Consider the following 288358-nt stretch of genomic DNA (forward strand, 5'->3'; position numbering starts at 1 on the left):
AACCCCCCGGAGACTTAGGTGGGGTTAGGGTTAGGCACTAGAGGGGAAGTGCCTCCCCTAACCCACCCTAAGGGAGGGTTAGGGGGGGCAGGGTTAGTAGTACTTACCAAAAACCCCTCTTGGGCTCTTCACCCCTGCCGGGCTTCTCGCGTTGGGATTTGAATCATGCGGCCGGCGGTAATACATACCGATTCCATTTTAAGGAAGGCTTGTGATTATTGTTGAAATTGGGGTTGTGTTTGTGTGATGTGATTTGTGAGGGGTGGTTAGTGTGAGGATTGTTTGATGTGTGTGATGGGTGTGGATCTAGAGAATAAAATACAGAAAAATAAAAAAAATAGGTGGGTTTAGAAAAAAATGTAGAGCTGTGGTATATGTGAGTTAAAAGAGGGGGAGAGGAGGTGGGGTTGGGGATTTTGATTGGAGGGGGAGGCAAAAGAGAAAGGGGATAACAGTGGACTGGGTGGGTAATGAGGAATGTGTGTGAGTAAGGTTAGTTTGGTGCTGTGTAAAAGTGAATAAAACATGTGCAGTGTGGTGTAAGGGGGTGCAAATATATCAAAGTGATCAGCTTTCCAAGAGAAGCCAGCACGTCCTCTCTCCCTCGCGTCTTCCAAAATGGATGCCAAAATCCCACTAGGCAAGGTTTCTATATGCCGCACGATAACTTTGGATCCAGCCCCTCTCACGTCCCTATGCTAATTCCCTACGAGGTTTCGTTTCAATTGAATAGCACTCAAATCGGGAGCGTGCATAGAAAAAAATCAGGCACAAGTGACACAAGAATTTTAAACAGACGAGACTTTTAAAATACATGTGTCCAATTGAATATGCCCCTATATTGAGAAAATTGCTGGAGGTGAATCTGCTACAATAGTATGTAATGTGTAATGTATCCAGCCCTCATATGAATAACAATCTTTATTGGGTGTAATATATTAACATATTATTATTGAACTGGATTACCAGCACTATATTAATAAACACCCAATATAAAACAGATGCTGCTAATGTACAACAAATAAACACACAGTGGGTCAATTGTTTTTTAATTACTTTATTCACTTTTTATACACTTACCGTTGTTTTTAAATACCTCACCTATTTAGCCAACATATTTTTGATCGTATTTAATAAATGTTACATTTTATTAATTAGTGCTCCAAACAAGACAACAGTTTTTTTCTTCTTTGGCATTTTAGGTCTTACAGTTGTCAAAAGGCTGCACCCCCTTTAGATATACACAAGAATTTGTGGTGAACACTAAAGGGCCAAATCCAATTGGTATAATACTAATAGTGTTGGACTTGTGCAAGGATCCATTATTCCAGTTTTCCCTTTTCCCTACATTTTTAACATATTTAAAAAACAAAACTCTAAAAACGTAAAAATGAACTCAGTCCTTGGTATTATGTTAATACAGCAGAAGGCGTCATGCCTCCTGTATGCATTAATGATTTGAGCTGCATGCACAGACGCAGCATCAGATCATATGCGAGATCCTCGGCTGGCTGAGTGACCATGGAGTCACACAGGCTGGCCATCGCAGATGTCCAAAAGAGGCCAGGAAATCTCCGCCTGCCGACAGAGATCCTGGCCTCTCCCTCCCCCACAACAGTGGCGATACGCCTCGGTTTTGGAAAATGGAGGCAGTCACCATCCCCTCCCCGTCCCCTCATGGTGTCCAGTGCTGCTCTGTGTCCGATCATGCAGGACCCATTTTGCACATGCCCAGAACAGGTCCTGTGCATGTGCAGATACCTGATTATCTGGAATCTGCGTTCAGAAGGCATAGCTCAATGAGGATCGCTGTTTGGAAGTGATTTTTGTCCATTCTTCGGTGCATGTTTGTTTAAGGTTGCCTAGGTTGGCTGGATAATGCTTTTGACATCTATTTGTCCTTCTAATCAAAAATTGTGAGGATCCACATTGGATGAATCCCTCCCATCAAAAGGGAAAGGGAGTTCAAATCTCCAATGACAGTAGACAAAAGCTCACCAGATGTGCCTGTTTTACTACTAAGGGCCGTAATCAATTGCCGGTGAAAAGCCGAGATCAACGAAAAGTTCTCGCCGGTGACATCATTTTGCCAGTCGAGAACTTTTCCCCATATTCAACTGCAAAGACTTTTCGCCGGTGCAAAAAGTCTGCGCCTTGTAACCAGCGGAAAAGATTCGCCTGTGATTGGAGACGGAAAAAAGTGCAGAATTGGGGGTTTGTGGAGTGAAAAAAAACAAAGATGGGGGACAATCTTAAAAACTAGCTAAATCGACTCATGGGTGTCCCCCAAGTATGCCCAAGGTGTATTTTTTATTGCAGGTGCAAGCTCAAGGTGCGTTTTTTAAACACACACTTTAGCGATTTTTAACCATGCTTTCACCCATTTTCATATACCCCAAATTTGCTGGGACTACTTATTTTGGCAAAGTAAACCTGTAAAATGCTATTCTTCACCACTAAATTGTACCAGTTGAGAGCATTTAAACACCCCAAATACCTCCAGCAGGGCTATTCGGGGGTATCCTTAGTGATCCCCCATGTCAGTGCATCTTTTGGGGGGTGTCAGGGTGGTTTCCCCAAATCTGACAGGTCTTTCCACCGATTTCAGTTTCGCTGGGACACATTCTCGCATCCTTTGCAATTGAATAGGGCAAATCGCGGTGACGAGCGCAATACTTTTCCGGAGCCAAAACTAGCGATGACGGTGAAAACTCTGGCATGCGAGAAGTCCGGGACTTTTCACCGGCAATTATATACGTCCCTAAGTTTGTGAGTAAATCAGGAAGGGGGCATCCCCTGTTAACATCATATCTATGGTGAAGGTGTTTTTGTCAGGAAAAAGGTATTTCTGATATGTTTATGTATCTACCCACAAAGTGTGAGTGAGATGTTGAGGGGGCATCCCCATTATACATTCAGTTATATACATCCAAACCTCACCTGGTGTTATTAAATTGCTGATCCATGGTTAAAGCTGTATTACACAAGGATTTGTTGTTTCTTTTTTTCTTATTTTATGTGAACTCATATAACTGAAACTGAAGAGGAGGATACTCTAGGGAAGTGTGGGTAATGTTTTTAGCCCCATTTTGTGTACTATTGAATATTTTATTTTCTATGTATTTATGAAAATCAATTAATTAATTATTGCATCAACTTGGAACAAACAGACAGACACAACATAATATAATAGATACATGCGAAGTCATCAGTACATATCTCTTAACTTCCATAAAGGGGAGCAATGATCAGTAACCCTTGATGTCCACAAGAAAGCCCATGGAGGAAGGAGCATGTCCTGACATCTGTTTCGATATCACCTTCCTCAAGGGACTGCTTGTCTGTTAAGCATATCAAATACTGTAGGTCTTTTACATCAATCAGGGAGCTCCATGCCATAAAACACCATTTATAACCCCAATTCTCAGACAGCCATGGGTAAATTTGCCAGCAACCCGTAATTGCCATAGGTAAACTGTTAAAATACTGATTGGATTGATTTTTTAATCCAATCCAAGCAGTAGCTGTCACCCGTGGCTGTCTTTTATTTCTAGAAACTAACTGCTCTGCCAGGCGGTAAGCCAAGAGGACTGAGCAGCCACCTACATAAGAAAAGGAACACAGTGTGATTGAAGAGACTAAATTGGTTCTGAATAGACATCTAAAAAAGACTTTACCGGTTATATACACCATTGGATACACACATAAACAGGAAGCAATGCCAGAATTCCATTACTTTTTTCAAATATATATATATATATATATATACTGTATATATAAATATATTCCATTGACGAAAAACCTTTCACATGTCCCATTAAGGCTTCCTACACATGATTGGAGATTTTAGAAACCTTTTGTAACTCTTCCACTCACACTCCTAAAAGCAATAAAATTCAGATCATTAAGGGTTATGCCTTAATGGATGTGTTCCTTGTACAATACAGATATGGTATGCCATCACACACTGTGGTTAACTGCAGATCATGTGTAAGAACTAAGAAGCCTTAATGGAACATGGGAAACCATAAGGTTTTTTGTCTATGAAATTTCATAGTTTTTTTTAAAATGTAATATATTTATGCTGTCAAATTATGAAACAAAGAATTTGACAAGCCATCCCGGGCCCACCAGCTTTGACCTCACTCATCACCCTTTGCCCACCTGCATTTACCTCACATTTTACCCACTGGACATCTGGTTTTTCTTGTGGTGGGTGTGGGGTTATTGAGTGTTAAAAGTAAAAATAATATTGTCCTTTACAGGGGGACTACATGTTCCAGCAAGCCAACCCTGGCATGATAGTACTTGGGTAACCACAATTGCCAGCATGCTCGGGCAGTATGGGCCTGCTGGTACCTGTAATATTCCTGCAAAGGAAAAGTAAAGAGTTAAAACTTCGCGCACCTCGCGCCCAATTCCGGAATACCACGGGTATGCGCGCTCCCGCTACCCACGGTACTTAATTAAAAAAATAGTAGTCGCGGGTTTTCAGCTCTGAAAACTCCGTGCCGCATAAAATGAATAAAAAAAATAAAAAAAACACCTACCTGGCAGGGGGTCTCCGGGGCTCCCTGTGGCTTCCCCTCTCTCTTTTTACTGGAGAGGGGGCTGCTGGGAGACCCAGGGGCTGATGGGAGGAGCAAAGGCTGCTGGGAGATGTAGTTCTCCCAGCGCCCATTCCGGGGGGCCACACACAATGCACCGGGGGTCACACACACACAGTGCACATACTCTCACTCACTCATACACACTTACATACAGCTCCCACACTGACATACTCACCCTGCTGTTGTTATCGCTCCATGGCTTGGTAATCGCCCGCAAATCGGGCAGTAAAAGGTTACAAAATGACCAGCGATGCACGCGCCCGCTGGTCGTTTTTAACATCAATCATCACCCGAACATGACGGTCAACCTGATGAGCGCCGTGTTCGGGGATGATTGATCTGCATACACTGAACGTCGTAATCGTGCCGTCGTCTCCCCCATCGCCTAGTGGATGGGCAGCTTTACAAATAGCACTACAAATATCAACACTGTCACTAGTGTGCAATGGAAATATTCAGTCTAAGTTGAAAGCTCTAGCTATTAGTGTGGTTGCAGATAACAGGTCTACAGTAGGTCATCTGGAGTTTAAGGTCTGATGGGAAAAAGATGACATAAGGGGCCAAATGTAATAGGGTAAGAGTTTCAAAAATGTGAGAGTTTAGCAATAAACTCTCACATTAATACATTGGCAAAAATAGTAAAAATAATCACTGCACTTAGGATAGAGCAGCTCCGTAACAATATAACAATTCTTTAAGATAAAAAACAGAGCACTATTTGTTTGAATAAATATAAGCAATATGTAAAAGATATATATATATTTCAATGACGAATGCAATGCCACAAATATTAAAAACAATTAAGACTCAATGTTTATAGCCTTTTGGTGCGGTTCCGGTGTGCTTGTTTAAAGGATTCCAAAGGTATTCCTGATGGAGATGGACATCAATTGGACACTAACTAGCTGTCCCTAATTCCTACTTTCAGATGCTCCGACTTCTTCTCCTGGCTGGTTTCCTCTACACTCATGCGTACACTTCCGGTACGGTGTTTCCAAACTTTCGTTTCCCGCTTGACACTGACCAACACTTTTTGTGCTGTCGCACTTTTTCAAGGTAGCTGGTGTTGATAGCAGGTCCCCTCTTTATACTTTAAGACTTCAAAAAACTTTATTGATTTTCATGTTAAAAACAGAAGTCTTATCCCGGAAGGCAACCTCATGGTTTGCTGGTAAGGCATTCATAATGTAAAGAGTATTTATACTATTGAATAAATTAGGTTTAAAATATGACATGATACAGTATAATAAAAATATATAGGTTATGTGTGTTTCTGTTTAGAAGTATTTATGACAAGTTATTAAAAAAAAAACATTTTAATTTGATGGACATTTTTATAAAAAAAATGTTAATTCCAGATCTATATTTGAGCCATAGGGCTTCAATGTTTTTAGGTAAAATATCCATTTTGTTTTGTTTTTTATTAATTCCATTTCTGGATTCCCTCCTCTCCAAAGTATGTACCTTTTGTATTCCCAAACAATTTATGGAGGATGGGTCTTTGTTGTGGCACTCTAAGTAGTATTGCAAAACGCTTTGGGTTGTGAAACCTCTCCTTATATTATATAGATGTTCAGCTATTCTGATTTTAAGTCTTCTTTTTGTCTGTCCCACGTATTGGTGGCCACAAGGACATTCAAGGAGATAAATTACGTTCTCTGTATTGCAAGATATTTGGTCCTTCAATTCATATTCTTTTTTTGTTTGGCTAGAACAAAACCTCTTTGTGAAAATTGTGTTGGTCTGTTTAGTTGTTCGGAAGTATATACAATCTAGACAGTAGGAAAAACCCTTACCTTTTCTTGCCCCTGTTTCAGGTTGATTTTTTATTGGTATAAAACATCTTGTTAGTTGGTCCTTTAAATTCTTGGCCTTCTTGTAAATCATTTTTGGATTTTTTGACAATAGTTGTAAGAGTTGTTCATCTAAACCCAATGCTTTTTCAGAGCTTCTTCCAATAGATGATGGTCACTGCTGTATTGTGTTATAAATGCAAACTCAAAATTGTCTGCAGGATTTTTTTGCTTATATTTGATAATGGTTTTTCTATCTGAATATATTTTTTCAAAGATCCGGAAATAAGAGATGAATTAAACATGAATAGAATTTATAAACACACTTCTTTCAAGCCACAATCAACATTATATCCAACACACATCAAAAGAACCCCTATAGAAACCTTTCAGAGACTCATGGAGGAAGAAATTAGAAAATTACCAGAAAAAGGAAGAATAAAATATAATCTAAAGGAGAAAAAGAAGCAATGAAACAACTAAGAGATGACAAAACAAGGGTCATAAAACAGGCTGATAAAGGCGGAGGTCTAGTCATATTAAGTTAAGAAGGCTAGGAGAAAGAATTAGAAAGACTACTAACAAATGCTGATTTCTATAAAGAACTAAAAGGAGATCCGACATGAAAATATCAAATAGAACTACTACAAATTTTAGAAGGACAAAGTTTGGTAATCATCACCAAAAAGAGTTGGACTTTTTATATATTCAATACCCAAAAATACCCAATTTTTATCAGCTCCTGAAGCTTCACAAGAACCTTACAAACCCACCCGGAAGACCTATCATCTCTGGAATAGAATCATTAACATCCAATTTGTCTAAATACATCGATTTCTTCCTGCAAAACCTAGATTCTCAACAAAAGAGTTATCTGAAGGATACAATGCACATCCTAAAAATAATTGACAAAATTATATGGGAAGAAAACTACATTCATTGCACAAGCGATGTCAAATCATTGTCCACATGCATTCACCATACAAAAGGATGTGAAGCAACATGCTTCTTTCTTTCAACAAGAATGGAGCTCCTGAATTATCAAATTCCTTTTTTAATTGTTGTATTGATTTTATATTACATCATAACTTTTTTTGTATAATAGTAGAATATTAATTCAAACGAAGGGAACAGGGAATTATTTTGCACCATCATATGCTAATTTATTTGTCTCCAAATGGGAGGAGGAATGGTTCTGGAACCACAACTCCTACAAGAAACATATAAAACACTAGTACAGGTATATAGATGACCTGTTCTACAAATGGGATGGTCCAGAGGAGAAATTAAAAGGTTTCCTAACATATATGAACAATAATGAATATAGGCCCTGATTCAGACCCACTCGCGAGCGGCTGTCCGCTCGCAAGTGGGTCGATGGTCTGCACTGCGCATGCGCACGACGGAGGGAGCTCCGTCGTGCGCATGCGTGAGACGCGATGAGCGAAGGACTTTCCTTCGCTCGTAATGTCTGATCAAAGGGGGCGTGCTGTCGATGTTGATTGACAGTACACCCCCTTTGGTGGGCGTGTCGGGGGCGTGCCTGCCAGACGGAGGCGTTCCCAAGGGAATGCCTACCGTCAGAAGCCGGCCCCACTGACATCACTAGTGATGTCAGTGGGAGTGATTTTGGCTCTGATAGAGCCAAAATCACTCCTGGCCTTGTGGTTGAGAAACTCAACCGCAGGCTTCTGCTCGCAGTGGCGATGGTCGCGATGGTCAAGACCATCACGACCATCATCCTGCACGCTCGTATATGCTGTGGGTGGTGACCCACAGCTATACGAGCGTCCAGGAGGACGCTCCATATTTATGGAGGTGGGCCCTGATTCAGAGCGAGCGCTCTGGTCAGAGCGTCCGGCTCTGAATCAGGTCCCTGGTTTGGAATTTACATCAGTAAACAGCAAAGAATCCATATGCTTCCTGGATTTGGAAATCTTCATACACAATAAGAAAATAGAAACTAGAACTCATATAACGGAAGTAAGTGGCAACAATGCTTTATCAACCAAAGTAACCACTATAATAAGTGGCTAGTCAATATTCCTGGAGGACAGCTGAGAAGAGTAAGACACAATTGCTCAAATATGGATAGCTTCGAATCCCAAAGCCAGGACATGAAGATTAAGTTTATGGAAAAAGGCTACAAAGAAGAAAAATTGCAAAAACAAATCGAAGAAATTGCTGAAATGGATAGAAAAACCATGATCAAATATAAGCAAAAAAATACTGGAGATAATTTTAAGTTTGCACTTATAATACAATAAAGCAGTGACCATCATCTATTGGAAGAAGCTCTGAAAAAGCATTGGCATGTTCTGGGTTTAGATGAACAACTCTTACAACTATTGCCAAAAAATCCAAAAATTATTTATAAGAAGGCCAATAATTTAAAGGACCATCTAACAAGAAGTTTTATACCAATAGAAAATCAACCTGAAGCAGGGGCAAGAAAAGGTAAGGGTTTTTCCTACTTTCTACTTTGTGCATGTGCACAGTGTTAGATTCCAGAGCGGCCGATGGCTGCGAGAGAGATCGAAAGGTCTCTCTCCTGCTCCTGGAGCCTTCATAGGGTTAACCACTTAATTGGCTAATATTCTTTCCAAAAACTGCTCAGAAATTGTCATTTTTTGTGATGATTTACTGTAGTGATGGCTATTGACAGCTGTGCCATCAATGACTGATGGATTCAACCATCGATAGAAAACATTGATTGTTTGAGACCACAGTCACAGATGTTTTTTACTTAACATTGGTTGGGGGCTGCCATCATGTGCCTATTAGCGTTGGCAAAACCACTTGTCATAGACCATCTATGGTTTGTAAACTATCAATGGTCGGTAGCCATCCCTAGTATGCTACATAATATACAAAGTTAGTGTACCTAATCGGAGGGCTCGTATCGATTCTTCATTGATACAGGACTGCCATAATAAAATAAAATGACCTATAATATCAATGTTAAAAATAAATAACAAAATGAATACAAAATTGTAAAAAATAAAAATATATATATACACGCACACATATATTATATATATTATATTAAAATTTCCAATAAGCAGCATTCGGCGGTCTTGCTCAATAATGACAATCAAATAGCTTAGTTTAGCAACGTTTTGGGCTTTAATGCCCTTCTTCAGGCTGCATACACATCAAAGAAACATGCTATAAATGCTCACCTTAAATACCTGTGATAGTCCCCGACCTGCATCCATTCCCCGCTGGCTGTCCTCCACCTCGTGGGCTCAACTTCTGGAAACACCGGACATGTGTCACTGCACCACCTGACCGGGATTTTGCCATGGCAACACGATGATTGCTGGAGAGCATCCAGTGTAAACATACACATCCCCAAATATAATTCTAAATGCCTAGAAAGAAATAAAGAAATATACAATACAGAAAAAAACAAGCACCCAAAAACAAATAGAACAACCCTATATACCAAAAATAATTTTTTAAACCAATATAAAGAATCTATAAGAATGTTAAAAAAGTGAGTCCAATCATGACAGAAGCTAGTAGACCTAAACAAGGAGACAACATTCATATCATACTAGAAAGTTAGATATATAAACGTCTCCTAAACATAACATAAGACACAATACTAGAAGAAAATATTGTAATTAAGCTGATCATTGAGGCCCCTGGGTCTAACAGTGTCCAGTAAGTGGATCCATTTTGCTTCCAGTCTCATAAGTTTCTTATTCCTGTCTCCTCTTCTTCCATCATCAGGAACATGGTCATTCACAATGTGTTTAAGGCTGGACAAATTATGCCTCAATTCAGCAAAATGCCGGGCAACAGATTGTTCAGATTTCTTGCCATTAATGGCTGATCTGATAGCAGATCTATGTAGGGTCTTAAAGGAACGCATGGTTTTCCCTACATAGCAGAGTCCACAGGGACCCTTTATTAAATATATTGCAAAAGAACTCGTGCAGGTAAGCCAATGTCTTATCTCAAACTTGCATCCCGAATGTGGATGAAGGAAATGTTTTCCTACTATCATATGTCCACACGTTGTGCAACCCACACATTTGTGACATCCATTTTTTGGTCTACATATACAGTTGGATATTTTTTTATGTTCTGTAATATCTGACCGAACTACCCTATCCTTAACATTCTTGCCCCTTTTGCAGCATGATCTAATTCTTGTATTTTTCAAGGAGGGTAGATCTCGATCACTCTGTATCATAGACCACATGTCCCCCGCATGTCACACAGTACAAAATATCACCATTTCCACTCTGGCATTGCCCAGCCCACTGTGACACTTACCCGTACTTGCCTACTTTTTTTCTCATCTCCAGGAGAAGCCTGGAGAGGAGAAAAAGGCAGGCAAGTATGGGTAAGTGCCACAGTGGGGTGGGTAATTCCACAGTGGAGAAGGCTGGAGAGGAGATGCGGTTGACCTCTTTAAGGGGTGTGGCTAAGCTCTTTATGTCATTAGCAATTTGCATAATTTTATCCCCACCCCCTCCCTACAGCCCTGCAATTCATGGTATTATCTCCCCATAATGCTCACTTCACTAGTGGTCAGAAATAGAGTGATCCATCCAACCACTCTTCCAAAGGTGCCAGGGGACTATCCAAAAAATTGTGAGTCTCCAGCACCTTCTGGGAGAGCAGGTAAGTATGCACTTACCCTTCTCCCATGATGCAGAGCGCAGCCAAAGCTCATCTCTGCACATGCAGAGATCAACAAAATATGTCTCAGGGATAAAACTAAGTTCCCCTCCTCACACTTTTGTTCCCGGTGCATGAGCCCCAGAGATAGTGGTCATAGACTGCTACATCTCTGTCAGCGGGCCGGGCTGGGAGAGGAAAATCCAATCTGCAGCCAAAAGACAGATGTAAACAGCATCCAGTGCGACCATGCCAATTAAGTGGCAGTTAAGAAGGACTTGTTCAGCAGAGTTTTAATGAGAGGAGACTTATGTACTGTATGTACTGCTCCTTTCAATTATATCATTCATTCACATTTTTTATTACGCTGCCAACACTGAATTTAAAAATAATCTTGTGCAATTAGATAACATGAATACTGTAGAAAATGTAAACAATATCAAAGAGAGTATATTGTTCTTTCTGGAAAATGAAAGGAGGAACTAGTTATTTAGATGAAGCTGTGCGCAAACATAAAACAAAAGTCATGAGTAGGATAGATATAGTTACTAAATATTTATGCAATAATGGAAAAAGTTTGCAGCCAGTAATGGAAAAAAATAATCAGTTATATCAACACATGCAGTAATGTGTGTTTCGCTTACTGAACTCTTTACAACATGTTTTTCAAGGACACAGGAAGTCTCTGTGATTAAACACATAGGCTATAGAGAAGTGTGGAAACCTAGGGCCTGTTTCAGCAAGAATCACAACTGCGATTATGTGCGCAATTGGTCGATTGTTGTGTTCTGTGCATGCGTATGCATCGCAGTGTGCCTGCTCAAACACTTCACTGCAATCGGGACTTTGATAGCAGTGACTCAGCAGACCCATTGCAAAGTGATTGACAGGAAGTACCGTTTGGGGGTGGTGACATGGGGGGTCAGCAAAACGCAGGCATGCCAGTACGTTTGAACACCGTTACAAGGGCGTGCATAAATTAGCCATTGCGAAGGCATATGCAGCCTCAGGTCACACTGTGTACCGGAAGGTTAGCAATTTCTGAGTATGGTCAGACCTTGTGCAAGTGTGCATGAGGCTCTGATTGTACTCGCTGTTACCAATGTCTTTGCAGTATTATTGAGTTATGTATTATAGATGTGTGTAAGATAAGATCCTTATGTTGGGTTGCGTTGGCATAGCGATCACAGAGGATTAGCATCTCTTCGCCATGAGATTGCATGCGTAATCGCTATTACAATTGCAGTTGGGATCAGTACTGAATCAGGCCCCTGGTTCCTTGACAAATCTTTGCATTTACATTGGTAATGTCTGGACATCATTTAAAATTTGCATGTTAAATACACAAAAGAAGAACAGTAAGTTTTGCAAAAATATGTGTAATGATCCACCATTATTTAGATGGCTTCTGGAAATAGGATGTCTTAACTCATGAATTACAGTACTAACATTTTATTACATTGACAATTATTTATTAAAAATTTGAGGACATTTTGAAGGTTACAATGTATATATAACTGGCAAAGCAGCTTTCATTTTCCTTGTTGGTCACTCCATGCCAGTATCAACCAATCAGAGAGCACAGCCACGCAGGGCTTCCCTGGTCTCTATAGGGGAAGGAAGTGTGAGTTTCTCCAGGTCCTAGAAGAAACATGTACTGTACTTTGTGCAACTCACCCAGAAGGTTTCAAGTCTACAGTTGACCATTCATTTGGTAGCTAGGTCTACAGTTGACCAATTGTTTGGTTACTAGGGTGAACACAGAGCATTGCTTCCCTTCTATTTCAGCCTATGGCATATAAAAATCATGAGGCTTTCACATTAATTGATACAATTGGGATAATCTAAATTGGAAAATTATTAAAGAATTCTAGCCGACAGTAGAGTGAATAATTGCACTCAGTATCAGGGCATTACTAAAGCTGGCTACACACTGACAGATATATTGGCCAATCAACATCAGCCAGTGTGTACCCGTGATATGTCTGAGAACAGCATCGTTCACAGACATATTGCATTGGCTGTGCTGCACAGCCGATGGACAGATATGTCTGCATACATACAGTCAGGTGCATAAATATTGGGACATTGACAGAATTTTCATATTCTGTCCTCTATTCACCACCACAATGGCTTTGAAATGAAACAAACAAGATGTGCTTTAACTGTAGACTTTCAGATTTCATTTGAGGGTAATTACATCCAAATCAGGTGAACGGTGTAGGAATTACAACGGTTTCTATATGTGCCTCCCACTTTTTAAGGGGCCAAAAGTAATGGGACAAACTAAACAATCCTAAATCTAACTTTCACTTTTTAATACATTGTTGCAAATCCTTTGCAGGCAATTGCAGCCTGAAGTCTGGAATGCATAGACATCACCAGACGCTGGGTTTCATCCCTGGTGATGCTCTTTCAGGCCTCTACTGCAAATGTCTTCAGTTCCTGCTTGTTCTTGGGGCATTTTCCCTTCAGTTTTGTCTTCATCAAGTGAATTGCTTGCTCAATCGGATTCAGGTCAGGGGATTGACTTGGCCATTGCATAACATTCCACTTTTTAGCCTTAAAAAACTCTTTGGTTGCTTTTGCAGTATGCTTCAGGTCATTATCCATCTGCACTGTGAAGCACCGTCCAATGAGTTCTGAAGCATTTGACTGAATATGAGCATATAAACACTGCCTGAAACACTTCAGAATTCATTCTGCTGCTTTTGTCAGCAGTCACATCATCAATAAATACAAGGGAACCAGTTCCATTGGCAGCCATACATGCCCACACCATGACACTACCACCACCATGCTTCACTGATGAGGTGGCATGTTTTGGATCATGAGCAGTTCCTTTCCTTCTCCATACTCTTCTCTTCCCATCACTCTGGTACAAGTTGATCTTTGTCTCATCTGTCCATAGGATGTTGTTCCAGAACTGTAATGGCTTTTTTAGATGTTGTTTGGCAAACTCTAATCTGGTCTTTATGTGTTTGTGGCTCACCAATGGTTAACATCTTGTGGTGAACCCTCTACTCTTGTGAAGTCTTCTCTTGATTGTTGACTTTGACACATATACACCTACCTCCTGGAGAGTGTTCTTGATATGGCCAACTGTTGTGAAGGGGCTTTTCTTCACCAGGGAAATAATTCTTCTGGCATCCACCACAGTTGTTTTCCATGGTCTTCCGGGTCTTTTGGTGTTGCTGAGCTCTTCAGTGCGTTCTTTCTTTTTAAGAATGTTCCAAACAGTTGATTTGGCTACACCTAATGTTTTTGCTATCTCTCTGATGGGTTTGTTTTGATTTTTCAGCCTAATGATGGCTTGCTTCACTTGTAGTGACAGCTCTTTGGATCTCATATTGAGAGTCGACAGCAACTGATTCCAAATGCAAATGTCACACCTAGAATCAACTCCAGACCTTTTACCTGCTTATTTGATAATGAAATAACGAGGGAATAGCCCATACCTGTCCATGAAATAGCTTTTGATTTGATAGTCCCATTACTTTTGGCCCCTTAAAAATTGGGAGGCACATATAGAAACCGTTGTAATTCCTACACCGTTCACCTGATTTGGATGTAATTTCCCTCAAATTATATCTGAAAGTCTGCAGTTAAAGCACATCTTGTTTGTTTCATTTCAAAGCCATTGTGGTGATGAATAGAGGCCAAAATATGAAAATTCTGTCAATGTCCCAATATTTATGCACCTGACTGTATCTGTCCATCGGCAAGTGTGTATGGGCGATGTGCAGACTGCCCGTACACACACAGAGGCAGCCGCAGGAGGGGGCTGGGACACGCCCCCACCCGCCCCTCCCGGATGCTGGGATCCATGGCCAGAAGTAGATGATGGCTGTTCAGAGTGTATGAACGACCATCACCTGCAGATATATCTGTATAGTGTGTACCCACCTTAAGTATCAATAATGACTAACATAATCCAACAATGCATAAAAAGCTTTCAGCTGATGTACACCAGTTGAAAGAAAGGGGTGCCCAAATGCAAAATCACAACAATGTAGCATTGTATGTGTTTGAGGAGAAACAACATTCAACTAATACCGCTTTTCCACCAATAACCCAGGTAAGACCCGGTATTTGACCATGGATCTCAGCCGGGTCAAATCATGCTCAGACCATTTCCACTGCACCTTCCACATGGGTTTTTCCCGGGTTGCCCCTATTTCCATGGAACCCAGATAAGTCCTGCATAACCTGTCTGTCATAAAAAATAAACATTTTTTAGGCTAACAAAGATGAAGTCACAAAAGGAAACAAAAGGGAGGGGCGGGGTCTGCTCACCGCATAGCAGCAATGATGGCCAATGAGTTACCAGTGTGTAGCCAGGAGTTCCTGATTGCTTGTAGCTTTCTGGTGTTTGGTACAGCCAGTAAGAGCATGATGCAGCTTGCAACACTGTGCTATCTAGTGCAGTGTTATTTGAGGAGGAGGAGGACACAATTTCTGACTGAGAAGGCCAATTCTTGACGTCAGTTTTTGTGCAGGAGGAGAGCCCTGATTTCATCTGCCATGGCAAACATACTGAGAATCAGCACTGTGAAACATCCGAGAATGTGGGTCAGAGACCACAGGCTTGGAGAGGCTTTCATGACATCTGTGGAAGCCTTTCAGGATGAACAGTGGATGGCACACTTCAGGATGTCTCGTGATACGTTTTAGTATATACTACACCTGCTGATCCCAGTACTGACCATGCAGATGACCAACTACTTAAAGCCCATCAGCCCCAGAAGAAGGCTAGTACTGCACACTCTCCTGTTGGTTCAGAGTTGGCATTGGCAATGTCTGCAGTGTGGGTTGAATACAGAGCGGGATACATAGTAGGTTGGATGCAGTGCAGGTTGGAAACAGAGTGGGTTGGATACACCAAAAGTACACTTACAGTGACAGCGGTTTTGGCAGTGTGGGGTTGCTGATGGTGCTGGCAGTGTCCTCAGTGAAGGGTACCGGTGGTGTTGGCAGTGCGAGGGTGCCAGCGGTATCTTCAGTGCAGGTTTGCTGGCTGTGTCGGCAGTGCAAGGGTTGCTGATGGTGTCCTCAGTACATGGAATGGCAGTGTGGGAGTGCTGGCAGTGTCCTCAGTGCAGGGTACCGGTGGTGTCGGCAGAGTGGGGGTGCCAGCAGTGTCCTCAGTGCAGGTTTGCTGACTGTGTCCGCAGTGCGAGGGTTGCTGACGGTGTCCTCAGTACATGGAATGGCAGTATGGGAGTGCTGGCAGTGTCCTCAGTGCGGGGTACCGGTGGTGTCGGCAGAGTGGGGGTGCCAGCGGTGTCCTCAGTGCAGGTTTGCTGACTGTGTCCGCAGTGTGAGGGTTGCTGACGGTGTCCTTAGTACATGGAATGGCAGTATGGGAGTGCTGGCAGTGTCCTCAGTGCGGGGTACTGGTGGTGTCGGCAGAGTGGGGGTGCCAGTGGTGTCATCAGTGCCAGCGGTGTCCTCAGTGCAGGTTTGCTGTGTCTGCAGTGCAGGGGTGTTCTCAATGCAGGGTGCCGGCAGTGTCAGCAGTGGGGGTGCTGACAGCTGGTGTGTCAGCAGAGGGGGGTGCTGGCAGCAGGTGTGTCAGCAGCAGGGGGTGCCGGCTGTGGGAACCAGTGCCATCTTCTTTTAGTTGTTTTTTCCCTGCATTCAATGGGCTTAACGCTAATTGGCAGAGAGCCATGACAGACGGCTGTCAGCCAATCAGCGCTTTGCCCATTGAAGGCAAAGGGATTTTCAAAAAGGCCGCTCGAGGCAAAACCTCGGAATCAAACAGCAGATCACAAGGTTTTGCCCCGGGAGAGGGTTCCAAGGCAGGCAGGGAGATCCGAGCTTTGCTCGGATCGCCACAGATCCCCGAAATTTGGGTGGGTTCGGTTCTCTGAGAAACTAACCCGCTCATCCCTAATATAAACTTTAGCGTGGTGCCAAACACACACACAAGAATGTTTTTGGAAGGTTTAAGACAGTTGCCTATAGTTTGAGTATTCACCACTTTGCGAATTTGATGGTGTTACAGGAGGATCGTAATAAGCATATCCTTGATTGTAATGGGGATATGTGTGCTCCTGTTAGAGTGGGGCCTGGTGCACTGGCTGTGGGGGGTTCCTTTGAGTGTTGGTAAATGAATGCTCCAGGAACACCATTTTGTATGTTCTGGGACACTCATGTAATGTGTTGTTGCATACTCATGATCTGTGTGATAAAGGACTGCTGCAATTCCTCTTCTGCATCGAGGAATCTTTGCTGCCGTGCGTCCTGAGCCTGCATGGCGCTGTTTATGTCACACAGTTGCTACACGAGGATGGTGGACATCACTTTCACCATTTCTTCCTCCTTTTTGGAATGGTGTGGACTGCAGAGGGGAAAACAATAAAATCAATTAGAAGTTGCACTGATAGAATATATGTGTTTGTGGCATTCTACCTCTTGCACAATACCTACCCACTGCGACAGATACTTTTTTTTACAAAACATATTTGCTATCATAAAAAAATATTGTGGAGCATACAGCTGGGATGCATAAATACACTGTGCCATAGGTGCCACATCTTGCGCAGAATTTAGGATTGTTGACTACCTGCTGCTTAGAGCTTTTTATTCCCTTAGGTGCAACTAATAGTTTACGTTCAAGCAATATTACAAGTTGCATTTTAAGATATTTTAAGTTGTAATGAAAGAAACACCTGAATGTATATAAAATCATCAATGCTGTGGTATTGTTCATAATGTTTGTTGCTTTTCTTTCCAATGTTTAGTGCGTTATGTTTGAAGGGTTGTGTGTTTAATGGATACTTACTGTGACCTCTCTGGATCATCATGGGGGATCGGTGACAGCGTAGTCTGTGTCTGGGTGGTCTGTGACACTGCTATGTCAATGGGGAGTGGGTATGAAGTCTCGGCAGCCAGCCGCCGGTTCATATCCCGATGCCGGCAGCCCGAAATGCAGGTAAGTACTATGGCCCTCATTCAGAGGAGGTCGCAAGAAGCGAGCGTTCGCTCTGAATGAGGGCGGCCGCTTGACTTTTCAAGTGCGGCCTCCTGGTCACTAGCTAAGCTGTGGGTTACCACCCACAACTTTAGAGACTGACCAGGTTGATGGTCGCGATGGTCAAGACCATCATGACCATTGGGGCTTGTGATGAGACCCTAAGGGTCTTGGCTACCGCAAGCCCCAGGGAGCTTCCTACTCTGATCAAGCAGGAAGCTCCCCACTGATGTCAGTGCGGCCGCCCACAAAATGGCTGGCGTTCCTCCGTTTGTGAAACCACCACCCCGCCACGCCTACAAAATGGGTCGAGCTGTTGATCAACATCGACAGCCGCCCCTTTTGTAGTGAGCTCCGAAGCAAGAGATTTTCTCTCTCGCTCCGGGGCTTGCGCATGCGCAGTGCGGCCGCTGCGTGTGTGCAGGGCCTAAACATCGACCTGGTAGTGAGCGCTCAGCGCTTGCGACCGGGTCTGAATGAGGTCCTATATCTCTACTGCTCTCCCCCATAAACCCCCCTTTAGTGGTGCTTAACCTCCGCTCTAGTGCCTAACCGTAACCTCCCCCTGGGGGTGCCTAAACCTATCCCCCATTACCACACCCTAAACCTAACCCTCCCGGGGGGGTGCCTAACTCTAACCTCCCCCCAGGGGTGCCTAACCCTAACCCTAGGGGTGCCTAATGCTAACCTCCCCACCCCAAAACCCAACCCTAACCCCGCTATGGTCCCTAAACCTAACACCTCCGGCATCCTTCGACGTTCCGGCGTTGGGATTAAGATAGGCAACAGTTTTTCAATGCCTATCTTAGCTCTCTTGTCGGGATTCAGATGTCGGTATTGAGACCAACGGCCTTGCGACTGCTGGTGGCAGACTTTGGACTGCTGGTGGCAGAAATGGATGACGATAAACTGACAGGATGCGTAAGCACACAGTTGCCAAATACACTGTAAAAAAAGCTCATAATACTGCTATTCCATGTTGTGGACCTTCATAAACATCTTGCGCAGAGACTTTTACTTGTTTACAACTTGCTGCTGGGACCTTTTTATTCCCCTTGTTCCCAAGTCTTTGTAATGTTGTGATACACATGAGCATCCTTTACTGTGCCTATAATTTACTTGGTAAAGAAGTGGCTTTTAATGAAGGTAAACACTGCACCTTAGCATACATGAGCATAAGTCTGGATACACACAGGCACATAACAGAAAATAAGCAAATAAACATAAAAGTAAATGCCCCAGCACTTCTAGTTCTTAACAGTCAACAGTTACAATATCTGTGGACCTTCCAGGTCCCTGCACCCTAATGCTAACCCTCACCTCTGGACTATCGCCTGGCCAGCTTATCCGGCATCAGGAGCAAGGAGCATCAGGTGTGAGAGTTTTAAACCCTTCCTGTGCTCCTGACTTTGTGCTGGCTCTGGGTGACCTGGAAAACAAGGAGTTCCATATCTTCACTTTGAGCTGTTCAGCCCCAAAATCCCGGAATTCCAAACTTCCTTTGCAGTTGCAGAATGTGCCAGTCTTGTTTTCCTCTCCCACGGAGGGAGCTGCTCCCACCAGAACGTAGGCAATTCAGGTTAGAGACAACTTCTCTCACCACACATCCCCCCCTTTCACTTTCCAAGCTTGGGGAAGCGCACATATTCATTGGTGATGGCCGACACCCTTCAGCCTTCTGAACCACCTTTCCAGGCATGTCTACTTCATACCCCTGAACATGGTGCATTCTGGCAGAAGAGCAATCGTCCTTCTTTTCTTGCAGACACTGGGTTCTAAACTTTTCCATTACCCTGCAGACAAAGTATCCCTCAAAGAGCTTGTGCAACATCCGATCAGTCTAGCGAGAAGTACAGGGACCAGACTTTCTTCTTGTTGGATAGCTTGCCACTGTGCCTCAGGAATGCGATATGGTCACTTCTTTACACCCACTTCATCAGGTGTATTTATCTCGTGCTCCACCAAGGTATTGACTCCCGGCAGGGAAGAAAACACATGCTAATTATTGCGAACTAAGGCTTCTGCTCGTATTCGCTGTTTTGCTGACAAGGTGTCTGCCAGCGGAACTTATGTAGGGCAAAGCGAACTAGAGCATCCCCCAGGAACCTAAGGGGTGGCAGTTTCCAGCACATCCATGGCAACATCTGTATTAGGTATGACATCTCAGCCAATATTTTTATCTGGCCGTAACCAGGCAAAGTGTTGTGGACTTCTTTCCTCAGACATTAATTGCGCAGAGGTTCTCTCTCCAAGAGGACTGGCCATGCTTTTTCACTCTTCTCCCTTTTCTGAGATAGGGCCTTGGAGACTATTATTGGTGTTGTCTCTGTGGTTCCTTTAAGAGCTCAACAAATCCTGTGAAATTGCATCCCAATATGATAGGATAGGGGAGCTTAGAACCAACATGGCGACCACTTCATAAGCACGCCCCTTTATGGTGATGCCCACGTGGGAGAAGTTTTCTGTGGACCCATGAATGCAGAGTATTTACACTAACCCTGGCACTTTTTCTACTGGTCAGCCTCTGAGATCAGGGTTAGCTCACTCCCTGAGTCTATAATAGCTGGGAGTTCTTGGCCATTCAGTAACACAGTTTCCCACATTAATGGGGGTTTGGAATCCAGGGGTACCATCATGCAAAAAGCAAGGTACATAGTGTCCATACTAGCAACCCCCACACTCCATAGGCTCTGTTTTTCTGGGACAGTCCCACCTTATATGACCTGGCTCTCTGCACTCATAGCAAATGATCCTGGCATCTCCATCAGTGTTTCCTTGAGGAGGGGTGACAGTTGGGATCACAGGCCAATGGGATGCCATCTTAATGGTCGCCCATTCCTTGGTCCTATCTGGCATTTTTTTCATATTTCCTGCGGTCTCATACCACTCCAATACTGTAATTAATTCCTCTAAATTCTGGGGATCAGCGTGTATGACCCAGCGCTGCATATTCCACCCTAGGGTTCTTATACACTGGTCAACAACCACCATCTCTACAATCTGAGCAGCAGTGCGGTCTTCTGGCTGGAGCCAAGTCCACCCTGTCTGGGGAGTTCTGTAATCTGCTTCCAAATAGGAACACCTCATACTAGGGCCCATTCGTGGAAGCGCTGCACCTTCCCAGAAGGAGTGAGACCTGAAGTAGCTAGAATGGCACTTTTGACTAGGTGATATTTCTCTGCATCAGCAGAGGACAAATCAACATGAAATCAACATGAGCCTCACCAGTGAGATAGGGGCAAAGTCTATCAGCCCATATATCTGTTGGCCACTTTAAACGCTGTGCGACTCTCTCAAATATTAACAAATACGCCTCTGGGTCATCTGAGGCAGACATTTTCTTCAGATGCCCTGCAGCATTTGCTGTGCTCATTGATTGTGTCACTGATTGTAACATTTGCTCCTCTGGGAGGAGGCTAGCAAATTTACTATAGTTTGAAAAATTTCCTCCATTTTTATAGTGAGAGGTGTATGTACAAGTGTAGGTGCTTTTAGATAACAAGCCAGTTTACACAAATAAATATATATCTCTTTCTTTCAGAAAAGAAATTGTTATGCATGTTTAACACAGAAATATAAAACACTCCTTTTTAAACAAAACACAGGCTATCTGAGATGAAATACGCTAGGTACTGTAGCAAGAACTGATTAAGGAGGATTAATTGCAGTGCTTAAAACCTAAGTAGTAAACGACTGGAACAAGATACAACATGAATCTATTAATATTGTCACAGTTTTAGAAATGATAGCGTGTATCAGGTATATCTGCAGGTGTAATCTGCTAAATATACAGTATAGCCAGAAAATAGCATCCACTGAGTGATATAACCAACCTGCAGTAGATAGACATTTGCTTGAAAGTAATGAGTTCGGTGAGTCTGGCATTTGCCACAGCGATGGGAGAGGACAGAAGTGGATCTACCAGTGATGGTGGCAGGCATAATCCCAGTTTTGGGATTGTCACCTTTAAATGGCACAATGTCCAGGAACCTTACATAATCGCACTTTGGATTCTCGTGGCAAGTTTAGCCAAAATTTGTAAGTCTCAGTCATCTTTCTTTTTTCTTAGTTTACAAACTACCTGCAGTTTAAAATAGTAATTTTAAAAGACTATTCTATTTTCATTTACATACAGTATGCCTAATAAATGAACCCAGGTGCCTTTGATTTTGAATGCCTATTAGTTTTGTCAAAATATCTCTATTTTACAATATAATGTACTGCAGCTCTTGTTTTGCTGTATGTTGTTAAAAATCAGCCTTTTACTCTTGCTGTACAGGTCCTGTTCTCTCTCCTGCTCCCTGGTAGCTGAGCACTTGTCTTATGTTGATATTTAAAAATGTGTGGATAATTATTCAAGATCCTTCTAGATCTTATGTTTAACCTGCATTATATGTACTGTATTCAATTTATACTGCCATTATAAACTGTTTTACCTTCTCTCAGGTCTCTGAAATCATTAGTCTTTAGTTCTGATTTACATACTGTTTTATGCCTCACCTCACATGTACTGCTCATTCAGATAGTACTGCTAGTACTAAGTAATAACTGTATGCGGCTGGATGTAATCAAGTGGCTTTAATGTATTAAACATAGGTTACTGAAAAATCCTGGATTCATATAGTCTAGAGTAGTACTAGCTTTGCTAAAGGGAAACTAACCTCAGTTTAGATTTTCTTGTGGTGTAAGCAGGAAATTAATTCTGAAATATTATCTAATATTATGTTTTTTTTAGTTTAGTTAAAAACAGTTTCTGTGAGAAATTATTATTCATTTTCAAATGTGCAATCCCTAGACCCCCCCCCCCCAACTCCCTGCTGTAGAAGGTCCGAATGTGATACTCAGGTAAATATTTGTGTAGGTTTTCGGATAATGGTAAGTATCAGAAGTTCAGGTGTTTCAGGTAAGTAGGGATATGCCCTGTGCTATGTCTCTTACCGGATTCAGGTGAATGAATGGTCTGACTGATACAGGTCAAACTATTGTTCCAGAGAGGTAAAGAGGCATACTCTCATACAGAAACTAATTCCACGGTTTCTCTGAAGTAAAGTATTTGTTTATTGGCTGAAGTTTACGCTTAGGTGAACCTGAGAAAAGTTCCTGTTACAGCAAACTTTCATATCTAATCACAACTGTTGCTATGCACAATAAAAATGATATAGTTTTTTAACAATAACTTTCACTAGATACAACCAGAATTATATTTATTCAACTGGACTTAGTAAACTTCCCTGGCTGGAAGAACTTCTGGTTAATCAGCATAGATAATTGCACATTACAATGAATTCTTGGTACTAATACACATATGCACTTGCACTTTCCTTTTGATAAAATAAAACTAGAGCACAACCATATATACGTTATGAACAATTAAAAGCAAAATTTAATAACAGATTACAGTATTCGACAAGATCAATACAGTAACTTATAAATAGCTTTAACTTTGGGGCCCCATAAAGTGTAGTGTACAGTTCAGCTGAATATTTCTCATTGGTGCACTCTCTAAAGTTGTAGAAACTCATGGGTAGGCTCGGACTGGCCGGTGGGCCCCAGTGACTCGAAGCCCCTTCCTCATACCATGAGAGGACAGGGCCTATAATGCTGCCACGGTCTGCAAGAATAGTCCTTTTACACAGCAAGGATGCAAGACGGGGGCCCCTAACAATGGGTAATTAATATGTGCGTTCTTTTTCTAAAGCCTTCAACTCACTCACTTTGTCTAAATACAAGTGGCACTCGAAGGGAGGGGGTGGAACCTTCTGTGTCGGGGGTGGGGCCTTTCATGTCAGAGGCGGAGCTTTCTGTGTCGGGGATGGATGGATTGCTGGGCATTTCTGCCTCTGACTTTGACAATCCCTGTTGGCTTCAGTGCTTGCAAAGACGCAATGTCACAGTGAGGTGGGGGCGGGCTCTCACTGTCAGTGACAAGCGCAGGACATTTCTAAATTGAGAGCAGCAGCTGCAGCATCATTCAGCACCGCAGGGAGTCAGAGGCATACTGGAAGAGCCAGCTATCATCTGGGGGAGAGGAGAACTGTGTGCTGACCCCTGTCAGGTGAGAGTTGAAGTGCATACTTTACCTGGGCTGTTCCCATCCCCCTACCTCCTTCTACGGAGTAGGACGCTACGGCGTCCGTGGGTGCATCTTTTGCTGGTCGCATGTCTGTGACTTTATGCAAATGTCGCTTCTATGGAGTACATCGCTGCATCTGAATGTGCAAGGGCTGAGATGCCCACTACCAGCTGTCATAAATTTTGAAATACTAATTGGTGCCTCTTCTTCTGAAGTGCCTGTCTTCAGTTCTTCCAGTTGATGTCATCAGACACTGGCTGCGGCGAATCACAGTCGCTCTTTGTATCTGCTCTAATTTATTTCCACAAATGTTTTAAGGCTAGACAAAAGGGAGATTTCTCATGCATATGTGCATCTTAAATCATATTAGTATTCTGCAGCGTAACTGACAGTTAGGTAACAGTGATAGAGTGGTCAGTGCGATGTTCCAGGTATCTTAATCACTATCCCATGTATGGGTGTAGTGAGTTATTGTCCCGCATCTGATGTGCAGTGTCCGGCAGCGTGCAGGGAACGCCGACACGCGTTTTGCCTGGGGCTGCTTTGTCAAGGCAGGGCAACCAGAGTGCCTGTCGTATCCAGTATTTATCCCGGTAAGTCTAAGCTCATTCGTCAGTCTGGGAGTCCCCATTCTCCGTCCTCTCTGATAGGCTCTTAGCATCTATCGAGGGGAATTCAAAATTCCTAAGTCCTAAGCATGTAGTTGTGACTCAGATACTTGGTGTCTATTGATATAAAACATTGTATCTACTAAATACAAACAGGACCATGTGTCTTTTGATCACTGATTGTTATAGATACTGAGTATCCACTGACAATATAAACAACTCTTGTCATCTAAACAATGGTATTTGTGTGCTTTGGCTGAGCCGACACAATAGCGCAATATATATATATTTATTAAATCTATATGTGTAAGGCTACTATTTATGAGAAACGATCCATATTATTAATATCAACATAAATATTCTGCCTTTAATAGAACGAGATTCAGTTTACAGGATATTAAGTGGGGTATGTGCATATATACAGATATCATACTACACTACAGACCAGTGTATCTCTATCACTATTATGATATATATGTAGTGAAGGATAGGATACAGAGGTTATGGCAGTAATCCTTTATTATAGAACTTGAACAATCCGGCAGCTGCAGGAGGTGTTTTAAATCACTAATTTTCAATATATCCCTACTTTTCTTTACTCTACTTATTTTATATTTCACCCTATATCTGATCACACTATTATATTCATTTTTTTAATAATTGTTTAATAAAAGTTATATTTTATTTATTTTTCTGAGGTGACTAGATCAGTCTATATTTAAACCTATTAGTGGACCAGACCAGGAAATGTTGTCTTTCCCTTTCTCTCTCTCCCCTCCCTTTTGTTGATATACATATAGTTTAAACAATTAGGTCTGGGGGCACCTCCAGAAACTTGAATTATCTTTCTATTACTGGAGTTGTATAGGTCCAGTCATATCAATGTGCATATATTAAACGTGTACATTTTCATCAGGATAAAGACTACTATAATTTAATCAGTGCGGGACCACCTTAGATCCCAAACATTACTGTGTAGCGTTCACTATCACTTTTCTTCCATGTTCTTACCTGCACATGTGCAGTACACAGTCTAGGCTGTCGGGAAGGGGTCGGAAGCATTGAAGATTGCACTAGCTATTGGAGCCAAGATCCAAAATCTTTTCGATTTTGAATTTTATTAAATTTACTCAGACTTAGAATAATAGGGACCATGGTCTTTAGCATTAGTTTGCATCCCAAAATAGCTGTTTTCTTGCATGGTTTAGGTAAATCTAGGTATTGGGGACATTTAGGAAATGCCTAATCCCTTAGGCATTTCTTAAATTAACCCTATAGCTACAGAATGTGTGCCAAAAACATGAGGAAACAGCTGTTTCCCCTTAGTTTTAGGCTTCATGAATCTGGTCTTCCTTTGGTCTGTTACAGTAAGTATTCAGTTCCTCCTTTGAGTACTAATTTTGATTCTGGTGTAGTACTGTGAAATGTCTATAGGCTTAAAAAAAGTATATTTGAAATTAATGTAATACTTTTAAATAAATATTTATTTTCCTATCATCTCTATTTCTCTTTTTTGAGAATTAGGGGTATATTTACTAAAGTGAGAGTTATTAGAAGTGGTGATATTGCCCATAGCAACCAATCAGATTCTAATTAACATTTAACTAGCACCTTCTAGAAGATAATAGCTAGAATCTGAGTGATTGCTATGGGCAACATCTCCACTTCTAAAAACTCTCACTTTAGTAACTATACCCCGTAGTATTTGAGCTTTATTTACTAAATATAACAAATGTGTTCAAATAAATTGCAACTACATTTAAAATATTTCTGATGTTTCTCTTGTTTTTTTTTTTATATATAGTTTTTCACATATCCCACAAAGTGACATCTGTTGTGCCAGAAAGTTGTCTCCTGATTGTACTTGGCCTGCTTCTGGGTGGTATAGTATGGGCTGCAGACCGCACTGCTTCCTTTACCTTAACACCAACAGTATTCTTCTTTTACTTATTGCCACCTATTGTGCTGGACGCTGGATACTTTATGCCAAACAGACTATTTTTTGGAAATCTTGGCACCATTCTTCTGTATGCAGTAATTGGAACAGTGTGGAATGCTGCTACAACTGGCCTTTCACTGTATGGTGTTTACTTAACTGGAATAATGGGTAAGGATTCATTTCTTATTTTCCATTCTTAGAGACATTAATAGATTTATTATTCCAGTTGGGGAAAATATTGAAATCGTTGCTTTAAATGTATAATTAAATTAAATATACATTTACCAATTAAGGTATTTTTTCTAAAAATGTCCTGAAAAATGTAACAATTTTTATAGTTTTTTTCTCTCTATAAAGCATAGCCCAACCCATTTAAGGAAAACAGGTGAACTGTACAGCAAAACCCAATAACTGCATCCCAAACAGTGTCCAGTACAAAATATAGTACTGTATATACAGAAGTCCACATACCCACCAGGAAAAAAATGGCCAAAAGAAGTGATATAATGTCCATTAATAGGTACAGCACTATCCAAATACCTAGCAGTATGTAAAGCACTAATAATAATCCCAGTCAACAGTAGTTATATGCCCAGATATACATTCAGCAATACTAATTGAGTCACTTCTTCACCCATTAATAAGCACAGACAGCAATAAATATATGGTTAGATAGCAGTCTAGGCTTGTACCATGAACAGCTGTATTGTACTTAAATGGATGGCACCATCTCCTCCTCTTATGTTCTAGTCGGTGATGTTGCCTTCTCCCTTGTCCCTGTTTATTCCTAAAATTGCAAGTTGTCTTCTGCTGTCATTTAAAAGAGAGATATAGAATTCTATGAAAATGCTGAACCTGTGCTGTTTTGTTTCACTTCAGGAAATTTAGAAATTGGTGTGCTGGACTTTCTGCTTTTTGGAAGCCTTATTGCTGCGGTGGACCCAGTCGCTGTCCTTGCTGTATTTGAAGAAGTTCATGTCAATGATGTCTTATTTATCATTGTTTTTGGAGAATCTCTATTGAATGATGCTGTTACAGTGGTAAGACAGATGAATATTACCTATTACAGTAGATGTAGAATGCACACACTTGTCTTATCTATATATTAATTCTATAAGGTTTTTTACTGTGAGATGTATTTTGAGAGAATGGCTGAATGTAAAAATATGGTTGCCGTATCAAAATAAATCAAAAAGGTCTTACCATGAAGATGTGCTAGTCGAAGAGAAAATTGAGATTGGGCAACGTTTTGGGCATGGTAGAGCAGTAAAGTTCCCATGTAAAGTAATGTATTATAATGACAGCATTCCCACTAACATGATTAGACACACTAGATCACATGATTGTGCATTATTTCCCAATAGCTGCACAGTTCTCAGTGTAACCACTCACCTGAGCTACTTCCAACTGTCACATGACCATCTGTAAACAATTTCTTTGTGTATATATCAATGGTCTCCACAGGTAGCACCTCCAATTATATATATATGTCCAGAATGTGCAGTCTGAGATCTATTTTCTTTGTAAACTAATTAGTGCATTGATTTGCACACCTGGGAAGCCTGAGCCACTTCCCACTCAGACTAGCAACTCTACTACATTGGTTACAGCATGGAGTCTGGCAATGTAATATGCACACCAGTCAGAGGCACAATAATAGGTAAGTCCTGCTAATATTTAGACTGTGTAGTGCAGCTTTGGTTCATTTTTGGGGTGTGGGTCCCCCTAGATTGCTTTGCTGATCTGCTTCAGGGCACCGCAGTATAACACATTTTCCTTTAACACATTTTAATACTTCACTGTCTGTTTCCTTTATATATATGTATTTCACTTTTTTGTTTTTATCCTTTATATGCGGCGAGCGGCTGCTCTTAACACTTCACTTTTCTTATTAGAGCGGTGCTTTGGGGTGGATTGGCTGGGCTAGTTTGGGGGTGTCCTGCGCTCTGGATTTGAGCCTTAGTATGTTAGGGACCTGCCCGACAAGAGGTTACCCAGATATGGTGGGCAGGCCCATAAGCTTGGCCAAGATTATGCCAAAAACCTCTATTGTATTTACTGCAAAATGTATTTATTTATATATAATCAGTTAATTTGGAGTTGTGCACCTGTATTTTTTCTCTGTGTATATATCAATGGTCTCCACGGGTAGCACCTCCAATTATATATATATGTCCAGAATGTGCAGTCTGAGATCTATTTTCTCAGTTCTCAGTGTAACCACTCACCTGAGCTACTTCCAACTGTCACATGACCATTTGTAAACAAATCCAACTGCTAATAACAGCATCATTCATACAGACACTACTCACAGGAAAGCAGCACATCTGTTCCACTGACAAACATACACATTTCTGTTGCATACTTACCCTTAAACATACTTGAAACATAAAAATACAACCTCACTTGCGCTTGTGAAATATGTTCCAAATGTTCATATATTTTTCATATATTTCAATACGAAAATCCATGGTACATGGAAAAATAAAAGATAAAAGAAGACACAAATGTGTCATAAAGTCATTTCTTAAATGCACACCACCGCATAGATGTGTAGGTAGTATCAATAAAGTGGGTATAGAGAACCTCTCCAAGCTTAGATTCCTTTGCCCTTTGAAGAGATGTCACCCAATACGTGAAAGAGAAGGCATATAGTGAAGTTCTCACATGTATGCTTATGTTCAATGACGTGGTACTGGCATATAAAGGTATCTTTAGGTTGATCACCAACACAATATCTTCACACCAGATGGCATCACGTCCATCAATGAGATACTTATAAAACCGGCCGATAAGGGAGGGAGCATCATGATTCAGGATCGGGAAATGTACATAAAAGAAGGTTTAAGACAATTAGAGGATGGTATCACTTATTTAAAACTGAGATGTGATCCTTCCATAACTATTTTTAAGAATTATAAATTGTTGATTGATAAACATACTAATCTTGGCACTATTAGCACTGAGGTGTCGGAATTTCTTATAAATGAGAATTATACAGTCCCTGTCCTTTATCTGTTACCTAAAGTGCATAAGAACATTACGAATCCCCCCAGTAGACCTATAGTGGCCGGGACCAATTCCATCAGTACCAATCTTTCCGCCTATATAGACTATCAATTGCAACCCCTAGTAATTAGAGAAAAATCATATTTAAAAGACACTAGAGATGTTCTCAATCATTTGTCAGAGCTCATATGGGAGGAGGATTTTTTTATTATTACAGCAGATGTATCATCATTATACACTATCATTTTCCACACAGATGGGATAAATACCATCAGAGATACCCTCAAGAAGGAAAAAGTGGACCCAAATTTTGGTCAGTTTTTGATTGAAGGAATTTTTTTTATTTTACAAAATAATTATTTTAATTTTAATGGGTCATTTTATAGACAACTTATTGGTACAGCTATGGGCACCAGGTTCGCGCCCAGCTATGTGAATTTATTTATGTCCAGGTGGGAGGAGTCCCATGTATGGGGTGGACATGGCTGGGTGGCGAACCTGGTTCACTGGTGGCGATATATAGATGATATCTTATTTGTGTGGAAGGGAAGTGAGTATGATTTGAAACTCTTCTGTAATCATTTAAACAATAATGATCTGAATATTTCCTTAATATTTTCCATTAGTAAGAGAGAAGTTAATTTTTTGGATCTTAAAATTAAAATAATGGATGGTAACATAGTTACCAGCAATTATGAAAAACCGACAGACTGTAATACGTATATTGACATAAAGAGCAACCACTTGCTGCAATGGCTGAATAACATTCCAAAAGGTCAACTGTTGAGATTACGACGGAATTGTTCTAATAACGATATATATAAAAAACAAGCAAGCAAGATGGTTAATAAATTTAGACAGAGAGGTTATAAACCAAGCATTTTGGCATCTACCTTAGAAGAACTCGATGTGATAGATAGAGGTATTTTACTAAATCCTAACAAAATTAAAGGAGAATTGGATAATTCCACCTTTCAATTGGCCTTTAATACACAATTCAATAGACAGTATAGAAAAATTGAAGGGATTTTTAAGAAAAATTGGAATATTCTGTTGAAAGACGAGATCCTAAAAAATATATTGCCAACTAATCCAAAAATTATTTATAGGAAAGCTCCCACGATTAAAAATGCTATAGTTTCAAGCGCTTTACAAGTGGAAAATATCCGTCCCCTACCTAGGAATAAGGGTTTTTATAGATGCGGGGATTGTAAAATATGTAAATCCTGCAAAAGTTTACAATCTAACATTACAGAATTCACCACTAAGGGAATAAATTTTACAGTAAAAGATTTTATTACATGCCACACAAGCTACGTTGTATATGCCATTGAATGCACGTGCAACCTTGTATATATTGGCAAGACTAAGACCCCTCAAAACCAGATTAGCTGAGCATGTCCGCAATATTATTAATGGATATGAAAACCATCCTTTTTCACTACATTTTAAAGAGAAACATCAGAGTTCTATTAAAGGTATGAATAAATTTTGTGATATTTCACATATCAAAGATAATTGGCGGACTAGAGATAGTGATATCAGGTTAGACAAAACAGAAATGCGTTTTATCCATGATTTTAAAACATTTAAGCCCAACGGTTTAAACCATGCCTTTGAAATAAGATGGTTTTTATAAATTCATGTATGTGTATATAACATGTAATATGTGGGTATTTACTCACGATGGGGTACATGTATAGGTGTAGAAGGATTACCATTTAGAATATATACAGCGAGCATGGGAGGGTAATGTACACGCCAGGATGGCTTATGGGAGGTGTAGTCCTCTATATGTAGTTATTCTGTGTGTTTGTACAGGTCATCGATGTATGTTTAAGTTTGGCACCCACGGGATTTGTTGCCGATGCAGTCTCCCCGGTGATTAATGAGGATGATGTGCGGAGGTGTAGGGAGATGTTCTGCAGGCAAACGGATAGGATTGTTTTTTAGAACAAATTTTATTTGGATTGATTGTTCGGACACAGCATCCTCCGACTGCCGATTAGCAATGGGGGTCACGTGCGGGTGACTGTGGATTGTGGACATGACACGTGATGGTCATGATGCTAGGGCACTATAAAACTTTACACACTGTGAACAATATGTCAGCCACGATCTGGCATGCGGGATTACATAGCGGTAAGTGCAATATGCAGCATTCTTTTTATTTAATTTTCTCATGAAAATGAGTTCTAGTGAATAAGATCATGCAACATATAGGTTGGCTGTATTTACCACAGGTAAACACTTGCAATGAATTAATTAAAAAAGGGCTTACACATTATATGGTTCTTTTATGTTTACTTAATCTTATTCTGTTCTGTGAATTTTGGAATGGTTAAATCTCCATTTGTGTTAGAATTGCATAGTTGTTTACAATATCGGTATAAGTTCACATTATGTGCTAGTTTTTTATCCAACATATCAGATATATAATTAATATTACATATGAATGGTATTATACATTTTTATGATGTATGGAATAATGGAATTATGATTAATGGGTTATGATTGATGTATATATCCATGCATTATCATTTTTTAACCAATGAAAACAAGTGTATATGTATTTTATAGTTTTTAATGTATTTATCTGGATTTATTTGTATGGATTTATAGATAAGACACATATCTTGAAAAAGGCGCCGCAGTGCGCCAAAACGCATTGAACAGTGTCTTCTTATTGATGTGAAGTTTCCCTGCCATCGTTTTATGCTACTTCTGTATTCTTATAAGGCCCGGGACTTTCTTGTTAGACATGCGGAAATAAGCATTAGACCATCATCGATGGTAGGGTTCCTTTTCTTTTTATTAATAAACATATCCTAATTTGGATTTTAGTACCAATTGGGTGATTGCATTGTTTTTTTTGTTTCTTCACCGCTCATTGATGGACGTGATGCAATCTGGTGTGAAGATATTGTGTTGGTGATCAACCTAAAGATACCTTTATATGCCAGTACCACGTCATTGAACGTAAGCATACATGTGAGAACTTCACTATATGCCTTCTCTTTCACGTATTGGGTGACATCTCTTCAAAGGGAGAAGGAATCTAAGCTTGGAGAGGATCTCTATACCCACTTTATTGATACTACCTACACATCTATGCGGTGGTGTGCATTTAAGAAATGACTTTATGACACATTTGTGTCTTCTTTTATCTTTTATTTTTCCATGTACCGTTGATTTTCGTATTGAAATATATGAAAAATATATGAACATTTGGAACATATTTCACAAGCGCAAGTGAGGTTGTATTTTTATGTTTCATGATTGTTAGGAGTTGGTGACCTATTACATACCTTTTGCAGCTGTGAGGTGCAGCGCCGTTAAGTGGTATTTTTTGTATTCAAGTATTCCTTAAACATACTTACCTACTTTTGAAAATGACTTTGCAGATTGCAGATGGCTGTAGAATGCGCCGTTGTGGGGGAAGGGTCTGCTCCACCCAAAGGGCATGTCTAGCTCCACCTATGGGTGTATATATTCCTATAAGCTGACACCATAGCTCCCCCACTGACATTAATAGATCTGTGCCCTGCCACATTGACAATAATAGATCCCCACACACACATTTACATGAATAGATTCCCCCCACACACACACACATTCACATTAATAGATTCCCACACACATTCACATTAATAGAGTCCCTCCACACACACACATTTATCTGAATAGATCCCTCTCCACACACACACACACACACACACACACACACACACACACACACACACACACACACACACACACACACACATCACATGAATAGATTCACACACACACACACACACACACACACACACACACACACACACACACACACACACACACACATTACATTAATAGATTCCCACACACAGTCTCACACACAAACATCACATGAATAGATTTGCACACATACACACGAATAGATTTGCACACATACACACATCACATGAATAGATTCACACACACATCACATGAATAGATACACACACACACACACATTACATGATTAGATTTCCACACACACACAGTCTCACACACTCATTACATGACTAGATTCCCACACACAAACACACACACACACACACATCACATGAATAGATCCCCCCCCCACACACAAACAGTAATAGATCTCCCTCCCCCCCTCTCTCTCTCCTCCACTACGGCACTCACATGAATACATTTGGCAGGAGCTTGAGTGAGCTCTAACACTCACCATCTCATGCAGATCCTCTGTCTCTGTCTTCAGTCCTCCGGCATCGGCTCCTCCCCCCTCCCCCCTCTGTAATCACTGGCTGGCCAGGGAATTCTGGTAGCATCAGTCTCTCCCAGCAGTCTGTGTGCAGGTGAAGGCATGCCCAGGAGACCTCCGGACCAGTAGCAGCCACACTTCTGACTCCCTGCACCCTGTGAGTACCCCCTGCATCTAAAGCTCAGGCCCCACCCCCTTTACATCTGGACTCACGCATGCGCAGTCCGGATTTTTAGACGGCTGTGTAAATGTGGGGGATTCAGCCTACTTTGCGGGGTGGCGGGAGCTCCCACCTTAATTCGGGAGACTCCTGGGAAATTCGGGAGGGTAAGCAACTCTGCCCTTACAGAATGTCTTCCCTGCAGCAAAAAATTTTTTTTTACAAAATATAGGTCTTACCATGTAGATGTGCCAGTTGAAGAGAAAAATTAGATTGGGGCAATGGTTCGGACGAGGCGGAGCAGCAAAGTTCCCATGTAAAGGCAACTTCATTAGTCTGTTTGTTTGTCCGGTTATGCATTTAGACACCCCTGCACCGAATGGGATGAAACCAACGTGAGGTTGTCCAGTTGGATCCTGGCCAGGTTTTACGGGGGTAGGGTTTCCAGTCGGGCCTCCCTTTGGTGTACACTGGGCAGAACTTTGATGCATGGAACCTGTTCTGAGCCTTCCACTGGATGGATTTGGAAGAAAACTTTGCAGAGTGGTAGCATTGGTAACATTGGATCACAGAAGACACACTAGGTGGTTGAGGTCTCATTAGAGTACACTGGGCAGAACTTTGGTCCGGGGACGCTGAGCAGGTAAAAACTTCACAGAGGGATGGCAATTGGTCTGAAATGCCTAATGGGTTGGACCTCAGAGTGGAGTGTTCTGGGTAGAACTTTGATCCATGGAGCATGTTCTGGGCCTTCCACTGGATAGATTTGGACGACATCACATAATTTGGATGAAAACATCACAGATTAGTAATATTTTATCCCAGAAGACATACTAGGGGGGTTGAGGTCCTGGTTAGACTCTGGTGTATGCTGGACAGAACTTTGACCTGGGGAGCCTGTTCTGGGCCTTCCACTGGATGGATCTAGATGAAAACTTCAGAGGGGTGGCAATTGATCTGGCATGCCTAATGGAGAGGTTGGGTCCCTGGTCGGACCTCACGGCGGAGTGTGCAGGGCAGAACTTTGACCCAGGGAGCCTGTTCTGTGTCTTCCACTGGATGGATTTGGATGATATCACATAATACATTTTAATAACTTGAAGATTTAAACCTGGGCAACGCCGGGTACTTAATCTAGTTTTAATTATTTTTTAATATTAGGTAACTGTATTTATATTGTTTTCCATTCTGGATTAATTGACGTCTCTGTAGGTTTTACCAATCCCTTTATGGCCCAGATTTGCAATGTGGGCACTGGTGGTTGAGTGCCTAGTGTGGTAACTTAGTCGATTTGCTCAAAATTGTTTTTAAACAGTTGACATTGCTTTATTACATTTTATCTGAATTTGCAGGGGTAAATGGGGCATGGATGATTTACTGATGTCTGTAGCCCCAGCTTATTGTTCCATGTCAGTACATTCTACCATAACTACAGTATGTCTGTTTTTGGGAGTATATCTCCAATTTTGAACTTTGAATGTACAGGGACCATCAACTAGCAGAACTCCATACAATGGAATTTTGCATAATATATCCAATAAATAAGCTGTCACTCATTATCCCTACTATTGCATGAAAACTCATTTGGTACTATTGCTAAAACACAATGCCAACATGATAAGCACTGGCATTGCATTTGCTCTGCACCTAAGCTGTGATGACCATCTCTGTATTCCTGAATTATATACAGTACCTTAGTGGCACTCAGTGAGCGGAATTCAATTGTATTCGCGGCCCGCATCTCCCGTCTAAAGTGACAGGAGATCGCGGGCCGCTATACAATTGTCCAAGATGTTCGCGCTGATCGCGCCCATAGAGGTCAGGTTTAGCCGCGTAAAGCAGCTAAACCCGACCAAAGTGCTGGGCACGATCGCGAAAAGTGATGTTTGGGCGCCCAAACATGTCACTTTTTGCACATTTCAGCTCTCATCCCCCAGGGGCTGCGAGCTGAAATGTAGCGCTGGCAGCTCATCGTGCCCGACAGGAGCAAGAATTGAATAGCTTCATCGGGCGCGATAGCGGCTAGAAAGAATTGAATTCCGCCCAGTGTGTTAATTTAATTACTAGGTCAGTATCAGAGATATCTATAGTATATAGTGACGCCCCTTCTAAGACTCATTACCATTGTCCATGCACTGACTGATTACAGCAGATATTGGGGAGATGTAAGAAGCTCAGAAGCCGTATCAGCGCATGTTATGTGCGCTGATACCGCTTCTACCCGATGTACAGTATGATCGGGGGTTTGGTGGTAAATGACAGGGGCGCTATGAGCCCCTGTCATTATCGGCGCGGCTATCTACAAGAGATCAGTGTCGATAGCCTGGGCCATGTATGATTGCCTGACCGTTTGGCCCACTGTAGCTGTCGCTATCGACAGCTACAGCCTGGCACTGCCCTATCCCCACAGCAGGGACAGCGCTGTCCCTGCTGCAGCGGCTACCGGCTCCAGGCTGCATGCGAGGATCTCTCGATACTTGCAAGATCCCGCACATGCTCAGTGGAGTCGGCCGGGAGTGAGACACAGAGCATCAGCACTAGTCTAATGTACTGCGGTCTCTAGCGGGCAGCGCCGGAGGGGGGAGTTAACGCTCTCCCTTTCCGGCTGATGAGATGATCATACATCTCATCGGTAGTGCTTCCTGGTTTGCCTCAGTAAAGAGGCGAAGCAGGAACCATTATAGCGGCACGTTAAGTGCCGCTATAATACATCTACCCCATTATGGCCACAATTCATGTTACCTCTGCTGTTACTGTTTATCTGTAGTATTAATATTAATTGTAATATACTGTATAAGAATATCTGTGGAATGTCCACATCCTTAAGGGTCCATAGACACTCCATAACATGGAGATTGAGGAAGTTATTTATGTAAGCAGTTGTGGAAGGGGAAGCAGATTGATGTTAAAATCTTCTACCAATACACGCAAAAAAGCCCGGCCAGTAAGCCAGTGCAGCTGACTCCAGTAGGGTAAAATCAGCCGTGCATTGAAGAAGATTGCACCCATAATTAATTGCAGTAAAATGACCACTTTCCTGCCGTTCTTTCCCACCGCCCACAAAGGTGAGCTATGAAACCCAAACCCCAATAACCATGTCATCCTTACATTCTATAGGCCGACAGAAGTAAACTTTATTAACCCTATCAAAACCTACACTGAGCTACCAACAATACCTCCAACTACCTAGGGGTTTAAGCACGTTTCTGAACATAAAGTGCACTCTCTTCTCATAAACGCCCTATCGGCAGATGTCGGATTGCAGAATACCCAAGTGTAAAACCAACATTGTAATTTAACAATAACTTATCTAACAATAAAGACAGACAATGATAAGCCAATTAAAAAGACCTGATCAGCCTTTATTTAAATACATAAAAAATCTTCAAACTACTGGTAACAGTAAGAAAGAATGGACAGTTGACAGATGGCTAAATCGTCTTACGCCGATACATTATCCTCCACCATACTTGCATGGCCAATTGCCCTTCATCACAGCAAGTAAATTAAGGTCTCCAACAATTCTCTGGATCTCTTCTTGACCAATCCCCCACCCATAACTAAGGCCATCTCTATCCATTATAACGTCTTACGAGTAAAGCTTGATGAGGGTTTTCAAACGGGGTTGTCTCGCTGATTGTATCATTTCCCGGAGTTGACTGTAGAAAATTTACTTACTGCATTATAAAATCCTGTTATCTCATACCAGCTAGCCCCTACAAAGAATTATTTAATGGGAGCTTCTTATTCACATACATGTTATAGATGCCATGAACAAAATGCCGACATATTTCATTGTCTCTGGGCCTGTCCCCTAGTGAGAGTTTTCTGGTTGGGTGTTAAATTTGTAACTGATCATTTAGTGAATTTCCTACCCTTCACTGCGGAATGGGCCATTTTGGGCATATTGCCAACAGACCAAAGGGTATCTAAGGGAGGGCGTAAATTGTTTTTAGCTATAAGCACAGCAGCAAGGAAGACTATTCTTCAACTGTGGATCCAACCGGAAATCCCTTCTTTTCTCTATTTCGGGAAACATTTTTCTATCTTTTCAGGATGGACTGGTTAGAGGTATTCTTGGAGAGGGAGACCAGGGTTGGTAAATTTCTTTAAATATGGGAGAGCTATATGACCACTCTGCCACTGAGGACAAGGCAGTTGCTTCACAAGTTTTTCTCTCGTACATCATTGTTCAAACTACGAATGGTAGATAATGACCCGCCGATATTGATGTAGAGGGGGGGCTTCTATCTGCATGGTGGTAAGCTACACTTATTGAAATTTTATATGCAATTTGATTTTCTTTATTGAAAGTGATATATGTTATATTACTAGTTACCTGCATGGCATCAATATTATATTATGTATTGTATGCTGATATTTTATATATATTGTGCAAAAGTACATGTTACTCTTGTTCTAAAGAGTCCTAATAAAAATATATTTAAAAAAAAAATAAGGTCTCTAAATCTTCTACCAATACACGCAAAAAAAACCTGTCCAGTAAACCAGTGCAGCTGACGCCAGTAGGGTGAAGTCAGCCATGTATTGAAGAAGATTGCACCTATAATTAATTGCAGCAAAATGACCATTGTCCTGCAGTTGTTTTTCACGCTGTGCCCGGCGCTCCATCCCAAAAAAGACAGGCCTGCCACCAGCCCTAAACCAAACTATCTAAAACCTTAAAAAAGCTACTCAAAAACAAGACTGCTTCTTAATCTGTAAGATGTACCCTGTCTGAGCGGAAAAGGTGTGAATTCCAGAACCGTATCAAAGGGGGATGTAGTTATGAGACCAGCAGCTGCAATGCCGCTGGTCTAAATCCCGACGGGGAAGCCCGACAAGGGACTTAAGATAGGCGTTGAAGTACCGACACCTATCTTAATCCCGATGCCGGAATTCAGAAGGATGCTAGCCCAAACCAGGTAAGTCCAGGGCGCCCTTAGTGTTAGCCGTAACTAAGGGTTAGGTTTAGGTAGCATAGCGGGGTTAGATTTTATGGGGGGGTGGTTAGGGTTAGGCACCCCTAGGGGGGAGGGTTAGGGACCACTGGGAGGGGTTAGGGTTAGGCACTAAGGGGGGGAGGTTAGGTTTAGGCATGAAGGGTGGAAACTTAGGTTTAGGCACGAACAGGGAGAGATAGGGTTAGGGTGTGGGTTGGGGAGGGTTAGGGCTAGGCTACAAAAAGGGAAGGTTAGGGGGAGAATGGGAGAGGGTAAGTGTACTTACCCAACTCCTGTCGAGATACCAACCATCGGGATGCCGCTGTCTGTCTTTTGACAGGAGGCATCCCAACAGCCGGCATTATGTACTGATTCCATCAACGGATGCTCCACAACTAAAACCCCTAACTCCAAAACACACCTAGCTACAAGAGAATTCACCTTACGCCTTCCTTGTCCACCACTACCCACGGGATAGTCCCATGCCAGAAAAGTCAGGGGATGATAGCTGACCACACAAAGGTGCACATGAGTCACCAACCACAGATCACCTGAATGTCATAAACTTTCTTGTAACAAAGCTTTAAAAACAGAACTTGGGCCTGAATCAGCAGTGCACGCAAATGCACAATTGCACAGGGCACATTCTGCGCATGTACAGAACAGGTCATGCAAAATCACAGGCAGGCCCCGCTATGCCTCTGCCTGATTGACAGGCAAAGGCGTTTGCAGGGAGGTGTGGGGGTGAGGACGGCCTGCGTTCCTGAACATGGGGTGCATCACCCCTGATTTCCGGGAGTGGCAAGGCCAGGATCTGCTTCCATGGACACAGACTTCCTGGCCTCGCAGGCTGACAGGATCCATCCAGGCTGTGGTAAGCTTCAGCTACCGCAACCTGACTAAAGGGTCAGTCATCATGACCACGGATCACAGATGCAGCAAGGCAGTGTCAGACACCTTCTGCCACATTTGCCTTTTGGCAAGGATGGAATGGTGTGCGGCTTTGCAATTCCATCCTATGACGAATCAGGCCCTTATACCCTATATCAGTGGTTCTCAAACTTGGTCCTCAGGACCCCACACAGTTTACGTTTTGCAGGTCACCCAAAATATTTTAAAAGATCCACAGGTGAAGATAATTATCTAACTTGTGATTTTGTGAGGAGACCCGGAAACCATGCACTGTTTGGGGTCCTGAGGACCGAGTTTGAGAACCTGTGCTCTATATCATTCCCACCCAAGTGCACTATCAAAACCCTAGAAGCCCCAAAGCGCAATGCTGTGCAACGTACAATTTTGCATGCAGCTATAACAGCAGTCGCACACAGAATATGCTGCATATCATTTTAATCAGTAGAAGCTGCGTGTGTGTCCTATTTGCATCACTGTGCAGATAAGATGCATTTAAAGGTAAAAAGTTGCATGAAAATATGCTTGGTGCTACTGTGTTACACAGCTCTCACGGGTTATGTGTAACACATGGAGGATAGATGTATGTGGGCACATCTGTATGAGTCACATGCAGAGGGTGACTTAGCTGCCCATCACACATAGGAGTGACCCACAAACAATATTGGATGAACATCCAACTGGGTTCCTAAAAAAACACCAAAGAGCAAAAACTCCATAGAAAGAGAGAAAGACAAAAAAAAGAGGGCATAATTCAATCAGTCTACGTGTTTAATGGAAAAAACAGGGCATCCATCAGGACACACAACACTAACGGTGATGAGCGGCAACAACTCCCAAGTTAAATTTAACAAAAATTATACCCAATGAAAATATGCTGCAACAGAAGAAATAAGAAAATAGGTAATTAATCACAAATATACAGCTTATACAGGTTGGATTTCCAGCGCTCCAGAGCTTTGATCTCAGGCACTGAAAATCCAGTGCGCACATTCACAGTAGCATCCCCAATCTGAAGGAGTAAGAGCCATACTCACCATGGGGTAAACCAAGTGACACAATGCAGTCACAAAGCCACTGGGCAGATACGTACATCCATAAAAGGTACAAGTGACACCTACCGACCCACTTTATGCATTTTTGAGCACCATATCTTACACAAAACTGACTGGGAAATGAGAACATGGGCCAAAAGCAATTAGGGAACTGCGCAACGCGAGGCAGCTACCAACTCACTGATGTGAAAAGTCCTGTGAAAGACCATCACAAAAGCAATCCAGAACAACAATATCTCATATGGAGAGTCACACACACTGGACAAAACAGAAACTAACTGCGCTAACAATAAAACAGTAACTGGCTGTCTGCGATCATCAGGTGCAGGGGCCACATGGGCCCAGCCTTTAATGACTTTCTGCACTAGAAAACAATTTGTAAAATACTGACGACCATGCAGATGCAAGAAAAAAGAAACGCTGGAAATAATACGTGAAGCAACCGCCCTGGACTTACCAGATGTATAAAGTCCCCAGAAGAACCACAAAAATACCTGGTAAATGTGCTTACCTCTGTCACATTTTCACGACAGAAAAGACTCCTATTGCTTCCATGCAGACTGGTATGACCGTAACGTTCCAGGTGCTAAGGATTGCCGTGCTAACCCCTCCAATCTGGACAGATAACCTGCCAACAATGAGCGGGGCAAACATCACCAATCAAAGCAACAGATGGCGCCAACTCTATTGAATATGATAGAGTGCATCTGCAATGGAATTATCAACCCCCGGGACATGGTTCACTTCAAAGCAGATGTTGCAAGATAGAAAACCAGCAATGTAAGAAGTCCTAGAAACATCAAAGAAGATGGCTGTTGGTTAATGGAGTGAACCAACCCCAAACTGTCACACCAGAAAATGATATGATGGTCTTCAATCCTATCACCCCACAACTCCAGAGCGACAACAATAGGTTCTTGGTCAGACCTCCCATGACCCAAGCAGCAGGCCAGGGGGAAGCAGACCGAGAACCCTCAAGATAAGCTCCAAAACCAGTAGACCCAACCAAAAGCTAACACCATTATACTCTTCCAGAAAGACATCCCAGACCTGGAGATCCCTCCTGAGCTCTGAGGACTGTCACACTCTGGACCCTAAAAACCACCTTCTTATCTCTCCGGTGTCTGTTTAGGCTAGTGCTGAGGTCTGCTCACATGGTGCATCACTCCCAGATAGCACAGAGGTCTTCTCATGCTGCACATCACTCCCAGCTCAGTCTGCTCAGTGTCCTTTAACTGAGCATAGAGATGGCCCTCAGCAGCCTCTTGCTCACAGTGTGTCTCCCCAGCATGATGGTACACAAGCTGCATGCCAGATTTCCCTCCAAAACCACAGTATGGGCGCAGCCACGTTGGACTCACCTGACGCTCTTCCTCCACTCAGAGCACTGCTTTCAGACCATCAGACCAGCTGATTGCAGCATCCAATCCCTGGGGAACCACCTCTATAAATTCCATTCCTGACCGGCTCCTGTTGCCAGTACAATGTCGCTTTTGCTGAAGTTACAGCACTGTGCTGTGCTCCCTGGTACTCTGTATCTAAACGATTCTAGTTCATTACATACCAGTTCCAAGTCTGGTAATCATTGGGCAAATTTACTAAAGGTCGATTTGATGGTCGATTTGAAGTGTGATTTAGCTCACCTCAAACCAACTCAAATCGCATTTTGACAACCTTGTTTTTTTACCACATTTACATTTTCAATGGAGGGAGCCATTCTTTGGCTGAGAGAGGCGGGGCTGACCTCTTTCAGCCAATGAATGCTCAGACATGGACCTTCAAAGGAGGAAGCCGTGTCTGAGCGCTTCATTCGGGAAGCAATAATCATCCTGGTTAGGATGGTTATTGCTTAGTGCGAGGGTCGGGTTTTTAGTTTATTTATTTTACCCACGCCCATGGATGCCTACTGGACAAGGGAACCACTCCAGGTAATGTAGGTGAGTATGTGTGAATGTGTATGTATGGATTAAAACTTTACTGTGTACGGGGTTTGTGTGTGTTTATTTCAACATTTCTTTACAGGTGAACTACAGGTCCCAGTCTTTAATGCCCCACCTGCTGGTACTTGTGGTTCTCCAAGTACCAGCATGTGGGGGAGGCTTGCTGGGACCTGCAGTTCTACTGTAAAGACAATGTTAAACATATTATTTTTTTACACTACATTAACACAATCAAACTGCCACCCACCACCCATGGGTGGCGGGGATAGCCCTGGCTATCAGCCTAGGCTAGGGGTACCCTGGAGAAAGGGGACCCCTTTATTGAAGGGGTCCCAAACTCCTCAGGGATCCCTGGCCTGGGCTGACTAGCAGTCAGGCTGATGCAGCAGCTGGGGGGCCCAGTGATAGGGCTCCCCTGGCTGTGGCATCAGTCTCCTGCTAGAAAGGGTCCAGGGCTGGTTCTGTGAATTACAGGGAGACCCTACGCAAATTTTTCCCTGTAATTCGAGAACCAGGACTGGTTCCCTTAGCCCAGTGCTGGTTGAACTAAGTACAGGGAGACCCTACACAATTTTTTCCCTGTACTTAGTCAATCAGGACTGGGTTTGAAAAGTCCGGGGCTGGTTGTGTTTTGGGGGTGGACCTCACATAATTAATTTTTTACATTTAACTATTTATTTGCTTTTTACAGTCAGATACATGCAGGCATCTCACTGCTCATGCTCAAATCAAAAGCATGAAGCAGGTCTATTCATTTGGTGATTTGAAAAAAGTACCAATGTTTTCCCGATGTTTGATTTGAGGTCGATTTGACTAAAATTCGATTTGAAAGTCGATTTTACATTCGATTTGGCCTTTAGTAAAAATCCCCAAATGCAAAATCGAATACAAATTGAATGAAAATCGCACCTCAAATCACTCAAAATGCCAAATCGACCTTTAGTAAATTTACCCCCACGTCTCCAATTCCATCTCACACTCCAGTCTGGTTTTACCATAGAGACTTGTTCAAATCTTCAATTAATCAGCATCAGTCTCAAACTGATCCTGCTCTTCAATTCAGCATCACCAGTCTCAAACCGGTGCTACTCATCAATTGAGCATCATAGGTCCCAATTCGATTCTGCTCATCTATCCAGTATCATCAACTCCAGTTATATTCTCTTCTGCTCATCATCAATTCCACATAATCGGTCCCAATCCGATATCACCATCTCTAGTTCTTATTCCAACCTGCTGTTTAATAAAGATATAACATTACTGTCCACACCTTTAGGCCCATCATCCTCTAAGGTTCAACTACCTCGAAGCCACCCAGTTTCATCCGCACCACCCAAATCTCCTCTTCAACCCCCCACATCTGTTCCGAACAATTCCAAACCTCAGATGTGACAAGGAATTCATATGAAATGGTGAGCCTCATGCATGCTTGTCACCTCTCTCTCAGAGCTTACGACAGACAACCCAGTCCATATGAATGTTCCTGCTTGTTAAATTAAAATGACCCAAAAGCAATTGCGCTTGGTGCAGCCTGACTTTACCCAATGCCAAGGCAATGACAATGCGGAACTTCGCTATTTTCTCAGCAGGGAAGTAGCAACAACAGGTCAAGTATCACTCTCAATGCCGAGATACGACAATTGAATACAGGGGCCCTTGGATTTGTCAGTCACGATCTGAACCACAAATTTGTGGAACAAAGCCTGCAGGGAAAACATAAGCCCCATGCAACAGGGGGTTCCAGTCGACCCAACACACAGAAAGTCATCAAGGTAATGAGCTACCCCGTAGTGCCCGTGCACACGCACAGGGACCAGCAGGCTTCGGGTCAGCAAAAGAGGCAGATAACCAACGTCACTCCTTGATGGTGTGGGGGGAACAGCAGTGCAAACAATGGTGTGAAAAAATGACACTGGGCCCCCGTAGCACAAGTGCCACGGCACTTGCCAGGAGGCGCCTTCGGAGGATGGACCGGGGCAGATCCCGAAGTACACGCTCGCTTCCCTGCAAAAGTCTTAGCAGCCTCAGAAGTGGGCTGCATTACCTCGAGCCAAAACTCTATGTCCCTCCAGCTGAGGTCAAGGACCCTAACACCTGACTGCTTTCAACAAAACTTTTAATTTTATCACTGCCAAACTGCTTCATGCAAAATGCGAAATAAGCCAAGAATGAGATGCAGGTACTTGATACATTTTATACAAAACCCACAACTATATTTATATCTCGCTCCTTCTACTTCTTTTAGTTGGTGACATATCACCAAATCCTGGCCCTACCCACATACAATGCAATATAAATCCAGCAAACCTCAGACACATCACATGCTTCCCATCACCCTCCAAAACATAAATATGTGCCTTATGGAATGCACACTCTGGGCCTGATTCAGACCCGCTCGCTGAGCGCTCACAAGCGGGGCGATGTTGGGCCAGTGGGTCTTGCTGCAAAGGGGGCGTGCTGTCGATGGTGAGTGACAGCACGCCCCCTTTGGTGGGTGTGCCGGGGACGTGGTTGGCCAGGCGGAGGTGTTCCCATGGGAACGCCTACCATCTGGGGCCGGCCCCACTGACATCACTTGTGATGTCAGTGGGAGTGCTTTTGGCTCTGATAGAGTCAAAAGCACTCCAGGGCTTGTGGCAGACGAGACCCTACCACAAGGGTCTTGTCGCAAGCCCGATGGTCGCAATGGTCTTGACCATCGCAACCATCTTTTTGGCCGCTCACTATAGCTGTGGGTGGTCACCCACAGCTATGCGAGTGTCCAGGAGGCCGCTCTAAAAAAAGAGAGGTGGGGCACTGATTCAGCGTTCTGAAAGAACGTCCGGCTCTGAATCAGGCCCTCTGTCTGCAACAAACAAACATCCATACATGACCTCTTTATTTCAAATAACCTCAACCTTCTGGCAATAATGGAAACATGGCTCACACAATCAGACACTTTCTCCCCTGCAGCACTTTCACATGGTGGTCTACACTTCACCCACACCTCCAGGCCTGGTGCCAGTAAAGGAGGTGGAGTAGGAATATTACTGTCCTGATCTTTTACATACACAGTTCTCCCACAGGTCCCATCACTCACATTTACATCATTTGAAGTACATTCTATTATGACTTTCACCCCTTTCTCTCTGCGCATTGCTGCTATCTAACACCCACCTGGACCACCCAATCAGTTTCTGAAATTTTTTTCTACCTGGATCCCTCACTTCCTATCCTCTGACATCTCCACCATCATCATGAGTAATTTCAATATCCCAGTCCACAATCTCCTCATGCCTCCAAACTTCTTTCTCTAACCTCCTCTCTTGGCCTCTCCCAATGGACTGACTCCTCTACTCATCAGGATGGCCACTGCCTTGATCTTGTATTCACCACACTATGCTCAGTTTCTAATTTCACAAATTCTCCTTTCCCTCTCTCAGATCATATACAGTACTTATCACCTGCACTCTCTCCTCCGTTACGTCAAACTCAAGGTCAATCAATTCAACCAAGCCTCCTCAAACCCGTAGAGTTATTAATGCTATTAATTTTCAACAACTAGCCATCTCTCTGCAACAATTACTCTTACCAATTACTAAATTCACTTCTCCTGAGACTGCTGCATCACACCTGAACCAGACTCTAGAACTAGCCCTTGATGAAGTAGCTCAAACTACCCATCACGCTCTTACTCTACTACCTCTCCTCTTGAACCTATACCCTCACAAATAAGTAAAGCTCTGTCTCCTGTGCTCATCCCACCCTTAACTAAAATTTGTAATCTCTCCCTCTCTACTGGTATCTTCACTGTTCAAGCATGCAGTGATCACTCCCATTTTGAAAAAACAAAAGTCTGACCCTAACTCTCTTTCAAATTATCGTCCTATCTCCCAGCTCCCTTGTTCCTCCAAGCTACTGGAGAGACTAGCCTAAACTCACCTCACACACTTTCTTAACACCCACAACTAATTTTACCTACTTCAGTCAGGCTTTCGTTCCCAACACTCCACAGAGACAGCACTGATTAAGGTAGTAAATTACCTGGTCACTGCCAAGGCTCACTTCTAATTCTTCTAGATCTCTCTGCTGCCTTTGACACTTTTGACTATTATCTTCTCACAGAAACACTATAATCCCTAGATCCTCAAGACACAGCCCTTTCTTGGTTCTCATCCTACCTATCTAATTGCTCTTTCACTGTTTGCTTTTCTGATTCTACCTCCACTACGCTACCTCTATTAGTTGGAGTACCGAAAGGCTCAGTCTTAGGTCCTCTGCTTTTCTCAATCTATACCACCTCTCTTGACAAACTGATCAGCTCTTTTGGTTTTCAGTATCATCTGTACGTGGACAAGCTCAAATCTACCTATCCTCCCCAGATTTGTCACCATCTCTGCCATTTCACCTTGGATGGCATCTTGCCACCTCAAACTTAATATATCCAAAACAGAATTAATTATATTTCTACCGGCCAATTGTAGTTACCAACCTGATACCTCTATCACTGTTGACAACTCGACAATCAACCCCACGCCACAAGCTCGCTGCCTTGGTGTCATCCTTGACTCTGAACTGTCCTTTGTTCCCCACATTAAATCTGTCTCAAAATTCTGTTACATACATTTAAAAAACCTAGGCAAAATTCGATCACATCTTACACAAGACACTGCAAAAACTCTAATCCATGCACTCATTATTTCCCGCTTTCACTACTACTATAACAGTCTCCTCAATGGTCTTCCCAGAAACAGACTCTTGCCATTACAATCCATTATGAATGCAGCTGCAAGGCTGATCTCTCTCTTGCCAAACGTTCATTATCTGCTGATCCACTCTGTCAATCCCTCCATTGGCTATCGGCCTTGTATCGTATTCAATCGTTCAATAAAAACTACTTACACTCACACATAAAGCTATTAACCAAACCACACCAACATACATCTCTTCACTCATCTCAAAATATCTCCCAACCGGACCTCTACGCTCAGCACAAGATCTGCGTCTCTCACCCCCACGCATTACTTGCTCCCATTCATGGTTACCGGACTTTTTGGGGGCTGCACCCACCCTGTGGAATGCCCTCCCTTGCACAATAAGACTTTCCGCTAGTCTCCAAACATTCAAGCGTTCTCTGAAAACTCACCTCTTTAGACAAGTTTATCAGATTCCAGTATCGCCTACATAACCTTCATAGCTTCCCTATCTAATTACATCTTTTCTTACAGTCCACACATAACCTCACATAATTTCTCTTTCTTCAATTTCACATCCTCCTAACCATAGGTCAACATACCTGTGTGACTGGATCATACAGCTCACCAAGAGCCTTTTGCAATCTGGCTGGACCAAACTGCAATATGTAGCATCTATCCTTGTGTATCAACACCTATTTCCCTGTAGATTGTAAACTTGCGAGCAGGGCCCTCTTACCTTTATATCTGTCTCTTACAACTGTCTTGTTCTATTAATGTTGTTTCAAATTGTAAAGCACTATATAAGAAACTGTTAATAGATAAATAAATGAATAATAAATGGCATGGCTTCCCTGGGATGAGATTTTAGATAACATGCAGCAATAATGTAAAAGCCATTCAGCCAGTTAATATATGAACAGTGAACCTCATCCCCAATGCCACCATTCTTTCTTGCTACTGCTAAAGCTTTACGTGCCTGAGAGGTTAGGGCAAACACATCTACGTATTTGCCCTTATTAATTCGATCCCGCATGCGTGGACGCAGGCCATGTAAACCCGCAGCATTCACGCAGCGAAAAACATCCCCTGGGCTAATACTGAACTCTTCACTACTGCTAGATGACTGATGACGCTGACGATAAGACCAACGTGACAAGCTGCCACAACAAGGTTTTTATTTGCCTTACTATATCACGGACAAATATGACTATCGCTGGACGAGGAAAGGGAACTAGCCTTTACACCCAAAATCCAATCACTATCAGTCTCACCATTTGAATTGTAATTGCTGGCCGACGGATACTTGCAGGATCTGTGGCATACAGCATCCATCCCAGACCCGGATTTGCTAAACAAACCTGAAATAGAGGAGGAAGAGGCCGGGGACAACAAGTGAGCAACACTCACAGGTAAACGACAAGTGGAACGGCCAGAAGCAGCCAGCCTGGGACAGGCCCCAGCAGGAGAGGAGAGTGCAGGCACAGCAAGCAGATCTGGAGGAGATGCGGCCATGGGGGGAGTACCACAGGCAGACCACACAGCAATGACAGTTGAGCCACCAGTGGAAGCAATTGTGCCGGCACACCAATTCCCTGCCCTCCTGGAATGGAGGACCCACCCATGGTCCTACCAAAACCCTGACATAGCATAGAAGTTAAGGCACCCACCACAGAAACTAATATGCCCGCCAACACCCCCAAATACAGTTGAGCGCAGATGCAGGAGCAGGCACTACATGAGCAGCAAAACATGGACTGTGACGGTGATGCTAGGCCTATGGACGGAATGACCCCCAATCCACAGTACCTAGCTGCTGGTTATTGCCCAGCACACCCAGCCCACTAGCCACTGCAAGCAGAGAAACAGCAGGGGAGAGCCCCCTCACTGCTCACCAGGTGCAGCCCCAACCTCCCCCACAAGAAGCCGCATGGGACTGAACTAAATATGGGGAAGAACCAGCATACCTTCGGTGCAAGGACTGACCACTGCCAGCTGCACCCAACATGGCATCGACATCCCTGCTGCCGTGGACACCTGCCCCAGAGCTGGAGGACCCTCTGTCATCATAGGAGAACACTGGAGCGGAGATCTAGTGATGATGCCTCTTCATTCATTAAATGATTAAACCTGTACACATCCCATGAACATAGTGGTAGTAATATACTGTATGCTTACCTGAGCACACATGCCAAATACTTATGTACGGTATTTGGCAGGAAGTAACATGTCTTTGGCAATTCATGTACAGTATGTTAAGCTTTTTTTTTTATTTGTTTCACTGCACTATTGGGGATGCGGTTAAGATCCTGACAACCGGGATGCTGTCTGCCGGAACCCCGGCACCAGAATCCCGATTGCCGAGAGAACACTGGCGACGGAATCCCGACATGACTAGAAATGCCGACGTCGGCAGATGGCAATCCGATCATAAGGACACAGAGGAAAGGAAAATATCAGCCATGGGGGTGGTTAGGTTTAGGCATCCCAGGGGGACTTAGGATTAGGCAGCGGGAGGTGGGAGGTTAGGGTTAGGCTCTACACGGGGGAGGGTTAGGTTGAGGCACCACCAGGGGAAGGATAGGCACAAAGGGGGAGGGTTAGGCACTAAGGGGGAGGATTAGGTTTAGCCACTTACTGGGAGGGTTAGTATGAGGGTACAGGATAGGAGGGGTAAATAGGACAGGGGAACATTACTCACCGTTTCCCTTTCAGGATTTGAACCATCGGGATGCAGCTGTTAGTGTACTGCCTCCGAAAACTGCAAAAATATCAGCAAGAATACTTGAATCCTAAATGATAATAGAAATTCAGAGGTATTAGTTGCATACATTTGGGCCAGCATCAAGGCTCCTCTATACCGGCATCCCTAACATTCAGGGGTTGATGTCTGAGGTGCATGACACCCCAAAAGAATCCAGCCAAGGACCATCCCCAGGGCATCACTCGAAAAGGGAAAAAAGGTGATAGTGAAGTGTAAAGTATAGATGTGTAAAGATAATCAATAAGTGTTAATATAATAAGAAAGAATTAAAATGACATAAATAGTAAACAAACAAAAAGGTGATGAAAAAGTATCTATGTGAATTAAGTGGTGATTCCCTGAAAAAGGCCCAGCCAGGGTAACCCTGGGGACCCCACACCCAAACGCTCACCAAAAATAATTAATGCTACCTAATAGTAGCACCCACTCTGGGTCATATAATTACAAATGAATGTACTGCATAATAACAGCACATATATATAAGCCGAGAGCTGACACCTAGGAGGTACCCCAGAAACCTCCAAATGGCACTATATGGACCAGCACATCCTCCAATGCTGGCTCCCTTCATGTCTCTCAGAACTGCAAATAAAAGTATAGTGGCCGCTCACATCAGCTTAATGATATTGCACAGGTGCTTGTACAGGGCGGGGTTTACGCTGAACCACAGAAAAAAGGATATTCCCTCCAGCACACTGCAATAATATCAGCAAGAATACTTGAATCATACATTTGCAAATATATGATTAAGTGCCGGGCCAGCATCAAGGCTCCTCTATACCGGCGTCCCTAACATTCAGGGGTTCACATCTGAGGCACAGGGCACCCCAAAAGTATCCAGCCAAGGACCATCCCCAGGGCATCACACTAAAAGAGAAAAAAGGTGATAGTGAAGTGTAAAGTATAGATGTATAAAGATAATCAATAAGTGTTGATTATCAGCCTATTCAAAATTGCCACAAGTGTATTTTTTCTGTGGAACTTGGGGCCTGATTCAGAGCCACTCGTAAGCTCCGAGCGATGTTCGCACATCTGCGCATGCGTATGGGTTGTAATATCCATGCGAGAACCAGTCATTGCGGTCGGAAATTGTGTGCTCGCAAAATAGCGAATGCCTGCTAATTTGAGTGACAGAATGAGGCGTTTGTGGGTAGTAACAGTGGAAGGTGCTTGAAAACGGGGAGTGGAGATCCGAACGAAGGCGTGCCAAATGGTCAAAACGGGCGTTTTAAGAGTGTGCATAATTAACAAAGCAGCGTCATCGACCACGTTACTTGGTTGTCTTTTAGCCTGAACTGCTCGCATGATTTTGGTTTGAAAATGCTACCACAAGCACTGCGAGCAGTTCATACGCCTTTCGATGTACTCGATTAATCTAATAAATAGCGGAGATGACGTAGGATGCGAGCGGCCAGGGGGCATTTTTTTAAAAATAGCGAGCGCATGTTTCGTTTGCTCGCACAGACATAGAGGCATCAACAGACCGCAAAGAGCGAGCGCTCTATTTAAATATCCGGCCCCTTTTTCTGAACGAGCGAGCGCAAATAGCGTTCGGCTCTGAATCAGGCCCTTGGTTCACTACGATTGACACATTAGCAACACAGTGTCAATTTTTTTCCCACACATGGGATTTGAAGATTAGGAAATCACATGCTAGCTATCTTTTTATATGTGGTGTTTCCTTATATAAATTAATTGATTGACAACAGTTGAGCATTTTTATGCAACATTGTATTTTTTATATTCATGTGTAATTTATATGTTTATTATCATTGGTCAATGTTGTCTGTTTGATATGTTTTATTCATATTTTTCATACCAATAAATAGGTGGAATTGCTACTGACATAGCTGATTTTTCTACATATATTTATACTCAACTTTATCACACAAGATATTTGTTTTGTACCATTTCATGGTTTTGGTGTTTCACAGCGCCGTCATTTTTTCTTTTTTTCTTTTCTTCTACGGTTAGCGACCCATGACAGCAGCGTGAGACATCCATTGCCACTCCTATCAGTGTGGTTATATTTACGTTTGTTCCTTTTGCAGCGCCGTTGGTTGTATATTTTCCATAGATAGATAGATACATAGATAGATATACACGCACACAAACATATAAGGTAATTGCTGGAGACTCTCACTCCCTGCACATATAAAGGTGTTCGGTGCTCTCCAATAGTTGTGGCAGGTACTATAACAATTAGAGATGAGCAGGTCTGGTTCTGTGAGAACTGGACCCACCCAAACATAGCGAATCCAAACCAGATCTGAATCAGAATCGGGTCTTCCAACCTGACTTGGATCCAAAAATGATGCAAAACCTCACCAATCCCGCATCGGATTCTAGTGGGTTTTGGATTGCATTTAAGTCCCTCCCCATGGTGATCAGCACCATTTGCTTCACTGCTGTGGTACTCTGCTGTGTGGAACTGTTCTGTGTCCATCCAAGGCTGTACTGTTCCATTCAGGGGGGCTGTGTCCATCCAGGGGAGCTGTGTTGTGTCCATCCAAGGGCTAGGCTGTGACCATCTAGGGCTGTGCTGTATCCAGGGGCTGTACTGTTCCATCCAGGTGGCTGTGTCCATACAGGGGGGCTGTGTCCATCCAGGGGAGCTGTGTTGTGTCCATCCAAGGGCTAGGCTGTGACCATCTAGGGCTGTGCTGTATCCAGGGGCTGTACTGTTCCATCCAGGTGGCTGTGTTCATACAGGGGGGCTGTGTGGTGTCCATCCAGGAGTAAGGCTGCATCCATCCAGGGATGTGCTCCATCCAGGGACTGTACTGTTCCATCCAGGGGGCTGTGTTCATCCAGGGGAGCTGTGTTGTGTCCATCCAGGGGCTAGACTGCATCCATCCAGGGCTGTGCTCTATCCAAGGGCTGTACTGTTCCATCCAGGGTGCTGTGTCCATACAGGGGGGCTCCATCCAGGGACTGTACTGTTCCATCCAGGTGGGCTGTGTTGTGTCCATCCAGGGCTTAGGCTGCGTCTATCCGGGGGCTGTACTGTTCCATCCAGAGCCTGCATTCAACAACTTCGAATAAGCACTGTGACGCCAAACAGTGTCAATTGGTTGTAAAAAAATACCAGTTTAAATAAAATAAAAATAAAAAAACAGTTTAAAAAAAAGTAAAAAAATATATAAATTTGGTATTTTCTGGTTTGGTGTTGTACTGTTCCATGCAGCAGTGCTTTGTCCATCCAGCGGTGCTGTGGGGGTCATTCAGAACCGCTTGCGAGCAAAGGACGCTCGCAAGCGGGTCGATGTTGCCCCACTGCGCATGCGCACGACGGAGGGAGCTCCGTCGTGCGCATGCGCAGAGACCCGGACAGCGACGGGCTCTCCGTCGCTCCGGGTCTCGCACCAAAGGGGGCATGCTGTTGATGTTGATTGACAGCACGCCCCCTTTGGTGGGCGTGCCGGGGGCGTGGCTGCCAGACGGAGGCGTTCCCATGGGAACGGCTACCGTCTGAAGCCGGCCCCACTGACATCACAAGTGATGTCAGTGGGAGTGATTTTGGCTCTGATAGAGCCAAAATCACTCCTGGGCTTGCGGCAGCGAGACCCTACTGCAGGGTCTCGTCGCAAGCCCGATGGTCACGATGGACAAAGACCATCGCGACTATCTTTTTGGCCGCTCGCATATGCTGTGGGTGGTCACCCACAGCTATGCGAGCGGCCAGGAGGCCGCTCCATTTTCAGGTAGGAGGGCACTGATTCAGAGCGAGCGCTCTGGTCAGAGCGTTCAGCTCTGAATCAGGCCCTGTGTCCATCCAGCTGTGCTGTCTCCATCTACTCCCTGTCCTGTCATACACTCATTTAAAAAAAAAAAAGCTCTATCAATCCCCACAGTGTGAGTGGAGCTGCAAATTGAAAAATGAATAAGGATTAGTTTAGATAAGAGCAGGAGCAGCAACCAAACACTTTTGCTGCATCTACTAAAGACAATGCTCAAGGGCATAGAGGGTTTAAGTCAGGGCATCTAAAATCAAAGAACCAATATTTTCCAGTGGTAAAAAAGAACACCTCTAATAAAGGGAAAGTATAGTGCAGAAAAACATAAAATTGCCAATATGCCATTCACCACATGAAGTGGCAAGGAAAGGCTAAGTCCTTGGCCTTTATTTATGAGTGGTGGTTCTGCAACTGTTAGTGAGGCATCATCTTCTGCCTCCCATGATGATGCCACCAGCTGAGATTGAAATGTTAGGCCACTTAAACAGAATACTGTCGCAGGAATCCCGACCGCTAGCATCCTGATGGTAAGTATAAGGTTTAGAAGCAGGGTTAGGGGTTAGGTTTAGATACTAGGAGGAGGGCGGGTTAGGATTAGGCTGCAGGGGGGGTAGGGTTAAGCTGTGGGAGGGGAGGGTTAGACTGCAGGAATGGTGGGTGAGGGTTAGGGTTAGGCTACTTATCTTCAAGCGTCAGGATTCTGACTGTTGGGATGCCGCTGTTTTTATTGACTGCAGGCATCCAGGCCGCTGGCATCCCGTACTCAACCCATAATAAGCTGTAGTAGTTTTTTAAATAAAGAATTTCACTTCTGTAATATTTAAAGAACACACAGAGCATATTCACACAATTTATTGGACCCACTTCAGTCCGACTATTTTCATTCCCAACACTCCACAAAGACAGCACTGACTAAGGTAGTGAATGATCTGGTCACTGCGAAGTCTAAAAGCCATTACTCACATTTAATTCTTCTCGATCTCTCTGCTGCTTTTGACACTGTTGACCACTCTCTTCTCATATAAACACTACAATCTCTAGATCTTAAGGACACAGCTCTTTCTTGGTCCTATGTATCTAATCGCTCTTTCACTGTTTGGTTTTCTGATGCTGCATCCTCCTTGCTAACTGTATCAGTTGGAGTACCAGTACCGCAAGGCTCTGTCTTAGGTCCTTAGGCTATTCTCAATCTATACTAGGGATGTGCACCGACCCCTGTGTTTTGGTTTTGGATCTGGATCTCCCGTGGTTTTGGATCTGGATTGGTTTTACCAAAACCTCACCTCCGTGTTTTATTCTTCGGTTTTGGTTTTGGATATGGATTTTTTCTTAAAAAATCATAAAAACAGCTAAAATCACAAAAAATGGGCCTGTTTTTGTTCCTACAGTATTAGTATTATTAACCTCAATAACATTTATTTCCACTCGTTTCCAGTAAATTTTGACCACCTCACAGCTCACTGTATTGTTTCATCCAATATAGGCCAAAAATTTGCACCAAGCTAGCTGGCTGATTAAGCTAAGTGGCAGCAGGGGGCAGCACAAATATGTGGCAGTTCAACTTCCAACATGGCATATCAGGAAACAAATGTATTTATTATTCAAAAGAGGCCTGAGGGAGTTGAAAGCAGGGCAGGGACAGGAAGGGTTGATTGGTAGTAAATTTTATTTAATTTTTTTATTCCAAAGAAACTTTCTGAGGTAGAAGGGGAGGAGGCATTAACAAAAAAATATTTGACACATTCACATCAGTCCTTGCCCCAGAAGAATCCTTATGCTGCTGCTGCTGGGAATGGATTTTCTCATCCCAGAAGAGGACCAGGAAGACTTCTAGTAGTGCTTTCCACATGAAAAAGCATTTTCCAACCTGTACAGGGACATTAAAAAAAACATAGTTAGTTAGTGGCCTCAAAGTCCCACTTAACCAGCACAGATATGTGGACAAGCATAAGATCTATGATTTAAGGAAGGGGTAGCCAACCCTGGTCCTCGAGAGCTAGCAACAGTGCATGTTTTCCAGGTTTCCTTACAGAATCAGGCACAGAAACAGACAAATCTCAGGTGCACAACTCCAAATTATTAATAATATATATAAATGCAGTAAAATTTTGCAATCAATGGAGGTTTTTAGCATAATCATGGCCAAGGTTATGGGCCAACCCACCATATCCAGGTAACCTCTTTCGGGTGGGTCCCTAACATACTAGGGTTCAAATCCAGAGTGCAGGACCCCCCAAAACTGGCCCAGCCAAGCCACCCCAGGGCACCACCATAGTAAGAAAAGTGCAGTGTAAAGAGATAGTTAGGAGCAGCTGCATATAAAGAATGAAAATAAAAAAGTGAAGTACATATATATAAACACACACAGTGAAGGGTTAAAATGTGTTATAAAGGAAAATGTGTTATAATGCGGTGCCCTGAGACAGATTAACCAACGCAATCCAGGGGGACCCACACCCCAAAAAAGAAACAAAGTTGCACTACAGTTTTTAGAATAATCATTGCATCAACCTCTATTGATTGCAAAATTTGATTGCATTTATATATATTATTAATAATTTGGAGTTGTTCACCTGAGATTTGTTTGTTTCTGTGCCTGCAATTAGTCTCATCAGGTAGCACCTCCCATCATATATATAGTCAGGTTGTGCAGTCCAGAAATCTTTCCCATATGCTCCATTTAATGTGCTTTATTGCACTTCTGAGGGAAAAGAGACACCCTCATTCTGGACTAGCACCCTTCCTTATTGGTTTAAAAGCATGGAGTATGGTAATGTAAATGCACACTGTATTAGGCACAATTCTAGATAAGTCCTACAAGTTATATACTGTAGTGCAACTTTGGTTAATTTTTGGGGTGTGGGTCCCCCTGGATTGCGTTGGTTAATCTGTCTCAGGGCACCGCATTATAACACATTTTCCTTTATAACACATTTTAACCCTTCACTGTGTGTGTTTATATATATATACTTCACTTTTTTATTTTCATTCTTTATATGCAGCTGCAGCTGCTCCTAACTATCTCTTTACACTGCACTTTTCTTACTATGGTGGTGCCCTGGGGTGGCTTGGCTGGGCCAGTTTTGGGGGGTCCTGCACTCTGGATTTGAACCCTAGTATCTTAGGGACCCACCCGAAAGAGGTTACCTGGATATGGTGGGTGGGCCCATAACCTTGGCCATGATTATGCTAAAAACCTCTATTGATTGCAAAATTTTATTGCATTTATATATATTATTAATAATTTGGAGTGGTGCACCTGAGATTTGTCTGTTTCTGTGCCTGCAATTAGTCTCATCAGGTAGCACCTCCCATCATATATATAGTCAGGTTGTGCAGTCCAGAAATCTTTCCCATACGCTCCTCACAGAATCACAAGTGTAACAAATAATGAACTCCACTTGTGGATCTTTTTAAATATGTTGGTGAGTAATGACTACACCTGTGCACCAGCTAGGTGGTCTGGGAACTGTTAGTAGCTCTCGAGGACTGAGGTTGGCTACCCCTGTGTCTTTCTTTAGAATCCTGCTTCTGCGGCTAGGAGTGGATTTTCATCCCAGAAGGGGACCAGGAAGAGTGCTTTCCAAGAACAATTGGCTGTTAAATAATCCTTTGCAAACCTTCTGAAAAAGCATGGCCTTCAGTTCAAACTGCCGTTGTACCCACTGTCCACTTAACTGGAGCAGATATTGTGGACAAGCGGAACAGAGCAGCAAATGCAACATTTAAGATTTAAGGTTTAAGTCTTATGTTGTGTCTTGAGAGCCATGCCTGCTGCTGGGAGTGGATTTTCATCCCAGAAGGGATGAAGACATTGTTTTTTCTTCCCAGCAGACACAGATCTGAAGAGATGTAAATAACTACTGACAGGAAAAAGAGGCAATTTGGAGGCCCTTACACAAAACTGCCTTTGCTTTTCTTGAGCTGTCCACCTTCCAGTGTATACTCAGAAAGAGTTTTCAGCACAGCTGGGAACCTTGTCAGTGATCGGCCTGAGACTACTTACCCAAAATGTGGAAAAGATGATACCCATCAAAATGAACTAAAAATTCTGCGAGAAAGACCATCAATTACGTGCAAAAATTACAGAGGCACCTGTAATGGTGGATTCCAGCAGGGACAAATTAATATTCTTTAAAGCAGATGATGTATACATTACCCCAGATTATAACATCACCCAAGCCAATATTGTCATCCCATCCTGTGTTGTGTATAAATTACAGCTGTGCTCCCTGTTTAAATTGGGTATTCATTTGTCCACTTTAGTGGATGTGAGCTCCATTTTAGTCCATATCATCACCACACCCCCTGCACTCTGGAATATGGTTGCATGGAGTTGCCCCTCTGACTAAAATTCAGGTAGATGGGCCATGGGTAGGGAGTAGGACACTGTAATCAGAGAACGCAGTTTTAGCTGCTTTATTCAATTTCTGAAACTATATACTCTATTTTCATCTTTGAAAATGTTTATGCAAATCTCAGCACAGGCGTTTGTGATGCCATTGCTAATGCGCACACACACACAGAGAAAAAAAACACACACCAGCCTCTTGATAAACGACACAGGCAGCACCCCTGCACAACTACATTGCTGGTGATAAGTGTGGCTAACGAACACACAAAAAAAACACATTGATTGTTTGAATTTGATTGATTGAATTAATTCTTGGGGGGCACTTGGGAGGGAGAGCACCTGAGCGAGACAGCAGCCTCTTGATAAATGACACAGGCAGCACAGCACCCCTGCGCACCCACGTTGCTTATAAGTGTGGCTGACATGCACACAAAAAATAGTTTTTATTTTTTTTACAGGTCAGATGTGGCTAACATGCACCCACACAAAAAAATTGGTTTTATTTTTACACACACCAGGTGTAGCTAACACGCATACACAAATTGGTTTTATTTTTTTCACACTGGGGGGCGGGGGGAAGTACCCCTGAATGAGGCAGCAGGCCCTTGATAAATGAGACACAGGCAGCACACCTGCGTACCTACATTGCTGATAATAATAATAAGTGTGGCTAATGCACACACTGAAATAAAACAATATATTTTTATTTTTTTAACACTGGGGGTGAAGAGCACCCCTGATGGACAGAGCACCCCCTGGAGAACACAACAAAACAGCCAGCCAGCCCCTATGGACAACAAAAGCCAGCCCCTATGGACAACAGCCAGCCCCTATATGGATTATGTAATGGACAACAGTCAGCCAGCTCATATGGACAGGACAACCTCGCAACAGCCAGTAAGCCCCTATGTGGACAACAGCCATCCCCTATGGACATTAAGAGGCCAGTCCCTGAATTACTGACAATGACAACACAACTGTAGCCAGCCCCTATGCACGGCAGAACAGCTCACAGCTCCCTCCCTCTTCACTATCCACAGCCGGAATGAAAAATGGCAGCGATCGCCGGACCTTTTATACAATCCAAAACCCGCAAGAATCCGACAGCGGGATGATGAAGTTTTGACTCATTTTGAGATCCGAGTCAGGTGGGAAAACTCGAGCCAACTCGGATCTGCCTCGGATCCCCTAAGTTCGGGTGGGTTCGGATCTCTGAACTCGCTCATCTTTAATCTATACCACCTCTCTTGGCAAACTAATCCCCTCTTTTGTATTTTAGTACCATCTGCATGCAGATGATACTCAAATCTACCTATCCTCTTCAGATTTATCACCATCTGTATTGGTCTGTGTTACTGAATGTCTTTCTGCCATTTCATCTTGAATGTCATCTCACCACCTCAAACTTAATATTTCTGAAACATAAATAATTATATATCCACCGGCCAATAACAGTTACCAACCTGATCTCTCTATCACTGTTGATAACTCGACAATCCACCCTGCCCCACAAGCTCGCTGCCTAGGTGTCATCCTTGACTCTGAACTGTCCTTTGTTCCCCACATTCAATCTATCTCAACATCATGTTACATACATCTAAAAAACATATCCAAAATTCGACCATATTTCACACAAGACACTGCAAAAACTCATTATTTCCTGCATTGACTATTGCAATAGGCTCCTTACTGGTCTTTCCAAAAACAGGCTCTCACCATTACAATCCATTATGAATGCAGCTGCGAGGCTGATCTTCCTTGCCAAACGTTCATCGTCTGCTGCTCTGCTCTGTTAGTCCCCTCATTGGTTGCCGTTTTTTCTACTATATTCAATACAAAGTACTGTTACTTACACATAAGGCTATTAACCAAACCACACCAACATACATCTCTTCACTCATCTCAAAATTTCTCCCAACCCGACCGCTCAGCACAAGATCTGCATCTCTCATCCACACGCATTACATGCTCCCATTCACGGTTACAGGTCTCTTTTTGGGCTGCATCCTCTCTATGGAATGCCTTACCATGCACAATAAGACTTTCCTCTAGTCTCTAATCCTTCAGGCATTTCCTGAAAACTCACCTCTTCAGGCAAGCTTATCAGTTTCCAGAACAACCCACATAACCTCTGGATGAATATGTGACTCCAGATTGATTATCTGAAAGTTAAGTCTTGTGATTGGCAGCAGCTTCCCCTCTAGGTCACAGGCCAAGTGAACTTGGTGAAAATGATTATTCAGCCCAAGTTCCTGTATGTATTGCACCATTCCCCAGTCTACAGTATCTACTTCTATTTTCTGTTATGTGACCCACTTCATTGGAGGATATAAGCTGGCCCATATTGCCTCTAAAACACTGTGCCGGGCTAGTCAGGAGTGGGGTTTGCCTTTGCCATATATGAGACTATATTATTTAGCTGTGCAGCTTGTTCACCTTTGTGACTAGGGTTCTGCTCCAGAGGTATGTGCATTGAGCTTTGTGGGAGTGTGCGGGTTTAACATCTGCCCCCTTACAATTCCTTGTGGCAAAGTTTGCTCTTGCCCACTGCCCCGCTGTCTTGATACAAGCACATAGAGTTTGGTTAGCAGCATCAAAGTTGCTGGAAGCATCCGGGTGTATCCCTGTTCTCCACTATGGGTCAATTCCGCCTTCCCTGAACTTCGCACTCTTGAGGGAAAATCCCACTGGTAGACCCATGAGGTGGATTCGGTGGGTGAACTATATTAGAATAGGGGCAATTCAATTGTTTTTTATTGCACGATATTTAATGGGTGCCCAATGTTGCAGTTCAATTGTTTTTGGTCACCCATTAATTATTGTGCTTGTTGCGCCCAGTTATACTTTGTTAAGCTGTGTAAAACAGCTAAACCTTTCTAAAGTCCTGGTTAGGATGCTCACATTTCTGCTCGCTTCCTCAGGAAGAGGTGAGCAGAAATGCCAGTGTCTATTCGCGCCCGATGGAGCAATAATTGAATTGCTCCATGGTGTGCCCAGCACAGACAGGCACCATCGCTCACAATTTAATCAACCCTATAAAGTCTGTTGGACCTCCGTTCTGCTCAGTGGGTTTGATCAGTTGTCTACTGACTCCTGTCCTAAGTGTGGAGACTCTGAGGCTGATTTCTGACACCTTCTCTGTTCTTGCCCTACTATCTCCACATTTAAATCCTTGGTTGTGGAATGTGTGGGTAGGACTGAGATTAAGATACTGTTATTTAACTCTCGTCTATGTATTTTAAGGAATAAGCCTGGCTTGCTCCCTAAATTCATCCCTGCAGCTTTATGTCAATAATCTGTGTGTCACGATCCAGTACAAGAATTCCTCAGTGGAGGACGGTGAGCCGAGGGGTTCGGGTGACTAGAGGAGTGACTAGACTAGGTCTTCTAGTTGCGGCCAAACCCAGGTTTGGCTAGACCTGCCCAGAGGTGTGGAGTCTAACTCACTTAGTGGTTTTCTCCAGTGACCCCTCCAATTGGGATTTGGTTTTCAGCTGCACATGAGCAGATCGCGGCCCTCTGGACAGGTACCTGGGAATGGCAGAAGACCGGAAACTATAATGAATGCAATATGACTAGAGGTGAATGGAATGAATGAACTCTGGAAATGGAACTGAATGCTATAACACAGGCAATGACTGGAAACAGTTAAGTATGCAGAAAAACACAGACATATACTGGAGATTGCAAAGGCAAGAGCAAAGAGGACTCAGGGAATATATGGGAATGCTAGAAATGATTGGAGCTGATTACCAGAGACAAGACACTGAGCAAAGAACACAGACATATACTGGAGATTGCACAGACAAGAGCAGAGTGGACTCAGGGAATATATGGAAATGCTGGAAATGATTGGAGCTGATTACCGGAGACAAGACACTGAGCAAAGAACACAGACATATACTGGAGATTGCACAGACAAGAGCAGAGACAAGACACAAAGAGAAGTCAGGCATACACTAGGAGAGTGCTAAATGCAAGTGCAGATTTGCACTGACAAGACACAGGGCAGATTGACACAGATATGTGCTGGGAGGTCCAACTGTGGGCTAATTAATACCAGCAGGTAATCTGACACCTCAGTGACACAAGGAAGCTGCAATACTAGCAGCACATATACAAAGACACACAGACATAGAAAACAAAACAGTCTGGATACTGGGAGAGAACTACTCTCAGACTAAGAATAGCTTGGAAGCTAATACTGGAAACCGGAGAACTGTGAATAGGCTGAAGTAACTCTCTGAAAGATTAGCACAGAGCAACGCTGGTATCACTGGAACAGAGAAGAAGAAGTTGAACAGCAACTTCCTGGAGTTCTGGAGGTGGATTTATACCCAGGGGTAGCAGATTACTGGAGCACAGCATCAGCTGACTGAAATCATGCTACCATAGGTTAGGAGTACTGTCACATGAGAGGAACTGTCATGGCGGTGCCCATGATGGTAACTCCGATCCCCAGCACACACAGGGACCATGGAAGCTTGCAAAAAGCACCTAAGGCAGAATACTCAGCCCCACATCCATCACTGCACCAGACGTCTGACCGCAAGGAAGTCAGGGGAAGCCGGCAAGGAGGTGAGAGAGGCTGATACTAGGCTGAACCCTGACAGTACCCCCTCCTTTTAGGGTGGGCACCGAACACCCATAAAGGCTCAACTGGAACTCCTCAGAAAGACACAAAAAATATATTTGAAAAACACAGGAAACTCGAAAATCTTGATTGAAGATACAATAAGAACTGGAAAATTTAGAAGAACAAGGTTCCCAATACCAGATGGATTCTGAGACTAATAATTGGAAGAAATAGTCAACTTGGTCCAAGAAAGGTTGGTCACCAGGAAGTCATCGATTCTTCTTCTTTTTCCGAGACTTTTTTGAACCACTTGAAGAAGAAGAAGACTTAAGTGTCTTTCATGGGAACTACCGAAATTGTTTTTTCATCGTACTCAGGATCATAGTCAGAATCTAAGTTATAATTCATCATCCTTATGCCTCTTTGAGTCCTATCCTTCTGGACAGGTTGTTTTTGTACTGGATCTTTTTGAGAAGGACTCAAAGAAATGCATCTGAGCTTAATAGCAGAGGGTGGTACCCCAGAACTTGAGACTTTGTTGAGATGAGTATCCTCGAGAGAACTGTAAGGATAAGTTGGACCAAATTCTTTAATGACTGCCGCAGTAAAGGCTACTAAATCTGACAGCATCGGATCCTTTGAATCATAAATAGGCTCAACCCAGTCCCAAGCTTTACCTCGGAAAGATGAAATTATAAATTTTACTACATTAGTAGGCTTGATTTCAGACCATGGAGAGGATTTCATAATAGCGATGAAATGATCCACCAAAGCATAATACTGCGTTATATCTCCATCAAAAAAAATGGACATAGAAACATCAGATGGATCCTGAGGTATACCTTTAAATGTAGTGGTAGCATCATCTTGTGAACCTCTTAACGGATTGGGCACTAAAACATTTGACTTTGACACAACACTAGAAGATTCTTCCTTGAGTAAAGAACCGGAGATCTTTCATTGGGATACAGATTTTGAAATCCCTTTTTGAGATGTAAAACTTGAGACTTTCCCCTGGACTATGACACTTGATACCCTCTGCCGGGGTACATAACTAGAAACCTCCTCTGGAGGTATAATGCTTGAACCCCCATCTTGGGGAGTAACACTTGGAAACCCTTGTTCTTGGGGTACAAGACTTGAGACCCCCTCCTGGGGTAAGACACTTGAACTCTTTTTCGGAAATGTAATACTCGAAATCCCCCATGGGGGATGGCACTAGGAATCCCATCCTGGGGTGAGACACTTGAAGTCCCCTCCAGGGGAATAACAACACGAACCCCATCTTGGGGCATTACACTGGGAACCCTGTCCTGGGGTAAAACACTTGAATTCCCCTCCTGGGGTATAACACTGGGAACCCCATCTTGGGATGAGGCACTTGAAATCCCCTCCTGGGGTATCACACTGGAAACCCGATCCTGGGGTGGAATACTTGAAATCCCTTTCTGGGGAAGAATTTTTAAGGCTCCCTCCTGGGGCGTAACACTAGGAACCCCCTCTTGGAGTATAGCATTAGAGGCCCCTCCTTGGGGTACGACACTTGAAACCCTCTCCTGGGGTATAGAGTCAGGAAACCCCTGTTGAGGTACTTGACTTGAGGCCCCTTCCTGGGAAACAAGATTTGAAACCTTCTTTTGGGGTGAGAGACTCAAGGCCCCCTCCGGGAGTACAGAACTTGACACTCCCTGTTGGAGTATGGGACCTAAAAACCCCTTCTGGGGAAGCTGACTTGGCTTTTCCTTTCGGGGTACGCAATATGAAACCCCCTTTTGAGATGCAAGAACACAGACTTCCTCCTGGGGTGAGTGGCTCAGAACTCCCTTTTGAGGTATGGAACTTGAGACCCTTTCTTGGGGAGTAACACTTGAAATTACGGCCCGCTCCTGGTGCATAACACTCGAAACGAAGGCCTCCCCTTGAGGCATGAAACTCGAAATGAAGGCCCTCTCCTGGGGTGTGAAACTCGAAACGATGGTCTCCTCTTGAGGCGTGTAACTCGAAATGAAGGCCCCCTCCTGGGGCATGAAACTCGAAACGAAGACCCCTCCCTGGGGTGTGAAACTTGAAATGAAAGTCCCCTCCTGGGGTACAATACTTGTAACCCCCTTCTGGGGTGAGAGATTTGAAACCCCCTCCTGGGGCGTGAAACTTGAAATGAAAGCCCCCTTCTGGGGCGTGAAACTTGAGACCACCTCTTGGGGTGCGAGACGTGAGACCCCCTCCTGGGGTGCAAGACTTGAGACCCCCTCCTGGGGTGCGAGACTTGGGGCCCCCTCCTGGGGTGCGAGACTTGGGGCCCCCTCCTGGGGTGCGAGACTTGGGGCCCCCTCCTGGGGTGCGAGACTTGGGGCCCCCTCCTGGGGTGCGAGACTTGGGACCCCCTGCTGGGGTGCGAGACTTGGGACCCCCTGCTGGGGTGCGAGACTTGGGACCTCCACTCGGGGTAAGGAAGTTGAGACCCCTCCTGGGGCTACTGACTGGAGTCCCGTATTGGGAAAAACAGAATCCGGACTGGGAGTCACACACTTGTCACCACTTCTCAGTGGGCGCAGAGTACAGTCCTTAAGAAAGTGATTGTCATAACCGCAATATAAACAGAGATGCAGTTCCCTGCGTCGCTGACGTTCAACCTCAGTAAGTTTAGGGCGCAGGAAACTTTGATGCTTTACTTTAGTTTGTTTGGAAAAGCTGTTAGTCAAGTCAGGAGTAGCACTAGAAAGCTTGGGAATAAATTGAAAAATTTCGGAACGGAGAGTTTGTAGTTCTAGAAGCCAGTAGAAACTCTTGAAAGGTTCAGGGTCACGCATATCAGAAAATTGGGGAACCAGAGGACACTTGAAAGGTTGACTAGCTTGCACAGAAAATTTTTCATCTGTAGGTGTAATTGAAACTTCAGAACAAAACTGGAGAATTCACTGGTGGAACTTGTGGTGTGTCTGGGGACAAAGCAGCTAGAACTGAATGAATAACCATCATTTGACTAGAGAGTTCTTGCAGCTGCTGTCTGATGGATTGCAAAGCTGTCTCCTGTGCAGTCACACGAAAGAGTAAATCCTGAAACCCTGCATCACCCTGGAACCCGACGGCTTGCATATTGGGCTGTTCAAACTGTCACGATCCAGTGCAAGAATTCCTCTGTGGAGGACGTTGAGCCGAGGGGTTCGGGTGACTAGGGGAGTGACTAGACTAGGTCTCCTAGTTGCTGCCAAACCCAGGTTTGGCTAGACCTGCCCAGAGGCGCGGAGTCTAACTCACTTGGTGGTTTTCTCCAGTGACCCCTCCAGTTGGGATTTGGTTTTCAGCTGCACCAAGTGAGCAGGTCGTGGCCCTCTGGACAGGTACCTGGGAATAGCAGAAGACCGGAAACTATAATGAATGCAATATGACTGGAGGTGAATGGAATGAATGAACTCTTGAAATGGAACTGAATGCTATAACACAGGCAATGACTGGAAACAGTTAAGTATGCAGAAAAACAGGCAGAATACTCAGCCCCACATCCATCACTGCACCAGACGTCTGACCGCAAGGAAGTCAGGGGAAGCCGGCAAGGAGGTGAGAGAGGCCGATACTAGGCTGAACCCTGACAGTACCCCCTCCTTTTAGGGTGGGCACCGAACACCCATAAAGGCTCAACTGGAACTCCTCAGAAAGACACAAAAAATATATTTGAAAAACACAGGAAACTCGAAAATCTTGATTGAAGATACAATAAGAACTGGAAAATTTAGAAGAACAAGGTTCCCAATACCAGATGGATTCTGAGACTAATAATTGGAAGAAATAGTCAACTTGGTCCAAGAAAGGTTGGTCACCAGGAAGTCATCGATTCTACTTCTTTTTCCGAGACTTTTTTGAACCAGTTGAAGAAGAAGAAGACTTAAGTGTCTTTCATGGGAACTACCGAAATTGTTTTTTCATCGTACTCAGGATCATAGTCAGAATCTAAGTTATAATTCATCATCCTTATGCCTCCTTGAGTCCTATCCTTCTGGACAGGTTGTTTTTGTACTGGATCTTTTTGAGAAGGACTCAAAGAAATGCATCTGAGCTTAATAGCAGAGGGTGGTACTCCAGAACTTGAGACTTTGTTGAGATGAGTATCCTCGAGAGAACTGTAAGGATAAGTTGGACCAAATTCTTTAATGACTGCCGCAGTAAAGGCTACTAAATCTGACAGCATCGGATCCTTTGAATCATAAATAGGCTCAACCCAGTCCCAAGCTTTACCTCGGAAAGATGAAATTATAAATTTTACTACATTAGTAGGCTTGATTTCAGACCATGGAGAGGATTTCATAATAGCGATGAAATGATCCACCAAAGCATAATACTGCGTTACATCTCCATCAAAAAAAATGGACATAGAAACATCAGATGGATCCTGAGGTATACCTTTAAATGTAGTGGTAGCATCATCTTGTGAACCTCTTAACGGATTGGGCACTAAAACATTTGACTTTGACACAACACTAGAAGATTCTTCCTTGAGTAAAGAACCGGAGATCTTTCCTTGGGATACAGATTTTGAAATCCCTTTTTGAGATGTAAAACTTGAGACTTTCCCCTGGACTATGACACTTGATACCCTCTGCCGGGGTACATAACTAGAAACCTCCTCTGGAGGTATAATGCTTGAACCCCCATCTTGGGGAGTAACACTTGGAAACCCTTGTTCTTGGGGTACAAGACTTGAGACCCCATCCTGGGGTAAGACACTTGAACTCTTTTTCGGAAATGTAATACTCGAAATCCCCCCATGGGGGATGGCACTAGGAATCCCATCCTGGGGTGAGACACTTGAAGTCCCCTCCAGGGGAATAACAACATGAACCCCATCTTGGGGCATTACACTGGGAACCCTGTCCTGGGGTAAAACACTTGAATTCCCCTCCTGGGGTATAACACTGGGAACCCCATCTTGGGATGAGGCACTTGAAATCCCCTCCTGGGGTATCACACTGGAAACCCCATCCTGGGGTGGAATTCTTTAAATTCCTTTCTGGGGAAGAATATTTAAGGCTCCCTCCTGGGGCATAACACTAGGAACCCCCTCTTGGAGTATAGCATTAGAGGCCCCTCCTTGGGGTACGACACTTGAAACCCTCTCCTGGGGTATAGAGTCAGGAAACCCCTGTTGAGGTACTTGACTTGAGGCCCCTTCCTGGGAAACAAGATTTGAAACCTTCTTTTGGGGTGAGAGACTCAAGGCCCCCTCCGGGAGTACAGAACTTGACACTCCCTGTTGGAGTATGGGACCTAAAAACCCCTTCTGGGGAAGCTGACTTGGCTTTTCCTTTCGGGGTACGCAATATGAAACCCCCTTTTGAGATGCAAGAACACAGACTTCCTCCTGGGGTGAGTGGCTCAGAACTCCCTTTTGAGGTATGGAACTTGAGACCCTTTCTTGGGGAGTAACACTTGAAATTGCGGCCCGCTCCTGGTGCATAACACTCGAAAAGAAGGCCTCCCCTTGAGGCATGAAACTCGAAATGAAGGCCCTCTCCTGGGGCGTGAAACTCGAAACGATGGTCTCCTCTTGAGGCGTGTAACTCGAAATGAAGGCCCCCTCCTGGGCATGAAACTCAAAACGAAGACCCCTCCCTGGGGCGTGAAACTTGAAATGAAAGTCCCCTCCTGGGGTACAATACTTGTAACCCCCTTCTGGGGTGAGAGATTTGAAACCCCCTCCTGGGGCGTGAAACTTGAAATGAAAGCCCCCTTCTGGGGCGTGAAACTTGAGACCCCCTCTTGGGGTGCGAGACTTGAGACCCCCTCCTGGGGTGCGAGACTTGAGACCCCCTCCTGGGGTGCGAGACTTGAGACCCCCTCCTGGGGTGCGAGACTTGGGGCCCCCTCCTGGGGTGCGAGACTTGGGACCCCCTGCTGGGGTACGAGACTTGGGACCCCCTGCTGGGGTACGAGACTTGGGACCCCCTGCTGGGGTACGAGACTTGGGACCTCCACTCGGGGTAAGAAAGTTGAGACCCCTCCTGGGGCTACTGACTGGAGTCCCATATTGGGAAAAACAGAATCCGGACTGGGACCGATGGAAATGGAATCCGGGCCGTGACCAGTAGAAATGGAATGAGTAGTGTCCCTGACTTTAGAAGGTTGAAATATCCTCCCAATATTTCTTAGACGAGGGTTGATGCATCTTGTAGCAGGGCCCCAATCAAAAACTTGAACTTTCTTTTGCTCAGTGGACATCACCTCCTTATCTGTAACTGAAGAAACGGGAATCACTGATGGATGATGGGGAGCACTGAAAGCGCAGACATTGGGAGTCACACACTTGTCACCACTTCTCAGTGGGCGCAGAGTACAGTCCTTAAGAAAGTGATTGTCATAACCGCAATATAAACAGAGATGCAGTTCCCTGCGTCGCTGACGTTCAACCTCAGTAAGTTTAGGGCACAGGAAACTTTGATGCTTTACTTTAGTTTGTTTGGAAAAGCTGTTAATCAAGTCAGGAGTAGCACTAGAAAGCTTGGGAATAAATTGAAAAATTTCGGGACAGAGAGTTTGTAGTTCTAGAAGCCAGTAGAAACTCTTGAAAGGTTCAGGGTCACGCATATCAGAAAATTGGGGAACCAGAGGACACTTGAAAGGTTGACTAGCTTGCACAGAAAATTTTTCATCTGTAGGTGTAATTGAACCTTCAGAACAAAACTGGAGAATTCACTGGTGGAACTTGTGGTGTGTCTGGGGACAAAGCAGCTAGAACTGAATGAATAACCATCATTTGACTAGAGAGTTCTTGCAGCTGCTGTCTGATGGATTGCAAAGCTGTCTCCTGTGCAGTCACACGAAAGAGTAAATCCTGAAACCCTGCATCACCCTGGAACCCGACGGCTTGCATATTGGGCTGTTCAAACTGTCACGATCCAGTGCAAGAATTCCTCTGTGGGGGTTCGGGTGACTAGGGGAGTGACTAGACTAGGTCTCCTAGTTGCTGCCAAACCCAGGTTTGGCTAGACCTGCCCAGAGGCGCGGAGTCTAACTCACTTGGTGGTTTTCTCCAGTGACCCCTCCAATTGGGATTTGGTTTTCAGCTGCACCAAGTGAGCAGGCCGTGGCCCTCTGGACAGGTACCTGGGAATAGCAGAAGACCGGAAACTATAATGAATGCAATATGACTGGAGGTGAATGGAATGAATGAACTCTTGAAATGGAACTGAATGCTATAACACAGGCAATGACTGGAAACAGTTAAGTATGCAGAAAAACACAGACATATACTGGGGATTGCAAAGGCAAGAGCAGAGAGGACTCAGGGAATATATGGGAATGCTAGAAATGATTGGAGCTGATTACCAGAGACAAGACGCTGAGCAAAGAACACAGACATATACTGGAGATTGCACAGACGAGAGCAGAGTGGACTCAGGGAATATATAGAAATGCTGGAAATGATTGGAGCTGATTACCGGAGACAAGACACTGAGCAAAGAACACAGACATATACTGGAGATTGCACAGACAAGAGCAGAGACAAGACACAAAGAGAAGTCAGGCATACACTAGGAGAGTGCTAAATGCAAGTGCAGATTTGCACAGACAAGACACAGGGGAGATTGACACAGATATGTGCTAGGAGGTCCAACTGTGGGCTAATTAATACCAGCAGGTAATCTGACACCTCAGTGACACATGGAAGCTGCAATACTAGCAGCACATATACAAAGACAGACAGACATAGAAAACAAAACAGTCTGGATACTGGGAGAGAACTACTCTCAGACTAAGAATAGCTTGGAAGCTAATACTGGAAACTGGAGAACTGTGAACAGGCTGAAGTAACTCTCTGAAAGATTAGCACAGAGCAACGCTGGTATCACTGGAACAGAGAAGAAGAAGTTGAACAGCAACTTCCTGGAGTTCTGGAGGCAGATTTATACCCAGGGGTAGCAGATTACTGGAGCACAGCATCAGCTGACTGAAATCATGCTACCATAGGTTAGGAGTACTGTCACATGAGAGGAACTGTCATGGCGGCGCCCATGATGGAAACTCCGATCCCCAGCACACACAGCCGACCATGGAAGCTTGCAAAAAGCACCTAAGGCAGAATATTGTATGTGGCCCATACAATTTCTGGACATTTTTGTCATTTAGCACCACATGTAAATGATTGAAGCAGCAGCTGCAAGAACAGTTCAATTTGTAATTCCACCAATTCCAGGTGGAATTCCACCCTTTATATGCTTCAGCAACTGGAGGAACAGGTAAAAGTCATTCAAGCATGCACTCCAAGCCAGGACATAGGGAGAGGAAGGGGAATGTACCTAACTCAAGAACAGTGGAGAATACTCTCCATTTTATGCAAGATGCTGAAACCATGTGAAATAGTAACCAATGAATTGAGTTCAGATACAGCCAGCCTGAGTCAGGTGATTCCATTAGTTAAACTACTGGAAAAGCAGCTAAAAAAAACTTAGAGAGGAGATGAAATTAAGTGATTCTGTTAAGTATGTTGGAATTGTAGATCAAGTTCTTCCCTTCACCAGGACCAAAGAGTTTCCAACATCTTGCAATTGGATCACTACATTTTGACAACCTTGATAATCCCTGGTTTAAGTCATGAGTAATGACTTTCTTTCCAGCTGATGCTGATCTTAGGAGGTGCAAAGAGGTCATTGCAAGCAAGTTGCCAACTCAAGTGACACATAACACAACAACACCTCCAGCTTCAATTTCTCCTGCAAATGCTGCTGCCAGAAAAAACATACCTTTCCCATCAGACCCACTGGTGATGATGATGAGTCAACTCTGCACAGCAGAGTGAAACACCATTATGACATCTGGTCATGCATAAAAGAATTGCCCAAAATTATTGTTCCTCTACTGTGACTAAATCTGATACAGTAAGCATCAATAGAATGCGGGAGGATTATTTTAATGACAATGTACAAATTAGCATGTTTCACAGTGCCTTTGAATACTGGGAAGAAAAATGGCAATTTGGAGCCCCTTGTACAAACTAGCTTTGCTTTATTTAAGATGCCCACTCTCCAGTGTGTACTCAGAAAGAGTGTTTAGCACAGCCAGAAACCTTGTGAGCAGTCAGCATAGGATTCCTAAAAATGTGGAAAAACTGATATTCAGAAAAAATGAATGAAGAAGACCTTTGCTGCCAATTACAGCAAAGTATAGAAACATCTGTAATGGTGGATTTCAGTGGCGATGAGCTAATATTGTGTGATGTTGATGATATGAGGGTAAGTATGAGGATGATAATGACAATTTACAACTGATGATTAATAACACTGTTATCTGTCTTAACCCCAAACAAAACAACCACTTTAACCATCAAAGGGGCAGTCTCTGTCGCTGAAGTGCTTGGTTTGTTGAACTGTGCATGTTACTATTTATATACAATTTTAGGGTAGGTGGGAGGGCCCCAAGGACAATTCTATCGTGAACCAATTTTCATTATGGGCCTTGCCAAGATTGTGTGTGTTTGACAGGCAGAGTACTGTATATTATAATACTTTAATGAAGTGTTCATTTTCTTTTGTATCTTGCAATGTCATCCATCACAAGCATCCCAAGCTTCCTAGGTGTATAGGTCCAGTCTTCTGCAGCTTCTCAGCAGATACCATCTAGTATCATCAAATCATATAATTAATAATTCAATTTGACTAGGCTTTAGCTCTTTGTGGGTCTATAAGGAACAACTGTTTGTAATTAGCTTAGTCTAGCAGAAAAAAAGATCTTGTCCCAAATGTTCAATTCTCCTTTTGCAGATACATTGTATACTTTTTGGTTTATAGTGAATTAAATTCAACACGTATGTTTAATGCTTATATTAGTAAGCCTGTATTTTTGTGTGTCAGGATGTGGCCTGGGATCGGTCGCTACTCACCTCCGTGCCAGCGTTGTTGGGCTTAGGTGTTCAGTCACTGGGAGTTGAGGTGAGTAGTGACTGAGTATTCTCCCCAGGGTCTGCTAGGGCTTCTGTGCATGCGTGCTGGTTCCCAGGGTGGTGGGCATGGGTGCAGCCATGCTGATCCATATCAACTAACTAGTATCTCCCAATGGTGGTCCTGTGATCACTCAGCTGATCCTCTGATCCAATGACCAGCTATCCAGGGGTATTTAAGAGTAACTCCAGGAACAGGAAACTGCTGTTCAACTTCACTGTTCCATTGACTGTGATACTCACCAGTGTTTCTCTGTGTTAATTCTTCAGTGTGTTGCTTCAGCCTTCTCACTGTTCTCCAGTGTTATTTGTATTAGCTTCCATGTTAATTATCAGCGTGTTACTTAAGCTCTCTCACAGAACTCCAGTGTTTCATGTAGCAGCTCCTGTATTGTTATTATTGTGCTGTTTGGTTCCCCAGCTGCCTCCCTGTGTTACTGTGGTGTCAGCTTTCATGCTATTTACTAGTTAGCTTTCAGCTGGATCTCTAGCAATTCCCAGTACATGCCTGTATCCACATTTCTCTGTTCAAGTCAGCAGCTGAATCTCTAGCAATTCCCAGTACATGCTGATCTCCTGTGTTCAAGTATTCAGTCCATACGCTGACCTCCTGTGTTCAAGTATTCAGTTCATATGCTGACCTCCTGTGTTCAAGTATTCAGTTCATATGTTGATATCCTATGTTCAAGTATTCAGTTCATATGCTGACCTCCTGTATTCAAGTATTCAGTTCATATGCTGACCTCCTCTGTTCAAGTATTCAGTTCATACGCTGACCTCCTGTATTCAAGTATTCAGTACATATGTTGATCTCCTGTATTCAAGTATTCAGGTGCTCATTCAGACCTGCTCACAAGATGCAGCCGCTCGCTGGCAAAAAGGGGCTGGATATTTAAATTAAATGCTCGCATTGCGTGGCGTAAGGATGCCCTCTATGTCTTAGCGAGCTATGGCACTGAGTGCTCGCAAGTGTATAAAGACACCTCCTTTCCTCTCGCAACACATGTCATCTCCTGGAATTGTTTGATTCATCTGTAACATCGAGAGCCATCAGAGCTGCTCACAGCCCTTGGGGTGGCTTTCCCCGCCGCAAGCACTGCGATCAGTGCTGGGTGCAATACATTCAGGTGATATGTACAATGACGCTACTTTGCTAATTATGCACGCCCATTAAACGGCATTTTAGTGGCCTGACACGCCTGTGTCCGCAACACCACTTCCCCATTCACAAGCACCTTCCCCTGTTACCACCCACAGTTGGCACTATCTGTCACTCAAAGTAGCGGCCAGGCTGTGTGCTATGAGTGCATTACCTATCGCTAAGACTGGCTTGCACATGCACACTGAATTAGACACATGCACACTGAGCAACAATTGCCCAGCAGCGAGCGATCGCACCTTAGCAACCGGGTCTGAGTCAGGTCCTCAGTTCATACGTTGATCTCCTGTGTTCAAGTATTCATTTAATTTACTGACCTCCTGTGTTCAAGTATTCATTTCATACACTGATCTCCTGTGTTCAATTATTCAGTTCATACGCTGATCTCCTGTGTTCAAGTATTCAGTTCTGATGCTCGTCTCTAGTGTTATACCTTTTTAGTTTCCATGCTGGTTTCCTGTGAATTAACTCTCGTAAATAAAGTTACTGGTCTTCCTGCCACTCCCAGGTACCTGTCCAGAGGGTCGCGACCTGCTCCTTTGGTGCAGCAAAACCCATATCCCAATTGGAGGGGTCATTGGTAAAGACCACCAAATGAGTTAGACTCTGCACCTCTGGGCAGGTCTAGCTAAACCTGGGTTTGGTCATAATAGGGAGACCTAGTCACTCACCTTGTTGTTCCCTAACCCCCTGGCTTTTGTCCTCACCTAAGGAACTTCCCATATGGATCGTGACAGTGTGTTAGTACCAAATAAAACTTAAGATATTTAAAATGTGCTTATTAATGTTGTCCAAATTAGTAAACACTAGGAGAGTATTAGTATCTAGTACAGGCATGCATATAATATACTCAATCAATCCCTGTTTTTTAATCCTAGACCATATGTTCTCCTTTTGATTTTAAATTCAGGTCCTCTGTAGTCAGCATCACTTTACTGCACTTCCATATGCTCAACAGAGCTAGTATGTATAGTAATCCAGTTTACCTGGCTTCCACTAATACTACAACCTCCATTTACCTGTGCTGGCCTCAGACCTCTGATCAAGTTCTTGATTAATGAAAATATTGTATAGCATCAAATAGTTTATATTAAACTGCCATCATGTCTGTCACTGCAGTAACACATACCCATTTTCCACCAAAAACTAGGGTCCAACCTGGGTTTTCGGACATGGTTCCAACTCAGGTCAGACCCCGTTTACACTGTACCTTCAACCTTGGTTATTCCCAGGTCAGCACCATTCACACTGAACCTGGGTATGCCCTGCTAAACTTGTGAGGTCATAAAAAGTGGGAGGTGACTACTCCACAGCTACCAATCAGCTCATTGTAGACATGACCCAGGTCAGATTGGGTTGCCTGTTTACACTGCACAATTACCCAGGTCCATCCTGGGTCTGACCCTGATAGCTACAGTACATGGTTGGAATCCCAGGTCACTTGACCGAGTTATTTTTCAGGGAACTTTTTCCACTGAGTCACGACCCGGGTAGACCTGGCATATGCTGGTCTACCCGGCGTATGAGGTGTAATGCCATAGCCCAGAGACCCTATTACCAGGTCTCCAGGGCCAAAGCATTATCACCCAGGTTATTGCAGCAGTGGAAAAGGGTTATTAATTTCCTAGATATGCTATATTCTTTTTTAAACTGCAATGTGTGTGTGCTGCTGCTCTGTCACTTAGTTTAGCCAGTCAGCTCGTTGCAGCCTTTGGCCAATATGGGTGAAGACAGTATTGTGAACTGTAAAGTGGTTAAAATTGACTGGAAATTACTGAAAAATAATGTTATTGAGGTTAATAATACTGTAGAAACAAAAACAGGCCCACATTACATGATTTATCCTGATCTAAAACCCTTGAGGATGGTTTTGGTCAAAATCAAAACATAGGGTCTGTGCACAACTCTAATTATTATTAGGGGTAAATTTACTAACAATTGAGATTGGTCGAGATGTCAGTCTCGGGAGATTTAAGGGTTGATTTTCATCTCACAAATTTACTAAAGGTAAAGTCGGGTGAGATAGAGAGAGATTTCTCTCTTTTCACTCGTAAAACTTGGGGGAGATAGCTAACTCAAATCAACTCACCATCGGGCAAATCGGAAGTACTTTTCACCTACAAGATACATCTCTCAAATTTACCAAGAATCAGGATGACAAGCTCGGGTGAGATGACAGCAAACTTTCTGCCAAATTGAAGTTTTAAACACTCACCTCCAGAGCTGCGAGTTTGCCAGAAACATACACATATCAGTGTGACTTGTGTATATTTCTGCCTATAAATAGTTAAATTAGGGTTCATTTTACTTAAATAATGATGTAGGGTCCCCCCCCCCCGAAAAGGCTAACCAGCCCCGGACTTGTCAGCCTGTTCTGGTACCTAAAATTATGAGGAACAAAATGAGTAGGGCTCCACCGTAATTTAGGTACCAGCACTAGGCTGCAGGGCCAGTCCTGGTTTTAAATATAGGGGGGAAAATTTGTGTAGGGATCCCCCTATATTTAAAACCAGCACCGGACCCAAAATGACTGGGGTGTAATGCCACAGCTGAGACCCTATTACCAGGTCTCCAGGGCCAAAGCATTATCACCTCAAGCCCCTAAGGCCAAGCTGGGGATCTCAGGGGAGGTGGGGACCCCCTAAAAAAGGGGTCCCCCTCCTCCAAAACCCCAGGCTTGATCTGAAGCCTGGGGCTCTTCCCCGCACCCCTGGGCTGTGGGTACGAGGGTCAGGGGTATATCTTGGGATCCAAGTGCCCCTGGCAATGTAATGTACTGGTGCCCCCCTATCCCCCTTATGCAGTGCCCCAAGTAGTAATCCCCCAGTAATAATCCCCTCTATGCTGCATTGCCCCAGTAGTAGCCCCCTATACAGTGCCTGCAGTAGTAAATCCCCCCTATACTGCATTGCCCCCAGTAGTAGCCCCCCTATACAGTGCCCCCAGTAGTAATCCCCCCCTATGCTGCATTGTCCCCAGTAGTAGTCCCCCCTATACAGTGCCAACAGTAGTAGACCCCAGTAGTAGTCCCCCCTATACAGTGCCAACAGTAGTAGACCCCAGTAGTAGTCCCTCCTATACAGTGCCCACAGTAATTGTACCCAGTAGTAGTCCCCCCTATACAGTGCCCCCAGTAATAGTACCCAGTAGTAGTCCTCCCTACACAGTGCCCCAGTAGTAGTCCCCCCTATACATTGCCCCCAGTAGTAGCCCCCCTAAACAGTGCCCCCAGTAGTAGTCCCCTATACAGTGCCCCCAGTAGTGGCCACCCCTATACAGTGCTCCCAGTAGTGGCCAACCCCATAAATTGCCCCCAGTAGTGGCCACCCCCCATAAATTGCCAGTAGTGGCCACCCCAATACAGTAGCCACCCCCCATAAATTGCCCCAGTAGCGGACACCCCTTATTTCAGTGCCCCCCCCTGTAGTGCCAGGTGTGCAAACCTACACACACACACAAAGAACAAAAAAAAATTCAACTTACCTGGTCCCCGCTCCTGACGTGACCGCCGCTGTCTGAGTCCCTGCCCGATCTTCTCCTGCATGGGAGAGACGTCATGACATATGACGTCTCTCCTGTCACATACTGCGGGGGGAGCTGGAACACGGAGCTCATGAGTGAGCTCCAGCCGACTCCCTCCACGGACGACGTAGCAGCTAATGAGAGTCTGTATGACTCTCATTAGCTAGCTGCTATTACAAACACACAGCCACCGCTGGCGGCTGTCTGTTTGTAAACTGTGTAGGGCAGACCGCTCTCACTGCGGTCTGTCCTACACTTGTGGGGCCGAGGGACTTGTCCACCCCTTGGCTATTGGTGGCACTGCTGGGCGGCGCCCCCGCTTTGGTCGGCGCCCCTGGCGAGTGCCATCCTGGCCAATGGGTAGATATGCCCCTGACGAGGGTAATAAAGTGTGGAACTACAGATGCCAGCATGCCTGCCCTTTGGCACTTGTGAAACTACAAGTGCCAGCAGGCAGCCAGCACCCATACCCCCACTGTAAAATAGTTAAATAAAAGCAATACACACACACCATATTTAGTACAAGTTTATTACACACATACCTCACTCATACATACTTACCTTCTACCAGATGTTTCTGTCCCCTTGTCCCCGTAGAACCCAATGGGTGTACCTGCAACAAAGATCCTATACTCACCTCCTTCCTCACGCTGGTCTCCATAGAATCCAGGGGGTATTTGCAAAACAATAACATGCTTACCCGAAACCAAACAGACTAGAATTGGTATGTGTCTTGTCACATAAACCAACACTATGCGAATGCCACCTGATGGGACGTCACAGGATTTCCCACGGCCCGCCAGCCAATCAGAGGCCACTTCACATACAGAAGTCTCTCATTGGCTGGAACCCACATGTACCCCAGCCAATGAGAGGCCGCTTTTTGTGAATCAGTCTCTGATTGGCTGGCGGGCCGTGGGAAACCCTGTGACGTCAGCTGGCATTCGCGTAGTATTGGTATATGCGACAAGACACATACCAAGTCCAATACTAGTCCGTTTGGTTTCGGATAAGCATGTTACTGTTTTGCAAAGACCCCCCTGGATTCTACGGAGACCAGCGTGAGGATCAGGGGAATTGGTATGAAATACCGTCGGCCGCATGGCCGGCGATTCGATTCCTGCCAGCGGCAGCCCGACAGAAGCAGAGTGCGACGCAGTGGAAGCCCGACAGCGCTGGAAATCCCGATCGTGGATAGGTAAGTATCCACTAACCTAACCCCCCCTAACCCTCCTTACTGGTGCCTAACCCTAACTTCCCCCCAAGTGCCTAACCCTAACCACCCCCTTCCCCGCTGCCTAAACCTAAGTCCCCCGGGGGGGTGCCTAACCCTAAGTCCCCCCCGTGGGGTGCCTAACCCTAACCCTCCCTCCCCCTAGCCTAACCCTAACCCTCCCGGGGGGGTGCCTAACCCTAAGTCCCCCCCGGGAGCCCTAAACCTAACCCTTCCCCCCCGCGGCTGTCCGCTCGCGGCGCCCGGCATCACTACGATCGTGATGCCGGGCGCCGGTCTCACGGCATCGGGGAAATGCGGGCATCTACATCTAGACGCCCGGCATTTCACCCTTGCCGGGATAAGACAGTCGGGAAGCCGGCTGCCGGTATTTAGGTAGTCGGCTTCCCGATTGCCTCCCGGATCAGGTGTGTATAAGAACTTTGTTGCAGGTCCTCCCATTGGATTTAACAAGGACAAGGGGACAGAAACATCCGGTAGAAGATAAGTATGTATGAATGAGATAGGTGTATGTAATAAACTTGGATTATATACGAGTGTGTGTCTACTGTCTTTATTTAATTATTTATTTTACAGTGGGGGTACGGGTGCCGGCCGCCTGCTGGCACTTGTAGTTCCACAAGTGCCAAAGGGCAGGCATGCTGGCACCTGTAGTTCCACTGTAAAATACAATAGTTTAATACTAATTAACACTTTATTACTAACGTACCCACTGTTCCAGGGGTGCGGGGAAGAGCCCCGGGCTTCAGACCAAACCTGGGGTTCAGGAGAGCGGGGACCCCTTTTTTGAAGGGTCCCCACCTCTGCTGAGATCCCTGGCTTGGCCTGAGCAGCTTGGGGTGATAATGCTTTGGCCCTGGAGGTAAATAGGTCTCTGGACTGTGGCATTACACCCCGGCCAATTTGGGACCGGTGCTGGTTTTAAATATAGGGGGACCCCTATGCAATTTTTTTCCCCTGTATTTAAAACCAGGACTGGCCCTGAAGTTTGGTCCTGGTACCTAAATTATGGTGGAACCCTATTCATTTTGTTCCCTGTAATTTTAGGTACTAGGACAGGCTGACAAGTTCGGAGCTGGTTATGCTTTTGGGGGGGGCACATCATTCTTTTTAATAATATAACACATTTTTAACAGGACTAACACACAAGCAGCCTGCACATGTCTCACTGATATGTGCAGGCTGCTAGCTCGGGAGAGTTAGGCAGAGAGAAAACACTGCAATCCTAGGTGAGTAATCTCCTGCAAAACGAGATACTCGGGAGAGATATCTCGTTATGCTTCACCATCGGCCAACTCAATTTGGCTCAAATTGCCTGTAAATTTGAGAGATAAAAAGTGATTAAATCACACAAGTTTTGGCTAGTTCCAGTGAGATTAATCTCATTGAAAATCAGGACCATCTCGAATCTTAGTAAATTTACCCCTTAGTGTCAACCTACATTGGATTTCCAAATTCACCAAATTTGTGTTTTAATGTTAGTAAAATGCATCTTCATAATTCTGGTAATTATATCAATGAAAAATTTTATTATATAAAGCATGAATGTATTTGCTGTTGGTACATTGTAAGCAAAAGTCAAGAGCTATTATGAGCTGTCACTAATATCTGTATAATGGTAATTCATTGCAGAAAATCATAACACATTTAGATTACTAATATGAACTCTATACTTTATTTTAGGTATTGTACAATGTATTTGACTCTTTTGTTGCCATTGGAGGTGATAATGTGACAGGTGTGGATTGTGTCAAAGGCGTTGGTATGTACATTGTCCTATAAAAAATAAACATAGTTATATTCTCTTATGTTGCATCTTTTTCATCTCAATTACAAATAGCCTGCCTAGGATTCTGAGCAAGGCCACATCTTCTTATAAAGTGCTGATAAAAATTATGTCATCACATTAATGTCAGTTGCTATGAACTGTGACCCATTCAATTGTTAATGTCATTCCCAGAGAGTAACAGCATAAGAGACATCAACAGTTTCCTATAGATCCTACAGTATGTAGGCCATTAGGTGGCATGCACATTGAAGTTGTGATTATGTTGTCTAATACGGTAGATTCATGGGGATATTTAGGAATAATAAATAAGGAATATATTTTAAGATTCTTTTATCATCGATCTTATTGCAGAAATAAAATGTAATGATTATATCACTGAGGATCATATTAATATGTTCCATATTACATCAAGTCAGAAATACTACTGTCCACAAAATGTATTCTATGCCAGTGTCCGAGTATACATTCAACCCGTTACTACACTTCATATTCACATTGTATATTATACCAGATATTAAAATTTCAAGATATCAGACACTAGTATGTACATAATTTGATGGATGAAACTTATTCATTTATTATAGTTTAAAACCAACATTCTCTATCTCACCACTAAACTGAGGTTTTGAACAGACTCTTTCCTCACAACCCACCCATTATTTTGAAATAGTTACAGCAACAATCTTATAAGTGGATTAGGGCATATTTCCAATAGTTATTTCCATAATAGGTTGGTGCATAACTTAGGTACACAGCGCACCCGTTTCACTATTACTGTATTTAAAAAAATCTTCCACACTCTGCCCCCATGCCCCCCCCCCCATAAACAAATACAAAGTAATGACACTAGTCTTCAGTCCAATTTGAAAACACATTGCAGGCAAGTACATGTGTACATGATGGGTCTGAATTGCACGCTATACACAAGCAATGTACAGTAGTTGACTGATTGTTTGCAACTACGCATGCACCAAAAAATTCTTAAAACCCCTACGACGTATGCACTACACAGAGTGCACACACAAAGCTGCTGTTGTGATTGATTCACATGATATCAGAAACGTAGCAGAAAAGTAATCGGTGTTCCTGGGCGATGACTGGGAGGTTGCAACTAGTGCACGCAAAAATTAGCCATTCAGTGGCAGTACTATGGGAGTGTTGTGGGAGTGTCAATGTAACCAGTTGCATACACAGCCGCACAGCTGTAAGTAGAACAGAAGGCAGAGTATACCAATCATGGGCACGAGGTGACTCATATGGGTTAGTTTTAGCCAGTTAAATGTCAAGGGGTGGGGTTAAAAGTAAGGGTATTTAAGGCTTGGGGTCACATGGTACAAGCCTCTTTGTGAAGAATTTGTCCTCTGGCCCACCCTTTAGTTTGTATAATATACTGTATACAGTACAATCTGCTCCTAATAGTTGCTGGTAAGCAGTTATGTCTTTCTTTGTCTAATAAAGGGCCTGATTCATGACCGAGTTTTATCACTCACAATGAGGGATAAAACTCTTCGCGTATGATAAATTGTGCTCCAGCCAATCAGCTCCCAACTGTCAATTTTTCAAACAGATTACAGTTAGGAGCTGATTGGCTGGAGCACCATTACCATACGCAACAAGTTTTATCACTCATTGTGAGTGATAAAACTCATTAATAAATCAGGCCCAAACTCTCTAACATCTAGCTCCCTCTGTTTAGAAACATAAAAGTGCTAAGTCAGGGCAGGCTCTGTCTGAATCAGCTTCTCTTTCCACAAGCCAACAAGACTCATGGGTAGCTCACACCAACTGTCACCTAATGGCACTTCTCCATTTTATATATGTACCCCTCTTTCCCACCTGTGGCATGTAAGCAGGGCTGATATCAGAAATTCTGGTGCCCGGTACCAGAGCCGGATTTAGATCTCATGGGGCCCTAGGCAAGATACACGTTTGGGGCCCCCTACCTCAAACAATCCTGTGCATATATTACAGTTGGTGTCGCTGGATCAAGCTACACAAATCATGTTATATAGAGGCGTCATAATATATATATTTATATAAATATATACGTGTGTGTATATATACATGCACACACATTATATATAATATATATATATATATATACATATATATGTGTGTGTGATGTGTGTATCTTGCTCCAGTGACACCTTCTCCAATATATGTAGTTAGTAGTGTTACTAGATCACCTATATATGTATATATATATATATATATATAAAATTCTGTAATAAATATATATATATATATATATGTGTGTGTACACATATGTGCTGTATGAACGAAGTGTTTATGTATGTGTATATATAAGATGTGCGTGTGTATATATAATAGGTGAGAAAGGAGGAAAGGGGGATGAACAAACAGAGGTGGACAGTAGGAAAAGGGGAGGAACAGAGGGAGACGGGAGGTAAGGGGGACATACAGAGGGAGACGGGGAGGAAAAGGGGACATACAGAGAGAGACGGGAGGAATGGGGGACATACAGAGGGAGACGGGAGGAAAAGGGGACATGCAGAGGGAGACGGGAGGAAAAGGGGACATGCAGAGGGAGACGGGAGGAATGGGGGACATACAGAGAGAGACGGGAGGAATGGGGAACATACAGAGGGAGACGGGAGGAATGGGGGACATACAGAGGGAGACGGGAGGTAAGGGGGACATACAGAGAGAGACGGGAGGAATGGGGGACATACAGAGGGAGACGGGAGGAATGGGGGACATACAGAGGGAGACGGGAGGAATGGGGGACATACAGAGGGAGACGGGAGGAATGGGGGACATACAGAGGGAGACGGGAGGAAAAGGGGACATACAGAGGGAGACGGGAGGAATGGGGGACCTACATAGAGAGACAGGAGGAATGGGGGACATACAGAGAGAGACGGGAGGAATGGGGGACATACAGAGAGAGACGGGAGGAATGGGGGACATACAGAGGGAGACGGGAGGAATGGGGGACATACAGAGGGAGACGGGAGGAATGGGGGACATACAGAGGGAGACGGGAGGAATGGGGGACATACAGAGGGAGACGGGAGGAATGCGGGACATACAGAGAGAGACAGGAGGAAAAGGGGACATACAGAGAGAGACGGGAGGAATGGGGGACATACAGAGAGAGACAGGAGGAAAAGGGGACATACAGAGGGAGACGGGAGGAATGGGGGACATACAGAGGGAGACAGGAGGAAAAGGGGACATACAGAGGGAGACAGGAGGAATGGGGGACATACAGAGGGAGACGGGAGGAAAGGGGGACATACAGAGAGAAACGGGAGGAAAGGGGACATACAGAGAGAGACGGGAGGAAAGGGGGACATACAGAGAGAGATGGGAGGAATGGGGGACATACAGAGAGAGACGGGAGGAAAGGGGGACATACAGAGAGAGATGGGAGGAATGGGGGATATACAGAGAGAGACGGGAGGAATGGGGGACATACAGAGGGAGACGGGAGGAAAAGGGGACATACAGAGAGAGATGTGAGGAATGGGGGACATACAGAGAGAGACGGGAGGAAAGGGGGACATACAGAGAGAGATGGGAGGAATAGGGGACATACAGAGAGAGACGGGAGTAATGGGGGACATACAGAGGGAGACGGGAGGAAAAGGGGACATACAGAGGGAGACGAGAGAAGATGGGAAAACAAAAATGAAAATAAACACCTACACAATAGCTAGGGACTCTGCAAATAAATACATATATATTTCAAGGTGACCAACGTGTGTGTGTGTACAATATATATATATATATATATATATATATATATATGGTTACATACATACAGGTAGAGAGAGCGTTATTTAACAGTAAGATCATTTTTTTATTTCAGTTTGACTTACTCAGACTGCCATCTCATGTCATAAAGCAGAAGTCCAGTCTGGAGGGGGTTGTTAGAGGAGACTGACTACACCGCGGGGGGAGGTGAGGCGCTGCAATGGAGGGGATTCGCAGCACTCACTGTGACTGCGTATGCTAGGGGGGGTTGATTAGAATCAGCTGACTAGGGGCCTGATTCAGACCCACTCGCGAGCGGCTGTCCGCTCGCAAGTGGGTCGATGTTATGGACTGAGCATGCGCACGACGGAGGGAGCTCCGTCGTGCGCATGCGCCAGACGCGACGAGCGAAGGAAAGTCCTTCGCTCGTTGTGTCTGATCAAAGGGGGCGTGCTGTCAATGTTGATTGACAGCACGTCCCCTTTGGTGGGCGTGCCTCCCTGACGGGGGCGTTCCCACGGGAACGCCTCCCGTCAGAAGCCGGCCCACTGACATCACTAGTGATGTCAGTGGGAGTGATTTTGGCTCTGGCTGCGGGGAGAGAGTTTGGAGTGTGGGCTGACTTCAACGTGGGGGTAGGGGGCAGAGGAGAACAGTAAGTTCTCCTCTGCCCCCTACCCCCACGTTGAAGTCAGCCGTGTGACAGCAGCAGCCTCACACGGCACATCTCAGTGTTGACCGGAGGGTACACGCTGCAGTAACCTGCTGCTCTGTGCACTGGCCGAGGAGTGAGCTCATCACAAAGGCAGCAGCATGGTCGGAGGCGGAGTTACATGCTGCTGCTGCCTTTGTGATGTGATCTCTCTTCGGCCAGTGCACAGAGCAGCAGGTTATCTCCTGGGCAGGAACCAGGTTGCCTAGGTTGCCCCAATAGTAAATCCGGCCCTGCCCGGTACAAAATAGGCAGGGGGCCCCCCCATGGAGCTATAGCAGGGGTTTTGCCTCAATTTGTGCGTAAACCAGGGATGGTTAGGTATGGGGGAGGGGGGTGACACAAGGCAGGGAAGACTGGACAAAGGGGGGCACTGGGCTAGGAATAATGGACTGGGGTGGCAAAAGGCATAGATAGCTGGTTGGTCCAGGGGGGCAAAGGGCAGTAGGAGAGGGGCAGGCTGGACATGGGGAGGGGTCGCAGGGAAGACAGGTTGGCTGGCTGGACTAGGAGGGGGGCTCAGAGAAGACTGGCTGGTCTTGAGGTGGGGCAAGGCAGGGAAGGTTGGCTGACTGAACTGGGGGGGGGGTGCAGGATAGGCTGGCTGGACTGGGGGGAACAGTATGGCTGGACATGAGAAGGGGGTTACAAGGCAGGGTCAACATACCTGCATTATACTGTCCTGAGAGAGATTGGGCCCGTCTGGCTGCTGCGAGGAATGCACCGTTCGGCAGGCAGGGAGAAAGACAGATCATCAGTCCTGTGGAATTCAACTATGGACTGGAGCTGTCCGCCAGCATCAGCGCTGCTGCATCTTTTGAACTATGCAGCCGGCCGGGAGCCAATCACAGCTCGCGGAATGACAGCCAATCAGGAGCGGCCACTCCTGATTGGCTGATTAGGAGCTGCTGCTCCTGATTCGATGCTGTTCCGCGAGTCAATCACAGATCACGGCCGGCTACAGTACATAGTTAAAATGCCACAGCTCTAAAGTTTTTTCCCTTGCCCCTTCCTGCTTCTCCCTGGTGCATTCTTTGCCACTGTCAGCCGGGCCCCCTCTCTCTCCGGGCCCGGTACTAGAGTCCCGGCTGATGGCGGCCCTGCATGTAAGCAGTCTGCTGGTCCTGTGCAGCTCAGCTCGTGCCTGCCACTCAGTTTCTTGCTGCAAGGCAACCCCAGATTTTCCTTTGCTGCAGTCATGGCTTGGCAATTCCAGACTCCACCCATCTGGGATAAACGAGCCTCAGGATTCTGGACATCACTGCTGAATTCTACAATTTCCAGAGGGATCTTGGATGGGTGTCAACCCTAGCATTTTGTAATACTAGCTATTGGCACTGTCTGTTTTAGCTTTCCTCCGCTCTCTTTTTAGGACACCCACCCACTCTCTTTTCTTATTCTCCTCCTCCGCTATTTCTCTTTCTCCCACTGACAACCTTCCCTCCTTTTCTCTTATTCTTTTCTTTTTGTATTCCCCTTTTCCTTTCTCTCTCCCTTCTCTGTCTTTCTATTTTTTCCATTCTCCTACCCCTCTGTGTCTGTGTCCGTTTCTCCCCCCTTCCTATCTTTCTTAGACTTCAGCACCTTCTCCTACACTGACTCGTCTTCTGTTGTTCCAGTTGTTGTCACACCAACCAGACACTGGCAGCAGTGCATGCTGTGTGTGTCACTGGATTGGCACATACGTGTGTGCACAATAGATATAGGGCCTGATTTGCACGCATGTACAAGCAAATGCAGCAATGTCTTTTGGTGGTCGCCTGGCTGCAAAGTTATGCAAGTGGCTTAGAAACTCCTTCCCTTGTGTACTGTACATTCATGTGGCTGAATGTGCAAGACCTGAGACACCTCCTTTGAGCATACATGCATGTTGTAATACCGATTGATGCATCCTTATGGTGCAGTTTCTGTATCCGAACACTACGTCCTATAAACCTCCACGGCTAGTGTGTGTCTTGTGTATAGGTCACATAATCTTACACCCTTTAATAAACTAACTACACTGAGAAAGAAATGCCATTAAACAAGGGTAACTATTTATTGAAAAGAAACAGATTAAAGACTGTATGTTGGAAAGAAAAGATGCCCAATAATTATCGCAGCCCAGCAATGCACCAACGCAAAACAAATCATGCACTGCAGGTAGAGTCCGCCCTATGGGTGCTTACAACCAAAAAATAAAAAAAGGTATCCAACTCACGCTTGAACCTAACAAATCACCCAGATAGGTGTAGTGCTGCCCCCGGTGGGGTGGTTCAGACTTTAGTGAAGAATGAGTGCTCCCAAAGACAAATCAACTGTACCCGAGCTGAATGACTTACTGTTCTTTCCTGCCTACAAGAAATAGGCAACAACCATAGGCACCGGAATGGAGGGGCAAGGGGGTGATTCACCCCCCAAAAAATATTTGAAAGGTGCCAGTATATGTACTGGGTAGAGATAAGGATTACCATGGGCCAGGCACTGAGATATCCCACTTTCCAGCTGCTTCACCTCCACCCTACCCCCAGCCCTTCTCTGCCCTCCTCCCTCCACCTAGCTCTGACCCTTGTGTCCTTTTCCCCTCACACTTTATATATTCCTCCCCTCTTACCCCTCATCTCCCCCTTTGTACTTTCTCTCTTTGCCTTGGACCCAATTGCCTCCCCATTTGCACCACCCCAACACCCCCAATGGCATCCCACCCCCCATGGCACCAACACCCCCCAACAGCCTGCCCCCCCACATGGCACCCTGCCCCCCCATTGTGGCCCCACTGACCCCCCTTTGTGGCAGCCCTGACCCCTCTTCACGGTATGTATATACTGTATATATATATATATATATATATAGTATTGTGCAAGTCTATTTTGTGTAAATTTATTATGAGGGATACAGAGATACAATTAAAAACCTGGCACATGGGATGCCGGAATCCCAACAGCGTTAGGGTTAGGCACTAGGGGGAGGGTTAGGGTTAGACACTAATGGGGAGGGATAGGTTTATGGTGAGGGAAGGGGGAGGTTAGGTTTAGTCACTTGCGGGAGGTTAGGTTAAGGCACCAGGGTGGGAGGGTTAGGGGTAGGGAGAGGGGGAGGGTTAGGATACCTACCGACAGGTGTCGGTATCCTGACTGTCAGGGTGGTATCGTTGATATTTTGACTGCTGGGATCCCGAACGCCGGCATCCTGTATCCAACTCGATAATGAACCTGTTCTTACTTGTGGCTTCTTTCTTCTTTTTTCAGTGTCTTTTTTTGTGGTGAGCATCGGAGGCACACTAGTTGGTATTATCTTTGCATACATTCTGAGCCTTGTTACACGATTTACCAAGCATGTGAGGATAATTGAGCCTGGATTTATCTTCATTATTTCATATCTTGCTTATCTTACATCAGAGATGCTTTCTTTGTCTGCAATCCTTGCGTAAGTAGCTTGTATCTTACAAAACTGATAGCCGCACTTTTGAAAAGAGGAAACAGATACTACTTAAGTTATTTTCAATTTACATGGTTCAAGTAATGGTAATAACGGCAGCTTTTAAAGCCACAGCTTGTTGCAGTTCTGGCTGTGGGATAATGGCCTGCACATACATGGGCACCCTTGTTTAAAAGAGGGGAGTCTCCTCTATTCAAATGATGAGTCCACTTAGTAGCTAATATTTGGTGCTTACCAGACAATGACTAAAACAGTGCACCAAAAATAACATTTTCCACAAATGAAAACCCGTCTAGTTTAAAAAATTGCATGCCTTGTTTGGCTATCATATTATTCCTACACATAGTAAAGGTGCATACACACACAACGATTTCTTGAACGATTATCTATAAACGATATTGATTATCGTTCATGCACGTTCACGTTTGTAGTTCGTAGTTTGCAGTTTGTAATTCAGTCAGACTGACCAACACAACGATTTTCAGTAAGGGATTATGCAAAAATCGTTTGTAGTTCAAAAAACTCGCTCATTACATTTAGTAAATGAACGTTTTTGTAAACGATTTTCGTTCATTTTTTTCCCTTGAAAAAATGAACGAAAATCATTTACTAAAATCGTTCATTTACAAAATCGTTGTGTGTGTATGCACCTTAAGTGTTTAAATTGACATGGCGAAAATTAGCAAACCACATTTTGGTAGAAATCTGCACATAAAATCCTACTTTTTGATATTCTCTAAAGGTAAAGTAAAGCCACAAAGTATTTGCGGTGGAGTTTCTCTTTCTTGAAACTTCAATAACAAAACCCATTTTGGTGATACTGTATATATTGACTTGATACAATGAACAAAAAGACTAATCTGTGATTTTTATGTTGGAATATGACGAGTGCAAACATGGAAAAATGGACTCAGCAGCTAAGGGGTTAAACTATCTTCCCCACCCATAGAGGATCCTTATCTGCACATTTATTTCGATGCACATTGATAATCTCTAGAGGGACCAGCTGGGTGCTGGAAAAAAAACACAGTATTTATACTGTGCATCTTAAATTAGGAGTACTGGCTGCGATTTAGTAAATGATTCTGGAATTTCTTAGCTAAAAAGAAAATGATTAAGGGGAGATGCATCAAGTCTTGGAGAGAGATAAAGGGGGTGATTCTGACTATGATGTTTTACCTATGCGCATGCGTCTGAGATGTTTGTGGATGGGAACAGGGGTGGTTACAAGTTGTGGGTAATTCGCAGGTGCGTGAGTGTCAGCGTCTGGGTCTAAAGATGCTGTACACTGACACCAGTTGCCATGGTGATTAGGACATTTTGCGCCTGCCAATAGACACAGCCGCTACTGCAACTGTATCTGACACAGAATCACCCCCAAAGTGGAGTAGTTGCCTAGAGCAACAAATCAGCTTCTACCTTTCATTTCAAAGTATGTGCTAGATAAATGACAGAAGCTGTTTTTTTGCTCTGAGCAACTTCTCCACTTTATCTCTCTCCAAGTCTTGATAGAGCTCCCCCTGAAAAATGATAGAACTAATTAATGCAATGGGCAAGATGCACTAAACGGAGAATGCGATAAAAACCCCATTTTCGGGGGTTTACCGCATTTTCCATATGCACTATTGTGTAGCCGCCAGGTTTACGATGCGGAGGGTAATGCCAGCTATTGCTGGCGCTACCCTGTAGAAGCCTAGGGGCTTCTACCGCATCGCTCTGGTATGAGGGATCCCTCCCAGCATGCCCCACGGCCGCCGCGTCACTCTGCGCATGCGCAGATGGACTGCCGGGTCATAATCCTGAAAGTCCACGACGCAGTGCAGATCGCAAAGGACAGCTCTTATCGGAAGAGCTGTCGTTTGTGCTAATGATCGCATATGTTAGTTCATATGCGATCAGTAGGGATGCAGTGTGTGGCGGTGTGTGGCGGTAAGTAGCACACTATGCTAGTGCATCCCGCCTAATATGAGTATAGTGCTACAGATCATTAATCATAGTAGTGTTAAGCTGGGTATACACAACATGATTTATCATCCGATATATATATATATATATTGTCTGAATGCAGATCAGAACGATATATATCATTGTTCCCGGCCATCGTTCATTGAATCTTAACATCTGCTGTGCTGCACATCAAATGGGACTATTCAATGAATGATGCAGTGTAGTTACAGGCAGCATTCCGCCATCCTACGGTGGATCGTGCAGTGTGTACACGTGATATTTCTTGCTGCATTGCTGGGTCATAATGCAATGATGTAACAGTAAGGTGTGTACACTGCTTTGTGTACCTAGCTTTAGCGTAATAATAGATTACTTACACCTACAAATTGATAGCATTTAAAAAAACTGTCCTTAAGAGCACAAAATGAAATCACAAAATTTTTTAAGAAACTTACAGCAAATAAAGAAAATATTAAATACTGTACACGTCTTTCCTATTTCCATCCATTGAACAGTGGGCCTGATTCAGACCCGCTCGCAAGCAGGTCGATGGTCCACCACTGCGCAGCTCCATCACTCCTGGGTTCACTATAAGACGGGGCGGGTCGGGGGGGTGGCTTGCCAAACTGAGGCATTCCCGAAGGAACGCCTGCCATTTGGGGGCGACCCCACTGACATCACGAGTGATGTCAGTGGTGAACTTTTGGCTCTATTAGAGCTGGAAGCTCACTGGGGCTTGCGGCAGATGACACCCTACCACTAGGGTCTCGTCGCAATCCCCTATGGTTGCGATGGTCGGGACCATCATGACCATCACCTGGGCACTCGCTAAAGCTGTGGGTGGTCACCCACAGCTTAGCGAGTGGCCAGAAGGCCGGCTCAAAAAAAAAAAATGCTGCCCTAATTCAGGGCGAGCGCTCTGAAAGAGCGTCCGCCTCTGAATCAGGGCCTGTGTCCTTACATCATTACAATATGCACTTGTTAGAGAACAGATGCACTTTATGTTGGACTGAAAAACAAAAATAATATATAACTTAAAAGGTATTTATATAAAAAAAATGCATCCATTTATTTACATATTTATTTTCTAGCAGCATTTATTGACTGATATAATATTACATGGTAAATCTTAAAGTATTAAAAATACACATATCATTTCAGGATTACTTTTTGTGGAATTTTCTGCCAGAAGTATGTTAAAGCCAATATTTCAGAGCAATCTGCAACTACTGTGAGATACACTATGAAGATGTTGGCGAGTGGAGCAGAAACTATTATCTTCATGTTTTTGGGAATATCAGCTGTTAATCCAGACATTTGGGTGTGGAATACAGCTTTCATACTTCTCACACTGCTTTTTATCTCTGTTTACAGAGTTATTGGTAAGTGATAACTTGAAATGTTTTTTATGCTTATTTTATGCATTTTGTATAATGTGCCTGGTCCTGCGAATCAAATATTACACCATTTAAGAAAACATACAAAAGACTAGACTCAAACAAACATACAAATATATAATTTAAGAGTAGAATGGAAAACAGCTAGTGTACATAAAATGTTCATAAATCATGGTATCATTTACAAGCTCCTACCATCCACATTCTTTCAATAACCACTGTAGCTAAAGTTGACATGGTTCATTTGCCATTTCTTTGGAGGAACTTTAAATAGTAAAGTTCATCCAAAGAAATGCAATTCAGGATGCAAAGGGCAATGCAGGGAGGGCACACCTAAAGCAATCCCATAACTGTGTCCCAAAAGAAGCTCCAGCATTGCACTCCCACAGCAGGTGCCAGAACAGACATCCTGCAGAACGACATTTGGACACTTTGTATCCATGCAGACACCCATTTTATACACACTTTCTGGGGTGTAATGTGCTGGATCCCATATCCTCCACCTGTTTACTTCTAAGGATTGTCAATTATTTAAGAGTATGGGGGGAAGTAAGGCTAAAGACTCAAGAGTTGCATATAAACTGGAGATAACTTTACATGTCCCAATGTTAGAGACCATTTTTTTTACTGGGGAGGTACTGTACACACCACTGTGAAGAGTCACCACACTGGGCAAATTGCACCATTTTTTATACAATGCTTTATTATGAATGTTATACCCAACCCATTAGTAATGTAGAATTTTTTTTCAAGGTGTCATCACATCTATTTCACCCCAAAGATGATGCATAAAACATGTCCCTCCCAGTCCCGGCTATGCAGGAGCAACTGTGGACAAGTTGGGAACACCTTGTGTTTTTAAACTGTCCCTTGATCAAACCTTTGTGAAGAGAAGTCATTATTTTATCTGTTTTGAGTTCTGTTTGTATACTTTCACCAGCTACATCATAATTAAACCTGTACACTTCTACAATCTCTCAACATATTAAGTATGTTGTTCTATATATTTCTAGAAAAAAAAGTCTCACCTCCCCCTATATCCATGGTTTTAAAAAAAAATCATTAATACTGTAATTTCTAAATGGAAACGTTAAATTGTCTTTACTCTAACTTGGAATCAGTATGTTCAAATCCCGACAGCATCTGCCCAACACAGGAGGAAATCCCAATTGTCGAGAAAGGTAAGTATAACTAATCTAATTCCCCCCCTAACCCTAAACCTCCTTTAGGGTGCCTAATCCTAACCTCCCCCCAGTGCCTAACCCTAATCCCCCCTCTAAGTGCCTAAACCTAACCCCCCCTTACCCGCCGCCTAAACCTAAGTCCCCCGGGGGACTTAGGTTTAGGTTAGGTGTTAGACGTGTCATTTTGATGTTGCAACCACTGTTCTCAACTGTGATTTGTACCCTGTTACGGCACTGTTTGTATGTATATATATTTTTTTAATCCATATTGATTTTACAAAAACAAACAAAAATATCAATACATATTAGGGGTGTGCATCGGCCTCTTTTCATGTTTTGTGTTTTGGTTTTGGATCTGGATTTTTTTTGGTGTTTTGGATCTGGATTGGTTTTGCCAAAACCACCCTTCCGTGTTTTGGGTTCAGGGTTTTGTGTAGAGATGTGCGCCGACCCCCATGTTTTGGTTTTGGATCTCCCCTGGTTTTGGATTGGTTTTGCCAAAACCTCACCTCCATGTTTTGTTTTCGTGTTTTGGTTTTGGATCTGGATTTTTTTCTTAAAAAATAAAAAAAATAGCTAAATCACATAAAATGGGCCTTTTTTGTTCCTACAGTATTAATAACCTCAATAACATTTATTTCCACTCGTTTCCAGTCAAGTTTGACCACCTCACAGCTCACAATATTGATTTTTTCATCTAGTTATAGGGTCAAAAGGTTGCATCTAGCTTGCTGGCTCAAACCTGATTGATATAATTATTAATAGAGTTGAGGACTGTGCAAAGATGATGGTTGGGATACCCTTGAGGATTGAATTATTTATATTTCATAGTTGGTGCAGACCCTGGCTGTAAAACTGATAATAAATTAATTAAAAAACAATGTATTGGTGCAGCCCATGGCTGTAAAATTGATAATAAATTAATTTAAAAACAATTCATTGAGTGCAGCCGCTGGCTGAATAATTAATAAAAATAAATTAATTTGTGGAGCCTCTGGCTGTAAAATTTATAATAAATTAATTAAAAAACAATTCATTGGGTGCAGCCCCTGGCTGAATAATTAATAAAAAGAAATTCATTTGTGCAGCCTCTGGCTGTAAAATTGATAATAAATTAATTAAAAAACAATTCATTGGGTGCAGCCCCTGGCTGAATAATTAATAAAAAGAAATTCATTTGTGCAGCCTCTGGCTGTAAAATTGATAATAAATTAATTAAAAAACAATTCATTGGGTACAGCCCCTGGCTGAATAATTAATTAAAATAAATTAATTGGTCCAGCCCCTGGCTGTTAAATTGATAATAAATTATTTAAAAAACAATTCATTGGGTGCAGCCCCTGGCTGAATAATTAATAAAAATAAATTCATTGTTGCAGCCCCTGGCTGTTAAATTGATAATAAATTAATTAAAAAACAATTCATTGGGTGCAGCCCCTGGCTGTAAAATTGATAATAAATTAATTAAAAAACAGTTCAGTGGGTGCAGCCCCTGGCTGAATAATTAATAAAAATAAATTCATTGGTACAGCCCCTGGCTGTAAAATTGATAATAAATTAATTTAAAAATAAATCATTGGTTCCTAAACCAACCATAACAGTAATTTAAAATGTCAGGCAGCAATGCCCCAAACAGCACATAATGGATGCCTCTGTAATTTTTTTATGTAAATGTTGGTAGAGGTCTTCCTCGTGGAATTTGTAATTCATTTTAATGTACATCATCTTTTCCACATTTTGAGGAAGTAACCTTGTACTCCGATCACTGACAAGTTTGCCAGCTGCACTAAAAACTCTTTTGGAGTACAAACTGGAGGGTGGGCAACTTAAGTACAGCAAAGCCAGTTTGTGTATGGGACTCCAAATTGCCTCTTTTTCCTGCCAGTACTGAAAGGGACTGTCTGACATGCCTATTAGGATGTTATCTCTGAAATAGTCCTCCACCATTCTGTGAATGGAGGCCGCATTACACATAGTCACGGTAGGAGACATGTCACTAGCAGGCAGTTCTCTCAGGCTCGACCAGATGTAATTTTTTGGTGAACGATCTGCATGACCAGCAGGCATTCTATAAGGAAAATTGAGTTTTTTCCTGGCAGCTGCAGAAACTGAAGGAGGAGATGATGGCGTTTCACGTGCGGCTGCAGCTGACAATTTTTTCACCAACAGCTCTTTGCATAGGTTTAGATTTCGGTCTGTTGGAAAAAAACTCACAAGGTAGGACTTAATAGTTAGAGAAAAAAGAGAAAAACTGTGAGACTCATGGGTGCACTCCCGGGTGATTATGGGAAAAAATAGAGGGGGCTGGGCTCTATTACTGTTGGTGTTACCATAGCATCATATTGGAATAAAAATTAACTTTTATTTGTTCATTAAAATACAAAACATATATCATGACATACAGTAATTGGTTAAAATAGAAGATATAGTGTATAAAGTAGGAAAAAATGTTGATTAAAATGTTCCTGATAAGGCCGCTGGGTCACTTATTAACACTCTAAATATTTTATTTCTGATTGAAAACACAGGGTAAATATCTCTGCTCTCTTATTCTAAAGCTCAGACTTTGCTATTTCCTAGAGCAGAGTTACTAGACTGCATCATAATTCAGTGGCAACATTTTTTGACTTGTTGATACATTGTAATTATTCTTAAGTCACCCATTTGTTTTATTATTCCCTTTTGTTAATTTAACTTAATCCTAAACCTAGGAATAAACACACTGACACATGTATGGAATTAAAAGAGGTCACAGCCAGAATTTATTGATCAAATTGAAATTTTAGAATAGGTGGCAAGAAGAAAGCAGTGCTCCAAGGCCACAGCCCAATGGATACCAATACTAAATAATAGGGGCGGATCCCCGCCCTGCGCAGACTGACCTGGGGCAGTACCATCCTCCCCTAATTGGCACAGCATTGGCCCCTCCCTTGGAACAAAGACCATGTCCCCCCTTTAGGCGGTGACAAACTGGCCGCTCTCAAAGGAAAGATGCTACCACAGGCACTCCTGCGCTAATAATAGGCCGCCCGTGAGCACTGCTTCCCACCAGGCTGCACCTCTACCTGTTGGGAGAAATCACAGACAAAAGCACGATCCAACAAAAATAAGGATGATAGAAACCAGCTTAAACGGGTGGGTGGGTGGGGTTGAATAAACTGGAAAGAGGAAGATGGCTCCCTTCCCCAGACTATTTATATGGGACCTCTAAGCCCTCCCAGAAATCCTACCATAGGCTTATACTCCTCAAATGACCAATAACTAACCGCACCCCCCTCCAGCTTTTAACCCTTAACTTACCTAACAAAATTACATATCAAACAGGGTGCTTATCTATCCTCAAACTTATTCAAGTATTCGGATGCATTAAGTCACCCATTTGTTTTATTATTCCCTTTTGTTAATTTAACTTAATCCTAAACCTAGGAATAAACACACTGACACATGTATGGAATTAAAAGAGGTCACAGCCAGAATTTATTGATCAAATTGAAATTTTAGAATAGGTGGCAAGAAGAAAGCAGTGCTCCAAGGCCATAGCCCGATGGATACCAATACTAAATAATAGTGGCGGATCCCCGCCCTGCGCAGACTGACCTGGGGCAGTACCATCCTCCCCTAATTGGCACAGCATTGGCCCCTCCCTTGGAACAAAGACCATGTCCCCCCTTTAGGCGGTGACAAACTGGCCGCTCTCAAAGGAAAGATGCTACCACAGGCACTCCTGCGCTAATAATAGGCCGCCCGTGAGCACTGCTTCCCGCAAAGCCCGGTTCGCAGAACCAGGCCCGCCACCAAACTGTGACCTTCCTGAAAATAAAGGGAAACTGCAGAGGTCACTGATCAACCACACTAGCCCAGCGCCCAGGAGTTTAGCCCCATTGGGTCTATGAAAGCTCTCCGCCCTGTAACGTAAAAAACTTGGGTATTGCATGACGCGTCCGCCAACGCTAAATGACAAGTGTGCAATGACCATAACCGCTCAATACCCATGCATGCGCCCAAATCATTGCCTCCCAAGTGGGGCCCCAAACGTCTCGTCTGCTGCCCATAGGGCATCTAGCAGGCGCTTCCAATGCATTTCTCGTAATCCTAACAATTGCAACTTACCCACTCGCAACAAAAAATTGGACCTGCAAATCCAAGGGGTGCTGGCTAGCCCAGTAAAAAATAGGAATTTACCCACACCCGACAATTAGCATTCCCGGACAAACCTGTCCGAGAGTTCACGTAGACATAAATTGGCATTTATACAGACAGATATTGGAATTTAATACAGACAGAAATTGGTATGTAATAATAACAACAACAATTTAACCCCAAGGAAAGGGAAACAAAATAGTTGGGTGACCCATCTGAAGATGAAAAACAGCAAAACCTCTTTGAGGGCAAAAGCTGAAAATCCTTTCAGAATCCCTAGCGGCAGTAGGCATAAGGCCCCTAGGTTTCCCAACAAACTCGCAAGGAGCGCAACTACCTAGTGCAACTTATCCTCCTTTAAATACGACCTCACCACCCTAACTGTTTTTAATAAGTCGACTGAAACACCTGTCCACGCTGCGCAAGCTGCTGCCCCTAACTAAATTAATGAGTCCTGCAAAGCTCCGTAGCTATACCTAAAGCAATAAGATAATTCTGAAACACCCTCATAAACTGCCACCTGGACAAAGGGGGTTAGATTAGCAAGGATAAACCGGTGCCCGCCACCTGGAGGGCGAACATTATTAAAGCACCCTGCCTGAGCAACTGGACAAATTCACGAGATATGCAAGCGCCTGAATAGAAATGCAACGCCCCCTGGCCAGCTAATTTGTCTTAAACCTATGTAATTAGCATAAGATCAATACCTGCTTAATAACCACCTTATTAAACCTTAAACCTGCTAGCGCATAAAGCTTATTAGCAGCAACTAGCTTGCCCATGCTTAGTATAATGTAATTGACCAGATCCGCCCACGGTGTGCGCCCTCCCCCCGAAACCTTGTACTATCTCCAGGGCGTTTTTTTTTTTTTTTTTTTATAAACAGATTGGCAAACGACACGACAATCTGATGGGCATCATGCGTGGGAGCCCAACCCTTCTATCTGGGCAAGAGAGATGCTGTATCAACCCAAATCTACTCGGTTCCCTCTACGGTGCCGCCTTAAAGGCGGTGCACCTAAACTTTCAGAAAAGGGGGGGGATGCAAAAAGGTGGCCGCACATGCGCCCTAACCTGGCTTCCGCCTCCACCGTACACCTAACGACTTCCAGATGGACATGCGCTGATTTCAGAATCTTCCTAGAAAACCCAGATATCGCCCATGTCAAAGGTAAACACCAACCCACACCAAAACCTTGCCCCCCCAAAAAAAGGCTGCTTCCTCCCCAAGGGGATAACGACCCAACCGACTCCTCAAAACCCCCAAATTACTCAGAAACGGCGCTTCATTGAACACCTCCGCGATGCTCGTTGCCCTATTCTCCTCAACCTGTTCCTGCGCCGCAGACCCCCTGCACATCTTGGCTGGGTGACCACTCCCGCAGAGCATGCAGATATGCCAATATCCACAGCCTGCCCCTCATGATGCTGCGTGTTATTACACGCGCAGCACGGCACGCAACTGATGCCCGCAGATCCAGGGCGGATCAGAAAAGGCTGCTTCAGACCAGCCGAGGAATCTGCAGGCGCGTTAGGCAGTTGATTGACTGCAAGCCAAACCTCGACGTCCTTGAAACCGAATGAAAATACTGCCACCCCCTCCTGCTGTGTCCTAAATGCGTCGTATTGCCGCCAAGCAGTACCTTTAGCTGACTAGTTTAAGCCGTGTACCATGTGCATGTATTTTAGCACATTCATAATACTCCCCAGGCCTGGATTTAAGGGGCGTGCCGCAAAAACATATACACGCGCCACCGAATTCTGGTAAGAACGACATGTCGCCTCCGCAACTACCCCAGCTGACTAAGTCCGATCCAAAGACCTACTTGCGTAATCCGCAACCGCAAACATATGCACAAATTTACTCTTCTTGATCTGCTCCCTAAATTTAGAACTTAAACCCTTAAGGATAGCCATATTCGCGCAGTGAACCTAATCTCCCGATGCATCCGGCACCTTAGTTGCCGACACTGTGTTAGACCTCTTATGGCTCCCCCGCTTTGCCTTAATTTTTATTTATTTATTTATTATTATTATTTATTTATTTTATTTTTTTTGCGCAAAGTAACGCTTGAGATTGCGCGGCCTATCAGATGAACTCGAAGAATCGCTAGAATCAGTGGAAGATAAATGTGTGCTGCGAAATGTAGAAAAACCATGCTCACCAGAAATTGCCGCCGAAGGACCAGACATTTCCTCCTGAGCGTTCGCCAACTGTCCCTCGCTGCATGGTGCGCCCACCACGATTTGACTCGCTGATACCACTGCATCATCCATCTGCTGGACCTCGATAACGCAACTGGAAAGATCAGAAACTCCTACCTGGGGGCTTGAAACAGTAACTGGTGAATTGGACCGCACAGCAACTGTGCCTGCGGAATGGGGGACAGGGGGGGCAATGGGTGGCGTGGGCAGATTGCGGGGAAGGCAGGGGGGACAGAAGGGGGGGTTGCAGCATATGTGTAGTTTGGGAATATGCAGGTGGGGGGGCCTGAGGCAGGGAAAAGGGGTGAAAAAACCTGATAGTAAGGTGCAAAAATCTTGTAAAAGGGGGTTAGGGTCTGGAGTTGCAGCAGGGGGTACACGGTACACGATGGTACACGGAAGGGGCAGGATGGTAAGGGGCAGTATATTTCAAGGGCATTCTGCGTGTAGTGTGGTGGTGTATAAATATGGGGACCTGTCCTACTGCTGAGCCAAAAACGGGGCGAAGGGGTATAACTCCCGCCCCTGGGTGCCGGCAAACAACAGGGGAAAGATTGCTGGGTGGGGCACCTGGGGCCTTGGAAAACCCTGTTACTAAAGAACAGCGGGGAGTGCTGGGGGGGGCCCTGCTCCTGGAGCAGAGGGGGCAGATGAAGGGGGGAACAGGACCAAGCAGGGCTCCCTGCGTAGGCCGAAAATATATAAAATGGCTGCCGTGACCCTGTGGCCGGGGCCAACCGCCGGCGCAGGGAGCGGGCTGGCCGTGATCTGCGGTGCTGGGACGGGGGGCTGTGGCCACCTGAGCTACTCGCGGCGCCGCCAGAGAGCCAGACGGTCATGATCTGGGCCATGTGCGGGAGCGCAGACAGGCGCGTGGTCGCGGCCTATAGCAGGGCGCGCCCCGCTAAGAGGAAGCCACTGTGGTGAGAGGCGGCGGGGGGGAGGGCGTTGGCTGAACGGCGGGGCCTTGGAGTAACTGAGGGGGGTACTGGAAGGGGACGAGGGGGCCGCAGGGCGAGAGGCCTGGGAGCTTCCATAAGGCGGCGGGCGGGCGGGGGGTGGGGGGCGGCTGAACGGCTGGGCATGGCTGAGAAGATACTGGCAGGGGACAGGGGATGGATGAACACAAAAGCAGGGGAGGGAGGAGGAAAATGTGGAACAGAGTCTAAAAGGAAGCAAAATAGATAAACAATAAAAGAAATACTGACAGGAGCTAGAGAGGGTGTAAGAAAAGGGTAGATAAATGAGGTGTAAAATGCAGATGGGCAAGGGAAAGACAGGCAGATTAAATATAATATATAAATGACACTTAGCCAGCCTGGTTGAATAAACTGGAAAGAGGAAGATGGCTCCCTTCCCCAGACTATTTATATGGGACCTCTAAGCCCTCCCAGAAATCCTACCATAGGCTTATACTCCTCAAATGACCAATAACTAACCGCACCCCCCTCCAGCTTTTAACCCTTAACTTTACTAACAAAATTACATATCAAACAGGGTGCTTATCTATCCTCAAACTTATTCAAGTATTCGGATGCATTTATATGGTGAATGTTATAACTGTTTCAGACTTCGTTTCTCAGCAATTTTATCCTGCCTGTGAGTGTGTTGTACAGTTGATATAGGATAAAGCTAGCTTTACCATCTATTTATTGTACTCATTGTTGTTAGTATCAACATGTAATTAACCCTGTGTTAAATGTATTCACTAAACGCTGTTCTATATTGCTAAGAATGTTTAGCATAATTATATTCTTAATTAATAGATCCCTTATAGCCCAATACTTGTGCATGTACTCTTGGTATTAAATTAGAGCACTCTAAATACTGTGTCGTCTGATATGTTAATTAGATCTTTTACAGAACAGCAGTGTTCTATATTTTCTGTCTGTGGTTTATCCACATTGCTTGTCTCAGAACACACGTATGGAATAAGACTGAGCCTATGTCTCCAATTGGAGACATAGGCTCAGTCTTATTCCATACGTGTGTGACTAATGTTTAGGTATATATGAGCAACACTGTGGAGACAAGCACCATATAAAGAATAATTACAATGTTGCGCGTGGGGGAGATTGGTCGTGGGGGGTCCCGATCGCAGGGGTGTAGCGGCGGCCGGCCGGCGCATGCACGGCACCTTGTCACTGTATTTTTTCCTAAAAATACAGTGATAAGGCTGCGGAGGGTATTCGCAGGGACAGAGCTTTATCGCAATAAATCCCTCTGATATTGCCTGAATTTGCAATGCGAATTCAGCCTGTAATAACACACTACAATCTGTATTTTAATGCTTATTGTAGTAAACAGGGCCCCTAGAAAAGTATAGATATAAAATATTTTACGTGCACCTGAAACTGAAAACATAATGCAGGATCAGTCATTTACTAGTGGCCTCCTGGCCGGTGCCCGACGATCCAACCAGACAGCAGTCTCACGTGGGGTGAAAAAGAATTTAGTTTCACCGTCTGCAACTACCCACAGTTTGGAAGTTTGAAATAGCATGGCGTATGGAAGATTAAGGTCCCGCAGACGACGTTTAACTAGAAGAAACTGTGCTCTCTCTTTCTGGACCTCCATAGAGAAATCAGAAAACACTGAAATCCGAGAGCCGTTACATTCCATAGGACCTTTAGTGTGATTCAGCCGTATCACAGCATCCCAATCTTGATAATAGAGGAACTTGGCAATAAAAGTATGCGGAGGTGCTCCAGGGGGCAATGCTCTGGTCGGTACAAGATGAGCCTGCTCCACTGCAAAGTGTGAATTAAAGGCCGCTTTACCATATGTTTCTAGCAGCCATTTCTTGAGATACTCCTCAGGAGACAACCCCTCCTCCTTCTATGGCAGCCCCACAAATCTGACGTTATTACGCCTAAGGCACTGGCTGTAACTGCAACTAACACACTTTGCAGGGTGGCTGCAGGAGAGTCTATTGACATTATAGTAGCTGGTGGGGACGCAGGGGCAGATCCACTTCCCTGTTCATCCACTGGTGGAGGCTGCTGTGTTCTTGAGAGAGATAATGCTCTAGTTTTCCCCATAGCAACAGGCAGTATAATATATTAATAATTAAATAAAATTATAATAATACAAATATCCTTAGAGACTGAGCAGAGGAAACCAGGAGAGTGTAAGCCAAGGGCTTTGCATATGCCCCAGCAAACAAAATGGCGGCAGTCAGTGCACACAGCACCTAGGAGAGATGGGCCCCCAGACAGGCAGTTAGGATGGCAAGTAGGAACCACAGACACTGGGCAGGATCAGGATCAGCCGCTGCCTGCAGGAGGGAGAGCAGAGCAATGTGCAATGTGCAGCCGCACCACACTAGGACACAGAGCCTCCTGGCGTCCCACGTGATGCACCGCGGCTACAGGCCCCGCCAGAGAAAATGCCACAGAGCAGGCTCAGGAGACCGCAAATCTCCCTGAAACTCAGTCCAGCAGAGGCTCCTAGTCTTCCGGCACCGTGTGAGTATACTCTGGCCCCGTAATGCGTGAATCAGGAGATGGTGAAGGACACAGGCACTGGAGAACACACAACTGTGTGTGCTACTCCATAGATGTCGGAAAAAGTATTTTTTTTTTTTTAAATCCAGCATCATTTGAAATCTATACTAGTTTGCGAAGACTAAGAAATTGATAAAGCTCTTGACAACAATGATTGCTATGGAGTAGGACCAGCTTGGCAATTAATGCAGAAATTACAGTATTCCTTTGGCCTTGATAAAAATGTTCTCACCTTGTAGTTTGTTATTTACTACATTCAATTTGGTAAAGATATCTGCTGGATCAACCCTGAAGAAACTCAAGGACTGTATCAAAAAGGTTGTTGAAACGTCACAAACAATTGCCACCTCACTCCTGTGTGCAAAAGTAGACGTTCAACATTTTCCTCATCTACTTGACACAGTAATCAGAACAAACATTCATTCAATGGGGAAGCCCTAATTCTATTAACAGATGACTGTTGACATAATGCATATTTTCATGCAAAAGGTCTCTAGGATGCTTTACGGAATTGGTATGTAATGCCGGTTATCATGATGCTGCCTGTCAGAATGCCGACAGTGGCATCCTGATGATTAGTATCCCGACAGGGGTCGGGTAAGTATACTCCGCCCCCCCCCTGTCGGTATTAAGACCGGCAGCATCGCAGCCGCCGGTCTCATAACTACATCCCTGCTTTACAACCAAATGCTGGCAGTGTTTAAAGAAATGAACAGCCATGACATGCTACTGTATTTTTTAAATGTGTATTGAAACCAAGATCACAGCCATCCATTGCTGGAGCACCATCCGTTGCACATGTAATAACATTTCTTAAGGGAAATTTTTTTCCCTCGAGAAACTTAGCACAACTTGAAATATAGACAAACCTTTTGAATCTGTGATTAGTGTTCTAACGAATAACAGTTCTTCTGTAATTTCTTCAATACTATAGATTAGTGATTCCCAACCTCGGTCCTCAAAGCACACTAACAGTCCTGGTTTTAGTGATATCCATAATTGTGCACAGATGGTTAAATCAAAATAACTGAGGTACTAATTAAGTCACTTGTGCTCATGTATGGCTGTCCCTAAAACCTGGACTGTTAGTGTGCCTTGAGGACTGTGGTTGGGAACCCCTGCTATAGATGCAAAGTACATATGCTAGCAACAGTGCTCCATTATATCTTAATGTGGGTTCGTCAATTTGCATGTAAAACTCACTATTTCTGTGTCACAAAGTTGGTGTTCGACATCGGTGGCCATATCATTAATCCTTCTTGAAACAGGGCTGTTGCTGAGGGGAACTTATTGTATTACATCACTTGTATTTGGCACCATCATAGTACTGACAATCTCTTTCACTGCTAGCAGAATAAGATTTTTTTCCCAAATTTTATGCAGATTTCCAGGATACTCATTTATAAGGCTTATTCATGCTTTATGTGGGGAAGCTTATGTATTGTCAACAAATCTTTTTTGCCAGCAAGGGTGACCCTTTAATAGATAGGGCAGTATTTGATAAATAGTGGCCATAGTGGTTTATGCTACAGAATGCTGCAGTTATTTATTACGTCAAACTGCTCAAGTTAACCTTGTACTAGTCTTTAGGTCAAAGTATTATGAGTGTTTTATAATCTCCACTATATATTGTTGCCAACTAAAATAAACGTGGTAGCTACTAACTCCATTATGATCTGTGTAAATCCACAACAAAGTCAATAGAGAATAAAACATGAAATGGTTTGCAAAGAAATATTATTATTTTGGATTTATATGTGAATATATGTCTATGAAATCATTGTTGTTAGTTTCCATAAATACTAAAGTAAATATGAGAACACATTATGCAGAAAATGTACCCTTTATTTATCTACTGAAATCCAATCCAGTCCCCACAACAATCTTGAGCCACTTGGAATCCTAGCGTCTATATAACACATACTGTAGGTCTATGAACTTGTGATTGGGGTAGCACTTCATGGGATGTTAGTTAGATTGTTTTGGATGATTTATGATGGCGTGGGCAATAAGCAGCAATCCAGATGCTGTAGAACTACACATCCCAGCATGCCAAGCCACAGTTTTGCTATTTGGCCATGCTAAAACTGTTGCAGGGCATGCTGGGATAGTTAGTTCAACAGCAGTTTGAGGGCCACATATTGCCCACTCTTACCCGGTCTGTTTACAGTTTCTTTTATGAACATGTTTAGTTTAACTAATGTTCCACTACTTATCAACCACATGCAATATCAGGGGTTCAGAAGGGTTGTTAGTGACAGAGAGTCTATGAATATTACAGTTGGGGGGAAAGGGGGGATATCTGGCAGAGGCAGAACTATGGGAGACAATGGAGGCGCCTGCCGCCGGGCTCCAGCTCTGAAGGGGCACCTTGTCCATAACGTCTTCACCCCACTTAATTTTTTTTTGACCACTTCTACAAGTAGAAGGGCTTAAATCATCACAACTAGAACCACCAGTCATAACTAAAGGCCAAGGCCTTATCCTTTTCTTGCCACTTTGTGTAGTGAATGGTATATTGCCAATTTTTGGTTTTTCTAAAACTAACTTAGCTTTAGATCTTTTTTTTTTAACAGGGTAAAAGTTGATTTTTTTAGCCTGATTTTTTGGCCTGACTTAAGCCCTGGTACATCGGCCTTCATAGGTGACGTTGACGGCCTTGCATCGTCATCATGACTGCTGCCGGCAGATTGGTATGTGGATCCTGCTCTCCTGTCATGTGACTGTCCTCCATACTCACTGTGGTCTTACAGCAGTGTCACAAAGCAATTATAGCGCAGCTAAATTGCGGCTAATGCACACAACCAACCACACACACACAAAAAAATTGTTTTTATTTTCACACTGGTGGTGTGGCTAACACGCACACACAAAAAAATTGTTTTTATTTTTTCACTGGTAGTGTGGCTAACAAAAAATAAAAACAATTTTTTGTGTGTGCGTGTGGCTAACAGCCACACGCACACACAAAAAATTGTTTTAATTTTTTCATTGGTGGTGTGGCTAACACGCACACAGAAAAAATTGTTTTCATTTTTTCATTGGTGGTGTGGCTAACACGCACACACAAAAAATTGTTTTTATTTTTTCATTGGTGGTGTGGCTAACACGCACACACAAAAAATTATTTTTATTTTCACACTTGTGGTGTGGCTAACACACACACACACAATTTTTTTTTTATTTTCACACTGGAGGTGTGGCAGGCTAACACGCACACACAAAAAATTGTTTTTGTTTTCACACTGGTGGTGTGGCAGGCTAACATGCACACACCAAAACAATTGTTTTTATTTTCACATTGGTGGTGTACACAGTAAAAAATAGTTTTTATTTTTACACTGGTGGTGTGGCTGATACGCAATTACGCACACACAAAGCTGTTTATATAATTTTTTGGAAAAAATACAGATCCAAAAACAAAGAGAAAACACCAAGGGAAAAAATCCAAAACCAGATCCAGATCCAAAGCCAGGGGAGATACAGATCCAAAATCAAAACCAAAACAGGGGGGTCGGCGCACATCTCTAGTATAATATAATCATAATGGTTAGCTTTATTTATAATAAATGTATGATGGCAGAAGAAAGAACGGCCAGATATGCTGCGCCCCACTCATCTTATTGAAATTGCACTGCAACTTGAAAGGGCCAACTATCCTTTATCAATGCAAATGTGGGATAATAAGCTTGCAAGGCCCAACTACTATATCCCTTTTTAAGCAAGCCTACTCGGGTGAGAAGTGCTGCAGATCCCAGTAGGGTTAAAACAGCCTACCCTGTAAATTGAAGGGGAGTGCACCCCCAGACTTTAGTAAGCTGGAACTTGTCCTGCTGGCCTTTTCCTCCAAAAATAAAGCCGACAAAAAAGACACAAAACGGGAATAGAGAAGGGGAAAGCCAGCAGAAAAAGAGGCAGAACTATGACTGCCTAGAGACTAAGGGGCCTATTCATCAACACTAAAATAACTTTTAATGACATTTTCCTTAATTACCGTTATTTTAGTATTCATGAAGAGACTTAACACAGGAGATATCACTGATATCTCCTGGTTAAGTCCCCCTGCGTTAATTTCCACACTCCCCATACATTAGTATGGGATATGGAAATTATGGTATTCATCAAATTCTGAAAATTATGTATTTTCGGAATTTGATGGAGTTACTATCCGCCACTGTGAGGTGGCGAATAGCAGGTAACACTTACCTGCTTCTGTCTGGTGAGGTACACCGGTGTCTCCCTACGGTGCTCTGGTCTGTCCTCTGGCTCCAGTGGATGTTCTGAGACGTGTTCTCCAGGCAGAACACAATAAAGTTTAGAAAAAAAAATCTAAATCTTTAATCTAAACTGTATTGTGTGCTGCAGGGAGACCATGTGTCAGAACAGCAAGACGGAGCCAGAGGTGCTGCAGCGGGCAGGTAAGTGCGGGGACGGGGAGAAGTATGCGGAGGGGGAAGGGGGAAACACAATTACCGCATCTGTAGGCAGTGCTGCACATGCGCTGGTTTTACAGATGTAACAGCGCATGTGCAGCACAGATTCCAGCTGCGGTAAATTAGTGTAGATAGGGAAAACTATCTATTTCCCGAAAAGCTGTCATCGCAAAAATTACAGCTTTAAGGAATAGATAGTTATGGAGAGGAGGAATGATGAATTCCTCCGGTAATTAGGTAGAACTCCATGCGAGTTCTAAACCTAATCACCTCCAGAGAATTTTTAGGTATGATGAATAGGCCCCTAAACCCATAAATCATCTCCAAAAACACCTTTAAACTACACTATTTGGCAACCTACACCACCTGACTTATCTACTGTAGCTAAGAAAACACCATTTATTAACCCTGTCTCTCAGTGTCAATAAATAATTTTTCCCCATGGCAATAGATCCCCCCAGAAGCATTAACCCACCACAGTGCCATTAAACCCTACCCTTCACTCTCATGCAGAGGCTAGCAGAACGTGGCTGATCTTTGGTGCCTTCGTTGAGGTGTGAAGCTAGCCTTTCTGTCACCCAGGGCAATGACTTATCATGGTGCCTTTTTCCCCATCACAGTGGATAGTAGTCACCTTCTATCTACTGTACATGACCAACATATAGTACAGACCATACTTGCCGACATTCAGCTCCCTCCTTCCGGGAGGGAGCTGAATGCCTGCATTGTGTGGGGGGCGTGGCCGGGCTATGATGCCATTTTGGGGGCGGGGCTGGGGCATGACTGCACGATTGCGTCATCGTGGCCCCGCCCCCTCTTCACAATGCCGGAAAAAAGGCATTGTGAAGCAGGGGGCGGAGCCACGATGACGCGATTCAGCGCAAATCGCGTCATCGGGCCCCCCGGCAGCGGGGGTTTTTGCTAGCAGTCTGGGGGGGTAGGCAGCAGCCATAAGGCTTGCCTGCCTTTCCGGGGGGTCGGGAGCGGCACCCGATATTCGGGAGGCTCCCGACCAAATCGGGAGGGTAGGCAAGCCTGGTACAGACAGTATTAGTAACCACCATAAAGGGCTGGATTAAGACTTTGGGGGGCCTGGGGCACTTAAGACTGGGGGGCCCTAAATCGCAACATTTGGGGTGCAGTGTACGGGTTCTCATTCACAATCCTTCGGCATGCACATGAAAAGGGTCACACATCACACCCCCATTTCATTTTTACACTGGAGGCATGAACATCACTTCCCTAGCTGCTAGCTACTCCAAGCATCGTGTGCACAGCAGGTGAGTGTCCCCTCCATACCTTTCCTCCACACAGGACACTGCAGCCCCCATGTGGGACAGTACTTGAAGAGCAGGACTGTGCCTTCAAAATTGAGATGTTTCGGGGTATGCATACATACATACAGTAGTCACACATCTATACCTGTGCTGTACGTACATACAGTACTTGCACACACCTATACACATACAGGCCCTGATTCAGAGCCAGACGCTCTTTCACAGTGCTCGCTCTGAATCAGGGTGTTTTTTTGGGTGTTTTTGGAGCCGGCCTCCTGGCCGCTCGCTAAGCTGTGGTTGACCACCCACAGCTTTTCCGAGCGGCCAGGTGATGGTCGCGGTGGTCGCGACCATCGGGCTTGCGACAAGACCCTTGTGGTAGGGTCTCGTTCCCGCAAGCCCCAGTGAGCTCACTGCTCTAATAGAGCAGGAAGCTCAACTACTGACATCACCAGTGATGTCAGTAGGGCCGCCCTCAAACGGCAGGCGTTCCTTTGGGAACACCTGCGTTTGGCCAAGCAACCCCCCCTCCGAGCCTACAAAACGGGGTGAGCTGTCGATCAACATCGACAGCCGCCCCGTTTTGTTGCAAGCCCCGAAGCGAGTGATTTCTCGCTCGCTCCGGGGCTTGCGCACGTGCAGTGCACACGTGGCACGTGTGCACTGCCCGTCCATCAACCCACTTGCTAGCACATAGCACTTGCGAGCGGGTCTGAATCAGGCCCACTGTACATACATACTGTCACACATATAAGGCCTGATTTTGAGTTGGGAATAAAACAAGAAAGAGTAGGTAACTGTGTATTTGGACAAATCAAACGTGGTACTGTAAATACTGGCTACTGTTACATGAAGCCCACAAATGCTGGACAGCTTTATTGTTACACTGCAATTTAGATTTTACATTGGACGCCCCCCTACCAAATCTAAATCTCTCTGCACATTTTATATCTGCCCCACCTGCAGTTTAACAAGGTTTTATATTCCCAACTCAAAATCAAGCCCATAGTCCAACACATATAGACATTACACATACATACAGTCACACACATGCCATACTTGCCTACTTTTGAAAAAGCATTTCAGGAAAATTGTGAAAACAACACCTATGAGCGCGGCGGTAAAGTGGAATTATATATGTTCAGAAGTGGTTCCATATAAATGGTCATGACTAACTTTATTTTGAAAATTCATGTACAGTAGTCATAGGGATCATTGTAACTTTTAACCAATGCAAGGCAATGATCTCATCTGATTGTATATATCTCTATAGTTCCAAGTAGTGTATATAACTGCTACATAATGCGTGTAGGGTGCAATCAGGCAGTTTGGTAGACTCTTCAGGGATCCAGGGAGATTGCTAATAGATTGCTACTGTTTTAGGGTGTGTGTGTGTGTAACTGTATGTATGTGTACATGTGTCATACTTGCCGACTCTCCCTGATAATGTCGGCTCCTCCTCAGTGACAGGAGCAGGGTGCTCCACTGTGATATTCTCCTGCAGCACTCGGCTCCTGCCACAGAGGAGGAGCCGACACTGCAGCCCAGCATTACCGGGGATGCTGGGCACTCCCCTGGAGGGATATCCCATGAAATCCAGCCCACTTTTTATTAGGTCATGTCCCCTTTTCTGGAGCGCGCAGCTCTGCCATGCAAGGGGGGATAGTCCTCAACACTCTGGGTACACTGTCTGCAGCTACTACTCTCCTCTCTCCCATACTGCTGTATCTGACTGTACAGTATTGTATAGCCCCACCTACCTCTCCTCTTCTCCAGCTCGCAGTGCAGTCCTGTTGCACTGCAGCTGTAATCAAATCGTGGAGGTGATCCCTCAGAGAGGGGTCCCAGAGCACATGCCTCCTGTGTCTCTCCCTTAATCCGGCTCTGCTGCCATATACTACAGACTGCATTAGTGACCTATATATACTACAGACAGCATTAATGACCTAAATGTACTACAAACAGTATTAGTGACTGCCATATGCTACAGACAGCATTATAGACTACCATATACTACAAGCAATATTATTGACCGTCACATATAATACAGACAGTATTAGTGACCGTCATATACTGCAGACAGCATTAGCGACTGCCATACAGTATAATACAGACAGCATTAGTGACCATCATTTACTACAAAAAGCATTAGCAACCGCCATATACTACAGGCAATAATAGTGACCGCCATATATAACATCCAGCATTTACTACAGATGGCATTAAATGCCTTACTGCATCCCTCAGTCTCATAAAGAAAACCTGCGCAAATCACATCTTGGGCCCCCTGGACCCCCCACTTATGCACTTTAAGCGGGTGGCAGCGAGGAGTGTGAGTGGATTTAGGTGGACCGCAGACTAATGGAGTGGGGTGCGGGAGACTTGCCCACTTTTTCCGGGTGGTGGGGAGTGCCTCCTGGCCATTCCAGTAGAGTGGGCAAGTATGCTCTAACCATACAAAGCAGCTGATCTAATTAGTCAGTATAGATTGTACCATCTTATGAAATAAGCCCAAGTGCATACATTAAGCATGGAAGGGCAGGCCGCACCCAAGAAAGGAACACCCCAACATTCATTTATCTCATTCTCATTTTAATAATCTTGTTCCACAATATGTAATCAGGTTTTTGCACTGCTCTACAAAGCAAGAGACAAAAGAAGGTATACAGGGCCTGATTCAGACCCGCTCGCAAGCACTATGCGCTCGCGAGCGGGTCGATGTAAGGCCACTGCGCATGCACACGCTGGAGCCGGCTCCAACGTGTGCATGCGTGAGACCCGGCTGGCGACGGGAACTCCGCACCAAAAGGGGGCGGCTGTCGATTTTGATCGACAGCTCGCACCATTTTGGAGGCGTGGCGTGGGGGTGGCTTCACAAATGGAGGCGTTCCCATGCTTCCGGCTCACTAGGGTCTCGTCGCAAGCCCGATGGCCGCAATGGTCTTGACCATCGCGACCATCATCCTGGCCGCTCTAAAAAAAAAAACACCCTGATTCAGAGCGTCCGGCTCTGAATCAGGGCCCCAGTGCTCCCATATACAATTCTGTAGTACTTCTCTGCCATTTTGCACTTTGTAAATTAGCCATAAAATGAAACGCAAGTTTGCATGCAATTTCATTCCAATCCCATAGGCAGAAGCAGGAAATTTACTGTTATTGCAATTTATTTAAGTGGTAAAGTCCAAATCATATAAGAACATTGGGCTCATACATTCAATGATATAAACTAACAATTATGTTGTGTTTTCTCTTAGGTGTTGTTGTGCAAACATGGGTTTTAAATCGTTTTAGAATGGCACAGCTGGAAATAATAGATCAAGTTGTGATGTCATACGGTGGACTGCGGGGTGCTGTTGCCTTTGCTTTAGTCGTTTTATTAGATGCCAACAAAGTAAAAGCAAGGAATTTGTTTGTCAGCACAACTATAATTGTTGTGTACTTTACAGTCATATTTCAGGTATGTCAGTTGTTTTAATAACTACATTTACAGCTTAGACGTCCTACACTTGCACAAAATAAATGCAAATTCTATATGGGTTATTGTCCAATGTTCCTAATTGACTGGAACATATTTTATTCAGAATATAACAGGACTAATTTAGAGTTGGAATTATTAATGCTCATAATGTATGCAGAAAACACATACTCACTGTGGGTGAGATGTACTAAGCTCTGGAAAGTGATAAATTGCAGAGTAATAAACTACCAGCCATTTATCCCCTAACTGTCATATTACAGGCTGTGGGGTCTATTGACTAAGCCTTGGATGGAGTTAAAGTGAACAGAGATAAAGTACCAGCCAATCAGCTCTTAACTGCCATGTCACAGGCTGTGTTTGAAAAATGACAGCAGCTGGTTGGCTGGTACTTTATCTATGTTCACTTTATCTCTATCCAAGGCTTAGTAAATAAACCCCTGTTTTTAAAAAAATGACAGTTAGTAGCTGATTGGCTGGTAGTTTTTCACTGTCCAATTTATCACTTTCCAGAGCTTATTACATCTGTCCCTATGTGTTTAAGTCATTCATATCTCAAGATGTGTCCAACTCAGAGGCAGTAATACTGAATCGAGCATACAGTACATCAAGTGTGCAAGGGTGCATTCATTTCAACTGTCTCATGATAGCATAGACCTGCTACTTGGCAGTGTTAGTAGCAAATACCAAAACTTTACTTTATTTGTACACAAAATAAAAATGTCAATGAATTGGCTTATTAAGGGAATTGTATCAAAACTATGTATATCTTATCATCAGCCCCCCACTACACTACTAGTGTACTGCATAGACTTGCCCAGCCCCATCTATGATGCGCAAACATTTTGATATGTATGATTTTTTGTGCACATGTGCCAATACAGAAATGTGTGATTTACACAAAAATAATTGGCATCAGCCCAGTGTCTGCTTTAATATATCCAGTGCTACTGCAAATAACTACTTTCTGTGAAAGCTTAGGGCCTGATTCAGCAAGGAACGAAGTTGCTTATACGCACACAATTGTTGTGTACTGCACGTTCGGGACTGCAATTGCAGCGACTACGCAGACCCATCACAGAGTGATCGACAGGAAGGTAACCTTCAGAGAAATGCAGGCGTGCCAGTGAGTTTAAACACCGTTGCAGATGCGTGCATTAATTATCCACTGCGATGCCATACGCAGCCTGAAGTTAGCAATTCCTGAGTAAGGTCACGGCATGTGTAATTGTGAGCGAGGCTGCGATGGTACTCGATTGTACCAATGTTTTCGCAGTCTTTTTAAATATTACGGATGTGCGTAAGGTAAAGTGGGCTTCCTTACGATGTGCTGCGGCGGCATTGCAATCGCTATGAATTAGCATACTATCGCAGTTGAACTGCGTGCGTATGCAATATTGCGCACAGTGGTGAATCAGGCCCTTAATCTGACAAACTTTTTGATCCTTGAATTCAAAAAGTAAATAATATATGTTTTCTGCCCATTTGTTTTAATTCTCTCTCATAAATAAAATCTGTAATTTTTTATGTCAATTTTAAACAGGGATTAACCATTAAACCTTTGGTACAATGGTTAAAAGTGAAGAGGAGTGAACAACGTGACCGAAAGCTAAATGAAAAGCTACATGGCAGAGTAAGATCAATCTGAACTTTTGTATATATTATTTTTATGAGCAAATTTTCTATTTTCTATTACAAAATACAAAGGTCTATAGATTAAAGGACTACTAAAACTAAAATGTGAGCTACAGTCAGTGGCATATATATAATGGGTGCAGGGTATGCGGTGCACATGGGCCCCTGAGTCCCAGGGGGACCCACACCACAAACCCTGCACCCATTTTTTCCATACTTACCTCTCAGAGGTTGCAGCACAAATCACTGGGAGAATGGTGCGGTGGTCATTTTCCCAGTGTTTTGCACATGTACAGTTGGAAAACATTGCTAGGAAAATGGCTGCCGCTCCATTTCCCCGGATACCTGCACATGCACAGTAGACTCTGGAACAGCACCAGAGTCTGCTAGTGTTAAGTAATGTGTTGCCGGCTAGAGAGGAGGGGGCCCGGACTGCACACTGCCCCCCTCTTTTCTTAATATACTGGCTATAGTACTTTATGATCAAAGTTTGCATAGATACGTACGAGTAATGGGTCCCTTGCGCACTGGATAAGTGATACTAGTTGTTGCGGGGTGTACCGCGAGTAGGACAGAGGTGCCTCGTCCTCTTGGAATACAATAGAAGGAAGTGGCTACCGCGCTCAACCCCTAGATGGTGTGCTGAATGCTTAGCGTGTATAAATCAGGCCGGTGCACAGGTTATATGATACAATTTATTAATGCAATACAGTATAAACGTTATGTGCCTGAATTAAAGTCACAGTGTTACACACATATAAAAAAAATACAAATAAGAATACATTCTGAATGGTACAATTTGAGTATGGTCAGAATAAAGTATTAACAAAGGAACATAAATGCCTGGTTGGCAGTGGACAGCAGGATGCGGCACCCGCAGTGCTGTGGTGGTTGTTGGCATGCGTATAGAAATGATAAAGTCAGTAATTAGTGGTGAAAAACAGGGGATATGCAGGATCCGGATTAGTGCACAGGTGGGATATAGAAAAAGTGTTGAAAAAAGTTGAAGAAAAGTTATGGGTATAGAGACCAGGAATAGTTACTGTAAATGATGGTGGTGGTTGTTAATGCACAAGTCTGTAGATAGTTTGTAGAGTAGAATAGAACAGAACAGGGGGGAGGACAGAGTGTGAATCCGTCTCGGCAGAAGTTGATCAAGTACCTTTGCAGATTGCCTCAGTTCCGGGGTGCCTTTTTCGGATGTGGCACTGGATTGTTATCAGCTGGGGTGGTATGCCGGCTTCCCTGCAGTGTGGGCTGCAAACGACGTGCCTGATGCGGCCGGATCGTTGGGCACACTGGGCTGCCTGGGTATCGGCTGGTTGGTTCAGTCTGGCCACGGCTTTCCTTTTGTGGGTTAGTCGCAGGAGGGACCTTCCTTCCCTCTAACTGGTGGTGCTGGGACCGCTGGCCTGCGTTCCTCCTTCTCTTCCGGGTAGGCGTCCGGAAGTCCCGGTCACGTGATGCCGTGGGCTGGGGCTGCTGGATGGTACTTGTCGTGTCCTGCTCATGTGATTGGAGATGTGGGTGGGTCCCAACGCATTTCGGCCGAATTGGCCTTCCTCTGGGGGTGTGGATACTCAGTCTGGTGGGTGTCGTTGGTTTATAGTGGTGCGTGGGTCTGCCTCCTGTTCTGATTGGGTTAGGGGTGCGTGGGTCCGCCCCCTGTTCTGATTGGGTTAGGGGCTGGGGGTGAGGTATCCTGGTTCCTGCATGTGCAAGGTCTCTTGTTTTATTGCTTGGCGGCGTACCGACGTGTATATCGGCATTTGTGCAGCACATATTTCACTTTACCATGTATACCAATAAAGTAATAGTCCAGGATGTTTCATACTGTTTCTTATAACTAGGGGAGTGCACCGGCCACTTTTTGTGCTTTGGTTTTGGATCTGGATCTTTCTTCGTGTTTTGGATCTGGATTGGTTTTGCCAAAACCACACTTCCATGTTTTGGGTTCTGGGTTTTGTGTTTTGGATCTGTATTTTCTTGAAAAAAAGCATAAAAACAGCTAAAATCACAGAATTTGTGGGTTTTTCTGCTCCTATGCTATTATTAACCTCAATAACCTTAATTTCCACTCATTTCCAGTCTATTCTGAACACCTCACACCTACCATAGTGTTTTTATGTCCAAAAGGTTGCACCGAGGTAGCTGGATGACTATGCTAAGCGATACGAGTGGGCGGTACAAACACGTGGCCCATCTAGGAGTGACACTGCAGTGGCAGACAGGATGGCAGTTTAAATAACTAGGCCCCAAACAGTACATAATGCAAAGAAAAAAAAGAGGTGCAAGTTGGAATTGTCCTTGGGCCTTCCCACCAACCCTTATGTTGTATAACCAGGACATGCACACTTTAACAAACCAATCATTTCAGCGCCAGCGTCTGCCACACGACTGTGGCTGAAATGATTGGTTCGTTTGGGCCCCCACAAAACAAGCTGGCAATTAATCTGTCCCTGCACAAACTGGCTCTACGGAGGCAAGATGTACATCCTCATCCTCACAGAGTATTAATTCGTCCCCGCTGGAATCCACCACCACAGGTCCCTCTGTACATTCTGGAGGCTGGTCTCCCTGGAAGAGTTGATAATTCATTTTTATGAACATCATCTTCTCCACATTTTGTGGAAGCAACCTCCTACGCCTTTCGCTTACAAGGTTCCCGGCTGCACTAAACACTCTTTAGGAGTACACACTGGAGGGGGGCAACTCAGGTAAAATAGAGCCAGTTTGTACAGGGGCCTCCAAATTGCCTCTTTTTCCTGCCAGTACAGGTATGGACTGTCTGACATGCCTACTTGGATGCTGTCACCGATGTAATCCTCCACCATTCTGTCAATGGTGACAGTATCATATGCAGTGACAGTAGACATGTCAGAAATTGTTGCCAGGTCCTTCAGTCCAGACCAGATGTCCAAACTTGGTCCTGCCTGCCCCACATCACCACCAGCAGGTTGCTTAGGATACCTAAGTTTTTTCCTGGCAGCCCCAGTTGCGGGAGAAAATGAAGAAGGAGCTATTGGCCTGTCACGTTCCGCTTCAGCTGACAGTGTTTTCACCAGCAGGTCTTTGCACCTCTGCAGGCTTGTGTCAGCTGGAAAGAGAGACACCACAGAGGCTTTAAACCTAGGATCGAGCACGGTGGCCAAAATGTAGTGGTCTGATTTCAACAGATTGACCACCCTGGAATCCTGGCAAAGCGAATGAAGGGCTTCATCCACAAGTCCCACATGCCGAGTGGAATCGCTCCGTCTTAGCTCCTCCTTCACTTTCTCCAGCTGCTTCTGCAAAAGCCTGATGAGGGGAATGATCTGACTCAAGCTGGCAGTGTCTGAACTGACTTCACGTGTGGCAAGTTCGAAGGGCTGGAGAACCTTGCACAACACGGAAATCATTCTCCACTGCACTTGAGTCAGGTGCATAACCCCTCCTTTGCCTATGTCATAGGTGGATGTATAGGCTTGAATGGCCTTTTGCTGCTCCTCCATCCTCTGAAGCATATAGAGGGTTGAGTTCCACCGAGTCACAACCTCTTGCTTCAGGTGATGGCGGGGCAGGTTCAAGTTTGCTGGTGCTCCAGTCTTCGGCACGCAGTCGCTGAATGGTGAAAGTGGCCAGAAATTTTTTGGGCCACCCAAAGCGTCTCCTGCATGCCCCTGTCGCTTTTCAGAAAATTCTCCACCACCAAGTTTATTGTGTGAGCAAAACATGGGACGTGCTGGAATTTGCCCAGATGTAATGCCCGCACAATATTGGTGGTGTTGTCAGATATCACAAATCCCCAGGAGAGTCTAAGTGGGGTAAGCCACTGGGCAATGATTTCCCTCAGTTTCTCTAAGAGGTTGTCAGCGGTGTGCCTCTTACTGAAACCGGTGATACACAGCGTAGCCTGCCTTGGAACGAGCTGGCGTTTCTGAGATGCTGCTACTGGTGACGCTGCTGTTGTTGCTGCGTAAGGTGATACATCTACCCAGTGGGCTGTCACAGTCATATAGTCCTTAGTCTGCCCTGTTCCACTTGTCCACATGTCCGTGGTTAAGTGGACATTGGGTACAACGGCATTTTTCAGGACACTGAGGACACTTTTTCTGACGTTTCTGTACAGTCTCGGTATCGCCTGCCTAGTGAAGTGGAATCTAGACGGGATTTGGAACCGGGGACACACTACCTCCAGCAATTGTCTAAATCCCACTGCACTAATGGCGGATACCGGACGCACGTCTAACACCAACATAGCAGTCAAGGCCTCAGTTATACGTTTTGCTTCAGGATGACTGCTGTCGTACTTCATCCTCCTCGCTAAGGACTGTTGGAGGGTCAATTGTTTAGTAAAAGTAGTGGTGTTCCTACTTCCTCTCTGGGATGATGAACAACTCCCAGCAGCAGCAACAGCACTAGGAGGAAGTGGTTCTTGATCTTTCCCTATTTTATTTTTATCGGAGAAAGTTTGGTCCTCCATTTATGTTATATTGATAGGGCGCACACAAACACAGAAAATTATTTTTTATTTTTGTTGGAGACTAGTGCATTTTGTGGGTTACATCACCCTTTAAGAAATGAGCCAGCCGGCTCTTTACTTATGGGACACAGGTGCATGCTTGGCGCTGCTCCTTTGTTGATGCACGTGCAGCTACAGTGCACACAATTCACAAAGACAGAAAAAAAAGAAGAATTTTTTATTTTTTGTGGAGCGCACTTTGAGGGTTACACCACCCTTTAACACACAGACGCACGCTTGGCGCTGCTGCTTTGAGGATGCACGTACAGTGCACACAATTCACAAACACAGAAGAAAATATTTTATTTTTGTTGGAGTGCACTTTGGGGGTTACACCACCCTTTAACAGACAGACGTACGCTTGGCGCTACTGCATTGAGGATGCATGTACAGTGCACACAATTCACAAACACAGAAGAAAATATTTTATTTTTGTTGGAGTGCACTTTGGGGATTACACCACCCTTTAACAGACAGATGCACGCTTGGCGCTGCTGCTTTGAGGATGCACGTACAATGCACACAATTCACAAACACAGAAGAAAATATTTTATTTTTGATGGAGTGCGCTTTGGGGGTTACACCACCCTTTAACAGACGAGCCAGCCGGCCCTTTACTTATGACACAGGCGCATGCTTGGCGCTACTTTGTTGATGCACGTGCGGCTACTGCGCACACAATTCACAAACACAAAAAATTATTTTTTATTTTGTTTGGAGTGCACTTTGGGGTAACAGCACCCTTTAACAGTCAAGCCAGCCAGCCCTTTACTTATGACACAGGCGCATGCTTGGCGCTACTTTGTTGATGCACGTGCGGCTATTGCGCACACAATTCACAAACACAAAAAATGATTTTTAATTTTTTTTGGAGTGCACTTTTGGGGTTACAGCACCCTTTATTGGACAAGCCAGCCGGCCCTTTACTTATGGGACACAGGCGCACGCTTGGCGCTGCTCCTTTGTTGATAACCATGCGGCCACAGTGCACACAATTCACAAACACAGAAAATAATTTTTTATTTTGTTTGGAGTGCACTTTGGGGGTTACAGCACCTTTTAACGGTCAAGCCAGCCGGCCCTTTACTTATGACACAGGCGCATGATTGGCGCTACTTTGTTGATGCACGTGCGGCTACTGCGCACACAATTCACAAACACAGAAAAAATATTTATTTTTTTTGCACTTGGGGGGAGCACCCCTGATGGGAAGCAAGCGGGAAGCCAACTGCCTAAATACCGGCAGCCGGCTTCCCGACTGTCTTATCCCGGCAAGGGTGAAATGCCGGGTGTCTAGATGTAGACGCCCGCATTTCCCCGATGCCAGGGAGACCAGCGCCCGGCATCCCGATCGTAGTGATGCCGGGCGCCTTGAGCGGACAGCCACGGGGGGGAGGGTTAGGTTTAGGGCTCCCGGGGGGTACTAAGGGTTAGGCACCCCCCCGGAAGGGATAGGGTTAGGCTAGGGGGAGGGAGAGTTAGGGTTAGGCACCCCCGGGGGGGACTTAGGGTTAGGCACCCCCCCGGGGGACTTAGGTTTAGGCAGCGGGGAAGGGGTGGTTAGGGTTAGGCACTTAGAGGGGGGATTAAGGTTAGGCACTTGGGGGGGAATTTAGGGTTAGGCACCCCTAAGGAGGGTTAGGGTTAGGGGGGTTAGGTTAGTAGATATTCACCTCTCCACGATCGGGATTTCCAGCGCTGTCGGGCTTCCGCTGCTTCGAACTCTGCTCTTGTCGGGCTGCCGCTGACGGGAATCGAACCGCCGGCCATGCGGCCGGTGGTATTTCATGCCCATTCCCCCCTGATGGACAGAGCACCCCCTGGACAACACTACAGCACCCCTTTAGGACTGGGGCACTGCCCAGGACTTTGGAGTGCACACAGCCCCTATGGACAACTGACTGCACAACACAGTCCAGGCAGCCCCTATGGACTTTGGAAGAGTGGACACAGCCCCTATGGACAACAGCAGCACAGCACAACACAGCCAGCCCCTATGGACTTTGGAGAAGTGGACACAGCCCCTATGGACAACAGCAGCACAGCACAACATAGCCGAGTGAGAAAATGGCGCCGACGCGGGTACCTTATATAGAATCCAAAACCCGCGAGACCCGGAAGGCGGGATGATGACGTTTTGCCTCGATTTCAGATCCGAGTCAGGCGGGAAAAGTCGAGCCTGACTCGGATCGGCCTCGGATCGGGGGAGCTCGGGGGGGTTCGGATTTCAGAAATCCGAACCCGCTCACCCCTACACTTGCTATTCACTAATCATCCGCAAGAATGGAAAATCCTTAATTAGAAAACCGCCACAAAATGGCTGATTAACCCCCCAACAGCTGGACAATGCAGTAAGCACACAGGAGCTGAAACATACAGAGACTCTGGAAAGATGGCCGCCATTTAGGTTTAGCCTATTTTTATTTTTTAGCTGGTAGTGATCACTACTAGATCCTACTATTAGACCATTGGATCCAATAACTACCATTATTTATCCCACTAGGACTTTGTTCCTATGGTCAGTTTTCTTCCTTATTCATGTAGACATTTATACATATTTGTGCGCGTGTGTGTTTGTGTTTATCATGTGAATGGGATACTATGTACGTGTGTGTGTATGTATGTATATGTGTATGTGTACACGTGTGTATGTATGTATATATATGTGTGTGGGTATATATGTATGTGTATATGTATGTGTGTATATATATATATATATATATATGTATATATATGTATGTGTGTATATATGTATTTATCTATGTGTATGTATATGTATGTTATATGTGTGCGTGTGCATGTATGTACTCGTGTGGGTATGCACAGTTATATGTAACTGTGGTTTAGTCTACACACACATAGAAGAATATATATATACAGTATATATATTTTTTTGTTTAGTATTTTTCTATTTGGGACCATCACTTATTCATCCAATATAGATTCATGTATTCATTTATTTTTAGTAGAATTTGGGTGTTTTTTTGTCTCCTGACCATGATGATTCCTGTCAATCCTTGGTTTTGATGATTCAATATAATAACATCAATATCAATGTTTTTTTAGGATAATTGTTAATGCCTTAAATATATAAGTTTGCACTGATATTGTTAATCCATTATTGGAATATAATGGGTGTCTTCTGTCTCCTGATTATGATAATTTTTAGTTTTGATGATTAGCTATTAATAACATCAATATTATATTGATGTTCTTCTAGAATAATCGTTAATGTTTCTATATTAATAAATTTTTTAATATTTTGTATTGACACTGTTTATTCATGATATGTATTGATATTATTTATTCATGATACAATGTGTTTTTATATATTATAAATTAAATTTTATTTTATGTGAGTTTAGATTTATAAATCAATCCATTCATGTTTTCATTTAGATTAATATATTATATACGTATTTAATTTATTATTTTTTTATATATTTTTTTTCTTTCTTTTATTGATTTTTGTCTATACTAGTACTTACATGTATGTATATACACTTGTTTTTTTATTTTTTAATCCAATGAGCAATCGACACACTGCTTTGAGCTCTTGGGATTTGTTTATTTATTTATTATGTTCACATATCTGTTTTCAATTAAATTGATGAGATCTGCAATGCTCCCTATATAATGGAGGAACTTCTACCATGGGCACATAGCTTGAAAAAGTCTCGAGATCGGGAAGAAACGCGTAGCTGCCCAGTTTTTGCTCCACTGCTGTTGCCGTACCGGTCCTAACATCAACTTGCCGCTCTGTCCAAAGCACCCACTGACATCTCCCGCATCTCCTGGATACTATTAAGTCGCGGCGTTGCCTCCAGCTCTTGGTAACTTCCCAGCACCTCTCAAACATGTGGGTCCTAACGGCGCTCCTATACAACGAGTGAGAACAATCCTCAATACAAGCCGTTTTCATTTACCTACAATCTATAACATTCATGCTCCAAATTGAGGTGCTGTGACAGCGGATGGGAGGCTTTGTGGTTGCCAGCCTTTAAAGCGGCTCTTATGAGAACTTCTAACCCTGCAACAATCTAATTGATACAGAACATGATATGGACAGCTGATATATTGTATCTACCATAGGCAGTTGATTGATTTCAATTGGGGGACTCAAACAAAAACAACATATCCCCTCTTCTTTTTCAACTGTGACAATTGAATTTTTGTACGCTGTACAATATTTGCGTTATTCCGGAATACAGCACAGCTGGACATTTATTATCAGTGGAGAATATTTCACCAATATATAACAATTTTCAGCAATTTTCTACAATTATATATCTCATTTTTTATTTTTTAAATTTTTCATATTCTATTGCTCCTATTGCTCTTCATATTATTCGCATTTCTACATGTGTTATTTGATTGTGTATTGTATATTTTTATGTTTTTTTAACTGATTTACATTAAATTCATGCCTAATTAATTATTTGTGTATACTAGCGCAGTTTCTGCTTGTTCTATTTCTATACGCATGCCAACAACCACCACAGCACTGCGGGACGCCGCATCCTGCTGTCCACTGCCGACCAGGCATTTATGTTCCTTTGTTAATACTTTATTCTGGCCATACTCAAATTGTACCATTCAGAATGTATTCATATTTGTATTTTTTTTATGTGTGTGTAACACTGTGACTTTAATTCAGGCACATACAGTTTATACTGTATTGCATTAATAAATTGTATCACATAACCTGTGCACCAGCCTGATTTATACACGCTAAGCATTCAACACCCCATCTAGGGGTTGAGCGCGGTAACCAGTCCTTGCATAGGTACTTGCAGCATACTTGCCTACTCTCTCGATTCGCCTTGGAGCCTCCCAAAAATCGGGTATCGCTCCCGGCCCCCCGAAAAAGGCAGGCAAGCCTCCCGGCGGCCATACACTGAATCGCATAATTTTGGCCCCGTCCCCTGCTTCACAATGCCTGTTTTATCAGCATTGTGTAACGGGAACCAGTGGCGTAACTAGGGCAGGGCAAGCGGGGTGCGTGCCCTGGGCACCGTTGGACCGGCGGTGTGGGGGGGCGCCACCGGCCACGGTACCGGGCCGCTTGCCCTAGTTAGCCAATGTAGCGCTGACCGCAATGAGTGCGGTCAGCGCTACACATTTACACAGGACCGGCGCTAGGCTTCCAGTGCCGGTCCTGTGCTGCACACCTGAGCCCATTACCTCCCCCTGAGCACTTGCCCAATAGCGCCAGGAGGTGGGCTCAGGCTGTGCATAACACACGCATCGCCACCAGCGCTGGCGGCGATGCGTGTGTTAAACAGCAGCCAATGAGAGTCAGATAGACTCTCATTGACTGCTGCAGCACCCACTGCAAGAGCCGGACTTCCGTCCGGCTCCTGCAGTGGGTAATGGGACAGACGTCATGTGACATCATGACATCTCTCCCATTATGCTGAGCGCGCCAGCCCGGGAGGACTGGCGGCGGCGGGGGGAGCGGTGTCGCAGTCCGGAGCAGCAGCGTGGATTCAGGTAAGTATGTTTTTATATATATATTTTTTTAAACCTGTCACTACACTACTGGGGGCACAATTGGGGAGAGGGGTGGCTACTACTGGGGGGACCTCTACTGGGTTGGGGGCACAACGGGGGCTGGTGGCTACTGCTGGGGGCACCATTATTGGGAGGACCTCTACTGGGGGGGGCTATTACTGGGGGTACCATTATTGGAAGGTCCTCTCCTGGGGGGGGCTATTACAGGCGGCACTTAATCGGGAGGGGGAACCTCAACTTAGGACCACTAGTTGAGGGGGGAAACTACTACTGGGGGCATTATAAAAGGGGCCTACTACTAGGGGCACTGCACTGGGGGGACCACAACTGGGGGCAATAACAGGAAGGACCACTACAGGGACCACTGGATAGGGGGGGTCACTACTGGGGGCCTGCATCAGGGGGACCACTACTGGGGGCACTGCATGGGAGGGGAGGGGACTACTGCTGGGGCACTATATAAGGGGCTTACTGCTAGGGGCACTGCGGGGACCACTACAGGGGGCACTAGATAGGGGGTGATCACTACTGGGTGCCTGCATAAGGGGGACCACTACTGGGAAAACTGCATGGGGGGGACTACTACTGGGGGCTCTATATAAAGGGCACTGCATAATATGGGGGGGGGACTACTACTGGGGGCACTATATAAAGGGCACTGCATAAGGGGATACCACTACTGGGTGCACTGCATTGTGGGAACTGATACTGGGGGCACTGCATAAAGGGGAACACTACATAGGGCACTGCATTTGGGGGGACCACTACTGGGGGCACTGAGTAAGGGGAATTAATTGGGGGCTGTATAAGGGGGACCACTACTGGGCATATAGTATAAGGGGCACTACTATGGGCCTGCATAAGAGGGACCACAACTGCATACTGGGGGTACTGTATAAGGGGTACTACTGGGGTTAAGGTGCATATGGATAGGAATGTTCAGCGTGAAAATAAAGGGGTGTGTCATGTTGACACGCCCCATTTTTAAGTGACCACGTCCATTTTTTTTCCGCGCGCACCTTAGGCGCGCGCACGTATCGGGGTGTTGGGGTGGTCTCCCTTTTCAAATTTGCCCTGGGCTCCAAATACCCTAGTTACACCACTGACGGGAACGGGGCCAAAATGACACAATCACTTGCCCCCCGTCTCCCTGCCCCTGCCATCTGGCTGCTCCCTCCCGGAAGGAAAATGGGGACTGCGGCTTGTACTGCTAATTAGCCTTTTGCAGAGATCTATATGAAATCTGGATTAGGCTATTGTTATATAGCTGGGTTACATAACTTATGTAGACACTGTAGGTATGATAAAAAAGCCCAGTGGTTTTTGCTCTGCTTTTCTGTGAAATTTAAAGCTGACATTTTTTGAAAAGCTATAAAAAACTTGTGTTGCCCTTAAAGCGTTGTTGTTTTAAATCCTATGGCAAAACCAACATTTAGTGAATACACCCCTAAATATAACCTAAAGGTCAAATTTCATTAGAACCTGATTGGTGTTGATCAGTTTGGATGGTATTTTTTAGACAATGCCTGATTTAGATATGGATGGTATTGCACAGCTGCAAGGAAGCAGCTGTGTAATACTGTCCACCCAAACGCTAATGCAGCAGGAGGTATCTGTAGGAAATAGACACCTTGCATCTGTGATCCAAGTGCCGCGTCCATAGATGCTGCCTCGGATAGCCATTGTGATGGTTACAGCTTTGGCCTGTCTGCGTTAGCTGAGACTTACTCAGCACACCTCCAAAATGGGGGCGACACTCCACCATTTTGGAGAGTGGTTCAACTCACTGCCCCCCCCTCAAATACTGCATCATGTAAATCATGCTTCAGCTAAGGGGTGTCTGCGAGCAAGCATGCAGGACATGTTCTGCACATGTACAGAACGTGGCCTACGCAGACCCAGAAACAACAGAGATGTACGCAAACAATTGGATTTGCGGACATCTCTGAATTATGCCCAATGTCCAAGTCTGTAATATGTGTGTGGTAGTATTGCTAGGTAAAAAGTTGATAATACCCTCCCCTTTAGAATGTAAGCTCTTACGAGCAGGGACCTCTACCCTCTTGTGCTTTTCATTACTTTACTTTCATCTACTTCTTACTTCCCACTAGGGCACCTAACACAAGCCTTGGTTGCTTATCTTGGGTGTTATGGTTGCTAATGTAGCAATGTATATTATCCTTGTCCTCGTCCTGTATTGTATTGTACTGTGAGTCACTAGTCAACCTATTTGTTTATGTACTTTGTAAAGCGCTGCGGAACACTTGTGGCGCATTATAAATAATTGATAATAATAATATTAATAATAATAATAATACAATAAACCAAGGGACAGACTGGGGATAAGAATTGGCCATGGTATAAATTTCATGCACTCACCTTAGGCGTGTGCACACCAAAAAAGGGCATAGCCATGCATCACTAGGGCGTGGCTACACATTACACCCCTTCTTTGAGTAGTTTCCTCAGTATGAGGCTGCGCAATATGATGAATTAGAAAAAGCCTGCCAGCCAAGTAGAGTGCAGAACTGCTCGGTCAGGCATCTGAACGGCCAGCCCAACCCAGCCCATCAGCCTTTCTGGCATTTACCAGAATTGCCAGATGGCAAGCCCACCAGTGATTACACCTATTGCAAACTGAACATTGTAGTATTTCCTCCCACCAACCAACCTGACCTGGCATTAAAAAATTAAACTCCAGAATGACCATACAAAAACAAAAATGACATAAAATAAATGATGTCAGGACAAGTTATGTTCTATCCACACTGGACACCTTGATAACTTGCTGCAACTGTCAGCTGGTATTCTAAGTTCTGTTGGGGCTTGTATAAATTATGGAAAGTTACAGGCCTGTTCAATAAAGAGATAAGTAATAAACAGCTCTTAAAAAGCCAAACAATGAATGAATATCCTAGGCCGCACAGATCTCTCTCATTATCCCCTGCCTCCATATCTGTCCTATTTCCCCTTCCATATCTGCCTCATTTCCCACTCCATAGTTCCTTCATTGCCACCTCCATAGTTCTTTCACTGCCCTCTACCTCCATACTGTATCTCTCTGCATCGACCTTCCATTGTAATGTCATCACCCCTTGACCCTCCTCTCCATATATCTTTACCCCCCTCCATAGCTGTCTAATTACCCGCCTGAGCACCCCTCCATATCTGTCACTGCCACTCCATAGTTCTTTCATTTACACCTCAATAGCTCTCTCACTGACTCCTACCTCTATAATTCTCTGCCCTTTCCATAACAGTCTAATTGCCACCTGAGTCCTCCTCCCTTCACATATTGCTGCCCCCTCCATAGCAGTCTCATCGCCACTTGAGTCCCCCTCCCTTAACATCTTGCAGCCCCTTTCATGGCAGTCTCATTGTCCCATGAGCTTCCTCTCTCCATATTGCTCTACCCCTCCTGCCATTGCATTCCATTGCTTCCTGAGCTACCCTCTCTCCATATATTTCATAAATCTCTACCCTCTTCCATAGCAATCCCATTTCCTCCTGAGCCCCCCTCTCTCCTACCGTACTCCTCCCTAGTTATCTCTCTCTTTACATCCGTTACTGCCCCTCAATATCTTTCTCTTTACCCCCTCCATATATATCACTGGTCCCTACTGTATCTCTCTAATTGCCCCTCCATAGCTCTTTATTACCCTCTCTATAGCTCTCTTACTGCCCATCCTGAGCCCTACTCTTTCCATTTCTCTCTGCATACCCCATCCATAGCAGCCTCATCACCCCTTGAGCAGGACTGTCTCTACCATTGGGCTTTTTGGACAGCTGCCCAAAGGCCCAAAGCTTCAAAGGGCCCGCTAGCCCCCTTGCAGCCAGTTGTTAAATGTTTGTTATTTTTAAAAGCACTGTATTCCGATACCCTGCCCCCTGCCCCTGGCCCCCGCTGGCGGTTGACGAGTACTCGCCTGTCACCTCAGTCACACCGTTTCACTACATCCGCCAGTCAGACAGAGTCTCTCTGAGTGTGAGAGACGACTGCTGACTGTTTGATGCGTGAGATGCAGCAGCTCCGCCCAGGCCAGGCAGTTTGGGCGTTGCCTGCCTTGAGAGCTGCTGCTGGCTCCTTCAATGTGTGCCACTCAGCTGCTGCTGGCTCCTTCAATGTGTGCCACTCAGCTGCTGCCTGCCGCGTAGTCTGGTGCCGGACTGGAGGATCCCTCGTCCCGGTCTCAGCCTCAGGAGACTCCTCTGCCAGGCCAGCCACTGCCTCTGTCCCGGCGACTCCCGACCCGGCAGGTAAGAGCCTGTTTTCTGCGACAGGGTCTGACTGGGCATTGCGTCCTTCATTAGGGTTTGGGATGTTACATGATCTCCCACTAAAACAAACAAAAAAAAGTGCAATAAATACCAGGCTAGATGGCACCAAAACGGGCACTATATGGTGGCTGTATCATATCATAATTATTGTGTCATACTGAATATACAGTAATATATATATATATATATATATATATATATATATTAATCTCCTTTTACTATACTGAGTGGATGAAAGCTCCTCTCACAGTGCAGTGAAGATGCAGTGCGGATCCTTTTACAGTGCATTGAGGAAAGACCCCCACACATTACATTTACATTTTTTTCCCGTGAATGGGTGGGTAAGGGCCCCAGTGCATTGCTTTCCCCAGAGCCTACACAGCTGTTAAGACAGCCCTGCCCCTGAGCCTCCTCTCTCCATATCTTTCTGCCCCCCCTCCATAGCAGTCTCATTGCCTACCGGAGCCCTCCTCATATATGTCACTGCACCTCCATAGTTCTCTCATTGCCACCTCCATAGTTCTCTCATTGCCACCTCCATAGTTCTTTCACTGACTCCTACATCCATAACTCTTTGCCTCCCCTTCCATATCATCTCATCTCTCTGCATATATCACTGCCTTCACTTACATAGCACTCTCATCACTCCATAAGTCCCCCTCCCTTCACATCTCACTGCCCTCTACATAGCAGTCTGCCATCTGAGTTTGCCTCTCTTCACATCTCACTGCCCCCTCCATACCAGTCTTATTGCCACCTGTGTCTCCCTCCCTTCACATCTTGTCCATTGCTCCCTGAGCTACCCTCTCTCCATGTCTTCCATAGGTCTCTACCTCCCTTCCATAGCAGTCCCCTTGCCCCTTGATCCCCCCTCTCTCCATATCTCCCTATCCCCCTTCAATATCAGTCCCACTGCCCCTGGGCTCTGAGCCCCACTCTCTCCAAATCTACAATATGTCCCTACCATGCCATGCATAGTAGTATCTTTATCCCCCCTCCCTCCATATTTTGCTTCCCCCACCTTTCCTCCCTTTTATAGCAGTCCTGTACCATCCAGCAGCTCTCACTTTCTGCTCTGTGACTGTCTGTAGCCATTGCTGCCACTCCGTGCCCTCAGTCCAGCCGCTCCAGTGACCTCTCTCCTCTGCAGGCTGTAGCTAACAGGAAGAGCAAGTGCAGTCGGATGCTGAAGCACATAGGGCTCGTGGGAGTGAGGATACCCCTAGTCTTCCTGACGTCTCCTCGGATCGCTCATGGAGTGATCCGCGGGAGACAGTTTTAAAAGGAGAGTAAAAAAAATATGCACTAAAATATAACAGGGTGGGGGACATGTGCTATATCTCCCATGCTGGCAGCTAGAAAGTCAGGGGCACCCTCAATTGAAGAACGTAATCTCTTTTAAACAATGTGCTTGTAAATCATTACAAAGTTCAGAGATGGGGTAGGATCCCCGGGATGTAGTTTATATGCCGGTAGTCGAAATAACAACGTTGAAATACTGATGTCCGGCATAATGCCGACGCCCGTAATCCCGAACATCCATGCAGCGGAAAGTATGAATGGATAGCCAGGGATTGTGGGGCTAGGATTAGGCACCCCCGTGGGAGATTAGGGTTAGGCACCCCAGGGGAGGGTTAGGGCTAGGCTACGAGAAGGGGGGTTAGGATTAGACACCACTAGGGAAGGTTAAGGTTAGGCACACCCCCCTGGGAGGGTTAGGTTTAGGGTGCGGGAAGGGAGGGCTAGGGTTAGGCACCACTGGGGGTAAGTCAGGGGTAGGCACCCCCTGGAGAGGTTAGGGTTAGGAACCACTAAGGGAGGGTGAGGGAGGGTGAGGGGAAGGGAGGGTTAGGGTACTTACCTGCACCTGTCGGGATTATGCACCATTCAGGCTTACAGCGTCGGTATTTATTCAGCTGCCGGTATCTCATACTGATTCTGGATCCCCCATTCTGCATTCAATAGTCAAATGATTTGGCTTCTTAGTGATGATTATTATTATCTGTTATTATATGTGATCACCAGATAATATCCAACAAAACCATTAGTAGATATAGTGGATGGCTTGAGTACACTAAATGTGCCCAATTTATACCATCTTGGCACCTCCACACTAGGAAGTCCCCTCTTTTACACAATGTGTCCCCAAATTAGAATACCCTACACTGTAAAAAACATAAAAAATCCAGAGATTAGCAAAATGTCCCCCTCCTAGCTGCAACACAAGGGGGAATTTGGGGGAAAATGCATTAAACCTTGGAGAGAGATAAAGTACCAACCAATAAGCTGTATTTTAAAAACGACAGTTAGAGCTGATTGGTTGGTAAATTATTTATCTCCACTTTATCTCTCTCCAAGGTTTGACATCTACCCCTCAATGTGATAGAATGTAATTTTATTTGAAAATGGTATGCCTTTGGACAAATAAAAAATGTGGAACCAAGAACCACCAAGTATTTCTTGGTGGAGTTTATAACTAGAGATGAGCGGGTTCGGATCTCAGAGATCCGAACCCGCCCGAACATCGGTGATCTGAGTCAGATGCGAGCCGGCTCGGGTTTTCCCACCTGGCTCGGATCTGAAATCGAGGCAAAACATCATCATCCCGCTGTCGGATTCTTGCAAGTTTTGGATTCTATAAAATGTCCCGCCGCGATCGCTATGCACACAACCGCACACAAAAAAAAATTGTTTTTATTTTTTGGGCAGCAGCCCTTGACAGACAGAAGCACAGCTACTCCGATGACAGTGACAGCCAGGTGTGGCTAACACGCACACAAAAAAATTTGTTGCTTTTATTTTTTGGGCAGCAGCCCTTGACAGACAGAAGCACAGCTACTCCGATGACAGTGACAGCCAGGTGTGGCTAACACGCACACAAAAAAATTTGTTGCTTTTATTTTTTTAGCAGCAGCCCTTGACAGACAGCAGCACAGCACCCCTGCGCAGCTAAGCCGATAACAGTGACAGCCAGGTGTGGCTAACATGCACACAAAAAAAATTGTTGGTTTTATTTTTTGGGCAGCAGCCCTTGACAGACAGCAGCACAGCACCCCTGTGCAGCTACGCCGATGACAGGTGTGGCTAACACGCATTCAAAAAAAATTGCCTGTATTATTTTTTGGCTAGCAGCTCTTGACAGACAGCAGCACAGCACCCATGAGCTGCTACACTGATGACCGGTGTGGCTAACATGCACACAGAAAAAAAATAATATTGTTTTTTCACACTGGGGGTGGGTGAAGACTCAGAACACCCCTGAAGGACAGAGCACCCACTGGACAACACAGCACTACAGCCAGCCAGCCAGCCCTTATGGACAGTACAACAGCCAGCCCCTCTAGACAACAGCCAGCCCTTATGGACAACAGTAGCCAGCCCCTACATGGACAACAGTAGCCAGCCAGCCCTTATGGTCAGTGTCAGCATCAGCAACAGCTCCCAGCTCCCTCCCTCTGCATGCTCCAGCCCCTGTATGGACAACAGTAGCCAGCCCCTATATGGACAGTAGCTAGCCAGCCCTTATGGTCAGTGTCAGCACCAGCATCAGCAACAGCTCCCAGCTCCCACCCTCTGCATGCTCCACAACCGGAATGAAAAATTAGGACACACTGTATAAATTACCTGCCATCATTTAAGAACTGATACAAGTTAATCAATAGATACTTAGTGCAAACTCCAAAGCACTATACCAACATCTGGAGATGCTTATTAACCATTTACAACAACATTGGTGATTAAGGGCTCTATTTACTACAATCCGCATATTGAATGCAGATTGTAGTGGATTTACTACAAATCCCTTGCAGGAACAGAGCTTGCGATAAAGCTCTGTCCTTGCGAATCCCCTCCGCACACTAGTCACGGTATTTTTGCAAAAAGTACCTTGACAAAGTGCCCGCGCATGTGCCGGCCGCCGCTGCTACCCCCTGGCGTTAAGCTCCGCCCCGGCGCTAAGTCCTGCCCCTGCGATTGCAGACCCTCCTGCGACCCTCCCCCCCCCGCGACCCCCCCTCTCCCTTAATTACACTTACCTGCATGATCCGGGCCTCCGGTGATGTCCTCCATGCCTCCAATCAGGTGATTTCCCATACTGCACTGGGACCCGATCACCTGATGACCGGGCCGCAGTGCACTATGGGAGACCAGCTGACCGGAGGAGAGACATCACCGGAGGCCCGATCACCGGTACCTGGAGTCAGGTAAGTAAAAAAAATGTTTACATTTTTTTTTCTTTTTTTTACAGTAATCAGCTTGCTGTCTGTTTAGACAACACAGCTGATTACTGGGACCGACTCCCGGCTCTGCTCTCCCCGTTAGAGCAGAGCAGGAGTCCGGTAACCGGGGGAGACCCTGGATAATGGCACCTCCAGGTGGCGTTATTATCACAGGGCTTTCCCCGGTATTTTTTCACAATTTATTTTTAGTAACTTTGGCCAGATCACATTTCCCTTTACAATTATGGGAAATGCGATCTGATTACTAAATATAAGTGATACTTAGGGCTTGGAGTAGAATTTTACGAATTCTACTCCAATTGCCCTGTAATAACTATAGGTGATACTAAAATAATGTGAAAAGGGTGTGAAAAGAGCCTTTTTCACTTTATTTTAGTAAAAATAATGTTAATAAATAGAGCCCTTAACTTCTGTTTCCGTTTGGATACTAGAGACTGCTCTATGCTATGAGGAATCAGATGGTTCTATAATATATATCATATAGGAGACACCTTCTGCAGAGGTGGTTTCCAGAAATTATTATATTAGAAATGTATTAATATTAGGTATCAGCTTGCATTTTTATGTATGTGTGTTTCCATCTTTTACTATTTACTGTTATATTATGCATTGTATGTAATAAATTGTTATACCTTTTAATTAGCGCTCCTTGTCTGGATTAGTTAATACTATAGGCATCAATATTGGCCAATCATTTTATTAACTTTAGATCCAGGCTTTTTATCTAGAGAGACAAGGAGTTAATACAGATTTATCACAATTAGGAGCTGCTTGTTTAGTACTATTATACTGAGGTAAGTCACATCAATATATATGCTCCTGAATTTTATATGCTTGCATATATTTTACATAACCAGAGAGCAGGATCCATATAGCACTCTTGTAGCTGCCGGCAGCAGTCATGATGACGATGCAAGGCCGTCAACGTCATCTATGAAGGCCGATGTACCGGGGCTTAAGTCAGGCCTTTATTATTTATGACTGGTGGTTCTAGTGATGATTTAAGCCCCTCTGCTTGTAGGGTAGCTACAAACAAATAAAAATTGTTAAGACGAGTAAGACACTGGAACCAACTGTGTGCTCTGAAAAATCACAAATCTCTGAGGAGAGTCCAAGTGTGTCCTCTGTTACCATGTGTGAGCCTGACCTTTCTAGTAATACTGTACTTGAAGAGGATCCTCCTTCCACCATTTGTGTGCCTTCTTCTGACGTAGAAATCGAGGAAGCTTCTGTGGAATTGCACAAGGAGGATATTTATGTAGTTGGCGACATCAACAAGGATGTTGATGATGATGAGGAGGTTGATGGCGAGACTGTTTGTGTAAATACTGTAAATCAGCGAACAGTTGTTGTTGCCCATGGCGGGAAAAATCCCATTGTTGCCATGCCTGTGTCACAGTTGGTGCTAGTGAGTTACCTGTATCAGGTGATGAACTGGAATCACTGGAGGCCGGCTGGACTGGAACCATGGGTAACATGAATAGCTCTTTTAATATAAGAAGTGGGTAGCAGTGAGAACTGCCTTTGGTGATGAGTGACTGGAACTGGAAACTTGAGACGTTGGAATGAGACCAGAAGGAACTTGGAGGGACCAGACTGGGACCGGCAGGTAGGCTGACTGAGCTGGTCGGGGTACCAGTAGATGAGCTTGCAGGTGGATGGTAGCATGGAAGCTACTTGGTGCAGCTAATGAGCCGTGAGGTGAGTGGACTTGGAGGAACCAGACTGGGACCGGCAGGAAGGCTGACTGAGCTGGTCAGGTTACTAGTAGATGGGCTTGCAGATGGATGGTTGCGTGGAAGCTACTTGTTGTGGCTTGGGAAGCCGTGGGTAGACGTTGGTAGCTGGGTGGCTACGTGGAGCGACTGGATAGCCGTGGGTAGATGCTGGTATCTGGGTAGCTACGTGGAGCAGCAGGATAGCCGTGGGTGGATGCTGGTATCTGGGTGGCTACATGGAGCGGCTGGTTAGCCGTGGGTAGATGCTGGTAGCTGGGTGGCTATGTGGAGCGGCTGGATAGCCGTGGGTAGACGCTGGTAGCTGGGTGGCTTCGTGGAGCGGCTGGATAGCCGTGAGTAGACGCTGGTAGCTGGGTGGCTACGTGGAGCGGCTGGATAGCCATGAATAGACGCTGGTAGCTGGGTGGCTACGTGGAGCGGCTGGATAGCCGTGGGTAGACGCTGGTAGCTGGGTGGCTACGTGGAGTGGCTGGATAGCCGTGGGTAGACGCTGGTAGCTGGGTGGCTACGTGGAGCGGCTGGATAGCCGTGGGTAGATGCTGGTAGCTGGGTGGCTACGTGGAGTGGCCGGATAGCCGTGGGTAGACGCTGGTAGCTGGGTGGCTACGTGGAGTGGCTGGATAGCCATGGGTAGATGCTGGTAGCTGGGTGGCTACGTCGAGCAGCTGGATAGCCGTGGGTAGATGCTGGTAGCTGGGTGGCTACGTGGAGCGGCCGGATAGCCGTGGGTAGATGCTGGTAGCTGGGTGGCTACGTGGAGCGGCTGGATAGCTGTGGGTAGATGCTGGTAGCTGGGTGGCTACGTGGAGCGGCTGGATAGCCGTGGGTAGACGCTGGTAGCTGGGTGGCTAGGTGGAGCGGCTGGATAGCCATGGGTAGACACTGGTAGCTGGGTGGCTACGTGGAGCAGCTGGATAGCCGTGGGTAGATGCTGGTAGCTGGGTGGCTACGTGGAGTGTCCGGATAGCCGTGGGTAGATGCTGGCAGCTGGGTGGCTACGTGGAGCGACTGGATAGCCGTGGGTAGATGCTGGTAGCTGGGTGGCTACGTGGAGTGGCCTGGGAGCCGTATGGAGAAGCTGGTAGCATGGAAGCTACTTGGTGTGGCCTGGGAGCCGTGTGGAGAAGCTGGTAGCGTGGAAGCTACTTGGAGCGGCCTGGGAGCCGTAGGTGAGAGGCTGGTAGCGTGGATAGCTGAACGCAGCAGGCTTACGGATAGCACTGGTCTAGGAACCAGCAGGAGCCTGGGACATACTGGTACTCAGAGGTACAGCTATAGAATAAGTTGTACACCATGGAATGTAACAAGATGTTCAAGCACTGAGTGCTATTAGAGGAGGATCTATATACCTAGAGTCTGGCAGCGATTGGTGGATACAGACAGGTGGTCTGGCAGTGGCACTCTGAGTGGAGCAAGGCACAACATGCAGAGGGAGCAATCACCTCTGCAGCCCTTGAGAATCAGGACCACACCTGCGACTCCAATCAAGACTAGCAATGCTCACAGACAGAGCAGGGTCCAGGTGTTTAATCCGTGTGGGGGAAGAGCAGTCTGCACACACAGAGATGTTACAGCCAGCATGATTCAGCCAGAGCAGATGTCCCAGGAGAATTACAAACACAGATCCATGGAGCAGCTGGCAGAGGTTAATCACAAAAGGTAAAAACTAGCCAGGATTGTGACAGCCTGGGCAAAGGACAAAAGAATCCACTTCTCATGTGGGGAATTATTTCCACCCAAATCCGGACAACTTTTGCCAAGCCATTTGTGACCATTGCCAAGTAACAGTGAGTAGAGGTAAGGACCTTAACCATCTTGGCACCTCCTCCCTGTTACATCACTTGCAGCCCATTCATCAAATCGGAAAGGGTATTGAAACTTTGGAGACAACAAAAGTAAAACAAACAACAATCAGTCAAGTGTCAACAAGCTGCTCCCTTCTATCTGGATCCAAGCACCTGCAATATCCACCACCAACACCTGCATCATCATCAACATCCTCTTTCGTGATCGGAAGTAGTCCTGCATCCAATATCATAAGGACTGACTCCTCTCCTATCCATTGTTCCTCAGAAGGATCCTTGAGTGTTACGCCTGCTGCTGCTATTGCTATGACTTGATCTTCATCCCAGAAGGGGACCAGGAAGAAGGCAACTTTTAGTAGTTGAAGTATAACCAAACAATTGACTATCACACAATCCATTGCATTGGCAAACAAGTATGACAGCAAACACCCATTTTCACAGCAGATTACTGATGCTAGTATTAGATGTGCGTCCAGTGTCCACCATTAATGCAGTGGGTTTTACCCAGTTAATGGAGATCCTGTGTCCCCGCTACAATGTGCCATCTAGATTTCACTTCTCTAGAATAGCAATTCCCAATCTGTACAAGGGCATTAAAAAAAATCTTATTAATATCCTCCAAATTGCCATTGTGCCCACTGTTCACTTAACCACACATATGTGGACAAGTGGGACAAGGCAAATTAAAGATTACATGACTGTGACAGCCCATTGGGTAGGTGTATTGCCTACAACAGCAACAACAGCAGCAGCAGCTTAGAAATGCCAGCTCATTCAGAGGCTGACTACTCTGTGTATCACCAGTTTCAGTAAGAGGCATACCACTGAGAACCTCTTAGAGAAACTCAGGGAAATTATTGCAAAATGGCTTACCCCACTTGGACTTTCCTCGGGATTTGTGATTTCTGACAATGCCAGCAAATTCGATCACATCCCATGTTTTGCTCACAGAATGAATTTGGTGGTGCAACATATTTTTTAAAATGACAGGGGCATGCAGGAGATGCTCTCGGTGGCCCGAAAGATTTCTGGACATTTTCAACATTCAGCAACTGCATGTCGAAGATTGCAGCACCAGCAAGAACTGTTGAATTTGTCCTGCCATCAGCTGAAGCAAGAGGTAGTAACTAGGTGGAATTCTACCCTCCATATGCTTTAGCGGATGGAGGAACAGAAAAAGGCCATCCAAGGCTACACTACGGCTTATGACATAGAGAGAGGAGCAGGAATGCACCTTAGTCAAGCTCAGTGGAGAATAATTTCCGTGTTGAACCCTTTGAACTTGCTGCATGTGAAGTTAGTTCAGACACTGCCAGCTTGAGTCAGGTCATTCCCCTAATCAGACTTTCGCAAAAGCAGCTGGAGAAACTGAGGGAGGAGCTGAAACGGAGTGATTCTTCTAAGTATGCTAAGTAAGTGGGACTTGTAGATCAAGCCCTTCATTCGCTTTGACAGGATCCAAGGGTCATCAATCCCTTGAAATAAGATCACTATATTTTGGCGACCATATTTGATCCTAGGCTTAAGTCATACCTTGTGTCTTTCTTTCTTATGACGGACATAAATCTGAAAAGATGCAAAGAGCTGGTGGTGAAAAAATTGTCAGCTCAAGCGGAACGTGACACAGCAGCATCTCCTCCTTCAGTTTCTACAGCTGCCAGGAAAAAAGTGCATTTTCCTAAGAGACCCACTGCTGGTGGTGATGCAGATCAGTCAGCAAAATCTAATGACATCTGGTTGGGTCTGAAAGAATTACCTACAATGAGTGACATGTCTACCGTGACTTTGTCTGATACAGTCACCATTCAGAGAATGGTGGATGACTATTTTAGGGATAACATCCAAATAGGTATGTCAGACAGTCCGTTTCACTACTGGCAGGAAAAAGAGGCAATTTGGAGTCCCTTACAGAAACTGGCTGTGCATTAATTAAGTTTCCCACCCTCCAGTGTGTATTCTAAAAGAGTTTTCAGTGCAGCCAGGAACCTTGTCAGCGATCGGTGTAGGAGGTTACTTCCCAAAAATATGGAAAAGATGATATGGAATATGGAAAAATTCCACGAGGAAGACCTTTACCAGCACTTAAGTCCAAAAAAGACATTAGCGTCTGACTCTGTAATGGTGGATTCCAGCGGGGATGAATTCATATTGTCTGAAGACGAGGAGGATACACACACTGACGGGGATGACGATGACGACATCTAAAGTATTGTAAAGCCAGTTTGTGTATGGGATTATTGCCACCAATGTCCACTGCGCATTGGCAGCTTGTTTTGTGGGGGGTCCAAACAAACCAATCATTTCAGCCACAAGTGGGAGTCCCTGTCACTGAAGTGATTGGTTTGTTAAACTGTGAATTTCCTATTTCATATATATAACGTAAGGGTGGGTTGGAGGGCCCAAGGACAATTCCATCTTACACCTTTTTCCTTTCCATTATGTGTTGGTTGGGGCATTGCTGCCTGACATTTTTAATGTTATGGTTTATGAATGCCCAGAAATTGTAAAGGCCACACACAGCATCTCCTCCATGCCCCCTTTCATTTTTTTTAAAGAAAATTCTGAACCAATTGCTGCTTGTTGTGTCAACCCGACGGCACAAGTCGCACAACAGTGACATTCAGCCAAGGGTTCTCAACCCTTAAGGCTGCTGCATGGCCCAAAGGCCACATCCTGCTTCACGGCCCAAAGGTCAGCTGTTGTCAGTCCTCACCAGCCCTCAAAGCTGTAATGGCCGCAACTTGCCAAAAGTTCTAGGTCTCAAGGCTGTTGTAGTACTAATCATAGCTCTGTATTCCACTACTACTCAGCCTGGAGGCTGCATCAACAATTAACTATGAATTATCAATTCTTCAGCCAGGGGCTGCACCAATTATCAATTTTTCAGCCAGCCAGGGGCTGCACCAATTATCAATTCTTCAGCCAGCCAGGGGCTGCACCAATTATTAATTCTGCAGCCAGGGCTGCACCAATTATTAATTCAGCCAGGGGCTGCACCAATTATCAATTCTTCAGCCAGGGGCTGCACCAATTATCAATTCTTCAGCCAACCAGGGGCTGCGCCAATTATCAATTCAGCCAGGGGCTGCACCAATTACCAATTCTTCAGCCAGGGGCTGCACCAATTATCAATTCTTCGGCCAGGGACTGCACCAATTATCAATTCTTCAGCCAAGGGCTGCACCAATTATCAATTCTTCAGCCAGTGGCTGCACCGATTATCAATTCTTCAGCCAGGGGCTGCACCAATTATTAATTCTTCATCCATGGGCTGCACCAATTATCAATTCTTCATACAGGGGCTGCACCAATTATTAATTCTTCAGCCAGGGACTGCAACAATTATCAATTATTCAATCCTCAAGGGTTACCCCAACCATCATCTTTGCACAGTCCTCAACTCTATTTATCACTCAGTTTTGAGCCAGCTAGCTGGATGCAACCTTTTGGCCCTTAACTAGATGAAAAAAAATAAATATTGTGAGCTGTGAGGTGGTCAAAATTGACTGGAAACGAGTGGAAATAAATGTTATTGAGGTTAATAATACTGTAGGAACAAAAAAAGGCCAATTTTAAATCCAGATCCAAAACCAAAACCTGAAAAACAAAACACGGAGGTGAGGTTTTGGCATAACCCATCCAGATCCAAAACCAGGGGAGATCCAGACCCAAAACCAAAACACGGGGGTCAGTGCACATCTCTGACATTTTGACATTTAGGGCCACATTGAGTACATAGATACCACTGCTGCTTTCTCACAGACACTGCAAGTCTCTTCGCATGCAGAGAGCTCTCATGCTCTCATGCTGTGTATGCAATTGCAGTGGCTAATTTACGGATGCCCAGGAAATGGCATTAAAACGGACACACACGCCTGCGCCTTCCAACCACCCCCTCATCACCCCCCCAAACTCCTGTCACTCACTTTGCGATGGATTCCTCTGTCATAGTCACAGTGCAATCGAGCAGTGCGGTTTATGCGCATGCGCAATGCCAAATAGTCGCTCGGTCTGCATTCATAGCTGCACTCAGTACTGAATCAGGCCCTTAGTTCACAGTCTTGCAATTTCAGTTAAAAATAAACACATTTTTGGCAATATATTTTATTTGCTGTGTAAGGAGGGATAAGCAATCTTATATTATTTTCTGTAAAATCAATAAACAAGGTGCAACTGAGCGGTGCATAATCAAATTACTGATATTGATGTTGTATTGCGACTAACCCAAAAAGTGCCAAAATAGACTCATTGGCAGAGGGGTGAAAGAAAAGGCAAATAACTTTTGTTTTAAAGTTGCTAATGTGATTATGTTTCTGCCAGGCATTCGATCACATTTGTTCGGCTATTGAAGATGTCTCTGGACAAATTGGACACAACTACATGAGAGATAAGTGAGTAATTATATACAATGTGCTAGACGATAACCATGAGATTTTAATTAAAATTCTCGCCAGTATACTGAGAAAAAAACAGAAATTGTGATCAGTTATCAAGTTAAGATAACAGCTATAGCGAGCGGCCAGGAAGATGGTCGCGATGGTTAAGACCATCGCGACCATCGGGCTTGCGACGAGACCCTTGTGGTAGGGTCTCGTTGCCGCAAGCCCTGGAGTGCTTTCGGCTCAAACAGCCGAAAGCACTCCCACTGACATCACTTGTGATGTCAGTGGGGCCGGCCCCAGACGGTAGGCGTTCCCATGGGGACGCCTCCGTCTGGGCAGCCACGCCCCCGGCCCGCCCACCAAAGGGGGCGTGCTGTTACTCAACATCGACAGCACGCCCCCTTTGGTGCGAGACCCAGAGCGACGGTTTGCCCATCGCTATCCTGGTCTTGTGAATGCGCACTGGGCCACCATCGACCCTCTTGTGAGCGCTCAGCGCTCGTGAGCGGGTCTGAAATCAGGCCCAGTGTTTGCAGTCCAAATAGTAATGCTACACTTGAACTGTAGAGATCATTAAGATGCATTTACTCTCAGTGCCTTATTCTCTCTAAATTTCCACAGCTTGCTAGTACACTACACACCAGAGCTCTCTCCAAAAATCAGTATGGATGCAGCCATGTTGGACTCAGTCACATGACTCTCCTCTACCATTCAGAGTGCTGCTCCCAGACCAACTGACCACAACAGCCAATCCCCAACAGTCCAGGGGTATATAAGGAACTTTCTGGCAGTCTGCTAGTGCAAGTGCTTTGTTGTTATATCCTGCAGCAAGCTGATAGTGAATTTCTTCAGTTTCCATCACCAGCACTCCTGGCTCCAGCTGTTCTGGTTCAATCGCTGTGTCCAGCATTCCAGTTCAATCCTGGTGCCCATTAATCCTGTTCAGTCCCGGTGTCCAGCATTCTGGTTCAATCCTGGTGTCCAACATTCCAGTTCAATCCCGGTGTCCAACATTCTGGTTCAATCCCGCTGTCAAGCGTTGTGGCTCAATCCCGGTCTCAAACATTACTGTACTGTAAGCTGGGCCGTTTGAATTTAGCAGCAGCATGACAGCACCACTCAGGTTTGGACTGGGCTGCCGGGGAATTGGGAAATTTCCCGGTGGGCCCCACTTATTCAGGCCATGCCCCTTTTTTTGTGGGGGTGGAGCAGATCACGATCGGGAGTGGGGGAGGGGTTGCAGTCCAGCCTGTGAAAGTGCCACCTGCCCTCCCACAACCAGTACTATGATTTGCGATCCCAGCACTGTGACTGAGGTTGCAGGCTGGGATCACCACTACGACCATTGGTCACAGTGGTGGACAGCACCTGGCCACCGACTTGCGAGGCCAGGAAACTGTGTCTGTAGATGCAGTCCCTGCCTTGCCACTCCCGGAAAATGGGGTCGACAGTCCCCGGTTTCCAGGGCCGCTGGACTCCCCTGCACTGTCCCTTAAATGCCTCTGCCTGTCAATCCGGCAGTGGTATAGAAGGGTCTGCGTGTGATCACTCAGGACCCATTCTGTGCACTCCCAGAACCGGTCCTGCGCATGGCAAGATTTCTGATAATCAATTGCGTGCAATGCTGTATTAAGCCCTATATTCATTATCACAAAGTACTTGAGACTTCTGCTACCAGATGTGAGTAAGGGGTTTTGAGGAAACAACTTCTTGTGCAGACTCTGTGTATGTCAGAATATATTGATACTGATATCTTAGTGGCCATTTAAAAGAAACAATCTAAAATAGTGTCACATATGGCAGGAATATTACTTATGGTTGGTGCTGATTCTGAGCTGGGTGCAGCATCTTGTGCCAGTTGCACGTCTGTGACTTTATGCTAATGCCACTACAAGCTCTTCCCTTGGTGTTCACCTTTGTGTATTAATGTACAAGAGTGTCCACAGACACTACAATGTTTTTTGGTGCATCTTGGTGCATAGGAACTTGCACCAGCCCCATGCTAGGCGCAGAATCTCAATGTGAGCGACTAAGTGTCTGGGTACACAAACATTTCAGGGACACACCCATAAAATGCCCATAAGGCAGACCATCTCTATCTCTCTGACCAGCTACCTCGCAGTCACCTCCAAGGAATTCTCAATCCATTTTCTGTACACTTCTGCATCTGTGCATCTAAAATCACTACTGTGACTCTGCATCTTACATCACTACTGCGACTCTACATATGACATCACTACTGTGACTCTGCATCTGACATCACTACTGCGACTCAGAATCTGACATCACTACTGCGACTCAGAATCTGACATCACTACTGCGACTCAGAATCTGACATCACTACTACGACTCAGAATCTGACATCACTACTGCGACTCAGTTCTGACATCACTACTGCGACTCAGAATCTGACATCACTACTGCAACTCAGATTCTGACATCACTACTACGACTCAGGATCTGACATCCCTACTACTGTGACTCAGTTCTGACATCACTACGGTGACTCAGAATCTGACATCACGACTCAGGATCTAACATCCCTACTACGACTCTACATCTTACATCACTACTGTGACTCTACATCTGACATCACTACTGTGACTCTGCATCTGACATCACTACTGCAACTCAGCATCTGACATCACTAATACGACTCAGTTCTGACATCACTACTGCGACTCAGGTTCTGACACCACTACTGTGACTCAGTTCTGACATCACTACGGTGACTCAGAATCTGACATCACTACTGCGACTCGGATTCTGACATCACTACTACGACTCTACATCTGACATCACTACTGTGACTCTGCATCTGACATCACTACTGCGACTCTGCAGTTGACAGCAATCTAGAATGAATACAGTTCATCTCTTTTGGCAAATTGTTATGAATCTTCATATTGTATATTTTGTTTTAGGATCTCAAACATCGATGCAAAATATCTCAGCAAAATATTTATGCGAAAATCAGCCCAAAAAACACAAGATCGTATTCTTAATGTTTTCCATGAGTTAAATGTGAAAGATGCTATAAGTTATGTTACAGAGGTATGTGACTATTTCCTTGTTTGCATTTATTATTTGTGCACCATTTCGCGATTGTCTCTATTAATTTCACCTCCAAAAGGCAAACTTAGGCCTGTATCCAATTAGAAGTGAAAAGCCGAGATCCACAACATTTTTATTTAGGGGTGCAAAGGTGGGGAAACCACTCAGAACCCTTGGAACAGGCCCCCAAAGGATAACTGAGTCAAAAAATCCCTAAAAAAGTAAGGAACACTACTAAAAAGTGGTTTGAAATTTAGGCGAAAAAGTACAAAGTGGGGGTACAAACATAAAAAGTATCAAAATACCCCAAATTACCCCAAATTTGACAGGACTACTTATTTTCTCCCCAAAAAAACTGCTTAATACTATTCTTCACCACTTGTGCAAAGATGCTAATTATAGGCAATTGTACCAACTTAAGTACCCCAAACAGTTTAATTAGGGCTAATCAGGCACTACTACATTGGTCCCCAATGTTTCTATTTTGGGGGGTTCAAGCTGATTTCCACGATACTGACACCACTTTTCGCCTGTTCTGACTTCGCGTTTCTCCATTTTAGCGTCTTTTGGAATTGAAAGTACGCGCACAATAAGTTTCCACAGCTAAAAATAGGCGATGTAGGCGAAAAGTCCGGCATGCGAAAATTTATCACATAAGCGAAACTAATTGAATACGGGCCTTAGTAGCTTGTACACATTTATAGTAACTTGTATTGGAGAAGACTCAAATCTTTTAGCAGGAGAAAAAAAGCTGTGTGCCCTCTCGCAATTCAGACAACTTACGGTAAAATCATCTCCACCCGTTTACCCCATTTAAATACTGCAGAATTGCTTGTTATGAAATAAGTGAGGTTTTCTAGCATTAAAATGCATCAAATGCACCAAGCTACTGCTGCAATCCTCTTATTGCTATCACCATCATGCTGAGAGTATGGCGCTTGACTGTGGTGTAACACCCAGGCACCACTCTGTGAAGCAGAAAATACCACTCCCACCTCACATATGCTAACATAAGAAGAAGAGGGTATGGTGGTGAGGAAGCCTATGTTGCCACAATAGCTACTGTAGCGACTGACCACCCGGGAACCATTTCTTCTCTTTCCCTCTCCATTTGTTTGATAAAAAAATAAATTCCTATCAGGTTCCTGTGTAGCTATTCTGTGACAAAAGTCTAATTAGTGGTTACCATGGTGACTTGGAGATTAGTATTTGGGGAGTGCAGTAGTGAACAACATTGTCAGGTAAGATATTAAAGGTAATAGTTTAAAATAAATGTGGCTCCAACACATTTATGACCTTTATTTTATCTAGTAAAAATATAGTTTGCACAATGTTTATGATGTTGCCTCTTTTAGTTTCCTTTCTTAATGTTTGCTAATTAAGATCTGGGCATTTGATAATCTCAGCAATTTGCTTTTTGTTTGAAAAGGAAGACAATAAGCGAGTTGTACAGTAGGCTATCATAAAAAGTATATGATCTGCAGTTGAAAAATATTTTGTTAACATGATTACAGAAATAATTTATTTTAGAAACTGTTTGAATTACATTTACAGTAAGCTACTGAAAGAGCAGTGTTCATGTATTCATTCACTAGGGAGAACGCAGAGGCTCATTGGCCTTTATTCACTCACCAAGTATGGAAAATATGGCCAATGTGGATTTTAGCACTCCTCGTCCATCAGTCTCTGAGCCATCCGTTTCCTATTTCTTGTAAGTTGAATTATTTTATTTCATTTTCATTTACTGTTATACAGTATTATCTATTCATTTAAATGCATACTAAATTGCTGTATGCTTTTATGAGCTTTATTCTTTTGAATGGGAAATATTATATTAAATAAAACATCACAATACATCTTCCTTATTAACATGAAATATCAGGCTTTAAATTGTGTGACTGTTTTTTTTCATATAGCGGGCGCATTAATGAAATATTAACCACTCCTATTTGTTAGCCCTCCTTTATTAATGACAAGAGGTTTTAATATTACAGGTATCTTGATAATATCTGCAAATACTTTCAACATTTCAAAAAACCAAAGAGGGAAGAAAGGAGGCTGTGGGGGGCCTAGCACTACAGATGTTCTTCAAGTGCCCCCTGGGGGCATGGTCACACCCACTTGGTCATGCACTATAACTGTGACTATGTCCGACTTGGACAAATTGTAGCGTTGGTTGCTATGTTAATAAGTCTTCCTCAATATCATATAAAACATCATCTTGTGGTGATGTGACTGTCAATGGAAATGTCATTGATGGTGAATGTAGTGAATTGGCCAAAATAAGAAAAATAGCTAACATTACATGCACCATCATAGTGGCAAAGAAAAGCTCAGGCCAAGGACACTTTTTGCTCAACATGGTACTAGTAGTAACAAGCCCAGGTCAAAAGTGAGTGGCCAATACAGTCATGCATTTCCTGCACCCTCCGAAGCACTAGCTTCTTGTTCTTGGTGTGGTACTAACAGTTTTACTAGTGCCCAGGGGCGCCGAAAGGGGGGGGAGCAGGTACAATTTACCCTAGAACGGGCTTCCAGAGGGGCCCGGTGGAGGTCTGGTTCTGTCCCCCCCTCCCTTCTCTTTCCCTTGCAGCAGCAGTGGGAGACTGCTCGCAGCTGCTAAGCAGCAACCACAGCAATTTCCTATACCCGAGAGGGGGAGCGATCATACTGATTGCGCCCCCCCTGGCTTTGCGCCGGGCTGAGGGGCTCACAGTGCCCCCTCCCCAGCGCCTCAAAAGTGTTTTTTTTTTCTCAAGGGGGCATGGCCATGCCTTCTGCGATTAGGCCATGCCCCTTCTTTACCTGGACCCGGTGGCACTCTCTATGGCCCTGCTAGTGCCACCTCCAAAACAGACTTGTCCATAATTCAAAATAATAACACTGAGGCCAAAGGGTGTCCATGAGCAGCATACAGTCAGGTCCATAAATATTGGGACATTGACAGAACTTTAAGATTTTGGCCTCTATTCACCACCACAATGGCTTTGAAATGAAACAAACAAGATGTGCTTTAACTGCAGACTTTCAGATTTAATTTGAGGGTAATTACATCCAAATCAGGTGAACGGTGTAGGAATTACAACGGTTTCTATATGTGCCTCCCACTTTTTAAGGGGCCAAAAGTAATGGGACTATCAACTCAAAAGCTATTTCATGGACAGGTGTGGGCTATTCCCTCGTTATTTCATTATCAATTAAGCAGGTAAAAGGTCTGGAGTTGATTCTAGGTGTGACATTTGCATTTGGAATCAGTTGCTGTCGACTCAATATGAGATCCAAAGAGCTGTCACTATCAGTGAAGCAAGCCATCATTGGGCTGAAAAATCAAAACAAACCCATGAGAGAGATAGCAAAAACATAGGTGTGGCCAAATCAACTGTTTGGAACATTCTTAAAAAGAAAGAACGCACCGGAGAGCTCAGCAACACCAAAAGACCCAGAAGACCACGGAAAACAATTGTGGTGGATGACAGAAGAATTATTTCCCTGGTGAAGAAAAACCCCTTCACAACAGGTGGCCAAATCAAGAACACTCTCCAGGAGGTAGGTGTATATGTGTCAAAGTCAACAATCAAGAGAAGACTTCACAAGAGTGAATATAGAGGGTTCACCACAAGATGTAAACCATTGGTGAGCCACAAAAACAGGAAGACCAGATTAGAGTTTGCCAAACAACATCTAAAAAAGCCATTACAGTTCTGGAATAACATCCTATTGACAGATGAGACAAAGATCAATTTGTACCAGAGTGAAGCATGGTGGTGGTAGTGTCATGGCATGGGCATGTATGGCTGCCAATGGAACTGGTTCCCTTGTATTTATTGATGATGTGACTGCTGACAAAAGCAGCAGAATGAATTCTGAAGTGTTTCGGGCGATATTATATGCTCATATTCAGTCAAATGCTTCAGAACTCATTGGACGCCGCTTCACAGTGCAGATGGACAATGACCCGAAGCATACTGCAAAAGCAACCAAAGAGTTTTTTATGGCTAAAAAGTGGAATGTTATGCAATGGCCAAGTCAATCCCCTGACCTGAATCCGATTGAGCATGCATTTCACTTGATGAAGACAAAACTGAAGGGAAAATGCCCCAAGAACAAGCACGAACTGAAGACATTTGCAGTAGAGGCCTGAAGCATACTGCAAAAGCAACCAAAGAGTTTTTTATGGCTAAAAAGTGGAATGTTATGCAATGGCCAAGTCAATCCCCTGACCTGAATCCGATTGAGCATGCATTTCACTTGATGAAGACAAAACTGAAGGGAAAATGCCCCAAGAACAAGCAGGAACTGAAGACATTTGCAGTAGAGGCCTGGCAGAGCATCACCAGGGATGAAACCCAGCATCTGGTGATGTCTATGCGTTCCAGACTTCAGGCTGTAATTGCCTGCAAAGGATTTGCAACAAAGTATTAAAAAGTGAAAGTTAGATTTAGGATTGTTTAGTTTGTCCCATTACTTTTGGCCCCTTAAAAAGTGGGAGGCACATATAGAAACCGTTGTAATTCCTACACCGTTCACCTGATTTGGATGTAATTACCCTCAAATTAAATCTGAAAGTCTGCAGTTAAAGCACATCTTGTTTGTTTCATGTCAAAGCCATTGTGGTGGTGAATAGAGGCCAAAATATGAAAATTCTGTCAATGTCCCAATATTTATGGACCTGACTGTATGTGTGTCATACAGATCACATTTTGCAACTGTGATAAGTTCTGAGCAGCATCCTCCCACAATTTCTACATCATCTGAAAATGTGAGGAAGAGTAGTATTGAAGAAGATTTGGAAATAGAGGATGGAAATTTAGAACATGTTCTTAATCTGCAACAGGATGATGGGAATAATTGTGTATCTGACAATGGGGATGATGATGACTGTACTGTATATGAAAAATATGATGATGATGAATGTCTTCAAGTAAGACAGCCACCAGTGTCTCATCTCATGCTCATGGGGAGCACATTGTTGTTATGCCTGGCCAAAATATCAATAAATCACTTCTGTTGAACTATTTCAACCCCATCCCAGAAATGATTGTCAAGCCATCTGTAGCCATTGTAAGGTAAAAAGTCAAAGTAGGAATGTCAATCATTTAGGCGCCTCCTTGCTTATACATTTGCAGCATAATCATGTATGTGGTTCATCCCAAAATGTGAAATCATGTGCAATAAGCAGTCCAGTGACAGCTTCCACCAGAAAAAACTCATGCAATCATCACCACCAACACCCTAATGATTGGACTCCTCAGGAACAGTATTAAGTAGACCTGTATCATTGGATACAATTAAATCTGAATCCTGTAATGCAATCCATAATTTCCCAGCGTAATCTCTGGAGGCTAGTGCAACTGCTATTAGGGGTAGATTATCATCTCAGAAGGAGAACCAGAGTTAGCCTAATTTCCATCAATTTTCTGTCAAACAATCCTTTAAAAGGGGGTGCATGTATGAAAGGCATCATTCTGTTGCACAGTGAATCACAATGTCATGACAGCCATGTTGACACTTGATATGGGTCCAATATCTGCAATAAATGCACCAAGTTTCAGATGATTAGTAGAGGTCAAGGGCTCATACTACCAAATTCCACCTCAATTCCATTTTTTCTCAAAAGCATTCCCACAGCTATACAGGTTGGCCAAAGTCATTACTTACCTTGAAAAGAACATTGCACCTACAATCCACCTAATAACAGATATGTGGACAAGTTGCACTGGTCAAACAAAATACTACAGGACAGCCCACTGGATAAGGCATGTCACCCCCAGCAGCAGCACCAACAGTAGCATCATCATCATCCTTATTCTGTCAGCATACAAATGCTAGCATACTATGCCAAAACATTCACAGGCAAGCTACTTTATGGATTACTGGCTTCACAAAGACACATATAGTGTAAAGTTGTAAACTTGTTGCATAAACGTCATAATGTTATATGCAAATGCCTCACTCCAACGAAAACTTTCCTCTGAATTTATCATATCAGATAATGAAGCCATTGTGCATGCAATTCACATGGGCTATTTTAACATAATTTCATGCTTTGCCCACACAGTAAACTTGGTGGTTTAGAATTTCCTCAAGAAAAGTTCTCCATTGACTGTAAAATTTGGGGGCATTTTCGGCATTCCACAACAGCATGTAGTAAATTGCACCCTTCAACAAAAAAAAAAGAAAATTACCTGCCATGTCATTAGCTGAAATGTACAGAAAAAAATAACGTACAGCATGCACAAAGTTCCATTTACTTATACAGGATTTCAAATATTTATGCAAAAATAATGGTAGGTACTGTAGGTATAATTTTATTTTGAGCGAATATTTACCATATTAAATTGGATAACATTTTAAATGGGATTACACTAAGTGGATTTTTATTTCTTTCTACACTATGTGAAGAAGTTTAGAGGAGTAAAAAGAAATTGAAATATGCAAAAAGTCAAGTGGGGCTCTAGTTAGCAAACATCTGTACCTGTGACACTTTTCTCTGATCTGCTTCATCACTTGAATAACCCATTGTCCTCTCATCTGTGGGGGCACGACTGAAAAGTAGCACAGCTTTTATACAGACACAAGGGGTGTTTAATGGGGTTGGGTATGGGAGGCAGGCAGTCGAGATGCCGGCTGTCAAAACACCGAGAGTGGCATCCCGATGCTTAGAATCCCGACATTCACAGCTTAACCCTCCCTTCCTGCATCCTAACCTCCCCCCCGTATCCTATCCCTAACCCTCCCTGTTAGTGCCTAAACCTAACCCTCCCCCTGTAGTGCTTAAACCTAACCCTCCCTCTTTAGTGCCTAACCCTAACCCCCCTCAGTGGTGCCTAACTCTAACCCCCCGGTGGTGTCTAAACCTACCCCCCCTCCCCCCATGGTGTAAAGGTAACACAGCCCGCTATAATCATGTTCGGGATGCTGAATGTCGGGATTCCGGCTTCTGCATCTCAACTGACGTCGGGATTCCGACTGTTCTGGCTGCGGGACGGGATTCCAGCACCGGGATTTCGACCTCGGGCTTCCCGTGCAGCGGCCAATTAACTACATCCCGTTTAATGTTTCTAACAATTCATGCAAAATATATCTGTTTTCCTATATTTTTGCATAAGACTTTGAAAATCCTGTACAAGCAAGAGGAATCATAACTGTGGAATCCTGCAGCAATGTACATCATTTTTTTTTCTGTACAATATGGTTTCATTGTGTTAGGGTAACATTAATTAGGTGTAGCAGTTTTTGTAGGTAGCATTCGTTTGGGGCATTATTTATATTGATTTCATTAGCTAAATGAAGCAGTATTAACAAGGTGGAATTCCATACTTTATATGCTTAAGTGACTGAAAGAGCAGCAGTAAGAAATCAAGAGCTACATATCTAAACAAGATATAGGGAGACGGGGAACATAGTTATCTTACTGCAGCACACTGGAGAATCCTTTCAGTTGTATTCAAGCTACAAAACCATTTGAAAGTGTAACAAATAAAGTGAGTTCTGACACTGCCAGCTGGAGTCAAGTCATATCCTAATTAACCTACTTAAAAGCATAAGATGAAAGAAAACAATTCTGCAAAGTATGTTGGTCTAGTAGATCAATGTCTTCATTCCCTTCGCAATGAACCAAGGGTGTGCAAGATGTTGCAAAATGATGACTACATTTTGTCAACCATACTTGATCCTAGTTTGAAATCCTATGTCATGCCTATTTTTTCCAAATGACCTAGATCTTAAAACATGTAAAGATATCTTTTTGAGAAAGTTGTCAGACCAAGTCTCAAGTGCCACATCCTCTGCTTCAGCTTTTACTAGTGCTGCTATTAGTACAGATGTATCCTCATAAATTTGCCCTATTGCATGGATCAGTTTGATGTGTTAAATGTGTACATCTATGGGCGAACGAGTTTGAATCTGTGTACAAAGTGCTACGATGCAGTGGCCACAGCTTTTTCTCATGCCAAGTTCCACTGGGGTTCATCTGTAACTTTGTAAATTTTTAAAACTAATTCCTGTGTGGATTAAGTCGCAGCCAAACATCTGTAGTACACTTGGGGCCTGATTCAGACCCGGTCGCAAGCGATGAGCGCTCGCAACTGGGTCGATGGTTGCCCACAGCGCATGTGCACGACATAGCCGGCTCCGTCGTGCGCATGCGCGAGACCCGGCTAGCGACGGGCAATCCGTCGCTCCGGGTCTCGCAACAAAGGGGGTGAACTGTCGATGTCGAGTGACAGCTCGCCCCGTTTGGTGGGCGGGACGGGGGGGTGGCTGCCCAAACGGAGGCATTCCCGAAGGAATGCTTGTCGTTTGGGGGCGGCCCCACTGACTTCACGAGTGATGTCAGTGGAGAGCTTCCAGCTCTGTTAGAGCCGAAAGCTCTCTGGGGCTTGCGATGAACGAGACCCTACCACAAGGGTCTCGTCGCAAGCCCGATGGTCACGATGGTCTTGATCATCATGGCCACTCGCTATAGCTGTGGTGGTCACCCATAGCTATGCGAGCAGCCAGGAGGCCGCTCCTAAAAAAAACAGCGCCCGACCCTGATTCAGAGCGAGTGCTCGCTTTTTGCGAGCGCCTCTGAATCAGGCCCTTGGAGTGGTGTTTCGCTACATCTGTGATGCAATTAAGATGCAAAGTTTAGAGAAAACCAAAGCCAAAACATGAAATAGTAGCAGAGCATGGGTATACACGGGGTACATATATATATACATATATATATATTTATATACATATATACATATTTAAATACATATATACAAATATATATATATATATATATAGGTTTGCAATGTTCCGGCACTCTTTTTTCTCCAAAAGTCAAATACCTGGTTGCCCTTGTATTACAATAATCGACTGTGTATGGCTGTGTGAATTGCTTCTGTAGCCCCATCAGCAGGAACTATCCAAATACAAAAGCAAAGTCTTATCTCCACGTGTAATCACAAACTGTGCTGGAGCCGCCGGAGCCGGATGCACATCACTGGACAGCGCTGAACCTGACGTGATGACGTCATTCTTCTCACCTCTGGAGGTTGCTATGCCAACTTAAAACGCTTCTCTTTCACCTGCTCTCTGTGAATGCACAGAAAAATACAAAGTGCACTATTACATGAAAACACCCACATACATGTACAGTATATGCCACAATAATGTGTGGTACAAGCACTACACGTGGGACAAGGGCACTAGATGAAAAAAGGGACTAATACTAATAGGCTACTGTAAGCAAAATATATAACTAGCGCTACACTTAGAATGTAAGCTCTAACGAGCAGGGACCTCTTTCCTCATGTGCTTCTCTTTACCATTTCTTCCACTCTTTACTCCCCATAAGGGCACCTAAAACGTGACTGCCAACTCCCTGCTGCTTATTGTGAGTGCTTTAATCGCTATTGCAGAAATGTATATAAGTCATGTCCTTGTCCTGCACTGTAATGTACTGTAAGTTACTTGTTTCTTGTTCACTTATTAGTTCTATGTACTATGTAAGGCGCTGCGGAACACTTGTGGAGCCATATAAATAAAGGATAATAATAATAATAATAATACACAAATCCTAAAAATCCATGCCTATAAAATGCTAATGGTGTCAGATACAGTGTGGAAACATATCATATCAACGAATTCCTTGAAATGCGTTTGTTCAGTTCCACAGGTTGTACTGTGTTTAATCTAAAGATCCACTTGGCCATCAATTTTGTCAGTTATGCCAATCTATCACCTCCCCTTGGTAGGGGTGGTACATGATCTATAATTTTGTACCTCAGTGTTGTTAATTGATGTTTCTTTTCCTTAAAGTGTTTTGCTACAGGTTGGTTTATGTCCTTTCCTGTTAGTGCCATCCTGATGGGCGAGCGGTGTAATGCCATCCTTTCCTTAAACATCCTCTACGTCATCCCAGTGTAATACAGTCCACAAGGACAGATAATTTTAGTGCAATTTTTAGTACATACTTATATATAAAGTAAACACACATTTTTATTCAAACTTGCATAAAACTACATATTGGGGTGTAAGTCCTGGCTTTGTTTGCTTCGTGTTGTCAGGAAAAGCACAATTAGAGCTGGCAACATAAAAAATGTCTCACCTAACACTCAAATTAACAATTAACACCGGAAAAACAGAAAATTCGTACAGGAGCTCTTACAAATAAATGTAAAATATATATATAAATACATCCCTCTTGATGAAGGTTTTTCTTCAAATGCACTATTCCTCCTTTAAGGGGCAGTTTCTAACCTAAAAAGAAGATAACTTTCACAATAGTGTGATAGAGTAACTATAAGTTCATGTATAATAAATAAGGTGTAGACTTCATGAAATTTACCTCCAAAGTGATATTCCTTTTCACCCAATAGGTATTACACTTACAGGAAATCAAAGATCATATGCAAGTACAGATCTCACACTTCTAAGCGTCTTAGTCTATCCTTCGTGTTTTATCTCCCCATAAATATAGTGCCCTAATAACAAAGGACAGTAGCAAATAGTGTAAAATTGTTTTAATTGAGAGATAACCAATGGCACAGATTATATGTGTGTGGATTCTTGTACAGCAAGAATCAACACACATATAAATTGGACTCCTACCAGATGGAAATTAAGTGAACGCTTATCTTATGTTCAGCCCGGGTACACCAACCATATTTATGCCGAGTTCAGCCAATTGTAAACCATTCCTAGAAATGTACACCAATTTTTAACACATATAGTAATTCCCAGATCATTTTGTTATAATGGCCAAAACATCATGCCATACATTAAAATTCAAGAAATATGAAAATTCATTACAATAATAATTTTGAAATCCATCCAGCTTGATGTTACCATTGGTTACATCCTTCCTCTCATTCTAATTGATGGATCCCAATGTCTATCAAATGACTGTTCAAAGCCATGACAACCGGAAGTTACTATACAGGCCTCTAAGTGTATATCGCTGATACCAGAAGCTAGCGCCGCATTCAGAAGTGACTTCCATACACTACTGCTACACGTGTATAAACATATCTGTTATTTTGAGCTGTGCACGTGCTCCAAGCTGGACGTAGTAAGAATCAACATCTGCTCCATGTGAAGGAACAGGCTTGGACTGGGCTGCCGGGGAATCGGGTATTTCCCCGGTTGGCCCCACTGCTTTATGGCTCTGCCCCTTTTTATAAGGGGGCGGGGCTTATCGGGCTGCGAAGGGGGGGAGTGCGAATGTGCACTGGATGTCTCTGGAGAGCTGCTGAGGGGCCTGCCTGCTGCTGCTTCTAACGGGCAGCAGCTCTAGAAGCACTGACACTGACTGTACTGTGGAGGGGGAACATAGGGGACATGTTCCCCGGGCACTCCTCTCAGAGGGAGGCTGTCATAACTGTCACATCATGTGATGCTACCTGCTATGTGTGCTCAGTGTACTGTGTGAGAGCAGCATGCTGCATGCCCATACAGCATGTCAATCACATTCACCTTCCTCCCCGAGCCTTCATTCTCATCTGAAGCTCCACCCCCTTTCCAGCTTTAGCCAGCTTTAGTCAATGTCATGTAACAAAAATTCAATGTTAAATATGTTGCTAAATTGATATAAATCCCAGCCATTGATGTCAAAGTAAAATGATATATACACTATACATAGTGCTGAGACTAATTGCTATTGGCTACAATTAGTGAAAGCTATGCTAAATATAAGAGGCCTATGCTCCAGCTACTGATATATAAAATGATACATGTACTATATGCAGTGCTGGGAATGATTGCAATTGCCTAAAGGTTTAGCTGCACTATTGTATACATGAATACCCAGAACTGCAAAGGTTAACATTTTTACCTATAAAATCTTTTTTTTTATGGTATGTGATTCACACACATGATATAATGGGAACTATTACTATTATATATCACATGTAGTGGAGACCTATTAATACTAGGTGTGTTGACCAATTATATACTAACATATACCTGCTGTGTGGGATCTAACCTTATAGCTATGAGACTCAGAACTACAACATATATTTGTGTACACTGCATAGCTAACAAATATTCACTATAAGCATTGTATGGCAATACATAAGGATAAGGCATCTAAGTATAGGAAGAGAAGACATTGTATCAGTTTGGAAAACTGACTATACACAATATTAGTCACTGCATTGTTTGATACAATTTGCTATTTCCTTCTAGGAGCTGATGAAGGCATTTAACCTTAAGAAATAATTATTTGCAACATAAATAACAGAATAAACTATAATAAGTAATGAACCACTGTGCTACTAAACACTGATTATATTGAAATAATGACAAATTGACAACGGTTTTGTTTTGCATATTTTATTGTACACATCAATTTTCATCTCTTTTGCACAATTCTATCTTTTTATATTTCACCATCTTAGCAAATTTAATATAGTGAGATTTTAATGCATACCTATTAAAAATATTACATTTTAAATTACCAATGTGGGTCCAAGTGCACCCATTAAAGCTACTTACTTTTCCTCTTTGTATATGTGATTTATATACAGTACGGTTATGGTCACTTTAAGGAATATGTCCGGGATATTACCATGGTACTAATGATAGAAAATGAGAACTACGACCCCTATTTTTTCTTTATTATTTTGTTTGCTTTGTAATTATTTATTTTTTAATTCGGTAGTTAAGAGGGGGTGATTTTTAAACTTAAACTCTAGTTTGTCTAGGAAAGGTAGACTTTGCCTGAATGGATCAAGATGGGGGCCCCTAAGATAGTATCTGTGAGATCTTAGGGCCTGATTCAGCTTAGGAAGGAATTGTGAAGCTGTACGCAAGCAGCTTTGCAATTCTGTCCTTGCAATTATAGTAATGTAGCAGGAGGCATCACACCTCCTGTATGCATTAAGTATCCAAGCTGCGTTGTACAACGCAGCATCGGATAATCTGCGAGAACATCGGCCGACTAAGTGACCCATGGGGGTCACACTGGCGGCTGCTGCAGATGAGAGAAAGAGGCCAGGAATTCTCAGTCAGCCGATGGAGATGCTGGCTCGTTCCCTCCCACTGAACGGCAGCAACATGGCTCCATTTAGGAAACGGAGGTCGTCGCAGCCCCATTCCCGCCAACGAACAGCAGCAGACTGTCAATCATTGACAGTCTGCTGCCGGACTGTGTGCAATTACACAGTACTGCACATGCACAGTACAGGTCGGGTGCCTGCACAGATTCCCGACCATCGGGAATTTACATTGAATAAGGCCCTTATTCTGGCTTTGGGGGAGCATTTTAGTGAACCAGCTCACTTTTTTTTACACTTTTTTATTGCTGCCTGTCCAAGAGGGGGAGGCTTCGGCAGTCACCATTCAGTGTCATTCCACATGCAGAGTGTAGCCCGCGGATCTGTGTCTGTTTTTCTGTGAGATGTGCTAATCCTAATCAGGCAAGACTACTAGTGAGAGCCTCTTTTTTAGGGGGTATGAAGTCCTGTGTCCCCGCAGTCAGATCATGCAACTGATGCCTGTGTCTCCTGGTGTGTGATCTCCATCAACCACTCACAGCTGTATCAGCTCCTCACATTACACCCACTCCCCCAGCTCAGCTGCTGCCACTGTCAATACACAGAAGCAGGCGACCCTTCAAGACTGACAGAGCCTTTCTAAGGCCACGGGCCCAGCTCAGATAGCAACACTTATGACATTATGGGGTGGTAAGCAATGAATAATATATCACACACAGTTATTTATGTGAGTGTGAAAATGTGAATAGAGGGCATGTGCTGTACTTGAGCTTGACCCTCCGCTGCTTTGGGCTGACTCTAGTGGTGGATAAAGTAATGCAGCTATGACGGGCCATTTGCGTATGCGGATGATACTCAAATCTACCTATCCTCCCCAGATTTGTCCCCATCAGTGTCACTGAATGTCTTTCTGCCATTTCATCCTGGATGGCATCTCACCACCTGAAACTTAGTATATCTAAAACAGAATTAATTATATTTTCACCGGCCAGTAGTAGTTACCAACCTGATATCTCTATTACTGTTGACAACTCGACAATCAACCCCACCCCACAAGCTTGCTGCCTAGGTGTCATCCTTGTCTCTGAACTGTCTTTTGTTCCCCAAATTCAATCGGTCTCTAAATCATGTTACATACATCTAAAGAACTTATCCAAAATTCAGTCATATCTTACGCAAGACACTGCAAAAACTCTAATCCATGCACTCATTGTTTCCCGCATTCACTATTGCAATAGTCTCCTTATTGGTCTTCCCAAAAACAGGCTTTCACCACTACAATCCATTTAGAATGCAGCTGCGAGGCTGATCTCTCTCACCAAATGTTCAGTGTCTGCTGATCCACTCTGTGAGTTCCTCTATTGGTTACTGGTCTTTTACCGTATTCAATTTAAAATACTTACACTCACACATAAAGCTATTAACCAAACCACACCAACATACATCTCTTCACTTATCTGAAAATATCTTCCAACCCGACATCTCCGCTCTGCACAAGATCTGCATCTCTCATCCCCACACATTACTTGTCCCATGCACGGTTACAGGACTTTTTTGGGGCTGCACCCACCCTGTGGAATGCCCTCCCACACACAATAAGACTTTCCGCTAGTCTCCAAACATTCAAGCGTTCTCTGAAAACTCACCTCTTCAGGCAAGCTTATCAGATTCCAGGGCCGCCCACATAACCTTTATAGCTTCCCTATCTAACTCCTTTCTTATAGTAAACACCTATCACATCTTCTCTTTCTTCAATTTCACATCCTCCTAACCCTAGTCCAATTTTCCAGTGTGATTGTATTATACAGCCCACTAAGAACATCTGTAATTGGGCTGGATCAATTTGCAATATGTAGCACCTATCCTTGTGTATTAACACCTATTTCCCTATAGATTGTAAGCTTGCAAGCAGGGCCATCTTACCTGTATGTATGTCTTTTACGTATGTCTTGTATGTATGTATGTATGTATGTATGTCTTTTACAGCCCAGTAAAATGTTAATGTTGATTCAAATTGTAAAGCGCAACGGAATTTGCTGCGCTATATAAGAAACTGTTAATAAATAAATAAATAATACATTTGCGCGGTTGAAACTGTCACTCCCATAACCTGCGGCAGTCCTGCTTTTGAATCCATCTGGCCAATTCATTGACTAACACTTTATTAATGTCAGAGCCTGCCCACAAGAATGGTCCTGTCAGTGAGAAGAGAAGTTTGGTAAACACATACGATTATAGTGTTCATTCTAGCTTCTTGATCGGGAAGGGCACCGATCAAGAAGCAGGGTACATCTGCACACGCGCAATGTGTATGCCCGAAAACAGCCCAACGGGAACACCTTACTATTCTACTAAAGGGGGTACATATTATTAGTAGACTAAATAGGGCACAGATTATTATAAAACTATGTCATGTCCTTTGTGGGATGGCCACGCCCCTCTAGTTGATGACCTCACCTACGCAATGGCTGGTCAAGCCCCTGCTGGCCTCTTCCATTGCATTCCCCTGGGGGCCCTTCATGCCCTATTCTGACACTGTGAAGGAAGGTGTCCTCTTCCGGGTTTAGGCTGTCAGGGAGACTACTGATGATATCTGTTTTGAGGTTGGAACCTTCCCCCCAAAGGAGGAATAATGCATGTGAAGAAAAACCTTTTCATCAAGAGGGACGTATTTATATTTATATATATTTTAAGTTTATTTTGAAGAACGTCTGTATCAATTTTTCTTTTTTTTCTGATATTCATTATAATACAGAAAGACACCAAACTCACATCTGCCCCTAACTGGGAAGAAGAAAAACGAAATGAGCAATACAGTGTTAAACACTAACAGTTACATTTTTTATGTTGATGAAAGTGCCGCTTTTAAAATGGAACACATGTTAATGACTGTACCTTGCAATTATGTTTTTACTCTGCATAATTAATGTTACATTTTTCAAAACTGCATGCCAAAAACACTTTAAGATTAGATTTTTCACTGTAGAGATATTATAAGACATTTATGAACACTAATGTGCAATGACGTGGCACTTGCAAATATGACCTTTGGAAAAGTCATTATGGAGTAACATACAGGAGAGGTGTATTTTGAAGGGTAAGTACCACTGTGGGACATTATATTAAAGGACGCGCACTGTGGATAACTCTAACATAAATACCCACACACTCATAAAAGCCTAGATTAGCTGAAATTGCAAGTGTTAGCATCACCACTGGTACCAATGTAGTATTACATTTTACATGGTCATTTTTATTCTAGCTTTTATATTCTATGTATGTATATAATATATATTAACAGGGCCGGTGCAAGGTTTCTTGGCACTCTAAGCAAAACTTCAGCCTACTGCCCCCCATCGACCACCTCTCCCCCCTTCATGTAAAGCCGACGACTACAATTAATTTTAAAATCTAAATTGATTTTTTTTTACTACTATTATTTTTTTATGTTCTGCCCTGCAGCATACAGCAGTCCCCTCTGTTACTGATGTATAGTAGTACTCTTGTGTAATTGTAAACATATGTACACACTAGTACTGTCTACACATGGCAAAGTTTTTAACTGAGCTGACTAACTTTAACTTACAGTAGTTACCAGTGCCACACACAATATAAATTTGCTATTAATACTACAGTACTAAGACTGACTCTTCTCAGCACGACAAGTGAAAACAATCGCACATCAGCACTGACAGGCAGCCCAGGTAGACGCTGCGGGGAGAGAGGACACCAGTGTGCAGTGCCAGTGGTGAGGTCATGGTGATTGACAGCTGCCTTAGACCCTGCTAGACCAGTGTACGGCACCCTCCAGTGGCCTGCACCCTTAAACAGATGCCTAATGCTGCCTCATTGTGGTGCCGGCCTGTATATTACTTTTTATATTACATATTCAACTTTTGAAGAAGTTGTATTAACAATCCAGGCACCCTACACAGTCACTCTGTGTTATTGAACTTTGTACTGTACTCATAGACATAACTGAGGCATGAACATATTTAATGTACTGTAGCTTACTATTTTTTGGTACTTGTATTTTATTTAAAATAGTTAAAATGTATTTTGTCTCCTACTCTATTTCCCATATTTTGCTTTCATTGTACTTTAGTTATCTCCTATTACTAATTACCAGGCTTTAATCCTGATAATTCGAATTTATCACAGCAATAAGAAATTAAAGATTATTGACATGTTTTAAAAATCACATCCAAGGACAGGGAAAGAGATGTGCTGTTCGGTTTTCTTGAAAAACAAACACACCCGAACTTTTGGTTGAATCGAGTCCCGGCTCGGATCACAAATGGTTTCCGAGTATAACCGAGTCCCGGCTTGGGTCTGCTGCTAGTTCGGAATCCGGATTTAAAAACCGGATCTCGAGTTTTGGATTGCATGCAAACAGGTCAAAATTACATGATTTTAGCTGAAATTTTAAAGAAACACAAATCCGAATCCGAAAGCTGAACACAAACCAAAACGTTTGAGGGTGGTTTTGACAAAACTATAACATTTGAGGGTGGATCTGAAGATGGCCTTAGCTACTGGGGTCAAGCTCTAGAATGGTGAATTTGCCATTTTTGCAGTTCCCATAGAAACCTATGTGGGTTGCTTTTGCGATTGAAAATGGGGAATAGCAGCAGATTTCTTTGATATGTGCTGCGATCCCCATAGATATATCCCAGGATACCTAATATTTGTGGGTATATTGATATTATGCAAATATTCTTTGATAAATGGATCCCTAGATCTTCTTTTCTGCCCAGGATATCTTCAAAACATAAAAATACTATAGGATTGAAAGCTTAGTTATTTTAAGCATGTTTAAAGTTATAATGACTGCAGGGTTATAATGCTGTAAATAATATTACAACCAGCTTTAGCTTTCTCATGTCGATATAGACACTTGTTGACATAGGGCCTGATTCAGCAAGGATCACAACTGCGATTACGCATGCAGATTGTTGCCTCTTGCGCATACGTATGCATCGCAGTGCGCGTGCTCGAACTAGTCACTGGGATAGGGATTGCGATCCTTATGTATGCTGCGACGGCATAGCGATCACAATGGATTAGCATATCATCGCAGTGAGACTGCGTGCATAATCGCAGCTGTGATCCTTACTTAGTGACTACATCCCATTCTTCAACTTCAGTCTTTTCTTGGACTAGTTGTGTTGATCCAGGAAAAGCCGAAACAAAACCCAATGGAATCAGCTGTAATCCTATCCCTGCGACACTTCTGTGTTTTAAGGCTTTTTGGTATTATTTGATGTAAAAAAAAAGTGTTCCATTGAAAGCACAGACTGACAAGGATATGAAAAACCATCTTCGCCATTAGAAGCAAAAAGCTACCACTGGTAAGCTTAGAGCTAAATGCAGCTTATCCACTCCTTGAAATTATATTACTTAATCGTATTGCTAAAAAACCTTGTTTTTGCATTTGAGTTCATGACCTGTACTCAGCAAGCATTATCCCAATCTGCCCATCTTTTCTTATCAGAGAATGTGAAAACCTAGAACTGCTGTAGACTACACTATTTTCATGTACAAAAGCTACAGTATGCAAATTGCATAAAATTATGTGAATTTGCAACATGCAAAAATTACATTTGCAGTGCAGAGCAGCAGACGTCTCATGTCGTGCTCATTTGTAAATGGTTGTTACTGTCTGCAGTGGCAAACACAGGATTTCTATAGGGGGGTTTCCAAATGCTTGATTTTAGAGTGAGTGTGGCTAGTCCATGAATGGGGCATAACTAGCACTTATACTTACATACAAAGTATATTGTGTTGCATAATTCCAGCATATACAGGACCAGAGAGCACAGTAAGCCATTAGATGCGGCAGTAGGTCCATCCTGCCTGAGCTGAATGTTTTTTTTCAGATGTGAGCACCATTCCTGAGCACTGGAGCAAGTCTGGGAGTCTGGGGGAGCAGCAGAAGAACCTAGCACTGCCCTGGATATATACAGTCAGGTCCATAAATATTGGGACATTGACAGAACTTTCAGATTTTGGCCTCTATTCACCACCACAATGGTTTTGAAATGAAACAAACAAGATGTGCTTTAACTGCAGACTTTCAGATTTAATTTGAGGGTAATTACATCCAAATCGGGTGAACGGTGTAGGAACTACAACAGTTTCAATATGTGCCTCCCACTTTTTAAGGGTCCAAAAGTAATGGGACTATCAACTCAAAAGCTATTTTATGGACATGTGTGGGCTATTCCCTCATTATTTCATTATCAATTAAGCAGGTAAAAGGTCTGGAGTTGATTCTAGGTGTGACATTTGCATTTGGAATCAGTTGCTGTCAACTCTCAATATGAGATCCAAAGAGCTGTCACTATCAGTGAAGCAAGCCATCATTAGGCTGAAAAATCAAAACAAACCCATCAGAGAGATAGCAAAAACATTAGGGGCCTCATTCAGAGGCGGTCGGAGGGTGCAAGCGGTCGCTCAGAAACTGGGCGGCCGCTTGCATCCTGACCGCCTCCGGGAACGCCTCCGTTTGGGCTGCCACCCCCCCGGCCCACCTTCCAAACGGGGTGAGCTGTCAATCAACATTGACAGCTCGCCCCCTTTGGATCGAGACCCGCTATGACCGGCGCTGTCGGTCGTAGCGGGTCTCACGCATGCGCACGACGGCGCCGTCATGCGCATGCTCTGTGGGGGGCCATCAACCCGGTCCGAGCGCATCAGCGCTAACGACCGGGTCTGAATGACCCCCTAGGTGTGGCCAAAGCAACTGTTTGGAACATTCTTAAAAAGAAAGAATGCACCGGAGAGCTCAGCAACACCAAAAGACCCGGAAGACCACGGAAATCAACTGTGGTGGATGACAGAAGAATTATTTCCCTGGTGAAGAAAAACCCCTTCACAACAGTTGGCCAAATCAAGCACTCTCGAAGAGGTAGATGTATATGTGTCAAAGTCAACAATCAAGAGAAGACTTCACAAGAGTGAATATAGAGTGTTCACCACAAGATGCAAACCATTGGTGAGCCACAAAAACAGGAAGACCAGAAGAGAGTTTGCCAAACAACATCTAAAAAAGCCATTACAGTTCTGGAACAACATCCTATGGACAGATGAGACAAAGATCAACTTGTACCAGAGTGATGGGAAGAGAAGAGAAGGAAAGGAACTGCTCATGATCTAAAATATACCACCTCATCAGTGAAGCATGGTGGTGGTAGTGTCATGGCGTGGGCATGTATGGCTGCCAATGGAACTGGTTCCCTTGTATTTATTGATGATGTGACTGCTGACAAAAGCAGCAGAATGAATTCTGAAGTGTTTCGGGCAATATTATATGCTCATATTCAGTCAAATGCTTCAGAACTCATCGGAACGCTTCACAGTGCAGATGGACAATGACCCGAAGCCTACTGCAAAAGCAACCAAAGAGTTTTTTAAGGCTAAAAAGTGGAATGTTATGCAATGGCCAAGTCAATCCCCTTACCTGAATCTGATTGAGCATGCATTTCACTTGATGAAGACAAAACTGAAGGGAAAATGCCCCAAGAACAAGCAGGAACTGAAGACATTTGCAGTAGAGGCCTGGCAGAGCATCACCAGGGATGAAACCCAGTGTCTGGTGATGTCTATGCGTTCCAGACTTCAGGCTGTAATTGCCTGCAAAGGATTTGCAACAAAGTAGTAAAAAGTGAAAGTTAGATTTAGGATTGTTTAGTTTGTCCCATTACTTTTGGCCCCTTAAAAAGTGGGAGGCACATATAGAAACCGTTGTAATTTCTACACCATTCACCTGATTTGGATGTAATTACCCTCAAATTAAATCTGAAAGTCTGCAGTTAAATCACATCTTGTTTGTTTCATTTCAAAGCCATTGTGGTGGTGAACAGAGGACAAAATATGAAAATTCTGTCAATGTCCCAATATTTATGGACCTGACTGTATGTACATATCTGTCTCATTATGCACTGGATAGTGTATTATTATATGGTATTAATAATTAACCCTATAGATGGTCTATAGCAGTGCACCCATAACAGTGCATGTTTTCCACATCTCCTAGTTGGTGCACAGGTATATTTATTACTGGCTGACACATTTTAATAGATCCACAGGTGGTTCCAATTATTTAATTTGTGATACAGAGAAGAACATGCAGCACTAGTAACATTCTATTATATCCAGGCAGACAGAAACCCCCCCTGCGTTTGCCTATGGTCTGACATGTATCAAATGTATCATGAACCGCTATAAACATTTCATTTTCCATTTCAGAAGAGAAAATGTCAGTGCCGTCTGCCTAGACATGCAAGCATTGGAACAACGAAGGAAAAGCATAAGAGATGTAGAAGATATGTTAAGTCATCATACACTGCAACAATATCTATATAAACCAAGAAGACAGGTGAGCAAATATGTAACTACAGACAATGAGTTAAGAGTTGCCTTCAGTACACATGTTGATGCTATTGACATAATATATCAGAGTGGCTCAGAAAGTTGAATTGTGGCCATTAGCTTACTTTCAGATATGACTTAGGTCCATTTCTGGATTTTTATAGAAAAAGAGTAGGAGAAGAGAAAGAAAGAGAAAATAGTGAAAAGAGGATCGAGGATGAGAGCAAAAATATCTGGTTCAGTGGCTGAAGAGCGCTCTTATCACATTGGTCCAGAGAGGGGACATCATAACAATAAACTCACACAGGTGATAGCTACATGTGGGACTTTAAAGTGTTAGTTTTTAAGGATTTTTCATCCACTTTCACTCTGAAGAGGCGTGAATTAGCATTATTGTAAGTTTCTTAATGAAAAACAATGCAAATTTGCCTTGCAATACCAGGCAAAATTGAGGGTCATGTAGGATTGCAAGGTGGTTATTTTTGACACACTACAGGCTTCTAGGTCGCACTTTGACTTATAACTACCACTGTCCTCTGTGGACACCCCAGCCCATCCAAATGGCTAAATAGGAGTATTACTCCTTTGGTTCTTTAGTGATTTTCAGATTACATTGAGTCTGTAGACACTTGTTGAATTACATCTAAGGCGTACTTGGTGAGTTTGTATTGATATTGTTTGAGTATTTTGCTTAGCATGCTCTTATTTGCTAGGTGTGTGTTATTATTTTTTTGCTATGCTTCATTCTTTCCTGTTACCCTTTATTTTTCTACACCTCCTTTTATCCCCCTCACCCTTTTTTGAAGTGGGCCATTTGACTTTGGGAGACATAAACTCCTTTGTTTTCAGGTAGGAGTTTCCCTCCTGGTTTTCTGTTTATTCGGAGTTGACTTACCCAGACTCCTGAGACAGGACGGGTGCCCCTCCACTTTGTTTAAAATTCTATCCCAATTTTCCTAGTTGTGGCATAGGATGATGTCCAGCCCACCTACTCAGTCTACTTCTACCAACAGTACAGTTGTGGCATAGGGTGATGTCCAGCACACCTACTCAGTCTACTTCTACCAAATTATCTGGTTCCTGGATTGGCGACTAATCTTTTTCAATGTCTTTTTAGGGGGGACATCAATTATCCAACCTTTAATGAGGCTTACACTATCTTGAGCCATAACAATTGTGAACTGGTTGATTCTTATCGTCCCATCAAACTTCTCATTCAAGAATTTTAATCTCTCAGCTAAGATTATTTCCTCCCGCCTCCAATCTTTAATGCCTGGGTTTACTACCAATCGTCATTCTAGTTTAGGAATTAGGTCTGCTTTAGCAGCTATTGTGGCAGCAAAAGCCTCTAACTCTCCCCACAACATTTTGCTGAGTCTCGATGCAAAAAATTCTTTCAATAGGACACATTTGTACCGTATCCTGGAGGAGAGGGACTTCGGGACCTCATTAGTTTGTTTAATGTTTCTTTTACACTAATCCTACCACCAGTGTATTTGACAGGGGACACTGTTATAATGTGTAGGGGTATGAGACAATCTTGCCCATTGTCTACGCTTCTACTTAACCTGGCACTAGACCCTTTGATACAAATCTTACAACATGTGATAATTTTAAGGGCATCCCTATTGGTCGATGTTCTTTGATGCTGCTGGCATTCACGGACTACCTATTTCATTTTTTCTCTAACCCTCCGGAATGTTTTCTAGAAGTGTTGCCAATTTGGCCAAATTTCTGGCTTCATGATTAATATTCAAAAATCTGTAGCTATGGCCTTATCCCTTATTACATGCCCCTCTTGGGTAAGATCCCTCCATATAACATGGGCATCTACTAGTATTCCTTATTTGGGTATACGCCTCCCCAAAAATCTATTTATGTTATACTCACTTAATAGAACTAAAATTATATCTAAAATCATGACAGAACTTAGTAACTGGTAAAATCTGCACCTTTCTTTTCCAGAATGAGCTTATCTCATAAAAATAGTTTATTTTCCAAATTGATTGTACCCATTACAGGTTCTGCCCCTAGTGTTGACTATTAGAGATGAACAAACAGCATTTCATAATTTCATTTGAAATGGTAACAAACCCAAAATTAGTCTCAAAATATTGTAAAAAAAACAGATCGGAAAGGGGCATCAACTTACTCCACCTTTCGTTTTGTATCCAAGCAACTGTTTGTTACTAAATTAAAGATTGGCTATCTCCAAATAATTTATATGCCCACTATGACTTAGAACTGCTGCCAGATATTAATCTATTAATCTATTTCAAACCAGGACATCCCACCTCTGGTATTGGACAACCCTCTGCTGATCAACACAAGAACAGTGTGGTATAAAAAATCATGGCGATTAACTGCCTCCTTCTCATTATTCATCCTTCTGCTGGGTAACTTTGCATTTCAAAATGGTCGAGCAACTTAACCTTTTGTATCTTGGTCAAAGGCGGGCCTATCATCATTTGGAAAGTTATTGGATAGTGTGACTCACAAACCCCTGACATTAGCTCAAAGCACTGAAAAGTTTTATTTGGATTTTGTATGAACTCGGTCCTCCACAATCTATCTACTACTGATTGAACTAATGCATTAGATATGGCATTTCTGTTTTCTCACCAGCCCTCTAGAGCAGTGTTGGCTAACCTTGACACTCCAGCTGTTATGGAACTACATAACCCAGCATGCACTGCTACAGTTTTGCTATTAGGGCATGCTAAAACTGTGGCAGGGCATGCTGGGATATATAGTTCCACAACAGCTGGAGTGTCAAGGTTAGCCAACACTGCTCTAGAGCTATCTCTTTTTATTATTCTCTACTACATACCTGTCTCTTTTCTCGGGATTACTGTACTGGTGTTACGGTGTGGCAAGAGTAGTTTCTACATCATCAGACCTCTAAAATCTTGTACACCCTCTCTTACTCGCTGTGTGCTTTACCAGCGATATAATATAAGGAAATGCTGTATAAAATATTTTATAGGGGGTATGTGTCCTCGTCCAGAGCTAATGTGATTGGGATTACAGTCTCTCCTAAATGTCAATTCTCCTGCCACACTGTTTCATTGCCGTTGGGGTTGCAATGAAATTAGACAATATGCTATGTTGGATCTGATAAATTTCCTTCCATTAACCTCAGAATGGGTGGTGTTGGGTGTCCATTGCTTAGATATCCGGATGACCCATGGAAACTTCTTACTATCATTTCTGCGATAGTTGACAAATGTACCATGCAACAATGGTTATCCCCCCTCCCACCTTCCATTGCCCTATTTATGGAAAAAAAAATCATTCAAAATGGACTGGATTGAGGCCTCCCTGCACAAGGAAACTCAGGTTGGAAAATTATTTACTATTTGGGAAAGCTATATAGATTCTTTGCCAGAACCAACAAAATCTCAAATTCGTATCTGTTTTTTAACTACGCAATGGTATGAGACCCGATTACTACTAGTTGATCCCCGATACAAATCTGAGTATTCTACGACTTTGTAGAGTCTAATGGATGCCATCACTGTAAGCTTGGAATCCCCTCTTCCTGGGCCCACTGCTTATCTCCCTCTCTCTCCCCCTTCTGTCTTTCCTTACTTCTTCCCTTTTATTTTTTTCCCCGCTTTCACTTTCCTTTCCTCTCTCTTTTCCACTCACCTTATCTTCTAATTTTTTTATTTGATATGATCACTATCTATGCAAAGGTTCTTATTTTTGTCTATAATGCAACATGAAAAAGAAAGAAAAAGAAGGGTAAAAGTAGTTTGGGTGATGGATATAGCTACCCCTCTTTTCTTCAATTTTTGCCATTGAAATTATATATGGACTTTTATTTTTTTCCCTTTTTACTTGTTGTGCCTCCTATGTTTCTATAAAATACTCGCGATATGATGTAGTATCATTGTTTGTGAAGTATTGTACTCTGCTTTCTTTGTACTTATTTTGCTATATGATGGAATAATTGTAAATGTGGGTATTATTTATGTGTCCATTACTTCAATATAATCAATTTTGAAAAAATAAAGAAAAAATTAGTAGAGAGAGAAAGAGGGAAGTGAGAGAGAGAAAAAGGAAAAAGAAAAAGGAGAGGGATAGAGAGAGAAAAGCAGGTGGAGTGAGAGAGAGAGAAAGAGAAAGAGGAGAAGGGGAGAGAAATAGTTGGGGGAGAAAAAAGGAGGGGTATAGAGGAAAGAAGAGAAACAGAGGAGGGTAGGAAAGAAAAATAAGAGGAGAGGAATAATTAGAAGAAAGAGAGAGAAAGGAGGAGTAGTGAATAAAGCAGGAAAGAAAAAAAGGAGAGGGGGGATACAGAAAGAGGAAGAGGAGAAGGAGAGAAAGAGGAGGGGGAGAGGAGAGGAGGAAATAGTTAGAAAGAATGAGGGTAGAGAGAGAGAGAGAAAATGGGGGGGGGAGTACGAGAAGAAAAGGGGAAAGTGACACTTTTTTAGTATTTAGTTAGTGCAAAGGACTGGATGCAGCCTTAAGTAAACTTAGGTTCCTCTCCTAATTACAAATAGTCAACCCTTTGCACATATTCTCCATACCATCCATTATGTAGAATTTTCTCTTTTAATTTAATTAGTTATGGTCTTTTAATGTGATGGTTTTTACTTTTAATGCTCTTTTTTAGTTATCAATCATGCACCATATATAATATATATATAGAGATGTGCAGTTCGGTTTACTAGAAATCCGAATCCACACGAATTTCGCAAAACGGACAGATCCAAGTCGTGGTTCTGATCTCCTGAGTATATCCAGACAGATCCGAGTCACAGTTCTGATCTTCCCGCAGTTCAGAATTCGGATTGCAAATCTGAATTTCGGGCTTTGGATTGCAAAAATTACATAATTTTAGCTGTTTTTAAAAGATTTTTAAAACCAAAACACGGGGGTCAGCACACATCTCTCCTCCATGATAACCAAGATCTATTTAAAGGCTAAGAGAAGAGATAGATAAAAAAAATATAATTAGGGGTATATTTACTAAAGTGCAGGTTTATAAAAGTGGAGATGTTGGAGATGTTGTCCATAGCAACCAATCAGATTCTAGCACCTTTTAGAAGATAATAGCTAGAATCTGATTGGTTGCTATGGGCAACATCTCCACTTCTATAAACCCGCACTTTAGTAAAAATACCCCCTAAAAAGGAATGACTACATACCAAAAACAAACTGTATTACTTTTATTTTATATATTGGACTTGCATTTTGATATATAGATTATAATAAATATATTTGTTTATTTAGTGGTCCTTATTGCAACTTATAACCACTGTAAAGATCTATTTCTAGTACTATATCTTATCTCATATTTTCTCACTGCCCTCCTTACTATTACTCTTTTTTAAGACTGTAGGTATTATACTATGCACCAAGGATTGCAATTATATTTAGTTTTTTTCATCCAGCCTGGTCTACCCATAGGTCAGCCTATGGCTTTCCTGGTATCTCAATGTAGGTTAAATAAGTCACCTAGGTGAAAGATGCACCTTTATTATATATTAATATACGCAACACATGATAATAGCAAAAACAAATGTGTCAACACCAGGGGTGCCCCACACTGCAAACTACACACTCTAATACAGTGATAGTTTTTTGTCTCAGTCACTGCCTACTGAGTCACGTGCAACCTTTTTCTACCCACAAGATAAGGACTGAGATCATTGTTTTCTCACTTTTGGTGGGAACACATATTAGAAAAGTCTGCTGAGTCATCTCAATTAATTTGCTACCAAAACTTTGTCACCCTGCAACCAGGCTATCTGGAGCAGTAACCCTGTTCCGGAGATAGAGAACCGTCTGCCTTGTGTGTGCTTGTATTCACTGGTTCAGTATATATAATGATTGGATCCACCTGCCAGCGCCGTCCTTCTTCCCCTTCTACACATTATTATGAAATTTGGATTCCTTAGGAATATACATGTAATTTCTAAGATCTCTATCAGAATTCTTATGGTGCATACACACTGTACGATCTGTACCACCAACGACTTGAAAGATATCTTTCAGTGAAGTCATCCTGCCACATCTCTGAACAGGCAAGTTGACGATATGATCCAAGTTGGCCTGCATGCATGGACGATGAAAGATATCTTTATCGTCCATGCTGGAACGCGCATCGTTGGTCATTGTCAGGTTGGTAACTGCAAAAAAGTGAACGATAACGATATCATTATCGTTCCTATCGTTCATGAAAGTCGTACCGTGTGTACGCACCATTAGCCTCATATTTATGGTTGACACATCTCGTGTAACTAGTTTCACTGATCATAGATTGACACAGAGATTTCCAAAAACATGACATACTGTATGAAAAAGGTTTTCTGGATGAAGTTTCCTTTTTAGGTAATAACATAAAGACCTGAGTGAGACCCTTAATCATTGTTCTCTGTAGGCATACCATCTGGGCTGGCCATAAATCATAGATGGCATGGTGATCTTATCTTGTTCTCATCCAGATACATAAACATTCCTCTGTTACAGGACCCAGACCTGTTAGATACAGCATCCATTAACCCATGGTTTATTTACACTTTGTTTTTAGATACTTCAGTAAAGAGAAAAAACAAACAGCAAAGCGACGCACTGTATATGTCAAACATACAAGAAAAGGAACAGCAAGAAAACATGAGCTGTTCCAATATGACAACAAAACATTGAAATGCAGTGGGTTTTCATTTTAGAGCTATGCAACAGAAGCCTAAACAATAAACAATTGGTCCATATCAACTGTTAGAGAGATATTTAGGTTATAATAACCAATAAAATAAATATAAGGCAAGAGTGGGAGAAAGGAAAGTGTTAATGGAGGAAGCAGTGGGGGAGGAGTCCAGAACACCAATAGAGCACATCAGGGACACTACTAAAGGGCCCTCAGCATGGACAAATTATGGAAAGTGACCATGGCCCCCAAACTTGATGATACTTGATGATTGGAAAGTAAATTATTCAAAAGGGAGATAATATATTCCATAGATAATATATACCACAGCTTATTGACAAGTGCATCACAGTTAGGGAGCGGAGTGGACTTCCAGTGTTTAGCTATTAATAGCTTATAGTCATTACACATATGCAATATCAGTTTATTTACAGGCTTGGAGACCAAATGCAAGGGCCGATGCATCAGAAGCACTAGTGGGTCTCTGCTTCTGTGCAGGAAGTAATCTGTGTCATAAGATTCACAGCCATGGACCAAAACTATTGGATCACAGGACATTCCCACCAAGGAGGATATCCTAATTGCCACGATAACCCGTTTTTCCTTGAAAAGTTTCACCTGTGAAATTTTATTTGCCAAAAATGGTTTAGTCTACCCTATTAGCCAGCGTTTTTGCGGTCATGACGTTTTTTATTGCAGTTATCGCAATTCTTTTTTCGGGACCCAGGAGCAGGTAATAAGTTGTGCAAAATTCCTATTTTGGCTAAAAATGTCCGGACTTGGGGCCTGAATCAGCTTAGGACAGAATTGCAAATCTGCACGCAAGCAGCTTTGCAATTCCATCCTTGCAATTATGGTAATGCAGCAGGAGGCATCACCATCAGGCCTCCTACATGCATTACTTATCTGAGCTGCATTGTACAATGCAGCATCGGAAAATCTGCGGTAACATCGGCCGGCTAAGTGACCCATGGGGTCACGCAAGCAGGCCACCGCAGATGAGAGAAAGAGTCCCGGAAATCTCAGTTAGCCGATGGAGATCCTGGCTTCTTTCCCCCCCTAACGGTGGTGACATGCCTCCGTTTCAGGAAACATGCAGGACCCGTACTGCACATGCGCAGTACTGGTCAGGCGCCTATGTAGATTCCCGAACATCAGAAATCTGTGTTCAGCTAGTGCACTGCTGAATGAGGCCCTTGGTCCAAAACCACTGGGATACTCTCCTTATTGACTATGTAGGTAAAAAATATTTTTAATTAGCTTACTGTGGCCAATAATGACATGTCAGTTTTGGGGTAAAAAAGTAAAAAATTAATATATAGGGATTTAAAGTAGTGGGACAGGTTTATGTACGTTTAGGTACGGATGGAACATGTGTTTTAAACATTGCAGGAGGTAGTGACAGGTGTATTTTTAATATTTTTTAAAAGTGCCCTAAAATCACTTAAAAATATACTTACACCCATTTAAGTGTATAACTAATTTAACTACAGCATTTATTTTGGCTAAAAAAACTTGCTTTCTGTCATTACAGGTATTTGACTATGTTAGAAAAATGTTTATAAATGCCATTTGACCCCTTTATTATGGCCACTAATATACTTCTATACCATTACCCAATATTAGTTTACCTTTTTGGAGGTACAGGCTGGTTTTCTCATTTTCACCTGTACTTATCACCTGTCATCCATGCAAAAATTATCATGCGAATTGGTTATCACCGGTTTTGCAATAGCTTGATAAATGGGAGCACGCATAGCTGCGATAAGTGACATATTCGGAGTGAAAAGTTTTAGGCGTGAAAAGTTTTCAACGACGAAAACGTTTTGTTTTAGCATCTAATTAAATAAACCCCAAATATGGAAGAATGTGCCCATCATGCCACAGTTTCGCCAACATTGGTCTGAAGAATGTAGATTCCAGTTATGTATCCTGTCGGGAGTCATATATAAAAAGAGTGTATACTTTAAAATATGTTTTCCTGATACTGACATTAATGGAATCCTTGGCAATCCTAGTTTTGATGCGAGACCATCCTTCATCATCCAATCCCAGCCCAAGGTCCCATTCCCATGCCACCTCAAAACACTCTTTTGGAGGATGTTCAGGGGATAGGATAGAATTATACACCACAGATATAGCACCCCCAAGTCCCACAGAATACATGCATTGATGTTCAAATGGTGAATACTTATGAAGCATCTGGGAGTGACATTGGGAATGTATGGAACTACTAATCTTTAAATAGAGATAAGGGAGAGTGGCAGGGGAGGCAATAATGTTCCTGTATGTCAGGAAAGTGGCAAAAAATCATGTACCCCAGCTGTCAGCTACAGCGAGGCCATCCTATCTGAAAATCCCAGGGGAAATAAAGGATGTTTACAAATCGGTGATAAAGTGGATGGATAGGACTTTAGCGAGAATCGACTGTTCTCTACAGTTTAGTGACACATAATGACTTTGCTGGTACTCATTCTATTGGCAGCAATCATGACCACATTTATGTATTTTATTTTCTTAACTCATGATCATGCCATGATCATGACAAATTGGGTCATTTTATTCTGTTTTTAGTAAATGGAAATTCAGTATACCTCAAAATCCATGTCCCTATTTTCTCTGGTTCTTGTTTATCTTATTTCATTTGGCATGTGACTTAATAGTGTATACGACTTAATAGCTGAGGTATTTTTTCTTTTGTTCGAGGCTCAGCCATCTTTATAAAATATAATTAGTTTAAGCTAGTTACTGTTATATTCCATTTTTTATTTTTGTAGATTGTTGTTTTTAAAAATCAGGCTATACTTGATGTCCAGGTCTAGGGATGGCTGGGTTTAAGTTGCTTTTATTAGCTTTTAGCTGGTTCAGTGTAATCAAGTTTGTTTGCATAAAGTACACCCTTATCTCCGTAAAAGTTCATATTGGAGTGACCTATTATTAAAGAAGCAAAAAACATGTGAGTTTAAAAAATGCAGTTTACCTGGGACCAAAAACACCCAAATAAAAATGTAATATTATTAATTACTCTTAAAAATTGTTATATACACATTTCAGGGATGCTCTCAATACTGTGCAGATAAATAAGAAGATGTTTAAAACATACAGGGCCGTAGCTAGGGTAGTACGGCCGGTGCCATCGCACAGGGCACCACAGGTCAGGGGGCGCTGTTTGGGCCTGTCTAATTTCTGTTTATTATCATTCTTGCTTGTAGCTTCCTCTTATTTCATCCCCAGCATCTCCTGGCCTCTCCTATCTCTTCCCTGGCCCTTTTTCATAAGACGATTCCCCTTTTTTGGGTGCATTATGTCCCTTTGAAAATGAGGGGGCGATAATGCTCTTTCTGGCACAGGGCCCCAAAACTCTAGTTACGGCTCTGAAAAGATGTTCCACACAATAATCACTAAATAATTATTTATATATATTTATAGTTTATGCACTGTTACACATAGGATTACTTCCATGTACTGTATGTAGCAATGTTTTATGTTTTAAATGTACAGCTATTATGATTTCCTATCAAGGGGAAAATACTCCCTCTTGTGGTAACAAATTAGTAATATCTATACAATCTCCAATTTTCTTCATCCATTCACAATGTCTTGTTCATATTAGGGGTGTGCACCGGCCACTTTTCGTGTTTTGGTTTTGGATCTGGATCTTTCTTCGTGTTTTGGATCTGGATTGGTTTTGCCAAAACCACCCTTCCGTGTTTTGGGTTCTGGGTTTTGTGTTTTGGATCTGTATTTTTTTTTTAAAAAGCATAAAAACAGCTAAAATCACAGAATTTGTGGGTTTTTCTGCTCCTATGCTATTATTAACCTCAATAACCTTAATTTCCACTAATTTCCAGTCTATTCTGAACACCTCACACCTCACAATAGTGTTTTTATATCCAAAAGGTTGCACCGAGGTAGCTGGATGACTATGCTAAGAGATACGAGTGGGCGGCACAAACACGTGGTCCATCTAGGAGTGACACTGCAGTGGCAGACAGGATGGCAGTTTGAAAAACTAGGCCCCAAACAGTACATGATTCAAAGAAAAAAAAGAGGTGCAAGATGGAATTGTCCTTGGGCCCTCCCACCCACCCTTATGTTGTATAAACAGGACATGCACACTTTAACAAACCAAACATTTCAGCACCAGGGTCTGCCACACGACTGTGGCTGAAATGATTGGTTCGTTTGGGCCCCCACAAAACAAGCTGGCAATTAATCTGTCCCTGCACAAACTGGCTCTACGGAGGCAAGATGTCGTCCTCATCCTCCTCATCCACCGATTCCTCACCCTCTTCAGTGTTGTGTACATCCTCATCCTCACAGAGTATTAATTCGTCCCCACTGGAATCCACAACCACAGGTCCCTCTGTACGTTCTGGAGGCTGGTCTCCCTGGAAGAGTTGATAATTCATTTTATGAACATCATCTTCTCCACATTTTGTGGAAGCAACCTCCTACGCCTTTCGCTGACAAGGTTCCCGGCTGCACTAAACACTCTTTCGGAGTACACACTGGAGGGGGGGCAACTCAGGTAAAATAGAGCCAGTTTGTACAGGGACCTCCAAATTGCTTCTTTTTCCTGCCAGTACAGGTACGGACTGTCTGACATGCCTACTTGGATGCTGTCGCCGATGTAATTCTTTAACAGACAGACGCACACTTGTCGCTGCTGCTTTAAGGATGCAGGTGCGGCTACAGCCCACACATTTCACAAAGACAGAAAAAAAAGAAGAATTTTTTTATTGTTTGTGGAGCGCACTTTGAGGGTTACACCACCCTTCAACAGACAGACGCACGCTTGTCGCTGCTGCTTTGAGGATGCAAGTGCGGCTACAGCCCACACAATTTACAAAGACAGAAATTTTTTTTTTTTTTAAATTGTTTGTGGAGCGCACTTTGAGGGTTACACCACCCTTTAACAGACAGATGCACGCTTGTCGCTGCTGCTTTAAGGATGCAGGTGCGGCTACAGCCCACACATTTCACAAAGACAGAAAAAAAAGAAGAATTTTTTTATTGTTTGTGGAGCGCACTTTGAGGGTTACGCCACCCTTTAACAGACAGATGCACGCTTGTCGCTGCTGCTTTAAGGATGCAGGTGCGGCTACAGCCCACACATTTCACAAAGACAGAAAAAAAAGAAGAATATTTTTATTGTTTGTGGAGCGCACTTTGAGGGTTACACCACCCTTTAACAGACAGACACACGCTTGTCGCTGCTGCTTTGAGGACAGTATCATATGCAGTGAAAGTAGACTTGTCAGAAATTGTTGGCACGTCCTTCAGTCCGGACCAGATGTCCAAACCGGCCCTTGACTTATGACACAGGCGCACGCTTGGCGCTGCTACTGTGTTGATGCACGTGCGGCTACATCACACACAAGTCACAAACATAAAAAAAAAAGTTTTTTCTTTTTTGGAGCACTTTGAGGGTTACACCACCCTTTAACAGACAGACGCACGCTTGTCGCTGCTGCTTTAAGGATGCAGGTGCGGCTACAGCCCACACATTTCACAAAGACAGAAAAAAAAAGAAGAATATTTTTATTGTTTGTGGAGCGCACTTTGAGGGTTACACCACCCTTTAACAGACAGATGCACGTTTGACGCTGCTGCTTTGAGGATGCAAGTGCGGCTACAGCCCACACAAATCACAAAGACAGAAAAAAAAAGAAGAATATTTTTATTGTTTCTGGAGCACACTTTGAAGGTGTCACCACCCTTTAACAGACAGACGCACGGTTGTCACTGCTGCTTTAAGGATGCAGGTGCGGCTACAGCCCACACATTTCACAAAGACAGAAAAAAAAAGAATATTTTTATTGTTTGTGGAGCGCACTTTGAGGGTTACACCACCCTTTAACAGACAGACGCATGCTTGTCGCTGCTGCTTTGAGGATGTAAGTGCGGCTACAGCCCACACAATTCACAAAGACAGAAAAAAAAAGAAGAATTTTTTTATTGTTTGTGGAGCGCACTTTGAGGGTTACACCACCCTTTAACAGACAGACGCATGCTTGTCGCTGCTGCTTTAAGGATGCAGGTGCGGCTACAGCCCACACATTTCACAAAGAGAAAAAAAAAGAATTTTTTTATTGTTTGCGGAGTGCACTTTGAGGGTTACACCACCCTTCCACAGACAGACGCACGCTTGTCGCTGCTGCTTTGAGGATGCAAGTGCGGCTACAGCCCACACATTTCACAAAGACAGAAAAAAAAGAAGAATATTTTTATTGTTTGTGGAGCGCACTTTGAGGGTTACACCACCCTTTAACAGACAGACACACGCTTGTCGCTGCTGCTTTGAGGACAGTATCATATGCAGTGAAAGTAGACTTGTCAGAAATTGTTGGCACGTCCTTCAGTCCGGACCAGATGTCCAAACCGGCCCTTGACTTATGACACAGGCGCACGCTTGGCGCTGCTACTGTGTTGATGCACGTGCGGCTACATCACACACAAGTCACAAACATAAAAAAAATAGTTTTTTCTTTTTTGGAGCACTTTGAGGGTTACACCACCCTTTAACAGACAGACGCACGCTTGTTGCTGCTGCTTTAAGGATGCAGGTGCGGCTACAGCCCACACATTTCACAAAGACAGAAAAAAAAAGAAGAATATTTTTATTGTTTGTGGAGCGCACTTTGAGGGTTACACCACCCTTTAACAGACAGACGCACGTTTGACGCTGCTGCTTTGAGGATGCAAGTGCGGCTACAGCCCACACAAATCACAAAGACAGAAAAAAAAAGAAGAATATTTTTATTGTTTCTGGAGCACACTTTGAGGGTGTCACCACCCTTTAACAGACAGACGCACGGTTGTCGCTGCTGCTTTAAGGATGCAGGTGCGGCTACAGCCCACACATTTCACAAAGACAGAAAAAAAAAGAATATTTTTATTGTTTGTGGAGCGCACTTTGAGGGTTACACCACCCTTTAACAGACAGACGCACGCTTGTCGCTGCTGCTTTAAGGATGCAGGTGCGGCTACAGCCCACACATTTCACAAAGAGAAAAAAAAAGAAGAATTTTTTTATTGTTTGCGGAGCGCACTTTGAGGGTTACACCACCCTTTAACAGACAGACGCACGCTTGTCGCTGCTGCTTGTCGCTGCCTCCATTTATATTATATTGATATATACGTGCGGCTAAGGCGCACACAAACACAGAAAATATTTTTTTATTTTTGCTGGAGAGTAGTGCACTTTGTGGGTTACACCACCCTTTAAGAAATGAGCCAGCCGGCTCTTTACTTATGGGACACAGGCGCACTTTTGGCGCTGCTCCTTTGTTGATGCACGTGCAGCCACAGTGCACACAATTCACAAACACAGAAAATATTTTTTTATTTGGTTTGGAGTGTACTTTGGGGGTTACAGCACCCTTTAACGGTCAAGCCAGCTGGCCCTTTACTTATGACACAGGCGCACGCTTGGCACTACTTTGTTGATGCACGTGCGGCTACTGCGCACACAATTCACAAACACAGAAAATATTTTTTTATTTGGTTTGGAGTGTACTTTGGGGGTTACAGCACCCTTTAACGGTCAAGCCAGCCGGCCCTTTACTTATGACACAGGCGCACACTTGGCACTACTTTGTTGATGCACGTGCGGCTACTGCGCACACAATTCACAAACACAGAAAATATTTTTTTATTTGGTTTGGACTGGAGTGTACTTTGGGGGTTACAGCACCCTTTAACGGTCAAGCCAGCCGGCCCTTTACTTATGACACAGGCGCACGCTTGGCACTACTTTGTTGATGCACGTGCGGCTACTGCGCACACAATTCACAAACACAGAAAATATTTTTTTAGTTGGTTTGGAGTGTACTTTGGGGGTTACAGCACCCTTTAACGGTCAAGCCAGCCGGCCCTTTACTTATGACACAGGCGCACGCTTGGCACTACTTTGTTGATGCACGTGCGGCTACTGCGCACACAATTCACAAACACAGAAAATATTTTTTTATTTGGTTTGGACTGGAGTGTACTTTGGGGGTTACAGCACCCTTTAACGGTCAAGCCAGCCAGCCCTTTACTTATGACACAGGCGCACGCTTGGCACTACTTTGTTGATGCACGTGCGGCTACTGCGCACACAATTCACAAACACAGAAAAAATATTTTTTTTTAGCACTTGGGGGGAGCACCCCTGTTGGACAGAGCACCCCCTGGACAACACTACAGCACCCCTTTAGGACAGGGACACTGCACAGGACTTTGGAGTCGACACAGCCCCTATGGACAACTGACTGCACAACACAGTCCAGCCAGCCCCTATGGACTTTGACGTAGTGGACACAGCCCCTATTAACAACAGCAGCACAGCACAACACAGCCAGCCCCTATGGACTTTGAAGTAGTGGACACAGCCCCTATGGACAACAGCAGCACAGCGCAGCACAGCACAGCACAGCACAACACTACTCTGCACTACACTACACTACACAGCCCAGCCAGCCCTAACTCCCACCCTCCCTCTTCACTATCCAGTGTCCACAGCCGAGTGAGAAAATGGCGCCGATGCGGGTACCTTATATAGGATCCAAAACCCGCGAGACCCGGAAGGCGGGATGATGACGTTTTGCCTCGATTTCAGATCCAAGTCAGGTGGGAGAAGTCGAGCCTGACTCGGATCGGCCTCGGATCGGGTGGGCTTGGGGGGGTTCGGATTTCAGAAATCCGAACCCGCTAACCCCTAGTTCATATGGTGGCTCAGCATATAAATCACTTAATTTATGAGTATGTTGGGGCTCTCTATATGTGGAGTTAACAGGCAGTGTGAACCAGTTTAAATTAAAAACAGTAATAAAGTGGTTATTTTGTGTGAGACTTTTTTTTAATTACTTCTTACAGTATTTCTGTACACAAGTTTACTATTTAGTTTTTTTTAGTAATATAGGGGTCTATTTAATACACTAAAAAGACTTTTAGCTAGAGAAAGCCTAAACTATTTGTTCACCAAATTTAGTAAATGGAGAACTGCATAGAAATTACAGATCTCTCTGCCTTTTAATTTCTCCCATCACATTTCTGTAGCCCTCAATGGATTCAATGGGGGGTTGTGCAGGAATGCTATTTCTCTAATCCTTACTGACAAACATAAAGTCATCTCATTTTACCTGCAGAAATGGAGAAAAGCAGGTAAGATGGATTCTCTTCCCGATTCTCCGATGCCCCAACCAGCTCCCTGTTCACCTGGCCGGCTCACCAATCAGCCGCATTCCGATGTCGCCAACACTGCTCAGCGCATTCGCGGAGCATGCAGACATCTTTGCAAAATATGTGTAGGAGCTCCTCTCAAGGACAGCCATTTACCACAAGGGCTGTCCCGCCATTTTAAATACAGAAATATAAATAATGTGATAATTGCAAAGTAGAAAATGGCAAGTTTTTGTGCCACTTTTTGATTTGTTTTTTAAATTGACTACATAATGTTTATGAGTTACGCAATGAAACCCATATTATTATTGACTGACAGATCTTACATATTATTTCTATAGAATAGTATAGGGACTCTTTTTGTAGATCAACAATTTATGATTTGTTACAGTATTTTCTTTCATGTTGATAGTTTTGATGCTTTCCATGAATTTGTAAAATCTTTGATTACAGTTATTCTTAACCTTAATTAGTTTTTTTGTTTTTTATATCAGCAAAAACACCTCTATAGTCGTCATGAAGTTACAGTAGATGAAGATGAAAAACAAACTAAGGAAATATTTCAAAGAACAATGAAGAAGCGCTTGGAGTCCTTTAAGTCAACCAAATTTGGATGTAAACAAGCTAAACATCTCAACAAAAATTATAAAAGAGATCGAGGGCAGAGAGTAAGTAAATATAATGGATTTTAAAATGGATTTGCTGAGCTTCAGGCTATCATACCATTTAAATGTCATTGTTATATTGTACATACCAGTTCAACAACAATCTTCTCATGAAACACTTGTGGGCATAAACAGATGGCCACGAGGTTTTGCCCGCAAAAAAATTACACGGACCACGCAACTAATTTTGGGTTACCACTGGTATGCGCATTCCCATTACCCGCTGCATCCAATGAAAAAAAAATTGGTCAGTTGGTTTTTTGCAAACAAAATCCTGCGGGGGGAGAAAAAAAAACATACGTATTCCAGCTGGTCCGTTCTCTGCTATGCTCGGTGCTGCTTCTATACACTCCCCAGACTGGCTGCGACTGCTGCTGCATGGTGGTAAGTGACTGCACAGCACAATGAGGTCACACACACCAGACGGGGTGACACACACATGACAGGTGGGGGTCACACACACAGAAATCACTCACACACTCTGCAGACGTCGGAGGGAAGACTTCAACATGCCTGAGAATCGGAGAAGGAAGACAGCGCTGCTAGAAGGTCAGTGGCAAACGTAGGATTTCTAGAGGGGGGTTTCCAAATGCTTGATTTTAGAGTGAGTGTGGCCTGTCCATGAAGATGGCATAATTAGCACTTGTCCAGCTTTAATATGTTACATACAGAGTATATTATGTTGCATAATTTCAGCATATACAGGACCAGCGATCACAGTATGCCATTAGATGCGGCAGTAGGTCCATCCAGTCTGAGCAGAATGTTTTTTTCCAGATGTGGGCTCCATTCCTGAGCATTGGAGCAAGTCCAGGAGTCTGAGGGAGCATCAGAAGAACTGAGCACTGCCCTGGACATATATGTACATATCGGTCTCCTTATGTACTGGATAGTTTATTATTATACAGTATTAATAATTAACCATATTGTTGGTCTATTGCAGTGTACCCCTAACGATGCATGTTTTCCACATCTCCTAGTTGTTGCAGAGGTGTATTTATTACTGGCTGACACATTTTAAAAGATCCACAGTTGGTGCTAATCATTTCATTTGTGATTCTGAGAAGAACATGCAGCACTAGTAACATTCTATTATATTACTATTTCTATTGTGGTCATGGTGTGTTCTGGGGAGGGTGGTTTCCAGGCAGACGGAAACCCCCCCTGCGTTTACCTATGAAGGTGAACAATTATTGGACTAATTAAGCTAATTGGAACTTCCAATTAATTAGTCATTAGGGGGGATGCTGTAAAGGTCCAGAAGCAAGTCCCGATAATTATTTCTTAAAATAAAGATTTTTTTAAAAATTAGACCTGCTCTTGAAATGCTCAAAAAAAACTTGTGCGCTCAAAAAAAATCAAATCCCCACACCAACCCCACACCTAATTGAATACCAAAATGTTTTGGCAAACTCGCACCTAATTGCATATGTCCCTTGATCTTATTTTCAGGGTAGTGACATCATTCTCCAAACCAATTAGATAACAGGAGATACACACCATTAGATCCCATGAAGGTGGAGATTTGTTCAAAAGTGGACAGCTTCACAGAAATTATTAAATACTTAACAAATCGAGGGTCTTTAAAGCAAAACATTGAGTATTCTCTTCTTTATAGAGGCTAAACTAACAATAATTAATTTCTGACTTCTGACTTTCCCTTGCCTTGTTAATTGCAAACTTAATAGTTTCAAGAGAAATCAGAAGTAGGGGTAGGTTGCGTCCCACTCAAACAGTGGTAAATATGTAACCAGAAAATAGGGTTATGAATGTCAGTATATGTAGTTTGAAAATCACTAGAGTGAGTTTGACTTCAAATTCAGATGTTAATATACCGGTAGATAACTGATGGTGCTCCCTCAGAGTTATGAATCACTTGAGTCACTACTCAGATGTACTCAACATCACCCAAACAAGACATAGGTATGTCACTAGAGTGTTCTAGTGCTCTCATTGGATGTTCACTGCCCTAGGGCACACGTTAATAGAACATACATGAAAATAGTTCATTCTATTTTTAAAAATATTTTCTGACTCCTGTTGGCAGTTAATATTGGTACAATTATTGGTACAATTATTTTTATCTGCCTTGGCTATATGGTGTTTGAGGAATTCTGGGCTTCAATTAGACTGTACTAGCTATTTTTGCGCTAGGACACAGTGATAATCTATATACTGTACAGCCATGGCCAAAAGTTTTGAGAATGACACAAGTATTGATTTGCACAAAATTTTTGTCAGATGTTACTATGGTATACTGAGGTAAAATTACAAGCATTTCATAAGTGTCAAAGGCTTTTATAGACAATTACATTAAGTTTATGCAAAGAGTCAATATTTGCAGTGTTGACCCTTCTTTTTCAAGACCTCTGCAATTCGCCCTGGCATGCTGTCAATCAACTGCTGGGCCACATACTGACTGATGGCCGCCCATTCTTGCCTAATCAATGCTTGGAGTTTGTTAGAATTTGTGTGTTTTTGTTTGTCCACCGGCCTCTTGAGGATTGACCACAAATTGTCAATGGGATTAAGGTTTGGGGAGTTTCCTGGCCATGGAACCAAAATTTCGATGTTTTGTTCCACGAGCCACTTAGTTATCACTTTTGCCTTATCGCTAGGTGCTCCATCATGCTAGAAAAGTAAAATTCCTGATTACAGTGTACGTCACTGTGTTTACCTTCCCCCTACACCCAGCGCCATCCCATGCTCCCCCTCCAGCCCTTTCCCCACTGTGCCCTCCACCTACTCTACAGTAAGCTTAATAGATTATACTATATAATTATACTCATGATCCCATTTTAATGTATATATCTCTATTGTTTTTTTTTTTTATATATATATATATATATATATATATATATAAAACAGCTTCTTAAAGGGGGTAAGGTGCAATCAGGGAGATTGCTATACTCTTCAGGGAGACAGGGAGATTACTACTATTTCAGGGAGTCTCCCTGACAATGAGGGAGAGTTGGCAAGTATGCTCTAAACGCCATAACGCAACTAGCAGGGCGCTACATGGGTACTGTATGGAGCACCGTACACCACTTTCTTGAGCACACAGTGCATCAGCTGTACAGTGGCATAAAGTAGCAAAGAAATGCCAGGTGGTATGAAGCTGTGGACAATGTATTAAGTTCAGTTGGCTTTGATAGAAATACTGAACTTCAATTGCTCAGTCTATATGCTGGGAGTGTATCTTTTTGGTCAACATAGATACAAAGTATAAATGACAGAACTCACACACCACCAAGTGATTTATTTTTTAATCCTGCAGTGATTAAGATTTAAAAAAAAAAATAATAATTGTTCTTTTCCAGGTTTCGAACCCGGGACAAGCACTGTTGCAAGGCCCTCGCCAAACCACAAGCCCACACATGCCAGCCTTATCAACAGCTGCACCTGTCATGTACATGATGTGACATCTGCGAATTACCACAGGCAATATGTACAATGTAAATAGCGGGCTCATCCTTGTGCACTCCTTTCAAAATATTATACTAGTACATATATACACAGTACCCCACCATTAGAGGATAATTCATCCCGTCTCATTGAAAGCTGTGCATGCGTCTCTTTAATGTACAGTATCAGTTATACCGTCATAAGAACACGCAAATTACACTACTGTACAGCTATGTATGTGTACTGATTTGTGTCCTGTTCAAAGAGCTTGGCATGATATTAAAAAGCGAACATGCAATATTCAAATACAGTGAGTGAATGTGATATCCATCCAATTTAACAGTATGGTATTCAGTAGTACAAATTACATCAGTAGAGCACTCGCCACCCAGCGGTTAAGCAGTGTATTACATGCCGTAGCATATCTTTTGTTGTAGAATACCAAGGCACGCCAAAGTACAGCCATTACGTAACGTTCCATGGTGCGACACAGAAACCTGAACGGCGCGCTATGAGCAATAAACCAGCTGGGCCCATCTGTACCACGCAAGACAGCAGAAACATCGGTAACATCGAGAACCATCGAACACATTAGCATATTAATGGTTGACCACTTCCTGCGTGCAACTAGACCTCAGGCTACGGCCGCCACCACAAGGGCTTAATTATGCATGCCCCTAAACCCCGTCCAAACACACAGGCACGCCTGCGATTGCCCGTCCACCCCCACAAAATGGCACTTCCTGTCAATCACTTTTCTCTGGGTCTGTGTTGCCGCTGCACATGCAGTACCCATCACAATAGCTAGTTCGCGCAAGTGCACTGCGATGCATTAGCATGCGCAATGCTAGAGCATCGGCCGAGTGCGTGTGTTCTCTCCTGTGCATTCCTTGCTGAATCAGGGCCTGTGCTCTTAAGAAAAATTGTGAGTGATCCCACTCCCTTGGCTGAGAAGCAACCCCACACATGAATGGTCACAGGATGCTTTACTGTTGGCATGACACAGGACTGATGGTAGCGCTCACCTTTCCTTCTCCGGACAAGCGTTTTCAACAAATGCCCCAAACAATCTGAAAGGGGATTCATCAGAGAAAATAAGATTACCCCAGTCCTCAGCAGTCCAATCCCTGTACCTTTTGCAGAATATCAGTCTGTCCCTGATGTTTTCCTAGAGAGAAGTGTCTTCTTTGCTGCCCTTCTTGACACCAGGCCATCCTCCAAAAGTCTTCGCCTCACTGTGAGTGAAGATAAACTTAGTCTTGCCTGCTGCCAATCCTGAGCAAGATCTACACTGGTGGTACCCCGATCCTGCTGCTGACTCAACTTTAGGAGATGGTCCTGGCGCTTGCTGGACATTCTTTGGTGACCTGAAGCCTTCTTTACAACTATTGAACCTTTCTCCTTGAAAATCTTGATAATCCGATAAATGGTTGATTTAGGTGCAATCTTACTAGCAGCAATATCCTTGCCTGTGAAGCCCTTTTTGTGCAAAGCAATGATGATTGCACGTGTTTCCTTGCAGGAAACCATGGTTAACAGAGGAAGAACAATGATTTCAAGCTCCACCCTCCTTTAAAATCTTCCAGTCTGTTATTCTAACTCAATCAGCATGACAGAGTGATCTACAGCCTTGTCTTTGTCCACACTCTCACCTGTGTTAACGAGAGAATCACTGACATGATGTCAGCTGGTCCTTTTGTGGCAGGGCTGAAATGCAGTGGAAATGTTGTTTTGGGGATTAAGTTCATGGTCATGGCAAAGAGGGACTTTGCAATTAATTGCAATTCATACGAATACTCTTTATGACATTCTGGAGTATATGCAGATAGCCATCATAAAAACTGAAGCTGCAGACTTTGTGAAAACCAATACTTGTGTCGTTCTCAAAACTTTTGGCCATGGCTGTACAGTATTTTTATAAATGCTAATGACATAGTTATATGTTTATTTTACTTTTCCCTTTACTTATTATAGTATCCAATATGTGGATATATCCTTCTCCCTTTGGGGACACTGTGATATTAATCAGCCTTATCTTGGATTGCACTATTATCTGCATTATTCATCTGTACTCGTATCAGTCATTTGGAGTTATTATCCCAGGCTGACAGTAAATACAGAGCTTGCTTTTACATGGTGATGTAGCATGCACATGGTCAATGCTTTCTTAACAAGTCATGCTCTGTACTGTACCTGTCTGATTATTTCAGCATGTTTGCATATTAGAAAATGTGCAGATTTTACCATTATAATGCAATGTTGATTATGTATGATGAATTCTGAAATAGTCATGCTACTGAATAATATGTGCTACATCTGGAAAGTGCACTTTGTCTATGACTTTGGCTAAATCAGCACACTTCTTTATATGTGTTAAGTATATGAGAGTAGTGATTCATCAAATTTGTATGCTAATATTTAATAATATACAGTCAGGTGCATAAATATTGGGACATTGACAGAATTTTAATATTTTGGCCTCTATTCACCACCACAATGGCTTTGAAATGAAACAAACAAGATGTGCTTTAACTGCAGACTTTCAGATTTAATTTGAGGGTAATTACATCCAAATCAGGTGAACGGTGTAGGAATTACAACGGTTTCTATATGTGCCTCCCACTTTTTAAGGGGCCAAAGTAATGGGACTATCAGCTCAAAAGCTATTTCATGGACAGGTGTGGGCCATTCCCTCGTTATTTCATTATCAATTAAGCAGGTAAAAGGTCTCGAGTGATTCTAGGTGTGACATTTGCATTTGGAATCAGTTGCTGTTGACTCTCAATATGAGATCCAAAGAGCTGTCACTATCAGTGAAGCAAGCCATCATTAGGCTGAAAAATAAAAAAAAAACCATCAGAGAGAGAGCAAAAACATTAGGTGTGGCCAAATCAACTATTTGGAACATTCTTAAAAAGAAAGAATGCACCGGAGAGCTCAGCAACACCAAAAGACCCGGAAGACCACGGAAAACAACTGTGGTGGATGACAAAATAATTATTTCCCTGGTGAAGAAAAACCCCTTCACAACAGTTGGCCAAATCAAGAACACTCTCTAGGAGGTAGGTGTATATGTGTCAAAGTCAATTATCAAGAGAAGACTTCACAAGAGTGAATATAGAGGGTTCACCACAAGATGTAAACCATTGGTGAGCCTCAAAAACAGGAAGACCAGAAGAGAGTTTGCCAAACAACATCTAAAAAACCCATTACAGTTTTGGAACAACATCCTATGGACAGATGAGACAAAGATCAACTTGTACCAGAGTGATGGGAAGAGAAGAGTATGGAGAAGGAAAGGAACTGCTCATGATCCAAAACATACCACCTCATCAGTGAAGCATGGTGGTGGTAGTGTAATGGCATGGGCATGTATGGCTACCAATGGAACTGGTTCCCTTGTATTTATTGATGATGTGACTGCTAATAAAAGCAGCAGAATGAATTCTGAAGTGTTTCGGGCAATATTATATGCTCATACTCAGTCAAATGCTTCAGAACTCATTGGATGGCGCTTCACAGTGCAGATGGACAATGAACCGAAGCATACTGCAAAAGTAACCAAAGAGTTTTTAAGGCTAAAAAGTGGAATGTTATGCAATGGCCAAGTCAATCCCCTGACCTGAATCCGATTTGAGCATGCATTTCACTTGATGAAGACAAAACTGAAGGGAAAATGCCCCAAGAACAAGCAAGAACTGAAGACATTTGCAGTAGAGGCCTGGCAGAGCATCACCAGGGATGAAACCCAGCATCTGGTGATGTCTATGCGTTCCAGACTTCAGGCTGTAATTGCCTGCAAAGGATTTGCAACAAAGTATTAAAAAGTGTAAGTTAGATTTAGGATTGTTTAATTTGTCCCATTACTTTTGGCCCCTTAAAAAGTGGGAGGCACATATAGAAACCGTTGTAATTCCTACACCGTTCACCTGATTTGGATGTAATTACCCTCAAATTAAATCTGAAAGTCTACAGTTAAAGCACATCTTGTTTGTTTCATTTCAAAGCCATTGTGGTGGTGAATAGAGGCCAAACTATGAAAATTCTGTCAATGTCCCAATATTTATGCACCTGACTGTATATCAAACATATATCAGCTTTTCCAACCTAAGCAATTTCTACTCTGTGTATCTTTTTTAGATTGTTATACTCATGCATATTACATTGTTTTTTATTTTGTTGTTTGTTTGGGTGTGTAATTTTAGATTTAGCAATAAAAGCTAAAGGCGGGTATCCACTTATAGATATACAAACGAGAGCACGATTACAACATTGCAATCATTCAGTCCAGGCACATCCCTCATCCCCGCACATGCTGAACCTGACGAGATCGTCAGGTTGACCAGCATGTACGGGCGATGTCGGATGTCGGAAGCGACCAGCGGGCACGGGCATCGCTGGTCGCTTCCAACCAAAACATGCCCGATGGATGCGCGATTTGCAAGTGATTGCACGATAATGACATCGTTATCGTGCAATCGCTTGGTTAAATTGCTAAGTGGATACCCCCCCTTAAGTTTTAGTTAAAACTACACGAGTGCCCCTAAAAAAGAGTTTTCTTTTCTCTGACTATAGTTCTAGTTTTATGTGAAATCAGAACTTTCCCTATTCCCCAAATTTTGTTTTGGAACAGGGTTCATTTAATTTCTAACCTTCATTGACATGACTGTTGTCCTGACTCTATTGGTGTGTAACTAATGAGCTAAGAGCCTGAATCATATATGTACGCAATGCCGATTTTTACACAGTTGAGCAATCATCGGCTGACTGCGCGTTCATCTTAGCTGCAATGCACACACACGGTAATTGAATTGCAATCACATGTTATTACGGTTGTAGTGAAGATTTTTTCGCAAGTGTTTCACAGACAGGGGACATTTTGCATGCAGAAACAGGGAGTGGAGGCAAAAACTCGACCATGTCATGACTGTATTTGGGGCATGTATCTGCCTACATCTGCTATCCCATATGCAGAAAATATTGCACAGAGGGTCTCAGTTCCTATAGCAATAGGATTACTCAGATGGTCGATTATGGAAGGATCTGCAACCACCAATGAGTGTTTTTACTAGGGGTGTGCACCGGCCACTTTTCGTGTTTTGTGTTTTGGTTTTGGATCTGGATCTTTCTTCGTGTTTTGGATCTGGATTGGTTTTGCCAAAACCACCCTTCCGTGTTTTGGGTTCTGGGTTTTGTGTTTTGGATCTGTATTTTTTTGAAAAAAAGCATAAAAACAGCTAAAATCACAGAATTTGTAGGTTTTTCTGCTCCTATGCTATTATTAACCTCAATAGCCTTAATTTCCACTCATTTCCAGTCTATTCTGAACACCTCACACCTCACAATAGTGTTTTTATGTCCAAAAGGTTGCACCGAGGTAGCTGGATGACTATGCTATGCGACACGAGTGGGCGGCACAAACACGTGACCCATCTAGGCGTGATACTGCAGTGGCAGACAGGATGGCAGTTTGAAAAACTAGGCCCCAAACTGTACATAATGCAAAGAAAAAAAAGAGGTGCAAGATGGAATTGTCCTTGGGCCCTCCCACCCACCCTTATGTTGTATAAACAGGACATGCACACTTTAACAAACCAATCATTTCAGCGCCAGGGTCTGCCACACAACTGTGGCTGAAATTATTGGTTCGTTTGGGCCCCCACAAAACAAGCTGGCAATTAATGTGTCCCTGCACAAACTGGCTCTACGGAGGCAAGATGTCATCCTCATCCTCCTCATCCACCGATTCCTCACCCTCTTCAGTGTGTACATCCTCATCCTCACAAAGTATTAACTCATCCCCACTTGAATCCACCACCACAGGTCCCTCTGTACGTTCTGGAGGCTGGTCTCCCTGGAAGAGTTGATAATTCATTTTGATGAACATCATCTTCTCCACATTCTGTGGAATCAACCTCCTACGCCTTTCGCTGACAAAGTTCCCGGCTGCACTAAACACTCTTTCGGAGTACACACTGGAGGGGGGGCAACTCAGGTAAAATAGAGCCAGTTTGTACAGGGGCCTCCAAATTGCCTCTTTTTCCTGCCAGTACAGGTATGGACTGTCTGACATGCCTACTTGGATGCTGTCACCGATGTAATCCTCCACCATTCTGTCAATGGTGACAGTATCATATGCAGTGACAGTAGACATGTCAGAAATTGTTGCCAGGTCCTTCAGTCCGGACCAGATGTCCAAACTTGGTCCTGCCTGCCCTGCATCACCGCCAGCGGGTTGCTTAGGATACCTAAGTTTTTTCCTGGCAGCCCCAGTTGCGAGAGAAAATGAAGAAGGAGCTGTTGACGTGTCACATTCCGCTTCAGCTGACAGTGTGTTCACCAGCAGGTCTTTGCACCTCTGCAGGCTTGTGTCAGCCGGAAAGAGAGACACCACATAGGCTTTAAACCTAGGATCGAGCACGGTGGCCAAAATGTAGTGGTCTGATTTCAACAGATTGACCACCCTGGAATCCTGGCAAAGCGAATGAAGGGCTTCATCCACAAGTCCCACATGCCGAGCGGAATCGCTCCGTCTTAGCTCCTCCTTCACTTTCTCCAGCTGCTTCTGCAAAAGCCTGATGAGGGGAATGACCTGACTCAAGCTGGCAGTGTCTGAACTGACTTCACGTGTGGCAAGTTCGAAGGGCTGGAGAACCTTGCACAACACGGAAATCATTCTCCACTGCGCTTGAGTCAGGTGCATACCCCCTCCTTTGCCTATGTCATAGGTGGATGTATAGGCTTGAATGGCCTTTTGCTGCTCCTCCATCCTCTGAAGCATATAGAGGGTTGAGTTCCACCGCGTCACAACCTCTTGCTTCAGGTGATGGCGGGGCCGGTTCAAGAGTGTTTGCTGGCGCTCCAGTCTTCGGCACGCAGTCGCTGAATGGCGAAAGTGGCCTGAAATTTTTCGGGCCACCCAAAGCGTCTCCTGCACGCCCCTGTCGCTTTTCAGAAAATTCTGCACCACCAAGTTTATTGTGTGAGCAAAACATGGGACGTGCTGGAATTTGCCCAGATGTAATGCCCGCACAATATTGGTGGCGTTGTCAGATATCACAAATCCCCAGGAGAGTCTATGTGGGGTAAGCCACTGGGCGATGATTTCCCTCAGTTTCTCTAAGAGGTTGTCGGCGGTGTGCCTCTTACTGAAACTGGTGATACACAGCGTAGCCTGCCTTGGAACGAGCTGGCGTTTCTGAGATGCTGCGACTGGTGACGCTGCTGCTGTTGCTGCGTAAGGTGATACATCTACCCAGTGGGCTGTCACAGTCATAAAGTCCTTAGTCTGCCCTGTTCCACTTGTCCACATGTCCGTGGTTAAGTGGACATTGTGTACAATGGCATTTTTCAGGACACTGAGGACACTTTTTGTGACGTTTCTGTACAGTCTCGGTATCGCCTGCCTAGTGAAGTGGAATCTAGACGGGATTTGGAACCGGGGACACACTACCTCCAGCAATTGTCTAAATCCCACTGCACTAATGGCGGATACCGGACGCACGTCTAACACCAACATAGCAGTCAAGGCCTCAGTTATACGTTTTGCTTCAGGATGACTGCTGTCATACTTCATCCTCCTCGCTAAGGACTGTTGGAGGGTCAATTGTTTAGTAAAAGTAGTGGTGTTCCTACTTCCTCTCTGGGATGATGAACGACTCCCAGCAGGAGCAACAGCAGCAGCGGCAGCAGGAGGCGTAGCAATGCAGGATCCTCCGGAGGAATCCCGGATAGGAGAGTCAGTCATGCCAGTGACATGGCCTGCAGGACTACTTCCGATCCTGACTAAGGAGGAAATTGACGAGGAGGGAGTTGACGGTGTGGTTTGCAGGCGCTTGGATACAACAGGACAACGGGATTTAGGTGTCCCTGAACTGCTTACGGTCTTAGCCAAAGTTTCTGAACTTGACAGTAACTTATTATGAACGCGCTGCAGGTGCCTTATAAGGGAGGATGTTCCTAGGTGGTTAACGTCCCTACCCCTACTTATTCCACCTTTACATAAGGTACATATGGCAAGACAGTTGTTGTCCGGATTTGGATAGAAATATTGCCAGACCAAAGAGGTGGAATGTTTGGTCTTCTGCCCAGGCATGACAGTGATGGGCTTTCTCATCCCACGGACAACAACTGTCTCCCCCGGAGCCTGATTTAAACAAACCACATCACCATCAGAATCCTCCTCGCCAACTTCCTCCTCAGCGCCAGCTACACCAGTATCCTCATCCTGTTGTACTTCAACAGTGACATCTTCAATTTGCATATCAGCAAGTGGACTGTGTGTGCTCCTTTCAGCACTTGCAGGGGGCGTGCAAATGGTGGAAAGAGCCACCTCTTCCCGTCCAGTGCTGGGAAGGTCAGGCATCGCAACCACCACCACACTTGGACTCTCCTTGGGGATTTGTGATATCTTCTTAGAAAGCACAGTTCTTCGCTGTGCTTTTGCCAGCTTAACTCTTTTGATTTTTTTAGTGGGAGGAGGGCTTCCATCGTCATGTGAAGCTGAACCACTAGTCATGAACATACTAGGGATCGACCTTAGCCGTTCCTTGCCACTCCGTGTCGTAAATGGCATATTGGCAAGTTTACGTTTCTCTTCAGCTGATTTAAATGTTTTTTTCAAGGTCATTTTCCTGAACTTTGTCATTTGGGATTGTATGTGCCCTCTATTATGACATTGGGCATCGGCCTTGGCAGACGACGTTGATGGCATGTTATCGTCTATGTCATGACTAGTGGCAGCAGCTTCAGCACTAGGAGGAAGTGGTTCTTGATCTTTCTCTATTTTATTTTTATCGGAGAAAGTTTGGTCCTCCATTTATGTTATATCGATTTGATATATACGTGCGGCTAAACACAGAAAATATTTTTTTATTTTTGCTGGAGAGTAGTGCACTTTGTGGGTTACACCAGTCTTTAAGAAATGAGCCAGCCGGCTCTTTACTTATGGGACACAGGCGCACGCTTGGCACTGCTCCTTTGTTGATGCACGTGCGGCTACTGCGCACACAATTCACAAACACAGAAAATAATTTTTTTTTTGGTTTGTACTGGAGTGTACTTTCGGGGGTTACAGCACCCTTTAACGGTCAAGCCAGCCGGCCCTTTACTTATGACACAGGCGCACGCTTGGCACTACTTTGTTGATGCACGTGCGGCTACTGCGCACACAATTCACAAACACAGAAAATATTTTTTTTTTTGGTTTGAACTGGAGTGTACTTTGGGGGTTACAGCACCCTTTAACGGTCAAGCCAGCCAGCCCTTTACTTATGACACAGGCGCACGCTTGGCACTACTTTGTTGATGCACGTGCGGCTACTGCGCACACAATTCACAAACACAGAAAATAATTTTTTGGGGGGTTTGGACTGGAGTGTACTTTGGGGGTTACAGCACCCTTTAACGGTCAAGCCAGCCGGCCCTTTACTTATGACTAGGGGTGAGCGGGTTCGGATTTCTGAAATCCGAACCCCCCCGAGCCCCCCCGATCCGAGTCCGAGCCTGACTCGGATCTGAAATCGAGGCAAAACGTCATCATCCCGCCTTCCGAGTCTCGCGGGTTTTGGATCCTATATAAGGTACCCGCGTCGGCGCCATTTTCTCACTCGGCTGTGGGCAGTGAAGAGGGAGGGTGGGAGTTAGGGCTGTGTAGTGTAGTGTACTGCTGCTGTTGTCCACTACTTCAAAGTCCATAGGGGCTGGCTGTGTTGTGCTGTGCTGCTGTTGTTAATAGGGGCTGTGTCCACTACTTCAAAGTCCATAGGGGCTGGCTGGACTGTGTTGTGCAGTCAGTTCTCCATAGGGGCTGTGTCCACTCCAAAGTCCTGTGCAGTGTCCCAGTCCTAAAGGGGTGCTGTAGTGTTGTCCAGGGGGTGCTCTGTCCATCAGGGGTGCTCCCCCCAAGTGCTAAAAAAATTATATATTTTCTGTGTTTGTGAATTGTGTGCGCAGTAGCCGCACGTGCATCAACAAAGTAGTGCCAAGCGTGCGCCTGTGTCATAAGTAAAGGGCCGGCTGGCTTGACCGTTAAGGGTGCTGTAACCCCCGAAAGTACACTCCAGTCCAACCCAAAAAAAATATTATTTTCTGTGTTTGTGAACTGTGTGCGCAGTAGCCGCACGTGCATCAACAAAGTAGTGCCAACCGTGCGTCTGTGTCATAAGTAAAGGGCCGGCTGGCTTGACTGTTAAGGGTGCTGTAACCCCCGAAAGTACACTCCAGTCCAAACCAAAAAAAAATTATTTTCTGTGTTTGTGAATTGTGTGCACAGTAGCTGCACGTGTATCAACAAAGTAGTGCCAAGCGTGCGCCTGTGTCATAAGTAAAGGGCCGGCTGGCTTGACCGTTAAGGGTGCTGTAACCCCCGAAAGTACACTCCAGTCCAAACCAAAAAAAAAATTATATATTTTCTGTGTTTGTGAATTGTGTGCGCAGTAGCCGCACGTGCATCAACAAAGTAGTGCCAAGCGTGCGCCTGTGTCATAAGTAAAGGGCCGGCTGGCTTGACCGTTAAGGGTGCTGTAACCCCCGAAAGTACACTCCAGTCCAAACCAAAAAAAAATTATTTTCTGTGTTTGTGAATTGTGTGCGCAGTAGCCGCACGTGCATCAACAAAGTAGTGCCAAGCGTGCGCCTGTTTCATAAGTAAAGGGCCGGCTGTCTTGACCGTTAAAGGGTGCTGTAACCCCCGAAAGTACACTCCAGTCCAAACCAAAAAAAAAATTATATATTTTCTGTGTTTGTGAATTGTGTGCGCAGTAGCCGCACGTGCATCAACAAAGTAGTGCCAAGCGTGCGCCTGTGTCATAAGTAAAGGGCCGGCTGGCTTGACCGTTAAGGGTGCTGTAACCCCCGAAAGTACACTCCAGTCCAATCCAAAAAAAAAATTATTTTCTGTGTTTAGCCGCACGTATATATCAAATCGATATAACATAAATGGAGGACCAAACTTTCTTCGATAAAAATAAAATAGAGAAAGATCAAGAACCACTTCCTCCTAGTGCTGAAGCTGCTGCCACTAGTCATGACATAGACGATAACATGCCATCAACGTCGTCTGCCAAGGCCGATGCCCAATGTCATAGTAGAGGGCACATACAATCCCAAATGGCAAAGTTCAGGAAAATGACCTTGAAAAAGACATTTAAATCAGCTGAAGAGAAACGTAAACTTGCCAATATGCCATTTACGACACGGAGTGGCAAGGAACGGCTAAGGTCGATCCCTAGTATGTTCATGACTAGTGGTTCAGCTTCACATGACGATGGAAGCCCTCCTCCCACTAAAAAAATCAAAAGAGTTATGCTGGCAAAAGCACAGCGAAGAACTGTGCTTTCTAAGAAGATATCACAAATCCCCAAGGAGAGTCCAAGTGTGGTGGTGGTTGCGATGCCTGACCTTCCCAGCACTGGACGGGAAGAGGTGGCTCTTTCCACCATTTGCATGCCCCCTGCAAGTGCTGAAAGGAGCACCCACAGTCCACTTGCTGATATGCACATTGAAGATGTCACTGTTGAAGTACAACAGGATGAGGATACTGGTGTAGCTGGCGCTGAGGAGGAAGTTGGCGAGGAGGATTCTGATGGTGATGTGGTTTGTTTAAATCAGGCTCCGGGGGAGACAGTTGTTGTCCGTGGGATGAAAAAGCCCATCACAGTCATGCCTGGGCAGAAGACCAAACATTCCACCTCTTTGGTCTGGCAATATTTCTATCCAAATCCGGACAACAACTGTCTTGCCATATGTACCATATGTAAAGGTGAAATAAGTAGGGGTAGGGACGTCAACCACCTAGGAACATCCTCCCTTATACGGCACCTGCAGCGCGTTCATAAAAAGTTACTGTCAAGTTCAGAAACTTTGGCTAAGACCGTAAGCAGTCCAGGGACACCTAAATCCCGTTGTCCTGTTGTATCCAAGCGCCTGCAAACCACACCGTCAACTCCCTCCTCGTCAATTTCCTCCTTAGTCAGGATCGGAAGTAGTCCTGCAGGCCATGTCACTGGCATGACTGACTCTCCTATCCGGGATTCCTCCGGAGGATCCTGCATTGCTACGCCTCCTGCTGCCGCTGCTGCTGTTGCTGCTGCTGGGAGTCGTTCATCATCCCAGAGAGGAAGTAGGAACACCACTACTTTTACTAAACAATTGACCCTCCAACAGTCCTTAGCGAGGAGGATGAAGTACGACAGCAGTCATCCTGAAGCAAAACGTATAACTGAGGCCTTGACTGCTATGTTGGTGTTAGACGTGCGTCTGGTATCCGCCATTAGTGCAGTGGGATTTAGACAATTGCTGGAGGTAGTGTGTCCCCGGTTCCAAATCCCGTCTAGATTCCACTTCACTAGGCAGGCGATACCGAGACTGTACAGAAACGTCAGAAAAAGTGTCCTCAGTGTCCTGAAAAATGCCGTTGTACACAATGTCCACTTAACCACGGACATGTGGACAAGTGGAACAGGGCAGACTAAGGACTATATGACTGTGACAGCCCACTGGGTAGATGTATCACCTTACGCAGAAACAGCAGCAGCGTCACCAGTAGCAGCATCTCAGAAATGCCAGCTCGTTCCAAGGTAGGCTACGCTGTGTATCACCGGTTTCAGTAAGAGGCATACCGCCGACAACCTCTTAGAGAAACTGAGGGAAATCATCGCCCAGTGGCTTATCCCACTTAGACTCTCCTGGGGATTTGTGATATCTGACAACGCCACCAATATTGTGCGGGCATTACATCTGGGCAAATTCCAGCACGTCCCATGTTTTGCTCACACAATAAACTTGGTGGTGCAGAATTTTCTGAAAAGCAACAGGGGCGTGCAGGAGACGCTTTGGGTGGCCCGAAAAATTTCGGGCCACTTTCGCCATTCAGCGACTGCTTGCCGAAGACTGGAGCGCCAGCAAACACTCTTGAACCTGCCCCGCCATCACCTGAAGCAAGAGGTTGTGACGCGGTGGAACTAAACCCTCTATATGCTTCAGAGGATGGAGGAGCAGCAAAAGGCCATACAAGCCTATACATCCACCTATGACATAGGCAAAGGAGGAGGTATGCACCTGACTCAAGCGCAGTGGAGAATGATTTCCGTGTTGTGCAAGGTTCTCCAGCCCTTCGAACTTGCCACACGTGAAGTCAGTTCAGACACTGCCAGCTTGAGTCAGGTCATTCCCCTCATCAGGCTTTTGCAGAAGCAGCTGGAGAAAGTGAAGGAGGAGCTAAGACGGAGCGATTCCGCTCGGCATGTGGGACTTGTGGATGAAGCCCTTCATTCGCTTTGCCAGGATTCCAGGGTGGTCAATCTGTTGAAATCAGACCACTACATTTTGGCCACTGTGCTCGATCCTAGGTTTAAAGCCTATGTGGTGTCTCTCTTTCCGGCCGACACAAGCCTGCAGAGGTGCAAAGACCTGCTGGTGAACACACTGTCAGCTGAAGCGGAACGTGACACGTCAATGGCTCCTTCTTCATTTTCTCCCGCAACTGGGGCTGCCAGGAAAAAACTTAGGTATCCTAAGCAACCCGCTGGCGGTGATGCAGGGCAGGCAGGACCAAGTTTGGACATCTGGTCCGGACTGAAGGACCTGGCAACAATTTCTGACATGTCTACTGCCACTGCATATGATACTGTCACCATTGACAGAATGGTGGAGGATTACATCGGTGACAGCATCCAAGTAGGCATGTCAGACAGTCCATACCTGTACTGGCAGGAAAAAGAGGCAATTTGGAGGCCCCTGTACAAACTGGCTCTATTTTACCTGAGTTGCCCCCCCTCCAGTGTGTACTCCGAAAGAGTGTTTAGTGCAGCCGGGAACCTTGTCAGCAAAAGGCGTAGGAGGTTGCTTCCACAGAATGTGGAGAAGATGATGTTCATCAAAATGAATTATCAGCTCTTCCAGGGAGACCAGCCTCCAGAACGTACAGAGGGACCTGTGGTGGTGGATTCAAGTGGGGACGAGTTAATACTTTGTGAGGATGAGGATGTACACACTGAAGAGGGTGAGGAATCGGTGGATGAGGAGGATGAGGATGACATCTTGCCTCCGTAGAGCCAGTTTGTGCAGGGACACATTAATTGCCAGCTTGTTTTGTGGGGGCCCAAACAAACCAATCATTTCAGCCACAGTTGTGTGGCAGACCCTGGCACTGAAATGATTGATTTGTTAAAGTGTGCATGTCCTGTTTATACAACATAAGGGTGGGTGGGAGGGCCCAAGGACAATTCCATCTTGCACCTCTTTTTTTTCTTTGCATTATGTACAGTTTGGGGCCTAGTTTTTCAAATTGCCATCCTGTCTGCCACTGCAGTGTCACTCCTAGATGGGTCACATGTTTGTGCCGCCCACTCGTGTCGCTTAGCATAGTCATCCAGCTACCTCGGTGCAACCTTTTGGACATAAAAACACTATTGTGAGGTGTGAGGTGTTCAGAATAGACTGGAAATGAGTGGAAATTAAGGTTATTGAGGTTAATAATAGCATAGGAGCAGAAAAACCTACAAATTCTGTGATTTTAGCTGTTTTTATGCTTTTTTTCAAAAAAATACAGATCCAAAACACAAAACCCAGAACCCAAAACATGGAAGGGTGGTTTTGGCAAAACCAATCCAGATCCAAAACACGAAGAAAGATCCAAAACCAAAACACAAAACACGAAAAGTGGCCGGTGCACACCCCTACTTATGACACAGGCGCACGCTTGGCACTACTTTGTTGATGCACGTGCGGCTACTGCGCACACAATTCACAAACACAGAAAATTATTTTTTTGGGGGTTTGGACTGGAGTGTACTTTGGGGGTTACAGCACCCTTTAACGGTCAAGCCAGCTGGCCCTTTACTTATGACACAGGCGCACGCTTGGCACTACTTTGTTGATGCACGTGCGGCTACTGCGCACACAATTCACAAACACAGAAAATATATAATTTTTTTAGCACTTGGGGGGAGCACCCCTGATGGACAGAGCACCCCCTGGACAACACTACAGCACCCCTTTAGGACTGGGACACTGCACAGGACTTTGGAGTGGACACAGCCCCTATGGAGAACTGACTGCACAACACAGTCCAGCCAGCCCCTATGGACTTTGAAGTAGTGGACACAACCCCTATTAACAACAGCAGCACAGCACAACACAGCCAGCCCCTATGGACTTTGAAGTAGTGGACAACAGCAGCACTACACTACACTACACAGCCCAGCCAGCCCTAACTCCCACCCTCCCTCTTCACTGTCCACAGCCGAGTGAGAAAATGGCGCTGACGCGGGTACCTTATATAGGTTCCAAAACCCGCGAGACTCGGAAGGCGGGATGATGACGTTTTGCCTCGATTTCAGATCCAAGTCAGGCGGGAAAAGTCGAGCCTGACTTGGATCGGACTCGGATCGGGGGGGCTCGGGGGGGTTCGGATTTCAGAAATCCGAACCCGCTCACCCCTAGTTTTTACACACTTGCTGCATGCATTAGCATATATTTGCAGAGCAGCTGTGTATGGGATCGCAGCTGTGATTGCATTAGCGTAAATATCTGTATCAGGCCCTAAGAGTGGTGCAGCCTTGTCTTATATCATACTCCTTTTACCATTTGTGTTCCTTCCCTTCCTGTTATATTTCAGAAACCCTTATTCTTGTGCATATTGTACTGTTTGTTGAATATTAATGAGATTGACAAAAAAAATCAAGAAAACTATAAAGAGAGTACACTTTTATATTAATGCTGAATACAGTAGTTATATATATATATATATATATATATATATATAAAAATACATATATATATATATATATATATATGTGTGTGTGTGTGTGTTCTAGAATTTCTTTTAGCAGTTACTTACATATTCATGTATGTGTCTGTTTTGCAGAAAGACAGCAGTATGCATATGCTACAGAATGGAAGCATTCCATATGAAAACAAGGAGCATGGTGAACTCATATAAGATAATTTTGTTTTGTATGCAAAAGCAAATTTTCTATATATTTGGAGTGTAATGTCCATTCTTAGATCTATTGATGCAATGTCCATTGCAGCTGTTGTGCTGTTATTAAGAAGTTCTTGGGTCAGTTGTTTAAAACGTTGTTAGCTTGTGACCTCTACCTTTAGTTGGCATCTCCATTTTAAAGTAAGTTTGGAAATAAAGCTCAAAAATAACAAAAAAAACAGCATTATCAGGATTTCTAAGTGCCTTTTCCCTCATGTAACAAATCTTTGAACATAAAAAAACCCAAGTATAATAAAGTTTCTATGCCATTCACACTTATTATTATTGCAAGCCATAAATGATGCTAAACTGAGAGGTACTTTAAGAGAAACATGGCAAAGTTTACTTTTAATGAAAGGATTGGCTATAAAGTTGTTGGAGGTTGACTTTTAATGTAACATTACACAATTCACAGTGCACCTCTTCAGAGCTTTTCCTCCTCTCTGCACACTTAGGTGCATGTCTAGTTTGCGGAAGGATCTCCCAAGTGCATAGAGCTTTACCTATCTATATCTTGGTTTTAAGGACATAGTTTAGTTAATTTTTTGCTTTGTGCTTATACAGAAATGGATATAGAGCCAGAAGATGCTATGGAATATGACCCTCAGCTTGATGGAAGCATTACCTTTTTAACATCTTTGACAGAACACAAAGGAATGACAGACTCAGCATTTGGTAATGCCAAAATGTCAAAATATAATAAATGACATGATAACACACATTTATTTTTCTTTTAATTGTTTTATTGCATTTGCCATGTTTTATCTTGTGTAGTACTTTTTGATAAGGGAAATATGTGCTTAACATTTATGTCCATAGTTGTAAATAAATTTATGTTGTAACTACATTTTAGTCACATCAGTTAACACTAACAGCATACAGTATCTACATTGACAAAATATAAAAAAGGGAGGTTTTATTGTATTACAGACCAAGATTATGTAGGTATGTAACTAATGCTTGGCAGGAACACATCATTAGCAGCAGTGACATTTGGATTCATATCAGAGGTTTTGTGGCCCCAATATAACCCTAATTATCATTATTAGTCTAATTGAATTTGGACATTTTGTTATCAGTAGATGACACCTATTGTTGTTTGTGTGTTATCATATCCTGAAAGCACTAACAGTCCCAATCCAGATAACATCCATCCTATTCACCTGTTTGCCCCTTGCTGCTTGTCTAGCCAAATGAAACACTGATAATCAAGTTTTTTTGTTTTCTCATTATCCAGTTAAAATAAATTGTTCTGCCCAGTGTCTCCAAGGTTTTGCTAATTGAGCAGAGTTCCTCTTCATAGAGATGATATCCAAATGTATATTAATGACTATCAATTTATTTATTTATATTTAAACGCAGGTTTATTGTACAGACTGATGCCTCTAACTACGGTCTTGGAGCTGTCCTCAGTCAAGTAGATGGGCAGGGAAATGAGCACCCAGTCCTCTACCTGAGTAGGAAACTGCTCCCCCGTGAGGTGGCATATGCCACGATTGAAAAAGAATGCTTAGCTATTGTGTGGGCATTGCAAAAGCTGCAGCCGTACCTCTATGGGAGAGACTTCACGGTAATCACTGACCATAACCCTCTCAGCTGGTTGAATAAGATTTCCGGGAGTAACGGCAAATTGCTGAGATGGGGTCTCCTGCTACATTTACCATCCAACACAAAAAAGGGGCAGAGCACGGGAATGCAGATGGACTCTCCCGACAAGGCGACGAGGTAGAAACCATGGCACAAGGAGGTAGGTGATGGATGATCGCCATCTCCCTGTGCCATTTTAAGGAGGGAGTTGTGACCATCGCCATAGGTTACGGTGATTCATCAAAGCCCCATGTCACGACTTTATGTATTTTTGTATGCTCTGGATAAAGTGTGTGTGTGTTATCATAATTCTATGTTTCAGGAATGGCTAGAATGTTTGGACAGAATGTCAAAGCTGGATTGCATTAGCTAATCAGGACAAAAGGGTTAAGTGACACCTGGCCTTTGAAGATAAAGCTTCCTGAATGTAATGTTTGCTCCCACACTAGGGGGCCATGATGTACACAGTCACACTGGCTGCTAGAGGGATCATTTGTAACATCTTATGCTAGCAGTCTTCCTATCATAAAATACCCTAAAGGTCCAGGGAGGTATATTAGTGTCAGGTCTTGTAGTTGTGCTAATTTGCATCTACACAGGCCCTGGGAGAACAAAGACCAGTATCTTTGAGCCTGAAAAGGGTGGGGGCTGCTGGGGTAGACCAAGTCATGGAACTATAAGGCTCAGCAGTCCACACTGCTAGTTGTTCACTTCCAGGAAGTAGCTGAGAGCTAAGGAGTGCTCCCCATGTCAGTCTATGGTGATCTCCCTCCACACAGATTCTTTAAGATCTCAGCGTAAGATATCTTAGGATTCTGATACTTTATAATTTTCTTTTGTCTGAATCAATCTGTGCATTTATTACTGTATGTCTTATTTAATTACCTATTTTTCTTGTAATTTAACCCTGGAGATATTTCTCAATAAATCCTAAAACTTTATCAGCGTTATCTCTGTGCTCTAATGAATTTACATGCCTGGAGAGGCCCATGCTATATTTGTGTATAACTGTGAGTTTAAGTGAGATTTAAGTGTCTGGTGAATGTAAGAGCACTATTTTAATATTCTTCGTGGTGGCAGTTTAGGTAAAACCCACGTCACCACCACCTAGCTACGTCAGGTTGGCGTATCCGAGCGCAGGCTGGGCTTGGTGTTGTGACAAACTGGTGGCAAGTGGTGGGATATGATATTTTTGTTTTTATCATAAGAGCTTAAGTGAATTAGCGGTGTGTGTCTCTCAGAAAGTCAGCACCCTAATCCGCGAGAGAGTATGCTCAGGGTTAAAATTTTAAAAAGAAATTGGGCCTGATTCAGACCCACTCGCGAGCGGCTGTCCGCTCGCAAGTGGGTCGATGTTGCGCATGCGTGAGACGCGACGAGCGAAGGACTTTCCTTCGCTCGTTGTGTCTGATCAAAGGGGGCGTGCTGTCGATGTTGATTGACAGCACGCCCCCTTTGGTGGGCGTGCCTCCCAGATGGGGGTGTTCCCTAGGGAACGCCTACCATCAGAAGCCGGCCCCGCTGACATCACTAGTGATGTCAGTGGGAGTGATTTTGGCTCTGATAGAGCCAAAATCACTCTGGGCCTTGCGGTTGAGAAACTCAACCGCAGGCTTCGGCTCGCAGTGGCGATGGTCGCGATGGTCAAGACCATCGTGACCATCAACCTGCACGCTCGTATAGGCTGTGGGTGGTGACCCACAGCTATACGAGCGTCCAGGAGGACGCTCCATAATTATGGAGGTGGGCCCTGATTCAGAGCGAGCGCTCTGGTCAGAGTGTCTGGCTCTGAATCAGGGCCATACTGTGTACAGTTGATCTCTGTTTCCTTCCCTCTCTCTTGTATTTCTTTTTCTATCTTTTTCTGTGGCAAAATGTTTGAGGTCCAGAATGACCATGGAGTACCAGCAGTTAAAAAGGGTCATGTGTATGCAGAGGAACATTGCCTGGACTGGCCAGAGCAGATATTGACTGGTCCAAGCACTCAAGGAGGCTGATCAGAACCTTGCTGCTGAATGGAGCCAGACAATGGACAACCGTACTACAGAAGCTCAGTCTGTACTGGACCTTACAACAGATGCCTAGTGGGGATCGAACACTTCTGCTGGGTCAAGTGAGTCTGCCCTAGAGAATTACCTTCAAACTGCTGTCAGGCATATGAAGGACGTGGACCCTGCAACAACTCTGCAGTTGGTGCAGCAGTACCAAGCGGTGGCTGACAGAGAAGCTGTAGCTACTGAGCATAGAGCCAACCGAGAAGCTGAAGCTGCAGAGTGCCAGGCCGCACATGAGTTCCAGCTGGAGCTGGCCAGACTCCGAGGACAGAACACCACCTGTGACCATGGTAGGAAAAAGCCCCAGCACGACCAGTTCCCTGTGTTGGAGAAAGACGGCGACCTCGATACATTCCTGAGGGGATTTGAAAGGACTTGCCGACAGTTTGTGCTGGAACCTAGCAAATGGGCGAGCTATTTAACACCGGGACTGAGAGGGAAAGCGCTGGAGGCATTTGCTGACCTTCCTCCAGAGCTGGATGGCGATTACCACGCCTTTAAGGAGGCACTGCTAAAGTGATTTAACCTCAACCCAGAAGCTTATCAGCAGAAATTCAGAGACTCAAAGCACAGTTCCTCTGACACATATACGGGACAGTTAGTGTACTTGTCAACCATGATGCATCAGTGGATTGACAGATTGAAAGTGATGGACTTTGATAATCTGAAAGATCTCATCCTGCAGGAGCAGTTCCTCACACTGTGCCCCATGGAGGTGAAAGAATGGGTTATGGACCGTGACCTTAAGTCATCACAAGAACTGCCAGCCTGGCTGACAAGTACATCACGACCAGGGCTCCGGCAGCAAAGAAGTCGTTTGGGATGTCCGGGCAGTCAGCCTGGAAGGAGAGGAGTGCTGGACGGGTCCCCACACTTGCCCCTTCAACAAAACCAGCTGTGGCTGCACCTCTTGGGGGGGGGTGGCGGGTAAACCTGTTTTGGGCGATGCCCACAGGTGTTTTAATTGCAACCGGGTGGGTCACATCAGTGCCAATTGTCCCTCCAAGAAGAAATCAACATCCCTTCCTGTGGGAGGCACAGAAGGGAAGTCTGTGCCAACTATCCTGTATGCTGGGGGACCCCAGGAGTGACCATGGGACAATCTGCAAGCAGTACAAGTCTAGGTAATCATTGGCATGTGTGACTCCAGGGCCGATGTGACTTTGATACACCCTGATTTGGAGCGGCCCAAGAACATTTTACTGGGGAAAACAATGGCTGTGCAGGGGGCGGGCGGTGTATACTCTGCGGTACCCCTAGCCTGGGTTTATTTAGACTGGGGGGCAGGTTGTGGAATCCATGATGTTGGGGTTCTTGCGGACCTGCCCACCATGGTCTTATTGGGGACAGATCTGAGGATGATGTCTGCTACATATGTGACTGACCAAAATGTGGCCCCTGATGTAAAATTGCCTGTCAATAATTTTTCTCCCCAGCTAACAAGAATACTTATATGTACTAAAGAGTCAATATGTACTGAGAATAATTTTGCTACTGCAGGGAATAACACATTTCAACTTTGCAGGACGGAGACTGAAATGTGTGATTATGCATGTTCTAGCATAGAACCAAGTACTGTACCATTAGCTAATGATTTTACGATTGTTGTCGCAGTGACTAAGTGCAGTGCTGCACAAAGGCAAGGAGAGTGTGTTTTAACCCCCACAGATGTAGAGGCACCAACACTGAAAGAGTGTGTCTCTTTAACCTCTGCAAGTGTGGAGGACAGTTTACTGGATGGCAATCCCCCTTCCCCCTCCCCTTCTCTCCTGTGAGAGCAGAGGAGGGGGGCAGCCTCCCAGTCCACTGCCCTCCACTGACCAGAATGTGTTTAAAATATGCCTTCACACAAACTCAACTCTGGAGTCTGTAAGGGCTCAGGCTAATCAGATGTATACAGAAGGTGACTCAAATAGGATATTTTGGCAAAATGGGTTTTTGTATAGAGAGCACAATGTCAGCACTGAGCATGCCAATGTAATTATTGAAAAGCAATTGATTGTGCCAGAGTCGTACAGGGGCGGTTTATTGAAGGTGGTTCACAAGATTCCCCTGGCTGGACATTTGGGTGTGTCCAGAACCAAGGCCCGGCTAAGACACAATTTTTATTGGCCTGGCATGATGACAGACAAGGCTAACTACTGTCGTTCCTGTCATGCATGCCAGGTGGTAGGAAAGTTGGGCGATGTAAAAAGGGCACCCTTAATACCCTTGCCAGTTGTCTCAGAACCCTTTGAGCGGGTTGCTGTAGACATTGTTGGGCCCCTAGCTATTCCCAGTAGGGAATGAATATATTTTGGCGGTGGTAGATTATGCCACACGGTATTCGAAAGCAGTGGCTCTGTCATCCATCCGGGCAGATAAGGTTGCTGATGCCTTTATTTCCATATTTTCCAGGGTGGGGTTCCCAAAAAAGATGTTAACGGACCAAGGTACCCAGTTCATGTCAAACCTTATGCAGAGCCTCTGTAAAAAGATGCATGTGGATCACCTCATTACGACCCCATACCACCCCCAGGACAAATGGACTTGTGAAGAGACTTAATAGTACCCTAAAACAAATGTTGCAGACCTTTGTGGAGTCCCAGGGAAGAGACTGGGAGAGGTTCCTACCGCACCTCCTTTTTGCATTCCATGAGTGCCGCAGGAATCACCTGGTTTCTCACCCTTTGACTTCCTATATGGGCACTGCGTGCGTGGCCCTTTAGGTCGGATCAGGGAAGAATGGGAGGGTAAGATGGTCACTTCTGAGCAGTCAGTGGTACACTATGTGGTACAGTTCAGGGAGATGCTGCAATCCCTGATGGGGATGGAGCAGGATAACCTGAAAGCTGTGCAGGTGAGTAGTGTTGTGTTCTCCAGACATGATTGTTCAATTATAGGTGTGGTCTGTCTATCCCCACTGTTGTAACAGTGCTAGTTACACCTATCGACAGATGCTGCACAAAGTGTTGAAACACACCTAATCTGCTTATTGAGCCATTTTTGGAGTCGTTTTTACTACTCAATCTAACATGAGTATTCCATTACCTATGTACACCTACCATCTGCACAAAGTGTTGAAACACACCTGATCTGCTTATTGAGCCATTTGTGGAGCAGTTTTACTACTCATTCCAACACGAGTATTCTATTATCAATGTGGTGCATGCATCTCCATTAGTGCATCAACGTTATTATTACATACTGGTTGATGATGCACAGACTGCCCGAAAATATTATTGATATACTGAGCTAAAATAAATGTGGCTCATCCATTTCTATTTAACATAATAGCGATGTTGTAGACAAGATTGCTAAATGTGATTTTTAGATTGAGTTGAGATATATAGGTAACTCAATTTAAATATTGAGATATAAAGCATATTGAGCCTAATATATACAGAGCCATATATTTAATTAATCCAGCTCTATCCATACCCTTCAGGGTGCCTTGAGGATAATTAATTTGTGTGATCTTAATATATAAAGATCAATTTATATATCAACTATGTATTTTATATTGGTACATTAGTGCCACCTAATCAGACCTCAAGATCCCTCTCGGAGAGCTGTGTGGGCATTAATATATTTAGAACGTTTATATACTAATCAATATATATATTCAGGGGAGTGTAGAGGGCAATACCGGATTACACTCCACAGGTACAGTATAGTATAGTATAGTACAGTATAGTATAGTACAGTACAGCCAAACTATATGACCCACACATACACCAATATTAAGAGGTACCAATACACTGTCTGTATGATAGCACAGTTAGCAATCTAAGCTAATTCTATTTATCACAAGGAAGGTGCTGCTTTATATGTTAGGCACTTCCATGAATGCAACTGAATAATAAGGATAGATAGAAAAGCTGCACCATCTAGTGGTTTATACATAATCACACCAACACATATGTTGTAACCCAATTTACTACTTTGTATATTTCAATAGGAACTGCTAATTTTAGGATACTATTGTATCAATAGAAGATACAACCAGTTCCTCTGCCATTCCTAAGGATTATTGAAGCATAGAGCCACTAAACCAAAATCCTTTCTTAGGAATATAAACAAATTTGCAGTTTAATATCAGTGTGGATAAATAGATGACCGAACAATTAATCCATTTATTGATTCAGATTGAGACACAAACACACTCATCATTCATTTTTTTAATTTATTTTTAACTCACAATACCATAGTTTTTCATTATATTTCACTTTGAGAAAGTTTCCATATTTTTAGATTGAACTAATAAAAGTTATTTTTTACAATTATCAAACAGTGCGCCAACTAAGAGGACATTTATTTTTCCTTCTTTTGTTATTAGTGTTTCAACATTGTCCTTGGCAGCACCCCAGTTAGTTTATAAGTAATATAATTTGTGACTTTATAATTTGGGGCCTATTTGTTAGCTACAAGAAACACAAATACCTACTGGTGCAGAAGTACTCCCACCATCCCTTTTCCCTTTGATTAATCTGTCAAGCCTCTAACCGACCTGACACAAAAGAAGCACCTGAATCTGGTCGCATGGACACCAGACTGTGAGCAGGCCTTCCGAGCCCTGAAGTCTGCCCTGGCTCAGTCTCCTGTGCTGCAGGCCCCGGATTTTAAATGCAGGTTTATTGTACAGACTGATGCCTCTAACTATGGTCTGGGAGCTGTCCTCAGTCAAGTAGATGGGCAGGGAAATGAGCACCCAGTCCTCTACCTGAGTAGGAAACTGCTCCCCCGTGAGGTGGCATATGCCACGATTGAAAAAGAATGCTTAGCTATTGTGTGGGCATTGCAAAAGCTGCAGCCGTACCTCTATGGGAGAGAGTTCACGGTAATCACTGACTATAACCCGCTCAGCTGGTTGAATAAGATTTCCGGGAGTAACAGCAAATTGCTGAGATGGAGTCTCCTGCTACAGCAGTATACATTTACCATCCAACACAAAAAAGGGGCAGAGCACGGAAATGCAGATGGACTCTCGTGACAAGGTGACGAGGCAGAAGCCATGGCACAAGGAGGTAGGTGATGGATGATCGCCATCTCCCTGTGCCATTTTAAGGAGGGAGGTGTGACCATCGCCATGGGTTACGGTGATTCATCAAAGCCCCATGTCATGACTTTATGTATTTTTGTGTGCTCTGGATAAAGTGTTATAATTCTGTGTTTCAGGAATGGCTATTTGCTAGGAATGTTTGGAGAGAATGTCAAAGCTGGATTGCATTAGCTAATCGGGACAAAAGGGTCAAGTGACACCTGGCCTTTGAAGACAAAGCTTCCTGTATATGCCTGGTCCCACACTAGGGGGCCATGATGCAAGTCCACTACACAGTCACACTGGTTGCTAGAAGGGTTATTTGTAACACCTTATGCTAGCAGTCTTCCTATCATAAAATACCCTAAAGGTCCAGGGAGTTATATTAGTGACAGGTCTTGTAGTTGTGCTAATTTGCATCTACACAGACCCTGGGAGAATACAGACCAGTATCTTTGAGCCTGAAAAGGGTCGGGGATGCTGGGGGAGAGCAGATCATGGAACTATAAGGCTGAGCAGTCCACACTGCTAGTTGTCCACTTCCAGGGAGTAGCTGAGAGCTAAGGAGTGCTCCCCATGTCAGTCTATGGTGGTCTCCCTCCACACAGAGATTCCCTAAGATCTCAGCGTAAGATACCTTAGGATTCTGATACTTTATCATTTTCTTTTGTCTGAATCATTCTGTGCATTTATTACTGTATGTCTTACTTATTCACCTATTTTTCTTGTAATTTAACCCTGGAGATATTTCTCAATAAATCCTAAAACTTTATCAGCGTTATCTCTGTGCTCTAATGAATTTACATGCCTGGAGAGGCCCATGCTATATTTGTGTATAACTGTGAGTTTAAGTGAGATTTAAGTGTCTGGCAAACGTAAGAGCACTATTTTAATAGTCTTCGTGGTGGCAGCTTAGGTAAACCCACGTCACCACCACCCAGCTACGTCAGGTTGGCGTATCTGAGTGCAGGCTGGGCATGGTGTCGTAACAACACCTCAGAGTTATTGTATTGTTTTTGTATTGTTCAACAATTGGGACACCTCAGTAAGAATTACAGGAAAGTTCTGGGAGGACATAAAAAGATTAAGGGAAGAGAAATAAAACAATGGCATATCTGTTGAAAGGCTCACTAGAACCATCATAGATAATAGGTAATGTTCTTTAACAAGAATATTTTCATAAATTTATCTAATATGTACTGTGCATTTGATTTCTAGAAAAAGACTAATAATACATATAATTATTAATTTTTAGTAAACAATGTTTCTTGTAATGCTGTCATCATTTCTGATTCATTGAAATCATACACATTTCAATTTTATATGCTTTTCTGATTTTCAAGAGCACAGAATACAATATTATAGTGAAAAATGTTCACAAAACTAAAATCTTTTCAACTCCAAATTCTAGGAAGTGATAATCCTGTATTTTCAACTGATGATGAGCAAAATATCTCTGTGAAGTTTTCACCATGGTTGTACAACGAAGATGAAGTAATACCATCCCAAAGGGCACGAGTACAGATACCGTATTCTCCAAACAACTTCAGAAGGCTCACTCGATTGCGTATCAGCAATAGATCAGTTGATTCTTTTTTTATAACAGAATGTGCAGAGGAGCAACCCAGATCTATACTTCCAGAGACAACAAATATGTAACATATGAGATGACATTTTTTATTTAAAACATACATATTGTAGAAAAGCATATCATGCTGTTTAGCCTTAACAAGTGTAGTTTAAATACATTGATACAATGATATTTGCTCCTAGTAAAAATAGCAATAGTAATATACTGTACATGCATATATTAGTTGCAATATATAAATTAAATGCTTTACTATTCTACATAAATCTAGATGTTCTCCCAGGGACTGTGTGGGCTTATTTTTTTTTCTTTTTTTTTCTCTCTCTCTCTCTCTCTCTCTCTCTCTCTCTCTCTCTCTCTCTCTCTCTCTCTCTCTCTCTCTCTCTCTCTTTAAAAAGTGTTAAGAGTTTATTGCTAAACTCTCACATTTTCTAACCTCTCACCCTATTACATTTGGCCCCATATCTATGTCTTCCACCTAATTTGTTTATGTATCTTATCAACTCTTGATTTAACTAAATTGATTATCCTTAACCTTTTTTTCTCTTTATCTTTACTATTATTCGGTTTGAGATGTCCTCGCTTCTACAGAGTGTGTTTTCTTTCTGTATGTGACCTGTACATTTATATGCCTTTTTCCTGTCATTTTTGGTTGTGAATAATGTTGCGATGTTGTTATTGGGTGATTTTCAGGATTGTCTGTGTTTTCATCATGGGGTGATATGTGATGAGTATTTGAAATAACAGAAGCATTTTGAAATTGTAAATGTGTGTTATGCTGGAACACTCTGGAGGAGAGATGTATTAAGTCTATGGGGGAGATGTATCAAACCTTGGAGAGAGATAATGTACCAACCAATCAGCTTCTAACTGTAGTCTTTCAAACACAGACTGTAAAAGGACAGGAGCTGATTGGTTGGTACTTTATCTCTATCCACTTTATCTCTCTCTTTGGAGAGATAAGCTGATTGGTTGTCTTGGGCAACTTCACCATTTCAGCCATTTCAATTCAATTATTGGAAGTTAAAACACTGACATTGGTGGGATCGGTCAGAGTTTAACCCAACTGTCATTACATGCTATTGTGATTAGATCATTTTGAAACTATATATAGACCTTATACCCTAGCATTAAAACAATAGTTGAACTAATGTATGTAGGTGCTAGGTGAATTAAAATGTTTGTGCGCAACAAAATCTTGCTAACTTTTAAATTGTATTTACATTTCATACTATTATTTTCATTTGTGTTTATGGTATTCTGACTCTCCTCTCTGCTGTGCCTAAAACAGTATATGTAATTGATAAACAATAAAAATTTAATGCTTTAAGGTTCCATGATCTGCCACAATGAATGCCATTAGATAGGTTTCCTTGATAGCAGAACAAACACAACTGCAACTCTCTTTTATATAGTATGCTCTCCAAATCATCGTTTTGCTTTGTCTGCTGAGAACTACCATACTTTCAGTTATGATCCCATATCAGCCAGTGCTAAAATACAGAAGCAGTCATCTTTTTTACATTTTTTATTAGTCTGTTAGCACTCCCCTCAATTTTACCACTCAGAAAACATATCTACTGATGGTCTCCCTGATGTACTGTAGTAAATGTTGAAATATGGAGTGGGCTACTGCGCTTCCTCCATGATGCTCCTTTAGGGAAGCATCTTCCTGTACCAAGATGGCCACCATTTGGTCTTCTGCACATGAGTGGTGCCATCTTGTCACTGTGTTAGAGCTACACAGTGGAACCCTGCATTATTCCTAAGTATACATCCTGCAAAAGCATACTGCTTACTTGTATATGCACTGCTACCCACATACATCACCAGCTGGTGTTCTGCTCCATCTAGGATACTGTATGTTTGTAACTGTGGGTACTGCTACACAATAAACCAAACTCCTGATTAAGTCCTGAGCTGTCTAGGACATCTGCTGATTCCACTGGTGTATATTATTTATTCTGCATACCATCACCAATAGTACACACATATCAACAGTGAAATCCAGCCCTAGGTTCATGTGTGCATTCTTACCCTGTCCTGATAAAGAAAAATGGGGCAATTTTCAACCCATCTTTGCTGTAAGAGCTGGGTAATTATCAATATTGGAAACCATGTAACTCCAGCCCAATATAAGATATATACAGTATATAGAGATAAACAACAAGCATCATATCTTTATACAAGTCAGCCATAGCCACCATGTGCAGGACGGTGGATCCCTCCCGACTTCCGGGTGCGCATGCACTGATGTCAGTCGCACAACGGATGTCAGGGGGGCAGCAACCGTAACTATAGTTACTAGTGTAAACCCAACACCAACATGGCATGTAATATATATGCACATACAATAATGTAGTATACAAAGCTGCAGCATATGTAATATCATATTGCTAGAGACAGAAACCATAATACAGGTAAGTATGTTATTACAAAACAATCATTATCTAAACAAGTCTCTTTGCAACTACAAATCTTAAACCATCATGCACATAAAATATTGTTGTATCCGAGGCAAAAGCATATATGATGTAATAGTACTAAGAGCATAAAACTTAATACAGATAAGTATGTTGTATGACACAATCGTGCTCTAAACAATGCCATGGCACCTACCCATCATATACCATCATTAACATATTAAAGGATAATAGCCACAGCAAGAGCATGATAAAAACCAGCAGCCAAATTCTAACACACCACCACCATCTCCTGCATGGCAGCATCTACTAGATACATAGTAAATAGCTGTATCATATGATATTAAATGTGTCCATCCCGAGCAGGGATCTGCTGTGTCCATCCAGGTGTTCTGTGTCCAACCAGGGGCAGGGGTTGCAGGGGTGTATTCGTAAAAAATATTGGCATTGTTAGTGGAAACGCAGTGTATTTGTAAAAAATATTGTCACACTGTAAGTGGAAAATGCTGTGTTTTCGTAAAAAATATTGTCACACTATAAGTGGAAAACGAAGTGTATTCTTAAAAAATATTGTCACACTGTAAGTGGAAAACGCAGTGCATTCATAAAAAATATTGTCACACTATAAGTGGAAAACACTGTGTATTCGTAAATAATATTGACACTGTTAGTGGAAGCACAGTGTATTCGTAAAAAATATTGTGACAATGTAGGTCATTGATATCACAGTGTAATATTTAAAATTGGTACAAATTCACATGTGTGCTGAACCCCACTTCATTTGTGTTTGTTATGGAGAACGATCAGTTGAGAGGAGAGCAGGAACCACATACTAATGGAGGAGCTGCTGCCAGTGCCACCAGTCATGATGATACTAGTTCATCTACATCATCTACTAAAGCCGATGCCCAAGGGCATCTAAAATCAAGCAAGCAATGTTTTACAGTGTTAAAGAACAAAAAATTAAAAGCTAAGTTAGTTGCAGAGACACAAAAAATTTGCAATATGCCATTTACTACACAAAGTGGCAAGGAAAGGATAAGGCCTTGGCCTTTATTTATGGCTGGTGGTTCTGCATCTTATGATGATGTAAGCCCTTCTCCCTGTAGAAGTGTAAAAGAAATGAAAATCGTTAAGGCACATGAACCAACTGTGTGCTCAGAAAAGTCACAGATCCCAGTGGAGAGTCCAAGTGTGTCCGCGGTTGCCATGTGTGAGCCTGACCTTTCTAATACTGTACTTGAAGAGGATCCTCCTTCCACCATTTGTGTGCCCACAGCAGAAGTCAACATGTTGAAGTAGAAATGATGCTTCTGTGGAATTGCACCAGGAGGATGAGGAGGATATTTCTATAGTTGGCGCTAACAATGATGATGAGAATGTTGATGATGAGGAGGATGTTGATATTAGGATGTTTGTGTAAAAACTGTAAACCAGGCAACAGTTGTTGCCAATGGTAGGAAAAAGCCCATTGTAGTCATGCCTGGGCAAAGGACCAAAAAATCCACTTCTCATGTGTGGAATCATTTCCACCCAAATCCGGACAACAGTTGTCAAGCCATCTGTAATGTTTTCCAAGCAAGAGTGAGTAGAGGTAAGGACCTTAACCATCTAGGAACCTCCTCCCTGTTACGTCACTTGCAGCGCATTCATCAAATTCAAAAGTGTTTTTCAAATTCTCCCTTCTCTCTGGATCCAAGTACATGCAATCTCCACCACCAACACCTGCATCATCATCAACATCATCAATCATGATTGGAAGTAGTCCTGCATCCAATTTCATAAGAATGACTCACTCCTCTCCTCTCCGTGGTTCCTCAGATGGGTCCTTAAGTTTTACGCCTGTTGCCGCTGCTGCTGTTGTGAGTGGATCTTCATCCCAGAAGGGGACCAGGAAGAAGACTACTTTTAGTAGTTTAACCAAACAATTGACTGTCAAACAATCCTTTGCAATGGGGGACAAGTATGACAACATACACCCAGTTGCACAGCGGATTACCGACGCCATAATAGCAATGCTGGTATTAGATGTGCATCCAGTATTCGCCATTAATGCAGTGGGTTTTAGACAGTTAATTGAGGTCCTGTGTCCCCACTACCATGACCATTCTAGGTTCCACTTCTCTAGAATAGCAATTCCCAATCTGTACAAGGACAAAAAAAAGCAGCACAATTATTAATGTCCTTCGAAATGCTGTTGTGCCCACTGTCCACTTAACCACAGATATGTGGACAAGTGGGACAAGGCAAACTAAAGATTACATGACTGTGACAGCCCACTGGGTAGGTGTATAGCCTAAAACAGTGCAGCAGCATCTAACAAAAGCCAGCTCATTCAGAGGCAGGCTACTCTGTGTTTCACTGGTTTCACTAAGAGGCATACCGCTGAGAACCTTTTAGAAAAACTCAGGGAAATCATTGCAAAATGGCTTACCCCGCTTGGACTCTCATCAGGATTTGTGACTTCTGACAATGCCACCAAAATTCAATACACAAATTGAATAAAGGGTTTCCACCTAATCTGCGCACAGCAGCCAATAATGGGAGTTCTAAATACTATTGGGTGTCACCATACCCACAATCACAAAATAAAATACACAAATTGCAAGAAGAACTACACCTGGGCACTGCAAAATACTTCTAAAAAACAGACAAAGGTAAATACATTCCTTTTAAAAGATGAAGTCTTTTTTTCTTTCCCCCTCTCCTTGTCTCCTCTGTTTTTTCTTTTCCAAAAATGGAAATTGGGTGTTAGATGACCTCCTCCTCAAGGTAAGGTGACATGTGGAGAAATAGAACTGTGTATAAACACTCAAGTATGAATTCTAATCACAGTGTATAGAAGTAGAGAAACTAATCTCCCCAAGACCTCTGTGGCAAAACAGCGTACCCCACTCACAGAAGAAACACGGTGTATAATCCTCAAAAGGTTTCTTTGTAAGATCCCATCGCCCGGAGATATTAGAGAGGTAAAGACAAACGATGTATCCTGCGTACCATAACTCACATTAAGAAAAATGGAGGCACCACATGTAAAGGTTTCTTTGTTGGAAAGCTATAGTAAGCGTACCAGAACTCACAATCATAGATGATGAAAAGAAACCCATAATGGTTTCTTTTACTCATGCTTGATTATATATATATATATATATATATATATACATATAATATATCCTCCAAATAATGGGGTCAATGAATACCGGATCAGAGAAAAATTTATTATAAATGTGGAAAACAATACAGTTCCACCGAATAGACAATAATTAAAAACACATACAAAAAAACAACAACTAATGGATGATGTCACAGTTGGTGCTAGTGAGTTACCTGTCTCAGGTGATGAACTGGAAACACTGGAGGCCGGCTGGACTGGAACCATGGGAAAAATGAATAGCTCTTTTAATATAGGAATTGGGTAGCAGTGAGAACTGCCTTTGATGATGAGTGACTGGAACTGGAAACTAGCAATGTTGGAGTGAGACCAGAAGGAACTTGGAGGGACCGGAATGGGGCATGCAGGTAGGCTGACTGAGCTGGTCGGGGTACCAGTAGATGACCTTGCAGATGGATGGTAGCGGGGAAGCTACTTGTGGCTTGGGAAGCCATGGGTAGACGTTGGTAGCTGGGTGGCTACGCGGAGCAGCTGGATAGCCGTGGGTAGACGCTGGTAGATGGGTGGCTACATGGAGAGGCTGGATAGCTGTGGGTAGACGCTGGTAGCTGGGTGGCTATGTGGAGCGGCTGGATAGCCGTGGGTAGACGCTGGTAGCTGGGTGGCTACGTGGAGTGGCTGGATAGCCGTGGGTAGACGTTGGTAACTGGGTGGCTATGTGGAGCGGCTGGATAGCCGTGGGTAGACGCTGGTAGCTGGGTGGCTATGTGGAGCGACTGGATAGCCGTGGAAAGATGCTGGTAACTGGGTGGCTACGTGGAGCGGCTGGATAGCCGTGGGTAGACGCTGGTAGCTGGGTGGCTATGTAGAGCAGCTGGATAGCCATGGGTAGACGCTGGTAGATGGGTGGCTATGCGGAGCAGCTGGATAGCCGTGGGTAGACACTGGTAGATGGGTGGCTACATGGAGCGGCTGGATAGCTGTGGGTAGACGCTGGTAGCTGGGTGGCTACGTGGAGCGGCTGGATAGCCGTGGGTACACGCTGGTAGCTGGGTGGCTACGTGGAGTGGCTGGATAGCCGTGGGTAGACGTTGGTAACTGGGTGGCTACGTGGAGCGGCTGGATAGCCGTGGGTAGACGCTGGTAGCTGGGTGGCAACGTGGAGCAGCTGGATAGCCGTGGGTAGACGCTGGTAACTGGGTGGCTACGTGGAGCGGCTGGATAGTCGTGGGTAGACGCTGGTAGCTGGGTGGCTACGTGGAGTGGCTGGATAGCCGTGGGTAGACACTGGTAACTGGGTGGCTACGTGGAGCGGCTGGATAGCCGTGGGTAGACGCTGGTAGCTGGTGGCTATGTGGAGCAGCTGGATAGCCGTGGGTAGACGCTGGTAGCTGGGTGGCTACATGGAGCGGCTGGATAGCCGTGGGAAGATGCTGGTAACTGGGTGGCTGAGTGGAGTGGCTGGATAGCCGTGGGACTTGGTGCGGCCTGGGTGCCATGTGGAGAAGCTGGTAGCATGGAAGCTACTTGGAGCGGTCTGGGAGCAGTACATGAGAGATGATGGCATGGAAGCTTCTTGGTGCGGCCTGGGAGCTGTATGGAGAAGCTGGTAGCGTGGAATCTACTTGGAGCGGCCTGGGAGCCGTATGTGAGAGATGGTAACTTGGAAACTTCTTGGTGCGGCCTGGGAGCCGTGTGGAGAAGCTGGTAGCGTGGAAGCTACTTGGGGCGGCCCGGGAGCCATAGGTGAGAGATGGTAGCATGGAAGCTACTTGGTGCGGCCTGGGAGCCGTGTGGAGAAGCTGGTAGCGTGGAAGCTACTTGGGGTGGCCTGGGAGCCATAGGTGAGAGATGGTAGCATGGAAGCTACTTGGTGCGGCCTGGGAGCCGTGTGGAGAAGCTGGTAGTGTGGAAGCTACTTGGAGCAGCCTGGGAGCTGTACGTGAGAGATGGTAGCATGGAAGATACTTGGTGCAGCCCGGGAGCCGTGTGGAGAAGCTGGTAGTGTGGATAGCTGAACGCAGCAGGCTACGAATAACACTGGTCTTAGGAACCAGCAGGAGCCTGGGACATACTGGTGCTCAGAGGTACAGCTATAGCACAAATAGTACACCACGGGACGTAACAAGATGTTGAAGCACTGAGTGCTATTAGAGGAGGATCTATATACCTAGAGTCTGGCAGTGATTGGTGGATACAGACAGGTGGTCTGGCAGTGGCATTCAGAGTGGAGCAAGGCACAACATGCAGAGGGGGTAATCATCTCTGCAGCCCTTGCGAAACAGGACCACACCTGTGATCCCAATTAAGACTAGCAATACTCACAGACAGGGCAGAGTCCTGGTGATAATCAGTGTGGGGAGGAGAGCAGTCTGCACACAGATCTCCCAGGGGAATTACAAACACAAATCCATGGAGCAGCTGACAGAGGTAATCCTCAAATGGTAAAAACTAGCCAGGATTGTGACAGTACCCCCCCTCTTCATGGGTGGACTCCGAACACCCAAACAAATACATAGGAGAACACAAAAAAATTAGACACCCTGGAAACTGAAGAACTTTCTTCCAAAGATGACATTACAGGAGCTTCAAACATAGGGACACCATCTCTCTTGAAACATCTTTTAGACGTCTTCTAAATTCTTACATTTATTGGGATACCAGGAGTGGAAACTCTTCAAAGGGGATGATTCAAGACCTTCCTTCGATTCATCTTTCTGCTGCGAGAACGTTTTGTGCCAGCCAACGGACATGGGACCTCTGGTAACTCCCGTGGAAATACATGACTGGAAAGGACAGGGTCAAAAGACAGATGGTTTTCAGGGAATGGAGAATTATCATATGCAGGATCGAGTTCAGACTCCGAGTCACTATCTAAAGGTAAAATGGAAGGTTTAGTAGGACTTGACCAATGATAGGACTCCTGGGAGGAACTAAGCGAAATATAACCATTTTTTATGGTTTTCTGGGAGGTACCGTAGTATGAAGAGGACAAGGAGGTGGACGCACATCTCATGTTCAGGGATGCCGATTCTATAGCACCACTCTCCTTGGATGCTTCGAATTCAGCACGTTGGCCATTGAAAACTTGACCTTGTTCGGATTTCAGGGAAGTGGAGGACTCAGCAGGGGATGATTCCTTAGTAGAACCAACAGACTGCTTGGACTGATTTTCAGAACTGAGAATTTCACTAGAATTTTTGTTGACAGGTTTAAGAGCAAACTCTTTAATAACCGGGGTACCACTAGATGAGCTTACAGATGGATGGTAGCGGGGAAGCTACTTTTTGTGGCTTGGGAAGCCGTGGGTAGACGCTCGTAGCTGGGTGGCTACATGGAGCCGCTGGATAGCCGTGGGTAGACGCTGGTAACTGGGTGGCTACGTGGAGTGGCTGGATAGCCGTGGGTAGACGCTGGTAGCTGGGTGGCTACATGGTGCGGCTGGATAGCCGTGGGTAGATGCTGGTAACTGGGTGGCTGAGTGGAGTGGCTGGATAGCCGTGGGACTTGGTGCGGCCTGGGTGCCGTGTGGAGAAGCTGGTAGCGTGGAAGCTACTTGGAGTGGTCTGGGAGCAGTACGTGAGAGATGGTAGCGTGGAAGCTACTTGGTGCGGCCTGGGAGCTGTACGGAGAAGCTGGTAGCATGGATAGCTACTTGGAGTGGCCTGGGAGCCGTATGTGAGAGATTGTAAATTGGAAACTTCTTGGTGCGGCCTGGGAGCCATGTGGAGAAGCTGGTAGCGTGGAAGCTACTTGGAGCAGCCTGGGAGCCATACGTGACAGATGGTAGCGTGGAAGATACTTGGTGCGGCCTGGGAGCCGTGTGGAGAAGCTGGTAGTGTGGATAGCTGAACGCAGCAGGCTATGAATAACACTGGTCTTAGGAACTAGCAGGAGCCTGGGACATACTGGTACTCAGAGGTACAGCTATAGCACAAATAGTACACCACGGGATGTAACAAGATGTTCAAGCACTGAGATGTTCAAGCACTGCTATTAGAGGAGGATCTATATACCTAGAGTCTGGCAGTGATTGGTGGATACAGACAGGTGGTCTGGCAGTGGCATTCAGAGTGGAGCAAGGCACAACATGCAGGGGGGGTAATCATCTCTGCAGCCCTTGCGAAACAGGACCACACCTGTGATTCCAATTAAGACTAGCAATACTCACAGACAGGGCAGAGTCCTGGTGATAATCAGTATGGGGAGGAGAGCAGTCTGCACACACAGGGTTGTCACAGCCAGCATGATTCAGTCAGAACAGATCTCCCAGGGGAATTACAAACACAAATCCATGGAGCAGCTGACAGAGGTAATCCTCAAATGGTAAAAACTAGCCAGGATTGTGACAGTACCCCCCCTCTTCATGGGTGGACTCCGAACACCCAAACAAATACATAGGAGAACACAAAAAAATTAGACACCCTGGAAACTGAAGAACTTTCTTCCAAAGATGACATTACAGGAGCTTCAAACATAGGGACACCATCTCTCTTGAAACATCTTTTAGACGTCTTCTAAATTCTTACATTTATTGGGATACCAGGAGTGGAAACTCTTCAAAGGGGATGATTCAAGACCTTCCTTCGATTCATCTTTCTGCTGCAAGAACGTTTTGTGCCAGCCAACGGACATGGGACCTCTGGTAACTCCCGTGGAAATACATGACTGGAAAGGACAGGGTCAAAAGACAGATGGTTTTCAGGGAATGGAGAATTATCATATGCAGGATCGAGTTCAGACTCCGAGTCACTATCTAAAGGTAAAATGGAAGGTTTAGTAGGACTTGACCAATGATAGGACTCCTGGGAGGAACTAAGCGAAATATAACCATTTTTTATGGTTTTCTGGGAGGTACCGTAGTATGAAGAGGACAAGGAGGTGGACGCACATCTCATGTTCAGGGATGCCGATTCTATAGCACCACTCTCCTTGGATGCTTCGAATTCAGCACGTTGGCCATTGAAAACTTGACCTTGTTCGGATTTCAGGGAAGTGGAGGACTCAGCAGGGGATGATTCCTTAGTAGAACCAACAGACTGCTTGGACTGATTTTCAGAACTGAGAATTTCACTAGAATTTTTGTTGACAGGTTTAAGAGCAAACTCTTTAATAACAGCTTCACTGAAAGTTTTTATACTTAGAAGCTCAGGATCTTTTGACTCGATGAAAGGGTTGGCCCAGTCCAATGCCTTACCTCTAAAGGAAGCGAAAAGGTATTTAGTAAAGTTGGTAGGAGTGATACCACAAGCTGGATCTGCTTCCATGATTGCAGCATAATGCTTCAGTAATGCAAAGTATTGCGATAAGTCCCCATCAAAGTATATGCATCCTGGAGTATCGGATGAAGTTTGTGTGTTCGAAGATTGTGAAGTTGATAGCTGTTCAGTACTTGGACTAACTAAAGGAACTGGAAGGAGTTCTGAGGAACCAGAGACAGCAGCTTCAATAATCGAGGCTGAGAACAGACTACTGGAACTGTCATCCTCTGGACCGGTATTAGCAGGAGACATTGAACAGGAACCAGGATCAGATTTTGTAGTACGACTCTTCTCCTTGATAGCTGGCACTTGAAACCCCCCCTGAGGCGTTCAGCCACAGAGAGCTTGGAGCGCGGGTAACTTCTATGTCTCATTTTACTTGGCATGGAAGAATCTTTGGTTCTTAGAGATTCCAAGACAGAGTTTTTAGTTGAGACAGAGGTAGCTCTAATAATTTCAGGAATGATGTGAAAGATTTTGCTGAGTAGAGCCTGTAGCTGTTCCAACAGTTGATGGAAAGTAGTTAGGGGTCAGGCAAGATTTGCAGAAGCTGTGGTACTTGATGCTGTACCGCCTCCTGTGAATCCAAATGAGTGACTAGGTTACAGAAAGCACTTGATCCAGGATTAGGTGCTTGATCCGCCACCATCGTTAGGCTCAAACATACTGTAACAGGTGGTGCTAGTGAGTTACCTGTCTCATGTGATGAACTGGAAACACTGGAGGCCGGCTGGACTGGAACCATGGGAAACATGAATAGCTCTTTTAATATAGGAATTGGGTAGCAGTGAGAACTGCCTTTGATGATGAGTGACTGGAACTGGAAACTAGCAACGTTGGAGTGAGACCAGAAGGAACTTGGAGGGACCGGAATGGGGCATGCAGGTAGGCTGACTGAGCTGGTCGGGGTACCACTAGATGAGCTTACAGATGGATGGTAGCGGGGAAGCTACTTGTTGTGGCTTGGGAAGCCATGGGTAGACGTTGGTAGCTGGGTGGCTACGTGGAGTGGCTGGATAGCCATGGGTAGACGCTGGTAGCTGGGTGGCTATGTGGAGCGGCTGGATAGCCGTGGGTAGATGCTGGTAGCTGGTTGGCTATGTGGAGTGGCTGGATAGGCGTGGGTAGATGCTGGTAGCTGGGTGGCAACGTGGAGCAGCTGGATAGCCGTGGGTAGACGCTGGTAACTGGGTGGCTACGTGGAGTGGCTGGATAGCCTTGGGTAGACGCTGGTAGCTGGGTGGCTACGTGGAGTGGCTGGATAGCCGTGGGTAGACGCTGGTAGCTGGGTGGCTACGTGGAGCAGCTGGATAGCCATGGGTAGACGCTGGTAACTGGGTGGCTACGTGGAGCAGCTGGATAGCCACGGGACTTGGTGTGGCCTGGGTGCCGTGTGGAAAAGCTGGTAGCATGGAAGCTACTTGGAGTGGTCTGGGAGCCGTATATGAGAGATGGTAGCGTGGAAGCTACTTGGTGTGGCCTGGGAGCCGTATGGAGAAGCTGGTAGCGTGGAAGCTACTTGGAGTGGCCTGGGAGCCATACGTGAGAGATGGTAACTTGGAAACTACTTGGTGCGGCCTGGGAGCCGTGTGCAGAAGCTGGTAGTGTGGAAGCCACTTGGAGCGGCCTGGGAGCCGTACATGAGAGATGGTAGCGTGGAAGCTACTTGGTGCGGCCTGGGAGCCGTGTGGAGAAGCTGGTAGCATGGATAGCTGAATGCAGCAGGCTACGAATAACACTGGTCTTAGGAACCAGCAGGAGCCTGGGACATACTGGTACTCAGAGGTACAGCTATAGCACAAATAGTACACCACGGGTCGTAACAAGATGTTCAAGCACTGAGTGCTATTAGAGGAGGATCTATATACCTAGAGTCTGGCAGCGATTGGTGGATACAGACAGGTGGTCTGGCAGTGGCATTCAGAGTGGAGCAAGGCACAACATGCAGAGGGGGTAATCATCTCTGCAGCCCTTGAGAAACAGGACGACACCTGTGATTCCAATTAAGACTAGCAATGCTCACAGACAGGGCAGAGTCCAGGTGATAATCAGTGAGGGGAGGAGAGCAGTCTGTACACACAGGGTTGTCACAGCCAGCATGATTCAGTCAGAACAGATCTCCCAGGGGAATTAAAAACACAAATCCATGGAGCAGCTGACATAGGTAAGTCTCAAAAGGTAAAAACTAGCCAGGATTGTGACAGATGATCTCCCTTTTGAGTGATGTCAGATCTTTAAACAAAGTTGTCATAAAATTCCAAACAACTAGTTAGGCATACCTCAAAAAAAGGGGATCAAGAAAAAAGGATAAGATCACACTTCCTAGTCGACGCGCATTTTGTGTGAACAAGGGCTACTATATAAACTAAAGTCCTCCAATCACGACAGTTCATGGGACGGACCGTCTATATGAAAACCAATGGGTGTGCGCTAAACTCACATGTGAGGTAATTCAATTGCCTCAATAATTGTATATTGTCAGAGGGAACCAGATGTGCTATGCCTTAAGTTGCCAGAAGACATAACTGCCGCATTTGGCAAACGGAAATAACATATCCTAGGCTGCGGGAAGTGACGCTTGCGTGTCACCTAGCGGCATATGGACCGCAAAGTGACATATCATAGGCCGACAAAAAACATAACCCCTCGTGAGTGACCCTAAAATGATGTTTAAAAATGCTACCATGAGATATAAACAAATATGTTGCTCCCATGGCCACCAAAAATAACAACAACATATCAGATAACATCCTAGAATATAAATACACGATGAAAACAATGATCCAAAAAATGACATAAAAACTTGTGCTTTTAAATACTTTGTACAAATAAAAAAATTGCTTATATAAACATAATGGTTACAAATCCTTCATATGAAAACTTCATGTCGAATGGAGATGGTAGAATGTCTGGGTCCTCAATTTTCAAAAGATGTCCCGTTTGGTATGCAGTCCATAAATCTTCCAAACAGTCCCAAACCATAAAAAAATTAAAAAAGATTCATTAAAAGTCATAATGTAAAGAACAATAAAATGTTAATATAAAAAACAATTACAGGCATAGATTTAAAATCTCAAGAACCATTTTAGCTCAAAGTTCTTGTTTAACCCAGAGGGCATTAAAGTTTTTAGAGAAAAAATACACTTCATTTCAGCTTTTGCTAACATGGTTACTATATCTCCTGTTCTAAGATTCCCCTTTATTGATTTCAACCCATAAAAACCCATTATGCCATCTGAGGAACATCCATGGAATTCTTTAAAGTGCATTGCGAGGGCATGGGTCTCCCTGCCCTTCTTTATATTCTGCAGGTGCTCACTCAATCTGACCTTTAATGGTCTGGAGGTGCGGCCAATATAATTCCATATATTCAATTTTTACTGTTACAGGTTATAAAATCTTTCACATAAAAAACCTCTCCATTAATTAGAACCATTTCAACTTTATTCCATCCGTCACCCTTAATAGATTTACATCCTAAACAAGTACCACACTTAAAAAAAACCTTTCGAAAGAATATTAGTATTACTTTCGGAAGGTTCCAAAAAACTTCTCACTAATTTATTCTTAAGGTTCGGAGCTTTCCTGTATATACAAGTTGGTTTGTCTGGGATAACTGTACTCAAAATTGGATTTTTTTTAAGAATTTCCCAATGTTTAGTGAGGATCTTTTCAATATCCCTATGTTGCTCGGAATAATCAGTTATAAAGGCCCATTGATATTTATTGTCCTTAAGCGATGGTTGACTTTTTTTTTTATCTTTAAATAAATCTTTCTGTTCCAAAGCTTTCACTGTGTCAAAGGATATGTTCATTTTATCTTCCTTATACCCACATGCTTTAAATCTGAGTTTCATCTCTTCAGATTGGCTATTGAAAATTTGTGGTTCTGAACAATTCCCGCGTAACCTTTTTAACTGGCCCGATGGTATTGAATCGAGCCAATTACTATGGTGACAACTAGCCTTATTGATATATGTACCTGAATCTGTTGGTTTAGCATAATTTTTAGTTTCTATTTTTACATCTTTTATATATACCGTAATATCCAAAAAATTCAAACTTGTTTGGCTAATGTCAAAAGTTAAGACAATATTTTTATCATAATTATTTAAGTGGTTACATAAGACATCAAGACTTGATTTATCTCCCCTCCACACAAAGAAAATGTCATCTATGTACCTGCGATAGGACACCAAGCTCTCCCGGAGAGAGCCACAACCCCACATGGCTTCCTCCTCCCACATGCCCATGAAGAGGTTGGCATAGCTCAGAGCGCACTTGGTGCCCATTGCGGTACCAATTTTCTGCAGAAGAAACTCATCTTTAAAGAGGAAAAAGTTGTTCATCAAAATAAATTCAATTCCTTCCAAAAGAAAAGATTGTAAATCCTTTGATAAATTGGAAGTGTTCAAAAAGTGTCCAGTGGCTTCAATCCCTAAATCGTGGCTGATAATGGTAAATAAAGAGCTCACGTCTGATGTTACCATATAAAACTCCTTCTCCCATTGAATCTCCTCCAGAGATATTAAAAAATCTTTTGTATCTCTTAAATGGGATCTATTTTGGACTACTAAGGGTTGGAGGTGATAGTCAATAAATTCTGACAAATTTGAGGAGATTGAATTCACACCAGAGATAATCAGTCGCCCTGGTGGATTGCATAAACTTTTGTGTATCTTTGGTAACACATATATCACTGGTGTTACAGGTTTATCATTCACAATAAATAATGTTTCTTTATGGGTTAATGTACCTTTATGTTCATATTTATCTATTAAAGTCTTTAATTTGCTACAGGTGATTTTTGTAGGGTCTCCCCCCGTAATTTTTTATAAGTTTTTTTTTATCATATAATTGATTAGAAACCTCTCCCTCATAATCTTTAATGTTTAAAAGGACCACTCCTCCACCTTTATCGGCAGGATTCACAATAAGGCCTCTATTTTCTTTTAATCCTTTCAAAGATTTTCTTTCTTTTCCTGTCAGATTACATCTCCTCTTTTGAGTTTTATTTCTACTTTTGTCTCTTACATTTAATTTCTCTATGTCTTCCAATACCAAGGCATTAAAGGTATTTAGAAACGGGCCCCTTACATGTTGAGGATAAAAGATTGATTTTGGACAAAATGGAGTTACAAACATCTCTTCCGTCGATGTCTCATTATGAAAAAAAATCACAAAATAAAATACACAAATTGCAAGAAGATCTACACCTGGGCGCTGAAAAATATTTCTAAAAAACAGACAAAGATAAATACATTCCTTTTAAAAGATGAAGTCTTTTTTTTCTTTCCCCCTCTCCTTGTCTCTTATTTTCCAAAAATGGAAATTGGGTGTTAGATGACCTCCTCCTCAAGGTAAGGTGACATGTGGAGAAATATAACCGTGTATAAATACTCAAGTATGAATTCTAATCACAGTATGTAGATGTAGAGAAACCAGTCTCCCCAAGACCTCTGTGGCATAACAGTGTACCCCACTCACAGAAGAAACACGGGGTATAATCCTCAAAAGGTTTCTTTGTAAGATCCCATCACCCAGAGATATTAGAGAGGTAAAGACAAATGATGTATCCTGCGTACCATAACTCACATTAAGAAAAATGGAGACACCACATGTAAAGGTTTCTTTGTTGGAAAGCTATAGTAAGTGTACCAGAACTCACAATCATAGATGATGGTTATATACCCATAATGGTTTCTTTTTCTCGTGATTGATATATAATATATCCTCGAAATAATGGGGTCAATGAATACCGGATCAGAGAAAAATGTATTATAAATGTGGAAAAAAATACAGTTCCACCGAATAGACAATAATTAAAAACATATACAAAGAAAACAACAAATGGATGATCTCCCTTATAACGATGTCAGATCTTTAAACAAAGATGTCATAAAATTCCAAACAACTAGTTAGGCATACCTCAAAAAAAGGGTATCATGAAAAAAGGATAAGATCACACTTCCTAGTCGACGCGCATTTTGGCTCGTGCATGAGCCTTTGTCAAGACATATGGAATAGTGTGAACAAGAGCTACTATTTAAACTAAAGTCCTCCAATCACGACAGTTCGTGGGATGGACCGTCTATATGAAAACCAATGGGTGTGCGCTAAACTCACATGTGAGGTAATTCAATTGCCTCAATCATTGTATATTGTCAGAAGGAACCGGATGTGCTATGCCTTAAGTTGCCAGAAGACATAACCGCCGCACGTGGCAAATAGAAATAACATATCATAGGCCGCCGGAAGTGACGCTTGCGTGTCACCTAGTGGCATATTGACCGCAAAGTGACATATCATAGGCTGCCAAAAGTGACGCTTGCGTACCACCTAACGGCAGTTGGAACGCAAACCAAATGGATGCGCTGATGTATGTAATAATCATTAATATCACACCCGAAATGGGCAACAAACGGGTGGAACTAAAACACATCTAATAGACAGAATAAATAAGCATAAACATAACCCATCGTGAGTGATCCTAAAATGATGTTTAAAAATGCTACCATGAGATATAAACAAAAATGTTGTTCCCATGGGCACCAAAATAACAACAACATATCACCTAACATCCTAGAATATAAACACATGATGGAAACAATGATCCAAAAAATGACATAAAAACTTGTGCTTTTACATACTTTGTACAAATAAAAATATTACTTATATCAACATAACAGTTACAAATCCTACATATGAAAACTTCATGTGTACCTTTGGTAACACATATATCACTGGTATTACAGTTTTATCATTCACAATAAATAATGTTTCTTTATGGGTTAATGTACCTTTATGTTCATATTTATCTATTAAAGTCTTTAATTTACTACATGTGATTTTTGTAGGGTCTCCCCATAATTTTCTATAATTTTTTTTATCATATAATTGTCTATAAACCTCTCCCTCATAATACCAGCAAGTAAGTAAAAAAAATTACAGAGGCACTTGTAATGGTGGATTCCAGCGGGGACGAATTAATATTGTGTGAAGAAGAGGATGTACACACTGATGGGGATGATGACAATGACGACATCTAATCTTACCTATTTTTAAAGCCAGTTTGTGTATGGAATCATTGCCACCAATGTCCACTGCGCATTGGCAGCTTGTTTCATGGGTGGTCCAAACAAACCAATAATTTCAGTCACAAGTTGCAGTCCCTGCAAGTGATTGGTTTGTTAAACTGTGAATGTCCTGTTTTATATATACAACATAAAGGTGAGTGGGAGGGCCCAAGGACAATTCCATCTTGCACCTCTTTTCTTTGCATTATGTGCTGTTTGGGGCATTGCTGTCTGACCTTTTTAATTTTATGATTTATGAATGTCCAGAAATTGTAATGGCCACAGACAGCATCTCCTGCATGCCCCTTTCATTTTTTTTAAATTGTGAACCACCAAATTGATGGGGTGGGCAAATATGAGCAGCAGCAGCACAGACCATCTTCCAGCCAGGATGTGTGCAATAAAGTGCACTGCAAATATGTGTAATACAAAAATTAGTTGTGTATATTGGTCACATAAAATATATTTACATGGTACATACAGTGCGTAAAGCAGGCTGAGGTAACCTGAAGCATGCCACCTGTTGACAAACAACTTCCAGTAGGCCCAGCAAACATCACAGATGCTGGAAGTTCTAGTTCAGCCAGAGAACTACAGGCTGCTTTCCTCTGATGTAAACAGCAAGTATTGGTCGAATTATCCCTAACAACCTCTCTGAGTACAAACTAGTAAAAGTCTGTTTACAGTATGCTCTAGCAGCACCTCCAGAAGCAAGGCCACCTCATTTTTTTTATTAGATCATGATGTATACAAAATTAAAAAAACCTCCTCCAGATCAAAGATGTCTTTTAATCAACTGAAGAACTTGATCCTAGATTGATATTCCCTCATAAATTTTTTTAATAATTAAAACATTAAATGAAATAAATTAAAAACGAATCAATCCTTCTGTCCTTTCCCTGTCTTCAGTTCATAAACATATTCCATTTCCGTCAGGCCTCTGACCTAGTTAAGGAAATTATTCTTGGTTTTTAAAATTCCTAGGGGTCATATAGTTTATTAAACTGCCATCCTGTCTACACCTGCAATGCCACTCTGTGCCATGTTGGAAGCTGAACTGCCTCATGTTAGTGCTGCCCACTGCTGTTGTTTAGCTTAGTCAGCCAGCTAGCTGGATGCAACCTTTTGGCCCTAAACTAGATGAAAAAAATCAATGTTGTGAGCTGTGAGGTGGTCAAAATTGACTGGAAATGACTGGAAATAAATGTTATTGAGGTTAATAATACTGTAGGAACAAAAACAGGCCCAAATTTTAGCTTTTTTAATGATTTTTTTAGAAAAAATACAGATCCAAAACCAAAAACAAACCACACAAGTGCGGTTTTGGCAATACCAATCCAGATCCAAAACACGAGGCGATACAGATCCAAAACAGACCTATGACAGACTCACAGCCTTTTTCTCTATTCTGATCACATTTTCTTAATGTCATTTATGTATTTATTTTTTTCATTTGTTGGGGGTTTATGCATTAGATGTTCATGTGTCCAATTTTTCCACCACTGTATTCACTTGTCTGCCCGTATGTTGCCACATGATTGCTGCAGTTTATACATTTATTGTGTCTGTTTATGATCACTATTTCAGCATGGTTGTTGTCATTTAGCACAGCGTGAGCTGCATCCTCTCCCCCACGAGTGTTAACCGCAGCATGTGGTGAGTCGTGCAGCCGCTCTGTTTATATTTACATGTGTTGGAGCCAGGTTACCTTGATATTTCACCATGGCAACGACGCTCCTTACAGCCACACCATGGAGGGCGCACTCTGTCCCGCTCTGGTGACGTCACTCACTTGATGGACGGCCCAGGGCACACTGCACATGGTTACTATGGGATGTCACTTGGTATAAAGGTATGCACTGTATCAGTTCTTCTTTGTTCTTGATAAAAGTCATCAGACTGAAATGTTGAACAGTGACCTATTTAAGTCGTGAGTCTTCCTTACTACAGTCCTGTAAGTGCCGCTGTTTCTTTTACATATATATATATTCCATAGACAAAAAACCTAATGGTTTCACATGTCCCATTAAGGCTTCTTAGACATGATCTGAAATTTCACAAAACCTACTGAATTTGTGACACTGAAACAAAAAAAATCAATGAAATTACGATCATTATGGCTGCTAACCCCTACCCCCTCTCCCCCGCATCCTAGCAGCAGCAAATGCCGGTTTTCTTCCCCCCAGACCCGGCCCCCGCTACCGCCCACAAAAGGCAGCCATCTTGCTGCACCCAAGTGAAGCCACAGCGAATACACCTGCTGGAGGCTCCTACTGCGGCTGCACAAGGAATTGAAACTTCCTATCTGTATAATGGCGGATTTGTGAGGTAATAGTTTAAAAACTGTATCTTTCTCAATTACCTGAACCCCAAAAGGCTCTATTCTGGAACAATAGCTACCTAATAAAACAAACCCCAAGTCTAAATTTGCCCCCTACCCTGCCTTCTCAAAAATCCCCCATAGAGAACAGCAGAAAAGTTGTCCTAATTGAGAATGTCAGAAAAAAGTGACAGTTGGAGCTTTAGATTACTCCCAAATCCTCATTTTTTATGTTTTTGCCCTGAAATTTTGCATGCAGCACCGAGCAACAGTTCTCCTGTCCATGCCAAATTTCAGCCTGGTACCTTCTATAGCTTTTGAGGTGTATCCCCTTAAACACCCTGCCCCACCCTCTTCTGAATTCTCTATGGAGATTTCCATTTTTTTCTATTCAGCCTTAATATAAGGACACGACCGTGCCCGTATAATATACGCAAAATGTAATTTTATATAAAATCAGTAATTGTATAGAAAATTGTATGGAAATCTAAATGTCATGTTTATTACACAAAAATTGCATATGTAATAATTACTTGATTGCTCTATTAAAATGTGAATATTAAAAGTTGGCAAAATACAGTAAAAAGTAATAAATAAAACATTTATTTCCCTCAGTCTTTTTCAAGCTTGATATCTCATACTTCTTATGTTTAGAATTCTAGATAATTTGAAGTGCTAGATAAAGATAAGTATACAATCAGAATCAGTGACATTTCCTACCTTTAGACTTGAGGGTTCCTACATAGGATTCTTAATGGTGACATCACTCAGAATGATGTTGCATTTTGGTTGCCACCAGCATGCCAATCAATTTTTGTATAAGCACAGTCGCACTAAACCAGCTTCTAAGGCAGGGGTGGGGAACCTTTTTTCTAGCGAGGGCCATTTTGATATATATAACATTATTCGCGGGCCCGGTGCAGGCCACTCCCCATCCGTGTGATGTCACACAGGGACGAGGTGACCGTCTGAAGCATCCTAAGGCCGCTCCAGGCAGCCCTGCTGCATAGATTCTGGCCACAGGGTGCCATTATAGGCACCCTGCTATCCAGATGAGGCTAGCAGAAAAAAGCTCTGAGGGCCAAAGCAAAAGATTACGAGGGCCTTATACGGCCCCTGGGCCTGAGGTTCCCCATCCCTGTTCTAGGGACTGCATAGACTGCAGTCCCTAAAAGCTATGTAAGCCTAGTGTTTAGCGGTGTGGGCTACCTGCTGAAAGCTTTTAGAGCTAATTGCATGTCGGTGTGAGGATGGGCCTGGGATCGGCCGCTACTCACCTCCATGCCGGCATCCTTGGGCTTAGGTTTTAAGTCTGGGAATGGGTTTGAGTGGTGGCTGAGTATTCTTCTCGGGGTCTGCTAGGGCTTCCGTGCATGCGTCCTGGTTCCAGTGGTGGTGAGCATGGGCGCAGCCATGTTGGTCCATATCACCTGACTAGTCTCCTCCAATGGTAGTCCTGCGGTCACTCAGCTGATCTTCTGATCAAATGACCAACTACCTAAGGGTATTTAGTCTGACTCCAGGAACAGGAAGCTGCTGTTCAACTTCCCAGTGACTACGATGCCAGTATTTGTTCCAGGCTCTAGGTTACTTTCATAGCATATCCCACAACTAGTCCACGTCTGGCTCTTTAGTACTATTGGAGTCAGCTAGCTTCTTCATCACTTGTGCCATCCCGAGCATATCCGCGTCTGGATTCCTAGTGACTTACTTTTGTTGAACCTCGAAAGTTGAAGTTTTGCTTCAGTTAATTCTCTTGTGTTTACTCAGCTCTGGCTCATTTACAAGTTTCCTGTGTCTCCTCCTGTATCATTCCCAAGCACTAGTATCAGTAGCTTTCCCTTCATCTGGATTCATGAAGCACCTTCCCCATAACTGGATCTACAGTGTGTCAAGTTCACTAACCTGTGTCTGAGTTCCCTGCACAGTTATTTTGTATTCCGTGACTGGACCCATAGTGTATCAAAATCACTAACCTGTGTCTGAGTTCCCTGCACAGCTATTTGTATTCTGTGACTGGATCTACAGAGTACCTATGCACTAATGTGCGTCTGAGTTCCCTGCACAGTTATCTCCATTCCGCTACTGGATCTTCAGAGTGTCTATACACTACCCTGCATCTGGGTTCACAGTACACCCAGTGTCTCTCTGTGTCTGGATTACTGAGCTTTCTTTACACTATTCTGCATACAGGTCTTTCAAGGTACCCAAGGCATCTGGAATCTGATCTTCCAATACTAATGTTGTACTAGTCCGTGCCTGAATCTCCTGTGTCACTTCCTGGTGTAAACTGCCTCTGAATCACCTGCAACATTTCATAGAGCATATCAGCGCAGCATTCCACTCATTGTATTAGTGTCTTTCCCTAGTCTCCTCGTCACTCCCAGGTACCTAACTGGAGGGCCACGACCTGCTCACTCAGTGCGGCCAAACCCAAATTCCAATAGGAGGGGCCACTGGTGAAGACCACCAAGTGGGTTAGACTCCACGCCTCTGGTTAGGTCTAGCCAACACCTGGGTTTGACCTTTATCGAGGACACTAGTACTCATTTCTCTACCATCCTGACCCCCCAGCTCCCTGTCCTCCACAGAGGAATTCATTGTACTGGATCGTGACAGTTGGACTGTCAGATTAGCACTAAGAGCTTCCAATAGGAAGAATCCACTACTTGTATACTCCTCCTTGGGGTTGGTTTATCTGTCAATAAGCTGCGGGATCTGAGACCATCTCCTGCACTACTACTAAGCAGCCAGTTTGATCATACTTGCTGAGGGGGGCTGGAGAAGTGTGCAGTGGCAGATCTTACTGGGTGGCTTCAGCCCTGCAGCCATGGGTGTAACTACCATAGGTACAAGGGGTGCAGCTGCTATGGGGTCCAGAGCTGAGGGGGGCCCATCATACTTGTCAGTGTTACATTTTTTTTCCATTGGGTGGTACATAGGGGCCTTACAATTTTTTTGCTATGGGGCCTTCAAATACCTTGTTACGCCCCTGCCGGCAGCCTCTAGGTAAAATCTGCCACTGTCCAGGATTATGTTTAATAACTTAGAGAGCAGCACTTTTTAATATAATGTTGAATTATGTATCTAAACGGTTTTCAGCCACACTGCCAGATTTGGCTTTCCCGTCTCTGTCCCTTCTGTCCCCAGTGGCGTCAGAAGAGGTGACACCAAGGTGCAGACTGTAGCATTAAGTCCAGCACTCGGCTCCTGACACTGTGAAGGAGCCGGCACTGCACAAAGGGCAGTCTGCACCTCCGGCAACCCCCCCCAAGTAATAAGCACGGGACCACTTAGCCACACCCCTTTTCAGAGGTGAGTGATTTTGATGCACGCACATCATTCCTCCCTACACCGAGTGACACTGCGGGGAGGGACGCCACTGCCTGTCACCCTGCCTGACTCTCATCTCTGTCCCCATTCCCCCATTTGTCTATCTCATCTCTTTCCCAACCTCTTATATCTGTTTCCGCTTTCCCCAACTGTCTTATTTCAGTCCTCCCATTTGTTTCTGTCTCATCGAGTGCCAGCTGCAAAACACCAGAAAAACATACACATCAATTATTGTATATTCTCTTTCATATCTGTCATGCTTCTTTCTCTCTTTTATCCCTGCCATCCCCTAATTTTGCAGTAGAGAGTTGTGTGAGATTATGCCAGCTCTGGGGGCAGACAGTGCTCTATCCCAAAGGCGTATGTGACCGGAGAAGGAGACGCATTCCATTTTATCCCAAGCAGCCACTGTAAGCTCTGAAGATTCTAGGGCATTCCCTTGGCTCCAGTTCACAAGTGCTAAATGGATATTTCTGCTGATTGCAATTGTGAACAAACAGTAATAAAACGAGACAGGGTAACAATAGAGAGACAAAGAATGTAATTGAAATGAATAGCTTATGGAGGTTATGTGGGTGGTTTTAGAATAAGCTTGCATGAAGGGGGTTAGTTTTCAGCAGTCGCTTAAAGGTTTGGAAGCTAAAAGAAAGTTTTGCTGTGCAAGGGAGGGCATTGCACAGAGTGGGTGCAGTCATTAAAAAAGTACTTTGACCATGAACGGATGCAGATAATGAATGTGGATAAGAGACGCAAATCTTGTGTAGAGCAGAGGGGTGTTGTTGGAAAATAACTGTACAGTTATGTTGAATGCTTTATTAACAACAAAAGTTTTAGATGGGTATCTTGGAGGAGAGTTTGGGTCAGAAATATTATTTTAGAGTAGAAGTGATCACTGCATGCTTAAATAATGATGGACCAATACTACTGGAGAGATTACAGATTTTAATTAAGGTTGTCATAAGAACAGTGAAAATGGACCAACTAATTTTTTATAATATAGGATCAAGAGGAGAGGCAGTAGTGTAGAAAGATAAAATAGAATTTGTATAATCAAATGAAGAGAAAGTACCAGAGAATTGACAGGAAGAATTGGGCAGGTTGTTGTCTGAGTAAGAGATTACCATTTCATGCTGGATCTTATCAATATTGTCCTTAAAGTCATAAGCCAGATCTTGGGCACTGATGTTAGATGGTGGGTTGTAATGGGAGAAGGGAGAAGAGATATACATGTATTAAAAAGGCGTTTCAGGTTAGAAACTTGAGTAGAGATGATAAATTTGTAGTAGCTTTGTTTTGCAGTGTCCAGAACATTTTTGATAGGAGTGATTGATAACCATATAAGTGTGTGCACGTTTTTGAAGTCATAGCTATCATCATTGCTGACGTGGAATGTGAAGAGCAGCTGGAGACACTTTATCAAGGGATCATTCTAGTGCTTGTTAAGATTTCAAAAAGCAATATCAAGAGAAGATAATGTAGAAATGTTCTTGAAAAATAAGAGTTAATATTTGTGAAGGTATGAGTAGGCTTGGTACAATTTAATAACAAAGAGGTTAAAATAATGGAGGAGAGCTTGCAGATGATAAGTAGAGAGGAGCAGTTACAGAAAACCGAACACACTCAAGCTTAGGGTTTCCGAGGAGAACCAATTCCCGGCTCAAGTCTTCCCACCAAGGTTGGATCACAAAATAGGCAAAACTTAATTTCCATGAAATCTCTGATCTCTCATGTTTTGGTAAGAAGACAACTAAATAGAGTATATGGAAAAGGATCCCTATATTGCACACCCTGAATATATATATATATATGTATATATATATATATATATATATACATATATATATATATAATGGGAGGTGCTACCTGTTGAGACTATTGTTGCAGACACAAAAAGAAAAATTACAAGTGCACAACTCCAACATTACTAATTATATATAAATAATACATTTTACAATAACATTTTGCAATAAATAATTCAGGGTGTGCAGTCTAGGGCCCTTTTCCATTACTCTATTTAGTGTGCTCATATGCACACCTGAAGGCATAAAACTGTTTCAGCTTAGGCTAGCACCACTCCACACCTGTCCCCCATTTGTTTTAAGCAGGGATTCTGTCATTTTGACTGCACTTTTGTAAAAGGCACAATATAAGTAAGTCCTACAAATTTATATAGTGCAGCTATGGGTTGATTTTTTGGGCATGGGCCCCCTGGATTGCTTTGGTTGGGCTGCTTCAGGGCATCGCATTATAATACACTTTTCCTTTTTTGTACTTTTAGCCCCTTTATTGTCTGTTTATTATATATGTAATATTTTCACACCTTTACGTTTCACTTTACTTCTAGTATATACAGTAGCTGCTCTTATCTAACACTCTGTTACACTTCACCTCTCTCACTATAGCGATGCCCTGGGGAGGCACAGCTGGGCTGGTTTGGGGGGTCCAGCACTCTGGATTTTAACCCCAGTATGTTAGGGACCTACCCTAAGAGGTTACCTGGATGTGGTGGGTAGGCTTATAACCTTGGCCATGATTATGATAATAATCTCTATTTATTTATTGCAAATTATTATTGCAAAATCTATTATTTATATATAATAAGTAATTTTGGAGTTGTGCGCTTGTAATTTTTCTTTTTGTGTCTTCCCTGGTTTATAGGCCAGAAATCAAGATTCACTCCTGATCAGAGGCTTGGAGATCACAACCAGATCACAACCAGCTGACAGCTGGCCTGGCATAAGTCAGTGAACACACCTGGCACCAGGATGAAAGCTCTAGGAAAATGCAACCATCCCTGGTCCCCACTGGAAGTATATTTTGGAGTGAGTGGGAAGGGTGTAATGGACTACAGGCATCTTTGTCAATGTATATGTGTTTGTTAATTAACACTTGCAATCCAGTACAAACCGACTCATGAGTATGTTTGTTATAAATGAGCTGCACTTACAATTGTTTTTCTAAAGGATATCTATTTAGACTGCAGTATATACTGTCAATCTTAGCAGTCTAAAAAATGATGTGCTTTGTCTGATAGAGCTACACCCAAAAGAAGACATCTGCTATTATTGTTTTTTTTTTTTTTAAAAACCTATAAAAGTCTTTTATAATTCATTTGAAATCATATTTCAAAGGAAACATTTTGTGTTTTTAAAAGGTAGTGTATATTACTGTTCTTACTGGGTGATTTCGTGGCCCTGTCAGCTGCACCCTAGAATTATTAAAGTGAAAAATTTCTGGTGCCAAAAAACATTTCAAGTCTTTTATAATTCAATTTAAATCATATTCCAAGTGTGTGTGTTTTGGAGAGGCAGCATATATTACTGTACTTACTGGGTGTGGTCAAGTCCCTGTCAGCTGCACCCCAAAATAATGAAAGAATATTTTTTTGTGGTGCTAAAAAAAACATTTCAAGTCTTTCATAATTCAATTTAAATCATATTTAGAGTGTGCAATTTGAACAGGCAGGTATTTACTGGGTGTGGTCATGTCTCCATCAGCTGCACCTAGAAAATAATAAAAATGGAAAAAAAATTATGGTGCCAAAAAGCTTTTAAATTATAATTAAATGTAAATAATATTTCAAAAGTGTATGTTTTGGTGAGGCAATATTGTATATTACTATACTTACTAAGTGTGGTCATGTCCCTATAATTAAAAACTAATAAAATTCTGGTGCAAAAAAAAACATTTCAAGTCTTTTTTAATTCAATTGAAATCATTTTTCAAGAGTGTGCATTACTGTACTTACTGTGTGTAGTTGTGTGTAGTTGTGTCCCCATCAGCAGCACCACAGTACTATTAAAGTGGAAACAAGAATTTCTTTGTTGACAAATTTTTTTTCTAGTTTTTTATAATTCAATTTAAAACTTATTTCAAAAGGGTATGTTTTAGAGGGGCAGGATATATTACTGTACTTACTGGGTTTGGTCAGGTCCCTGCACCCCAAAATAATAAATGTGGGGAAAAAAATTCTGGTGCCAAAAATCATTTCATGTTTTTTCGTAATTCAATAAATATAATTTTTCAAGAGTGTGTGTTTTGTCGTGACAGCACATACTATTGTACTTATTTGGTGTGGTTGTGTCCCTATCAGCTGCTAGCCCAAAATAATTAAAGTTGATAAAATATTTTTTTTCATGTGCCATAAAACATTTCAATTCTTTCATAATATGATTTAAATCATATTTAGAGTATGTGTTTTGGAGAGACAATGTACATTACTTACTGGGTCATGGTTGTGTCCCCATAAGCTGCACCCCAAAATAATTAAATTGAAAAAAAGAAAATAAATTCTGGTGTAAAAAATAACATTTCAATTATTTTATAATTCAATTGAAATCATATTTTTAAAAGTGTGTGATTTAGAGAGGAAGTGTTTACTGTACTTACAGGGTGTGGTTAGCTGTATCCCAAAATAATGAAAGTTCAAAAACATTTTTTTACAGATGCCCTAAAGCATTTAAATACTTTTATAATTCAATTTAAAATATTTTTCTATAGTGTGGCAGCTTACTGTACTGTATTTCCTGGGCATGGCCGTGTCCCCATCAGCTGTACACCAAAATAATTAAAGGAGATAAAAATATTTTTTTCTGATGTCTAAAAAAAATCCCAATTCTTGTATAATTTAATTGAAATCATATGTCAATATTGTTTATTTTTAAGAGGCAGCATATATTACTACAGTCACTGGGTGTGTTTGTGTGCTCAACAGCTGCTCCCTAAAATAATTTAAAAAGTTCCACTGTCAAAAAACATTTTAGGTCTTTCATAATTTAATGTAAATCATATTTCAAGAGTGTGTATTTTGGAGAAGCAGCATATATTACTGTACTTACTTGGTGTATCATGCCCTTGTCAGGTGCATCCCAAAATAATGTGCAATGTATTTATTTATGTCTGGTCAAAAAATATTTCAAGTCTTTTGTAATTAAATTTAAATTATATGTCCAAGAATGTGTGTTTCAGAGAGGCCACATATATTACTGTACTTACTGCATGTGGTCAGCTGTACCCCAACATAATTAAAGTGCAAATATATTTTTTTCTGTTGCCAAAAAAGATATCAAGTTTTTCATATTCAGTTTAAATCATATTTCAAAAGAGTGTGTTTTAGAGAGGCAGTGTATATTACTATACTTACTGGGTTTAGTTGTGTCGCTGCTAGCTGCACCACAAAATAATTAAAGTGAAAAAAAAATCTGGTGCCAAAAAGCATTAGTAGTGTTTACATCTCAATTTAAATAATTTTTTTCTCGTGTTAAAAAACATCTCAATTATTTTAATGAAACTGCATAATAAAGGTAACAGTCCTTAATTTCCCAATCTCATTATATTTTCACTTGGTGTGGTGCCAGTTAAGCTCAACTTCTCCTGTTCTGGTGTAAAACTTAAGCATGGTCCAGTCAATAGAAAAATAGGAACAACCCATTACTAGTGCTGGCAGTCTTAGTACTTCTTCAACATCTTTAAAGAAGTTCAAGGGGAAAGAAGTATGTTTAAGATAGGGCACCTCTAAATCTAAACAATGTTTGACAAACTTTAAGAAAATATCATCTCTACCTATGAAGGGAAAATATACTGCCGAAATAAGCAAAAATGACAACTTGCCATCCACATATGGTGTTAAGGAGTTAATAGTATAATTGTGTGAATTGTATGTGTCATTTGCAATATAGAAATCTTGAAGTTGTCACAAACCACCACACGGCTAATGCTGTGCGAGCTGAATCAGGTCCAGCGTTCGTTGAAACTCCGCCTACCTCCTGTCCGTCATTCTGGGGCTGGTCCGGATTGGCTTCAGAATCCATATCCTGCTGCTGTCAGCACTGCTCCCATGCCGGTGATAGAGTTTCTTGTGTTTCCGGTTATGCCAGTCTCCTGTTGATCAGTCGAGTTCCAGTGTCCACTTCTGTTGTGTCCACCCACTGCCATTTGTTCCATCCAGACAGCTTGGCCTGCATTACACCTGTTAGTGCTGTTTGTGTCATCTAGGCGGCATGGTGCACTTCCTCATCCTGAAGCGCCTGTCAGCATCCTGTGGCTTGTGTCAACCCGGCGACATTAGCTGCATTCCTGTATAAAGAGTATGCAATCCAGTGTACCAATGCCAGTGTCAACCCAGTGACATTGGCCGCACCTCAGCATCCAAGGTGCACAATTCGGCGCACCACTGCCAGTGTCAACTCAGCGGCATTGACCGTACCTCAGCGTCCAAAGTGCGTAATCCAGCACACCACCACCAGTGTCAACTCGGCGGCATTGGCCGCACCTCAGTGTCCTAAGGACATAATCCAGTGCACCATCACCAGTGTCAACTTGGCGATATTGATCGCACCTCCATGTCTTTGTGCACATCTCACCAGAGACTAACCAGCCCTCAAGGCTGCCCCCACAGCCCAAAGGCTGCATCTCAGTCTCGGCCCACAGGCAACAACTAGTAAAGAAAAACCAGCCCTCAAGGCTGCTTCAACAGCCCAAAGGCTGCATCTCACCCTCGGCCCACAAGCTACAACTAGTAAAGGCAAAGCAGCGTTCAAGGCTGTTTCAAGAGCCCAAAGACTGCATCTCACCCTTGGCCCACAGGCCGCAACTAGTAAAGGCAAACCAGCCCTCAAGGCTGCTTCAACTGCCCAAAGACTGCATCTTACCCTCGGCCCACAGGCCACAACTAGTAAAGGCAAACTTGCCCTCAAGGGTGCTTCAACAGCCCAAAGGCTGCATCTCACCCTCAGCCCTCATGTCACGACTAGTCAAGGCATATGTGCCCTCAAGGCTGTCCTCACAGCCCAAAGACTGCATCACACCCTCAGCCCTCTGGCCATGACTAGTCAATGCAACCCTACCCTCAAGGCTGTCACCAGACTTTATCTTACCTGACTAACCAGTCATGGAAAACGGACAGAATCCAGCACAAATTCAGGTGTTAACCCAGAAGGTCCAGGAACTTTCTATCAAAGTTGAGGAGACACGGGCAGCACCTGTCCACCCCACACTTCGTAAGCCCAAACTTATTCTGCCAGACTGTTTCTCGGGGAGTCATAAAGACTTTGTAAATTTTAAGGAAAGTTGCAAATGTTATTTCAAGCTTAGGCCTCAATCCTCAGTTTCCAATGTCCAGCGAGTTGGGATCATTATTTCCCTCCTGCAAGGGGACCCGCAGACTTGGGCATTCGGTCTCCCCTCCACTTCTGCAGCACTTCAGACCATGGACTCCTTTTTCTCAGCTTTCGGACTATTATATGATGACCCAGACAAGGCAGCTCTGGCAGAGGCTAGCCTTCGGTCTCTGAGACAGGAGAACCGGGTGGTGGAGGTTACTGTACTGAGTTCCGGTAGTGGGTTGTGGACTCATGACCCTGGATGGAATGACCCTGCTCTGCGAAGTCAGTTCTGATTGGGCCTGTTGGAACATCCTGGTTCAACATCCCTCTGCAGGCACTTTGGATGACCACCACCAGTGTCAACTCGGCGGCATTAGCTGCACCTCAGTGTCCTAAGTGCGTAATCCAGTGCACCATCACCAGTGTCAACTCTGCGACATTGGTCGCACCTCCACGTCTTTGTGCACATCTCACCAGAGACTAACCATCCCTCAAGGCTGCCCCGACAGCCCAAAGGCTGCATCTCACCCTCGGCTTGACGACTGTGCTTTGTATGCCTGCAACCGTAGTTCCCACCACACTCCAGTGTTCACCAGCACCTGTATTAAGGCACCAAATCATGGGGCCGTGACATGCCTGTCGGACGCAGAAAAGTCCAAACCATCTTCAGGGGACCCTTGTGAATACCGCCAATACGTTAGTACAGGCAAGCATTCACTATCTACCCATGAGTTTGTGACAGAATCTCTGGGAACTAGTGCAGCTGCTGTTGGAAGATAGATTATCACCTCATAAGGGGAACCATGTCCAATTGTGCGACCGATGTTCATCTGATGCTGCAACTTTGTATGCAAGCAGTGTATCTGAGAAGCCGGTGTACAAAAGATGGCAGCTGCAACATCTGCACAACTTCTCAGATCCACTGCATATGAAGACGCAGTAGCACTCTGAATCAGGCCCAACTAGTTGCCACTTGGGACTGCTTTTGTTTTTCATTTTAATTAACATGACATATGTGTCTTTTTGCGGGACTACTGTACTTGTTGTAGAGCATGTTTGGGACATATAACAAAGAAGCTGAGGGATAAGGCTAGAATAGAGCTGTTTCCAGTAGGAGATTAAAATAAGAGATCTTGTTCAAGCCCCGAACCACTGCGATAAAGCTGGTCCAAGCAGCTTTCTTCTTTTGCGCGTGCATCTTTGGGAATTGCTTGTACTGCAGGATCTTCTTAATCTGTGGTTCCACAAAACCACCAACTTTGATCTTTGCCTAAAACAGCTTAGGGAAGAAGTCTTGAAGGTACTTGAAGGCTGCCAAATCCTTATCTAGAGCTCTAACAAATAGTTTCATAAGGCCCAACTTGATGTGTAGTGAAGGCATCAGCATCTTCCTGGAGTCAACAAGTGGCTTCCACTTGATGTTGTTAGTCCCCACACAAAACTCTGTCCGCTGTGGCCACTGTCATCTGTTGTAGTGCGCCTTGGATTCCCTGCTGTCCCATAGGCAAAGAAAGCAGGGAAACTTGGTAAAACCTACAACTAATTTTCTCAGTGCCTGGGTCACACCTAAGGAAGGAACACCTACTGCAATTAAAACAAGGGGAATAACTGCTCTGGTTTTCCAAAATATGTATACACTAATAAGCAAATGTAATGGTAAAGCCTCACTAATTATTTGTTATTTTCTAGCTGGCGTGTAACTGTGAAGTTTTTTGTATTTTTTGTTTTTCTGACTCGCACAGCATATGATATGTCCTCTAAGTACTGCCTTGGTAGTTTGTTAAAAAAGCAGTGGATCACTTGGATGATCCCTGTTGTTATGGACATGGGGCCTGATTCAGACCCGCTCACAAGCGATTCGATGGCCGGGCAGTGCGCATGCGCAAGCCCTGGAGCTCTGGGGCTCGCTACAAATGGGGCGGCTGTTGATGTTGATCGACAGCTCCCCCAGTTTTTTAGGAGGGGTGGGGGGGTGGCTGGACAAACGGAGGTGTTCCTGAAGGAATGCCTGCCATTTGTGGGCGGCCCTTCTGACATCATGAGTGATGTCAGTAGTGAGCTTCCGACTCTATTAGAGCCGGAAGCTCACTGGGGCTTGTGGCAGACGGGACCCTACCACAAGGTTCTCATCGCAAGCCCGATGATCGCGATGGTCGCGAACATCGTGACTATCACCTGGCTGCTCGCTAAAGCTGTAGGTGGTCACCCACAGCTTAGCGGGCGGCCAGAGGCCGGACAAAGGAAAAAAAAAAACCTTCAGACCTGCGAGTGGGTCTGAATCAGGGCCATAATCCATGCAGGAGATTTTGATCATATATCAAAATTTGCCAATGCTGCAGACAATTCTATACATGAAGGACACTCTAAGGCCTCAACAGAAAACCAGGGTTTAGCCATGATCAGCATCTTGTAGTGGCAAGTCATAGATTTTATATCAAGAATTAAAAGTAGCAGAGACTTCTCCTTTCCTGTGCATGTAAAATGGAAGAACACAGCTATTCACAAACAAAGCACAAGGTGGCAGGTGTGCCTTTTTAATAATAATAAAGATTGTTGCTGGGGCTTGCAAGTATGATGTGACATCTTCAATTCAAACCAAAGGAGTGGTTACAAGCTCAGTTCATGCAGCCTCAAAATCCAAGTAATAATAAAATAAGCTTCTACCGACAGACTGTACAGGTTCTGTTTTAAGCAGACTGTCAATATTGTAGAAATTGAAGATAAATATCTGAAGCAAACTTTGGGCTCTGGAAAGTAAGACTCAAATCTAATATGTCTCTACTATGGAAAAGCTTTGTATTATTTATCATGTTAGTGCAGGATACAGTGGAACAGCTAACAGTGGATTCTCAGTTACAGGCAGTGGTGTCACTAGGGGTGTGCTTACCACACCGGGTGTCACTCTCCGAGGGGACGACACCAAAATGTCATCTCCCCCTCATTGACCTGGAACTGGGCATTGCTGTGATGTTATTGTGTAGCGCATGGCTTCCAGTCACTGAGAAGGAACTGGCGGTGTGGGGAGAGAGTGTCTGGGGGAAGCCCAACATCTCTGGGCTGCCAGAGTGATGACACTGGGGGTGTGCCATAAGGCCATGCCACCGCCTTGCAAAGCGCACACCACAGGCACATGCACAGGGGCTATTTGGCACCACTGGTTACACTTTACCACGCCACCAGTTAATACTGATGCAGGATAACAGGGAAACGTTGCCACAGCTCCCCAGGATCAACAAGACTTTTATAAGGAGCAGAAGGCCATAGTTTTGGTGGTCAGTTCGGGCATTGTGTGTGTCTAATTTAGTCACAGTGGTCGGCAAGGCTCCATGTGGCAATGAAAGTGAGGGCCTGACACTGGGGTGCTGGATAAAGGTAGCTGCTACTTTTGTCGAGTTGAAAAGGTCACACAAAAATATGTTTCAAGCTGAGTTGGTCAGGGGCAGCAGTGAAGCATGCCAAAATTGGCTGCCAACCCAACCTGAAACAACGTTACTTTAATGAAATAGTTCTCTTAATTATTTCTGCTAAATGATTTCTTGGATTAGCCTTTTTAAGGTGTTTAGAAATACGTGTCATTTATGTGTGCATGCTTTTGTGTGTTATTTTTATTACATTATTATGTGTGTGATAGAAATGAAAAAGAATATTAGTTCAACGCTGTCTTAAATTTCAAGTTGTAATTACTTGGCAGGTTTCCAACTTAATTTTTCAAAAGTGTATAAGAGAAAAGAAGCTGGAAATATATAGTGTACACTGTTTAAAAAAATCAGCGTTGAAGAGAAAATTCATGCTTTGGGGGCATATTCAATTGGGGGCATTCATTTGAAAATTCTGTGCTGACTTTTTCATCCATGTTAATTTCAATAGGAATTAAAACAGATTTTTTTTCTTGCATGCCGCCCAGGAGGAAAATCCCCATTTTATGTGAAAAATATCAGGACTTTCTTTGGAACTCCTAAGACACCCCCCTAATGATTAATTAGGCAATTGAAAGTTTTCAAATAGCCTAATTGGTCCAATAATTACATGTCAGTGGTTTGTCTCTCTTCGGCAGGTCTGGGCAGCACCTTTCCAGGCTACAGGAAGGCACCAGATGATGAAATGACCAGGGCCACGTCCAGTGCTAAGCAGGTGGAGGCAGCAGGTCAGTCTCTCACTTCCCACTGGCTATACCTGATCACTCCCTATACCTCCCTTCCGGCCCCTCCTCTCCAGGTATCACTGCTTTTCCCCTCTCCTGCATCGGCCATATATCAGGCCCCTGATCTATAAGGGGGAGCTGATGCAACTGGTCCCACTGGTTCCTCACTAGTCAGCTCAAGAACACCTGCCTCTCACCACTCTCTCAAGCTGTCACACATTAGGGATAAACCTGGGGCAGTACAACAGTTAATCTAAAGTAAAAAGTGTTTGCTATGGAAGCAGAAGGGAGATCAGAGCAGGGTGGAAGTGGGAAGGAGGCTGCAGTAACTGAGGTATACTCCCTCATGGAGGGCACAGATGTATCTCACTCTCCTGTGTAGGTCACCCCCTTGCCTTACTATGGCCACTCACAATCACTACCGACCGCTCCAGTCTCCAGTGTGTATTCTGCCAGCAAGCTTTTGTGATAAAAATTACAGCAACCCTTTTTTTTTTATTATATAGTGTGGGAATTGGGAGTGCACATACCCATGTTAATGAAGAAATGGTTGTGATGACCACTATAATTTTTGCCACAAAAATCTCATAGCTAATTGAATATGTCACTTAGAGGTTTAAGTATGGCTTGGAACAATCTTGCACAATTGTCCTGTGGTGGTTGCATAAACAACATGGAATAATTGTATGGAACTTGGATCTTTGGTTTAAAGTCAAGGCTCAAGGGAAAAAGTGGAAAAGGACATACTGTAGGGCCTGATTCAGATATGTACGTAAACCCGATGGTTTACATTAGAGATGTGCGCCGACCTCCGTGTTTTGGTTTTGAATCTGTATCTCCTTGTGTTTTGGAACTGGATTTGGTTTTGCCAAAACCACCCCTTGCGTGTTTTGGTTTTGGATCTGTATTTTATTTAAAAAATTTATGAAATCTGCCAAAATCACATAATTTTTTTTTTTGTTTCTACAGTATTATTAACCTCAATAACATTAATTTCCACTCATTTGCAGTCAATTCAGACCACCTCACAGCTCACAATATTGTTTTCATCTGGTTTAGGCCCAAAATTTGCACAAAGCTAGCTGGCTGACTAAGTTAAGCGGTAGCAGTGGGCGGCACAAACACGTGGCAGTTCAACTTACAACATGGCACATCAGGAAACAAATGTTTTTTAATTCAAGAGGCCTGAGGGAGTTGGATTATGTATGTTATTTAAGGCAGGGACAGGAAGGGTTGATTGGTAGTACATTTAATTACATTTTTTTATTCCAAAGCAAAGTTACGAGGGAGGAGGTGAGGAATTTACAAAAAATATTTTTCGCATTCACATCAGTCCTTGCCCCAGAAGAATCCTTGTGTGCTATGCCTGCTGCTGGGAGTGGATTGTCATCCCAGAAGGGGACCAGGAAGACTAGTAATAGTGCTTTCAAACTAATTGACTGTTAAACAATCCTTTGCAAAGATTCCACTTTACTAGAAAATAATTTCCCAACCTGTACAGGGACATTAAAAAAACTTAATTAGTGGCTGCTGTACCCACTCTGTCCACTTAACAACAGATATATGGACAAGCCAAACAGAGCAAATGCAAAATTTAAGATTTAAGGTTTAAGTCTTACTTTGTGTCTTTCTTGAGAATCCTTGAGCGCTAAGCCTGCTGCTGGGAAAGGATTTTCATCCCAGAAGGGATGAAGACATTGTGTCTTTCTTCCCAACGGACACAAAGAGATGCAAAGAGCTATTGGTAAGCAAATTGTCAGCTCAAGTGACACATGATACAGCGGTGGCTTCTCCTTCAGTTTCTATAGCTAGTTCATCTGCTGAGACAAAACAAAACTTCCCAAAAAAACCCACTGGTGATGCAGATGAGTCAACACAACCAAGTTTTTTTGTCTTGTGCCCAGGTATATCAATGGACTTTTCGTTATCATGGGCATCAACTGTTTCATCCACTGGAGCCTAATTTACACAAATAACATCCTCATCATCAGCATCCTGCATCCTCATTATCATCAGCTAAACAAATATCTTGCTCATCCTGGTGCACTTCCACAGAAGCATACTCGATTTCTATGTCAGCATGCTCTCTTGTGCTTACATCATCATAAGAAGCAGAACCACCAGTCATAAATAAAGGCCAAGGCCTTAGCCTTTCCTTGACACTTCATGTGGTGAAACTGGCATATTGGCAATTTTATTTCTTTCTGCTGCTAACTTTCCCTTTGATGTTTTCTTCTTTACCATTGTAAAAGATTGGTTCTTGATTTTAGATGCCGTGACTTAAGCCCTATATGCCCTTGGGCATCGGCTTTAATAGATGATGTAGATGGACTAGTATCGTCATGACTGGTGACACTGGCAGCAGCTCCAGCACAAGTATGTGGTTCCTGCTCTCCTCTTAAGTCTCAACTGATCATTCTCCATATCAACAAACATGAATGAAGTGGGGTACAGTACACACGTCAATTTGTGCCAATTTTAAATATTATACTGCGGTATCAATGACCTACAGTGTCACAAGATTTTTTTATGAATAAGAAAAGAATAACACACCTCGCTGCCACTTACATTGTCACAAGATTATTTATGAATAAAAATAACACACTGTGCTAACACTTAGGCCCGTATTCAATTTGAGCCGAGCCGCAATAATTCAATGTGGCCCGGACTTATCGCCTCCTTTGCCTGTTTTGTAGGTGTTAAAGTATCGCTCGCGTGCCCGCGTATACCCGTATTCATTTGAAAGTAGGCGAAAACGGGACCAGGCGATACTTGGATCGGCGTTAAAAAATGGGAATTTTTGGAAATAATCCTAGGACCCCCCTAAAGATATCCAGACATGGGGAATCACTATGGGTACCCCCGTTTTTAGCTGCAAAAGAAAGTCGGCTTTTTAAATATCCACAACAGGTGTTTTTTTTTCCCGACTTTGAAGAAGTGATGCAGAAGAGCATTTAGCTTATTTTCTTTCATTTTTAAAATGGTTCCATCAAATTTGGGGTACATGAAAATGGGTACTAGCATATTTTTAAGTCCCAAAACGCATTTTTTAAAAATGTCTGCAAAAATGCACCTGCCACGGCTATTAGAAACCCCGACTTCCTTCAGGAGTTAAAAATGGGGGTACCCATAGTGATCCCCCATGTCTACACTTCTTTAGGGGGGGTCCCTAGAATATTTCCTGAAAATTCCCATTGTGCTGTACCTGTAAAAAAATTAAGTAAAAATGTAAAAAAAAAATTACATAAGGTCCCCTCCCAAAAGCCAAACTAGCCCCAGGCTTGCCAGCCAGTGGTGGTTTCTAAAAATATGGGGAACAAAAAGTGTAGGGTTCCACCATATTTTAGAAACCACCCAAGGCTGCAGGGACCAGTTCTGGTTTTAAATATAGGGGTAAAAAAAATGTGGGGATCCCCCTATATTTAAGACTAGCACCAGACCCAACCGACCGGGCTGTAATGCCACTGCCCGGAGAATCACCGGGGCTCCAGGTCCAAAGCATTAGCACCCCAAATCGGTCAGCAGAAGCCGGTGATCTTGGGGGAGTCGGGGACCCCCCAAAGAAGAGTCCCCCCTCCTGAGCACCACAGGCTTATGCTGAAGCCCGGGGCTCTTCCCCATAACCCTAGCTTGGTGGATATGGAGGTAATGGGGGGGCCAAGTAATGTAGCCTGTGTTGCTTGGGAGGGGGGATCCTTCTTTGGGGGGTCCCCGACTCCCCCGAGATCACCGGCTTGCTGCTGACCAATTTGGGGTGCTAATGCTTTGGACCTGGAGCCCCAGTGATTGGGTCTCTGGGCTGTGGCATTACACCCGGTCGGTTGGGTCTGGTGCTGGTCTTAAATATAGGGGGATCCCCACATTTTTTTTTACCCCTATAATTAAAACCAGAACTGGTCCCTGCAGCCTTGGGTTGGTTTCTAAAATACGGTGGAACCCTACACTTTTTGTTCCCCATATTTTTAGAAACCACCACTGGCTGGCAAGCCTGGGGCTGGTTTGGCTTTTGGGGGGGGGACCTTATGTCATTTTTTTTTGTAAATTTTTTCCTGTTTTTTTACAGGTTAAACAAAACGGGAATTTTCGGGAAATATTCTAGGGACCCCCCTAAAGAAGTGTAGACATAGGGGAGGACAAAGGGTACCCCCATTTTTAACTCCTGAAGGAAGTCGGGGTTTCTAATAGCCACAGCAGGTGCATAAATGCAGCTTGGTGATGCAGAAGAGCATTTAGAAGTTTTTTTAGGGCAAAACAACTATGCCCATCAAATTTGGGGTACTTGAAAATGGGGTTCAGCATATTTTAAAGTTGCTAAAGTGACTTAAAAAAATTGTGAAAAATCCACCTGCTGTAAACACCTGCAATCAAAAAAACACTTGAGGCATACTTGGGGACCCCCCCAGAGTCAAGTTCGCTATTTTTTAAGTTTGTACCCCTACTTTTTTTTTTTAGCCCCCTTTTTCAAAGTCAATTTTTGGGGTGTCCTTAATTTTTTTTGTATTATTTTGACACAGATTACCTTTGGGGGACTGTCTGAAGGCTGCACATGGGTTTCCGGAACGTTGCAACCTAAAACCCCAATTCTGCACTTTTTACCGCCTGCCATTCATAGGCGATACTTTACCGCCTATTACATTGCATTGACTTTCCGCCTAGGCGGAAAGTCTTTCAAATTGAATACGGGGTAAAACTAAAATAAGCGATAATGACATCATTGGCTGTAAATTACCGCGAATCCGGACTTAACGCCTCAAATTGAATACGACCCTTAGTGTCACAAGATTAATTATTTATGAATAAGAATAACACACTGTGCTACCACTTAGTGTGATAAGATTAATTATTTATGAATAAGAATAACACACTGCATTACCACTTACAGTTATGTCATTATGTTTTATATATAACGCATTTTATTTAGCACTTTGTTGTGGTCTTGTTGTTGGTGTGTAGAGTAATCATTTATTCACAATTGACTGAAAAGTTGAATATTAGATTGCGCTACCACTTACAGTGTCACAAGATTATTTATGAATAAGAATAACACACTGTGCTACGACTTATCATGTCACAATATATGGACGATAAAATGTGGTCTAGCCGGCAGTGTCACCAAACAATAATAGCGCATCTATGTTGCTAACGCACACACATAAAATAAAAAAATTATTTTTTGTGGATTGATATTGATATTATTAATTTAATTTCAATTTTATTTTTTCACACTGGGGAAGATCACCCCTGAATGAGGCAGCAGCCCGTTGATGAACAACACAGACAGCACACATTTTTGATGGACAACAAAGCACCCCTGCCAAGTGCGGACAGACCACCTGCAGAGTCACAAATACGTGGTCGATAAACTGCGGTCTGGCCGGCAGTGTCACCAAACAATAATAGAGCAGCTAAGTTGATAACACAAAAAAAAGAACTTTTATTTTTTTTACACTGGGGAAGAGCACCCCTGACTGACAGAGCACCCCCCCTGGACAACACAACACCCCTTTATGGACTGCAGCCCTAGCCCCTTGATGGACATGACAACAACAGCAGCCCTTATGTATAATAACACAGCAGCAGCCCCTTGATTGACAGGACAAGTGACACAGCAGCTGCAGCACCCACTGAAGCCCCCCTTTATATACTGCAACCCCAGCCCCTTTATGGACAACACAGAAGCAGTCTTCAGCCCCAGCCCCCAACAGGACAAGTTGGTCAATACACTGAAACAGACAGTGGAAGCAACACATACAGTATAGAGATTTTTGGTTACCTCGCACTCTCTTAATGTCTAATGTGTGTGTTTGGGCAGCAAATTTGTCTAGGAAGGGTTACCCAATCCCTTATAAAACATATGAAATAACAGATAAAAAATTGTGTCTGTCAGAATACAATTATGATATTTTTAGTCTCAGTTGTAATTATATGAATACAAGATTGCTTATGAAAATATGAATTTATATAATTTTACTACACGATGATATTTGACACACAGTAAAATGTTTCTACATAGTGACTCTCTAGAGTATGTAGTGGAAAGAGTAAGTAGGAAAAGGCAACAAAAAAGGGGGGAGGGAAATGGGGTGGGGGGAATGGCATATAGACAAATAAAATGAAACTATAATACAAAATGAACTTGAATTAATAAAAAATAAGAGAAGCTATGCCGATCAAACAGCAAACCTATTCTTTTGTAAACAGTTATATGAGTGTTAATTCCTTGTAATAACAAGATGTAAACAATAAGAATACAGCAACACGTCTGTTCAGTTCACCATCCACAGCCACAGTGAAATGGCGCCGATCACCGGGACCTTTAGAGAATCCAAAACCAGTGAGAATCCGACAGTGGGAGGATGACGTTTTGGCCCGTTTTGAGGTCCGAGTCATGCGGGAAAACCCAAGCCTAGCTCAGTTCTCGCCTCGGATCTGGAAGTTCTGGTGGGTCCGGTTCTCTGAGAACCGGACCCTCTCATCTCTAGTTTATGTACATATACGATGGCGGGGAATCTGTGTATGGCTGGACCCATTCTCTGCATGTGCAGAACGGGTCATGCAAACATGGTCCCAGTACCCCCTGACTGACAGCTGCAGTTGTTTAGGGGGTGGGGACCCCCCTGGGGTCACCAGGCTGCAATCTTGGAAACAGGGGCATGTTGTCCCCTTGTCCTGGAAGTGCCGAGGCTAGGGTTTGCATTGCAGGACACGAATTTCCTCACTTCACTAGCAGCCAGAAGCCGGCCATGCTGCGTAAGCTTCAGCTTACGCAGCCTGGCCAAAGCAGCAACCATCACGACCAATAGTGACAAAGGTGATCCAAGGCATCGTCTATGGAAGCTGCTCTCAGATAACAGTTGCTTCCTACAGAAACCTCCTGCTACATTAGCATATTAGTTGGACTGTATTGCACAGTCGCTTCCCTGCGGCTGTGCAATACCATTCACATCTGAATCAGACCCATAGGGGCATATCCAATTAGCCGCGGGGTCAATTTAGTGGGGATTTCCCGTGCGCGAATCCCCGCTTTTGGACAGTACCTCGCACCTCATGTTGGTGCGAGGTAAATTCCGCGCGTATATGCCTTTTACTGCCTCGCGCGAGAGGCTTTAACACACTGTTTCCGCATTTCTCGCGGAAACAGTGTGTCCCCGCGCACGAGAGCTGTTTTAACGGCGCGGGGAAAAAGCTATTTTATTGAATAGCTTAACCCCGCGCCACGGGACTTTTGAGCCTCAATTACTCGCGGGAGAAGTCCCACGGGTAATTGGATATGCCCCATAGTGTGTACTATTTTTCAATTCAATAAAGTACCTTTGAAGTAATACATTTTAAACTCACTCTTTGTCAGATGGGGTTTGAACAATGTCACACCCTTGTCCTGTAGTGATAGCAATAGCAATGAAGTGATGCGAATATGCTTGTGTTCCAGTTGTGATAAGAGTCCTCTTGTTTCTCAGATGTCACAAGAAAAGGAAGAAGATATCCACATAGTGCACATCAATGGGTAAAAAAATATTTAAATCTGCCCAATGTTGGATTTAGTATTATACTCACTTTTTATAGGTGATTAAAGCCTGTTGGACAATCATTAAAGAACCCGAAGTCTGTCAGTTGTAAAAATGTTTAGAGTTTATTTTAAAAAAAATATAATAAATATAAATATAAAAACATTAATAAAAATATTCTGTGTACTGGTAGTGCAATTAAAATGTTTATTTATTTGTATGTTTAAAATTATTATAATATAACATTTTTAAGATTAAAATAGGCACAATCATATAAGTGAGATTATAGCAGTAATAAAACTAAACAATATACTGTATGTAGTAGTAAGCAGACAGGTGAAAAAATAGAGGTAAATAAATTCAGCAATGCATTTCGCTGGACATCCATCCACTTCATCAGGCATTGGATGTGCTAAAAGTGAACAAGCCTGACACTGGGGTGATGGATAAAGGTATCTGCTACTTGGGTGGGGATGGTCTCACAAAATTTAATTATGTTATAAGCTAACTGGCTAAGGAGCAGCAGTAAAGCATGTCTTCCTATGGCTGTCAAGCCACCCTAAAAATAATTTTATTTGATATTTTATTAATCTAGCGAATGAGGGAACTACTGGTGTTTTGTGGTACATGTGTCATTTTTGAGTGCATGCATGTGTGTGACTTTTTATTACATTATTAGGTATGTGCTAAGAACAGCTCTTCTTTGCCAAAGTGCTACATTGAGGTACAAAACAGATCACATTAAAACTAGAGATGTGCAGTTTCCAGAAATCTGAATGTACCCAAATTTTGTGAATCCGGACAGATCTGAGTCGCGGTTCTAATCTCCTGAGGAGGTTCGGATAAATCCAAGTCGCAGTTCTGATCTTCCAGCGGTTCAGAATTCAGATTTTAAATCCTAATTTTGGGTTTTGGATTGCAAAAATGACAAGATTTTAGCTGTTTTTAAAAACATTTAATCAATGTTTTTTTTTAAAAAACTAGATCCAAAACCAAAACACTTGAGGGTAGAGATGTGCGCCGGACCATATTTGCTGGATTTGGCTCTGATTCATCATCCAGTTTTGGATTTGGATTTGCCAAACCTCCTTGACTGGGTTTGGATTTGGACTTGCATCCTTCTCAAAAATTGAGAAAAAAAAAATCTAAAATCACATAATTAGGGCCTTAGGGTTCCTAGAGTATTATTAACCTCAATAACATTAATTTCCAGTCAATTTTGACCACCTCACAGCTGCGTGGAGTCAGATCGCTTTTACACACACTGGGGTAATACAGTGCACAGTACAAACAAATACAACAATTTTTATTGGTAGCATTGCTCACACTGTGTGGAGTCAGACCACTTTTATGCACACACCCCGGGGATAATACAGCGTACTGGGGTGCAGTGCACAGAACAGTACAAATACAACAAGTCTTATTTTAGTTTTTTTACTTTTTAATTTTTTATTATTTTAAAGTTTTTTTGCTGACAAATATGGAGTCGCACTGTGATGTGAATGCAGTGGGTGGGGCCTGCCGTGTAAGTGCTGCACCACTATGATGGTATTTGACTAATTAGACTAAGGGGGCTGGACACAGCTTGCCACTTAGATGAACATAGTGACAACACAGCCCCTTAGAGATGGACACAGCTCCAGCAGCACAGCCCCTTAGAGATGGACACAGCCCCAGCAGCACAGACCCATAAAGATGGACACAGCCCCAGCAGCACAGCCCCTTAGAGATTGACACAGCCCCTTAGAGATGGACACAGCCCCAGCAGCACAGACCCTTAAAGATGGACACAGCCCCAGCAGCACAGCCCCTTAGAGATGGACACAGCCCCTTAGAGATGGACACAGCCCCTGCAGCACAGCCCCTTACAGATGGACACAGCCCCAGCAGCACAGACCCTTAAAGATGGACACAGCCCCAGCAGCACAGCCCCTTAGAGATGGACACAGCCCCAGCAGCACAGCCCCTTAGAGATGGACACAGCCCCTTAGAGATGGACACGGCCCCAGCAGCACAGACCCATAAAGATGGACACAGCCCCAGCAGCACAGCCCCTTAGAGATTGACACAGCCCCTTAGAGATGGACACAGCCCCAGCAGCACAGACCCTTAAAGATGGACACAGCCCCAGCAGCACAGCCCCTTAGAGATGGACACAGCCCCTTAGAGATGGACACAGCCCCTGCAGCACAGCCCCTTAGAGATGGACACAGCCCCAGCAGCACAGCCCCTTAGAGATGGACACAGCCCCTGCAGCACAGCCCTTTACAGATGGACACAGCCCCAGCAGTACAGCCCCTTAGAGATGGACCCAGCCCCAGCAGCACAGCCCCTTAGAGAAGGACACAGCCCCAGCAGCACAGCCCCTTAGAGATGGACAAAGCCCCAGCAGCACAGCCCCTTAGAGATGGACACAACCCCTTAGAGATGAACACAGCCCCAGCAGTACAGCCCCTTAGAGATGGACACAGCCCCAACAGCACAGACCCTTAGAGATGGACACAGCCCCAGCAGCACAGCCTCTTAGAGATGGACACAGCCCCAGCAGCACAGCCCCTTAGAGATGGACACAGCCCCAGCAGCACAGCCCCTTCAAGATGGACACAGCCCCTTAGAGATGGACACAGCCCCAGCAGCACAGCCCCTTAGAGATGGACACAGCCCCAGCAGCACAGCCCCTTAGAGATGGACACAGCCCCTTAGAGATGGACACAGCCCCTGCAGCACAGCCCCTTAGAGATGGACACAGCCCCAGCAGCACAGCCCCTTAGAGATGGACACAGCCCCTTAGAGATGGACACAGCCCCTGCAGCACAGCCCCTTACAGATGGACACAGCCCCAGCAGTACAGCCCCTTAGAGATGGACACAGCCCCAGCAACAAAGCCCCTTAGAGATGGACACAGCCCCAGCAGTACAGCCCCTTAGAGATGGACCCAGCCCCAGCAGCACAGCCCCTTAGAGATGGACACAGCCCCAGCAGCACAGCCCCTTAGAGATGGACACAGCCCCAGCAGCACAGCCCCTTCAAGATGGACACAGCCCCTTAGAGATGGACACAGCCCCTTAGAGATGGATACAGCCCCTTAGAGATGGACACAGCCCCTGCAGCACAGCTCCTTAGAGATGGACACAGCCCCACTGGGACACCACAGAGCAGAGTGCAGCATGTAGAAGTGAAACTGGACTGGAGTGAAAGGCGACAAGTCCCAGCTGCAGCTCCTTATATGGAGTCCCAAACCCACGAGAATGCGACATCGGGAGGATGGAGTTTGGCATCGATCTGACATCCAAGCCTGGAGGAAAGGCCCAATCCAGGACTCAGATTCGGCACGGATTAAGAAATTTGGATCGGTTCGGATTCAAGGTAATCCAGACCGCTCATCTATACTTGATGGTGGTTTAGCAAATCCAAAACAGGAAGATAAATCCAGATCCAAAACAAAAACCAAAACATGTGGGTCAGCACTCATCTCTAAATAAAACATACTCCATGTGCACCCTATTATTTAAAAAATACTGTTTTACAAAATTAAATGTAATTGCTGTACTGCTCTGAAATAGGAGGGTGCATCTGTACTTTTCATGAATGGCCTTACTATAACAATCTCCTACTCTCTTCTTGTGCAAACATCTGCTCCTTCACAAATATCTCCAAAATGCTCTGCAAACTCATTCATTTATGCTTCTGCATGCTTACTTACTTATGATTTGCATTGCATTTGACTGGTTTCTTGTTGAGTTTGGACACCATTTATTTACATTTGTTTTTGTGTCAGACCTCACACTTATTAACAATGTTATAATTTTTAACACAACTATTTTTCAAAAACCATTACTAGTAATTTCTAGCCCTACTAACAATGTAGAAGCCAAAACAACTGCATCAGTCACAAGGGCCACGCTGTACATATGGCAGTTCTGGCAAATGCCATAGGGGCTGATGATCTAGCTAAGAATTACAGCTAGCTTGCATACTACACAAATGTCTACAACTCACACATCATTGCTGAAGTCGCGCCAAACAGACCCTCGTCGTGCGCCAGGTATCGTGAGACTCTGCTAGTGCCGGTCATCTTTTTTTGCTGACAATACGTCTTAGTCACAATGTAATGCAACTAGGATGCACCAGGAGATTGTACTGATTCATTTGAAATTGTGACACTTGTACTGGTACAGTATATCTGTGTGCGACTGAGTTCATCTGAAACTGTATACGAAGTGCTGCAATGCAGTGACCACGCCTTTTTATTATGCTGAGTTCCATTATACTTTATGTACTGACTCAGTCGTACACAGGTATACAGATTGTAGATAAAGTAAAGATCGGGAGCACAAATAAGAGTAAAATACAATTTTAATTATATAAAAAGGTCAATAAATGACTAATAGTTTGTTAATAATATCATAAGGAAATCTTCATAAACGTATATATATATATATATTTATATATATATGAAAAATCATATTGTGTATAACATTTTTTATATATCCCTTGTGCCCGGATGATCAAAATAATTTGGTACAAGTGTTACATATACAAAAGTAATCAATTATATCACATCAGAGAAAATAAGATACTGATTTTATAAAAACCTTATTGAAAAAAATAAATACTTGTGGTGACGAAGTTCTTGTCTACATAATAGTAGATACTTTATGCAGATTTTGTCCCAAATAAACAAAGTCTTTGTATCCAAGTGAATGAATTTGTATATGACAAATCTCATAGCCGGATGGACACTAAGGACTTGTGGTAATCCTAGGGGCATATTCAATAGGCTGCGTGAAAAGCAAAAAACCTGCACCTGCGAGGTTTTTCCTGCAGGTGCGGGTTTTTTGCTATTCTATTAGGTGCGTGTTTTGTTTTAAAACACGCGCCAGGAGTTTTTTTTTGCGCACCTCCTGAGCAAGCGTGATTTTTCCTGAAATCGATGATTTCAGGAGAAATCACCGGGATTTGCTCTGACACCCCCGCGGCACCCCCCCCTGAGGGCTAATTAAGCAATTGGAAGTAACCATGTAGCTTAATTAGTCCTTAATTACTTACCTCCAGCAGCGCTGTCTTCTTCATCCTGCGTCGGGAGCCGGCTCTTCTGCAGCAGCGGTGACTATGTCAGTGTGTGTGGTTGAGTGTGTGTGTGTCCCGTTGTCAATGTGCCCCCGCAGTGCTTGTATGGCCCCCCCAGAATTGGCGCTGGGAGAACTGCATCTCCCAGCAGCCCTTGCTTCTCCCATCAGCCCCCGGGAGTCCCAGCAGCCCCCTCTCCAGTAAGAAGAGAGAGGGGAGGCCGCCGGGAGCCGCCGGGACCCGGGCAGGTAAGTGACTTCTTTTTTTTTTTTTTTTAATTTACGCAGCGCGGGGTTTTCAGTGATGAAAACCCCACGTCCACTGTTTTTTAATTGAATCCCGCAGGTATCGGGAGCGCACATACCTGCGGGATTCCAAAATTGGCCGCGAGGGGCGCAAGGTTTTTTCCTCGCAAAACCTCACGCCCGATTGAATATACCCCCTAGAGTGTGGTAATTATCACCTATATGAGGAGTGGGAAGAATCCATGTAGCTGCAGAATTACAAACAGATGTCTTGTAGCTGCAGAATTACAAACAGATATACAAATTAATTAGTACAGTCTCCTAGCGCTTCCCAGTCGCATTTTGACACACTTTCGGCAAAAATGGTACCAGAGTTGCACCGGATCTGTCAGCTCATTCACACCAGGCATTTTGCAAAGTGTGTCGTATTGAGGCTAGATATGTGAGGTCACATCTGTATTAATAAAATTACAAGTATTCCTAAACGTTACCTAATGGCTCATGTGTAAAGTGTCTGACTGCAATACTTGAGGTTATGAGTTAAAGTACCCTGATATACAGTATGGGTGAACAAAGTGTGTTATAAATAGAAAGGGGAAATTAAATGATAGCTATTATAGACTAGATGCACATATGTTACACTGTTACATATAGCTGATATGTTGGATATCTGAATATGGTATAGCATGTTTTGTTTCCAAATCCCTTGCTTGGAGTGTTGTAAATTTTAATAAAGTGGACTTACGTAAGTAAAGGTTATCATTACCATGGTGCAAGCATATACTAAATAATTACAACTTTCTCTCTTAGTTAAATGTCTGACTATGACACATGTGGTTTGCAGTTTGAATACCCAACAGTATGATCAGTGTATTTTAAAACAGGTAATGATGTACACTTGTATTTTATTTAATTATATTTGTTTTGTAAGAGTATAGACTACTGATGCATACACACGGTCCGATCAGTCAGCGATAACGATATCACTGAATGATCGTCCTGCACCTTCCAAGTGTGCTGGATGATCGTTATCGTTCATCCAGCACACCACCAAACCATCAAAGATGGGCCAGCAACCCACGATCAATGATATGTAACCCGGTCATTATCGACCAGATTGGCCTGAATGCACGGTCAGTGGACGATATTGTTATCATCCATACGTGCCCGCGCATCACTGGTCGTTTGAGGGTTGGAAGGCACCTAAATATGAACGATTTTAACGATAATAATATGAACGATATCGTTATCGTTCATATCGTACATTTTTATCATACTGTGTGTACACACCTTAAGAAGTAGCGTGAGTCAGGTAAATTTCAATGCTCTGTATGTAATAGATTGCTACTTAATGCAAAAATCATATGGACACTAAGGACTTGTCCATAAACACACCTCAATCAATCTTGGTTCAATGTAAGTCGCCAACCACATTTTTGTAGTATGAAAAATAGTCACCAGATGTAATAGTAAATTCACTAAAATTCATCAAAAATGCATCAGAATAACTTGCAAAACAATAGTTGGGACTCTTCCATTAGGCAGCTTTAGGCAGCTGCATAAAGGCGCCGGGACCTGAGGGGCAGCCCGCTGAGGCTGCTTTGGAGAGAGGGCATGGTCTTACATCTCCCGGAAGCAAGTCCTGCAGGCTGAGAGACACGGTGAATTCCCAGCAGCGGGCGCCTATCTAACGCACTTCCCCCTCCACCCCAGGAAAAGGCCAGAAAACCCACACACCAGAGGCTGCGGCAGCTGGGTCTGGTGCCGGCGACGTCACTGACTGGCCCACTCTGTGGCTCCGCCTCCTCCTCTTCAATGTCTCCTGTGCTGATGCCAGGAGTGAATTGGGTTGCCGGGACATTGGGCCAGTTCCCGCTCAGCCCGCCCTTCACTAACTAGCTCCCCTCTCCGGGATTCCGCTGCCGCATTCGGAGCTTAAGCAGCCGGTGGCCGCTCAGCCTGCCCTTCACTATCTGACCCCCCTCCCTGGGATTCCCCTGCTTAGCAAAGTAAAAAAAAAAACTGTGCCAGGCTGCCGGCACCTAGGAGCTAACTGCCCATGTGCTCAGTGTGCTGCGGCACCAGGTATGCACCAGCATTTAACATATTAAAGTATAAGTCTGTGATATAAATATAATATTTATATGTAATAGGAATACTGTATGTATATATATATATATATATATATACATATTAGGGATGAGCGGGTTCGGTTCCCTGAGAACCGAACCCACCCGAACTTCGGGGATCCGGGGCGATCCGAGCCCAAGCTCGGATCTCCCTGTCTGCCCCGGATCCCTCTCCCGAGGCAAAACCTCGAGATCTGCTGTCGGATCTCGAGGTTTTGCCTCGAGCGGCCATTTAAAAAAAATGCCTTTGCCTTTAATGGGCAAAGTGCTGATTGGCTGACAGAGCCGTCTGTCACGGCTCTTAGCCAATCAGCATTATGGTGCTCATTTGCATGTAGCACGGACTCGTGAGATCCGTACTACATGCATCTGTGTGATTGACAGTGACACAGAGCACAGATGGGTCAGTGAGACCCGTCTGTGCTGCTGTGTATTTCAATGACACAGATACACGCACGGACCAGGAGATCCGTGCTACTTGCATCTGTGTCATTGACACAGAGCATTGACGGGTCCAAGAGACCCGTCTGTGCTGCTGTGGTAAAAAAAAAAAAAACCTGTGTAAAAAAAGAAAAAAATGGCGTGCACCACCCCAAAAAAGAGCAACCAGCCCTGGCATTAGTGACCCAGTGCTGGGTGTGCTTAAATACAGGGGACAAATGACGTAGGAGTCCCCTGTACTTAAGCACAACCAGCACCGGGCTAGTCAGAACAGAACCAGCGCTGGTTGCCAAAATACGGGGGACATATGATGTAGGGGTCCCCCGTATTCTGCGCAACTAGCTCTGGGCTCTGATCCGGTTCTGGTTCTGGAAATAAAGGGGAAAAAAATGAGTAGGGTTCCCCTGTATGTTCTAGAACCGTTACTGGTGGGAACCGCAGGGTAAACTTTGATAACCTTGCGGCTCCCACCATTGACTACAATGGAGGGAGCCGTTCATTGGCTGAGAGACGGGAGATGACCACTCTCAGGCAATGAACGCTTAGCAGCGGGGTTTCCATGGTGATACCCCGCCGCTAAGCGCTCATTCGGGAAGTACCGTTCTATAGAACGGTACTAAGTTCGTGGAATGGGTTTTCGTTGTTTTTTTTTGCCAAGGCCGGGGATGCCTACTTTGGAACGAAGAGGACAGAACCTCGCATAGGAGATGGTGAGTATGTTTTTTTTCACAGGTCCCCTATGGATACTTTACCGGACAAGTCGACCGATGCTACAGGGTTACATAGGTGAGTATGTGTACATGTGTGGGTGTGTGTGTATGTATGTTTAATAAACTTATACTGTCACGGTGTGTGTGTCCTGTGTTTTTTTTAAACATTTTTTTACAGGTGAACTACAGGTACTAGTGGGCCTTTAATGCCCTGCATGCTGGTACTTGTGGTTCTCCAAGTACCAGCATGCGGGGCAGGCTTGTTGGGACTTGCAGTTCTCCTTCTAAAGACAATATTTGATATTATTTATTTACACCACACCACACTATCAACCCGCCACCCACCGCAACCAGGGGTGGCGGGGATAGCCCCGGGCTATCAGCCTGGGCCTGGGGTGCCCTGGAGAGGGTGACCCCTTTATTGGGGGGTCCCCAGCTATCTAGGGATCCCCAGCCTGGGCTGACTAGCGGTCAGGGCAGATGCTGCGGCTGGGGGGCCCGGTGAAAGGGATGTCAGTAGTGAACTTCCTGCTCTATTAGAGCAGGAAGTTCACTGGGGCTTGCGGTGGATGAGACCCTACCACAATAATCGCCAGGCCACCCGCACAAGCTGTGGGTGGTCACCCACAGCTATACGAGCGGCCTGAAGGCAGATTTCATAAAAAAATCCGCCCTGATTCAGAGTGAGTGCTCGTAAATAGCGGGGGCCTCTGAATCAGGACCACAGCCTGTAAAGTAACAGTTAGTAGCTGTTTGGCTGGTACTTTATGTATCTCCACTTTATATTCCCCTGTATCAGTTAATTCCTAACACCAACAGGTAAACGAATGTCTAAGATATACTTGTTGGTGTCAAGTGCTTCTATTTCACTAAATGTGCCTTGTTCATCAAAAAAATTATCTTATTCCTCACCAACTAGCAGTACATTCATTGAAGATTATAAGAGTATTAGCTATCAAGATCTGTAAATGATGAAATTGGAAAAAACTCTCTTTAAAAATCCCTTTAACAACTAATGCAAGATACTGTATGTGAGTGGTTTTGCTTGTTGGCCCAATATGGCATAGTAGGTCATTGGTAGAAGTAGTCAGTTTCTGCAAAATAGAATTATGTGATAAATCTGTATTCCAGTACTTCAAAAGTTATTGTAGGTAATTTGTGAGACATCACTAACAGCAGGGGTTAAAGTGGGCCGGAACGGGGTGGAACTGCGTTCTGTCACTTCTATTTGGAGACGGAACTAGTTCCGCCTCCTCTGACCCACCTTTGCCCGCGCCGCAGGGAGGCTCCATTTGCTTGGCGCCCGCAGAGATTTTGTTAGCAGCGGGTGCCCCGGCTCCCTCCCCGCAGCTGCAGCCGGAGGCTGGACTCACTCTTGAGCTCTGGCTTCCGGCTCCGCTCATACGTCTCTCTCCCATAGTTCAGAGGACTCAGAGCAGCCAGGCGGACTGGAGGCATGCAGGAGCGGGGCTTAAAGTAAGTATTTTTTTTGAGGGGGGGCACTACTACTGGGGGCATTACTATTAGGGGCTCTACTACTGGAGGCTTTACTACAGGGGCACTACTATAGGGGGCATTACTACTGGGGGCACTACAAGGGCACCACTCCAGGGGGCACTGCATAAGGGGCACCACTCCTGGGGGCACTGCATATGGGGCACTACCACTACTGTGGGCTCTGCATAAAGGGCACCACTACTGGGGGCACTGCATAAGGGGCACCACTACTGGGGGCACTGCATAAGGGGCACTACCACTACTGTGGGCTCTGCATAAGGGGCACCACTACTGGGGGCACTGCATCAGGGGCACCACTACTGGGGGAACTGCATAAGGGGCACCACTACTGGGGGCACTGCATAAGGGGCACTACAACTACTGTGGGCTCTGCATAAGGGGCACCACTACTGGGGGCACTGCATCAGGGGCACCACTACAATGGGCATTGCATTTGCATAAGGGGCACTACTGCTGTGGGCATTATGTGTAAGGGGCACTACAGCTGTGGGCATTGTATAAGGGCCACTACTACTGTGGGCATTGTGTATAAGGGACACAAATGTGGTCATTGTTGTAAAAGGGGCACTGCTATGTGTCATACATGAATAAGGGACACTATTATGTGGTGTAATGTGAATCGGGTGAATCAAGATTGTGCTACTGTGTGGTGTAATTTGAATTGGGAATAATATTGTGTAACCACGCCCCTTTCTTTTGAGACCATGCCCCTTTTTTCATGCACACTTCTAATGGGGGTGGGTCTGCTGAGGGGGTGAGTCTGTTGAGGGGGTGGGGTCTGTGGAGGAGGGCAGGATACTCTCTCCTCTTAGGGCATTGAGGGGCTTTTGCAAGCCACTAAAGGGGAGAGATCTGGCAGCATAAATCTTGGTGAATAATACACTCTTTTTGGGGCCCTCCATCCCTCTGTACTAGGTATAGGCCAGTCAGTTTGAAAGTCTTTTCTTACCTATATGGTGGTTTCTCTGCAACAGGGAACCTCTGAAGAATTGGAGCCTCACTGGGCAGCATCTTCAGCCGGTATTCACTATTCATGTAGGAGATCACATTGTCTGGAAGTTGCCTGTTTCCGTAGAAATATAACCAATGTCATATTCATAACCATATAATATATGGTAATAGAAGTTTTTGCGCAGGGTAAAATGTGAATTTCCCTTATCAAACTATTTCTGTGTCTCTCCAGGCCCCCCTGTGTTACTCCAGACTCCCCTAAATCTCTATCCTCAGGCCCCCTTGTGGTTCTCCAGGCTCCCTGTGTCTCTTCATCTCCAGGCCTCCTTGTCTCTTCATCTCCAGGCCCCCTTGCCTTTCCATCCCCAGGCCCCCTTGTCTCACCATCCCCAGGACCCCCTGTGCCTCTTCATTCCCAGGACCCCCTGTGCCATCCCTACAGCTCTCATCTTCATTCCCCCAGCCCCAGTGTGTCTCAGCCACATTCCCCCAGCCCCAGTGAGTGTCTCTCAGCCCCATTCCCCCCGACCCAGTGCGTGCCTCTCAGCCCCATTCCCCCAAACCCAGTCCGTGTCTCCCAGCCCCATTCCTCGAGCCCCAGTGCATGTGTCTCAGCTCCAGTGTGCGTCTCTCAGCCCCAGTGCGCATCGTTTAGCCCCAGTGCGCATCTCTCACCCCCATTCTCCAGCCCTTGTGTATCTCAGTGTCATTCCCCACCCCTGTATCGTCAGCTCCAACCTTCCCCCCAGCCCATGTCATCAGATCCAACCTCTCCCCCCTGCCCTATGTTGTAAGAGTAGTGTCTAAATGTGGAAAGGACCCTGATGTCATCAGCTACTGTCCAACAATATTCCCTTTCATTCACGTGGACATAGAAGGGGAATATAATCTTGTGGTGAGCGTAGATCACCACTGAGCCCAAAGTGTGGTGAGCGAAGCGCGAAGGGGAAGTAAGCTCAACCATGTTGGTAGTCTCTACCTTCCTCCCCAAAGCCCTGTGTTGTCAGATCCAACCTCAACTCCCCCCCACCCCCACAACCACCAACACTTACTTGCTGATCCTCTCTTTGGCTTCCCAATGCTTCTTTATGAACTGTGGCCAGCCCGGCATCACCGTGCAGAATGCTGGTTGTTGCAGCATACACGGAGAATGGAGATTGTCCTGGAGGCGGGGCCAAGTCGCGGAGGGGCTGGAGGCGGAACCATCAGTGGTGACTGACAGGTTCCGCAAAGGCTTGTGTGAGGAACGGCTATGGTTGGGCATGCGCAGCAGAACCCCTGTCGGACATTTTTTTTCACTTTTAGATAAGCTTCTTCACATGCGCACTGTGCAGAAGCTGTAGACTAGAGCTGCCCGATCAGAGCTGAGCATGGGGTAGTGGAGGGCGGCCGCTGGCTACTGCATGGACTGGCCCAGCGGGAACCAGCCGGATGTCCTGGAGACCCAATCTGCCCTGAGTGTACAGATAGAGGTGATAGATGCCCAGCTGGATGGTTTAGCATGGTGGCTGTGGTATACTGTGATTGTAGAAGTGTCTCCCATGGCTGTTGCAGTTGCATCTGCACCTGCAGACATAGCGGTGCAGGTTTGTGGGTGAGAGCTGTTTTAATACTTGTGATGTACATTCCTGTCATTATCTGTTCCACAATGCATCAATAGATGCCAGCTTTGAATTCGATAAAAAACATGCTTTAATTGAGTTCAGAATATATTTAAACACAGTTTACTCCCTGGTAGATTGTTTGATATTATTTACCCTATTTGACATATTATAGGTAGTTTTCTGGTGATCAAGCCTAGTACAGTGCGCAAGTGCCATGAGACGGACACCACCGCTGACCCAGAGCCTCCTCTCTTATTCAGGTATATCCTCCTTCATTCCTGGGTTCCCCCTTGTTTGGAACAGACTGTGAGTCTCCCTGAAATTCACCTCGTGTAACAGAGAGTACCCAATCCATGTACAAACAAACAGCACAAATGTCTATTCTACTCTCACCCAGGACAGTGGCCCCACCACTCTCTCATCCACTGTCACTGTCTCACTCCTTCTCCCTGGGTTGGGTATGGGATGCTAGCGCTCAGGATCCTGGAGGTTAGAATACTGATGCTGACATCTCAACTGGGTCTCAATCCTGACCAATGGAGGTAAGTATATTACCTTTCATCTACCCCCAACCCTAACCTTCCCTCCCACAGTCTAAACCTAACCCACCCCTCTAGTGCCCAGCCCTAACATTTCCACTAATGCCTAACACTAACCACTAACCCGCCCCCTAACCCCAATACTTCCTGTTGGGATGCCGGCGGTCGGGATGATGGTACCAGGATTCTGACCCGTGTTAGGATTCCGGTGCCAGCATTCTCAGCACCAGCATCCCGACAGCTGGCATAATACCTACATCCCTTCTCCCCTTACCCAGACATCTGGTAATACACACTACGGGTTAAATTTACTAAATGTACTGTGTTTTTTTGCTATCTGCAGATTCACTAAGGGTAAAACTGCCATCGAACCATACAGTACTTTAGAATACAATAGAACAGAATTGAATATCAAAGTACCATCAATGTTTTAGGCCAGGCATATCAAACTCAAAATACCAACCGGGCCGAATATTCAAGGTCTAAGAATGTGTGGGCCGCAACAAAAAAAAAGTCTTATATGCAATTTTGAAAGGTTTATTATTAATAAAAACCAATACAGTGCTTCCTGTAGTAGTGCCCCCTATGCAATTCCCCCCTGTAATAGAGCCCCTTATGTGATGCCCTCTGAAGTTGTGCCCATTACGCAATGGCCGTTATGTAGTGTCCATTATGCAGTGCCCCAGTAATGCCCCTTAAGTTGTGCCCCCAGTAATGTCCCTAGTAGTTCCCCTTATGCAGTGCCCCAGTAGTGCCTCTTATGCAGTGCCCCCGGTAATGCTCCTAGTAGTGCACCTTATGCAGTGTCCCAGTAATGCCCCTTATGTTGTGTCCCCAATAATGTCCCTAGTAGTGCACCTTATGCAGTGCCCCCAGTAGCGCCTCTTATGCAGTGCCCCCGGTAATGCTCCTAGTAGTGCACCTTATGCAGTGCCCCAGTAATGCCCCTTATGTTGTGGCCCCAATAATGTCCATAGTAGTGCACCTTATGCAGTGCCCCAGTAATGCCCCTTATGTTGTGTCCCCAATAATGTACATAGTAGTGCACCTTATGCAGTGCCCCCAGTAGTGCCCCTTATGCAGTGCCCCAGTAATGCCCCTAGTAGTGCACCTTATGCTGTGCCCCCAATAATGCCCCTTATGCAGTGCCCCAGTAGTGCCCCTTATGCAGAGCCCCCTGTAGTGCCACTTATGCAAGGCCCCAGTAATATCTCTAGTAGTACCCCTTATGCAGTACCCCCAGTAATGTCCCTAGTAGTCAGGCCCGGTGACAGGGGGGACTAAGGGAACACCCGTACCGGGTCCCAAGGTCCAGAGGGGCCCCAAGGACCAGACGGGCACAAAACGGGGCCACGGATGGCAGACGCTGTTCCAGGCATCGAGCCCCATAGCAGCCGCCCAGCCACAGCTCCAAGTCCATTGAAACCTGGCCTGAGCAGCGCTGGGCTCTTACAGGTGGCTAAGCTGCGGCCCGGCCCTGACCTTTAAGCAACTTTGGCGCGTGGCATCATATGTGACGTCGCCACATGTCAGGCAAAAGCTGCGGTGTGGAGGGGATGGTAGAGGAATAGGGGCTGCGGAAGGGGAAGATGTTGGGAGTGGGACCTGGATACAGAAGAAGGTGAAGAGGGCATAGGAAGCTGATAAGGGCTGGAGATGGAGGAAGGTGATGGGGGCTGGAGGTAGAAGGTGACAGGCTGGGGGCAGAGGAAGGTGATGGGGCAGAAGGTGACATGGCATGGGCTGGGGGCAGAGGAAGGTGAAAGGACTGGGGCAGAAGGTGACATGGGCTGGGGGCAGAGGAAGGTGAAAGGACTGGGGGCAGAAGGTGACATGGGCTGGGGCAGAGGAAGGTGATGGGGGCTGGGGGCAGAAGGTGACATGGGTTGGGGGCAGAGGTGACATGGGCTGGGGCAGAGAAAAGTGAAGGGGACTGGGGCAAAAGGTGACATGGTCTGGGGGCAGAGAATGGTGATGATAGGCTGAATATGAGGAAGGTGATAAGTGACTGAGAATGGGTGGCTGCAGACACCATCCCTCCTACCCCTGAGGCATCCACAGCACTGTCATCAAGAAGACATTGCAAGAGACGGTAAACAAGAACTACAGCCTGCATCGAAAAGTGACACAGAGACAGTGTGGTAAGTCATAGTGTATTTTAAATTTACTTAAAGGCTGGCATATCTTTCAATTAACATTCTCATGCTTCACATATCACACATGCAGGGGAGGGATGTGCGGGATCGGGGGTGGTGGTGAGAAGGTAGGGCCCCCCAGAGACATCAGTGTATTGGGCCCTGAGATTTCTGTTGCCAGCCCTGTTAGTAATGCCCCTAATGCAGTGCCCCAGTAATTCCCCTAATAGTGCACCTTATGCTGTGCTCCCAATAACGTCCATTATGCAGTGCACCAGTAGTGCCCCTTATGCAGTGCCCCAGTAATTTCCCTAGTAGTGCCCCTTATGTTGTGCCCCCAGTAATGCCCCTAGTAGTGCCCCTTATGCAGTGCCCCCAGTAATGCCCCTAGTAGTGCCCCTAGTAATATCCCTAGTAGTGCACCTTATGTTGTGCCCCCAGTAATGCCCCTAGTAGTGCCCCTCCTAGTATAGAACAGGCCCCACTCACCTGTGCAGTACTTACCTTTCTTCACAATGGCCACTGGGCACCACTCCAGTCCACGCCGTGATCACTCCCACTGTCCCACATTATCGATGCCACTGACTGGATCTAATTAGATCCAGGGCCGCAAGTCATGACATTATCTGCATGCTGCATCACCGGGAACGCTGGCCTCTGAAGCGATCAGAGGCTTCTTTAGTCTCTGATCACTTCAGAGACCAGTGTTGCCAGTTTTAAATTAAGTAAAGAGATGAGCTCCGATTGTGGCAGGGGTGTTGGCCGCATATTATATATAATTGGGCCCACACTGTTGGGCTGCATAAAATGTTTATTCGGGCCGCATGTGTGACATGCTTGTTTTAGACCCTAGAAAGAATAGAATAGAAACCCCGAATTTATCAAACAGGAGTTTTGAAAACGACTATATAACTGCTGCCAAACCCACCGAAACAATAGACCTGCCTGTGGCACGCGAGTTTGGGAGAAGCACTGCACAGATCAATAATATTTATTGCAAAAATGTACCCAAAGTTGTTGGTTTTTGTATTGTCAAATTATGTATATAATAGCTTTTTAAATTTGATTCAATATAATTTTATTTTATTAGAAAAAAATGCACAACTAAGTTTAAATAGCTATTATTAACATAATGTTATAATTAAAAATAAATCTACAATCTTGGGAACATTTTTTAATAAAATATTTTTTATAGTTAAAAAAAAAAAACTCAGCACACTCAACTATCAAATCTCTGCTCTCTATAACAATAATTATCTATCCCTTCTCTGAATCTCCTCACAAGCCTCAAAGTGAAAGAGGAAGTGGATAGGCTTTTTGTGCTAATGTTAATTGACAGGGGTTTTCACTAAAGATCATGTGCGCCGACCCCCGTGTTTTGGTTTTGGATCTGTATCTCCCCTGGTTTTGGATCTGGATTGATTTTGCCAAAACCTCCCTTCCGTGTTCTGTTTTTTTGGTTTTGGTTTTGAATCTGGATTTTTTCTTAAAAAGATCATAAAAACAGATAAAATCACATAACATGGGCCTGTTTTTGTTCCTACAGTATTATTAACCTCAATAACATTTATTTCCACTTGTTTCCAGTCAATTTTGACCACCTCACAGCTCACTATATTGTTTTCATCCAGTTTAGGCCCAAAATTTGCACCAAGCTAGCTGGCTGACTAAGCTAAGCGGCAGCAGAGGGTGGCACAAACATGTGGCAGTTCAACTTCCAACATGGCACATCAGGAATCAAATATTTGTATTATTCAAGAGAGGCCTGAGGAGTTGGAGTATGTATGTAGTTGAAGGCAGGGACAGGAAGGGTTGATTGGTAATAAATTTTAATTATTTCATTCCGAAGTACATTTATGAGGTAGAAGGGGAGGGAGAAGTGGAGGGGTGGAGGGGAGGCATTTACAAAAAATATTGAAATCATTCACATCAGTTCTTGCCCCATAAGAATCCTCGAGCACTATGCCTTCTGCTGCTGCTGCCGGGAGAGGATTTTTATCCCAGAAGGGGACCAGGAAGACTACTATTAGTACTTTAAAAATAATCCTTTGCAAAGCTTCCACATGAAAAGCATTTCCCAACCTGTACAGGAACATTAAAAAAAAACATAGTTAGTTAGTGGCCTCACTTAACCAGAACAGATATATGTGGACAAGCGCAAGATGTAAGATTTAAGGTCTTACATTGTGTCTTTCTTAGAATCCTGTGCCAACTTCTGCTGCTATGAGTGGATTTTCATCCCAGAAGGGGACCAGGAAGAGTGCTTTCCAAAACAATTGACTGTATAATAATCCTTTGCAAATTTTCCACATGAACATTTCCCAACCTGTACAGGGACAATAAAAAAAGCATAGTTAGTGGCCTTCGAACTGCCATTGTAGCCACTGTCCACTTAACCAGAGCAGATATGTGGACAAGTGGAACAGAGCAGCAAATGCAACATTTCAGATTTAAGGTTTAAGTCTTATGTTGTGTCTTTCTTGAGAATTCTTGAGCACCATGCCTGGTGCTCAGAGTGGATTTTCATCCCAGAAGGGATGAAGACATTGTTTCATCTTCCCAACAGACACAGATCTGAGGAGATGTAAAGAACTGTTGATAAGCAAATTGTCAGCACAAGTGGCACGTGACATGATGCTGCGATGGCTTCTTCTTCAGTTTCTCCAGCAAGTGCATCTGGTGAGAAAAAACTAAACTTTATAAACACCCACTGGTGATGCAGTTGAGTCAGTTCAACAAAGTTTAGACATCTGGTCGGGTCAGACTAAGAATTGCCGACAATTAATGACACCTCTACCAGTGATACGGTCACCATTCAAAGAATGGTTGAGGACTATTTAAAAAATGTTAATGATAGCATCCAAATAGGCATGTCAGATAGTCCGTTTGACTACTGGCAGGAAAAAAAAGGTAATTTGGAGGCCCTTGCACAAACTGACTTTGCTTTACTTGAGCTTCCCACCCTCCAGTGTGTACTCAGAAAGAGTTTTCAGCACAGCCGGGAACCTTGTCAGTGATCGGCCTGAGACTACTTCCCTAAAATGAGGAAAAGATGATGTCCATCAAAATGTACTAAAATTCTACGAGAAAGATCTTTACCGTAAATTACATAAAAAAATTACAGAGGCAACTGTAATGGTGGATTCCAGCAGGGACATATTAATATTGTGTGAAGAAGATGATGTATACATCACCCCAGATTCTACCAGCACCCAAGCCTATATCTTCATACCATCCTGTGTTGTGTATAAATTACAGCTGCGCTCCCTGTTAGATTAGGGATTCATTGTCCACTTTAGTGGATGTGAGCTCCATTTTAGTCCATAACACCACTCCCCCTACATATCTTCTGACCTGGGCTACAGGAGGAGCAGCTGCACTCTGAAATACGAATGCATGGAGTTGCCCTTCTGACTTGCTGAAATGCAGGTAGAGGGGCCATGGGTAGGGAGTAGGGACACTATAATCAGAAAACGCAGTTTTAGCTGCTTCATTCCATTTTTAAACCATATCCTCTATTTTCTCCTTCTGAAAATGTTTATGCAAATCTCAGCTGAGGCATTTGTGATGTCATGGCTAACTCGCACACACACAGAAAAAAAACACTTTGATTAATTGATTACATTTTTGGGAGCACTTGGAGGGGAGAGCGCCCCTGAATGAGGCAGCAGCCCCTTGATAAATGACACAGGCAGCATCCATTCGCAGCTACGTTGCTGATAAGTGTGTCTAACGCGCACACACACAGAAAAAATAAATAATTTTTTTTCACACTGGAGGTGAAGAGCACCCCTGATGGACAGAGCACCCCCTTGACAACACAGCAGCACAGCCAGCCAGGGCCTATGGACAACAGCCAGCCAGCACCTATGGACAGGAAAACAGCCAGCAAGCCCCTACGAACAACAGCCCCTATTGACATTAAACAGTCAGCACCTGACAAGTGATAACAGTAGCTATACACAGCAATAGCACAGCACATCGACCACAGCCTCCTCCTTCCTCTTCACTCTCCACAGCGGGAATGAAAATGGCGGCGATCGTGGGAAACTTTTATAGAATCCAAAACCCACTTGAATCCGACAGCGGGATGATGACGTTTTGCCTCGATTTGAGAGCTGAGTCAGGCGGGAAAACCTGAGCCGACTTGGATCTCGGCTTGGATTGCTAAGTTCGGGTGGTTTCGGATCTCTGATATCCGAACCCGCTCATCTCTAGTTTTCACACACTAATTGAAAAGCCCTGGGAAATTAATTTCAATTGAATACCTTTTAAAACACAGTGGTTTCAATAGAAACCACCATTAAATAGAATACGCCATGGCAGATTGTCATTTACAAACCGCCGGGGATCGACAGGGGTTTTAGTTTAGACATCAAAACCACCCTTTGATAAATGCTGTCAGTTTGATATTGAAACTGCTGTCAATTGACGCCAAAGCTGCTAAATTTAGCCCTTCATGTCAATTCACTAAATAGCACACTAACTTGCTATGAGTATATATTATTTTTATTTATTACCAGTTATTTATATAGCGTGCATATATTATGCAGTGTTTTACAGCAACTATTTGGCCGTTAATTTCAATCTCTGCCCCAATGGAGCTTACAATCTATATTACCTACCACATGCACACCTATGTACACACTAAGGATAATTTATAGTTGGTAGCCAATTAACCTACCAGTATTTTTTTTGGTGTGGGAGGAAACCAGAGTACCTGGAGGAAAGAACGGGAAGAATACAAGCTCCACAAAGTTAGGGGCATGGTGGGAATCGAACAGGGCTGTGAGGCAGTAATGGTAACATCTGTGCTGTACAACCTGCATTCTTTGTTATCCCATTTCTCGGGAGATTAAGGGGTCTATTTACTAAACAGTGTTAGGAGACAGTTAGGAGCCAATCCGCTCCTGACATCTCACAGGCTGTGTTTGAAAAATGACAGTTGGGAGCTGTTTGGCTGGCACCTTATCACTTTTCACTCTGTCTCCCAACACTGCTTAGTAAATAGACCCCTAAGGGAGATATACAAGGTTTTTTCACTCTGACCATACATACTGTCACATTTGTTTCTTGGGGAGATTTTGTGCTTGATTTTGAGGGGACTATAATTTTGACATTATTAGTTACTTTTCTTACTGTATAATAAATGAGGGGGTGAAAATAAATACTGTAGGTGGTACGTGCTCTCCTGGGTGGTGTTGGTGTGGGACTGGTAAGGGAAAAGTGGATATGAAGTGAGGGGATGTGGGATGTGTTATATGTGTGAAGTGGTATGAAAATGCAGGGGGTCATGTAACAGGGTGGTGGTTTAACTGGTGGTATTGGATTATTGTGTGTGTGTGGCGGAAGGTGCATAACGGTATAGTCAGTTACCATGATTAGGTGTGTATGTAGGCTTGAATATTGTAGGAAATGAAGGCAGACATACTGATACAGGACCAATCCTTTTATTGAGGAGATGCAGTGCTTCTCTAGGATGGTGGAGAGTGGAGATGGTGTGGGGGTCCATCTCGGGTCAGCCTATTCCGGTGCAGTATTTGTACTGATCTCTGTTGGTGGAATGGGTGAAGTGATAACTCAGTAGGGGGGTGTGCGTAGACCCTTTCAGGGGGCTCATTACCATGCAGTTCTAGACCTGCATGTAACACGACGATTGTGTGCGTGGGGCATGGCCTTGTGACAGCCAGGTCATGCCCCATTTTTGCATATGTGCATTTGGCGCACGCATTATATTGGCTCTTCAACTAGACTACAGATATTTTTTGGCTCTTTGCCTCTGACTGGTTGGCAACCCCTGGTCTACAATCTTAAGAGCCGAGTGTGTGTCTGTTGTTAGTGCTGGGGCACCCTCACACTGGTGCTTACCTATCAGTAGGATTTTTGCCGTCCTACATTGCCTGATGCTTCCCTTATCAGTCCACTATGGGGTCTTTGGCTTGCGGTCCTGGGGTGATGGTAAGAACCTTCATGATCCAGTGGGGTCTGCGTAGGCTGGACCACTAGCAGCCATAGTGTCTGTTGGTGTGGTGTGGTAATACACTCAGCAGTAACCGTACAGTGCAGCTATCAGTGCAGCAGCAGGCAGTGAAGAGTGATAGCCTCTGGTGGTGACCCCATGAACCTATTGCCGGTTCGATGATTGCCGGTAGCTAGCGGTGGCACCAGAGATCCGGGTCTCCAGTCTTGAAAAGGATCTCTGGTGGCACCAGAGATCAGGGTCTCCAGTCTTGAGAAAGTCCCGGTTTATTCAAGGGATGAAACGCGTTGACGTCAGCCTCCAGTCCAAGTTGTTTCCAACCACTGCTACCACAGATCTAAAACCTCTTTGGGGAGCAACTGATTATAGATCACTCCAGGGGCCACATGCTTACAGCAGCGACTGCTACACACTGCTGCTCTACATTGCTCTGATACCCCTCTATACCTTTGGCCGCAAGCTTGAAATAAGGGAGCACCCAGTAAAACAGATCCTAGCGTGGCCACGCCAAACAGCAAACCGGCGGCTAATATATACTGAAGTATATCGGGACAGTTTCACTATTAAGGTAACTCTGCATTCTACTAGTGCAATACTGGGACGCCAGTCTGAATGGATTATTCTTATACGGCAGTGTGTTTTATTCATATGAACTAGAGACTGCATCTCATTAATCAGCTTTTATCTCATTCATTGCGGTGTTGATGGAGTGTATTTGAAACGGATACTAATTAACAACCAAGTTGTTTATACATTGTAACAAATTAGTATCTTTTTATGTGGCTTGGATTAATGTTGCAAAGAAAAACAGTTGTTTCACTTTTACTATTCCTGAAATGTCATTTGTTATTTGTCATTTGGGTTTTAAGATGTGCTCATATTTATTTTTATTTAAAATAAACTATGATTAGTGATATATAAAACAAACCTCATGTTTATTTATTAGAGGGCAGACATTGATTTTTATTTACATTTTTTCAAACTAAATATAACTCCAATTCTAGCGCAGTAATCACTATATGTGAATATTGTGAGTTTGTGATGACCATTTTCATGTATATTTAAAATAACTGCAAGCACAAATTATTAAACTACTGTTTGGGATATTTACTAAATGTCTGACTAACTTATAGCTAAGGTATATGTTTTTGTCTGATAAGCGTTTGAATATTGCAATATATTTTACTTAAATAGAGGTATATAATTCTACCATTTGGCGGATATGTTTACTAAAGGGCAATTGTAAACGATTCTGATCGAATCTGATCTAAATCGATCAAAATCGATGTTATGTTTCTGGGGCTAGGGGGCATAATTACTAAAGGTCGATTTTGATACATTTTAATCGATTTAAAATCAAACAAAATCGATCAACATTGATGTTGTGTTTCTGGGCCATATTCAATTTAAGGCAAAAAGTATCGTGGGTGACGTCATTTCGCCAGGCGAAAACTTTTCGCCGTATTCAATTTTAGAGACTTTTCGCCTAGGCAGAAAGTCAATGCAATGTACCCGGTGGAAAAGTTTCACTTATGAATAGCAGGTGGAAAAAAGTGCAGAATTGTGGTTTTGGGGTGCAACTGTTCGGGAACTCCCGTGTAACCTTAAAACACTTCCCGAAAGGTAAACTGTGTCAAAAAATAAAAAAAAGACTAAAGAACACCCAAAAAAATTACTCTCATTTTGGGGGCGAAAATAAAAAAAGTTGGGGGACAAAGTTAAAAAATAGCGAATTAGACTCCAGGGAGGTCCCCAAGTATGCCCCAGGTGTTTTTATGATTACAGGTGCTTGCGGAAGGTGGATTTTTCACGTTTTAAATCTATATTATAGCAACTTTAAAACATGCTACCCCCCCTCCCCCTTTACAGGTACCCAAAATAAAACAAAATGCTATTCTTCATGACTTATGCAAATACGCAAAACAGCACCTATTGAGACCATTAAAATTCACCAAATACCTTCAGCGGGCCAAATCGGGGTATCCATAGTGATCCCCCATGTCGGTGCATCTTTTGGGGTTTGCCAGGCTGATTACCCCATTTTGGAGAGGATTTTCCACCTGTTCAAGTATTGCCGGGTGCCATTTCTGTGTACTTTCATATCGAATACGGGGAATCGCGGGGACGCGCACGAAAAATTTCCGCACCCAAAACACACGATATAGGCGAAAAGTCCGCCAGGCGAAAAAGTACTGCGGGTGCAAAACATTGAATACGGGCCATTATATCTAATTTTCTCACGTATATGTGCATATTTAACATTAGTTTTACATGAACACTTTTTCTTAGGGTACAAAAAATAAAGGTTAAGTTTTACTTATCCTATCAATTGTCCCCCAAAATGTTTTCCTTCTTGCAACTAATATTTTCAGTAATCAATACAATATCTAACCTTGGCGAGCACCACCAACCAAGTACCATATGGTTAGGCTTACGTTAGGGTTAGGGCTAGGTTAGGGTTAGTCTTAGGGTTAGGCTTAGGTTAGGTTTAGGTTAGGGTTTTTGTTAGGGTTAGGTTTAGAAAAGGGTTAACGTTAGGGCTAGGTTAGGGTTAGGTTAGGGTTAGGCTTAGGTAAGGGTTAGAATAGGGTTAAGGTTAGGGTTAGGATAGGGTTAGGGCTAGATTAGGGTTAGGCTAGGTTATTTTTGTGGTTAGGGTTAGGATTAGAAAAGGGTTAAAGTTAGGGTTAGGTTAAGATTAGGGTTAGGTTAGTTTTAGGTTAGGGTTAGATTTAGGATAGGGTTAGGCTTAGGCTTAGGGATAGGTTATGGTTAGACTTAGGGTTTAGGGTTAGGTTAGAGTTAGTCTTAGGGTTAGGGGTAGGCTTAGGTTCGGGTTAGGTCTAGGTTATGGTTAGGTTAAGGTTAGGCTTAGGTTAGGGTTAGGGCTAGAATAGGGTTAAAGTTAGGGTTAGGTTAAGGTTAGTGTTAGGTTAGGATAGGGTTAGGTTATGGATAGGGTTAGAATAAGGTTAAGGATAGGGTTAGGGTTAGTTAGTGTTAGGGTTAGGCTTAGGTTAGGTTTAGGTTAGGGTTATGGATAGGGTTAGGGTTAGAAAAGGGTTAAAGTTAGGGTTTAGGTTAAGGGTTAGGTTAGTTTTAGGTTAGGGTTAGGCTTAGGTTAGGGTTAGGGGTAGGGGTAGGGTTAGTTTAGGGTTAGGGTTAGGTTTAGGGTTGGATTATGGCTAGACATAGGGTTTAGGGTTAGGTTAGAGTTAAGGTTTAGGGTTAGGCTTGGGTTAGAGGTAGGGTCAGGCTTAGGTTAGGGTTAGGTGTAGGTTAGGGTTAGGTGTAGGTTAGGCTTAGGGTTAGGCTTAGGTTAGGTTTAGGTTAAGGTTATGGTTAGGGTTAGGTTTAGAAAAGGGTTAAAGTTAGGGTTAGGGTTAGGTTAGGGTTAGGGCTAGGTTAGTGTTAGACTAGGGTTAAGGTTAGGGTTAGGTTAGGGTTAGGTTAGGGTTAGGTTAGGGTTAGGTTAGGTTTAGGCTTAGGTTAGGATTAGGTTATTTTTGTGGTTAGGGTTAGAAAAGGCTTAAAGTTAGGGTGAGGTTAAGGTTAGGTTACTTTTAGGTTAGGGTTAGACTTAGGTTAGGGTAAGGCTTAGGGTTAGGGTTAGGTTATGGTTAAACTTAGGGTTTAGGGTTAGGTTAGAGTTAGGGTTTATAGTTAGGGTTAGGCTTAGGTTAGGGTTAGAATAGGTTTAAGGTTAGCGTTAGGTTAGGGTTAGGGTTAGTTAGGGTTAGTTAGGGTTAGGGTTAGGCTTAGGTTAGGGTTAGGTTAGGGTTGTGGTTAGGGTTAGAAAAGGGTTAAAGTTAGGGTTAGGGTTAGGCTTAGGGTTAGGGCTAGGTTATGGTTAGACTTAGGTTTTAGGGTTAGGGTTAGGCTTAGGTTAGGGTTAGAATAAGTTTAAGGTAAGCGTTTGGTTAGGGTTAGTTAGGGTTAGGGTTAGGCTTAGGTTAGGGTTATGTTAGGGATGTTGTTAGGGTTAGGGTTAGAAAAGGGTTAAAGTTAGGGTTAGGGTTAGGCTAAGGGTTTGGTTATGGTTAGATTTAGGTTTTAGGGTTAGGTTTAGGTTAGGGTTAGGGTTAGAATAGGTTTAAGGTTAGCGTTAGGTTAGGGATAGGGTTAGTTAGGGTTAGGATTAGTTAGGGTTAGGGTTAGGCTTAGGATAGGGTTAGGCTAGGGTTGTGGTTAGGGTTAGGGTTAGAAAAGGGTTAAAGTTAGGGTTAGGTTAAGGTTAGGTTAGATTTAGGTTAGGGTTTGGCTTAGGTTAGGGTTTAATGTTAGGATAGGGTTAGGCTTAGGTTTATAGGTAGGCTTAGGTTTGGATTAGGTTTAGGCTTAGGTTAGGGGTAGGATTAGGTTAGGTTTAGGGCTAGGTTATGGTTAGGTTAGGGTTAGGTTTAGGCTTAGATTAGGGTTAGGGGTAGATTAGGGTTAAGGTTAGGGTTAGCTTAGGGTTAGGGTTAGAAAAGGGTTAACGTTAGGGTTAGGTTAAGGTTAGGGTTAGGTTAGTTTTAGGATAGGGTTAGGCTTAGGTTAGGGTTAGGTTATGGTTAGACTTAGGGTTTGGGGTTAGGTTAGAGTTAGGGTTTAGGGTTAGGGTTAGGCTTAGGTTAGGGTTAGGGTTAGAATAGGTTTAAGGTTAGGGTTAGTTAGGGTTAGGGTTGGGCTTAGGTTAGGGTTAGAGTTAGGGTTAGTGGTAGGTTTAGAATAGGTTTAAGGTTAGAGTTCGGTTAGAGTTATGGTTAGTTAGGGTTAGGCTTAGGTTAGGTTTAGGTTAGGGTTGTGGTTAGGGATAGGGTTAGGGTTAGAAAAGGCTTAAAGTTAGGGTTAGGTTAAGGTTAGGGTTAGGTTAGTTTTAGGTTAGGGTTTGACTTAGGTTAGGGTTAGATGTTAGGATAGGGTTAGGCTTAGGTTTACAGGTAGGCTTAGGTTAGGGTTAGGGTTAGGCTTAGGTTAGGTTTAGGGTTAGTCTTAGGGTTAGGGGTAGGCTTAGGTTAGGGTTAGGGCTAGGTTTTGGTTAGGTTAGGGTTAGGCTTAGGTTAGGGTTAGGGCTAGAATAGGGTTAAAGTTAGGGTTAGGTTAGGGTTAGGGTTAGGTTATGGTTAGGGTTAGAATAAGGTTAAGGTTAGGGTTAGTTAGTGTTAGGGTTAGGCTTAGGTTAGGTTTAGGTTAGAGTTATGGATAGGGTTAGGGTTAAAGTTAGGGTTAGGTTAAGGTTAGTGTTAGGTTAGTTTTAGGTTAGGGTTAGGCTTAGGTTAGGGGTAGGGGTAGGGTTAGTTTAGGGTTAGGGTTAGGCTTAGGGTTGGGTTATGGCTAGAATTAGGGTTTAGGCTTAGGTTAGGGTTAGGGCTAGGTTAGGGTTAGGGTTAGGCTTAGGGTTAGGCTTAGGTTTAGGTTATGGTTAGGGTTAGGTTTAGAAAAGGGTTAACGTTAGGGTTAGGGATAGGTTAGGGTTTGGGCTAGGTTAGGGTTAGGCTTAGGTTAGGGTCAGACTAGGGTTAAGGTTAGGGTTAGGGCTAGGTTAGGTTTAGGCTTAGGTTAGGGATAGGTTATTTTTGTGGTTAGGGTAAGGGTTAGAAAAGGGTTAAGGTTAGGGTTAGGGCTAGGTTAGGGTTAGGTTAGGGTTAGGCTTAGGTTAGGGTTAGGGTTAGAGTAGGGTTATGGTTAGGTTTAGGTTAGGTATAGGGCCAGGTTAGGTTTAGGCTTAGGATAGGGTTAGGTTATTTTTGTGGTTACGGTTAGGGTTAGAAAAGGGTTAAAGTTAGGGTTAGGTTACTTTTAGGTTAGGGTTAGGCTTTGTTTAGGGTTAGGGTAAGGCTTAGGGTTAGGGTTAGGTTATGGTTAGACTTAGGGTTTAGGGTTTGGTTAGAGTTAGTGTTTATAGTTAGGGTTAGGCTTAGGTTAGGGTTAGAATAGGTTTAAGGTTAGCGTTAGGTTAGGGTTAGTTAGGGTTAGGGTTAGGCTTAGGTTAGGTTAGGGTTGTGGTTAGGGTTAGGGTTAGAAAAGGGTTAAAGTTAGGGTTAGGGTTAGGCTTAGGATGAGGTTATGGTTAGACTTAGGTTATAGGGTTAGGGTTAGGCTCAGGTTAGGGTTAGGGTTAGAATAGGTTTAAGGTTAGCGTTAGGTTAGGGTTCGTTAGGGTTAGTTAGGGTTAGGGTTAGGCTTAGGTTAGGGTTATGTTAGGGTTGTGGTTAGGGTTAGGGTTAGAAAAAGGTTAAAGTTAGGGTTAGGGTTAGGCTTAGGGTTAGGTTATGGTTAGACTTAAGTTTTAGGGTTAGGGTTAGTTAGGGTTAGGGTTTAGTGTTAGGATAGGGTTAGGCATAGGTTTATAGGTAGGCTTAGTTTAGGATTAGGGTTAGGCTTAGATTAGGGTAAGTCTTAGGGTTAGGGGTAGGCTTAGGTTAGTTTTAGGGCTTAGTTATGGTTAGGTTAGGGTTAGGCTTAGGGTTAGAATAGGGTTACAGTTAGGGTTAGGGCTAGTTTAGGGTTAGGCTTAGGTTAGGGTTAGGTTATTTTTGTGGTTAGGGTTAGAAAAGGGTTAAAGTTAGGGTTAGGTTAGTTTTAGGTTAGGGTTAGGCTTGGGTTAGGGTTAGGTTATGGTTATACTTAGGGTTTAGGGTTAGGTTAGAGTTAGGGTTTAGGGTTAGGCTTAGGTTAGGGTTAGAATAGGTTTAAGGATAGCGTTAGGTTAGGGTAAGGGTTAGTTATGGTTAATGTTAGTTAGGGTTAGGGTTAGGCTTAGGTTAGGGTTAGGTTAGGGTTGTGGTTAAGGTTAGGGTTAGAAAAGGGTTAAAGTTAGGGTTAGGTTAAGGTTAGGGTTAGGTTAGTTTTAGGTTAGGGTTTGGCTTAGGTTAGGGTTAGGGTTTAATGTTAGGATAGGGTTAGGCTTAGGTTTAGAGGTAGGGTTAGCGTTAGAATAGGTTTAAGGTTAGCGTTAGGTTAGGGTTAGTTAGGGTTAGGGTTAGAATAGGTTTATGGTTAGCGTTAGGTTAGGGTTAGTTACGGTTAGGGTTAGATAGGGTTAGGGTTAGGTTAGGGTTAGGCTTAGGTTAGGGTTAGTCTTAGGGTTAGGGGTAAGCGTCGGCTAGCATTGTGGCTAGGTTATGGTTAGGTTAGGGTTAGACTTAGGCTTAGGTAAGCGTTAGGGTTAGAATAGGGTTAAGGTTTTGGTTAGGGTTAGTTAGTGTTAGGATTAGGCCTAGGTTAGGTTTAGGTTAGGGTTATGTTAGGGTTAGGGTTAGAAAAGGGTTAAAGTTTGGGTTTGGTTAAGGTTAGGGTTAGGTTAGTTTTAGGTTAGGTTTAGGGTTAGGCTTAGGTTAGTGTTAGGGGTAGGGTTAGGCTTAGGGTTAGGGTTAGAATAGGGTTAAGGTTAGGGTTATGTTAAGGTTAGGTTAGGGTTATTTAGGGTCAGGCTTAGGTTAGGTTTCGGTTAGGGTTATGGTTAGGGTTAGTGTTAAAAAAAGGGTTAAAATTAGGGATAGGTTAAGGTTAGGGTTAGGTTAGGGTTAGGCTTAGGTTAGGGTTAGGGGTAGGGTTAGGCTTAGGGTTAGGGGTAGGCTTATGTTAGGGTTATGGCTAGGTTAGGGTTAGGCTTAGATTAGGGTTAGAATAGGTTTAAGGTTAGCATTAGGTTAGGTTTAGGGTTAGTTAGGGTTAGGCTTAGGGTTAGTGTTAGGGTTAGCATTAGAATAGGTTTAAGGTTAGCGTTAGGTTAGGGTTAGTTAGGGTTAGGGTTAGAATATGTTTTTGGTTAGCGTTAGGTTAGGGTTAGGGTTAGTTACGGTTAGGGTTAGATAGGGTTAGGGTTAGGTTTAGGTTAGGCTTAGGTTAGGGTTGTGGTTAGGGTTAGAAAAGGGTTAAAATTAGGGTTAGATTAAGGTTGGGGTTAGGTTACTTTTAGGTTAGGGTTTGGCTTAGGTTAAGGTTAGAGGTAGGGTTAGGCTTAGGGTTAGGTGTAGGCTTAAGTTATGGTTACAGCTAGGTTATGGTTAGGTTAGGGTTAATCTTACATTAGGGTTAGAAAAGGTTTAAGGTTAGCGTTAGGGTTAGTTAGGGTTAGGGTTAGGCTTAGGGGTAGGCTTAGAATAGGTTTAAGGTTAGCGTTAGGTTAGGGTTAGTGTTAATTAGGGTTAGGGTTAGGTTAGGGTTGTGGTTAGGGTTAGGGTTAGAAAAGGGTTAAAGTTAGGGTTAGGTTAAGGTTAGGTTAGGGTTAGGTTTAGGCTTAGATTAGGGTTAGGGGTAGATTAGGGTTAAGGTTAGGGTTAGCTTAGGGTTAGGGTTAGAAAAGGGTTAATGTTAGGGTTAGGTTAAGGTTAGGGTTAGGTTAGTTTTAGGATAGGGTTAGGCTTAGGTTAGGGTTAGGTTATGGTTAGACTTAGGGTTTGGGGTTAGGTTAGAGTTAGGGTTTAGGGTTAGGGTTAGGCTTAGGTTAGGGTTAGGGTTAGAATAGGTTTAAGGTTAGGGTTAGTTAGGGTTAGGGTTGGGCTTAGGTTAGGGTTAGAGTTAGGGTTAGTGGTAGGTTTAGAATAGGTTTAAGGTTAGAGTTCGGTTAGAGTTATGGTTAGTTAGGGTTAGGCTTAGGTTAGGTTTAGGTTAGGGTTGTGGTTAGGGATAGGGTTAGGGTTAGAAAAGGCTTAAAGTTAGGGTTAGGTTAAGGTTAGGGTTAGGTTAGTTTTAGGTTAGGGTTTGACTTAGGTTAGGGTTAGATGTTAGGATAGGGTTAGGCTTAGGTTTACAGGTAGGCTTAGGTTAGGGTTAGGGTTAGGCTTAGGTTAGGTTTAGGGTTAGTCTTAGGGTTAGGGGTAGGCTTAGGTTAGGGTTAGGGCTAGGTTTTGGTTAGGTTAGGGTTAGGCTTAGGTTAGGGTTAGGGCTAGAATAGGGTTAAAGTTAGGGTTAGGTTAGGGTTAGGGTTAGGTTATGGTTAGGGTTAGAATAAGGTTAAGGTTAGGGTTAGTTAGTGTTAGGGTTAGGCTTAGGTTAGGTTTAGGTTAGAGTTATGGATAGGGTTAGGGTTAAAGTTAGGGTTAGGTTAAGGTTAGTGTTAGGTTAGTTTTAGGTTAGGGTTAGGCTTAGGTTAGGGGTAGGGGTAGGGTTAGTTTAGGGTTAGGGTTAGGCTTAGGGTTGGGTTATGGCTAGAATTAGGGTTTAGGCTTAGGTTAGGGTTAGGGCTAGGTTAGGGTTAGGGTTAGGCTTAGGGTTAGGCTTAGGTTTAGGTTATGGTTAGGGTTAGGTTTAGAAAAGGGTTAACGTTAGGGTTAGGGATAGGTTAGGGTTTGGGCTAGGTTAGGGTTAGGCTTAGGTTAGGGTCAGACTAGGGTTAAGGTTAGGGTTAGGGCTAGGTTAGGTTTAGGCTTAGGTTAGGGATAGGTTATTTTTGTGGTTAGGGTAAGGGTTAGAAAAGGGTTAAGGTTAGGGTTAGGGCTAGGTTAGGGTTAGGTTAGGGTTAGGCTTAGGTTAGGGTTAGGGTTAGAGTAGGGTTATGGTTAGGTTTAGGTTAGGTATAGGGCCAGGTTAGGTTTAGGCTTAGGATAGGGTTAGGTTATTTTTGTGGTTACGGTTAGGGTTAGAAAAGGGTTAAAGTTAGGGTTAGGTTACTTTTAGGTTAGGGTTAGGCTTTGTTTAGGGTTAGGGTAAGGCTTAGGGTTAGGGTTAGGTTATGGTTAGACTTAGGGTTTAGGGTTTGGTTAGAGTTAGTGTTTATAGTTAGGGTTAGGCTTAGGTTAGGGTTAGAATAGGTTTAAGGTTAGCGTTAGGTTAGGGTTAGTTAGGGTTAGGGTTAGGCTTAGGTTAGGTTAGGGTTGTGGTTAGGGTTAGGGTTAGAAAAGGGTTAAAGTTAGGGTTAGGGTTAGGCTTAGGATGAGGTTATGGTTAGACTTAGGTTATAGGGTTAGGGTTAGGCTCAGGTTAGGGTTAGGGTTAGAATAGGTTTAAGGTTAGCGTTAGGTTAGGGTTCGTTAGGGTTAGTTAGGGTTAGGGTTAGGCTTAGGTTAGGGTTATGTTAGGGTTGTGGTTAGGGTTAGGGTTAGAAAAAGGTTAAAGTTAGGGTTAGGGTTAGGCTTAGGGTTAGGTTATGGTTAGACTTAAGTTTTAGGGTTAGGGTTAGTTAGGGTTAGGGTTTAGTGTTAGGATAGGGTTAGGCATAGGTTTATAGGTAGGCTTAGTTTAGGATTAGGGTTAGGCTTAGATTAGGGTAAGTCTTAGGGTTAGGGGTAGGCTTAGGTTAGTTTTAGGGCTTAGTTATGGTTAGGTTAGGGTTAGGCTTAGGGTTAGAATAGGGTTACAGTTAGGGTTAGGGCTAGTTTAGGGTTAGGCTTAGGTTAGGGTTAGGTTATTTTTGTGGTTAGGGTTAGAAAAGGGTTAAAGTTAGGGTTAGGTTAGTTTTAGGTTAGGGTTAGGCTTGGGTTAGGGTTAGGTTATGGTTATACTTAGGGTTTAGGGTTAGGTTAGAGTTAGGGTTTAGGGTTAGGCTTAGGTTAGGGTTAGAATAGGTTTAAGGATAGCGTTAGGTTAGGGTAAGGGTTAGTTATGGTTAATGTTAGTTAGGGTTAGGGTTAGGCTTAGGTTAGGGTTAGGTTAGGGTTGTGGTTAAGGTTAGGGTTAGAAAAGGGTTAAAGTTAGGGTTAGGTTAAGGTTAGGGTTAGGTTAGTTTTAGGTTAGGGTTTGGCTTAGGTTAGGGTTAGGGTTTAATGTTAGGATAGGGTTAGGCTTAGGTTTAGAGGTAGGGTTAGCGTTAGAATAGGTTTAAGGTTAGCGTTAGGTTAGGGTTAGTTAGGGTTAGGGTTAGAATAGGTTTATGGTTAGCGTTAGGTTAGGGTTAGTTACGGTTAGGGTTAGATAGGGTTAGGGTTAGGTTAGGGTTAGGCTTAGGTTAGGGTTAGTCTTAGGGTTAGGGGTAAGCGTCGGCTAGCATTGTGGCTAGGTTATGGTTAGGTTAGGGTTAGACTTAGGTAAGCGTTAGGGTTAGAATAGGGTTAAGGTTTTGGTTAGGGTTAGTTAGTGTTAGGATTAGGCTTAGGTTAGGTTTAGGTTAGGGTTATGTTAGGGTTAGGGTTAGAAAAGGGTTAAAGTTTGGGTTTGGTTAAGGTTAGGGTTAGGTTAGTTTTAGGTTAGGTTTAGGGTTAGGCTTAGGTTAGTGTTAGGGGTAGGGTTAGGCTTAGGGTTAGGGTTAGAATAGGGTTAAGGTTAGGGTTATGTTAAGGTTAGGTTAGGGTTATTTAGGGTCAGGCTTAGGTTAGGTTTCGGTTAGGGTTATGGTTAGGGTTAGTGTTAAAAAAAGGGTTAAAATTAGGGATAGGTTAAGGTTAGGGTTAGGTTAGGGTTAGGCTTAGGTTAGGGTTAGGGGTAGGGTTAGGCTTAGGGTTAGGGGTAGGCTTATGTTAGGGTTATGGCTAGGTTAGGGTTAGGCTTAGATTAGGGTTAGAATAGGTTTAAGGTTAGCATTAGGTTAGGTTTAGGGTTAGTTAGGGTTAGGCTTAGGGTTAGTGTTAGGGTTAGCATTAGAATAGGTTTAAGGTTAGCGTTAGGTTAGGGTTAGTTAGGGTTAGGGTTAGAATATGTTTTTGGTTAGCGTTAGGTTAGGGTTAGGGTTAGTTACGGTTAGGGTTAGATAGGGTTAGGGTTAGGTTTAGGTTAGGCTTAGGTTAGGGTTGTGGTTAGGGTTAGAAAAGGGTTAAAATTAGGGTTAGATTAAGGTTGGGGTTAGGTTACTTTTAGGTTAGGGTTTGGCTTAGGTTAAGGTTAGAGGTAGGGTTAGGCTTAGGGTTAGGTGTAGGCTTAAGTTATGGTTACAGCTAGGTTATGGTTAGGTTAGGGTTAATCTTACATTAGGGTTAGAAAAGGTTTAAGGTTAGCGTTAGGGTTAGTTAGGGTTAGGGTTAGGCTTAGGGGTAGGCTTAGAATAGGTTTAAGGTTAGCGTTAGGTTAGGGTTAGTGTTAATTAGGGTTAGGGTTAGGTTAGGGTTGTGGTTAGGGTTAGGGTTAGAAAAGGGTTAAAGTTAGGGTTAGGTTAAGGTTAGATTTAGGTTAGTTTAAGTTAGGGTTTGGCTTAGGTTAGGGTTAGTCTTAGGGGTAGGCTTAGATTAGAGTTAGGGCTAGTTTATGGTTTGGTTAGGGTTAGGCTTAGGGATAGTCTTAGGGTTAGGGGTAGGCTTAGGTAAGGGCTAGGGTTAGGGATAGAATAGGGTTATGGTTTTGGTTAGGTTAGGGTTAGTTATGGGTTAGGGATCATGTTAGGGTTAGGTTAGGGTTAGTCTTAGGTTAGGCTTAGTTTAAGGTTAGGGTTAGGCTTAGGTCAGGGTTAGGGGTAGGGTTAGTTTAGGGTTAGGGTTAGTTTAAGGTTAGGGTTAGGCTTAGGGTTAGGGTTAAAATAAGGGCTATAGTTAGGGTTAGGTTAGCTTTAGGTTAGGAATAGGCATAGGTTAGGGTTAGTGTTAGGCTCAGTGTTAGGGGTAGGCTTAAGTTAGGGTTACAGCTAGGTTAGGGTTAGGCTTATGTTAGGGTTATAATAGGTTTAAGGTTAGTGTTAGGTTTAGGGTTAGTTAGGGTTAGGGTTATTCTTAGGTTAGGGTTAGATTTCGGGTTAGGCTTAGTTTTAGGGGTAGGCTTAGAATAGGTTTAAGGTTAGCGTTAGGTAGTGTTAGGGTTAGTTAGGGTTAGTTAGGGTTAGGGTTAGGCTTCAGTTAGGGTTAGCTTAGGGTTGTGGTTAGGGTTAGGGTTAGAAAAGGGTTAAAGTTAGGGTTAGGTTAAGGTTAGGGTTAGGTTAGTTTTTGGTTAGGGTTTGGCTTAGGTTAGGGTTAGGCTTAAATGTTAGGATAGGGTTAGGCTTAGGTTCAGAGGTAGGCGTAGGTTAGGGTTAGGCTTAGGTTAGGGTTAGTCTTAGGGTTAGACTTAGGTTAGGTTTAGGTCTAGGTTATGGTTAGGTTAGGGTTAGAATATGGTTATGGTTATGGTTAGGTTAGGGTTAGTTATGGTTTATGGATCATGTTAGGGTTAGGTTAGGGTTAGGCTTAGGTTAGTTTAAGGTTAGGCTTAGGCTTAGGTTATCGTTAGGGGTAGGGTTAGTTTAGGGTTAGGGTTATGCTTAGGATTAGGGTTTGGCTTAGGTTATGGTTAGACCTAGGTTTTAGAGGTAGGTTAAAGGTAGGGTTTAGGGTTAGGGTGATGGTTAGGCTTAGGTTAGGGTTAGGCTTAGGTTAGGCTTTGGGTTAGGGTTAGAATAGGGTTAAGGTTAGGGTTAGGTTAGAGTTAGGTTAGGGTTAGGTTAGGGTTAGGCTTAGGTTAGGGTTATGGTTTATGGTTAGGATAGTGTTAGGGTTAGGGTTTAGGGTTAGAGAAGGTTTAGGGTTAGTTTAGGGTTAGGCTTAGTTTTAGAGTTAGGGTTAGGTTTAGGCTTAGGTTAGGGTTAGAGTTATGGTTAGTCTTAGGGTTAGGGGTAGGCTTAGGTTATGGTTAGGATAAGGTTAGCCTTAGGCTTAGGGTTAGTTAGGGGTTAGGGTTTGTTTTCAGTTTAGGGTTATGGTTAGTTAGGGGTCAGGGATAATGTCAGGGTTAGGTTAGGGTTAGTTTAAGGTTAGGGTTAGGCTTAGGATAGAGTTAGGGGTAGGGGTAGGGGTAGTTTAGGGTTAGGCTTAGGTTAGGTTTAGGTTAGGGTTAGCGTTAAAAAAGGGTTAAAGTTAGGGTTAGGTTAAGGTTAGGGTTAGGTTAGTTTTAGGTTAGGGTTAGGCTTAGGTTAGGGTTAGGGGTACGGTTAGTTTAGGGTTAGGGTTAGGTTATGGCTAGACTTAAGGTTTAGGGTTAGGTTAGAGTAAGGGTTTAGGGTTAGGGTTAGGCTTAGGTTAGGGTTAGTTTTAAGATTAGGGGTAGGCTTAGGTTAGGGTTAGGGATAGGTTATGGTTAGGGTTTGGCTTATGTTAGGGTTAGAAAAGGGTTAAGGTTAGCGTTAGGTTTAGGGTTAGTTAGGGTTAGGGTTACTCTTAGGTTAGCGTTAGGTTAGGGTTAGATAGGGTTAGGGTTAGGCTTAGGTTAGGGTTGTGGTTAGGGTTAGAAAAGGTTTAAAGTTAGGGTTAGGTTAAGGTTAGGTTTAGGTTAGTTTTA

At 43.7% G+C, this 288358-nt stretch overlaps 1 protein-coding gene across 1 annotated transcript; it reads left to right on the forward strand.

The window, feature by feature from the left end:
* The first annotated feature begins 26666 nt into the window (after positions 1-26666).
* On the forward strand, positions 26667-210739 carry LOC148511403 (sodium/hydrogen exchanger 3-like). Its single transcript, XM_088442279.1, has 15 exons — positions 26667-26805; positions 27517-27677; positions 80530-80608; positions 88295-88472; positions 91593-91813; positions 111828-112030; positions 113592-113681; positions 140079-140149; positions 143065-143194; positions 144790-144905; positions 164413-164542; positions 180859-181032; positions 200303-200363; positions 200984-201094; positions 210492-210739. The coding sequence occupies exons 1-15, from the start codon at positions 26682-26684 to the stop codon at positions 210737-210739; spliced, it is 2097 nt and encodes a 698-aa protein (XP_088298405.1). The 5' UTR covers positions 26667-26681.
* The last annotated feature ends 77619 nt before the right edge of the window (positions 210740-288358 follow it).

Source organism: Taudactylus pleione, unplaced genomic scaffold, assembly GCF_031769625.1.
Source record: "Taudactylus pleione unplaced genomic scaffold, aTauple2 ptg000309l, whole genome shotgun sequence".
Lineage (NCBI taxonomy): Eukaryota > Metazoa > Chordata > Amphibia > Anura > Myobatrachidae > Taudactylus > Taudactylus pleione.

What these genes read in the sequence shown, in the direction of transcription:
- LOC148511403 (XM_088442279.1), top strand. Translation starts at nt 26,682, where the DNA reads ATGCCAAACAGACTATTTTTTGGAAATCTTGGCACCATTCTTCTGTAT. An exon ending in ACTTTACAGTCATATTTCAG is followed by an intron (nt 112,031 to 113,591) that starts GTATGTCAGTTG and finishes AATTTTAAACAG; the next exon opens with GGATTAACCATTAAACCTTT. An exon ending in AATGACAGACTCAGCATTTG is followed by an intron (nt 201,095 to 210,491) that starts GTAATGCCAAAA and finishes TCCAAATTCTAG; the next exon opens with GAAGTGATAATCCTGTATTT.